Genomic DNA, 288358 nt, shown 5'->3' on the forward strand with positions numbered 1-288358 from the left:
GGAGCGACGTGATCCCTGTCACAACGGTGGCATATTTAACCGTCCACCCCCCATAAATCCATTGCATTCTCAAAAAAAAAAAAAAACCAAAAGAATAACAATTTAAACTTACTTATGCATTAGAGAAGTGACACTGCGCCACAAAGTAGAGGAGGCGTGACCGCTCATGAATATTACACAGAGAGGCGTGGCTTGGCTTCACCTGAGTCTGTGCTGAGGAACCGCATGTGCGTGCAACGCAGTATACAATCAGATCTTCAGAGCAGAGGCATCATTAGCAGCACAACGGGGAATCCTATGGAAACACAGAGTGACTGATGCTTACTTTTTTCTGAAACACTGAGGTAATGTAACTACAGAGGTTATGATACATCTCTGACATTTTGCATGTGCTTTATATTACATTTGTGTAGTTATTGGTATGTATCTTTGCGCATAATCTGTTCTAATGTATGCGGTGCCTGCAGGGATCTCTACACGCAGGTGAAGGTGACTGGGAATGAGTGCCAGAACTGTCCTTAAAAATACCGCAGTGGTGTGCAATCTGATGTAGATCTATCTATCTGTCCTTGTTTTGCAGGTGTATGTTTTGCACTAATGAAAAGAAGCTTTATTATCTTTTTGCATCATTGATCTTATATAAATCTGATTCTATGATACCTGATTTATATGAGGCGCTATGTTTCTGAGAGATGTATCAGAGATGTCAGTTACTGTGGTGGAGCTCCCTTTTATTCCTAAAGTTGACTAGGGGTTGAAAAATGCATATGTATAATCAAAATTGGCTTTATTTTAGCATTTCAAGTCTATTCATAAATGTAAAACTTAATACTACCCTGCTCAACTAATATTAATTATTAATAAAATGTAGACCTTAGCATACATTCGTTTTGTGCAGTATATATTCGGGCCAGAGTTTAGAGTGTTTATGTGCCCTGTGCTGGAATAAATGAATATTTTTTATATTTTTTTCTAATAATAATCTCTGTGCCAGAGGATGACAGAAAGAGCAGATCAGGTTACTTCTGTGACTAAAATATGTTTAGAATGAATTATTTTTATCTTAGCGCTTTTCACAATACATATCGTTTCAAAGCAGCTTTACAGAAAATGCATGTCTACATTACAGTTTCTTATGGGGAATGTCTTAACTCTTAACTCGTATGTACTTTCACAGACCTCCCCCAATCCAGTTAATGGATGTTGGCACAAAACCTTCCTAAACTGGTGCATGAAATTTGTCAACCAAGCCATGAAAACATCTTCAGAAACAGTTCCCTTGTCATTTGATTTAATTAATCCATTAAGCAGACAGATAATGCACTCATTAATGGCATCAAAGTAACTTTGTCTTTTAATCTTGTCTAGTCTAGTGCTTTCTTGAATAGTTAGTTCTTTCCATTACATCAAATCAAACATGTCATTTTACATACAGTGTCTCAGCCTGAATGAGAAACCTATTGCTTTTGTAGGGGAATTAGTGATAATGGAATGGAAGCTTTAACTATTTTGACATACATAATTATGAGTAACAATAAATTATAAATGAAAACCAATGTAAGGCATTTCGGCATGCCGTAGTCAATATTTATGAGAGATATTGAAATTAGGCTGGTAAATACTTCAAAATCTCACGACTCTTTGAGTGCAGCTAAACTAGATTAAGCGCAGATGGCGAATTAGTGAGATACGCCATAAAATCCCACATTTGGGTGATTGGAGGTATTTCTTCACCATCTGTGGAAATGTCAGACTCGAATATATTTATATTGTTCGCCTGACAGATGGCTATATCAGAAAAGATTCCTTATTTTATGACCTTATATGCTTATGTAGGCCTGGTTTCACAAACAGGGCTTAGACCAGGATTAGACCTTAGAGTTCAGTTTAGACTAAGCCTTGTCTGTGAAACCAGGGGATAGGGTACTAGATGCAGGCAGAAGTCTGGGCCACTTTTAAACTGTTGCCACGGGTTGAAGGGTTGACATATTGCATAAATTATATTTTACTAAAGTGTTTCATTCTTCCATGATAAAACTGTGCTAGATATTACGTTTTTGTGAAGGAGGGCCACCGGTTAGGAGGTTTTGAGCTGTGTTTATGATCACTACGATATAGTGCTTTTCAATTTGCATAACAGTGACTGTAAAAAACTAGGCATTAGAATGGCATATTTTGAGTTCTTATATTTGTGATCTGGTCATTGGGCTACTTTTGGGTTATTTTTGATTGGCCATTGGGCAAGTTAGCTACGCAGACCGGGCAACCCTGAGGCAAATGTCCTTTTCCTGCATGTGATGTGGTTTTGTTAATGTCTCGCTTGTCTGTTCTATTTTGACCGGGGTGATTATTGTAACAGGAGAGGTGTTAACTCTTATTTTGAGTTTTTATATTCGTGATCTGGTCATTGGGCTACTTTTGGGTTATTTTTGATTGGCCGTTGGGCAAGTTAGTTACGCAGACCTGGCAACCCTGAGGCAAATGTCCTTTTCCTGCATGTGATGTGGTTTTGTTGATGTCTCGCTTGTCCGTTCTATTCTGAGCAGGGTGCTTATTGTAACAGGAGAGGTGTTAACTCGTATGTGTTTACGGTATATTTCGGAAAAGATGGAACCGTGAGATATTATGCACCGACCCAGCAGCTTTCAAGCGAGGTACAAGAAACTGGAGCAAAGCCATTTATATGCATTTCAATGTGCTTTATACTGGCTGCATTGTATCTACTGGATCCATATCCATTTCACTATCACATAATGGTGCTTCTAGACAATAAGCGATACCTCATAAAATACAAAACAGTTTTCTGACTCTAAGTGTTTTAAAATGAAGTTTACTCACTTTGAATTGAATCAAAAGCTACAAAATTAGCTTTTGAGGCAGTTCTCCAGAACCAAAAAATTGTGCAGCCTCCACATCCAGAATCCATGCCAGAAAAAGATTTTAAAATGACTGCCTGTACACGGTGTGACCAAGAAAAAGCTGCTTTGTATTGTCAATATTAACCATTTTATTGCCATCTTATATGCATAATTTAGCCTATTTGGAAGAAATTGGGTTTGCTGCTCTGTCTGAAGTGCATCATAGCATCAGTTGCACTATGTTGCTTCAATCCACATCTGTAAGTGTGCATTTTATCAGGATCTGTATACCCTGAGAAACAAATCCATGAGCTTGTTCTTGCTAGCACCATGCTGTACCAGCTACAGGAACGTTAATTGTTTTGCACATTTTTATGTGATCGCCTGAGACTTTTTCATATCTCTGTAGAGTTTGATAATAACATTTGATACAGTAGATGTGCATTACACTGTGAAATGTTTAGTGGATGCATTTGTGTATGATGTGCTTTCTCATCAACCCATCTGTTCTTGATATGTATCTCGGGAAGGAAAAACTCACTCGTTTTTTCTTGCCAATGCAGCGGGAAACCTTTGACAGAGCAAGGATGAGTTAGCAGCCCATGACTGCACTGCTGGAAGCGGGAGCCTGTTCTAGTGAATCAGCATCAATTACACAACATCATCTTCAGCAGAGTACTGCTGGAAGGACCTGACTGGATCTTAGCAGAACCTCAGTACATCCTGTTGATCATGGGGCAGACCAAACCGCCGAACTTCATGCTGGTGGTGCTCGGATACCTAATACCTGTCATTTGGGGTTTTCCATTTGGACCGGTACTTGATATGGATGTCACCCCCAGGACAACTGTACATGTCAATGGTAAGACTCTTTACATGTAATTCTCCATTCAGAAAACAATTGAGAATGCCTTTCAAAATGCAATTCAATTCCTGAGTTTGGATTGAGGTGTTTGGAGTCAGTCCAAATTCCAACTCATGAATTGAAAGGAGCCCATTCTTCAGGTCTGAATTTTGCCTGATGCTGATATCAGATTGTAGTGTTACACTATGCACTTGGTATGGTTTATTAGCTTATTTTCATATTAAATAAGATTTGTTTGAAAGTTAAACCTTGAATTACACATTATGAGACCATTTACTTGCAGGTGTAGCAGGTGTGTTTCGCTTCATTAATGGGCTGTGCTGAAAGTGTTTGACATTGTTTTGCCTGTAGTGCTGGAGGCTATGTCAGGTTTCTGGATATTATTAAATGGCCCTTCTCACTTGTCCTGGCCCAGTTCATGAGATTCACACAGCAGACGCTGTGAGAATATAAAGGGAGGTTAGGTCACAGTCACACACACACACCTGTGAGGTTAGTTGCCTACAGTGAATGTATCCCATTTATATACACTGGGGTTAGATTTGTTTTGTTTTTTGAAAAAAAATTAATACTTTTATTCAGCAAGGATGCATTCAATTGATTAAAAGGGACGTACAGTAAAGACAAAAAAATTATATTTCAAACAAATGCTGCTGATATTTTAACTTTCTGTTCAAAGAATCTTGAAAAATCACAGTTTCCACAAAAATATTAGGCAGCATAACTGATTTCAACATTGATTAATAATTATCATATTAGAATGATTTCTGAAGGACCATGTGACTGAAGACTGGAGTAATGATGCTGAAAATTCAGCTTTGCCATCATAGGAATACTAAATATTAAAATAGAAAGCAGTTATTTTAAATTGTAATACTATATGAAAATATTACTGTTTTTACTGTATTTATGACTGCAAGTCTGCAAATTAATGCAGTCTTGGTGAGCATAGAGACATTGTCACCTTCAGCTTTTGGCTTGCTTAGTTGGGGACACTAAATATTCAACAATATTATTTGTCTGCATTTACACCGTTGCATGAGAATTGAACTGAGCTGGATGATGACATCACTGTTTTCGCCAGAGCGGCTGTACAGCCGAAACAAACATTGTTGTATTATTTTCCTGTTACCACTGTAAAGCTGCTTTGAAACAATCTGTATTGTAAAAAGCGCTATATAAATAAAGGTGACTTGACTTATTTCATAAACATTACAAAACTATACTAGAACTAAACTAGAACTATAGTGTGTCCTGGATATATATAGTGGCCATTACGTACCAAAGGTGTTTGGTTTTCCAAAGAGGTCAGTAACTAGTAAAATGGTTTGTGTGGAAGAACTTAAGAGGCCTAAACAAAGTCATTGGTCAGCGATTGTGAGCCAGGCCTCCCTGATGCTCTTCAATCTGCCACCGCTTGCTTTCTTTATGCTTTTGCACCAAATGGGTTCCCAATAACTGTATAGGTGATCATCGTTAATAGCTGTTATAAATGAATAATGCCTACAATTTGGAATAAAGGCCAAGCTGAATGATCTCTTAGAGTAGATTTGCCCTCTGATTGCACTGATGAAGATAAATGTGTATTTATCACCACAAACGCACACCATCGTTTAAGCCAACTTTGCTATTTCTGGCCGGTTGGGGTGCGTGAACAAATAGATGTTTTGACAGAGCCAGTGTTCACATTTTTAGATGGAATCAGCCTATGAATGACTTCTAGTTGTCTCTGAAAAGAAAATTAAATTTTACTTTTTTACTTCGTTGCATGTAAGATTATTGACATACTTGTAAAATGATTGTGCATGTTATGCCATCTTTCATACATCCTTACCCACTCTGCTACTTAAACTGAAGTGTTGCTAAAGATTGCTGCTGCATAATAGCTTATACAATCCATTTCTGGTGATAATTTGCGCTCAGACACTGCAGATCTTGTTCATGTAATTTTGTCTCCATTATTGTATTTTTCTCCTTGCCCTGGTTGACTCAAGTCCTTGACCTATATTTGAGCTCTCTTGGGATGAGAGGGAGAGCTAGAGCATACAGAGAGAGAAGGGAGAATGTACACACATACATGTAGGAGCGTTATTTCTCTGCTAAATCAAACTTGACTGGGAGAATGTTAACTTTGATTTTTATTTTTATTATTATTAAAAAAGAGCACATTTTGAGGGTGTGACAAAAGGTGCTAACTTGCTTTAATGGTTTGCTGTAGTGGTTTTGAGTACATTGAGTGTTTTTATCTTCAGGTCAGTGGGTTCATGGTTGTCTGATTTTTGTAGTGCTTAGCAGACCTGAAGTAATGCTGAAATGAAATATGTATACATGTGTAATTCGTCTGGGGTGGTAGCAGGCCAAGGGGAAAAGTGCATCTGGGGTTTTTTAGAGATAAGGTCTATCTCTGACTTTGTGTGTCTGTCTATTGAATGCCTAAAGACCTTGAGATGTTATACAGTAATTATGTAAAAATTATTTTAGGCATGGAAATGCTGTGTGTGTGTGTGTGTGTGTGTGTGTGTGTGTGTGTGTGTGTGTGTGTGTGTGTGTGTGTATCCTTATCTAGTAGGGGTGTAACGGTACACGTATTCGTATTGAACCGTTTCGGTACAGGGCTCTCGGTTCGGTGCGCGTGTACCGAACGGTTATGAATGCAATCTTTAACAGTTAACAGTCGGCTTGTTTAAAGCGCGGAACACACTTCAATCCGAGTCCCCACACGAACATATTGAGTATTCAGTCCATTTAATCACGAAATTCAAACGATAAAGGCCGTTTTAACGCTATAATGTGATGTGACTGATAGACGCGTATCAGTTCAACTTCAAGCGGCAGCGCGCGAGTGAACTCGATCATCTCTTCTAAAGAATAAACATAAATTAATATCTTAAGGTATGTTGAGGATACATTACAACTTACGTATCATATTTTGTGTAATCGCTCCATCTGTGTTTCAACTGCGGAATGACAATAAAACAGCTTGTAAACAATGTCATGTAGAATCACGTTTACCTCAGAATTCATTCGGTGTCCACAGCTGTTAGTTCACTAGAGAGATTAACTCTTTCACTGAATACATGCACTATATACCTATATATTCGTTATATTAGCTTATATATATTCATTATATACTACTTAGCTTGTTAGTGATGTCTTGTTTATTTAATTTAGACTATGTTTAAATAAACCTGTCATGAAAATTTCAGCCACTAAATGATTATATTTCAACAACGAATTGGAGAAAAAATTATAATAATTAGATTTAGTTGTTAATGCAAAAACTGCCTTCTGTGAAGCTTATGAGTGTTGATTATTATATCTAAAAATAAATAGCAAATGAATTTAGGCTAATAGTTTGGGCTCTGTTGTTAATCTTTAATAGCAATATGTAAGTAAGGGCTCCCTATATAATTTACAGCATTATCTTTAAGAAACTTTTAGTTATAACTGAATTCATTTAAGGACAGACAATTTTTTTCATAAAACCACTGTTGAATAAAAATTAATAAAAAGCAATTTTGTAAAACTGCTCTACCGAATCCGTACCGAACCGTGACTTCAAAACCGAGGTACGTACCGAACCGTCAGTTTTGTGTACCGTTACACCCCTATTATCTAGCCATCACAGAAGACATGGAAAAAGTCATGGAAAACATTTGTTGGTCAAAAGGTGTGGGTAGTTTCTGCTGAACGTCTGATAAAAAGAATCACAGTATGAGAGTTATCGTAAAGGTCAGAAGGCTTGTAGAAAAGAGCTATATCTGTGTTTACTGTTCAGCAAGTAAGGTAATATTTCTTTAAACCACTGAGGATCACAGAAAAGGCATTTAAAATACACATCTAACATTCACTTTTAGTTTTAAATGTGCCTTAAGAATAATAGCTCTCCTCTGAGACTAATAAAAAGGTAGGCTTGATAATCCAAACCCACAGAATCCAGCCCTCTGATGGAGGGGGTTTTATCTGCGTGGGGGTTGCTGTTGTCTTGGTGACAGGATTTGAGCGGTGGCATCTACTTCCTTCTTTAAGTACAGAAATAATATCAATAATAAACACAGATTTGTTTACATTGCATTATGCTACAAATTATATCTTACATTATGCAAAAAAAGGTTTGGTCCGTCTGAGATTTATTTGATTTTTCTAGTAGAGAATTGCTTGTGTTTGTTTTTCATCACTGGACTTTGATGCCATTTTTAAAACCAGTTTTGATTTCCTCTCCAACCAAAAACAAGATTTCCCTGCCTAGAAATAATATTTAGGGCCCGGGCACCGACGGTGTGAGGACCCTATTGGAATTGCTCAGTCTGTTATGATTCTTCTCTGAAATGAATCACATTTTTGAGGACCTAAACATGCTCGAAAACTCATGAAACTTTGCACACATGTCAGAAGTGGTGAAAATGTATGCCTGATATGGGTTTCAGCATTAGGTGTGGCAAAGTGGATCAATAGCGCCACCTACAATTTCAATTAAGCGCCATTTGCGCTTGTGTTTCACGTACAAGTATGACATTCGGTAGACGCATGTAACAGCCCAATACCTACAAAAACGTCCCTGGGGGGCAAAATTTGAAAACCCAACTGGAAGTGAGATATTTGAAGCTGCAGTCCGTAACTTTTTGCGCTCTAGCGGTTAATAAACAGAACTGCATGCGTCTTGCAGCCGGAGTTACTTCTCTCTGTTATGTCAATGGAGAGTCACGCAGGGGCTCTGCTCCTCCGCAGCGGTTCCTACCAGACCGGTCTGAAATAGTCCAAATATAAACACTTATTATAAGTGTACCATAATGATTCAGGGTAAGACAAAAAATCTTGTAAAATTGTAAATCTTGAACACAAAAAAAGTTACGGAAAGCAGCTTTAACCAACTCCTAGAGATTTTATCAGATCAACATCATACTTGCACAGTTTAATCTAAAAGCCTTTGCAGTGTTAAATTGCGGATCATGAGTTTTCCTTGAAGGGTGTGTCCGTGGCGGCCCGACAAAGTTCAATGTTTCGCCATGAAACAGGAAGCTGTTGTAACACCGGCATACAATGTCCGATCTGCCCCAAACTTCACGTTTTATTAGAGTCCTGACCTGAAGACATCCACATGCCAATATTCAGTTAGTCATAGCGTAACCTGCTGGCCGCAGGAAGTTTGGCACATCAAAATGACTTTGCTATTTTTCTCCAATATTTACCCGCTTAAATGCATGTCGCCCACTGTTCACTGTTTTCCTGAGGCCACCCTTTCATCGCGGCTTGCAACTTTAAAGGGGCACTTCAGCGCTGGGAAGATGAATGTGTATTTAAACTGTCATTTATGTAGTAGAAATGTGAAATTATTTTTGAATTTGGTGCCTTCTAGACTGAGAAAAGACAGAAAATGTATTTTTGTCTCATGTGGATGAAAGACAACAACTCCCAGAATGCACTTGCTTTGCTGCCCTACGAGGCCACTCCCTACACTGCCCCCAGCGTCGTTTTGATCTTCATAATAATACAATAATTTTGTTCAGTAAGAGAATAAACACTACAATTAAAAACTAAACGTGTCTTTTCAATAAAGTGTGAGTGAGCCGAACGAAAGTTACAGGACAAACGCAGCAGGAGCATGAGAGGGAAGTAACAGCTGAGCAGAGCTGAGGTAACGTTAAGCGCGGCTGTCATTCTCGGCGTGTGTCCAGTCTGGCGCATTTTCGGATCGCATATGGAAGCGAAACTTTCATAGGAATTCATTGAAAAGTTGAAACTCACTTTGCTCCGCACTGCTCCGTTATACATTCTGTGCGTGAGATCTCTCCCCTGTGGGCGGGTTGAAAACATGCGCAACAGCACCTTCTACTGGCTGTAGTTTTTAGCCTCTGGCCAAAAAATCCTCAGATGACGCAAAATGACGATATTTGCGTCATCAGAGAATTTTTTCCAGAAATAAATTCATAATTCTCTCGTCTCAGGGGGATATGAGGGGGGAAAGTACCATAATTCAAATATACTACCGGTTTTCTACTGATACAAAGCTTAATGCTAAATCACTGAAGTAACCCTTTAATTAAATCGTATAACTCTTTTCAAATTCTTTTAGCATTTTACATCTTGTCATAACTTCAAAGTCACAATGGTCAGCTATGCTTTTCTTATTTAAAAAAAAAAAGTTTTTAAGTTCTGTTTATTTGCATGCCAACACCAAATGTTACACTTTTAAGACACTCAAGTTATTTTTAAAACCCATCTCGAGATCCCTGCATTCTCTCATTATCTTATTTTTTGTTATACTGCATCTCACTTGTTAGCTCCGCCCACTGTAAAAGCTCATTGGTCCAGAATTCCAGATTGCCTGTGATTGACAGCAGTTTCACTTTCAGTGCAGAAAGACAAATGACTAATCATTGAGAACTTTGTTAATGCTTGGTTTGGACTCTAAACTCTCAGTGGTTGCCACATGGTTGATCAGTTCAATGCCAAGAACTGGAACCAATCAATGACCATTATTGCTTTTTGGCCAAGATGTTTATCTAAAGGTTGCTGAAGCAGAACTGCAGTTAGTTCACTTTAAATTCTTTGTAATGAAAAACATCTAGTAAATGCCATGTTACAGTCATTTAATTAAGTTTGTATAGTTAACATAAAAAATATAGAAATATATAATATTAAAATATATAAAATATTCAAATATAAAACTCATAAGGCTCATATTACATGGTTTTGGAACATAATACAATGCAGATCTCTATTAGTGTTAGTGTGGGCATTATTAAAGCAGTATTTTGTGGCACTGTGAGATGTGCTGCTAATGGGATTGAATATATTTTGTAAACCTGGCGAAGCTTGACCGTGGTTGTGTAATGTTGATCACGTCTGCAGCTGACTGTTCTCACCCGGCAGTGTCAGTATTTATTTAGTCAGCACGTGCCCCCTAGCAAACACGATTCCGATTGGACACATGACCACCGCGGCTGCCCGCCCAAGTTTGTTTGGTCCAGGGTTGGCGTGGGTCAACAGTCAAGTCAGATGCTACGAAAATGCATCGGTTTATAGATGCATGAGAGTACTACAATACCCTATAGTGTGTCCTTGGGCCATATACACAGCCACCCATATGCTGTCATATTTTCCTAAATAATATTAAAGCAAGCTAAAGGGTGAGTAAATGATTTTTGGGTGAACTATCCCTTTAAAGCCTGTCAATCAACATTAGAACACCACCCTCAGGCTGAAAAACACAACCTCTGCCAAAAATGTGTCTGCATGTGTTCAGTGATTAGAAATGTTTATCATAAACTACTGCCCTACCTAAATTTATGGTCAGGAGCTGCTACTGCCCAAATATTCTATTCATCTAATACAAGAAGAATATGCTCTCTCTTAGTGCTCTTAGTTCATACAGACTGTGTGCACAATTTGCATTTTACCGGCTTGGCACAAAGGTTGTGTGGTTGAAACTTGGTTCCAGTCTTCATTCTAGGGAACAGTAAACAAAGTAACAAACTGCACACACACACACACACACACACTGCTAGAACACAACAGGAGGCCTTGGGCGCTGTGTTGACTCTGCTCATGGATTTGTTCCCCCAGTGATGCACAGAGTCAGTCTGTTTTTTTAGACTAGTGCGGTAGGGCAGTAAGTGCACTTTTCATGAGACCCATGGTTGCCATAATATTATGTTATGCCAGAACGGTTGGTTCCAAAAGAAAGTAGTTATTATTAAGTAGTTCTAATTATTTGTAATAGTGTTGTAATAGTGCATTTTTCATCGGCGCACAATGTGCGTCATATTATTGTCATTTCTTTTGCTTAAGCCTATGTGTGAACCTTCTTCCTGGTCTCCTAATTTTAAAAGAGCTTAAAAATAAATAACGTAAATGTATTGTTTATTTAAAGGGTTAGTTCACCCCCCCAAAAAAATTCTGACATTAATTTCTCACCCTCATGTCGTTCCAAACCCGTAAGACCTTCGTTCCTCTTTCGAACACAAATTAAGATATTTTTAATGAAATCCGAGAGCTCTCTGACCCCCGCCATAGACAGCTATTTAATAACACTTTCAAGGCCCAGAAATGTAGGAAAGACATCGATAAAATAGTCCATGTGACTACAGTGGTTCAGCTTTAACTTTATGAAGCATCGAGAATACTATTTGTACGCAAAAACAAACAAAAATAACGACTTTATTCAATTTCTTGACGTTTGTGTCAGTCTCCTACACTGTTGACGAAGTAAATACAGCATAGCTGTCAACATTGAAGATTGAAAATAAGGGAGATTTCCCGGAATCCATCCACAAAATAAGGGATTTTTTTTACACTATTCTTACCCACAAACTTAAAAAAAAGAGTCTAAAGAGTTTATAACTACACAAAATATTTTGATTTTGGCCGTCAGCGTCCTGATCCATCATTGCACATCACACTCATCTACTCTACTCTCCTTGAAGTTTACTTCCCACTACTTTTTCCCTCTTCCTCCCGCCCGCGGCTGCAACTGTCTTCTTCTTCTTCGATAGTAGCCTAAGCCAGTGTTTCCCAACCTTTTTTCAGTCATTTTATCATACGTTACGCTAGGGGTGTAACGGTACAGATTGCTCACGGTTCGGTTTGTATCACGGTTTTAGGTTCACTGTTTCGGTATGGTTCAGTATTTGCTATGTTCAGGGAAAAAAGGACTACTGTCAAAAAAAAAAAAGAAAATAATAAGAACAAATCATTTAAATACAAGCAGCAGCACAAATAAATACTATCGAGCAAAGATACTAATAAAATAAACTATGCTTTTCAGGTTTTTCAGGTACGTCTAACATTAGTTTTCAGGTACAGAAATTGATCAAATGTAAAATAACATTGCATATTTGACTGTATAAATTAAAGATTAATCCTATTAAACTTACAAAAGCTATTCAATCAAGAGCAGTGAGTGATGCCCTTGTCTTTTGTTTGACATTAAACAGACAGCTGTAAAGGCTACTGCCCCTTTAAGACCTCGGATATGCGTCGTCTTTTCTGGACTGTATAAAGCTTACTTAAGCCATATACAGACTATGTCTGCTAGAATACTCATCAATATGGACATGTTGACATACTTTTTGCGTGAGTTTGTCCGTTCAAGAGCAAGACTTGAAAGAGAACTCAATATTTGCGCGCTGAGAGACGTGTGCGCGCTCTCGGATGAGTGCACAGACAAATTTTCTCACAGTGCGCGCGACTTCTCATTCGCGTCTTCTGGCACTAAACCAGATAGTTGCGTGTTCTGAGTTAACACAATCAGAACGTAAAAATACGGGATATTTTACGGGAAAATACTAAAACGGGAAGAGAGCGGGAAAAGAGCTAAAATACGTGAGAAACCCGGAAAAAACGGGAGGGTTGACAGCTATACAGTCCAGGTCTTCCGAGTTACGTCAGAGCTACCCGCCGGCTTACATTTACATTTTACATTTACATTTAGTCATTTAGCAGACGCTTTTATCCAAAGCGACTTACAAATGAGAGCAATAGAAGCAACTACAACAGTCAGAGGCTACAGTATGCAAGTGCTGTAACAAGTCTCAGTTAATCTAACACAGAACACACAGGATTTTTTTTTATTTTTTTTTTTTATAAATAAATTAGACAGACAGAAAAATGAATAGAATGTTAAGTGCTATTCTTGATTGGTCAGGTGCTGCTGGAAGAGATGCGTCTTTAGATGATTTTGAAAATGGCTACAGACTCGGCTTACCATTGGCCGAAGCTGTTCACGTGAGCACCACGACGCATGCGTGTGATGCTGACACAGGAGCTGGCCAACTTATACTGCGTAGAAGACTGACACAGACAAGAAGAAATTATTGAATTATGTCGTTATTTTTGTTTGTTTTTGCGCACAAAAAGTATTTTAGTCACTTTATAAAATTGAGGTTGAACCACTGTAGTCACATGGACTATTTTATCGATGTCTTTCCTACCTTTCTGGGCCTTGAAAGTGTTAATTAAATTCAATCAAAAATATCTTAAAGGGGTCAGGAACTGTTTTTAAAAAAAAATGTATACTGTTCTCTGAGGTCAACTTATTGCATTTGCGTGGTTTTTACATTCAAAAACATCATAATGAATAAGTAATAGGCAATTTTCTGACCTGGTTTTGAGGCTCTCTCAAGACATGCTCAGTTTTGATGGGCGTGCCGCACTGAAAACTTGGAAGTAAACACCCACGACTAGGATTGGATAAGATTTGCATATTTAATGAGCTTCTGCTCCCCCTGTCAGTGAAAGCGTGTGGCAAACGGCAACCGGAATGAATCACCCAGCCCACAGCCAGGGCTCGCAACATGTCTTTATCAAACAAACACAATGATTCATCTCTCATCCACCTGCGATTGACTGGAATGATATTTTTTTATTAACGTTACTTGGCCCGCCCGATCGATGAATATATCCGCGAACCGCACACACACACACACACCACGCGCCCTTCAAATATCGAGTCAAGAGATTGAACAACGCACATCAAGACCGTTATGAACCAAGAACAACACAAATAGAGTATTGTCCAGCCTGTGACAGCGTGCTAAGGTATGTTCTGTTAGACACGTACACATAATCCATAAATATCAAACGATCTGTAACAATGCAATACTATCACATATGCAAATCCAGTCTCTTGTTTACAAACGACTCCGTGGTTAAATGAACATACGTGCAATGTCTTCCCCACATGAGCTGGATATTCATTAAAATTAAACTTCATCCATGCATTCATAATATTGCTTATAAATACGAATCCGAAAAGTTTATGTGGTATGTTAATTTCTTAACACAGTAATGACAGCAATAAACCCACATCATATTATACATATGAAAATTGAAAGTAAAAGCATGCAAAGTAGTAGCAAGCTACTATTGTCATGGAAACAATATACTGTACATTGCAAGCTGATTAGCTGAAATGTCATTCCAATATATTCATTTTTAGCTTTAAACAGGGATTTTAGAACTTATTTTTTATTAAAATAAACATGTCAGTAAAATTTGCTTTCTTTTGGAAATATTTAACGAGCTGGCTTCAATACTATTAGTAATGCACTCCATAACTTGACCATAAATGACAAAGAGGGCTTTTTTTTTCTTTTTTTAACAGTTATACCCATATCACCATATGATAGAATTAATACGAGGCCATTTTTACTACTATTCTAACTTGCATTATTATGAAAAAAGATTATGGAGTTAAACGAGAGACATGAAAGTAAAAGGTTTAGCAGTCATTATTATACAAAACTATTTGACTACTCAGTGCCAAGATGGACTAATTAGAATCAAGTATTCAAGAGACAAACGTGATGTACATAGCACCATGTGCTTGTGCGTCCAAATTAATACTGTTGGCCTTCCCTTTTCCCGCAAATCCTGATATGTTGTTATTAAAGAGCAATGCGGATGTGTATGTATGAGTGTCTGTGTGCGTACATGGTCCAAGGACACACAATGTGCTTTGAGCTCAAAGGCTTTTGTGTGATCTCTCAGTTTATCATCAGCTCTGCACTCATCACTGTGTGTTACAGTCCCTATCTTTCTCTATCTACACAATGAGACACAAGGATTAACTACACGCACAGAATGTCGTCACTTTGCCCGAGGTTTTAAATCGTGTTTGCATAACTTAATATTTTCTTTCCTGTTATGAGTAAAATTAGCCTCTGGCACTCCCACGCGCACAGAAACCTGTAGGTCTGTTCCGACCTTTCTTTGATTGACAGTTTAGATCCTCACGGCCTTGACTTTTAGGTTTATACTGCCAATCATTCTCACACTTCCTCCAAACACAAGACTAGTACTGCTTGTTTTGGTCTGTTAACAGCTAATATTTTTAAAATTCTACTGGCAAAACTCAGTCAGTAACTGAACTGATGCAAGTCTCAGTTAGTTCAGTTACGTGTTTGATTCGCTAAAAAGAACCGGATCACGAGTCATTCGTTAGGAAAGCGGACTACGCTCACAAGAATTGGCTCACAAGAGGTTCTGGATTCTTTGTTCTGGAATCGTATTGCGCTGGTTATGCTGTATTTGATTCACTAAACAGAAGCAGATAATAAGAGTCACTCATTCAGGAATCAGACTACACTGGATGCACTGTATTCTTTTGATTCACTAAAAAGATCTGGCTAAAAAGATCTATTTATTCAGGAATCAGACTACACAGGTTGCTCTGTATGCTTTTGCTACACCAAAAAGTAATTTGTTGTTGAATCGGACTACACCATTTGCTCTGTTTGCTTTTAGTTCTCTAAAAATAACTGCTTCATAAGAGTCATTCACTCAGGAATTGGGATTAACTGTTTGCTCTGTATGCTTTTGGTTCACTAAAAAGGACTGGCTCACAAGAGTAATTCATTCGGGAATGAGACTTCACAGGTTGGACTGTGTATGCTTTTGATTCACTAAAAAAAATCTGATCAAAAGAGTCGTTCATTTGGTAATCAGACTACACTGGTTGTGCTGTATGCTTTTGATTCACCAAAAAGAACCGAATCACAAGAGTCATTTGTTCTGGAATCGGATTACTCCGTTTGCTCTGTTTGCTTTTAGTTCTGTAAAAATAACTGCTTCATAAGAATAATTTGCTCAGGAATTGGGATTAACTGTTTGCTCTGTATGCTTTTGATTCACCTACAAGAATTTGCTCATAAGAGTCACTCATTCGGAAATTAGACCACACTGGTTGCTCTGTATGCTTTTGGTTCACTAAAAAGAACCGGTTCACAAGAGTCATTCATTCGGGAATCAGACTACACATGTTGCACTGTATGCTTTTGATTTACAAAAAAATAAAAATCAGATTAAAAGAGTAGCTCGTTTGGTAATCAGACTACACTGGTTGTGCTGTTTGCTTTTAGTTCACTAAAAATAACTGCTTCATAAGAGTCATTCACACAGGAATTGGGATAAATGTGTTGCCCTGTATGCATTTGTTTCACCTAAAAGAACTGACTCATTAGAGTCATTTGTTCTGTAATCGGAATGCAGTGGTCAAACTATCTGTTTTGCGTTGAAGATTCACTAATGGTGTCTGTCCGAGTACTTTAGTCGGCGTTCCATCCGCATCAACAGATATTAGCAGATTGCTATGCATTTGTAAGCATGTTCTGTGTGATTGCTTACTGATTGGATGGATCAATTCATGATTTCTGCCACTGTGCCACAGCCACAACTTAATACACAACTTAATCTTCAAAAAGACACTTTTTACTTGTCTCAAAAACAAGTAAAGGGATAGTTCAACCGAAATTGAAAATTACCCCATGATTTACTCACCCTCGAGCCATCCTAGGTGTATATGACATTCTTCCTTCAGACAAATACAATCGGAGTTATATTAAAAAATGTCCTGGCTCTTCCAAGCATTGTATTGACAGTAAATGGCAGCGCAAAATTTGAAGGCCAAAAAAGTGTATCTTGGCCTTTATTAACCCCTGGAGCCGTGTGGATTATTTTTAAAATGGATGGATTCACTTTTTTAGGCTTCAAATTTTGGGCTGCCATTGATAATGCTTGGATTAGCCAGGACATAATTTAATATAACACCGATTGTATTCGTCTAAAGAAAGAATGTCATATACACCTAGGATGGCTTGATGGTGAGTAAATTATGGGATAACTTTCATTTTTGGGTGAACTATCCTAAGGTCTGATTCCAAATCCTTTATATGCCATGCTTGGGTACTGTATCCTGGATGTAGTGTGTATTGTTGCTCATGTAGACTTTAGCACTGTGTATGGGGGGTGGGTGTTTTGAGAGGTAGGGGAAGGGCATTTGAGGGGTACCATGGTTGATATGTGGCCTAATACTGCCAAGTCTCATCAGTATAGTCCAGCCGTCTCTCAGCACGGGGCAGGAAATCTCGGCATTCAGTGTTGTAGATGGGCAAAACAAACCCTTTTCTCTTCAAGATGTGCCTGGGTTTACTTTATGCCCTTAATTTGAGGAAGCAGACCACCCAAATAAGTCAGTGGTGTTTTAATATTTTAGAGAGACACTTAATCATTCTACATAAAAACAGAAAGTGCTAAATCCACTACTCTTTTACGACTCCCATTTGCTTTCTCTTTCTCTCGTTTTTATTGTCTATATTTCTTTTTTACAGGGAAGTTAGATCTTAGATTAATGTGGCATACTTTTGCCACATTGATGCAAATCATTCTGTATATTCTCATGCTCCGCTTCTTCTTTCACCCACAAAGCTTTGTTTCATTATTACATTTTCTTTGTTGCCTTTCAGTTTATTCATAGATTTATGTGGATAATTCATCCATTCGTTTCAGTTAAAAGATTTCCAATAATAGAAAGAAGAGTGTAGAGCTATGAGTGGGTCTCTATGATGTTGACACAATTTGGTCATGTTTGTCCCTGTTTTTCTAACTGGGTCTCTCTCGGTGTTCGCAGGGCTGCTGGGTTGTAATCATTTCCATGGAGCTGCAGTGAACTACAGCTCTCTGTTACTGGAGGATGGGCCCGGGATGCTGTATGTTGGGGCCAGAGAGGCCATTTACAAACTGGACACCGCCAACATCTCTGACACCAATATCTCTCTTTCTGTGAGTTCTGCCTTTGTCACAAAACGTTTCTATACGTTTAATTTTACCTAATGCAGCTGGGCTCCTAATAGTTGTTGTCCATTTATAACAGCTGGAATGGGCAGCATCTGCTGAACAGAAGAGGCAGTGCCTGAGCAAAGGAAAGAACAATCAGGTATTGCCATTCTTGATGTGTAGAATATCCTCCGCTAAATCCTGTAGCTCACCTCAAGTCATGTGTTCGATTCCCAGGGAACAAACACGGGTAAAATCCAATGTTTGAGTTGCGTTGGATGAAAGTTTCTTCCAAATGTATACAGCATATAAATGGAAAACCACATCTGAAGTGCTGTATATCATGAAAATATGTACTTTTTTGTGATATACAGATACAAACGTGTTGGAAACCAAGTATCACATGCTCAAAAAAATGCTTTTTAAGAATGTAAGCTGGAATGTTAGTGTTTTGCCCAGAAGAATAATGTTGTTTTATTAATATTTAATTGATATTTTTATTTTTATAAGTCTGCTTATGGTACTGCATAATGTACCTGTATTTTGGGAAAATGTTATGTGTTTTACAATAATTTCTTACTTGTTCTGTCAAAGACTGAATGCTACAATCACGTGCGATTCCTGGACAGATACAACGACACTCACCTGTACACCTGCGGGACGCATGCCTTCAGACCACGCTGTGTTTACATAGTGAGATGTTTACTGCTCTCATTCTGTCTGTCATTTTGTAAAGGAATTATTATTGTAAATGCTTTATGTTCTGATATAAGATGCGCCTAAATATCTCCCTGTTTTTGTCAGGATGTGGCACGCTTCACCTTTGTGCGTTTTGAGGAGGGAAAGGAGAAATGTCCTTATGACCCTACAAAGAGCTACACTGGATTTATAATAGGTACATGATTTGGATTCATAGCCTTATTTCAAATTTCTTCTGTTTATTCTTTCAGTTGACTTTAATTTGCCTTTACAGATGGTGAGATGTACTCTGCATCTCAGTATGAGTTTCGTAACATTCCTGATATACGACGCAACTTTCCTTTCCCAAATTTGCGGACAGACGATTCCCCAACAAGATGGCTGCTGGGTTAGTTGATTTTTTTTTTTTACTAAAATAAAATGTGGCTGCGTCTGAAATCGCGTACTATGTGAGTAGGTACTACATTTGAATTTGAACAAACTTACAAACTTGAACAAACTTTACGACCGTTAAAAAAGTGCTATAGTATGAATGAATGTAATATGAATGTAATCCGGATGTACTACATCCGCCATTTTGTCGTTATCATGTGACCTACCAGTGTCAGCTGCACCCCATCACCTAAATTCTTAAATCCTCTCCCGTGGCCTCATGGGATATTAACGTGCCCATCGTATGCGCACTTCAGAATCTCGCCGGAAGTAGTAGGTCATCCGTGTACTTTTTGCCTACTGTTTTTCAAATACTATGAATTCGGACATACTACTCTGTTGGCGTACTGTTTTTCGCATACTATATAGTGGAGAAGTATTCGATTTCGGACGCAGCTAATGAGTTTGCCTGTACAAACATGTTGCTAGGGCATCATAATGGGGTTGCTAAGGTGTTCTGAGTGGTTGCACATTGCTATTTGGTTGCTAGGGTATTCTGGATGGTTGTTTACTGGCCTAAGTCAAATCCGTTAAAGGGATGGTTCACCCTAAAATTAAGTCAATATTTACTCACCCTGGTGTTGTTCTAATGCCGTATACCCTTGTTTATTTATCAAGAAATGTAAAAAAAAATGTCCTGCTTGCGCTCGTCCATATAATTTTGGTGAATAGTGATCAGCATCAGGCTTTAAAAAAGATCACAGAATGATATACGATAGGGTTTGGTGAAAACAAAGCGGAATTTATTGTATCATTTAACGAAAATCCTGACCTTTACCGTTGGTCTTCTGTGCACTGCTACACGTTCCTGTTCGTGAGACTTTATTAGCGCCGCAGTTCACTCTGACTCACCCAGAAAAAGCACACAAGTTATGAGAAATAAAGACTAATAAAAACGTGACATTGAAATACAATGGCTCGGAATCCCAAAAAAGCCTCACTTTCTTTACTGAGTCAGTTATCTCCAGACTGGAACTCCGGTTGTCAGATGGCAGAATGATATTTGACAGATGTGAACGCGATAACTTCTTTTTGTCACAACAAATATATTCACCTCATAGAAGAAGGTACATGGATTGTATTTCACGTCAAGTTTTGATTTCTCACAACTTTGTGAGCTTTTTCTTGGTGAATCTCATGAACGGTGTGCAGCGTGCACAGAAGACCAACAGCCAAGGGCAAAAATTTTGTTAAATAATACATTACATTTCTTTTCTTTTTTTCACCAAACCTTATTATATACCCCCAGAATACTTTGAATATACCACGTGTCACATGGGACCATTCTGTGATACCTTTGTCTCTTTTTTGAAGTTGCTGGTCGCTATTAACTGCCATTAAATGGACGAGTGCGAGCAGGACATTGTTTCTCCTTTTGTGGTCAGAAAAAGAAAAGGGCATATAGCATTAGAACAACTCCAGGGGGAGTACATTTTAGGGTGAACTGACCCTTTAATGGAAAAATTAAATCAAAATGTCTGATTACTTTCTATTCAATAAAGTAAGAAATATGATTAAAAGAAACAGTAGTTCCCAAAAGATTCACTATTTTTTTTTAACCAATAAACACTGTGCTTTGAAACTTCCCACAGACACAATAAGATCTGTAAGGCTCATAATTGGTCCATTGTGGTGTGGGCAGCAGCTAATGCTGATGTTTTTTCTCGTAGAGTCAGATTTTGTCGGCTCAGCTTTACTCCGAGAGAGCATCAACAGCTCCATCGGGGATGATGACAAACTCTACTTCTTCTTCACGGAGAGGAACACAGAACCCACGGCTTACTCCAGCCAGACCAAAGTGGCCAGGGTGGCCCGTGTGTGTAAAGTAAGAGCCGGGTTCGGGATATATCTTGAGTTGAGCTTAACTGTTGATCTGTATTTTTCAAATCTGGTTTTCAAACTTACATTAACAAAACATTTTCACTCCTGTATACAGACCATGACAGCACCAGCCTGACCTCATGTCTCCACACGTTTCTGGAGGTTCTATGGTTTTGTCGCTGTTGCCGGGCAGAAAAAGCCCCACTACCCGAACTAGCTCTCCCGCTCGCTTTCTTTCTCCCACACATGCTCTCCCACCTGCATTATTCTCATCTCATTTAGCTTCTTCATTGTGCTCGGATATAAACCACCCTACAGTTTCCCCTCACCGTTATATATCTTCATGTATTTCACGCCTGCATTCACTCTGCAGCTAACACTTCACAGCTCTGGGAAGCAGGTCAGGTCCCTTACTGTTTGACTTACTGAGTTAGGAGGGAAAGAAGCTCCAGTCTAAAGTAGGCCACACTACACACACACACACACACACACACACATTCATACACACGATTACACATTGTACTTGTACACATACGTGCATATACACTACTGTTAAAAAGTTTGAGGTCGGTAAGATTTTAAATGTTTTTGAAAGTCTCTTTGATTAAAAATACAGTAAAAACAGTAACATTGTGAAATATTATTACAATTTAAAATAACCATTTTCTATTTTTATTTATTTTTAAAGTGTGATTTATTCCTGTGATGGAAAAGCTGAATTTTCAGCATCATTACTCCAGTCTTTAGTGTCACATCATCCTTTAGAAATCATTCTAATATGCTGATTTCCTGCTCAAGAAACTTTTGAAACTGATGAAAACTGTGCAAATTTTTTTCAGGATCCTTTCAAGTTCAAAAGACCAGCATTTATTTAAAATATACATATTTTGTAACATTATAGATGTCTTTACTGTCACTAAATAAAATTAATTTAAATTGTTTTGACCCCAAACTTAGTAACATACAAGAATATTCAAGATAACATACTCAAAATCTTTTAGTTACTAGTTTCACAGTCTTTTAAAGTTTTTAAGCAACTCTTTAAAATTAATGTTCTTACTCTAAGCTCTGAATAGATGGCTTACTTTAGACTTTAGACTTTAAACAGATTGGGTGAAAAAATCCAACCTCGATAAACAAGTTTTGGTGTAATGTTGTTTAATACTAGCCCAATTTGTCTTCTAAGTGTAGACAACTCTTACTTATACTACAAAAAAAAAAAAAACGTATTGACTTCAGTGGGTGAGAAATTATTTTAATTAAGCAGGGTCTAAGTTTACCAAGGGGAACACTAATCACCCTAACAGTGATTTTGCACAAAACAACAATAAAAGTTAATCAAAAGCACTAATTACTTCTGCAACCTCTATTAATACAATGTAGTGTCAACACAAATCAACATGCTTTGAAAAAAAAAAAAAAAACATTATGGATGTTTCATCAGCCACAAACAACAGTAGCAGATGCATGAAGTTTATAGTGCTTAACCAGAAAAAATTCACAAAATTATTATTTGCAGGAGTACATGTTGTCCACAATAGCACTTATGTATAAGATACCCTAAAGTAAACATTGCGTTACAGTGTTTATACATCATAAATACATTCCATATTAATTAAGAAATTATTTCCCGCCAAATTAACAAGCCATGCCTTTCTGTGATAATGGCAATAATGAGCAGGGGGGAAATTATTCTGCCCCAGAAGTCTTCCTCAGGACTGAGTGTTTGTGGTCAAAAAAGTGAGCAAGCTCAAGAGACTTCATGAGCAAACTTAACATATGTGCATTCTCTCTGTCTCTGTTTTCTACATTTCAATTATGACATTTTTTTCTAAAGCCAGTGTACACAAGTCCATTAGAAGTAAAAAGAGTAAAAGTTGAAATGTTCATAATACCATGACTGTGTATTACTGTTTATTTGGATCTTATGGGAAAAAACATTTTCAGTGACACAAAAAGCTGATATTTGTATCATGTTGACAGCCTTGCTGATAACTTTTGTTATTGAGAAACCGTACAAAAGGATCCATTTCCTTTCTTCTATGCCATTTATTTGAGCCATCTCAGTTCTGGTCTTTCTTCTTCTCGAATGAATGTGAACTGACACCTCAATTAGCCTGAAGGTCCTCGTGTTACTACGAGAGCCTGATGGAGCCCATTTCTGAGCAGAATGCTGTTAGCACATTTAGGACAGCTTTCTGTGCCCACAACTGTGTCGTTTCAAGCTGAATGTTTAATTCAGGAGTTCAACATACCAGGTTTTGGTGCATTTGGCTGTGAACTACTCTCAAGGGTCTTTGTGAATTATGCAAAAAGCCATGGGCTGGGTTGGTAGAAATCCCAGAGATTAAGAAAATATGATTTTCCCATTTCAATGTACCTCTGATTTGACATTTGGAGTGTGATGGAGAACTACATAATCATAATTTGTCATTTAAACTCAATTATGTCACATCCCATTAGATTGTAAAATGGGGCGATATTACATTCGTTATTTGTTAATATTTTTACAGCTACTTTAGTGTGACTCATGCCCCTGAGGAGACTGCTTTCAAATAACTACAGACTACGCATAATACATATGTATATTGTGTCATTCCTACTGCTCTATTGAGTTAAAAAAATGAGCAATACTTGTATATGCAATTTGTTATGATTTTCATATCGGTTGTTTTTTGTTTCTTTGTTCACAGGGGGATATTGGAGGGCAGAGGACTCTTCAGAGGAAGTGGACGTCCTTTCTCAAGGCCAGGCTGGTGTGTGCCATCCCTGATTATGAGCTTCAATTCAACGTCCTGCGCAGCGTTTTTGTCGTCGAGGGAAGCAACGTACACGACAGTGTCTTTTATGGCATTTTTGGACTTGAGTGGTGAGATTTCACTTTGGCAGAATGCAAAATTTGATTGTGAACCTGTAACAGGTTGTGGGCCATTCAGAACGGAATTGAGAATGCCTTTGAATTTCCAATTCAGTTACTAAATTTAAATTAAGGTTGCAAACAGGATGCAGATTTGTACATTTACATTTAAAAACAATGAAGAAGAATTTCAAATAAATTGAAATTCAAATGTAATTTTATCTAGGGATGGATGGATGGATGGATAGGTGGGTAGATAGATAGATGGATGGATGGATGGATGGATGGATGGATGGATAGATGGATGGATGGATGGATGGGTGGGTGGGTTGGTTGGTAGATAGATGGATGGATGGATGAATGGGTGGGTGGATGGATGGATGGATGGATGGATGGATGGATGGATGGGTGGATGGATGGATGGATGGATGGATGGATGGATGGGTGGGTTGGTTGGTAGATAGATGGATGAATGGGTGGGTGGATGGATGGATGGATAGGTGGGTAGATGGAGATAGATGGATGGATGGATGGATGGATAGGTGGGTGGATGGATAGGTGGGTAGATAGATGGATAGGTGGGTGGATGGATAGGTGGGTAGATAGATGGGTAGGGGGGTGGATGGATAGGTGGGTAGATGGATATAGATAGATAGATGGATGGATGGATGGTGGGTAGATGGATGGATGGATGGATGGATGATGGATGGATGGAAGATAGATAGATGGATGGATGGATGGATGGATGGATGGATGGATGGATGGATGGATGGATGGATGGATGGATGGATGGATGGATGGATGGGTGAATGGAAGATAGATAGATGGATGGATGGATGGATGGATGGATGGGTGAATGGAAGATAGATAGATGGATGGATGGATGGATGGATGGATGGATGGATGGAAGATAGATAGATAGATAGATAGATAGATAGATAGATAGATAGATAGATAGATAGATAGATATAGATAGATAGATAGATAGATAGATAGATAGATAGATAGATAGATAGATAGATAGATAGATAGATAGATAGATAGATAGATGGATGGATGGATGGATGGATGGATGGATGGATGGATGGATAGATGGATAGATAGGTGGGTAGGTGGATATAGATAGATAGATAGATAGATAGATAGATAGATAGATAGATAGATAGATAGATAGATAGATAGATAGATAGATAGATAGATAGATAGATAGATAGATAGATAGATAGATAGATAGATAGATATAGATAGATAGATAGATAGATAGATAGATAGATAGATAGATAGATAGATAGATAGATAGATAGATAGATAGATAGATAGATAGATAGATAGATAGATAGATAGATGTGTGGTAGGGTTGGTGGATGGATAGATTAGATTTTATGTAATTTCTACTTTTATGCATTTCATAGGTTCAACTTATTTTTCTTCATCAGTAACTTTTCCACCACATTGATTTTATTTAAAATGTAAGGCTGCAGTCTTCAGTTTTAAAGGGTTGAAATGTTTTCGAGTCTGTGAGAGGGGTGCTGCAGTCTCATTAAATGAGATTTAAACAGAAGCAGCATTAATCTTCTAGCATGTGACCCTGTTATCTTCATTCTCAGAGCTTTTTTGACTGAAGGAATTTAGCATGAGAGCCCATCTCTAAATATTCCCATGTGCTTTCCTGGCTATAGCAGGGGCGCTCACAATAGGACAGAGGGCACTGGGCCAGTATTTGAATTGGCAGAATCGAAAGAGAGAGAGAGTTTGGGGAGTCATGCTATATTAATCTGTCCTTTATGTCTACAATCTAGTTGGGGACCAAATTCTCCCATCAAACCTGTTTCCAGGTAGTAAACAGGACAGAACATTGAGTGGCAACCCTTTATTGTCCTGAAAGGAGTAATAACATCAGTATTTCATTTTGAGGCTTTCTAGTGTTTCGTCCCACATGTGAAAAAAACAATATTTCTGGTGTTTTGGGTTTGTTTCTGTGTTTTTGTGCTTTAGAGGCTCTTCCTTTCTCCATAAAGATACATGTTTAGGGACTGCCATTTGTAAGTTTAGACAACACTGCTAGAAATATGACTGGTCGATTTCTTCTTCATCATTTACACACAAACAACTTAGTAAATAATTCTCTAAATTTGCCTAACAGCATGTAGAATTGGTCTTTGATTTGGTCTTTCAGCAATGTTTGCAATGATGGTGTCACTGGAACTCAGGATAACAACCTTAGTGTTTATTTACTGCAGAATTGTTAAAGAAATATTTGTGAAATGCTTTACCACGAAGAACAATTTTGACAAAAATATCTGTGCACACAGTAATGTTTGTACAATGGAAGTGAATGGGAAAAGGCATCCGACTAGGAAAAAACATTAAAATACACATTGTTTTGAAATTCTACACTTTTTCTAAACATTAAATATGTGACTAATGTGATAAAATTGAACAGTGATATAAAATTATGTATTTATTTATAGCCTGGTTTCCTGTTTTTGATTACCACAAACTGTTAAACTGTTCTTACTAACAAAAATAAAGTAATACAGAAATCATTGGAAATCCTTTAAAGATTATAAATGCTGTGAAAAAATAAATTTATATTAAAAATACATGCTGTGATCAACAAAATACTACAAAAAATGATGTATAAATTGTTAGAAAGAATAAAAAAAAAACAGATTTTTCCTACTATAATTTCCCTATAATAAAATATGACAAGCACTTAAATAAATATGTGAGCTTCACATTTCTTCGGAATGCCTTGCCCCATAGACTTGCATTGTAAGTGACTGTAAACATGATTTTTATAAATTGAGGCACAATTAAAAAAGATTTTCTCTGGTAATTTACATTTACTTTACATTTATACATTCAGCAGAGGCTTTTATCCAAAGTGACTTACAAATGAGGAATACAATAAGTGATTATTAAGCAGTAACAAGAAGTGCTAGCAATAATGCCACTGATGCTGTTGACAGAGTCGCATTAAACCAAAATGCCTTCAATCTCTCCCTCTTTCTTACTCTTTCTCATTGCTAGGAGAAATGTTAAGATGTCTGCAGTATGTAAGTATTCTCTCAGAGATGTCCAGACAGCTTTTGATGGGCCTTTTATGGAACTACAGGACTCCAAATGGAGGGAGTACACTGGGAAAGTTCCGGATCCGAGGCCTGGCTCGGTGAGATGCATCGCCCCATAAACTGTCCCCTACTAGTATCTGTTATACTAAATCAGTAGGACAGCTCTTTGGGACTTGTATTGGAGTCTTGCATCGTTTCTATTTTCACTCTTATGTGGAACGTTATATAACAGTGCCTTTCTTTCTCTTTAGTGTATAACTGATCAGCATCGTGCCCTGCTCATAAATTCCTCTCGGGATCTCCCTGACAACATACTCAATTTTGCTCGGAGACACCCTTTAATGTCCAAACAAATCCAGCCAGTGGGAGGACGTCCTCTGTTGCTCCAGAAGAGCGCAGACTACACCAAGATCGCTGTACAACAGGTTGTGGGTTTGGATGGACGCATCTATGACATGCTCTTCATTGGAACAGGTGCCTAAAGGTTGATTTTTCTTTATTTGATATTATGATTAAAAAGATATTTGGATTTTGATATTAAGATGATAAAAGTTTGAGGTTGGTAAGATTTTTTATGTTTTTGAAAGGAGTCTCTTATGCTCACTAATGCTGCATTTATTTGATAAGAAATTTAGTAAAAATAATTATTTACTATTTTAATATGTTTTAAAATGTAATTCATTCTTGTGACGGCTAAGCTGAATTTTTCAGCATCACTACTCCAGTCTTCAGTGTCACATGATCCTTCAGAAATCTTTCTAATATGCTGATTTGCTGCTCAAGAAACATTTATTATTAATTATCAATGTTGAAAATATTTGTGCTGCTTAATATTTTTGGGGAAACTGACACTTTTGGATTGTGTGCTTCTCTCCAGATGAGGGCTGGTTACACAGGGCTGTGAAAATCAGAGACCGTGTGCATATCATTGAGGAGCTTCAGCTGTTCGAGGAGAAACAGCCAATCAATAACATGGTGATATCACAAAAACAGGTAGCCCGTTATACACCTGGCAACCGTTAAAAACCACCATTAAATCCAAGCGTACAATACAAACACTTGTGCTTCCCCAAAAAATCTCAGGATGTGCACTTTTGTTCAACAGAACAGTATCTATGTGAGCGCCCCCTCTGGAGTGGTGCAAGTACCCCTGTCATCCTGTGAGCGCTACGCCTCCTGCTATGACTGTGTGTTTGCACGAGATCCACTCTGCGGTTGGGATGGAAGAACATGTGCTGAGATAACATCTTACGCTAACAGGTAAAAGCAGACATAACAGGTGTGCACACAATGTACTATGTATGTTACCCGAGTCCAAAAGGTCCAATTTTTTTTAGCTATACCTGTCAATTTAAGGTGATTTAAGAAACGTTACTAGGGATATAACACCACCTTATCAGATACCAGCCTTTTTTATATCGCCAGATATAGATATGTAATATCTATTAAGATTATAAATCAATCAGTGTACAATTTTCCATAGCAGATTTGAAAATGAATATTTGTCTTTATTGGTATTATTGGATTATATGCTGTATAATGTTGTTATGCCTAAATTAACTAGTTTACAAACTATTTATGCATGATTATTTTTTATATTTTTCATATTTATTTATTTCAAAAAAGTATTGATATAATCATTTAGAAATATTTCTTATTTAATAAAAATATTATATATCATAAATATTTCTTAACGGCCATGACACTTTATTTTACTGTATTAAAAAGATTTGTGTATTATGACAAATGGATTTAGCTGTTATTGTGTTGCATATGATTTCAGGTCATTGTGTTACATCAACTGTGAGGCAGTGTCCATCTCTCAATGAAAATAGACAATCACATATGACTGGAATATTGAGAAATAAATACTTTGGTTGTCTCAGATAAAATGGTGCTAAATTTTCTTCAAATGTAAAAGTTTTTAGAAGACGTGCATCAGCGAGGGTCAGATTATTGCTCTTACAATGTGGTTTCATCCTTCCCTCAGGTCATTTTGACCCAAAACTCATTTAAAATATATAAAATAATAATTGAGAGTTAATCTGAGTGGTCCAAGACCCTAGGACCTTTGTCACACTTGACCACAAATGCACAAAAAAAATGGACTGGATTCGAGGAGTTTAGTGGTTGAAATAAAAAAAAGTAACAAATCCTTCCCTTGCGGGTCAATTTGACCCCCATAGGAATGAATGGAATGCGAGGATTGCTTCAACAGTTCCTTACCGTGCGCTGCTATGTTATCTAGGCTTGTTGCGATAGTCGGTGTTACACCGGTTACATCACTTTCCCATCGTCCTTTTGATTTTTTATACTAGCCTAATAAAAATCAGAACAGACGTTACAGTTAAAAAATGAACTGAGGACAGACCGGCAGCAGGAATCAGGTTTAATTTATCACAAGAGTGAGGAGCCGACAATATGACGACGGAAGATTTGGTTTCAAAGCTAAAAGCGCCTATTTAAGCGAGCTTGTCATTGTACTGTTCTGTTTTTGTGTTTTTCATTAAAGGTGTCATGAACTGGCTTTTTTATACTGTTGTCTGAGGTCAACTTATGACGTTTGCGTGGTTTATACATTCAGAAACATCATAATGAATAAGTAATAGGCTATTTTCTGCCTTGGTTTTGAGGCTCTCTGAAGAAACGGTCGGTTTTGATGGGCGTGCCGCACTGAAGACTTGGAAGTAAACGCCCACGGCTAGGAATGGATAGGATTTGCATATTTAATGAACTTCAGCTCCTCTCAGTACATGTGGGAATTGTTTTGAAAGTGTCTGGGGAATCGCTCACAGGACTCGGAAAATATATTTATCAAACAAACACAAAGATTCATCTCTCATCCACCCACGATTGATTGGAATGTTGTCGCCCGATCAGTGAATATAACCATGAACCATACACACACACACACAAGAAAATAATGTTATTTCACTATTTAAGATAGCCGCAGGCTGAAAAACACATAGCCCCGGGGTTGTTGGGCTTTTTAAAAAGTCAAGTCCGAGCCCTGGCCCATAACGTTACAAGTCCGAGTATGATCACGAATGAAGTAATAACACTTCAAATAGAGGATTCTGCAGCCTGTGACCGCGTGCTAAGGTATGTAATCAATAGATTTAAAACGATCTGTAACAATGCAATACTAAAACATGTAAAAAACACGTTTTACTCACATAAGTGTGTTGCACCGTTCCTGTCGGATCGTAATGTTATCGTAATCACCTGTCGTGCTTCTGCATCCTATTACGTTAGTGGTCGACATATTCTGAGTGTCAATAAAAGCTTTTCTTTGACTAACAAGGAAGTTTTCAGCTCTGAAACTTACAGGATATTCTTATATTACGATGAACTTTAATATATCAGAGGCTCAAGGGAAAGTTGATTTTTTAATTCATCACCCCTTTAAGAATAATATTGAACACACCTTTCAAGCAATTCGCTCCCAAATTGTCTCTGATTCTAAAGTATAATGTGCACAAACGCACAGCCATTTATAACAGTGCGCGTTATCAATGCAGCCTCTATATATATTCGCGAAATATGGATAAACATGCGCACAGGAAACAAAAACCTTGCAAAAACGATATACGCCCCTCCAAATCCTGGCCAAATCACAGAGATGCCGATTCGCACAGGACTAATATTATCACAGGACCTCTGTGTTCGGCGAAATATGGCAGGTCATTTGCGGGGGAATTTTTACTTTACAAATTACAGACATGGCCGATTCGCACGGGAATAAGATCACAGACAATTATTACAAATTACTAGAGGTCACCAGGTAATACTAATCCAGAGCGAATAGGGCTATAGACAAACTAAACAATCAAATTACACTTTAAATAAATTTTTTCCAAAGATGGTTTCTGTCATTTTAGGTTGTTTTTATCACACTGATGTTAGTTCAAGCGTTCGTTCTTTAAATAAGTTTGGTTTTAGTTAGTTATTTGAGGCTATAAAAACAGGGGTGTGGCGTTATGATTGACAGCTTCTCTGAGCGAAGTAGTCACTGAGGCACTAACGGACATTTTTCAGGAACTTCGGGAGGAGATTGAAGCTTTAACTTTAATCTCTACATTTCCATAACTGTTTATTTCACAAAATTTGTTGATTAGGCGGGTGTGGGCGGGACCTCAACTGCGCAGACTCGAGACCCAAGGTGTCAGCGCCATATTTGAACAATGGCGGCTTCACTTACGTCAACGGAAGAAAGTGAAGGCGCGTCGTCCATCTTCTTTTACAGTCTATGATTTCCACCATATAGAGCTATAAGGCCATCTAGTGACAGGATTCATGAAATGTCATGTTATATAATATCTATAAAGAGGTCGATAATGACACCCAATGTAAGATATTTTGAGCTGAATTAAAAGGGTTATGCATGAAATAGTGAGTTATTTTGAATTGAAGTTGAAATGTGAAGAATGTGCTTAATTACTATTTATTCATTATTTATTTATAAAATAGTAATTTAAAGGTAAATACAAAAAATTAAAACTCCAAAAAATTGCATTAAAAAAAGAACAAATATCAAAATGAAATAAATTAAGCTTTCTGGACAAAGAAAAAAGTAAGTATCATTTTAGGGCTTTGGGTAATTTTGACCCACGAGCAGAGGTGGACAGTAACAAAGTACATTTACTTGAGTACTGTACTTAAGTACACTTTTTTGAGTATCTGTACTTTACTTGAGTATTATATTTTCTGGAAACTTATGACTTTAACTTCACTACATTTGAAAGACAAATATCGTACTTTTCACTCCGCTATATTTTTATCAATGTCCTCGAAGTCGAAAGTCATTTCTGTAGCAGCTTTGAAATCAGTGGATGATTCTTTAAAACTATTTTTATTTATTTTATATATTTTATTTATTTATACTTGAACAGACAAATACACACAAAATGATGTCAAAATGTCTGTTTTGGCGAGTATTCAAGTCGATTATGTCTTAAGTGAGCATAAACAGTTGGGAGAATGTCGGATGTGAATCAGTGTATTGGATCCATGCATTCACCCTTAAAGGTCCCATGGCATTGAAATTTTCACTTTATGAGGTTTTTTAACATTAATATGAGTTCCCCTAGCCTGTCTATGGTCCCCAAGTGTCTAGAAATTTTGATAGGTGTAAACCGAGTTCTGGGTGTCTTTCTCTGCCTTTGAGAAAATGAGAGCTCAGACGAGCCGATCTGGAATCTTCCCTATATGTCGACATGCAGGGAACGGTTACCTCCCCTTCCTCTGCTTTGCCCGCCCAGTGAATTTGGAGGAAATGGATTCAGTTTATTTTACTCGCAATGTCAGCACAGGCTTTTACGATATGGATTCGAAAGCACCGCCACAAACAGTGAGTAACAGTGTTCATTAATGCCTGATCAGTGATTTCTGATGTGTAGCTAATTATTCAAGTTCACACAGACTTTCTCTCTAAATCGTTTGTTTATGCATCTGTGAATCAAGCCAGTGACTAAATGATCAACTTCACATCGTTTCTCTTATTAGCCTAGCATGAAACAAATCTGTTATTTATATTGTGATTAGATGCTAGATTAGCGATCAAAGAACACTCTCTTTATAATGTTCGGATCTGTCAATCTCACGTCGCGAGTGTATCTGCACACTTGCCCAAACTGCTGTTATAATGACAGACGCTGTTATTCTGCACAACGAAGCTCTTACTGTATTCATGTCGATGTCGTGTTTGCTGTTAGTTGAGGTGAAAGCATTTTGTGAGAGAAAACGCGTTGCAATGACAAGATCACTGCATTCACGTGATCAACAGACTGCCTATGTACTCAGTGCTCATCACTGCAGCCTTTCATGTGATAGGAATAGATCATAAAATAATGCTATAATCCACACTTTCATGATTCATTCATCTCGACAGCTGTAATGGTACATTACATGTGTTACAAAGTTCGTAGAATAAGGAGGAAGACGACAGGGTCGGCGTGACTGGGACTCGTGTTTATTCAGAATTCTCAGATACAAACAAAACTTGCGCTCTCAACAACTCTGTACAATATAACTTTCTTAGCAATCTTTGTTCTCCTGCTCTTGTCTTTCTGGTCCACAAGTGCACAGTCCGTCTCTCTCTGGCAGGCTCGCAGACCTCTCTAAACCACGCCCCCTCCGCCACAAGATCTAATACTCATTTCAAATGCAAAGATGTCAGCCAATCACAACAGTGGGCGTTTTCACTGAAGTCTCACAGCAGACACGCCCCTTGAAACAGGGCATTCAGCTAGAGACTAAAATCAGTATAGAAAAAAATGCCTTTTATTTCCAAATTATGACATTTTATGATGTAAAAATCATACTAACAATATAAGTACACCTCAGGACACATTATAAAATAAAGAAAAAAATCCATGCCATGGGACCTTTAAAGAACTTTTAAGCAAGTATTGAAATGAGTTCAAGGTAGTCGTGTGCTAGCATGTCGGATGGAGCAGCATCACTAACTGGCTTAAACCACCATGATGGCACAGTGTGCATTTATACAACAATGCAATAATGCATTGACATAAAAAAGGAAATTTACTTTTGATACTTAAGTACTTTTAAAACCAAGTACTTCTGTACTTTTACTTGTAACGAAGTAATATTTGACCAGTAGTACTTTTACTCAAGTAATGGAGTTGTGTACTTTGTCCACCTCTGCCCACGAGGGAAGGATTTGTTACAAAGTGCGAGGGAAGGATGAGGGTTAAACCATGTAATGTTACTGTTCCTAATAAGTTAGCAGCCAACTAGGGATTAAAGTGTTTTCTTTTCTGGCTAAAACCAATTTTAACTCCCATTTGGCTTTTGGTGAGTGTAAATATTTGGACCCAGTGTCCAAAACACATTTACAGTATGTTCTGCATCCTTCGATTAATGGCTTTAATAAGTGCAACTGTGAATATGTGTTTCTCGTAGGTCCAGTCTCGTCCAGGACGTCCAGATGGGAAGCAGAGGCTGTACTAATATTACAAATGATGGTGTGTTAGCATGGGAATTATTTCTGAGCAGCCTTGTCAGGTGACATTTAAGAATAGAGTACTAATGTATCTTGTGTTTTGCCAGGTTTCGTCATGCACCGGACACGTGCAGTGATGGCAGGAGATGATGTGCTGTTACAGTGTGAGATTCGTTCTAACCTGGCCACCCCTCACTGGACGCTGAACGGTCAGCAGCTGCAGGGTTACGGCGTAGACTTTGGCTACCGCACGGGCAACGACGGCCTCCTCATCATCGGTGCTCAGAACCAGCAAAGTGGACACTACCGCTGTTACGCGGTGGAGAACGGCGTCTGGGTTCCCGTTCGCAGTTACGTGGTTAGAGTACAACCCGTTCCGCCTCCTGCATCACATCTCTCAGGAAGCCCGACAGCTCTACCTGAAAGTTTCTTCACCACCACAACTGTGCCAACTCCAAGTCCTTCCAGTGGTCCTGTTGAGCAGATGCTGTCACCCCCACCGGCCCCATTGCCTTCTGGGCCGGAGTTCCAGACCTACAGGCACATGGAGGCCATGTATATCTCTCTGGTGGCTGTACTCGGCGGGCTTTGTCTGGTGCTAACGGTGGTCCTGCTGTACGTTAGCTTCTGTGCACGCAACTCTCCCAATGCCAGGAAGTACTCCCAGCAAGCACTGTCCATGACCACGGCAACCGAAAGAAAGAGGAGCTCGCACTTTGAGCTCAAAACCATCTCCAGCCACTGCAATGGCCGAACGGAGGGGCGCAGCAGAGCAACGTCAAGAGATGGAGAGTTTCTACAGATCTTTCCAGCGGACATACAGACCACGCAGAGTGAAGAGCCTCCACCTGCGCCGCCACTTCCTATGGCACCACCCCTACCCGCCTCGGAATACGCCAACGGACTGTCGGCCACGTTGCCCAGTGTGCTGAGAAAGATGAACGGGAACAGCTATGTGCTCCTGAGGCAGACGGACTCAGAAATGACGTCTCCACTTTACCACTCCTTCACAGAGGAGCTCAACAAGATTCTTGAAAAGAGGAAACACACACAGCTGGACATCGAACCAGATGAGAGCTCAGTGTAGCATGATCTCACAGCATTACCATATCGCCCCCTTGTGGTGTGGAGGCTTACATTTTGTATAAGACCCAAGAGAACTGTGTGTTGTGAAGTTCTTCATAGTATCTCCGATATACAACTTCAACTTATTTGGCTTGGCGCCTTTGTGAATCCTCTCATGATTTATTTGAAAATATGTTAGTGAAACTATTTCTGAGTTTGGTCAAATTTACTTCTGACCTACTGATTGAATTAGTAGACGTCAACTGTAGCTAAAGACTCCTAGACTGTGCACCTTGGAGTGTAAAAAAAAACACAAAATGAACTTCAGTCAAGAACACGCAAGACTGAGTTTGGTTAAGTTTCATTTGAAAGGAGAATTAAGAGACTTGAAAACACTGTCCAAAGACTTTCTCAGCAAAGCAATGCATATTTGTACATAATCAACGTGGTATTATTGCTCAAATGCAGACGTTTACAGAATTTTTTTTGGTTTTGCCTAATTGCACCTAATGTAAATAACAATCATTTTAATATCAAAGTACTAGTCACAGCATTTTCAAAACTTTCTTTGCTCATTCATTGAAAATTCAGAAGGGGTTTGGGTTTTGAGACATGTTCTTGAGCTCTGGACTTTTTAACGACACAATTTCACACTAGATTGCAGTCAGATTGCAGGAGCAGCGAGTGTTAGCACATGCATCATTGACATCTGCAGATACAGAGGTGGTCATTTTCAGATCCACTCAGCTGTGGAACTCAACGCCTCTTTCAGGGATGAGTTGTGTTTCTTTTTGGCAGTGTGTCAGATGGAGTGAATGGATTTCAGAATGGAAGAGTCACTCTGTTCAATACATGATTTCCCTGTCAAATTCTGTCCAGCTTTGACAGCATATGATTAAACAAAGCAAGAGATGCCCGCACAAGAAATGCCAGGACCTTTGAAGTTTAGTTGGAAGATAATGAGTTTGCATTCAATTCATTTACTGCATTAAGCATGATAAAATGTGCCTGGTTTATTCAGCGCTCCAAACTCCAAACGTAAATGTATTTCTAATTAGGCTGTCAATTTAATGTTGTAATTTAAAAAAATTAATTTTAAAAAATCTGACACACTATCATTCAAAAGTTTGGATTCTGTCATTTTTGGATTCAGAAGTCTCTTATGCTCACCAAGGCTACAATTATTTGATCAAAATAAAATAATTGATTCAATTTAAAATAACTTTTTTTATTTCAACATATTTTAAAATGTAATTTATTCCTGTGATGGCAAACCAACATTTTCATCAGCATCATTACTCCAGTCTTCAGTGTCACATGATCCTTCAGAAATCGTATTTGGTACTCAAGAGACAAATTTTGAAAATAATTGTGCTGCCTAATATTTTTGTGGAAACCGTGATATATATATATTTTTTAGGATTCTTTGATTAATAGAAAATTCAAAACTGTCATTTTACTGTCACTTTTGATCAATCAAATGCGTCCGTGCTGAATAAAAGTATTACTTTCTTTGGAAAATAAATCTTACTGACCCCAAACTTTTGAACAGTAAGGAGAATTAACACAATCAATTATGACCCCTGAACTATTTAAATACCATATAAACTTTTTGTGATGTCTATTTATTGATTTACTACTATAATAATGACATAGCCTACCTATTTTTATTTGGGCGCAATTGTGATTAATTGAGATAATCTGTTTAATAATTGAGATCATTTAATAATTTGATTCAGGATCATTGATATCATTTAAATTGACAGGCCTAAAATCTATATAGCTGTATATTTTATTTCTGTCATGTGTATTGTGACCCTGGTTTATAAACAGTGTTACACAGAGATGTTGAGTCAGCTCTTGTCATCTCTCCCCAGTGGCTTTCCCAGTTCGTGCTGCTCAGTTTGCCAGTGTTGCTGACAGGAACAGCACTGCGTTGCAAGGACTCCATTAAGATGCAGAGTGTCTTTTGTTAAGACAGCAGAAAGAGGAGGGAGAGACGCGTGATGTGCTCGTTTTGGCCGCGATGCTAACATGACCGCCATCAAACTGACTCAATGTGCTTCAGCTAGTCTCTTCTTCAGCTTCTCTCACTTTTCCCTTCTCATTTATATGTTATGTTGCATCCACAAACATCAACCACTTGTCTTCGTTTAAACTCATTTCTGTTGCATATATGAGTATGTTGTTACATCAATGATATAAATACATTATACAAGTCAACATAAAACTAATTTATTGGGTTTCTGGGTAAAACAGGGTATTGTTCAGAAGTTTAGGGTCAGTAAATAATTTTTTTAAAGGTAGTAATACTTTTATTCAGCATAGAGTCCAAGGACGAATCCTTGCTGCACAAGTGTTTTTAATATTGATGAGAAATGTTTCTTTAGCATCAAATCAGCATATCAGAATGATTTCTGAAGGATCATGTGACACTGAAGACTGGAGTAATAATGCTGAAAATTCAGCTTTGAATCACAGCAATAAATTACAATTGAAAATGTAATAAAAAATGTAATAAGATTTCACAATATAACTGTATTTTTGATCAAATAAATGCAACTGGTGAGCGCAGGTGTGTGTATAAGAGCATTAGGGACATCAGATGAAAAGGTGAAGTTATATTTCAGTGAGAGATTATGAAGATACACCTTTTTCTTTGGAATAGTGTGCACTGATAAATTGTTCACAGTATTAACATGTATTTAAGTGCTGTATGCCTATGGTGTAGGCTACTTCTAGTCATAAACTGTGATTCATCATAATTTAAATATTAGCGGTTTGCTGTCATCGTGTTTGTGAATATCCACTGCCTATAATCGCACAGAACGTTTTGCACTTAATATTTTCCCAAAGTTTTTGCTATGCTTACATGTCAGTCACAGTGTGTATTCGGGTACATATTGTTTAAATATTTTAGTGCTTATTCTTACGAAATGATATCTGATGTTTACATCCTATTAAAGCATTTATTATCATTGCTACTGCTTCTGTATCTTGTGCACCCCAAAGGTTAAAGATCATTCTGCATGCAAGAAAGAAACCTCTGAGTAACTGTCACAGTAGGAGATTTTAACCAGATCCCCATCTGTATCAGGCCTGTTGGTATGTCCCCCATGTATCCGTTACTTAGCAACACGGCTCTTAATTTAGAACTTTCTTTAATCCACATAATAGGTCAAGATAGTTTTCACTTGGGAGAAGAGATGTGATCAGACTCAGAGCGCTAGTCTCATCTGGTTGGAGTAAATGGGACATAATAAATATACTTCTCTCTTGTGAACTGAATCATTAAACATGGTTTACATTGATTAGATGTCCAGCCTAGGGTTATCTTGCTAGGTTACTACCCAGCAACCAATTCATCTCAGTGGAAACTCAGTTGCTGTTCAAGCGGCAGCTGCAAGAATTCATATTGTGCACTGAATGTCATCCGTATTGGTCAGTAACATTTTGTTAACAGAGTTTAATGTGCCAAAACTGTTGATACTGATAACAGCCAACATATTCTAATGTTCCCGCCCCCAACATGATCAAGGTCTGTGGCAAACTGTGTTTATTGCTTCTTTGCCAGTATACGTGGGAGTGAGAAAAGCTTTTCTCCCGTGTCCTCAAGCTTTGTGTCGCTGTCACAGTAGATTAAACACACACAATGCATGTCGGTTTCTCAGCTGCTGCAATCAACACGACTGTAAGCAACATAGATATTGAGGAGGAAACACTTCTGCCCTAATATTCCGATTAACAATCAACCAATAAGGCTTTTTTAATGGTTTATTCAAAAAATAATTACTTTTGGTCCTCCACAAAATCAGAAATATGTGCATACAGATTTGCAAAAGTACCCAACATTTCTGTGTAACAGCTGCCAGTTGACATCATTGTAATGGGCCTGCAAAATCATTCAATATTTTTTTTTTTTTAAACAAAGATGACATACTTTAACTTATCACAGACAAAGTTCATACTTATTCGTAAGTTTCTGAGGTATTAGGACTACATTAGAGCAGGGATATTTGGGTACACTCTTAAAAATAAAGGTTCTTTATTGCCATTAATGGTTCCATGAAGATCCTGTATCATCCAAGGAAACTTCTTATTGCACTTAATAGTGTAAAACCTTTAAGAACTGTTCACTGAAAGGTTCTTTGGGGAAACGGCTAAATATCAGGTTCTACCAGGGAAACAAATCTCTCATATTATGCTGTAAAGAACATACAGGACACAGGAAACATATTGGTATTATTATTAAAGGTTAAAATTAACAATTCATTCCTATACAATTAATATAATGCAGTTTTATAATTATAATTGTATAAAAAGCTCCTCGAGAGAGATGTCCTAGCTAACTAGCATGCTATATGGTCATTGATTGGCTTTTGTAACACAAGCCCGCTTTGTTGACGTCTTTCCGAGTTTGAAACACATTGAACGATTGAGACATGATACATTTCATTAAGCTGTACTGTATCTTTCAAAATACTTTATGATGTTCATTCATGTTTATTTGGTGCTATAATTAGTAATAAACGGGAAGACAGATCTGTCCAGTCTGTTTTGTCGCGCTAAACATAGCAATGAAACACGTTGAAAACTATACTATAAACACAATATTTTAAAAGTAGGCTAAGGACTGAAAAATTACTCACCCTATGCTCTTTTTTGTTGTTGTTGTTGTTATCGGATTTTGTTGTTGGCGGATTTTTTTGTTATCCGCCAAAATATATTGAATTCTTATTTGTGGACTTCAGTTCGGCCTTCAATACCATCATGCCTGATCTTCTCTCAGCTAAACTGACCCAGCTCTCCATGCCATCCTCAATCTGTCAGTGGATCTCCAGCTTCCTGACAGACAGCAGTGAGTGAGACTGGGGGAACTCACATCCAGCACTGGCGCCCCCCAGGGGTGTGTTGTGTTCTCTCCCCACTGCTCTTCTCCCTGTACACCAATGACTGCACTTCTAAAGACCCCTCTGTGAAGATCCTGAAATTTGCAGACGACGCCACTGTCATCGGCCTCATCCAAAACGGTGATGAGTCTGCTTACAGACTGGAGGTTGAACAGCTGGCTGTCTGGTGCAGTTATAACAACCTTGAGCTCAACACGCTCAAAACGGTGGAGATGATAGTGGACTTCAGGAGGAACAGTCCAGCTCTCCCCCCACTCACCATCATGAACAGCACTGTGGAAGCAGTGGAGTCATTCAGGTTCCTGGGCACTACCATCTCTCAGGACCTGAAGTGGGACAATCCCATTGACTCCATTGTGAAAAAGGCCCAGCAGAGACTGTACTTCCTTCGTCAGCTGAGGAAGTTCAACCTCCCACTGGAGCTGCTGATTCAGTTCTACTCAGCTGTCATTGAATCTGTTTTATGCACTTCCATCACTGTCTGGTTTGGTTCAGCTACCAAATCTGACATCAGGAGACTACAACGCACAATCTGGACTGCAGAAAGGATTATTGGTGCCTCCCTGCCAGCCCTCCAGGACCTATACTCTTCCAGAGTGAGGAAGAGAGCAGGTAAAATCATCACAGACTCCACCCATCCTGGACACCTCCTGTTTGAACTGTTACCATCAGGACGGCGACTCCGATCACTGGCCACTAGAACATCTAGGCACAGGAACAGTTTCTTCCCACAGGCCATTACCCTCTTGAACAGTTAAAATACACAATATAATAAAAATATAAAATATAATTTATTTGTAAAACTATATAGTGGCATCAAGTGGTACTCATCAAGTGCTGGGTAGTAACTTATTACATGTAATCTTCGTAATTACATAATCAGATTCCAAAAATTAAGTACTTGTAATTAGATTACGTTTTAAAATATTCACACTACAGTTACTTTTTTATTGATTATATGATTACATTATTCTCACATTATTACATTATTCTCACAATGGCAGTCAAATATTCACATTTCATTGATTCTCCTAGCTACTACTTTTTTTGTCTTTTAAAGGTGTCATGAACTGGCTTTTTTTATTTTATACTGTTGTCTGAGGTCAACTTATGACGTTCACGTTGTTTTTACATTCAAAAACATCATAATGAATAAGTAATAGGCTATTTTCTACCCTGGTTTTGAGGCTCTCTCTTGTACTGAAGACTTGGAAGTAAACGCCCACGGCTAGGATTGGATAAGATTTGAATATTTAATGAGCTTCGGCTCCCCGCGAGAACACCGTGAAGGATTGTTTTGAAGCATGTGGGAAAACGGCAACTGGAAAAATTCGTCCCACAGGGCTCACAAAACGTCTTTATCAAACAGACACAATGATTTCTCTCTCATCCACCCGCGATTGATTGGAATGTTATTTTTTTATTACTTGGCTCGCCCGATCGGTGGATATAAGCGCGAACTGTACACACGCGGGCGTGCGCCAAGTACGTTGCAGACTGTATGATCAAAACTTCCGCGATTGTATTTTTCCTTCAAATATCAAGTCAAGAGAGTGAACAACGCACATCAAGAACCACAAATAAAGGATTCTTCAGCCTTTGACAGCGTGCTAAGGTACGTTAGACACGTAGACAATCAATATATCTGTATCAAACGATCTGTAATGCAATACTATCACATATAAAAACATGTTTTACTCACATTAGTGTGTTGCTTCATTCATTCATGTAATCTCATCCTGTCTGCAAATCCAGTCTCTTGTTTACAAACGAATCCGTGATCAGAAATGAAGGAACTAACGCAAAGTCTTCCCCACGTGAGCTGGATATTCATTAAAAATAAAGTTCATCCATGCATTCATAATATTGGAATCCGAATGAAGCTTATGTGGTATGTTTAGAAATTTTATCCTGTTTAGCTCCATGTAGGCCTGTGTTATGTTAGTGGCACGAGTCGGTGGGCGTGGCTACAGAATCATTGTTCTTCTTCTGTTGAGGCGGTGCTTCACTACACTCTCACGTCATAGCCGGGCACATTCTGAGATTGATCGTTTGCTGGGCCTGGTGTCAATGAAAGCTTTTCTTTGACTAACAAAGAAGGTTTTCAGCTCTGAAACTTACAGGATATTCTTATATTACCATTACCTTTTATATATCAAAAGCTCAAGGGAAAGTTGATTTCTCAATTCATCACCCCTTTAAATTTTCCTTTCTAAAAACAACTACTGCTTGTATACGTTCAGAAGGTCTTCCAGGTTTGTTGAATTGCACACACAGACCAGAAACTACTCATGTGACTATCACTGAAAACTGAAACCCACAGCAATTGATCACTGCATTGACAGAAATAATTTCTCAACACTTCAACATTGCATATCTAATCAACTCGACTAACACATTCATTATTATTTGAATTATAACTCAGATTCAGTAAGTTTTTTAACCATGTATTCATGTCTTTGGAGGGCTTTCTTTGGCTTTCAAACATTCAAATATACAAATTCTTCACGTCATTTCATATTTACATGCAATGCAGGGATTCGCCAAAATTTTTGTCCACTTAAATTTCTTTGACCTAATATATTTACTTGAAGCATCCCCTGAGATTTTAATATGCAAGTTAGGTCAATAGAAAATGAAGCCAATATGTAAAATTAATAATAAATATAAAATTAAGTTCAAGGTTCTCTGATGTCGGTTAATGGTCACATCATGATATGCATGTAAATTATAAATTACAATTTGTAAGTAATCTACTCAGCTCTGGTAGCATCTTTCAGTCCCTTGGGGGGACCTGCAACCACCTCCAAACACCTACCCCTTCCCCTCACCATCCTCCCCGTTAGTAGAGTTAGCATAGCTACACCCATGCTTCTATGGCATCGTGTAATAATATCACAATAAATCAGGAAAAAAGCATATTGACTGATTTTAGGTTCAAAACTTTATTTCCCAATGAAAACAGATGGATGGGCATATTATAAGGAAATTAATTGTTATATAAACTTTAATCAAGCCACAAATAATCTGTCGTGATTCATTAAACAGAAAAGTATCATTTTAACAGTCTAGTAACAGGTCACTGCTTAAAACATCCAAATTATCATAGTACTGTTGAATTTGTGCTGATTTTCACACTGTGGCAGAGGAATTTCACAGCTCATCCAAAAGGTCAGCACATCAATCATGGAATAAATACAAAGCAAAGTCCTTATTTTGTCTGTTGGCCCACTGGCTCGATGCTGGGGGCTCGATTTGTAAAGGGGTGCCACTGGCCCTGGATACTGGGACTGTCTGTGTGGAAGGGTTTTCGAATGCGGATTATGTCCAGTCCTGACTGGCTGGACATCTTGGTTATAAATTCGGCAATTTGCTGCGATGTTTTGTTGGTGACCGTCTCCTCCTTCACATTACCGTTTACTGAATAGATTAAATAAAAACAGTGAGTACACTGGTATTTAATATATAAGTTTTGAATCATTAAGTTTTTTAATGTTTTTAGTCTCTTCTGCTCACCAAGGCTGCATTTATGTAAAAAATTTATAAAAAAAAAAAAAAGCTGTAATATTGTGAAATATTAAAATGTTAAAAAAATAATTCCAATTAAATATATTTAAAAAATGTCATTTATTCATGTGATGCAAAGCTGAATTTTGAGCATCACTACTCCAGTCCTGAAGTCACATGATCCTTCAGAAATCATTCTAATATGATTTGCTGCTCAAGAAACATTTATGATTATTATCAATGTTGAAAGCAGTTGAGTAAACATTTTTTGTAGGATTCTTAGATGCATAGGAAGTTCAAAAGAACAGTATTTATCTGAAATAGAAAGATTTGTAACATTGTACTACCGTTGGTAAGAATGTGTTTTTTTTTGGGGGGGGGGGGGGGGGGGGGGCTTAAATAAATGAATAAATGTATTCAGCAAGGTTACTTTAAATTGTAAAAATATTACACAATAAAACTGTTTTTGCTGTATTTTTTATCAAATAAATGCAGCCGTGGTGAGCAGAAGAGACTTCTTTCAAAACCATTAAAAAAATGTTAATGAATCCAAACTTTATAAACATTAAGCTAGTCAATACTGCAGGAAACAACAATTTGATGTACATGTAAGTCAGCAGATAAAAACATTATAATAAAATATCACTAAGGTTCAGACTTACAATATTCAGCTACTATTTTAGGAATTCTGCAGGATTGAGGGGAAATGTAAATCACAGTTCCTGGGTTATTTTTGGCAAAGTCCACCACACCTTCCTCAATGAAATCCCTGGAGGAATATTTATCATTAGAATTAAATGATTTACAATAAGTGACACAAATAATAAACAATGTCAAATAATCTCACTGAAATGTGGAACTCAAATTACCCCAAAATATTTGTAACATGAACTGTATTACATATACTAACTAAACCCAAATAATAAGATAGATACAAAGGGAATGCTCTATTGGTAGTTTATGTACAATTGTATTACACACGATCAACACAGCTGATGTAAACCCACCTGACTCCCAAAGAGCCCTGTCCTTTCTTTGAGAAGATCAGAGACATTCGCTTTAGCTGACAAACATAGCGACCCACTCCATTGTGAAGAACGCTCTGTAAAAAACGACTCGGTGTCCCTCGAGCAGTCATGTCCACCTCTTCAGAGATTCCACATTCAGTTCAACTTACTCTTTGATTGCTGTCAGAATTGGTAAGAGTAATATCACGCACTTTGAATGATTAGATTTAGAGGACAGCCGTCAGAAGACATGTGTAATGTCAGGTACGTTACAAATTGTCGTCCGGGTGGAAATAGAAGCTGCCCATCAGAAGTGATTGAAATATAGTTTTGTAACAAACAGAACGTTTCCAACAACTTTATTACAGGGAATTTGACCATTAACAGCTTAATTATTTATAAAGATATGTTTATTACGATTTGAAGCAACATAGTCTAATTCGCGTTGTCTTGACACACCACGACAAGAGTTTCATGTTTCACACGGAAGTATTTTGGAGTTCGGACCTCATGTTCAGTGGAACATGCAGACACATGATAACAGTTTGGCGCGCTTCCTACAGTTTAGTAAGTTTATGTCAAATGTTTACGGTATATGCGTTGCTTATACATATTTCCCGCCAAATTTTCTCTTCACTAGCTTCATTAATTTTATAGAGACACGTACATAATTGTTTAGTAATAACGTTAGGGGTCATGCATTATACGGTACAGTTATTTTTGGTGACGCTTTATAATAACTTTCATTAATAAATCCGTCGTAAGCATTAGAATAGTTCATGTGCATTCATATATGAAACACGTACATTATCGTTGAGTAATAACGTTAGGTGTCATGCTTATACGGTATACAGTTCTTTTTTGGTGACGCTCTATAATACATTTACTTAATAAATCCGTTGCAAGCATTAGATTAGTTCACGGGCATTCAATATGAAAACGTATGATTTAGAGTTTCATGACATTTGCAACTATTTGAATACACATCTACTAATGATTTGTTTTCCTCATGAATGCATTCATGATTGTTAATGTTAATAATGATTGATATGTTATTGCTTTTATGCAGTACATTGTCATGGTCCCATCTAAATATCTCAATATATTGGAATTCATAGTTTTAAATATTGAGATAATTTTATCGCAATATCACAGGAACGTTTTTTTCCCCTTGTTCTGTTTCAGCCACATTTTTAAACTGCATATTGTAATTGTGCAAATTTTCTATAATCAATGCAGGTCTGATGTCCTGAAATAACAGCAAATGTGGAGGAGCAGGTTTCTCAGGGGGGCAGGCTGTCTCTTGCAGGGGACGGGCTGTAGTCCTTGTAAACCCTCTCATCTTCCTCCCTGGAGATATCTATCTTTCTACCAGCCCTGCCTCAATCCAGTCCTGCAGCCCTCTTTTAGGGCTCCAACTTTGTATTGTTTGGAAAACCGATTACGACCTGCTGTTGTCTTATATTTCTGCAGAACGTTGAGAAAAGATGCAAAGTCAATCATCGATTTCCCTGTCCAGCCACTCACAGTGACTGATATCAAACAGTACCTTCGTTCTAAAGATATCCCTTTCCATGATGGCTACAGCTGCTTACATGCTCCTAGTATTTTTCTGGAACCAGCACCTGAGGGATCTGGAAAAGAGAACTACTCGCTCTTTATCGATAAAACCACCGGACAGTTTCTGTGTAAAGAGACTTTGGTGGAGGGGAGCTGGGAGGACCTCCAGGATTGTATTGAGGTGATGTTGAATGATGGTCAGACATCCATCAGCCCTAATGTGCTGCTGGGGTTTCCCGAGAGCTTGGAGGAGCAAGAAGAAAGAGAGATGGAGATGAAAGAGGTGCAAAGAATATGGAGCAGCTCCGTGCCATTTTCCGACCTCCTGGACGAGGAGGTGCAGCTTGTTAAAACCATGTTCCAGATCGGTAAAATCACCAATGCCACACTGAAGAAATTTGGGGTCAGGTTCTTCAAACCAACCAAGAGTTTGGTGTTCCCCTGGTTTAGTGGACGTGACTCGGGCCTCCGGGGTGTTAAATTGTTTTCTGCTGCCATGCGAGATGGACGGGTGGTCTACACTGAAGCCACGGTTCCAAAAGTCTCCAGCTACCACAACCTCTTCGGCCTGCCTTTGATAGGACGGAAAGACGGTGAGGTTGTGCTCACGGGACGTGAGGTGGACAGCATGGCAGTGAGTCAGGCTACAGGTCTTCCGTCTTTGGCCTTGCCTCGGGGTGTAAGCTGTCTGCCTCCGATCCTCCTGCCTTATCTGGAGCAATTTAAGAAAGTCACACTGTGGCTGGGGGGAGATATGCGCTCCTGGGAAGCCTCAAAAATATTCTCCAGGAAACTTGGACTGAAACGCTGCTCTCTGATCCGGCCTGGGGAGTTTCAGCCGTGCCCCAGTGAGGCTTTGGCCCAGGGCAGGAACTTGGTGCGAATTGTCAAGGCTTCCATCCCTGCTGCCCACAAGTCCATTGTGTCCTTCAAACAGCTACGGGAGGATGTGTACGGGGAATTGGCTAATGTGGAGCAGGTGGCTGGGATACAGTGGTCTCGATTCCTTGAGCTTAATCGAATCCTTAAAGGTCATCGCAAAGGGGAGCTGACGGTTTTTACAGGTACAGTCAACACAGGATTTCCCTCTAACCATTTTTCTAACAGATTTTTATTATTTAAACAAATTTAAATAAGATTTATTATTTTTATTAAATGTGTGAAATAATATAATATAATAAAAAAATAAATATGTGTATAAATATTAGATAAACAATAAATGTTACATATATTTTCATTTATTCTTATATGTATATGCAGGTCCCACAGGCAGTGGAAAGACCACCTTCATCAGCGAGTGTGCCCTAGATCTGTGCATGCAGGGTGTCAACACATTGTGGGGCAGCTTTGAAATCAACAATGTGCGCCTGGCCAAAATTATGCTGACCCAGTTTGCCAAGCAAAGGCTGGAGGAGAACCTGGACCAATATGACATGTGGGCTGATAAGTTTGAGGACCTGCCTCTCTACTTTATGACCTTTCACGGGCAGCAGAACATCAAGTAAATCATTGCCATTCTTTTGTTAAAATTGAATACATTGGTTGATTGTAAATATGTATTGTATTGCAAGTCTTATGGATTTGTAATATTGGCTTTTACTTTTATATTTTCCTTTTGCAGAGGACCAGCTTCTTCTCATGATCTTTAAATATGAACTGCAATTTTTGTCCCTGTACAGGACTGTTTTGGAAACCATGCAGCATGCTGTTTACCTGTATGACATCAGTCATGTGATCATTGACAACCTGCAGTTTATGATGGGCCAAGAGAACCTGTCTGTGGACAAGTGAGGCAACAATTTTAATATGCTATGTATTCATAGTTTCCATGGTCCTGAAAAATTGGAAATGTTGAGGAATTTCAAAAGTGTGATTACCATGCTTGGAAAAGTCATGGAAATTAGTGAAATAGTCATGGAAATTCTATATTCAATAATACATTTTCTAGTTATGCTCAGTTATCAAGTATTTCTTCAGCTTGAATGTTTTCTTTCTGAGTCAGATTTCTATAAAAAAAAATGTCATTACCAATTAATCAAATAATTACAATTGGCCCAAACGTTAATTTTTATATACAGGTGCTGGTCATAAAATTAGAATATCATCAAAAGTTGATTTATTTAACTAATTCCATTCAAAAAGTGAAACTTGTATATTATATTCATTCATTACACACAGACTGATATATTTCAAATGTTTATTTCTTTTAATTTTGATGATTATAACTGACAACTAAGGAAAATCCCAAATTCAGTATCTCAGAAAATTTGAATATTACTTAAGACCAATACAAAGAAAGGATTTTTAGAAATCTTGGCCAACTGAAAAGTATGAACATGTACAGCACTCAATACTTAGTTGGGGCTCATTTTGCCTGAATTACTGCAGCAATGCGGCGTGGCATGGAATAATCCAGTCCTTTTTGTCTTTAGCCCAGGCGAGAGGCTTGTGACGCTGTCTGTTGTTCAAGAGTGGCTTGACACAAGGAATGCGACAGCTGAAACCCATGTCTTGCATACGTCTGTGCGTAGTGGTTCTTGAAGCACTGACTCCAGCTGCAGTCCACTCTTTGTGAATCTCCCCCACATTTTTGAATGGGTTTTGTTTCACAATCCTCTCCAGGGTGCGGTTATCCCCATTGCTTGTACACTTTTTTCTACAACATCTTTTCCTTCCCTTTCGCCTCTCTATTAATGTGCTTGGACACAGACCTCTGTGAACAGCCAACCTCTTTTGCAATGACCTTTTGTCTTGCCCTCCTTGTGCAAGGTGTCAATGGTAGGGATGACAGACGCGACACTGACGTTTCGGGGCTTTGCCGAGATCCCGAAGCGCAGATGTTTCGAAACACTGCTCCGAACTGTGATTCGAAACACCCATGTCACGTGACTATGGCTAAATGAAGCTTCAAGTGTTTCATCTGGTGGCGCCTGCCGAAACTGCGTTTGATTGAAAGGGGCGGGAACAAACCACACAGTCACACATCTGTATGAACCTAATTCCCCACAGTTTAAAAGTGAAGTTAATCCGTCTTCACCTTGTGGGTTTTTGTGAGAGGAGAGAGATTTTGGGAGAGCAGTATTTTCCCTCGTTTGTATGCAAGTAACTTGCTAAAAAAATATTTGTGCATGCCAGCAACAAGTGTCCCGTGTGAGAGGATTTTTTCAAAGGCTGGAGAAATTATATGTATATATAAAAAAACAAAAAAACAAAGTCGGCTAAGTCCTTCAACAGCAGAGCAAATAATATTTTTGGATAAAACATTTTATGTAACAAATGTGACACATTGTGGCTTTATTTATTTGTATTAATAATTTTTATCAATCATTTTCATGACCAAAAAAAACTATAGTTATTCACAATGAGCAGGCTACAGGTTAAAAAACCAAGATGTTTTTTTTTACATGGATCTTCAAGGTTATTTCAGATCAACACATGCAAGTGACCACTAGGTGTCGCCGTAGAGACGGGTGTCAAATTGATTCGAAGCTTCGAAACAATATGGCACATTTGCTTCAACTGTTTCAGTGCTTCACGAAGTCTCGGTCTGCTCATCACTAGTCAATAGTCAGCAGTCTTCCCCATGATTGTGTAGCCTACAGAACTAGACCGAGAGACCATTTAAAGACCTTTGCAGGTGTTTTGAGTTAATTAGCTGATTAGAGTGTGGCACCAGGTGTCTTCAATATTGAACCTTTTCACAATATTCAAAAATTTGGGATTTTCCTTAGTTGTCAGTTATAATCATCAAAATTAAAAGAAATAAACATTTGAAATATATCAGTCTGTGTGTAATGAATGAATATAATATACAAGCAGGGTTTTTCCTGCATTGAAAATTTTTTGGTGGCCGCCAAGACAAATTTTTGTCCCGCCAAAGCCTTATTTGATGAGTTATTGTGATTTATGAGTGATGTAGAATAGATGACTGCTGCACTTGCGATTCGGCCGTGTTAACTGAGTGACAGAGAGAATGAGCAGAGAGCTCCTCCCCCCCGCACGCTCTCTGTCTGTCTGTCGATGTCTTCTCATATTTCACATATTGGCTCATATTTCACATGTTAATCAAAATCAAAAGGTCTGAAGACCGAATCCATGTTGCACGTGCCGCATTCGGACATTTTTTTCCTTGAATTACCGCTGGGTGTGAACTGCGCTCAAAAAATGTTGACTCTTCTCTGACCAGCTGACATAAACCATAGTTTCAATAAACGGGAAAACATTATATTCAGTTATGAAGTGTTTTCTGTATTGACAAATCTTTCGCGATGTTATAACAGACGGGATTCGCACACAACGCGTCTGCTAATGTCCGATTCGCGAACCAATGATTCCTTTTGAATCAAATCATTTTAGCGACTGGTTAGAACAACTGATCCGTCCAACACTGAACTCAAGAATCAGTTGAATCATTTACTCAGAACACCTCTGAGATGAGAACACAAGTGTGCTTACACACTTTAGCAAGAGTGGATAGTAAGAATTAGTTTAATCATCCACAGTCATTAAGCTTATTTATGTTGACAATGTGTAGTAAAATATAATTTAGTGTAGACTGGAGTGAGGTGAGACCAGAACAAAGTTGTTAACTAGCTGATCATTTTACTAAATTGTATATGGTAGAAAATTAGGCTATTTGTTCATTTTTTTAATGCTACTTTTTAATATTGATATGATTATGCCAAAACAATTATCAGTAAATAGTGTAAAAATTGAGGATCAAAAGAAACAAACATCAAGGTAGAGATCATACATAATATCAGATGTCAAAATAAGATAAGCAAAAATTACAAACGGTTTCTTTGCATTTATTTTAAATGTATTGTCAGTATTGCGTTCACAGATCACGTAGGTAGAGTAATTTACTGTGTGTGTGGATGACCATGTCTGTCAGCCACCACCGAAGACCATTTTTGACCCAGGAAAAACCCTGTAATATACAAGTTTCACTTTTTGAATGGAATTAGTGAAATAAAGCAACTTTTTGATGATATTCTAATTATATGACCAGCACCTGTATACATGCATTCTTACAAATGTTTTTTTCTCTCAGATTTGCAGTACAAGACCACATAATTGGAGCCTTCAGGAAGTTTGCCACAAACAGCTGCTGTCACGTGACTTTAATTATCCACCCTCGGAAAGAAGAGGATGATAAAGAACTGCAGACAGCATCCATCTTTGGCACAGCCAAGGTTGGTAGATAAAGACTGTGTCCACATGTTTATTCCTCTGCAACTTCAGTTGAGCTGTAAACTTAGTATACCGATTTTAACATGCACATGCTTCGTTTCCAATTACAATACATTTTTATGTAGTAAGCTCACTTAAGAACTTAAGTAAGATTTTACCAGAAAAGGTTTTTATCATATGTAAATCTTATATAATCTTAACTGTGGTATTTTTTTATTTGTTTTTTATTTTTATTGTATTTATGCAACCCTTATATTTTTTGCCATGAAGATATCCTCTGATGCTGATATGACATTAACCTATACTATTACTATAAGAAAATCTACAAGGTCTAATGTATCGTTTTCCTCATATCAGGCCAGTCAGGAGGCAGATAACGTGCTCATCCTTCAGGAGAAGAAGTTGGTGACGTGTCCCGGCCGAAGGTCCCTTCAGGTGGCTAAAAACCGCTTTGATGGGGACGTGGGGATCTTTCCCTTAGAATTTAATAAAGCCTCGCTTACCTTCTCTGCTCCTGTGAAAGCAAAGCAGAAACTTCGTAAAGTGAAAGCGGAAAAGGATAACGGCACAGAGGAAATAGAGGAGACTGAACTCAAAGAGACAAGTGAGAAACCTGTCAAGTCTGCCAAAGCCAAGACCTCAAAGAAAGTTAAGGGCTCAGCAGCAGGAAAGGGTTCCATAGATGGAGAAGGAAATAATCAGTAGCTCAGAGAATTCATTATTTACATGAATTCAAATAAAATGTGTCATACATGAAAAGGTAATGTTTTAACAAACTGCATTGTTTGTTTATAGAGGTGGTTTTGGATGGATTTGTGTAAGTACCAAAGTTAAGTTGGTTATCATTACCTCCTTTTGTCTCACTGCATAAAGGAGTAAATTACACTAATGAATATTTTTAGACCCTGTTAAAGATTATGCAATGTTTTATACATACACTGTTTTATATGCACCAAAATGAAACAAATTACTTTTGTTTTCAGAAGTATTTGATGGTTTGAAGAAGGGTTAAAGCACTTATATGATTCAAGACCCTAAAGCTTAATTTGTAGGGATCTCGTCCGTCATACATTTCATCAATGTAAATCTATTTTATGGATTATGTCCAAAAATGTAATGTTATCTATTTCCGTTTCATTGTCATTTACTGTAGGAGAAAAGTGTCATAAATAAGCTATTTAAAGGAGGCTGCGAAAACTGTAAATAAAGTGTTTTGTAGACAGATCTGACAGTTGAATATTTATACAATGTATGTATACACACACACACACATATATATATATATAATTTATTTCAGAAATATTACAATACATTAGTTAAAATATTGTATTCATTAGTGCATTTTTTAATTCATCACCCTCTGGTGTCTGATAAAATATCTTTAAAAAAATGTAGGCTATGCCATACAATTTATGAAAAATTAAGTGATCAAGGCAATAACTTTCAATATGGTTTGATAAAATATAACCTAAAACCTTTTATTTATTTATTTTTGTCTAAGCAAGTATTATTATAAATCGATCTTGTTCTGTTATGAAATTGTATGGCCTTTTTGCCTTTTTCTTACATTGTTACCAGGTTAGAACAGGACTTTGACACAATGCAGCGTGTTGTGAAACGTGTCATATGACTTTTTGCACCAATCAGGACCTGTGCAGGAAGTATCTGAACTTGACTTGCTGGTTTCGGTTCCTTTGCATGAACTTCATGGATTAATTCAATTGTATTCACCTTCTTGTGTTAATGAGTTGCTCCGTGTTTTAAACTGCGCAGGGCTTCAGCTAACGAGAATCTGTCTAAAACTTCGAGTTACTGCAATATTGCGTCACAATGGCAAACATTTGTCCCATTAAAAATGTTGCAGATTTAGTTTCTGATGCTCGTCGTGTGTTTCGGGAGACATTTGACGGGGATGATGCAAATGTTGCCGTTTGCGCCCCAGGACGTGTGAATTTAATCGGAGAACACACAGATTATAATGAAGGATTTGTCCTCCCAATGGTAAGACACTTTCATGACTAAATCCTATTTTACAGCAAGTGTTGGTAACAGTGGCGGATCTAGAAAATTTGACATGGGGGGGCAAAGGGGTGGCAAGAGGTCTTGGCAGGGTGGCAGTATAGACGGTACATGGAAATCCCTATATGTGAATTGCTTTAACAAAACAAACACAAAACCACTTTTAAACTACAGTACTTATTGTTTAATCATGCCCTTACACACTACAAAGGTTTTTAATTCACAACAGGAATAAGCCCAGTGTTCAAACAAAACAAAACAGTATAAAAAGCCAAATGAAAATATAAAAAAGTACCGTAATTGTGTCCAAGATGCAGTGGACTACAAATATACAACAGTGGACAATACTCAAGTTCTTATTATAATTAATAACTTATAATTACAGTCCACAAATGAAATGACCCATGATCACCCATTTTTTTAGGAAAGCTTAAGCTTAAGGCGACTGTTGTTGTGCTTTGCAGCAAAATGTTTCACAAACAGCGTTATGTGTTTCTCAACATGTTACAGTGTTTACATGGTACAATTTCTGGTAAGCTAAGCTTTTTTGTTATTTCAATTAAATTATTGTGATTTGATTTAATATTGACTCATTTGGATAAATATTAGGCACACAAGATGTACCTAATCTCAAGAAAAAACTACTCACCTAATGCTGTGAACATACAGAGAGCCCTATCAGCTGTCAGTGTTATTTAAGGTTCAAAATAACTCAAATTACATATAATGCGTTTTTTTATTATAATAACAACTTTATTTAATTATATAAATAAAAATATAATAAATATGTAATATGGTACTACACATATTTAGCAAAATACTCTCGACTATAGCACATTTCTTGCCAACTAATGTGCTATAGCCTAAATGGCTAAATCATTCAATCATAATAATTAAAAGGCTTTCCTGAGGTAAATGTTATGTGACATAATTGTTCTCCAGTTGTTTTATTGACCCCTTTGTTAGATTGATTGGTCGATATTATGTATGAGGAATATACATTTAGGTAAGTTGTAGGCTACTGTTTCTTTCAACATTGTCCATTCGTGTTTATTTACTATTAGCTAGAGATGATCGGTCCACGTGCAGCTAGGGATCTGTCACGTAACATTTACAAGCGCCAAAACGGCATTTATTGTTTGAATTTCGTAATAAAAGTGACAGAATCTGAGAGCTGAGATTTTTTTTATATCATAAGTACGTTAACCTGCTCTGTCTAGTCTGTCGGTCTCTGTGTCATCTTTGCTTCGCGATTTTTCTGTGCGTGAGAGCGTGAAAAGTGTCAATTGCGTGTGTCTCACGGTGAATGCGTGAGATTTGGCAGTTATGGATACAATATTTTTATATTTTTTATTAAGCTGTTCTTGTCTTTACTAAAATCAAAATAGGCTAATCAAAGGGAAGAGTGCTCTTACGAATCACAACCGCTGATTTTGGCTAACGTAATAGACTCGCTGTTTTTGTTGATGCTGAATCGTCTTTAGCATACAATACATTCATTACAAATGTAATTTTAAGTTAAACGTGTGTTTAAACTACACCTGGGGAAACTCACTTCACCTTCAGGGGCTCTGGGGCAGCTCAGTCTCTCCAGTGGGTTTGTAGGGCCACCGCACCGCAGCAGAATCGCTGTGTGTGAGCCAGACTGAGCGACCGCCGCTCTGCACGTTTGAATCAGGGATGTAGCTAAGTATTTGAGGGGCGGGGGGAGGGGTATTTTATGTATTTTAATTGTAATACATTTAAAATAAAAAATTAAATGGTTTACTTTTGGTAAATATATTGGACATACTGGCGGGTTGTTTTTACAAGTACAGTTTTTGGATCATCAAAGTTAGGGGGGCAGCTGGGGGGGCAAGGCTCTAGAGTGGGGGGGCACCTGACCCCCCTTGCCCCCCTGTAGATCCGCCCATGGTTGGTAAAGTATAAAAGGAAAGTGCAATATTTTGTAAAGTGTTTTTTTTTTGTGTGCAATATTTACGACATTCTTTTGACGCAAATTAGTGGTTTATTTTGAAACTACTAAGGAATGAATCAGTTGAAACGATTCACAAAACCGCTGCGTTTCCCAAAAGCATCGTAAACTTATATTGATTTTTCACAAATCGGACTAAATTGGTCCGTGTAGTTCCCGAGCCACTCACTGTCACGGAACCAAAGGCCAATGATTTAACCGATGAGCCGACAATAATGTAACTTACAGAAAATAGATTGACGACTTGTGTAGTATTTGTATCAACACATTCGAAAAAGCTGGTTTTAAAACAAGCAAAAATAATTTTCAGTCAAGATATTACATTAATGTATTTAATATTAGGCTAAATATATTTTAGCGTATGTGTAGATGGAAATTATAATTATGTTATAAATTAATCATGGAAGCCCAAACCCAGCAATTACGATTGACAATCTGAGTTTTAAAGTTTGTTTGAATGGTTGCAGGCCTTGCCAATGGTGACCGTTATGGTGGGCAGCAAAACTTCTGGCAAGAAGTGCTGTGTTGTAACTCTGACTGAAGCTGCTGATGAGCCCCGGATGGTGGACTTTGATCTCCCAAATGAACTGACCCCACTTTTAAGAGGGCAGCCAAACTGGGCCAATTATGTAAAGGGAGTTGTCCAGCACTACAGAGGTAATCTTTTGCCATCGTTTTTTGTCTATCTGGCAAAAAAAGGGAAGTAATGAGTATGTGTACATTTAGTCTGTCTCTAGCACGAAATGTGACCCTAGGGGCCTATGCTGAGAACTCATCTTTGGACTAACTTTTTAATGCAATGTTTCCAACACTTGCGGAATAGTTGCTGAGCACACTGTTGTCTTACTCTGAAAATAACATGGACTATATATATATATACTTCTACTAAACTGAACCTGATCGAGCCTAATAGTACTGCTTTCATGTCTTCTCTTAAAGGGGTCATAGAATGACATTTTTGTACAAGTTAATATGATTCTTTAGTGTCTAAATGAAAAGTTTGTAATATACTTTAATTAAAAATTCTCATTAGTATTGTAAGAAAACACTCATTTTACCTGGTCAAAACCAACTCAGTTTTCAGCAAGTCATTTCAGTGTATGTGACTTTAAATGATAATGAGCTTTGCTCACCCCGCCCCCTCTGCTCTGTGGGGCATTCGGTTCGACCCGACACAACACCACAACACACGTGGAGTGTTGCCTTGACAACATTTGAGGGTATATTTTCGAGAAATAATGGCAACGGGAGTCTCTGAGGACACATCTAAGCAACCTTATCATTTTGAACCGGAGTCGGACCAGGAACAAGATGACAAACCCAACAAAGTTCGAACAGGACGTTTCTGAATGGTTGGTTAACGTCATGTCACTTTGATCTATCTTTGTACTGGCAGAGTAGCGTAGTTGCTTTGTGTTTACTGATGTGTTAGTTCATTGACAGATTGATGTTATGTTATAAGATTTTTTTTTTTACATTACTTCTTAATCAGTAACAGACACCGTTATAAACCATGTACAAAAGTAAGCTTAGTGTAGTGTTACCACGTTAACTTTATCACCCGAGTACACAGTTTATAATAACAAACATAACGCGTTGTTCATTATAAATGTGGGATTATGAATTATATTGAGAGCGTCATACACAGAAAGCATGCCGTAATGTAACTTATCCTGTAAACTTTAGCCTCATTCATCGTGAAGCGTGCAAGCGATTTGCAAAGATTAATATAAAGGTTAATAAAACACAACACCACGATCGCTTAGACGCCATTCTGCTCCAGAGTATCAACAATGGCGGACTGATGACAGCTCGCTCAGGGCGGGTCTGTGTTGAAACGCTGCTGTCAATCAACAATCGTAGGAGGGGCGTACACCGTGTAACGTCACACGATCAGACGGCTCGATTTGAGACAGGGGAAAATATATAAGGATATTAAAAAAAAACACTGGATGTATTTTTATCATTATAGGATGGTTGTGTACAGGCACTGCCAACACACATTTCCGTATAATCAACTTGTAAAAGTGCATGTACCATTCTATGACCCCTTTAACACAGCACAACCCATCCCTGGCTTTAGAGCTGTAATAGCCAGTAGTGTGCCACTAGGAGGCGGACTCTCCAGCTCAGCCTCACTTGAAGTGGCTGTGTACACCTTCCTGCAGCAGTTGTGTCCAGGTGATCACTTTTGTCTGACACACACTTTTTAAACGGCCTTTGTAAAATACCCATTCATTCATTTCCATAGAGAAATTAACTTACTGATAACATATAAAGTGTTTAAGACAGACCTGTTCTGAGGTTGTATTTGTTAGTTTATGGTTCTGTTGCCACAAGCTTTGCACCTTGATGGAAATTATGGGAAAAGTCCTTTCATAACCATAAGTTTTTATCATTGTTTTTTACTGTAATTTTGATCAAATAAATGCATCCTTGGTGAACATCTTTTCTGCGCCTCCACAGATGATGGGGATCAGGTAGCAAAGGCAGTGGCCTGTCAGCAGGCTGAACACACTCATGCTGCTGTGCCCTGTGGCATCATGGACCAGTTTGTGTCTGTTTTGGGTAAAGAGGGCCATGCATTACTCATTGACTGCAGGTAAATAGATTTGCCAATCAATAGATTAGAATGAATCAGTTATATTTTGTTGCTCATTTACAAAAATTATGGTAGCACTTTCCTGTTCCGCATGTACATACTATGTATTATAGCAATGACAATAACTGGGTTATAACTAGGTACTAACCCTGAACCTACCCCTAAACCTAACCTTAAAGGGTTAGTTCACCCAAAAATGAAAATTCTGTCATTAATTACTTACCCTCATGTTGTTCGACACCCGTAAGACCTCCGTTCATCTTCGGAACAGAAATGAAGATATTTTAGTTGAAATCTGATGGCTCTGAAAGGCCTCCATTGGCACAATGTTTACACTCTCAAGACCCTTAAAAGGTACTAAAGACGTTGTTACAAAGTCCATCACACTACAGTGGTTCTAAAATAACTTTATGAATCTGCGAGAATAGTTTTTGTGCGCAAAAAAACCCTAAATAAAGACTTGTATAGTGATGACGATTTCAAAACAAGGATTTCAAATCGTCATCACTATAGAAGTCGTTATTTAGGGTTTTTTTGCGCACAAAAACTATTCTCGCTGATTCATAAAGTTATTTTAGAACCACTGTAGTGTGATGGACATTGTAACGACGTCTTTAGTACCTTTTAAGGGTCTTGAGAGTGTAAACATTGTGCCAATGGAGGCCTTTCAGAGCCATTAGATTTCAACTAAAATATCTTCATTTCTGTTCCGAAGATGAACGGAGGTCTTACGGGTGTCGAACGACATGAGGGTAAGTAATTAATGACAGAATTTTCATTTTTGGGTGAACTAACCCTTTAACCCATTTACACTATATTGCCAAAAGTATTGGGACACCCCTCCAAATAATTGAATTCAGGTGTTCCAATCACTTCCATGGCCACAGGTGTATAAAATCAAGCACTTAGGCATGCAGACGCTTCTACAAACATTTGTGAAAGAATGGGTTTGCCCTCAGGAGCTCAGTGAATTCAAGCGTGGTACCGTGATAGGTTGCCATCTGTGCAATAAGTCCATTCATGAAATTTCCTCACTACTAAATATTCCACAGTCAACTGTTAGTGCTATTATAACAAAGTGGAAGCAATTGGGAACAACAGCAACTCAGCCACAAAGTGGTATGTCACGTAAAATCACAGAGCGGGGTCAGCGCATGCTGAGGTGCGCAGAAGTCGCCAACTTTCTGCAGAGTCAATAGCTACAGAGCTCCAAACTTCATCTGGCCTTCAGATTAGTTCAAGAACAGTGCGAAGAGAGCTTCATGGAATGGGTTTCCATGACCGAGCAGCTGCATCCAAGCCTTACATCACCAAACTTTACACTTGGCACAATGCAGTAAGGCAAGTACAGACGCAAAGCGTCAAATGCAGTGGTGTAAAGCATGCCGCCACTGGACTCTAGAGCAGTGGAGACGTGTTCTCTGGAGTGACACAATCGCGCTTCTCTGTCTGGCAATCCGATGGACGAGTATGGGTTTGTCGGTTGCCAGGAAAACGGTACTTGCCTGACTGCATTGTGCCAAGTGTAAAGTTTGGTGTTGGGGGGTTATAGTAAGGGGTGGTTTTTCAGGGGTTGGGCTTGGCCCTGTTGTGGGAACGTTTTGGGGATGGCCCCTTCCTGTTCCAACATGACTGCGCACCAGTGCACAAAGCAAGGTCCATAAAGACATGGATGAGCAAGTTTGGTGATGTAGGAACTTGACTGGCCTGCACAGAGTCCTGACCTCAACCCGATAGAACACCTTTGGGATGAATTAGAGCGGAGACTGCGAGCCAGGCCTTCTCGTCCAACATCAGTGCCTGACCTCACAAATGCTCTTCTAGAAGAATGATCAAAAATTCCCATAAACACACTCCTAAACCTCGTGGAAAGCCTTCCCAAAAGAGTTGAAGCTGTTATAGCTGCAAAGGGTGGGCCAACTCCATATTAAACCCTGCGGATTAAGAATGGGAGGGATATCATTAAAGTTCATGTGCATGTAAAGGCAGGCGTCCCAAAACTTTTGGCAATAAAGTGTAGTTACCTTATATTACCCAGTACTTTCTTGGGTAAGTACACCCAAGTTAATAAAGTGTAAACAAAATAAGGTCAAAACATGTATTACCAAAATTAAATGCAATCTTTTCAGATCTTTGGAAGCCACTGCTGTCCCTTTAGCTGACCCTGGACTTGTAATCCTGATCACTAATTCCAACGTTAGACATTCGCTCACAGGCAGCGAGTATCCCACCAGACGAAAACAATGTGAGAGCGCAGCAGTCGTTTTGGGCAAGAGAAGTCTAAGAGAGGCTACTTTGCAAGACTTGGAGGGTAAGATAAAGAAAGGTTTTGACCAGGCACCATAAAGTATGTCTTTAATCGAGGTCATTTCATAATAAAACATATTTCTAATCTGAATTGATTAGCTGCCAAGGATCGACTGGACAGTGTGACATACCAACGGGCACGTCATGTGATTGAGGAGATTGAACGCACCGCGCAAGCTGCCAAGGCACTCAAGAGAGGCGATTACAAAGAGTTTGGGAGGCTGATGGTGGAGAGCCACAATTCTCTTAGGTAAACATCTACAATCGAGGAAGACTAACAAAAGTCAAATCCTTGAAAACATCCCAAGATTAGAAGTGCTTTTCAGTGACTGAAATGTTGTTTGCTTAACCCAGTTGTTCGATAGGTGGGGGTAACTGCCAGTTAAACGGCTTTTAATGATGCATTCTTTGACTGGGGTTGATATTGTTTGTTTTAGGGATAATTACGAGGTCAGTTGTCCAGAATTGGACGAGCTGGTGTCGGCAGCACTGGAGGTGGATGGGGTGTTCGGTAGTCGGATGACAGGGGGAGGGTTCGGTGGATGCACAGTTACATTGCTTCAGGCTCATGCCACGGAGAGAGCAGTGAAACACATTCAGGTTTTTACTAAATTAATATCCTCTGTGAATCTTTCTATGACAATTTCATTCAATGAAATGGTTGAACTTGATATTTTGGGAAATATGATTATTGCTAACTTAGTAATATACTTTTTCTGTGTATTTACAGGAGAAATTTCATGGATCTCCAACTTTCTTCATAACTACCCCATCAGAAGGAGCTCATGCTCTCAGTCTGTGATTTTTAACCAGTGCTAAGCCAGTGATTGAATTTCCCTGTAATTTACAATTTTATCACTACTTAGCTTATACTAACAGGGCTAACATTTGAGAGCTGGAGGAAAATATATCATAAAGTTAATTTAATCAAATTACTTTTGTTTTGCTAATAAGTGCAGTTACTAATAATATTACATATTTGTTTATTGGAAATTTAACAGTGAAACACTGAGCTGGAATTGATGCAGATACAATTAACTTACCATTCTTCTGACTGACAGCTTTAGTGGTAATAAAAGGAGTGCTCTTTATTTGTTTTCTGTGTAATTCAGTCACAATTTCATATAATAGGTAAGGGAAGTGGAAATGTCTAATAGATGGTATGCACGTGACTCCACACGGCTCCAGGGGTTAATAAAGGCCTTCTGAAGCGAACTGATGCATTTGTGTAAGAAAAATATCAATATTTAAAACTTAAACTAAAATAACTAACTTCCGCTGTACACATAGATTTACGACGAACGCGGAGGCGCAGAGGATAGAGCAAAACAAAACACTGGTAATGAATTTGAAGTCTAAAACGTGAATTTTTAAAGAGAAATGGCGGAGGATTTCTACATAAGAGAAGAGGGGCTTGAGTTTGTTGCCCAGCCCTATCCGCAAGAGGCGTCAAAGCTTGTGATGCTCCTATACATCGCGCCATACGTATGGCTGTCTGCCAGAAGTTAGTTATTTTAGTTTATATTTTTCTTACACAAACACATCACTTCGCTTCAGAAGGCCTTTATTAACCACCTGAAGCCGTGTGGAGCACTTTTATGATCATCAAAACAGAAACAACCATTCATTGCCATTATAAAGCTTGGAAGAGCCATGACATTTTTTAATATAACCCCGATTGTATTCATCTGAAAGAAGAATGTCATATACACTTGGGTGAGTAAATCATGGGCTAATTTTCATTTTTGGGTGACTTTAAACTGATAGCGTTTTCATAGTTTGCACAGTTTATGGTTTTCCCTATTCACATTCATCCATTCGGTGTATGAATGGATGAATGTGAGGCAATGTGTAAAGCGCTTTGGATGGCCATTGGTCTGTTAAAAGCGCTATATAAATGCAGTCCATTTACCATTTACCATTAAATCCAGTCTCGCAGCAGCTTTTCTGCCACTCAGTCCGACTGAGGGGGCGTGTTCTGGCGGGAAAGTGACGTCAATGCATGCCCTCTATGGCTGCGTCTGAAACCTGGAAAATGTTGCCTTCGGAGGACACATTTCAAGGCAGGAAGGCACCAAGGCACGTCCGAATCTAATGTTAGCTTCACTTCCTGTCTCCTCAGATACCTTCATCTGATCGATTTTTGAAGGCAGCATATACGTATCCTTCGCTGCCTTTGATATCCCACAATCCTGTGCTTTCCATTCTGTGACAGTTGAGCTAGAAAAAAAGATGGCGTCCGAAAGTTGCGTTTGCTGGTCAGTTAGTAAATTTATGTTTTTACCAACATTTTCCACTTCTGATGTCATTTCTAGCAAGAAATTACTAATGAAGTAATTAAATATTTGTTTTGTTCTCACCAAAGCTCTCTCTATTTTGCTGTAGATCATTAAACGGTTACACTGCCTAACTGTGCGTTCACACCACCGCCGGCGAGAGCGTCAAAGTGGCCGGAAGTCATTCATTCTCAATGGGAGCCCGGCGGCGAGCTCCGGCGAGAGCGGCGCGGCGCGGCGCGGCGCGTCTTGGACGATTTGGGCGTCAAGGAGAGTTGAAGTCAGGTCAACTTTATGGTAATGAGCTATGACGCGGTTCGGCGGCAGCCGGCGGCAACCAATGGGAATGTAGTAGTGCTCCGCTTGAGATGATTCTAGAGAACGCAGCGCTGTAAACTTCGGTTCCTACCACATTAGTTCCCAAGCAAAATAGAGGAGAGGTTGATCACTGCTGGTGCGGCGGGTTTGATAAGAAGACGTGCAACATTATTTATCCACCACACAAATGGCTTTTAATTGGTTTATTTCGTTAGCAAACATGTAACTATAATTGTTAAGTTCTTTCCATCGATCTGCTTTTTTTTAACTTTCACATTTAAATGATTTCATGAGGTTATATTATACGGTTATACCCTACTTGTGGTCAGTCAGCACAAATGCCGGTCAACATGATTGTTTGCTTTGCAGCCCCTTTAAATGCCGTTTCAAAAAAGACCAAGCATTCGATCTACGTCAGAGCGGCAGCGCGTCCACGAATCTTTCTACAGCGTCGATGGCAGGGCGGCCAGAGCGAAGTTTGGCGCTCTCGCCGGCGGCGGTGTGAACGCACAGTAAAGGCCCTGTTATACTCGCGCCTGGCTCCGCAGCGCGAGCTCCGCAAACTGAGCGCGCTCCTCCCCCAAACGGACGAGGCGTTTATAGTCGACGCGCGCGCCGTTGTAGTATTCTGTGAAACGACAGAGGGCGACTTGGAGTAATTGTTCTTAAATCCGTCGAAAGCACGAGCGAAGAAGTAGTTTACCGGTCCGGAACAGGTGAACATGGCGTCCCGCAAGCCGTTCGTGGAACATAAACGAACCCACATGAGCCCGTAACTTTACAAGAGAGACTGGCCGTCACCCTACGTGTTCTTGCGTCTGGCAGTAACCAAAAATGTGTTGCCTACAGTTACAAGTTGGGCTCGACCACAGTTTCGTTGATCGTAGTACAAGTACATTCCCCCAAATTTTGCAGATGGTTTTTATACTAATATATATATATATATATATATATATATATATATATATATATATATATATATATATATATATATATATATATATATATATATATATATATATTAGTTCACAGTGCATTAACTGAAGATGACAACTAATTTCTGATTTTGTTTGTACATTCTGAAATTAACACTAAACAAGCACAATAAATGCTGCAGAAAGTGTCTTGTAAACTAATGTACTAAATTAAGCCTCTTTGTACAGTTACTTTTTATAAAACATGCCTTATTTTATCAAAGGTTCTATTTCAGTTAGTGTAGGCTCATTTTGAAAATGTAAGCAGTTACTTAAGACAAGTGCAAACTGGGTGCTTAATGCAAATGTATTCTAAAGTCCTATTCACAAAAGGAATGGATGGTTGGACGGATGGATCAATGCAAACTTTCCATGAATTCTGTGCCATCTGGCTGTCGCGATGATCCCTCATGGAATGGTCATAAATGTGCCGGTACTGACGCACCAGCTCGGACAAAGTCGCCTCAAAATCGTACATCTTCGGATGCGGAGGTGCGCGCGGAGTTACAAAAAATGCGCTGCGCACCGCCAGGCGAAATGGGGTCTTGCGGAGCCAACGCGCGAGACCGCCCCCTCCGCGTCGACGTCATTTTTGCCGCGCGCACCCTCGCGCTCTTGCGGCCGCGGCGAGTATAAACAAGGCTTGAGAAGTCTGTCAGAAATTAGTTTTGTGAGGTGCCTTCATGCACAAACGCTGCCTTAAGTCATTGTCTGATAAGGCAGCGAGGCAACGAGTCAGCTGCCTAGGTTTTCGGACGCAGCCTATAAGTCAAATAAGAGCTCATTTGCTGCCAACTACTGGTTATAGTTGTGATTTCATGTCGGTTTTTTTTTATTATTTGAATTTTTTGTTTAGAAAGAGTTAGTTTTCCTACACATTTAAACTTATATATTTTACAAATCATCACATTAAAACTGGATAATATTTAGACTGGATAATATTTTTTCAAACATCTGTGCATTCTTTACAATCTTGCATTCAGAAGCCCAATTCCCACAATGATTTATGTTTAAAATAAAGAGGATTTATGTAATAAAGCAACTATGTAATAAAAGGAATTGTGTTTGCCTTGATTTAACCAGACCTTTATTTATTTATTTGTTTATATGAGATTCAATTAAACAAGATTTTAAATAATTTGTTGAAATTAATATGATTATACTTCAAAAGTATAGCATAAGTATAGCAAGAACATACAATATGTACATGTGCTATATGTATAATGTGAACTACTTTTCTAGTCAGGGGCACCGCTAGCTATTTTGGGCCCTATGAAAGAATATGGTGTTGGGCCCCCTACCGTGACAACCTAGCTATCCAAAATCTTTGTCTGCTATTTAGTAATACTGACCAATTAAGCTCCGCTCGCTCAACCCAGAATGCCCCAATTGGCTGATGAAACATTGATTAAAATTAAGATAAAATTTATACACAATGATATTAACTTTAAAGAAAGGCTTTCTACTAAACAAAAATTAATGAAGTGGTCAAAATCATGTCTGACCCACTCCTGGCATTGCGCATCTTACGATGTGTCCTTTCTCACTCATGCTGTTCACTTTTCATAACCAACATAGATTGACAGATTGACAACATCAGATAGACATAAAAAATAACATTATTATATTTAAACATAAATATAAAACTAAATACCTTTTCTAAATGGCTACAACTATATAGCAGCCTAAAGTACAGAGAAATTTCATGTTGGAGTGGGATTTGAGCAAATGTCATTTTACCCATGAGCGTAAGCTGTTCATGAGTGGAGCAGTTTTCCGGATTTTGCCGGAAATGCAGAAATAAGCCATAATTTTGTTATATTTGTAACTGTTTGGTAGATTATACATTTATAATTTCTATTACATTACTACTAGTGCTGTTACTACTAATAAAAACAATATCTGGGGGCTCCAAAAGTGTGTGGGCCCTTAGAATCGTCCCAACTTTCCCCCCCTTAGCAGCGCCCCTGTTTCTAGTAATGAAAATGAGGTGGGGATGTGCTATATTATATTATTTATTTACGTATATATTTATTATATACGTGGAGCCAAGTGTTTAAAATACATAGCATTTTATGATGTATTGTTCTTGTTATAAACAGTGGTAGTGGGTCATAGTGCTCTAATGAGGCCTAGGGTGGGTGCGCCCCCTGCTGGCCGTAGACTGAACTTCCGGAAAGCGTTTGTTCAGGGAGGAGCCAGAGCGCAAATCAGCAGTAAGCGCAGCAGGAAACACTTCACTGATAATCCTCCACGACTGTGTCCATACACAGACCTCGAAGCCGAGGTAAACATTATTCGAGCCTGCTCTCCTTCACCGCCCGGCGTGGTTTTCCTCTTCACCTCAGGATAATTGAGGAAACCAGCTTGAATCGTGGACAGTGCCGGGACATCAGGCCGCGGTGAATCAGGTGAGTCCTGCCCGGGCCCGTCGACTGCTGTCCGGCCACAGGTGTTTCCACTAACCGACTGTATGGATGTGTCTCAACGTACTGGGCTTCCTATATTGCGAACGTACAAATGTACATATGATACCTAGAAATGCTGTCTGGATACGAATCTCTTGGTTTTAAGACACAACCAGTGAATTCTAACTTACAGCTCTGCATGAACTTAACATATGTTGCTATAATGGGATACTTACACACTTGTCTGTTTACAAACCTCACCTTTAATCAGTAGTTTACTCTCTTCTTTTGCATTTCGGGTGTTATTCAGCTAACTAATGAATAACCTTCAGTCTAAAACGAAACCAACACCTAGTCCTGACCGTGTTCTCTACCGTTGCCCTTGTTATCATGAAACTGCATCCTTCTGAAAGAGAGAACAGAGAATGTATTGTTAAGTCTCTGGTTACTATCTGTCCCTTACTGTTATTATATTTACAAGTGTTTCAATGGCATTGACCATTTATTTCGTTAGGGAGAACTGTTTTAGTTATATATTAACACACACATACATTTCTCACGTTTAATTTAAAAAGTAAAGTAATTGTTGTTAGACAATGCTTTAAGTCATTTGACCTGCAAACACCATTGAGAGACCCACAAAATGGTGCTGGTATTGGGTAGGCTGGACAACAAAGAACCAATTAAATTAAAAGGTGTGGATTGTAGAAATGCATTGGCCACTGGCAGCATGATTATTTGTTTATTTCAGATCAGAGGCAATGGTGTTGCACCTGGGTTTGAGTGTAAAGTTGAAGTGCTTTGGAAAGGACTGGGGAATTGGTTGTCCTTGGCATAGATTACTGGATGGCTGTCCCACCGGTCTGACAGGTTGAGAATCGAGAGTGATTAAGCCTCCGCCTCTCATGTTTCTTCACACACAGCCATGTTTCTCTCATTTGCACAGCGACTGATGTTAAGTCATTTACCTTCATGGTTGATTTATGGATTGAACATATTGATGCAGACTACAACTAACAACTGTGCCATATACAATAGCGTGATTAGGACTTTTGGCATCGCATGTGATTTTTAATCTTTGGTCATTTCTTTCAAAAGCCACTTGTAATGTATGGCTGGATTGAGCTTTGCCCCTTTAGGAGAGCCAATGCAAAGTACTTGTACAGTGTGACCTCAGATAACACACAAAATTTGTGTCAATGTACCTGACAAACTAGACTTCGTTTCAAACCCGTCATGCTTGTGTTGACACAAGGATTGACCTGAAATGCGTGTGTCAGAGAGGGATACTGTGTGAATGAAGCACAAAGCACATTCAAGTGTAAATCACACTACTTTCCTAAAGTAAGATATTTTGTTTTCCTTTTGTAAAATTAACTTTCATAAAGCAAGGTTGCATTAAATTGGTCAAAAGTGACAGTAAAACGAGATTTCTATTTCAAATAAATGCTGTTCTTCTCAACGTTCTGTTCATCAAAGAATCCTAAACAAAAATGTATCACAATTTCCACGAAGATATTAAGCGACGCAACTGTTTTCAGTGTTGATAAGAAATGTTTCTTGAGCAAATAGGCATATTAGAATGATTTCTGAAGGATCATGTGACACTATGATGCTGAAAATTCAACTTCATTTATTCCATTACAGGAATAAATTACATTTTGACATATATTAGAAGAAACCAAAATTGAAATGATGTTTTGCAATACTACTGTTTTATTTACTGTATTTTTAATCAATCAAATAAATATACCATACCAATCCCAAACTTTTTAACGGAAGTGTGGAAATGAGCTTTTTTGGTTTGAAGCTAATGCTGCCCTAATGAGGCCTCAATTTTACAAGAGCGCTCATGTTCTTGCTCAATCGCATATCCATAGTTTCATATTTTAATTATTGTGCTCCAGAGAACTTGAACTTGTTCCAGTCATTTAATGAAGAGCTACAAATAGTTGCTGACTCTTAGGCCTGTCACGATAATTACTTTTTGTTTCGCGATGTATCGTCCCAGAAATAATTGTGATAAACTATATTATTGTCATTTTAAGACTTTATGCCACTGAATATATATATATATATATATATATATATATATATATATATATATATATATATATATATATATATATATATATATATATATATATATATAATCCTAAAATAACAGCATAATAATGCAAAAAAATATATAATATATAATAAAATATATATTATCCTAAATAAAATAAAACAAATTGAATAAATAGTAAATAAACATTTTCCCTTGTGAAACAGCTTTAACACTCGTCATTCTGCGTTGACATTTATTTGTGCACCGGAACAGGATTGCGGCTTTGAAATCGAGTCCATTTGGGCTTATTCTTCCAAACTGTCAGTAGTTGTCAGGAAAACACTATAACGCCTCAAATGGCGCCTTTTTTTCACCTGTCGATAACCGCTCTGTGTATGAAGGAACTGCCCGAGAACCACTTTCGCCTCCGTCACGGAAAACATACAAGATGACAGCACAATCGAGTAAAATGTTGATGACATTCATTATCATGTAAGCATAATGGGCGATATATTGCATCACAAAAAATGATTGAGGTCATGTACATTGTGCGATATATTGATTATTACGACAGGCCTATTGACTCTACATAAGAGGTTTGAAGAAGTGGTGGCACTACATCTATGCATTTACCTTTTACCTGACTTGATACTTAAGCAGCTGATGCAGCTAGTTTGGTTTTCCAGTCTATGTCAGTTTGAGACGTTTGGGTGTAAATGCGGTTTTTGCGCTTCTTCATTGCCCTTCTCAGAGAAGACAGGAAAGGCTTGAGTCTGGGGACTGACATCCTGTGGTGGGCCACACCCTGTAGCCATAGATGAGATCTTATTTTTGCATTTCTACCAAGAGGAAGAGAAGGTAAACAAAGGCTTCTCACTTCCACAGCAACAAACGGTTGGCGTGGGTGATAGCTTGCAGGGAGAGATCAGCTTTACAATGACCAGTAAGAATGAGAGGAAGTTCATCCAACACTTCCTCATCCTCTTCAGCTGTTCTTTTTTTTTAGCACTATGAACTTTTAGTCTTCTGGATGTCTGACTGGGATGGACATTTTTGACCTGATAATAAATACATCGTCTCGTCTGTGATCTAACCGCTGGTCATGAGTTACTTATTATGGACTTTGTTATATTGAGTAGCTGTGATATCTTTTATGACATTACGGACTGCTTTAGAATACACAGGCCTGGGGCCAGTACTCTGCTGTCATTTGTAGATGGGGTTGTCATGGTACCAGTATTTCAGTTTTCTGTACTAATACCAGTAAAATTGTGGAAAACTGTTGAATTAAGTTCTTTAAAAAGTTTTTTACGGCTTGCGTTGAACAAAACAAAACAAAAACGTGTGCGTTTTCAGCGGTGTTAAAGGGATAGTTCACCCAAAAATGAAAATTGCCCCATGATTCACTCACCCTCAAGCCATCCTAGGTGTACATGACATTCTTCTTTCAGACGAATACAAACGGAGTAATAATAAAATTATGTCCTGGCTCTTCCAAGCTTTATAATGGCAGTGAATGGCAGCCCAAAATTTGAAGACCAAAAAAGTGCATCCATCCATTATCAAAGTAATCCACACAGCTTTGGGGGGTTAATAAAGGCCTTCTGAAGTGAATCGATGGGTTTATGTAAGAAAATATCCATATTTAACATGTATTAAAGTAAAATATCTAGCTTTTTCGTACCGGTATGTTTGACAACTCGATGTTGTAGATCATGTAAATTTGTAATATGACTCATGTATTGGGTTTTATTGTTGTGATTTTTAGTACGGGGGGTATACCGCTGCATAATTTCCTATAATTCCAAAATAAAATATTTTTTAAAAATATGTTCAATGTTCTTAATAAAATATTTGTAACGTGTTTTGTAAAGGACTGTTAACATTTAATTAAAACATAAATGTTTTTTTTTTAACATTAAGATTTTTTTTTTAGTAAAGACGACTTTCAAAGGTTTTATTAACCAAAGAATGCTGAAAAAAAAATTAGTTTCCAAAAATATTGATAAATGTTTCTTGGGTAGCAAATCAGCATATCAGAATGATTTCTGAAGGACACTGAAGACTGGAGTAAATTAGGCCAGTGAAAATATTGGCTTGGCAAGTGCATATCTAAACTACTTCAGAATAACAATTCTAATGGTTGAGCCCTGAATCATGAGAGTCAGTGTTTATTTAAAAACAAAGAACCTGCAGACTCCTAGTGTCCTAAAACAAAGATTTTTCCAATAGTATATTCTGTCCTCCATCCGTATCATCTTTTGGCAGTTGAACTGGTTTTCATTGTGTTTGCATACAGTTTTCTCCCTCACTCAGGGTGTAGCTGATGTTTGTTGCAGAGCTTGACCTATATTTGTACTTGACTGACTTTCTCTTGACCTCAAATATCATTTAGCTAAATCTTTTTTACCATTTTACTCATATCGAGTCTATAAATGGAATATGCAATTCCTCGATTTCCCAGAATGACCGGCATGATTTATTTAACGTGCCGTATGAAACCAGGTTATGCAGCAGAGGGAGAACGTTGGTCAGAGTTCACTGACAGTTTCACGCTCATGTCAGGACAGGTTCTCCGATCTTGCCTTCTCCTCTGATCTTTGTTTCCTTTGGGATGCTATGCTGAGAATGTAGTGTCACTAGTAATAGTTTAGCAGAAACTCCTTATCTGATGCAATGAGAAGTATTTCAGGTACAAAAGACAAAGTATGTTGAAATCTAACGTTCATTAGTCGTTCTTGCTGAGGCTGCAATATTACTATTGCTCATAAATTTTTTTTTTTAAAAGCAAGACTTCATTTTTAACTAGCAGATTATAATATGGGTGATTTAAAAATACCATAGATTTAATTATATTAAATGATATTACATTAATTATATTATAATTAATTATATTATATATACCATTCAAAAGTTTATAGGGTCTGTAAGATTTTATTTTTTATTGACAAATTGCATCAATATGCTCACCAAGCCTGAATTTATTTGGTCAAAAATACAGTAACAGTAATTTTGTGAAATATTATTATCAATATGCTCAACAAGGCTGCATTTGTTTGGTCAAAAATACAGTAATAGTAATATTGTGAAATATTATTATCAAGATGTTCAACAAGGCTGTATTTCTTTGGTCAAAAATACAGTAATAGTAATATTGTGGAATATTATTATCAAGATGTTCAACAAGGCTGTATTTCTTTGGTCAAAAATACAGTAATAGTAATATTGTGGAATATTATCAATATGCTCAACAAGGCTGCATTTATTTGGTCAAAAATACAGTAATATTGTGAATTATCAATATGCTCAACAAGGCTGCATTTATTTGGTCAAAAATACAGTAATAGTAATATTGTGAAATATTATTATCAAGATGTTCAACAAGGCTGTATTTCTTTGGTCAAAAATACAGTAATAGTAATATTGTGGAATATTATCAATATGCTCAACAAAGCTGCATTTATTTGGTCAAAAATACAGTAATATTGTGAATTATCAATATGCTCAACAAGGCTGCATTTATTTGGTCAAAAATACAGTAATAGTAATGTTGTGAAAATGTATTATTATCAATATGTTCAACAAGGCTGCATTTATTTGGTCAAAAATACAGTAATATTGTGAAATATTATCAATATGCTCAACAAGGCTGCATTTATTTGGTCAAAAATAAAGTAATAGTAATATTGTGAAATATTATTATTATTATTATAAAATATAATTCTTTCATGTGATGGCAAAGCTAAATTTTCAGCATCAATATTCCAGTCTTCAGTGTCAAATAATCCTTCAGAAATTGTTCTAATAACAAGAAACATTTCGTATTATTAATATCACAGTTGAAAACAGTTGGGTTGCTTAATATTTTGTGAAAACCATGATGGATCTTTGTCCGGATTCTTTGAATAGAATTAAAAAAGAACAGCATTTATTAGAAAAATGTAAAAGTCTTTACTGTCAATTTTGATCAAATCAATGCATCCGTGCTAAATAAAAGTATTAATTATTAAAAAGTATTAAAGAAACGCAACCTTACTGACCCCAAACTTTTAAACAGTAGTATAAATAATAATGAATGAATGAAAATAGTACTTTTTTGTCCTTTCATGCATGAATATTTTTTTAATAACATTTTAATTTGAATATATTAGTTTTGCTGAAGCCTGTTTTGGTTTTAGGTGCAGGTCTGTTGTTGTGAGCTCTTGTCTTCTGAGAATATTGTTCTTTAACAGAGGTACCTCTGTCAAGGAGTGAAGTAATGGAGAAGTGGAACCTGCTCTACTGAAACTGGCCATCAGAAACTGAAGATTTAACACCTGAAATTACACATGAATTGTTGCTTCTCATTTTAACGATTGCTTGTGCAACTGGTAATAGAAGTAAGCTATATGAGTAGTATATGTAGCCTACTGTAATAACAACCGTCAAGCTGGGTGGGACGTTTTGGATCTTTCAGCCTGGCTCAGTTTGTGTTGTGCTGTGTCATGAAATGAGAGTGTGTTGTCGGTCTCGAATTTACTGTGGGCGTGCGCAGGCTGTTTTTAAACTAAAAAGCAGTTGACCTCTCCTGACCATGGGGTGCTATTTTCTGGCTGCTATCCTGAGGCTGTAAGTCCTAGGCTAGTAACACTTCAATGAGTTAGTCGTCAAACATGTTGACGTGCTTACGTAATATCATGTCAACCCTCACCATGACCTTTAACAGCGGAATCTCTAAGTGTATCGATTCTTCAGCTGTATCACCGTTTACCGCAGGGCTTTCAAAATTGGCTCTCTAAAAACAGCATTGAGGATTTATTTGTACTTTAGTAATTCAGCCTTAAAACCATAAAATGCTTTTTTGTTTTCTCTCAGTGGATTTCTAAAAACACCTATAACCCTACGTATAGGACTGGGCTTGTCTCACACTTTTTGTGATACCGACATGAATGATGCCTCAAATCATGTGACTTGTTAAGTAGCTTTCACTTTTCTAAGCAATTTTATTATATTCACCTATTCACCTGACTGATGATAAAACGGGTCCTTAAAAACTCCATTACACTTTCATTGACTGGGGAGCAGGGTAGGGTTGCACCAGCCATTGGTGAGATCTAATTGGGACGCATGTTTCATACTTAGTATAGCTTACTAAGTGGGCTTGGTATACTGGTTTGTTTGTAACTAACTTTCTGTGAAGAAATGTTATGTTTCAATTTTTATTTATTTTTTAATATAAAAACATAACAAAACTACTATTATTTAGGGCTGGCAATCTCTCTGCACCTCGCGATTCGATTCGAGTATGATTCAGAGGGCTGCGATGCGATAAAACGATTATCGATGCATCTTTTTTTCTATAAATTTTTTTTCTCACTTGGTACTTCTAAAGCAAAGTATTTGTAATGACCCATAATGAATTTACTTCCAATATCTTTTATTAATAAAACAAATGGAAGTGATTTTACAAGTCAACAGGTCAGGGAGGTTACATTTGCCAGAATATGTCCCAACTTTGCTAAGAACCAACAGGAAAAGTGTCTGTAGCAGCATAATTTAAAAATAAATGATTACAGACTTCAGCATATTCTGAATCACTAACATAAAGTAATAACCAACACCCTCCTGTTATGTGCAATGAGCAATATAATCCTTCAGACAAAAAAAAAACAAAAAAACATTTGTACCAAAATCACAGCTTTTATACCAAAATATGCAATTCTGTACCAGCAGCTCTCATACAAAAGTAAATATTGTGGACTTCAGCATATTCTGAATATAGAGTAACATACAGCTGCTCTAATAAACATAATGGAGTCTAAGCACATTTTTTTGCTGTATCCCTCAATCTAAACACTAAATAACATCTGCAGAGAATACGGACGCAAATCCTTGACCATAAAATTTGCGATAGAGTTTGTGGTCCTCTGGCAGCAACTACTGGTACAACCGAGCGTTGGAAACGTGTAATATGGTTTCTCATGTTTGTTGTGTTTCGGAAATATTTTCGTTTAGTTTGACACAACTTGCATATAGTGTGGCTCTTGTCCAGGTCATTTTCCCCTTTATCTTCATAGAAGCCAAGTGCTTCCATACGCTAGCTTTTAATGCTTGTCGGATTTCTCGCTCAGCCATCATGCGTCTCTGTTATGTGAACGCCACAGACGGTCCGGGCGCTGCACTTCTCGCGCTTCAGAGTTGCGCCTTTTGCGGTCCGTCAACATTACGTTATCAACATTTAGAAATAATTTTTTTTGACATTTGTAAATCGATTCAGAATCATCCGCATCGCGATGCATCTAAGATTCAAAATGTCCCCCCACCCCTACTATTATTATTATTAAGCAATATAATATTTTAAATAATTTAATTATTTTAATTAGTAGTAATAATATAGTATACATAAACCACAAAGGGAAAATTAAATAAATGATAAACAAACTGATATTTCTTTTGATGTCTGAAGTTTTGAGTTGGACTTCTTGTGCTGCCCATAAGACTATGGCTTAGACCAAACTGTAATGGAAATTTATGCTGCTCATTATTGAAAATGTAAAAATCTTGTTTTTACAATGGACTATAATTCTGCCTTAAAGGGGTCATGACATGAGAAATATAATGGGTCTTTGTACCATTAAAACATCCTTTCATAGCTTGATACGTCCTCCTCATTATAAACAAAGCATTTATTTAATCAAGCTCCAAAAATGGCTCGTTCTGATATTGGGTGACCTGTGACGCATGTCATAGTTGTGCCAGTTACACTTTTTTCGTAAGTTGAATTAGTGTTAGACCGATATATCGGCCGGCCGATATATATGGCCGATATTTGCGGTTTTTACGTGTATCGGCATCGGCCGATACAAGGCTGCTGCGTTGGCCAATATTTTTTTCCCTGCATTATTTACAGACAGGCGTCCACAGGCAGCTCTCACCATCTTCAAACGTTCTTGCTCTCCCTCCCTCGCGCATATTAATCAAAATCAATGGAGAATTGACACAATGGTAAAAGGTCGAAAGACTGAAGTTTCACGTGGAGCATTGGGAGATTTTTTTCCTGAATTACCGCTGGTGTTGCTCTACAAGAGATTAAGTTAAGTGCACCTACACTCTACACCAAAATGCTGGGTTAAAAATAACCCAAGTTGGGTGAAAATGGACTAACCCATCAATTGGGTTGTTTTAACCCAGCAATTGGGTTGTTTTAAGCAAAAATTTAACCCAACCGCTGGGTCAAAACAACCCAATTGCTGGGTTAGTCCGTATTCAACCCAACTTGGGTTATTTTTAACCCAGCATTTTTTAGAGTGTAACCATTAAATGACTAGGTTGTAAATAGTTTTAAAATTAAGTATAGTAAAGTCAGTGTGTACTTTATTATGATGCTTGCTTGTTGATACTGTGTGCAATAGTGCAATTATTTTATTTATGCTTAAATATTTATTTTCAGAATTTATTTTCACCACTGAACTGAGTTTTTTTTAGTTCAATAAATGTTCCTTTTTTTAAATTGTAAATTTTAAATTATCATCCTGATCATTGTGTCATTTTTATGTTGTAAATTGAGGGAGCAAAAGCAGTATCGGCTTCAAATATCGGCTCAAGAAAATCGGCAGCCCGTATCGGTCATCGGCTAAGGCTGATGATCGGCATCGGCACTAAAAAATCCATATCGGTCGACCCCTAAGTTGAATACAGAAGGTGGTCTGGAGGTCTAGATATTAAATTGAATACAGAAGGTAGTCTGGAGGTCTAGATATTTTACTTTATAATATTTTAAATATAGATTATTTTTCTTACACAAACCCATCGATTGGCTTCAGAAGGCCTTTATTAACCCCCCGGAGCCGTGTGGATTACTTTTATAATGGATGGATGCACTTTTTTTGGAGATTAAAATTTTGGGCTGCCATTCACTGTCATTATAACGCTTGGAAGAGCCAGGATATTTTTTAATATAACTCCGATTGTATTCACCTGAAAGAAGAATGTCACCAAGGATGGCTTGAGGGTGAGTCAAGGGATAATTTTCATTTTTGGGTGAACTTGTCCCTTTAAGTTGATTCTTTTTATGCATCAAATGAATGCCTTTGTTTGTTTTAGAGCTGCAGTTTAATCAATACTTACTTCCCCTGCTAATGTACCACGCCATTTTATATTCCACTGCTATGAATCTGTCGTCTGTATGTTTGAGGAGATTACAGTGAGTGTTTCTTTGTTGGCTGCTTAGTTCCACATACCAATTCTCCTTAACGTCTATGAACTCTCCACACAGGCCTCCTACTTCTAATTTAGACGCGCTAGAGCCACTACTCCCACTTCAATACCCTCACATGCACCTCCACCATAATTCCTCCCAGCAGGATTCAAAACAAACCGCCGTTTATTTATTTTTTTTCTACCTCTAATTAACTCGGGATTAGACGGATGGAGGTGTAATATTGATCTCAGATAGCGAAATTCACTGAAGCTGCTTCATGAAGGAGTCCCAATGATCAATATGGTGCTCAGAGATTGTTTTAGACTCACTGGCCTCTTTAATTCTGAATGAACGCTGCTTTTCTCACTCCTTCATTCCAGCTCTCCTGCTGAGAGTTTTCCCTCATAAAGCCTAGCTTACTCTTAAGTAGAAGACCTCCCACTTTACCATTGTCCCTTAAGCTAAGCTTTACAGACTCTCTCTTTTTTTTGTTTAGTTTCTTGTCTGGTTCCCTCATGGTCCTGTAACCCTTGGATTTCTGGATCTAAAAATAAGGAAATTTAAGCTCTTTCCCTTCTCTGGACGCATTTGTAGCCACATGCTTGATGACTAAACGTTCTTGGCTAATAATGGCGATAATCACAGAAATATGTGTCTAAGTCGAGCGGGGCAACTGACTCACTGAGAAGGTTATGTTTGGAAAGGATTGATAAGGGGGAAAGGGTCCCTCTTCCTGTTGATATGCTGATGTGATCACACTCCAGAAAGTGTGATAAATTATGAGGGCATTCTTGTCTAGACACGCTCTCAGGGGAGTTCTAGTGCAATGTGACGTAAACATTACCTGAATATGTCACTCAGAATATGCAGTTCTCTTAGTTACTGTCAATAATCAATGTCATAGACTCTGACTCAGTGTTTGTTATCGTCTTGTTTTCCTTGGCTGTGTCCTGGTAGCCTCGTTTTTTTCATTCAGAATTGCTGCTATGTATGTGTGTGTTTTGTGTGTACACACATTTGTTAGCACTGCTTCCCCTTATTAAAATGTACCACGGTAACCTTCATTTCTGTAGTTACTTTGGGTATTGTAGAGGAACACTACAGTTGAAAAGTAAACCATTTTGAATATTAAAATGTAAAATAACAATTTTCTATTGGAATATATTTCAAAATGTAATTTATTCTTGTGATGTCAAAGCGGAATTTTCAGCATCTCTAGTCTTAAGTGTCACACGATCCTTTAGAAATCATTCTAATATGCTCATCAATGCTGGAAAAAGTTGTTGCATTTTTTTTGTGGAAACACTGATACTTTTTTTTTTTTAAGGATTTTTTGTTAAATAGAAAGTTCAGAAGAACTGCATTTATTCGTAACATTATAAATGCCTTTGCAATTATGTATTAAATTTGATCAATTTAATGAATCATTGCTGAATACAAGTATTAATTTATTTAAAAAAATCTTACTGACCCCAAACTTGTCTAAAAAAAGTGTATTATGCCCTGACATTGTGGTCACTTAATATTAGCCCCTAATTTCGTAAAAAAAAAAAAAAAAACTTGAACGAAATGTGTGATGTGCTTGCCTGTACAACATTTGCTGACATAATGCTAAGGCATTGTGGATAGTAATAATGATGCTTGTAGATGTTCATAAAGGTCTGTTAAAGGAGCAAAATAGCCAATGGCATCTTTCTGTTTTCACCCACAACAAATGCAAACCGTTTCAAGCTCTGGGTGAGAGAAACTGCCGTTCATTGTGTATTGTTATAGTCTGAGTGGTCTCTAATGGAAAGCAGGTAGCACCCCTCCTCTTTCTGTCCATTTGAATAAGGCTCATTCTGATTCGGCTTTCCCAGAGCAACAGGTGTTTTCATCAGGTGCTGTTTGCTCAGATGAGGGGAGGGATTGTTATAGCGTTCAGTTCAGAACAAAAGCTGCTTCAGTCAGGACTGCAGAGATCCAGGATCTCCCTGCGGGGGCTGGGCAAAGGGGGCGAAAGACAGAAATCAGGGGGGGTGAAGTTTCAGTTAAACAGCCCACAAGCCTTTCCTTGAAATTCCTTCCTGATCCTATCAGATCTATTGTTTTTCAGTGGAATACACATAACCTGGAAATACGACCTGCACCAAACAGGCTATGTTCAGACTGCAGGTAAATGTGGCCCAAATCCAAATTATTATTAAAAAAATTGACTCAGATCTGCTTTTGTCATGACAGCGTGAACAGCACAAACAACACGGAATCTGATCTTTTCGATTACTATTTGTGTCAATTCCATATGTAGTACTAAATCCCGATACATGTTTTCCAATGCGACTGCAGCCTTTACCGTCATATCCCAACATTCGTCACAATTCTGCACTCATGGGAGTCACTTCAAAGATTTTGCACACCCGACATTGTCAAGACAGTTGCAAAAGGTAGTCAGTGGAAGGATAGTGATGTGTCAGAGCTGAGTTCACAAGTATTACAGTGATAGCTGTAAGCAAAACCTGAGGGCTCGTATCATAAATGTTTAATAACTTTGCTCTCTTTTTTCCGTATCCTAGTCTTTGTTTTGATATTGCCTTAATACATAAATTCGCTGGCTTCTGCAGCAGATCACACTATAACTAAACACGCAATCGCTTACTTTAATGTACTTTAATTCAGGACCATGATCTGCTCACACTGGAATCTGATATTGGCCACTTTTAAAACAACAATGTGGACAGCGATACCAAAAAAAATCAGAATTGAGCTCTAAGGCTCGCAGTGTGTCATTCAACTTTTCCCCATGGTCTTTCTTGAGTTAAAAAAGCAAACAAAGATCTCAATACATAGCAATATTGAATCGTAATACTTAAAAATCACTATATATATTGTATCGCCGCTCAAGTATTGTCCCAGCCCTACCAAACACAAAAGATGATGTTCAGCAAAATGCTCTTTTGCATACAATGAAAGTGAATGGGGACCACGGCTGTAAAGAGCAGTAAATGCAGACAATTTACATTTTTGGGGAGAACTATGGCTTCAAGTCTTGATTATTCCTTTTTGTTGTCATCGCTATTCATTAGCATGATGCTTATTTTAGTTTTTTGTTGTTGTTGTTGTTGCTATTGGATTAACCCTGTGTCCTTCCTTTCTTGTCAGGTGGCTGAGGAGAAACCGTGAGAGAGGGCAGCGTGAGGTCCCTGCTCGTCCAGGGACGATGAAGAGGTTCAGGCGTCATGGGCATGAGTCTCAGAGGGACAAGCACAAACAGGATCTCTATCAGTTTAACAAGGTGATCAAGCCCACATCTTCTGTAGAAAGTTTGTTTTGTTGTTACACATACACAAGTTATATTTTCTTCAGCAGTTTTGTGCTATTTTATTTGTTCCTTGCTGTCTGTTGTTTCGTAAGTGACGAAAGGTCTATCTAGGCGTGTAACTGTATGCCATACAAATAGCATCCCTCACACAAAGCATGTGGGAGATTCAACTACACACACACATATTGGGCTGTATCCATCCTTTTTATTATAATTAGCAAACAAATTCTTTTATCATTGTTTTTTGGTGTTTTAAAGTATATTATAAACAATATTGTCTTGGAGGATTAAATTTTTTTCTGTGTAAAATGTTTTATATATAGCTCCAGGTTTGCTGTGCTTGTTTGAAGAGCTGTGCAATTTGTCCCAAATTTGTGATTTTTGTATATCAATATGACTAAGAAATAATAATAATAATTTTTATAATTGTACTGTAAATTAAAATTATTATTATTATTATTACGATAAAATTAAAATATAATAAAACAAAATAAGACATAGCAATTTTACTGTAAAATAAAACAATAGTGTTATAAGAATAAGAATAATATTGTGTTTTAAAGTACTATAAAATCTATTGTAACACTAAAATTACAATACAAACATTTATGACATAATTTTGTAATTTCTTCAAATGTTAAACCATAAATCTTCTGTTTTGACAGAGAACCACAAGGAGACCTTAAAGATTCTCTTATCTTGACAACAGCTGGTTTTTAAGTGCTTCTAATTGCAAGTTTAGGAAGATGCTGGGGGAAGTTTCATTCCTAAATGCATGTTATAAGTGACCCATCGCACTGAGGCCTATTGTGATTTTGTCGTTATTCCAATCGTTCATGCAGCCCTACATTTTTGGATGGATTTTTTTCCCCCTAAGCTTGTGACAATTTGTAAAACCGTGCCTTCTCTGCAATGGATAAATGCGATGCTGCTATATAATTTGCCCAAAATTAGACCTCTTAAAAGGCAGTGCGATTGTGCTCGCTAAAAATGTTCCATTTTTGGAGCAGACTATGTACGTCTATGATGTCAATGTTAGTTGCTCATGTAGTCTGCTTATACCAGAGGCATTGTGTACACTAGAGTCTCTGTGTGTTCAGTTCTATATATGTGACAATTTCACTCTCATTTCTATCCTGTTTTTAGACTGTAGAACATGGTTTCCCCCATCAGCCCAGCGCTCAGGGATTCAGCCCTAGCCTGGAGCTCCTGGCCATCGGTACCAGATCAGGAGCAATCAAACTGTATCCTTCAACTACCTGAAGACATTTCCACACTTTGGGTTATTAGATCTGTGCACAGCGTTACTCTTGACTTGAATTATCCCACTCAGTCACATTCCATTCCCCTGTCTCTGAATCCTGAGGGCAGTGACTACAATGTGATATGATGGTGATGTACCAAGATTTCCTGTAGCCCGTACCGTGGTTGTTATAGTGGCTAAATTGTACACACCCTTCTTGCAGGTACTTTGAAAGGCGGAACAGTTTATTATAGTGCGTAGAGCTGAGAACGCATGTTCATGCCACATTTTTTCCCATGCTATTGCGTAATTTTCTCCGTTAGTCATTTACTGAAAAGGAAATGGAAATGAGTAACTGGTATTTGGCCAACTTTACATGCCTGGTATTTTTTTATATATATATATATATATATATTAAAATTATTTTGGTTTTAATAAAAAAAGGAAAATAGCTACAAGCATCAATTAACGGGGTTCATGCACTTTAAGGCCTTTAAGCACATTTTTATTTAGCAAGCCTGTAACCATCTAGATCAGAGATGGAAAAGACCATTTACAGTCAATACAGGTAATTTGTCAGCAAATGTTTTTTTTTTTTTTTAAGCTTTTAAACTATTATTGTGCCACATATGGCCCAATCGCCATGAAAGTTTGCATGCTTCTTTAGAATCATATGTCACATGTACTCACCTAATTTTGCAACGTTCTGAGTTTTTGTTTAAGACTGACAGGCTTTTGGGTAGACTTGGCCACGCCTGTTTTCTAAATGACCCTGTTTTAGCTATCCATATGCTAAATTTCTACCTAGAGAGTCTAGAGAATTGTACTGCGGTGGTTTTATCAAGGTTGAGGGAAAAACCTAGGACTAGTTTGCAAAAGTTTTTCAAATAATCTTGAAAAATCTATTTAACAAACAATTTGATTGACAGCTGTGGTGCTAGAGGCATAGTTGTTTAGAACGGGGAGATCTATCTTACCGTATAAATATCACGTACATGCATGAAAAATAGCGTAATATACCATCAATTACCTACTTAAAGGCGTCTGGAGCCAAGGATTTTTGACCACTGTAGTGCCACCGTCAGGCTGATTGGGGCAAGCCTTGGTGATGTTGTAGACTGGGTGAGTACTACCATCCTTCAACGTTTCTATGACATACGGTTTGGTCTGCCCGATCACTGTTAGGGAAACATTTTGCTCTTTGAAAATCCTAACAATGCAATAGTGTTTCAGTGCTATGTGCTTGAACCCCACAATTTTAAACTCCAAATATAAGTTGTTTCAGTGTGCTGTTTGTTTGCAATGTGTTTCCTTAACCCGTTCTCAGTTACGGAGCTCCAGGTGTGGAGTTCATGGGACTTCACGACGAGAATGCGGCAGTTACACAGGTGCACTTCCTGCCAAACCAGGTACGGCTTTGAACTTTAATCCTGACCCCTTTTGATCTCACATAGATTTGTTTTTGCTTGTTCATTTGGGTTTCATTCCAGTTTTTGGGATTTGGTTTCCAGTGAATCATTAGTGGTTTTGGGTGAGGTTGCCATTTCAAGAATTTACACAGAAAGCAACATCTTAATGATATGCATAAATTAAAATTAGGGAGGCCATATCATCAAAATATTACCATGGTGTGAGAAATGTTATATCCCATATTAACTGTATTATTTTAACACAAAATGATTGACAGAGAGACAGACTATATTTGGATTTGGATATGTCAGTTTTTTATTATTATATATATATATATTTTTTGCAGGTGGAGTTTGTCACATTACTGGATGACAACAGTCTGCACATGTGGACGCTTCGGGCCCATAACGGCATGTCTGAGCTGCTTGAGATAGGACGTTTCACTCTCTCTGGTCCACCTGGGTGAGTCAAGAACCCACACCTACATACTTATCTTGATCTAATATGATCATGCTTGAAGATCTGTTTTTAATCTGCCCGGATGCTCACGCTCACACACCCGATGAATGAGACATGAGCACTGAGTCACACTGATCCAGACGCTTCTGAAGCTCACTTGTGCTCCGAATCCATACATAGTGTACACATGCTGTCAGGTGACTTCCATGATTCAAAGTAGCTGTTTTTTTTGCAATCTGTGATGTCATATTATATCCATCCATGATTACTTTAATGTCTTACTTGAAACCTGTTTTTATAATATGTAATTAATCTAACCAACAACAAGTGACATTTTCATCGTTTTGAATGGATTTTATTTTTGTTGTGCCATAGTGAAAAAAACCTATACCTAATGTATTTAAAATACATTTATTTCATACTAAGTTTCATGCAAATCCATTAACATAGTAACTGACATATTGCTTGACACTTACTGATATAAATATTATAATTAAACTCTATTTGGAGTACTTCTTTATTGCACAATGCTCATTTCTTAATATAAAGCCTAAAATGTGTTTTAACATCACTATTAGTTAGGATAGTATAATCACTGTATATTATCAGTCTTTAAATGCAAGATATTTAAAGTGTACCTAAAGTATACTTGCAATAGTTCCACTTTAGCACATAAAATATACTTAAGTCTATGTTTAGTTGAACCTCAGCACTATTTCGGTATTGCAACTGGTTGCAATTATTGATGTGAATACGTAGAAAAGACGCATTTTGATGTTTGTTATAAAACCTTTATAATCCATTGTAAGAAAAAAGTGAAAAGTCTATTTGACCTAAGCCAGCAGTCTAATCTAACTCCCTATCCAGTGTCTAATCTAAGTGTATCTGTGGTAGAAAACAAATCACTAGCACTTTCATTTTGACCCCCTTGTGATGTGACAGCGCCCCTCCCAGCGTGACACGGGTCACGGCCGTCCTGACACACTCATCGGGTGAGCTGCTGCTGCTGGGCACAGAGGGAGGACACGTGTTTGTTGTGGAAGTGCCAGGCTTCAGAGAGCTGGAGGAGAACAACATCAGTGTGGAGGATGTACAGAACAGGTCAGACATCACATTGGCCAGACTTATGAATTCATGTAAAGCCAAAAACACAATAATAAAAAAAAATGTATGCTGGCTTTAAATGTTGGATTTGTGCAAGTGTTTATCTTAAAAGTGTCTGATGAAATAATAATAATCATAATAATTTTTTAATGTTTCAGTATTTTATCTTTTGCAAAATAGTGTTAAAAATGTTTGGTCACCTTGCATATGAACACTGTATAGGCAAGAACTAAAATTAGCATATTTAATATACTTTTCTTTGTTTTGTGACCTGCTGTTCTATAATCTCTCAATTTCATTTTGCCTATATACACACACCGCATACATTCTTCAAATAGTTTCTCTGGAATGGTATTATGTAACATTTTCGCATGCCTGAGAGACGACTGTTACAGTTACTCTTTGTGATCGCTGATCTGTTCACTGCTACTTTCCCAGAGTTCCAGAGGATTATGCTGGCCGCAGGAATCTGGAATGTGTGGAAGCTCTGCATGAGAACCCGCTCAACCCACGGCAGGTGCTGATCGGCTATAGCCGAGGCCTGATGGTTCTGTGGGATCTGGATCGGCAGCGTCCCATCCAACACTTTCTCAGCACACAGGTAGCGTATATTACTGGAATGTTGTCGCCTAAGCTCTGAAACTCAAAACTCTTATCAAGCATTCTAAAAAGAGGCCTATAATTTCTCTGTGTCTTCTGCAGCAACTAGAGAGTGTTTGGTGGATGGAGGATGGTGGGAGCATTCTCAGTTCCCATAGTGACGGGAGCTACTGCCAGTGGACAGTCACTGGTGAGGATCTGCAAATGGAGCCCGAGAAACAGGAGATACCGTATGGTAAGACGGGCATTACCGTGTACTTCTGTTCCAAAACCTATGCTGTCTGAAAGTGTGTCCTTTTTTGCATATGTACTACATTTAATAAAAAACCTCTTGACTGTTAATAAAGGATTTTCTATGAATATGCATGTTTGAATACAATCCACATGTAGTTTTACTATTTTTCTCACTGCATTTATTTGATCAAAATGCAGGAAAACAGTAATATTGTGAAATAATATTACAATTTAGAACTGGATATATTTTAATGTTTTATTTATTCCTGTGATGGCAAAGCTTCATTTTTAAAGCCAGTCTTCAGTATCACAATACATCGGAAATCATTTCTAATGTGCTGATTTGGTGCTCAAAAAACATTTCTTATTATCAATGCTTAATATTTTTGTGGAAAATGTGAGACTTTTTCAGGACTCTTTGGAGAATGTATAAATAATAAAAGAATGAAATATTAAATTAAGTTGACTTTTGTAATCAAAATCTTTTTTTTTTCTCCAAAGATCTTGTCGCAATGCTACCTTTAGTATTTGGTCAAATCAAGGCATCTTTAAAGGTGTCATAATGTTGTTGCCTTTCTTTTGGTGCCTAATATGATGCCTGAAATGCTGTCTTAGTAGGCAGATCACCAGGTTTTGGAACAAAGCCTGTGTCTTTGACTGGTAAAATGTATTCATAATGAACTATCTGTCCTTATGCCATTAAATGAAGTACATCTCCACACAGGTGCCTTCCCCTGCAAGGCCATATCCAAAATTGTACAGCTGCCATCAAAACAAGGGTGAGTCTTGTATATTCTTTATTAGACAGCATCAGTTAGTGAACACTCACAGTACTCAGACAGGTGTGTTTGCTTGTGGTGTCATTAACCCAGAGTACTTCACCATGACTCACACCGTCTGTTTAATATTTAAACCTTTCATAGACGTTAATATGTTCCACTCCACATTGAAATCCTCCATCTGATTTTTCTTGTACCACTAATCTCTAGCCCGATTTATCATACTGTCCTTTCATTTCATGTTGCTTTTATTGTTCTCCTTTTTCATCGAAATATTTGGAAAGTTCTGGGAGAGCCAAGGGAAATTAGTCATTTAGTAAATACTTTATCCACAATAATAAGACTTCTATCCTCTCTTCCCAGTCCTCCATTCCTCATCTTCAGCGGAGGGATGCCAAGGGCCAGTTACGGGGACAGACACTGCATCTCCGTCATCCACAGCAAAACCCACGAAGCACTGGACTTCACCTCACGTATTATCGACTTCTTCGTTATTCGCGAGGGTGAAAACCACCAAGGTAGAGAGAGACACTGAGAGACTAATTGGTCTTTTTTTTTCTCTCTCAAATATGTCAAACACACTGTTTTGGTTCCTTTACATGCTTTCTTCTACGTCTACTTAAACATTAGCTGAGCTGCAGTCAGCGCACTTACTACAAGTGGACTAAATGTGTACATATTGCAGGTGAGCCGAGCGCTCTTGTGGTTTTGGTGGAGGAGGAACTTGTTGTGGTGGATCTACAGACTGAGGGATGGCCCGTCATCCAGACGCCTTACCTGGTGCCATTACACTGTTCAGCCATTACCTGCTCACACCACGTCTCCTCCATCCCACTTAAACTGTGGGAAAGAGTGCACGCTGCGGGAGCCCAGCAGTACACACACTACTCCAAGAAGGTATGAAGAAGTATATGCATGCACAAATACAGAAATATTAAGCTCAGATCGCATGTTACTCAATTACACCACTCACCAGGAAGAGAATAATCGCATGAAAGGCTTTGAACTGCCATTTCTGGTTTAAATGTTAGCTGTGGGCTTCAAAACATGCCTACAAGTATGCCAAGTGTTGTATTGATGGTTTCTGTTTAGCAGCACCGTGGACAATTATTCAGTTCTTATTTTCAAATCTGTCTTTTTGTAGCCTTGGCCTATAAATGGAGGTCAGAATCTTGCCCCAGACCCTCCCCAGAGAGACCTGCTCCTCACAGGGTGAGTAGATTTGTGTGATCTAATGCTGTCTGTCTTTGTGTATGGTCTTGAATTCCCTGTTAAAGGAACACACTGACTTTTTGGGACTTTAGCTTATTCACCGTATCCCCCAGAGTTAGATAAGTCCATACATACCATTCTCATCTCCGTGCGTGCCATAACTCTGTCTGACACACCCTCCGCTAGCCTAGCTTAGCACAAAGACTGGAGGTAAACGGCTCCATCTAGCCTACTGCTCAATAAGTGACAAAATAACGCCAACATTTTCCTATTTACATGTTGTGTTGCTCTCATTCCTGCTGACCCAGACTTTTGAATAATCTTTGAATAATCAAGGAACTTTGTGCCGTACAATGGGTGCAGCAGGCGCAATGATATTACACAGAGCCTGAAAATAGGCAAACTTCCGTCAACATAACCAACGTGACAACCTGTTTGCACAGAGAGCGTGCTGTAATATCATTGTGCCTGCTGCACCCATTCTATGGCACAAAGTTCTTTGATCATCACGCAGGAATGAGAGTATAGTTCCTAGCCATATTGGTCTAGAAAATCGCAACTTTTCATTTTCCACTTAGTACACGATGTAACTATACACATCACAACATGTAAATAAGAAAATGTTGCCGTTATTTTGTCACTTATTGAGCAGTAGGCTAGATGGAGCCATTTACCTCCAGCCTTTGTGCTAAGCTAGGCTAGCGGTGGGTGCGTCAGACAGAGTTATGGCACGCATGGAAGATGAGAATGGTATGAATGGACTTATCTAACTCTGGAGGATACGGTGAATGAGCTAAAGTCCCAAAAAGTTGGCGTGTTCCTTTAAGTTTCAACATAGAACATTTCACGTTTATAATTATAAATGTGTGAAAATGAGAAAATATTTATAATATACAGTGAGGAAAATAAGTATTTGAACACCCTGCTATTTTGCAAGTTCTGTATGATTTTTTAACTATTTATTTGTATGATACAGCTGCAAATAAGTATTTGAACACCTGTCTATCAGCTAGAACTCTGACCCTCAAAGACCTGTGAGTCTGCCTTTTAAAGGGTAACTAAACCCTAAACCAACTTTTTTTAGTTAAGTATCTGTAATACTGGGGCTTTATCAATGCTGTTCATTGATTCGAGAAAATGTTTTGACATTTGAGTATAAAGTGTTTTAATTCTATAAAATATGGTGTAAAACCGCCAAAGTGCTGCCCTCTTAAAGGCCCGGGTATACTTCTCTTACTGCGCCCGGACGCGTCACGCGCGCAGACCTGTCCGCGCGTCTTTCAAAGTATACTACACAACGGATGCGCGCGGAGGATCGCGTTTGACACATGCGCAGTAAAAAAGTGTCTATGCTCTACCAGACATCGGAGGGCAGCACTGAATCCTGTCATCAACGGGATATTCGCTGTGCATGATCGGAGAAGAACTGTAGTACATTCACCATTGCAACATAGTTTGGAAGAAACACTGAAGAATCAAAAATTCTCAAACAAGCGTGTTGTTTTTAAACCGGTCTTTGCACACTCTTCTTCGACGGCTGAACACTCTGCTCAATACTGTGCGTATTGCCACCTAGTGGACTCTTCTGTACTGCTGGCGCATGCGCTGTTGCATGCGGACCGTCCGCGCGGTCTCAAAATTTGGGCTGCGCGCGGACGGGGTGTGTGGCCGGCCGCGAGCCCTGCGAATGACGAAAATTACGTCATGCGGGCGGTGCACGAACGCAGATGGCCGAAGTATACCCGGGCCTTAAGGTTGAACGGTGGCTACTGCAGTTGAATTTTCTTATTGGACATTGTGGTACATCGTGACGTAGGATGATACTTCCAACGGCTCACTGTCCGCGCCCCTGGCACGAGCTCACCACGCCCTCAGAAATGTTTTCCCCAATCACATGATGAGAACGGCTTCACTCCAGTATGAACTGTCATGTTACAAGAAGTAGAAACATTATGAATGAAACTGGCTTGACACTTGCTTTAACATTGTAATTAATAAAATACGGTTACATAATGCAGTTGTCAGTACACATCAGGCTTTTCTTCCGAAATTATTGCCGCCCGTCATGTGTACAGATAATTTTCATACATGAGACGCGTTTTCAAACCCTGACACGCAAGTGGTTGCTGCGGTAATGGACAACAATACCGTAACGTACTGGCATATATAGTCTAACTTATTTGAGGAAATCTGTTTATAATAGGCTTTTAGGTCTGAACTTATTGGTCCTGCGCTGCTTATTGATTAAGTTAATTTAAATGAAAATACATCGTATGTATAACAGATATCTGATCTATTTTTAGTGGCATTCAGTGTAAGGATTTGACTGTTCTCCGCTGTAAAAACGCTTTAAAATGTCCTCCTCAACTCCATTTATTATCCTAAATTAGATGCACCTGTTTGAGGTTGTTAGCTGCATAAAGACACCAGTCCACCCCATACAATCAGTAGTGAATCCAACTACTAACATGGCCAAGACCAAAGAGCTGTCCAAAGACACTAGAGACAAAATTGTACACCTCCACAAGGCTGGAAAGGGCTACGGGGAAATTGCCAAGCAGCTTGGTGAAAAAAGGTCCACTGTTGGAGCAATCATTAGAAAATAGAAGAAGCTAAACATGACTGTCAATCTCCCTCGGACTGGGGCGCCATGCAAGATCTCACCTCGTGGGGTCTCAATGATCCTAAGAAAGGTGAGAAATCAGCCCAGAACTACACGGGAGGAGCTGGTCAATGACCTGAAAAGAGCTGGGACCACCGTTTCCAAGGTTACTGTTGGTAATACACTAAGACGCCATGGTTTGAAATCATGCATGGCACGGAAGGTTCCCCTGCTTAAACCAGCACATGTCCAGGCCCGTCTTAAGTTTGCCAATGACCATTTGGATGATCCAGAGGAGTCATGGGAGAAAGTCATGTGGTCAGATGAGACCAAAATAGAACTTTTTGGTCATAATTCCACTAAACGTGTTTGGAGGAAGAAGATTGATGAGTACCATCCCAAGAACACCATCCCTACTGTGAAGCATGGGGGTGGTAGCATCATGCTTTGGGGGTGTTTTTCTGCACATGGGACAGGGCGACTGCACTGTATTAAGGAGAGGATGACCGGGGCCTTGTATTGCAACATTTTGGGGAACAACCTCCTTCCCTTAGTTAGAGCATTGAAGATGGGTCGAGGCTGGGTCTTCCAACATGACAATGACCCGAAGCACACAGCCAGGATAACCAAGGAGTGGCTCTGTAAGAAGCATATCAAGGTTCTGGCGTGGCCTACCCAGTCTCCAGACCTAAACCCAATAGAGAATCTTTGGAGGGAGCTCAAACTCCGTGTTTCTCAGCGACAGGCCAGAAACCTGACTGATCTAGAGAAGATCTATGTGGAGGAGTGGGCCAAAATCCCTCCTGCAGTGTGTGCAAACCTGGTGAAAAACTACAGGAAACGTTTGACCTCTGTAATTGCAAACAAAGGCTACTGTACCAAATATTAACATTGATTTTCTCAGGTGTTCAAATAATTATTTGCAGCTGTATCATACAAATAAATAGTTAAAAAAATCATACATTGTGATTTCTGGATTTTTTTTGTGCAAAATAGCAGGGTGTTCAAATACTTATTCCTCACTGTACTTAGTTGTGGATTATATATTATTGTTATCAATGTTGAAAACGGTTGTGCTGCCTAATATTTTTATGGAAACTGATTCCCCCCAGGATTCTTTGATGAACGGAACATTCAAAAGAAATTGAAATAATTGTCTTTATCAATTTAAGGCATCCTTGCTGAATAAAAGTATTAATTTCTAAAAAAAAAAATCTTACTGACCCAGACCTTTGAACAGTAGTTACTCATAGAATAGATACTTCAGCGAAACCAAAAATGCCACACAAAAAAACCCCTAAAGTAACTAAAATAAAATGAAATTTTGTTAGTAGGTGCACAACAGTAATAAAAATGTTCTTTTTGACTGTTGAATTTTGTTTTGCTCTCATAACTTTCATCAGATAATAAAAACAGGAAAGGTCAGATTCTTATTTTTGTATCATGGTTAAAATTGCTAAAATTGCTAAAATTGAATATTATTTAGTTAGTACAGTAACTCTGTTTTGTTTAATCAAAGCTGTTACTCTCATTTGGTACTTGGCAACCCTGTTGGTACTTGGACCCTGTTTAAAATGTTTGCTCAATACAGTTGGGTTTTTCCCTTCTCATGGAAACCATGTGAATAACAAGGAAAAAGTTAATATGCTGTAATGGTTTCACCTGTATGGAACAAGGAACTGTTTATTAAAAATGGATATTTTGTATCCCTCTTCCTCTTGAAAGGCATGAAGATGGCACGGTGCGTTTCTGGGATGCCTCAGGGGTCTGTCTTTACCCCATGTACAAGCTCAGCACGGCGGGAGTCTTCCACACAGATGCCGACCCAAATGAAAACATGAACCAGGGCAGTGAGGGAGAGTGGCCTCCGTTCCGCAAGGTCTGTCTCACCTAAAACGAGCATCATCACTCACACTCAACATCTTATTATTAGCACAGCTGTTTACTGTTTTCATCAACCATTTGATTCAGTGTATTTATTATTTTTCAATATATCAGGTGGGCTGCTTTGACCCATATAGCGACGACCCTCGGCTTGGCATTCAGAAGATCCATCTGTGTAAATACAGCGGATATCTGACAGTGGCCGGAACTGCAGGACAAGTGAGTTCACATGTGGGAGTTTAAGAGATGACTCGGTTCACACATATCATTAAAACAAGCAATACCAAAAATGGATACTTTTGTTCAGTTATTACTTACACTGCTATTCAAAAGTTTGGGGTTAAGATATTTTGGTGATTTTTAGTTATTCTCACTTTTCAAGGAATAGTTCACCCAAAAATGCAAAAGCATTATGCCTGTTTCTGTTTTGAAGTCCATAAAAGTGCATCTATCCATCATACAAGTTATCCACATGGCTCCGGGGGGTTAATAAATGCCTTCTGAAGCAAAGCGATGTGTTTGTGTAAGAAAAACATTCATATTTAACTTAATGTAATCTCTAACTTCCGCTAACTGTCGTACATGTGTTCATGAAAGACTGGCGTTGCAGCATATGATGTAGGACACTCCTGTGAGAATATGCTAGTTCTCATGAGAACCAAATTTTGTTTTGCTCTATCCTCTGCGCTTCCACTTTCGTCACAGGAACTTGCGATACGCCTGCGTCCTACGTTATACGCTGGAACGCGCCTACGACAGTTAGCGGAAATTAGAGTTTACAGTTTGTAAAGATTTAAATATGGATATTTTTCTTACACAAATGCATGGCTTCGCTTCAGAAGGCCTTTATTAACCCTCCGGAGCCATATGGAGCAGTTATATGATTGATGGATGCATTTTTATGAACTTATGAACAGAAACAGCCATTATAAAGCTTGGAAGAGCCAGGGTAATTTTAAATGTAACTCTGATTGTATTCATCTGAAAGAAAAATATCATATACACCTAGGATGACTTGAGGGTGAGAAAATCATGGGCTCGTTTTTGGGTGAACTATCCCTTTAACTAGTTGCTTATTAGCATGCATATTACTTGGATATTGGCTATTTATTAATTGCCAATATTAATGACCATGTTCTACATCCCTTAATCCTACCCAATACCTAAACTTAACAACTACCTTACTAACTATTAATAAGCAGTAATTAGGAGTGCATTGAGGCAAAAGTCGTAGTTAATAGTTCGTTAATAGTGAGAACTGTACCCTAAACTAGTGGCTTGTCTCTTATTCTCACCAGAGCTGCATTTATTTGATGAAAATATCAGTAAAAATTAATATTGTGAAATATTATTACAATTTTAAAAAATTGTTTAAATACATTTTAAAATATAATTCCAGTGGGGGGAAAGCTGCATTTTCAGTATCATTTCTCCAGTCACATGATATTTCAGAAATCATTCTAATATGCTGATTTTTTTCAAGAAACATTTTTTTTTTTTTATTATCACTTGAAAACGTTGTGCTTGATAATATTTTTGTTGAAACCATGATTCCATAAAGATGATTTGATTTAAGTTCAAAAGAACAGCATTGATTTTAAAATGGAAATCTTTTGTAACATAATGTTTTTACTGTCACTTTTGATCAATTTAATGCATCCTTGCTGAATAAAAGTTTTAATTTCTTTCAACAACAACAAAAAAGACTTTGACCTCCAGTGCATTTAGTTGTCAAGGAAACTATCTGATTTCTTATACTTTTTAGTCACTGCTGATAATTAATCATGAGCGAGAACTTGACTAAAGCGCTCTGTTTTAGCAGCTTATTAACAGTCCACTACACAACATGTCTGCCATTAGGAAATGAGATGAGCTCAGTGAAAAAACACTCTTCAGGATCAATAGCTCTGCCCTTCACTGAACTACTGAGAGGATTCAGTACAGTTATGTTGATGTGCTGGCAGAATGCTACCCAAAGCTCTTAGCACGCTATATGAATTGAGCTGTAAGAACAAAAAACGTATGTACGTATGTTTTACAGGTTTAGTCTGAGGAAATTTGTTTGCACATTTGAGAGATTGCCGTTTTATTTTTTCATTTGCTTCTATCAAAAGGTCTTAAATGTAATTTCTCTCTTTGTCTTCCTCGTCCCACTCAGATTCTGGTTTTGGAGCTGAACGATGAAGCTGCCGAGCAGATGGTTGAGGCTACAGTGGTGGACCTGCTGCAGGGTCAGGAAGGCTTCCGCTGGAAGGGCCAGGCACGTCTAGACGTGAAGGAGGAGCCGGTGCTGTTCCCTCCAGGATTCCAGCCCTTCGCCCTGGTGCAGTGCCAGCCGCCCGCTGTGGTCACAGCAATCGCTCTTCACTCAGAATGGAAACTGGTGGCCTTCGGTACCAGCCATGGCTTTGGTCTATATGACTACCATCAGAGGAATAACGTCTTTGTCAAGTGAGAAGAGTACCATTTTAAATAGTATTCCAGTTTTATAAGTGCAAAAGGTTAATCTGTCCGTTACAAATATACAAATGAACATTAAGGAATATCCTTAAAAAATAACCTGAAATATAAAGCATATTAGACTGATGTGATCACCACAATTGTCAAAAGAAATGTTCCCTTCAAAAAGGGAAGTCTTTATTTTAGCTATAGTGTTTGTCACCATGGTGTATTTTTATCATGCTAAATGCGTCAGTGGGAAAGCAGCTTCTAGTCTGATTCACTAATCATATGACAGACTGGCTTTTCATTCAAATCTTTTATGTTAAACATGTTGAAATATAATATAAAATTAAATATAAAAAAAACATTTGTATAATTTTTTTGTGCAATACTAGTCAAATGTTCATACTTTTATTAGACAGTAAATTACACTATTGTTCAAAAGTTTGGGTTCAATAAGTTTATTTTAAGTCTCTTGTACTTCCCCAAGGCTGCATTTATTTTTATTAAAATACCCTAAAAACAGTAATATTGCGAAATATTACAATTTAAAACAACTGGGATTTTTAAAAAAAAAATTTTTATCTTAGTCATATTTATTTTTAGGGTTTTCAAAATTGCCACTCTTTTGACTTGATATGTGGCACAAAGTTTAATTTAGTTTGTTTTAGCTTTTTTTTTTTTAAATATATGCATGTAGCTACAATGTATAATTATCAGTTTAAGTAATTTCAAGCCTTTTATTTATGAACACAAGTCTTAAGATTAAACTGTTAAGACCATTGGACCTGTTTAAGGTCATTTAAAATCATAAATTCCATCAGTTGTTTTTTTTTTTTTTTGTCCTCTTGCAAATAATGCTAATAGTTGTTTGTTGTCTGTTTGCAGGTGTACCCTAAACCCCAGTGATCAGATGGCTTTGGAGGGGCCACTGTCACGCGTCAAGTCCATCAAAAAGTCCCTGCGACAGTCCTTCCGCAGGATTCGCCGCAGCCGGGTCTCCATGCGAAAACACCACACTAACAACGCAGCCAAGGTGCGTATTGGCTCTCTTTAGATAGTGCTTCAGTTATTCAGCAGTCAAACGAACATGTGACTAGGCATTATGCATGCAGTTGTTTAGTAGCGTAGCATAGTTGTTGAAACGGTGGCTCTGGCTTGATAGTAAATATGAATGTTTCTACAGCTGCAGGAGATCAATGCCAGGCTGGAGGCCGAAGCTCTGCAGGAGATGGAGTTGGCTCCTGTACAGAGAAAGATTGAAGCCCGTTCTTCTGACGACTCCTTCACGGGCCTTGTCAGAACACTCTACTTCGCAGATACGTTTGTCAGTGATAGTGAGTACCACAGTGTTTTTTTTAATCGTTGATTATTACATTTAGGGTTAGTATCAGTCTTATTCCCAATGTATCCTCTCAGATGGCATGTGTATGACTAGCAGAAGACCTTCATCATCTGCCCCTCTCTTCCTCAGGTTCTCACAGTATGCCCTCACTGTGGGCAGGAACCAATGGCGGAGCTGTCTTTGCATACGTTCTCCGCGTGCCGTCACTGGAACGAAGGGCGGAGGATCCAGTAGTGGCTCATGCAGGTAAAAAGGAAATGGTATATAAATGACAAGAGCTCTTCAACTCTGAAGCAGATGAACAGACATATTATTAATTTAATAAATGCTATTATATTGTTGCTGATGTTTTCTAAAAGTAATAAACTTTTAAAGTTTTGTGTTAGTGATTTCACCACAGTTTTTTCAGCCGCACTCTACTTCTATACATTTAAACATGATAAAATCACTGTAAAGAGATTAATTTTTTTTTTTGAATTAATAGTTTTATTCAGCAAGAACTGGTGATGTCCCGAGCCGATCTCTAAGATCCATATTTGGGCAGATTAAGCATTTTTTATCTGATCGGTATCGACTATCCTAAGCCCGATCCTTTATTTTACGCCAGCTGTCGCACGGTATGCACCTTCAAGTGGGTTGGTCAACCGTAACGAATCACTCGTTTATTTACTGTTCATTTTTTATCTGCCGTCAGACTGTCTGAGACGTCGTTGCCATAAAGCATTGCTATGGGTTGCGTCTTGCTTTGGACTTGACTGACAGACTGGCATTCTGACGCCGTGAGCTTCATGCTTTCTAACCTTAAATGCACTTCTTCTTTTTGTTGCAATTATTCTGCTTATTGTAAATATAAGAATCTTATATCAGGAGTCCCATATTCATAATTGTGACCACACAGTCTGTTTGCAAATTTCCACTATTATAACAGATGTTTACATCTACCAATGTCTTTATAATGTGTGTTACTCTATAGTAATAAATAACCCCTTTTTTACATTTGAGCCTCTGAGAAACACTCTGTACATCCCTCTATACATTGGAATTATTTCAATAACTTTTAATGTACTTGAAGTGCGCAACAAGCACTAGGAAAATACAAGTTTTGGATCGGGTCTAGGTATCAGCAGATACTCAATATTAAGTGACTCGGATCGTATCGGGGGCACAAAAAACCTGATCGGGACATCCCTAGCAAGAACTCATTAAACTGACCAAAAGTGACAGTAAAAGACATTTACAATGTTACAAAGATTCGTTTTTTTTTTTTTTAAATGCTGTTCTTTCTATCTTTCTCTTCCATCAAAGAATCCTGAAAAAATGTACACCGTTTCCACAAAATTATGCCACACAACTATTTTCAAGAAAGATAATAACTTAAAATCAGCACACTAGAATGATTTCTGAAGGATCATGTGACGATGAAGGCTCTTGGCTTCTGAAAGTCCAGTTTTGTATTCCAGGAAAAGATTACATTTTAAAATGGATTATTGTATATAATTATATTGTAATAATTGTAAAAATATTTCTTAATATTATTTTTTTACTGGGGGGGGGGGGGGGGGGTATCAAATAAATGCAGCCTTTATGAGCATAAATGTGTAAACCCTTAGTTACTGACCCCAAACTTTTGAACAGTAGTGTGCAGAAACCCTGCTTAAATAAACAGATCTTCTATAAAAAGTGCTTCTCCATCCCCAGCTAAAGAGATTCAATTGATGCATCGCGCTCCAGTGGTTGGTTTGGTGGTCTTGGATGGCAAGGGCTCCCCTCTGCCCGAGCCCCTGGAGGTGGCCCATGATCTGGCACGCAGTCCTGAAATGCACGGTTCGCACCATTTATTGGTTGTGTCAGAGGAGCAATTTAAGGTGAGAATTTGCACCAGCCTTATTTTTCCCCCATTGCCAACATAGATTGTGTGTCTTATCGTATTTATGTCTGCACAGCTGTTTACCCTACCTAAAGTGAGCAGTAAGTCTAAGCTGAAGCTGACAGCAGTTGACGGCTCTCGTGTGCGCCGTGTGGGCGTGGCTTGGTTTGGCTCTCGGAGCGATGAACAGTTGGAGAGCAGCCTGGTGGTGCTGACCAATCAGGGTGAGCTACATGTCATCTCTCTGCCCTCCATCAAAATGCTCGTCCACTATCCTTGCATACGAAGAGAAGACGTCAGTGGAATCGCATCTTGTGTTTTCACCAAATATGGCCAAGGTAGGAAATGCTCACTTTTACACACACAGTGCATTTACTCACTTATGTAACAGCATGAATCTACTTTTAAACTGTCAATCTCGTCCTCTTTTAGGTTTCTACCTGATCTCCCCGTCTGAGTTCGAGCGGTTTTCTCTCTCCACCCGCTGGGTGGTGGAACCACACTGTCTGGTTAAGGCTCCCCTACAGATGAGGTCCAAGACCCCATCAAGTCCCGTCCACAGGGACCAGCCAGATGGAGTACCTACGGAACACAGGTGTGTGTAGTTGTGTGAGAGTTCAGAATTCATTATTTCTTTCCTGTTGTCAAGGATTAACGAGTGTTTTTATATTGATGTTTGTTTGTTCGGTCTTTCCAGAAATTTCAAAAGGGAGAGTGACGGATATGGTGAGATTCAGAGCGTGTTTTTTATTTTATTTATTTATTTTATCTGTGTGAATTGTGCAAACTAAGCATCCAATCCTAAAACATGCATGCTCTTAGTGCTTTGTTGAATGCTTCCCCATTTTATTCCCATAAGTCACTCATGCAAAAGACTTCTGTCCATGCTTACAGACAATCCGTAACTGATGAAACGGTGCCACATTAATACTTAGAATTTTGCTAAAAGCTCATAAACTCATATAAGCACCAAGTATATATACTGTTACATACATACATGCATACATACATGCATGCATGCATGCATACATACATGCATACATACATACTGGTATAATACAGTCTTCACATGTACTCACAAATATCATAATTCTGAGTTTGTGCATGTTATTAGACAAGTAGGAGTTGTATCAGATGCACTGGCATTGGGTCTCATTCACTAATAACTGTGTATAATTCATATTTAGTTGTATTTCAGTTTTTCCTTAATTTTTTTGTAAGTTTAGAATGCAAATTCTATACACGGTTAGTGAATGAGACCCATTGTTTAATTATACTTTATTAGATAATTTGTCATCATGAGTTATTGGTAACTAAAACTATTAAAAATAGTTTTTGTTTATTGAAATAAAATGTAAACTTTAAACGAAAACATAAATGAAAATTAGAAATATTGCATTGGCAAGTAACTAAACAAAATTTTTGTTGGATAAAAGTTAATATAAAACTAGTTGAAGTACTAAAATTACTAAAAATGAAAAAAATTATAATATTGTCATAAATATTGACATAAATTACAAAAGAACAAAACTAAATTACTGACATTAAAGTTAAAACTAAACATATTAAAATAAAAGCTACCGTAATATTACATTTGATATATATATATAAACTGTACTAAAACAACACTGTTGTGGCCTGCCAGTTTCAACAATTATGGATTGTATTTATAACTCCTCTTTAATGCATTTGCAAGCTTTAGCCCGACTGATCAGTGTGCTTGTGTGTTCCAGAGAATTCTGCTAGACAAGTAATGGAGCATGCTTTGCTCAACGATGAGAGTGAGTACATGAGGAATCAGCAGTTAGACAGGATATTCTGAAGTAGTTTAGATGTAAAACACCTCAGATTGGTTGTATCTTGCTTGCTGTGTATGTTTTGTGACATGCAATTGGCCTAAAACAATAATCGAAACATGCTGTATGATTAATCGTGGCCTGGTCTGTGCAGACGTGTGTGCATGATCTGTAACACTTCCACCTGCCTGCACAATAATACTGTCATATTAATATCTGTGCAAAAGATATTATAATGAGTAGTAGCTGTTTATAAACAGAAGAGCTCATTTCTAAGTACTTTACAAGCAGTTCCAGTGAGGATGGTGTTTGCTCTACTCGTAGTATTTAGTCAGTGTCTTAGTGATTTGCAAGAAAGACTTGGAGTATTTGTTGGAATCACATCTTGCTCTAACACAGGTGTGCTTCAGGAGATCCAGAAGTCCTTAGAAGGAGATCAAACGTAAGGAAGTTTAATTGAATGTAAATTGTATTACTTTATTAATATTCATTCATGTTCGTAAGGTTTGAATAATCTGTAAATTGCTTGTTTAAAGGACGTTCCTTGAGAACAATCTGAAGACTAAGCCAAAAGCAGGCAATATGCTGAGCAATGGAGGTAATTATTTTCTATTCCTAATTAGCATAGATTGTTATTCCAATAGTCATATTGTAACAAGCCCTATTGTAAGAATTTGAGAGAACAGTGATCATTGCCTTCCAAACTAGGGAATTTTGTTAATTTAAAAGTGGGTCAAGTTTGCATATTGTGCATAATAAACGCCATGTGCTTGGGATTCACTTTGAGTAAGTTCAAATTTCTTTGGTTTGTACAGGTCATTATCATACAAGATAAAGACAACTTTAATACTAATACTACTACTAATAATAACATCATTATTTTTTGGTTGTTGATTTAATAATAATAATAATAATATATTCAGGAGGGCCGGGTTATACAAACTACAGTGTGAAATAAAAAATATATTTTCGGTCTTAGACCATTTTCAAATTCAGAGGAGATGAGAATATTTATCTAGATTTTTCTAGAATATTTCTTAGCAACTGCTCTAATAATAATAATTGTGATGATGATGATAATAATAACAATATTAATTAATTTATTATTATTAGCATTAAATGTGAACACAACTCTGATTTCCTCACACATTTATTTAAATTCAAGGTAACTAAATCACTAATGAACTGTCACATGACCTGTCACAATTATTTCTAATATTCAGTTTGTCAGCCAAAATGTCATTATCACAACAGTTCTAATTGAACCTTGATCTTTGTTTAGAGAAAACTATTATTGTATAACTTTTGAGCTTTATGTTCATTGCATTTCTTTGCTCTCTGCTGCGTCCACAGACTGAGCCTTTTATTCCCAGTGCCTGAACGATTCTGGATTCGCTCTTCATTCCAAACTTGCTTACAATATGAACACTACTGCTAGTACCACTACTGAACCATGAGAGAGCCTTGCCCTGGAGAGAGGAACCTCCCACTCAAGAGCTTCTACACCCAGGGAGACAACAGAGAGAGGAGAGCGAGGGACCACCACCTGTGCCTGCAAAGACCAATCACTGTATCTCCACTGAATCCATTACATGCTGACCAACCACCTTCACTTCACCAGCGTCCACCTTTGCAGCAACCTGAGCAGTGGCATTTGAAAGACTGACAATTTTGTTTTTTTAACTTAATTTGAAATGCATGATTTTTCTTTTATACCAAATTATGGACCTCAGAATTTGCATAGATGGTGTATAATACCTGGGTGAAGATGCCATAAGCTGTTGCTGACCAATTGGGATAGGACGACAATGCAATGCTAGCACTAGATGCTAATACATGGTTGCATTAAACCACATACACATTTAAAACCCTACTGAGTATTCCACAAGTAGTGTTGCCTTTCCCCCGTCCACGCCAATGAGAACAGTGGGTAGATAAAAGTTCTTATAGGTACTCGTACACTACTGTGTAGTACATATGCTGTAGTTTCTAGGGTGTACAGCTTTCTGAGGGGCTAGGTTTTTAATTTCTTTTATTTTTTTTTAATGTAAAACATTTTTGTTATGCCAATAATGAATGATGTAATTTAGGAATGTAATTTTAAAATATTGTAGTCAAATGTTTTAATATATGTGTATATGAAAATCCGTACCTGTTTTGACGGTGGGTTCCTTTTACGGAGGGCTGTATTTTCTGATCTGAGGAAATATTTTGGTACTGTCTCCTGAAATGCGATTAGCGTTTTCTTTGGGGGGTTCTAGAATATATTTTTGTAGAAACATGATTATGTATGAGAACACTAATTATTATTCTTTGTAACTTCACTACAGTCTTCTCAGTAAAGATTTTTTCACACAAACTACTGTCTTTTTTTTAATCATTTGATTCATTTTCTCATTCTGGTTGAGTTTCAGTCTTGGTAATAGAGGTGCAAGCAAAAACATATATATTTTTTTAAATATAAAGACTCTAAAACTTTTTTTTTCAAGTCTACATTGTAAAGTCCAACAGTTGTTCTTACGAAGACTTTTTTTTTTTAGTAAACTTTAATTAATGTCCAATAATTTGTTGAATTTACTTAAAACAATTTAGCAATCTGAACTATTTGCATGCTATGCCTTCATTAGAAAACCCAAGAAAACATTACTTGACTGGTTTGAGTACCATTTTGGCAACAAAAAAACAGGCGGGCAAAAGATTTTTGAGGGCAAAAATATAATCTGTGAATTAATGATATATAACATAACTATTTTTCATGTCAAATAATGATCTTTTGACATTTGTACTTTTAATTGTTGATATAATCCCTCTATATTTGTGACATTATCTTGCATTCGACCATGCTTGAGTCACACACATACTTCAACATTCAGCATGCAAAACACAACAATGGAAACTTCTTATTGTTTATTTTTAATGTTTATTATTAATAAGTCCTTTACTATTTTATTTGCTGTCGTTATTGGGGTTACTGACAAAAGACAAATGGTAAATAAAATAAAGCCAAAAACGTATTTATTCATGCTGCAATGCACTTTGGGAGTACACTTGTTAAGATCACAGATAGAATTAAGTTGACAAAACTTAAACGGTTTAAGTAAGAACAATTTGAGACAACGAGTTTGCACAATTGAATGAAGTAAACAAATTTATTTTTACGGTGTATATGTTTTGGAATTGAATTGAACTAAAGCTGAAAATTGTATGAATATACCTTTTGCTTTTCCCCTTTAATTTTCTAGTTTAACAAATAAAAAAATAAAACAATTGATATAAACTTAACTTATAGTACATTGAACCTAAATATTTTATACCGCAAAAAATTATTTTCTTACTTAGTATTTTTGTCTTGTTTACAGTCCAAATATCTAAAAAATCTTACATTAAGAAGCATTTACTATTTACTTTTGCTTGTCTAGTAAATGCTTCTTAATGTAAGATTTTTTAGATATTTGGACTGAAAACAAGAAAAAAATGCTAAGTAAGAAAAGCATTTTTTGCAGTGCATGTGTAATAACTACAAAGTAATTGATATTACAAGTTATTTTACTGTACATGAACTCAAATTTTTAAGTTCACATTACTTAATTTTTTAGGGGAACCAGTTTCCTCAATTTTTTAAAGTCAAAATTCAACTTATCTGGATTAACAGTGCATTTTTTAATTAAAAGTGGCCCGCAATTACACTTAGAAAGCTAGAGTGAAATTGGTTAATAAACTCCATATCCCTTTTTTCTAAGTGCTATAACTATAACTGCATCTGTCTATTCATTTATGGCTGCTTGTAATGTGGTTGTAGCTTTTGAAAACATTTGATAAGAAATGTCCTTGGTCAGTTATTATACACACTCAGCCAAGAGTTTTGATCATCTATTATTGAGAGATGCTTTGTTCCCTAATCGCAGTAGCTCAAATGTTTACCTGATATTGGACACCATTTCTTAAAGATTCCTGGAGAATAGCTGTTTACTGTGTTGTACACATCACAAGCAAGATAATTAAAAAATGGAGTTCTTATATAAGTATGGTCAAGTATTAGCTTCTGAATATGAATGAGATTCAAATAATTAAAAACAACTAATAACATAATACTCGTATATATTTCCCTATTATGGCAATGATATTAGTAACAAAGACCAAATTGATTTAAGGACAGGTGAAAAAAAAAAAGATTTGGATTTATTTGAAGAAATAAATCACTTTATACTCTGATTAAATATTTATTTTCATCCTGATACATAAACTTTTTGTTTGGTGTGTGTACTATGTTATTCCCATATGTATGTTACTAAATGTCCCCACAAGGATTGTAATATCAGAACATTTTGACCTTATGGGGACATTTCTTTGGTCCCCATGAGGAAAACAGCTTAAATCATACTAATTTAAGTGTTTAAAGTTAAAGTTTTCTATGATTAGTAGTTTTAGTGTAGGGGGATAAAATATACAGTTTGTACAATATACAAATCATTACGTAATGATTATGTAGGTTTTATCCTACATTCTAATCTAGACCTTGATGGAGACAGAAAACTAAATAGACTTCTGAAAAGTTTGTGAAGGAATGTCTTCTGGAATTTCTTTGTAAATGTGTAAGCATCTGTCAGAGTCTTTATCTTGCTCTCTCATGTATCAACACCTTTTGTCACCCTTGCAGTGAAGCTTCTCACCTTTCCACCGTCTGTTCAGCAGCTGCCGATATGAATAGGTGCATATCTATATAGTGTGCCGTCAAATATAAATTATTCACTAGAGCCCTTGAAAGTTCATGTGCATGCTTGTGTGTGTGTTTGTCAGAGAGACTGTGTATGTGTTTGAGTCCAGTCACAGGATCAATCCATGGAGTGTTTGGGACTAGCAGAAATACTCACCAGACCGCCTTATTGCCTCATACGTACCTGAGAAGACTGGTAAGTCGTTCTGTACTCCACAGATGTAAGCCTGCAGTAAGTGTTTTGTTTGTACTGTTTGTCAATGGGCATTTGATTTAAGAATCAATGTCCGTTTCTAATTGTATGTTTGAATACCTTCTAAACTAGACACAAATGGAATTGAGATGGTAATTGAGTGCTTGGAAGTATCATGTTATACTGTCCTATATCTTAAGTCACATCTCTAATCCAATTGGCATTATTGAAAGTGAAGAGCTAAATGCCTGAAACCCAGTCCTAATGGTAACCATTAGGTCAGGTACACCTTGCACTTTAGTTGAAAGACATGACACATGATCTCTACCAATGGTAGTTTAGGTTTCACTAGACCTGCACAAAAATTAAAAAAAATTTTTTTGAAAGTTTTGCAGATGGAAGGATTAGCATAATGATGTTAAGGTTGGAGTATCTTCCCGATACAGATGTTTTAATCTTTGAAAATATTTTAGTATTCTTAGGTCATTGAAGAAATGTCTTGACATTGAGGGAAAAGTCAGAAAAAGGACCTGTGAGGTTACTTTGACCCAGAATCATGCCTCCAGCCAAATCCCCTACCAGGGCTAGAGGAGGGAAGCAAAAAGCAGTGGCACGAAAGACAGACAAAAAAGAATCAATTCCCCTGAAAAAAGGAGGAAAGACTGAATCTCAAATCCTCTCAAATAATAATGAAAGCATGAAAGGAAAAGGTGATAAATCTGTAAAGAGTGAAGAGATTGCTGGGAAAGGGAAGAACAAAAAAGATAAGGAGAAGAAAACTGGGATGAGTGACCAAACTGAGGAACCAGAAATGGAAGACATGGAGAACTCTAGACAAATAGCCAAAGCGAGAAAGCAAAATGGCACAATCTTACCTGCTAAGGTGACTAATGGCTTTACAGGAAGAGGGAGAGCTGGAAAAGCTGTCAAATCAAAACCTGACCAGAAAAAAAATCCAGCCAAAAAAGGTGCAAAAAGGAGAGGTGCTAAAGTAGTAGATACAGAAGAGGACGAATCAGAGAGCGAGAAAGCAGAGAGCTCAGAGCAAGAGAGTGATAAACAAGGTAAGGATGACCAGAAGGAGGGGTCAGATTGCGTCGAGGACACTGATCAGACGGACGCGAGTGTATTAAGTGTTGAAGAAGAGCTGTCAGATGTAGACAAACAAACAGAAAAGGAGGAAGAAGAAGAGGAGAAAAAAAGTGTGAGAGAGGACAACTCTGATGTGCCTACTGAAAGTGAGATCAACGAACCAGAGAAGGAGCTAGAAGAAATAGACTCTGAGGAGGCACTGAGTGATACAGGGCAAGAGAGCACGCAGGGAGAGACGGCACATTCACCAACAAAACCAGCACCACTAAACCTGACGGTCCACCTCCAGGGGCAGAAAAAGATGTTAAAATCCAAGATACTAAAAAAGAAGGGGTCTTCTAAGGGAGACGACCCTAAAGAAGGTCCTGTGTCTTCAAAAGGAGTCCAAATTAAAGGAATGGCTCTCTCCAAAGGTGGCGCCACTAAAGGAAAGTCTCAAATTCTACAGTTGGCAAGTAAAACAAAGGCAATTGCCAAAACAGAGGAAGCAGATCGACAGGAAGAAACCCCAACAAAAGGCCCAAAAGGATTGTTGAACAGACCATCTCGTAGGCTATTTTCAATGAAAGGCAAAGGGAAAGATGATAAAAGCAAGAACGCCAAAGAGGAAGACACTGAAGATGCTGTTGAAGAACCAAAACAAGATGCATGTCAGAAAATAGTGTCAGATGCAGCTGAGCCTGAAGAAGAGATGGCCTCAAAGTCAACAGAGCGTTTATTGGCCCGGAAAAGAGGCATGACGACATTGCGGCGTGTCTCAGGATGGATTCAAAAGAAGATGCCAAAGAGCATCCACGTTCGAAGAAAATTATCGGCGGTCACCCAAGCGGTTGGGATCTCAAAATGGTTCTCTGCTTTGGTTTTGAAGAAGAGGAGTAGCAGCACCAAGTCAAAGAAGAGTCTTATCCGACACAAGATGGTTATGAAAATGGCAAGTGGTGGAAACTCAAAGAAGGAAGTATCTTCCTCAAAGGATTCCAAGACAGATGAGGGTACTACATCTGATCCCCAGGGTGTTTCTTCTGATGACCCTTGTTCATCTCCACAAGACGTAGAGGAAAAGGCTAACTCAGGAGATGCCAAATATGCAATTGTGTTCCCAAGGATGAACAAAATTGACAAGGCAAAGGAAGCCACCGGTCCATCTACTAGCACCAGCACAGGCGATGGAGGCACCACAGAGCGTAAGCCACCAAAGCCTGGTGCTCGTCTAGTTCTTCCAGTCAAGCCAGACCTTAGCCTACTAAGGTCCATTAAGAAAAACACACAGGAGAGTGAAAGTGGTAAGACTAGCAGTCCAAACTCTCGAGTGACTGAGGGGCAAACAGAGGTCAAAGCAGACAACAAAGAGTCAATCTTAGGCATCAAAGGTGGTACAAGTATATTACAAGCCGCCAAGGGAAAACTTGGGGGATCGCAAGTAAACATAGCCAAGTTGTCTATGTCAAAACCTTTGATTAATGGTGTAAGTGCAGAACAAAGCAAACAAAGCAAAGAAGTGGAGAGGAATATAAGGAAGGCAGATATATCAGCTGAATCCGAGACATGGAGGAAGGGAGTGACACAACCTTCTTATGAGGAAGATGCAGACCGAGAGGTGGCAGAGCTGATGGGTGAGGGTCTTTTGCCCTCTACTATGGAGCTACACTGGGCTCAGACTCAACAGATGTGTGGGGATCCTCAAGACTGGCTGCGTTCAGAGAACCTCCTGCCCCATCAAACGGTGGAGAAGCTCACTAAATGGACGGTGTATCAAGATGAAGAACATGCTCACATCATTCCAGCCCATAATGGCAGAGGCCCATGGGAATCCGAAGATCCGACCCAAAACATGCTAGAGGAGAGACTTAACAGCACACAGGTATTATATATGCAGAATCATTTACATAATTCTTGGTTTTGGACTCTTTTGTAATTGTGCAAATAACCTCTTTGTACATTTGAGATGTTATAAGGGATGCAGTGGCATCCACAAAGTTTTTTGTTTGAATTAGAGCAGGAAGTCCTAGCTGGGAAAGAGTGTGGGTGTTAGCCACATGTCTGCCCACTGGGGGCTCTCAGTGACAGCTCTGCTCTGCTTCCTTTACTTTGTGCCTCAGGTAATGATGCCAGGAAGCAGCCAAGCTGTGGAGGTGGATGAGGTGGAAGATTTGGCACAGCTGGAGTGAGTCAATCATCTGATGCACATTTCCTCATACAAACTGTCTATGCAACAAAAGGCACACTAGTAAAGAGTGAATTATATGAGGGGAAAAAAGCAGTAATTTGCATGTCAGATGACATGTTGAGTCTGTTTGAATTGTTTTAAAACTTTTTTTTTCCAGAGAGGTGTGTGAGAGTTCTGTTCTGCTGAATCTGAAGAAGCGATTTCATCGGGATTCCATTTATGTATGCATTACTTTTTCTATACAATCGAATATGTTCTTCTTTCTCAAATTCGACGTTATTAAAACATTTTATTAAACCAACAGACATATATTGGCAATATGCTTCTGTCCATTAACCCCTTCAAGCCTCTCAGCATCTATACTGAGGATCTGAGACAGCAGTACCAGGGTAAAGAGAAGCACAATAATCCACCGTGAGTGCTTTCAATATGAGGAATCATTGTTTGGCTATAGATATCTTTTTAGCCATATTAGCAGTAGGCAAATCATGTTTTTTTTATTATTTTATTTTATAAGAGATTAGCAATGATATTGAAAGATCGATTTTCACTGTCCCTGCAGTCATATATATGCCATAGCAGATGCCGCCTTTTGCCAATCTCAGAATACCACCCAGGAGCACAGCATCATCATAAAGTGAGGAGGATTATGGGTTTCATATGCATATACTTTTACGTTCATATACACAAACACAGCAATATACACCACTCAGACATAACATTATGATTCCTAATATTGTGTAGGTCCCACTTTTGTTCCCACCAAAACAGCCCTGACCCATCAAGACATGGACTCCACCAGACCCCTGAAGGTATGCTGTGGAATCTGGCACCAAGATCCTTTAAGTCCTGTGAGTTGCGAGGTGGGGCCTCCATGGATCCGACTTGTTTGTTCAGCACATCCCACAGATGCTTGATTGGATTGAGATCTGGGGAATTCTGAGGCCAAGTCAACACCTCAAACTCGTTGTTGTGCTCCTCAAACAATTCCTGAACAATTTTTGCTTTGCGGCATGGCACATTAGCCTGCTGAAAGAGGCCACAGTCACTAGGGAAAACAGTTTCCATGAAAGGGTGTACATGGTCTGCAACAATGCTTAGGTAGGTGGTACGTGTCAAAGTATCAGACCAGGCCACCTTCTTCCATTTCTCCGTGGTCCAGTTCTGAAGCTCACTGTTGGCGCTTTCGGCGGTGGACAGGGGTCAGCATGGGCACCCTGACTAGTCTGCAGCTATGCAGCCCCATACGCAACAAACTGCGATGCACTGTGTCTTCTGACACCTTTCTATCAGAACCAGCATTAACTTCCTGAGCAATTTGAGCTACAGTAGCTCGTCTGTTTGGGACACGGGCCAGCCTTCGCTCCTCACGTGCATCAATGAGCCTTGGCTGCCCATGACCCTGTCACCGGTTCACCACTGTTCTTTCCTTGGACCACTTTTGATAGATACTGACCACTGCAGAGAACACCCCATAAGAGCTGCAGTTTTGGAGATGTTCTGACCCAGTGGTCTAGCCATCACAATTTGGCCCTTGTCAAACTCGTTCCAATCCTTAAGCTTGCCCATTTTTCCTGCTTCTAACACCCCAACTTTGAGGACAAAGGCTGTATCCGAAACCTTGGAAATTCTGCCTTCGGAGGACACATTTCAAGGTCGGAAGTCATCAAGGCATGTCCGAAACTAATTTTAGCTTCACTTCCTGTCTCCTGAGATACCTTCATCTGATCGAGTTTTGAAACTTTGCTGCCTTTGATATCCCACAATCCTGTGCATTCCATTCTGTGACAGTTGATCTGGAAAAAAAAGATGGCGTCCGAAAGTCGCGTTTGCTGGTCAGTTTGTGTGTAAATATTTTTTTTTACCAAAATTTTCCACTTCTGATGTCATTTCTAGTGAGAAATTACTAATGTAGTAATTAAATATTTGTTTAACTCTCACCTAAGCTCTCTCTATTTTGCTGTACGCTGTTACGCCGCCTTAGAAGTCTGTCTGAAATTAATTTTGTGAGGTGCCTTCATGCACAAACACTGCCTTACAAGTCATTGTCTGACAAGGCAGCGAGGCAACGAATCAGCAGCCTAAGTTTCCGGACGCAGCCAAAATGTTCACTTGCTGCCTAATATATCCCTCCCACTAATAGGTGCCACGATAAAGAGATAATCAGTGTTATTCACTTCCCCTGTCATAATGTTATGCCTGATCGGTATATATATAATAACCAGCTGACTGTACATTATCCATTACATATGTGCATATGAATGCATATTCCTATATTACACATTTGAATGAATGTGAATTTTTCAACAGTGGGCAAAGTGGATCAGGTAAGACAGAGGCTGCCAAGCTCATTGTTCACTACCTGAGTTCCATGTATCAAGGCAGAAATGATAAATTACGCCAGGTAAAGCAATTTATTAATCCATATGAATAATGCGTTTTGCAATAATAAGAAAGAAAACTCAAAGAAATATCTTCCTCTCATCAGCCAATGGATGTTTTGCCCATTCTTGAGAGCTTTGGTAATGCCAAGACTATACTGAATAACAACTCTAGCCGATTTGGAAAGTACATACACATCCACATATGCCAGTAAGTATATTGCACATTGCTGGCCTGATTTAAGTGACAATGAACATTAAATGAGCATGATGTGATCTTCATTTCTTTTTTCAGTGGTGTTGTTGTCGGGACATCTTTGTCAAAATATCTCCTTGAAAAATCACGAATTGTCTTCCAGGTTAGATGTTTATTCATTAGCTTGCACTTTATGGACAATACTGAAATACTTTGAATTGACTGGAACTGTTTTCCTTTAGGCTAAGGAGGAGAGAAACTACCATGTGTTTTATGAGCTGTTGGCTGGGATGAATGAATGGGACAAGCAGGGTCTTTACCTGCAAGGAGCTGAAACGTACTTCTACCTCAACCAGGTGAAAGAAAAGCCCATGAATAGCGCATTTCTTTGTGATTTTTTCCCCCCTTCAATTTCTAAATATTCCTGTTTTAAATGCTTTTTTTAAGGGCAGGGCTTGTGAGCTGCAAGGGAAGCATGACAAGCAAGACTTCCTGCTCTTGGTCCACTGCTTAGAGACAATTGGTTTACATGCAGATCAACTAGCAACCATTTGGGCCATTCTGTCATCAATCCTGCAGCTGGGCAACATTTGCTTCAGCTCCTATGAGGTGTGTTTTAGCAAGGACAGTTTTAGCATGTTGGACCCTTTATAATAATGTAAACGATAAGCTGTGTGTTTGTGTGTGTTTGTCTCTTCACAAAATTAGAGTGAATCGTTTGAGGTTGCCCGTATTTTTAGTGAAGCTGAGGCTCGGAGAGTGGGAAACCTCTTGCAGGTGTCCGCAGAGGGTTTACAGACAGTCATTACACACCGGGTGACTGTAAGCGACTCACACACTCTCATCCAAATACACATTTGCTTCTTCTCATGTCCTCAGACTCAAAGGAATATTCTGGGTTTAGTACAAGTTAAGCTCAGTTGACAGCGTTTGTGGCATAATGTAGAATACCAAAATTAAATATTTTTTAAATAACCTTTTCTTTAAAAAAAGCAAAAAATGGCTTACAGTGAGGCACTTAAAACGGAGGGCCAATCCGTAAACATGAACTCCATAATAAAATATTACTTGTGTCAATAATATAGCCACACAACATAAACAATACGCATTTAAAATATGTTTAGTGTGAAAAATTGTATTAACCTTTAACTAACCTTTTCTGTGTAATCTTTGTTGTCGGCTAAAACCCTAAAAGAACTTTACAGCTCAAAACTGCACAGGTTTTCACAGAAGATTAATGTAAGCAACTGAAAAAAGTTTGGGGTCAGTAAGATTTTTTTTAAAGATATTAAAAAATGATAAAATAATATTTCTATTCAGTAAGAATGCATTAAAATGATCAAAAATTACAGCAAAGAAGACTGTTAAATTGTTACACAAAATCTTATATTTAAAATAATTGCTGTTCTTTTGAACTTTCTATTCATCAAATAAAAAAAGCTTTCCACACAAATATTAAGCAGCACAACTGTTTTCAACATTGAAATGTTTCCTGACCACCAAATCAGCATATTAGAATTATGAAAATCAGCTTTTCCATCACCGGAATAAATTACGTCAAAATATATATTAAAATAGTCAACAGTTATAATACTATTACAGTTTTAATGTGTTCTGGTCAAATAAATGCAGCCCTTTTGAGCATAATCTTTCAAAAACGTTCATCTGGCCAACTTCAAACCTTTGAACGGTAGAGTAAGTGCTTTTATAAAAGGATAAGTCTCAGATTTCTGCCACAGTATATTTTCAACCTAGAATATTCCTTCAACACAATAAAAAAATCTCCTAAGAAAAGTCATTTGTTTCCATAGGAAACAGTTTATGATAGGATCTACTGCCCTCTATCTGTGGAAAGTGCCATTGAATCCAGGTTAGACGATTATTGAAATGATAAAATTACTTCAGACACGTGCTGTAGCCAAGTAATATTGACAGATTGCTATTGATTCAGAGATGCCATTGCCAAGACGCTGTATTCTGTGCTGTTTGACTGGATTCTTGAACGCATGAATGACTGGTTGATCCCCACAGAGATGGACAGCACCGTTGGCATTGTGGATATTTACGGCTTTGAGGTATCTTGTCCCTCGTTATGACCTTAAATTGACAATTTTACTGTTACTTTTCTGGTTTATTGTCTTTTGCACATTTATAGCTGAAGCATATGTGCATGGCACTGAATTCCCACCTGTTAAGCCTCTTAAATAAATAGGCTATAGTAAGCCTCTTATGAAGTCTGTGGGAGAGAACTGAACAAATGTGTGTTACAGGACTTGAGTGTGAACAGTTTTGAGCAGCTGTGCATAAACTTTGCCAACGAGCAGCTGCAACAGTTTGTGAACAAAGCCCTGGTGGCCCAAGAGCAGGTCAGTTTTTCCTTAGTAATCATATTGACAATTTATTCTCACTTTTCCCCCCTCAACTTTAGAGGCCAAGTATGAAAATATTAGTAGGCTACCCAGAGGAGATTCTGAACCTATTGGACTTGGAAGGGAACAAGTTTTAATATGTATTTACCAATTTAGATACTTAAATATGGCTTGCCAGATAAGAATGGAAATAATGAATACTTCAGGGGACTGAAAAAACAAACAAAACAAAACAAAAGGCTTGCTGGGTGTGTTTGTGTTAGGAGGAATACAGTGCAGAACAGATCCAATGGTATCCAATAGTTCTGGAAGACTCTAATGGCTGTCTGGATCTCATCTCAGCACGGCCGTATGGTATCCTTCGCATCCTGGATGATCAGACTTGCCTTCCTCAAGTAACTTGACATTTCAGCTTCAAACCACAGACATTTCAGTCAATATACTTTTGAATACTCTTATCCTACAGCTCAGTGATGTATTTAGAATGTTTTCGGTCACACTTTAGATTAGGGTCCAATTCTCACTATTAACTATGACTTTTTCCTCAGTAAACTTCTAATTACTGCTTATTAATAATAGCTATTAAGGCAGTTTTAAGGATGTAGAATAATGGTCATGCAGAATAAGGCATTAATATGTGCTTTATATGTACTAATAAACAGTCATTATCCTAGTTAATAGTGAGAATTGCACCCTAAACCAAAGTGTTACCATTTTCTTCTACTTATATGTGTCTAATGTTATTATTAAATATCATAAAACTTGAATTTTCACCAGAATGACCCACTGTTGATTCACATGCAAATTAGTTTCATACTACAATGGATTTACGAGCTGTCTTTGTCCACCATTCTCTTTTCTTTGGCTCTCTCGCCCTCTTTTTTGTCCCAGGCTACAGACCACACGTTCTTGCAGAAATGTCACTATCACCATGGCAACAGTCCCTACTACACCAAGCCCAAAATTCCTCTGCCAGTGTTCACAATATATCACTATGCCGGAGCTGTCACGTACCAGGCAAGCCTGATCTGAGCATTCACAACATTTTGTATTCATGCCACGTGATTGTCCTGACATTTTACCCAGGAATCGCTAATTTTGTTTTTCCTCACCAGGTGCACAACTTTCTAAATAAAAATCACGACCAGTTTCGGCCTGAAGTATTAGAGCTTTTTGCCCGCAGTCGTTTACAGGTAAAATCATCTCATATGTGTTCATGGAAGCTCACTTCACACCTCAGTGATTTGTGATGCGTCAAGATGGCAAGAAACATAGTAATGTGTCCACTATTTTATATTCATGAGACTGTCAACACACCCAGACAAAACAAAAGAGTTAGCAACAACTGATATGATTTATGCAAGCTTTAGGTCTCATTACGTTTTAAACGACCAATGTTTGGTAACAAAAACCTGTAACGGGTAATAGGAGTGTGTTTTCTTGTCTGTGTAGATGGTGTCAGGTCTCTTCCGGAAGGTTCAGGAGCGTCACATTCAACAGAAAGAGCTGGGTAGAGCAAGAGGTTACAGGAACCAGATGTCAACCGTAGCTTCTCACTTCCAGCAGTCACTTCTAGAGCTCACCACTCGTTTAGAGAGGTTGACAAATGTCACAATTATTTATTCTGCAATATTTGGTATGAATGGACTGCTGTGTTTGTTGTGCCCAGGACATTTGGTATTTTTATTCAGTTATGGAGTGGTTCAATGTGAGAATATATACAGATGATTTGATTCTGTCTATTTATTCTTTCTGGGGTTTTTTTAGGTGTAAAACTACATTTATACGATGCTTTAAGCCCAACTATGTTAAGGTAATTTAAGTTGACAAAATAGTGATTCACATATTTTTCAGTGTATGAGTTTATCAAGCACAACTGTATTGTTGGACCTCGGTTTGGTGTTTTTGTGTGGTTTCAGCTTCCAGGGATATTTGATGTAGACTACATAACCACACAGCTGAGGCATGGAGGGATACTGGAGACCATTCACATACGAAAAGAAGGATTTCCGATTCGCATCCCCTTTGCTCTGTTCATGGAGAGGTAGCGCACTATGACAAAATCTATGACATTAAAATACATTATTAGTGGTATATCAGTCATACGACACCATCTTTGTTTATATGGGCCTTTTTTGTTACAGATATAATGATAACTTATATTGTGCAGGTTATTGAGTAGAAGACTGCTATTACTTTTATAAATGATTCAACTCGGTACCCATAACAGCCTAGTGATCATCTAGCAGCCACACAGCAACATAATAAAATCACCCAGAACACCTTAGCAATAGCATATTAATGGCCTAGCAACTACCTACAATGCCCATGCAGCGAGTATAAACTATTTTTTTTACTAATAAAGTTTTCCTAAAAATATTAGCTTACTGTATATGGCAGTCATGAAAAAACCTACAAATATTTTTAAATAATAATATTTAATTGTAATGATATATTTAATTTTTATTACATGTATATATTTGTACACCGATCATGCATAACATTATGACCACTGACCGGTGAAGTGAATAACACTGATTATCTCTTCATCACGGCACCTGTTAGTTATATTATTAGGATATATTAGGCAGGAAGTGAAATTTTTTTCCTCAAAATGGATGTGTTAGAAGCAGGAAAAATGGGCAAGCGTAAGGATTTGAGCGAGTTTGACAGGGGCCAAATTGTGATGGCTAGAGAACTTGGTCAGAGCATCTCCAAGTCTGCAGCTCTTGTGGGGTGTTCCCTGCAGTGGTCAGTATCTATAAAAAGTGGTCCAAGGAAGGAACAGTGGTGAACCGGCGACAGGGCGGCCAAGGCTCATTGATGCACTTGAGGAGCGAAGGCTGGCCCGTGTGGTCCGATCAAACAGGCGAGCTACTGTAGTTTAAATTGCTCCAGAAGTTAATGCTGGTTCTGATAGAAAGGTGTCAGAATACACAGTGCATCGCAGTTTGTTGTGTATGGGGCTGCATAGCTGCAGACCAGTAGTGCCCATGCTGACCCCTGTCCACTGCCAAAAGCGCCAACAGTGGGCACGTGAGCATCAAAACTGGACCACAGAGCAATGGAAAAAGGTGACCTGCTCTGATGAATCACATTTTCTTTTACATCACGTGGATGTCCGGGTGCGTGTGCGTGGCTTATCTGGGGAACACATGGCATCAGGATGCACTATGGGAAGAGGGCAAGCCAGCAGAGGAGGCAGTGTGATGCTTTGGGAAATGTTCTGCTGGGAAACCTTGGGTCCTGCCATCCATGTGGATGTTACTTTGACACGTACCACCTACCTAAGCATTGTTGCAGACCATGTACACCCTTTCATGGAAACGGTATTCCCTGGTGGCTGTAGCCTCTTTCAGCAGGATAATGTATACAGTATACAGGTGCTGGTCATATAATTAGAATATCATCAAAAAGTTGATTTATTTCACTAATTCCATTCAAAAAGTGAAACTTGTATATTATATTCATTCATTACATACAGATTGATCAATTTCAAATGTTTATTTCTTTTAATTTTGATGATTATAACAGACAACTAAGGAAAATCCCAAATTCAGTATCTCATAAAATTAGAATATTACTTAAGACCAATACAAAGAAAGGATTTTTAGAAATCTTGGCCAACTGAAAAGTATGAACATGAAAAGTATGAGCATGTACAGCACTCAATACTTAGTTGGGGCTCCTTTTGCCTGAATTACTGCAGCAATGCGGCGTGGCATGGAGTCGATCAGTCTGTGGCACTGCTCAGGTGTTATAAAAGCCCAGGTTGCTCTGATAGTGGACTTCAGTTTTTGTGCATTGTTGGGTCTGGCATATTGCATCTTCCTCTTTTTTCTATGGGGTTAAGGTCAGGCGAGTTTGCTGGCCAATTAAGAACAGGGATACCATGGTCCTTAAACCAGGTACTGGTTGCTTTGGCACTGTGTGCAGGTGCCAAGTCCTGTTGGAAAATGAAATCTGCAACTCCATAAAGTTGGTCAGCAGTAGGAAGCATGAAGTGCTCTAAAATGTATACGGCTGCGTTGACCTTGGACCTCAGAAAACACAGTGGACCAACACCAGCAGATGACATGGCAACCCAAACCATCACTGACTGTGGAAACTTTACACTGGACCTCAAGCAACATGGATTGTGTGCCTCTCCTCTCTTCCTCCAGACTCTGGGACCCTGATTTCCAAAGGAAATGCAAAATTTACTTTCATCAGAGAACATAACTTTGGACCACTTTTTTTCCTTTTTGTCTTTAGCACAGGCGAGGCGCTTCTGACGCTGTCTGTTGTTCAAGAGTGGCTTGACACAAGGAATGCGACAGCTGAAACCCATGTCTTGCATACGTCTGTGCGTAGTGGTTCTTGAAGCACTGACTCCAGCTGCAGTCCACTCTTTGTGAATCTCCCCCACATTTTTGAATGGGTTTTGTTTCACAATCCGCTCCAGGGTGCGGTTATCCCTATTTCTTGTACACTTTTTTCTACCACATCTTTTCCTTCCCTTCGCCTCACTATTAATGTGCTTGGACACAGAGCTCTGTGAACAGCCAACCTCTTTTGCAATGACCTTTTGTGTCTTGCCCTCCTTGTGCAAGGTGTCAATTGTCGTCTTTTGGACAACTGTCAAGTCAGCAGTCTTCCCCATGATTGTGTAGCGTTTTGGGAGTTCATTTTTAGTCCATCTCTGCAAAACGGACTTCAGGATGGACTAAAATGAACTCCCAAAACGTACTGCCAGATTCTGGAAGATGAATTCTTCAAACAGTGGTACTAGAGGATGTGGTGCTGGTCCTTCAAGAGTCACTCTCAACCTATCTGTCCATAAAGCCTATAAAAAAACCTTCTTCATGTATTTTACAACACTTCAGCTTGTGATTCTTATCTAGTGGGGGTCATTTTTTAGGATTCTTTACCTAACTGAAGTCTCAGATCCTGACACCTTGCGCTTCTGGAGACTCCAGGTAGGTTGCAGCTTTGGAAAATGGTGGCGCTGGAGACTAAAGGGTTCCTGTGTTATCATCCTGGGTTTTCCTTTCTCTGTCTCCCTCTTGTGGTCATTCACGTACGCACTCGCTCATCACGCTCATCCCTACTCATTATCTCTCACAGCTGTTTTCCCTTCCCGATCTATTTCCTCACCTGTTATCTCTTTTGTCTTGATTGTCTCAGCCTCTTAAGTCCCTCTCCGTCTTGGTCTAGTTGTCGGATTATTACTTCTGCAAATGAGAGACGTTGGTTTGTTACCCGATCTTGTCATGTCCCGTCCAGTGTTTGTGCTCATATTGTAACTGTGTGCAGAGTACCTGTGTGGCGCCTGGCTGTTTCTCCCGTGGCCTCCTACAAGGAATCATCACTCTGTCCTCGTGGGATCCTGAGTTGTTTCAGCCTTGTGGCAGTTTCTGTTTAGGCTCTGTTGCCTGACGTTTTGTTCAGTTTTGCTATTTGAGGACTTTTTCCTTTTGTTCCATTAAAGACTGTGAACTGCATCCTCCCTGGTTTCTTCATCCTCCTTTCACATAACAGAATAATCCGACCATAGGGATGGACCAGACGAGTAGCAGTCCTTTTCATACGGCCGTCGAGTTCCAGGGTGCTCTGCTGGGTAAGCACGAGGAGGACCTAGCCGCCACGAGACGTGTTGTGGACTCTCTGACCGCCCAGCTTTCTGACCTGACCCAGCAGCTCCACTATTATCGCCAGGAGGCCACGAGTTCCGCTGGAGGGCGTGATCCGCCTGAACCGCGCATCAACAATCCGCCGTGCTATTTGGGTGAGCCAACACAGTGCCGATCTTTCCTCACACAATGCGAGGTTGTGTTCTCTCTCCAGCCCTTGACTTATGCCAAGGAACGGTCGAGAGTGGCTTACGTGATTTCTCTCCTTGACGGACGGGCTCGAGAGTGGGCTGCGGCTAACTGGGATGCTGAGGCAGACTGTGTCCAGAGGTTTTCTCTTTTCAAGGAAGAGATGATCCGAGTTTTTGATCGCTCTGCTCATGGGGATGAGGCATCTCGTCTTCTGTCCACTCTGCGTCAGGGGAAGAGGTCAGTCACTGATTACTCGATTGAGTTTCGTACTCTGGCTACCACCAGCGGATGGAACGGTCCTGCTCTGCAAGCCCGTTTTCTCGAGGGTCTGTGTTCAGAGGTCAAGGACGAGGTCCTTGCCCGGGAGGTCCCGGAGAACCTTGATTCTCTGATCGAGCTGGCTCTGCGTGTGGAGAGACGGTTCGAGGTGCGACGGAGGGCCCGCAGACTGGAGTCTTCTTTGTTCTCCTCTTCCATACCGAGAGAGTCGTCACATCCTTCGCCCGCGGATCCCGAGCCGATGCAGCTTGGGGGTCTTCGTATTTCCACACGGGAACGTCAGCGCAGGATAATGAATCGCCTGTGCATGTACTGTGCTGCCGCTGATCACTTTGTCTCCAGGTGTCCGGTAAAAGCCAACGCTCGTCAGTAGGCGGAGGGTTACTGACGAGCGCCACTTCATGGGTCTCTCCTTCTAAGTCCTGCACTTCTCTTCCCATTCATCTTCGCTGGCCGGGGTCGTCAGTTTCATGTTCTGCGTTGATTGACTCTGGAGCGGAGGGGAACTTCGTTGATGAGTCATGGGCTCTAGAGCAAGGTATTCCTCTTTCTGACTTACAAGACTCCACCCCCCTGTACGCTCTTGACGGTAGCGCCCTTCCTAGGGTACAGAGGAGAACTGTTCCATTGACGCTTACTGTTTCTGGTAATCATAGAGAGACTATTTCTTTTTTTGTTTTTAGTTCTCCCTATTGCCCAGTTGTTTTAGGCCATCCTTGGCTTGTACTCCACAATCCCCAGTTTAACTGGGCGGAGGGATCTATTTTGTCTTGGAAATTGTCATGTCATGTTGATTGTTTGTCTTCTGCTGTTCCTCCTGTCTCGTCTATTACTGTTTTTCAGGAGGAGCCAGGAGATTTGTCTGGAGTCCCGGAGGAGTATCACGATTTGCGGGAGGTATTCAGTCGTTCTCGGGCCACTTCTCTTCCTCCTCATCGCCCGTATGATTGCGGTATAGATCTTCTCCCGGGGACCACGCCTCCTCGGGGAAGACTATATTCGTTGTCTACTCCCGAACGTAAGGCTCTTGAGAGTTACCTGTCCGATTCGCTTAACGCCGGTACCATCGTTCCCTCTTCTTCTCCTGCGGGAGCTGGTTTCTTCTTCGTTAAGAAGAAAGACGGCTCTCTGCGTCCCTGTATAGACTATCGAGGTCTGAATGACATCACTGTCAAGAACCGTTACCCCTTGCCACTGATGTCATCGGCCTTCGAACTCTTGCAGGGAGCTAAGGTTTTTACTAAGCTCGATTTACGCAACGCCTATCACTTGGTGCGAATCAGGGAGGGGGACGAATGGAAGACCGCGTTTAACACGCCCCTCGGGCACTTTGAATATCGAGTCCTTCCGTTCGGGTTAGTAAACGCTCCCGCTGTCTTTCAAGCCTTAGTCAATGACGTCCTACGGGACATGCTTAACGTATTCGTTTTTGTTTACTTGGACGACATTTTAATTTTTTCACCGTCACTCCAAGTACACATCCAACATGTTCGTCGTGTTCTTCAGCGGCTATTGGAGAATCGTCTTTACGTTAAGGCTGAGAAGTGTTCTTTCCACGCTCCCTCTGTTACGTTTCTGGGCTCGGTCATCTCGGCAGAAGGAGTTAGTATGGACCCGGCTAAGGTTCAGGCAGTTACTGACTGGCCCGTACCCGAGTCTCGCCTAGCGCTACAGCGTTTTCTTGGTTTTGCTAATTTTTACCGTCGTTTTATTTCTGGGTTTAGTCAGGTGGCCGCTCCTCTTACCGCTCTTACCTCTACCAAGTCACAATTTAGGTGGTCAGAGTCGGCACAGGCTGCGTTTGACGCACTAAAATCCCGATTCACCACCGCGCCGATCCTTTTGACCCCCGACTTTTCTAAACAGTTTATCGTTGAGGTCGACGCTTCCGAGGTGGGGGTCGGGGCTGTTCTGTCCCAGCGTTCCGCCGCCGACGGAAAGATACATCCCTGCGCTTTCTTTTCCCATCGGCTCTCTCCCGCTGAGCGTAATTATGACGTTGGAAACCGGGAGCTGCTCGCCATTCGTCTAGCGCTAGGCGAGTGGCGACAGTGGTTGGAGGGATCTCCCGTTCCGTTTTTGGTCTGGACCGATCACCGTAACCTCGAATATATTCGTAAGGCTAAGAGACTCAGCGCCCGTCAAGCCCGTTGGGCTCTGTTCCTTACTCGTTTCGATTTTACCATCTCGTTTCGCCCGGGTACCAAGAACGTCAAGCCGGATGCGTTATCTCGTCTCTTTGATTTATCCTCTTCCTCTGAACCAGAGGAAATTATCCCTTCAGGTCGGGTAGTTGGTACGTCCATTTGGGGAATAGAGAGGCTGGTTAAGCGCTCTCTCGCTCGTGTCACTGTTCCGCGTAATGTTCCTAGGGGACTTCTTTTTGTTCCCGTATCCACGCGACGTGCTGTCCTTCAATGGGGACACACATCTAAATTGACTGCCCATCCAGGCGTTCGGGGCACCCTCTCGTTTATCCGCCAGCGCTTCTGGTGGTCCTCATTGGAGCGTGATGTACGTAGTTTTGTGTCCTCGTGCGTTACGTGCGCGCAGACTAAGGCTGGTAATTCTCCTCCAGCCGGTCTGCTTCGGCCGCTACCGGTGCCTTCACGTCCTTGGTCTCACTTGGCCCTTGACTTTATCACCGGGCTTCCCCCGTCGGCAGGTAATACCGTTATTCTCACGGTGGTAGACCGCTTCTCGAAATCAGCCCATTTTATTCCACTCGCTAAGCTTCCTTCTGCCAAAGAGACCGCCCAGATCCTGGTTGATCAGGTTTTCAGGCTACATGGTCTTCCCTCTGACATAGTGTCGGATAGGGGGCCTCAATTTTCGTCTCAGTTTTGGAAAGAGTTTTGTCGTCTGATTGGGGCATCCGTTAGTCTCTCGTCCGGTTATCATCCCCAGACTAACGGTCAAGCTGAACGAACCAATCAGATCATCGCCCGCATGCTGCGCAGTTTCTCTCACCAGAGTCCCGCGTCCTGGTCCCAGCATCTTTCCTGGGCCGAGTACGCCCATAATTCGCTTCCATCCTCCGTCACCGGACTGTCCCCTTTCCATTGTTGCCTCGGTTACCAGCCGCCGCTGTTTGCTTCCCAGGACTCTGAATCGAACGTTCCTTCCGTACAGTCCTTTATTAGTCGTTGTAAGCGTACCTGGAGAAGAGTGCGGTCCGCCCTTTGTCGAGCTAGAAAGCGCATGACCATTGCCGCTAATAAACGCAGGATTAAAAGCCCTCGCTACGTTTGCGGTCAGAGAGTGTGGTTATCCACTACTAATTTACCTCTCCAGTCCGATTCACGCAAGTTGTCGCCCCGTTTTATCGGACCTTTTCGCATTGCTAAGGTGATTAATCCTGTCGTTGTTAAGCTTCACCTCCCGCCTAAATTACGTCGGATTCATCCTGTGTTTCACGTTTCTTGCGTTAAGCCTGCCATTCGCCCTCCCTCCCGCCCTGTTCAGGGTCCTAGTATTAAGGATATCCCCGTTTTTAGGGTTCGCCGTATTCTGGACATGCGCCGTCGGGGACGTGGTCATCAGTATCTGGTTGACTGGGAGGGATACGGTCCAGAGGAGAGAAGCTGGGTTCCCTCCCGGGACGTCCTGGATCCTTCCCTCATCTCTGATTTCCTCCGGTCTCGGCAGGTGCCCCTAGGAGCGCCGGGTGGCGCTCGTTGAGAGAGGGGTACTGTTATCATCCTGGGTTTTCCTTTCTCTGTCTCCCTCTTGTGGTCATTCACGTACGCACTCGCTCATCACGCTCATCCCTACTCATTATCTCTCACAGCTGTTTTCCCTTCCCGATCTATTTCCTCACCTGTTATCTCTTTTGTCTTGATTGTCTCAGCCTCTTAAGTCCCTCTCCGTCTTGGTCTAGTTGTCGGATTATTACTTCTGCAAATGAGAGACGTTGGTTTGTTACCCGATCTTGTCATGTCCCGTCCAGTGTTTGTGCTCATATTGTAACTGTGTGCAGAGTACCTGTGTGGCGCCTGGCTGTTTCTCCCGTGGCCTCCTACAAGGAATCATCACTCTGTCCTCGTGGGATCCTGAGTTGTTTCAGCCTTGTGGCAGTTTCTGTTTAGGCTCTGTTGCCTGACGTTTTGTTCAGTTTTGCTATTTGAGGACTTTTTCCTTTTGTTCCATTAAAGACTGTGAACTGCATCCTCCCTGGTTTCTTCATCCTCCTTTCACATAACATCCTGATGGTTTCACCCTTAATTCTTCACCTTAATTCTTAATTCTTTTGCAGTTAACAGGTGTCTTTTCTCCGCCACATGTTTTTGTCAGATCCTGCTGACCCAACGAGGATTTCACTGTCCAATGGTCACGCCTTAACTGCAATGTCTAGTATTGCATTAGTATTGCATCCTTCTCATGGGCATTTAATACTTTTTGACTTTTCAGTCTGAGTTAAATCTCTTTTTTGGCTCAATTTATCTGTAAAAGAAAACATGCCTAATAATTCTGCACACCTGAATATAAGGTGATTTTCATTTCCAGCCTTCATGAACAATTATATATCACTTATACATTATTAAATACTAAATCAATAGTAGTTATTAGGATTACTGTGGTTTGGAATTGGTCAAATGTGCCTGGAAAAAAAATATGATCAGAAAATCAACGTGCCTAATAATTCTGCACTCCCTGTATATATATATATATATATATATATATATATATATATATATATATATATATATATATATATATATATATATATATATATATATATATATATATATATATATATATATATATATATATATATATATATATTCATATTTATAATATATTATGCTGTATTATATAATTATTTTCAGTATTTATATTCTGCTTTATAATATTATATACTAATATATAAAGATACAGCTGGAAAAGTCATAGAAACCATTTCATATTTCATTGGTCAAAATGTGTGAGAACCCTGAGTATCAGAATTGATTAAGAAATTGTCCAAAACTACACCTTCGATTCCTCATAATAATTTTATGGGTCCATTTTCTAGCACTGTCTCTTTGTCTAATTTCAGGTATGGTGTGTTATTAGCCCAGAAACCAGAAAACCAGTCTTGTGAAGAGCAAGTAGTGTCTTTACTGGAGAATATAGGAGCAGAGGAAGGCCAGTACCAGCTAGGACTCACTAAGGTACAGTAACATAACTCTTTCCCTCAGTCTGAGTTATTCTGACCATCATGACACAAAAGATCCCACCCTCAAACGATTCCCCTTAATGTGATCGCACACAGGTGTTTATGAAGGAGAGACTGTACCAGCGGGTGGAGGAAAAATGGAGTAGCACCCAAACATGGGCAGCAGTCACCATCCAGAGGAACATCCGTGGCTTCATCTGTCGAAGAAACTTCCGTTTCTTTAAACAAAAGGCTATCGTCATCCAGTCCCACATCAGGGGCCACCAAGCCCGGTATGTGCAGAGATTTCATATTTGATGAACTTTAAAGAGCATGATAAAATAGAAGTTAATATGGTGCTGAATTTGAAACAATGCCACCCTCTTTCTGTTACAGGAAGTACTACAAGAAACTGAAACAGTCCTTCACTCAGTTCTGGGCGGCTATAATGATCACCAGAGACACTATTAAGAGACGTCATTGGAGAGTGAGAGCTTTTATCTTTCCCTTTATCTATTGCTAGCTCTTTCTATTCTTCTCCCTATATGCCCGAGGCTTCTTCTTTGCTTAGTTTGCTCACATATAAAATACATACGCTTCACTATTTCAACTGTTTACCTATATGGCCATTGCTAGGCAACCAAAACAGCTTTATTAAAATGTGACAGCTAATACGATGCAATAAACTCAAGCCTTACTCATCCCATTCATAGTAATGAATTGTTATATCAATAATTTAATTTACTAATGCCAACTGGTTTTATATTTTGATATCTAATGCAATGACAGTCAAATACATTTCAAGTTAGTCATAAGTGTCTCATTGATTACTGCTTCTGGGCTTATTCCTGCCATACATTACGTGTAGGTCAGAGTGTGAACTCATGAGTAACAATGAGTATAATATATTTTCTATCTTTGGAAGGACTTTGAACCCATTTGTATGCTGAGTGATTTTACGAGAAAATTTATGAGATGGTGAAATCAAATGTATTGCTTTTGAAATGGCACCCATAGTTTTCTATTGCATAACCTCTATATGAGAATGATTAAAATGTAATTTTTAATTGAATATTAAAAAATGTGGTGCTTTCCACAGTCTTGTAAAAAAAAAAAGTTCTTTATACTCAGATTCATGTAGCATGTTTGGTCTTTCTAGTGCATCATGGGTCATTTAAGAGTGTTTACACATATTATGACAAATGTCATGGTTAGGTGAGGTAAACTCCACCCACCTACATGCCCTTTCATCTTTGATCTCTCTTTGTCTCTCTCTTTTTCAACTCACTTTCTTTTTCTCATTCCTGCCAAGACCCTCCTAAGCACCACATCTTTTCTGTTTGGATTTCAACTAATTTCATGAGTCAAAGAGCACATTACATGGGGACTGCTACGTTCGTTTTATTATCACCCTAGGTAGGTAGTGTTTAATATTTATCCATATTGCTCATGCTAATAGCAAACAGAACGATTAATGATACAGAGAGAATTCAGGGGGCGGAAAATAAGCAAGAGATTACATCAGTAATATACATGTAAGACTTTAGGATTTGTTTAATGGGATCTTTTAAATGTGCGTCTGAAAGGTTCAGGTTTTTTGCTTTACACTCTCATTTAAAAATGTTATATTTACTTGAGAAGCACAATGACTTAAGATCTTGTTTTCTGAAAAAAAAATTTTTTTTTTAAATAAGAAGAAATATCTGCCTGTGGGGTCAGAAAAGTCCACTTAATTCAAAGAGAAAACAATGTTGTTTTCCTGACCCTGTATTATATTTTAAGATATGTTTTATGCATAAACTCAATTAATTTTAATACATTTTTCAATATTCATTCTTAATATCTTAAAAGGATAGTTCACCCCAAAATAATTTTTTTTGTCATCATTTACTCACCCTCATGTTGTCCCAACCCTGCATGAGTTTCTTTCTTTGTTGAACACAAAAGAAGATATATTTTATAGAATGTTGGTAATCAAAAAGTTGATGATACCCATTGACTTCCATAGTACTGTTTTTTCCTGCTATGGAAGTCAATGGGTGACGTCAACTGTGGTTACAAACATTCTATAGAATATATATTCTTTCACGAGTTCACACTTACATATAATTTATGGAGAGTAAATTTAAATGCGTATTTGGCGTGCTGTCCGGGGTGGAGGGCTTCGAGCTCGGAATTTGGCCCGAACCCAGAGTATGTAAGTGGTTTAGATTTAAAGTGTGGAGAAGGGGTGGTGGAGGGATGCTGATAAACTGTCAATAAACGGAGGCAAGGCAGCTGCATGTATACCTCTTATTGTTGATTAGCTGAGTGCTCTCCACTTGTGTCAATTATCTGAACGTGTTTCTCCCGAACCTTGTTAATAAAACATAATTTTATGTTCAAACAAAAGAAAGAAACTCTTACAGGTTTGGAACAACTTGAGGGTGAGTAAATGATGACAGAATTTTAATTTTAACTATTCCTTTAAGTCAATTTGCTTATTAAGTACAGTGTAAATGTATCTTGACTAAGAATGTTTAGATATTTGTGCAGGGAAACAAAAATCTTGAGGAAAAACAAAAATCTTGAGGATGCCATGTACTATTTTCAATATGTATTTAAATATGTACTTATTATAGTAATTACAATAATGGGTAATAACTAGGTACTAAACCTGGATTTACCCTTAAACCTAACCTTAACCCATGTAGCTACCTTATATTACCCAGTACTTAAGTAAGTACACTGTAAATAGTGCACGTGCTGTAAAATAAATTGCAACCAAGTTATTAAAACTATTAAAGGGTTAGTTCACCCAAAAATCAAAATTAGACCGTGATTTACTCACCCTCAAGTCATCCTAGGTGCATATGACATTCTTCTTTCAGACGAATAAAATCAGAGTTATATTAAAAATGTCCTGGCTCTTCCAAGTTTTATAATGGCAGTGACTTGTTGTGTCATTTTTGAAGTCCATAAAAGTGCATCTATCCATCATATAACTGTTCCACACGGTTCCGGGGGTTAATAAAGGCCTTCTGAAGCGAAGTGGTGCATTTGTGTAAGAAAAATATCCATATTTAAAACTTATTAGTCTAAAATAACTAGCTTCCGGCGGAAAGTTGACTTACACTAAAAGAGTAACCCTCGACCCTATTGAGAAACGAGGTCAAACAAGGTCATATACACCTAGGATGACTTGAAGGTGAGTAAAACATGGTCTAATTTTACTTTTTGGGTGAACTAACCCTTTAAATAACACAAATGGAAGTAATTATGTCAAAATGTTAATTGAGCTTACATTAAAAATTAGATTTCTCAAAATGTAGGTTGACAGCTCCCCATACTCTCTCTCAGCCTTCAAGAAGCGCATCATGGGATGCTTTTAAAGAAATTAATTTGATATTTATCTACAAAAAATTAAAGCATTTCATTAAAATATTTTTTTAAATCAGAAACACAAATTCAGTCCAAACCTTTGACTGCTAGTGAGTTATATTGAAATGATCCACTAAGTTATATAACCTGCTACTTTCAGTTCTGTTTCCTTGTTGCTATCATTGTTTTATACAGTTTGGACTATGTCCTTCTGAGCTGTCATGTACTCTGCTGTCAAATTACTTTGTAGTAATTGTTAAGCATTTTGTGAGTGGCGAGACTGGTTTGAGATGTGTTTGAGATTCTCATTCAGTGAGTTAAGCAGCATTGTGTGGTTATGTTTTCGCTTGTCCAATAGAAGTTCATTTAAGATAAAAAGGTTCAGCGGAAAAAGCAAAGCATATCTAGTGTCAACACCCCACAATACTCACAGATTTATCTACAATATGTGGAAATCAGGCCTTTTTTAAAGGTGTTTGTTTTATCATGGCAACAATGATACAAAACAGAAAAGGCCAATCAAACACAATGATAATACTGATGATAAGATAAAAAATGGATTTGGTGGCTCATATTTCATGTAATTCTTTTGTTTGGGGAGGAGCGAGTCGAGGGAGGGTCTTACTGGTATATAAAAGGAGCCCAGCTGCTAAGAATAGTTCTGTTTACCTTTTCATACGATGCCGTGGACAGGTAGAATCAATGAGTGGAATAACTTTACAGAATAAATGTCTCATTTTTCAGTCAATAAGGAAACACTACAATGGGTAAATGGACAGAGGGTAACTTAATGTTAAACCTTTAAAAATAAAAACACATTTTTGTTTGTATTTTATTAGGAACATAGTGATAGAACCAGAGTGAAGGAAGCAACAAAACCTAGATCTACCTCTTCGGTGATGGTGAGAATACTCTTTTCAATTTTGTTTTGTTTCAACTTCTGTGCTCAATATCTCTGAGCACCTGGTATTTATGATTGTACATACCATATCAATCCGATTTATGGGATTGTACATACTTTTACCAGTCGCAGAGATAAAAGATAATTTTGAAATAATAAAATAATATATTTTTCCTAAAGGATGTGGGAATCTTGGAGATCCCGGCAGAACTGTCGGCCAGATTACGCAGTGCAGCAGGTGAGATCCTTGCTACTTGACCAATAAAACTGCTGAGATTAAGATGAAGTAAAGGTGCTGTATAATTTTGCTCAGTTAAAAGTCTAAGTAATTAGTTCTTAAACTGTTAAAAGGTTTCCATATCAATTTGTATAAATGTGACTAAAATTGACTGATGAAAAGCAACTCTTTTCTTAATGGTTAGACCATGTAAAACTCAAGATCCTGAATGGTGTTTCCTGATTTTGTTAATTGTTAAATTATTCAGCATCTGATTTTGCTGAAATTTGAATTTAAATTTAAATGTTTTTGATAGAAGTCTCTTATGCTCACCAAAGCTGCATTTATTTGATCAAAAACACAGTAAAACTGTAATATTATTGCAATTCATAAGAACTCGGGATTCTTTGATAAATAGAAAGAACTGCATTGCTTTTGGTCAAAAACTGTTTTAGCGACTGCTGATCAAAATAAGTAAAACCATCACGCAATATTTATATTCCATGTTTTTTTAAATACATTTTACAATGATGCCTTTCAGGACGTCCTCAAGGATCAGGGGTGTCTGAAGTATCTCTGCCAAAGGTCAAAGCAGAACACAACCTCTCATTGCCCCTAGACATTGACAGACACCCTTTTTCCCAATATGCCAACACAGTCCTGAAGGTAAGATGTTAATGTGTCATATAGAACTTCCTTCCTACTTTTGTGGTCTTCCACTTCATATTCGATTGTCAGGCATTGAATTTGTTCCATCAATTATCTGTTTTTCTCTCCATTAGGACGGATGGTGCCAACCGCAGGGTTACCCGCTTCATAAGCCTTTGACATCTCTGGACCCTGATGATGCCCGTACAGCTCTAGAAATGTACAAACTGGTCAGTACAATGCCTGAAAACATGTTGACACATACATATAAGAATATGTGTATTGCATTAGTGTTTTAAATGGATCTTTTACCACAGAAGTTCAACATAAACCGTTAACCAGCTATGAAATGTTTTTTTCCTCATCTATGCTCTTCTTTAGATCCTGCGTTTCACGGGTGACTCGGATCTGACTGGCTGGCAAGAGCAGATGTTGGGGAACTACATTGTGGAGAAGAGCCAAACTCGGCCCAGCATGCGAGATGAGATTCTAGCCCAATTGGTCTACCTCACTTGGGATGGAGATAAAGAGGCGAACGCCCTGCGGGGCTGGTTGCTCCTGGCCTGCTGTCTGAGTGCCTTCACACCATCTCCTGCCCTGGAGAAACCCTTGCTCAAGTATGCCTTCAGTTATAGTGTCACAAACCCAAAAGAGTGGTCTTTAGAACAGGAAGATATTTTTTTTTATAAAATCGCATCAGGGATTAGTTCACAGTCATCCTTATTTAACATTCCACATTATCTACCATTTGAGAAATTGTAGTAGGGGGGTACATATTTAAATGCATCTACTTTTCCTTTTATTATAAATGTCAGTTTTTACAAGATATTTCTTTGATCCACTGAGAGAAAGAAGATCTCAGTACTTTTCCATGCTAAAGCACTAACACGTTTAGCCTGTATTAAACTGAAATCTGCACACTGCATTTACTACTACTGTACATATATTCTAAAGTGGAAGGTTATTGGCTTAAATCACTATAGACTGATACAACATTGCCATTGATTTATTATACAAATGAGCATTTCTTAAATTAACTAGACGGATTGTCCCAGATTGAAATCTGATGGAATTAGAAAGTCAAATTCCTAATTGATCAATAGATAAATAGTGTCAGACAGAAATAAAAAATAGTGTGTTTTATGATCGTTAGGTATGTGTCCGACCAGGGTCCAGGGGAGTACCGCTCTCTGTGCCAGCACAAGCTCCTCACATCCCTCCAGCTCCCCTCTCCTGCCTGCAGGCAGCACCCTCCGAGTCAACTTGAGTGGACAGCCAATCAGAGAAAGGGAAAGATGGTTGTGGAGGTCAACACTTTCATTGGTGAGGATTGCAGTTTTCTGTACCTGATAACTGGAGTAACTTAAGCAAAAATACTGGATTCCCAGTTGCACTGTTCATTCCCAAAGAGAAAATTATATTAAATATGTTGTTGTCTGTTTTTATTTTTTTAGAGGAAAGGTTAACTGTGGAGTTGGAGTCTTGGACCACAGGGGAACAACTGGCTTCTTGGCTTCTTAGCTACAGGTAGCCAATATATAAATATCTGTTTTTAATGTCTGTTTTTGTGGGTGAACCCCCCCCCATAAAACAACCAGGTCAAATTTCACTTCCTAATTTTTTTAACAAAGACTTATTTTGTACGATCTTTAAGATATTTTGTCTTGTGACAAAATTGGGCACATTAAGTTAATTAATATATTATAACATTGTAATCAATTCTCAAACAGTTAACCATGTAAAACTCTGTATGTTAAACTAAATTCAAGATTCTGTGTTTCCTGACTTTGTTGAAATTTGAATATATACTAGTGTTCAAAAGTTTGGGGTTGGTAAGAATTTGTAACGTTTTATGAATTAGTAAAATTATTACAAATTAATAAAATTATACATTTAACAATTATAAAATTTAATGTAATATTATTATAATTTTATAATTTTGATATATTGCATGTTCATATATTCATACAACAAAATATTAATGTCATATTTCTTTCTGTCAGAGGTCTGACTGAAGCTCCACGGGGTTGGTCTGTGTCTCTGTTGGCTGGGGAGGGCTGGACCGACCTGGCTGGCTGTGACTTTGTCATGGATCTCCTGGCTGGAGTGGAGGCTGATGTGCCCTTGGGTAACCCTCCTGTTCAAACCGATTACCTCTTTAGTGACACAGGCAACAGGTACGCCTCTGTGGGATTTGTAGCTGACAGTTCAATCAAAGGAGACTGTGAAATTATAATAAAATTCCTTCTTTTAATCCATTTTCTATTGTTGTCAGGATGGCAACCACAGACCTGGATGACTTTATTCCACCTGCTCCCTCTATGCAGGCCCCTGGTCTCCCCTCCTTTGAAGCATCTCCATGGGACACATATGAACCCTCTTCCACATCCCAGAGTGAGTGTCCAACCATTACTAGGAAACAGAGAGTAAATTCTGTGTCATTGCTCTGTTACATAGCTTTGCAGAGGGACGATCAAAGAAATCCAAATGAATGAAAGCTGCAGTATGAGGGTTGGGAGCTGGCTCACCCCGTAGAGTAAATAAAATGACTCTGACTTTATAAAGGACACTCCTGCAACAATCTTTCTTTTAGGATCTGGAGGTCGGCAGATGGATTCTTATGTTGATGACCTCTTTGATCCTGTGTTTGATCAAGGTCCTCCGGTCAGTATTTTCCAGTTCAAATACATAAATATTATTGTGCAGTTCTTTGTCATACTGACAGCTAATTTGACTGCTACATTTTTTTTATTATTTAATAGTAACTGAACAGTATTTCTATTTATTTATAATTTAAAACATATTAAACTTCTTGTAGTAAATTATAAATGAAAAGTGTGCTTGTGCACACTTTAAAATAAAATATTTTTTTATGTTTTTGATTTATTTTATTTATAGAGATTTTTTTTATAGCTTTAAATAGGATAAGTACATAAGCACCGTAGCTTAACCTGTCAGAGCACATGTGATTACCTCTTGCTACATAGATATATTGTTAACATTCATTAAGCCAGCGAAGATTTCATAGCTTTGGCACTTATTAACTCGGAGATCTACTTGTATTGCTTTTTATCTTTGATTACTTATTATCTGCTTTTTTATTGTTTTTTTATTGATAGGACTTTGAACGGATGGCCATGCTGAATCGAAGAATGAGAGGAGGAGGGGGTATGATGCCTAGCATGTACACCGGAGCAGGTACAGTTTGTTTATGTGTTTGATTTGTTTTTAGTGGTCGACCGATGGTCATGCTGATGTTTAGAGTGCTGTGTTATTAATGCTGATAAATGTAGTCCCCGTAAAGTCAAAACTAAACATGTGTTCTGAGTTTCTCACACCACAGATAAATGTGTTATTAACCACCCAGCCAAATTTGAATCATAAAAAAATCCGCCAAGTACATAAAATAGCTTATCAAAATAAGCAGCATTCTCTGCTCTCAAACGCTGGGGGTGTGTCCGCTGTCTGCACCGAAACCACGCTCACTCTAGGGAAAACTGCCGTAGCACACAAGACAACACTCACGTACTGATCACGAGCGTCTATGATCACGACGCACCAGATGTCGGCGGGACGGGAGGATGAAGGTCGGGGCGGGGGGTAGTCGGTTCGGCCCCATTCTGCAGTGGATTATCAGTGAATCCCTGTTGTCTCCGGTGAAAGTTTGTAAAATTATCCGGTGTAAAGTCACTGCAGAGTCAGGTGTCGGTGGTGATCCTCAGCTCTCCATCAAGGTAGCTGTTCACAAAATTAATCCACCTCTTCTTGATCATCGTATTTGTTTTGTAAGCTGTTTTGTAAGTTGTAGACTATAGTCACTTACAGTACTGACAGTAACTCGCGATCGAGCGGGCAAACTGATGCGAATGTGCTCTCTAGTTATGATCGTGTTAGGGGAGGAGCCAGGTTCGGTGGCTCCTGTGCGTCATCGAGCCACTGTTTTAGCCCCGCCCAGAAAATCCTGAACACAGCAACGGTGAAAAACTGTTTAACGGTCTAACTTCTGAATTCAGTACTACATAGTTCACAGTCTTTGTAATGTGTTTTAGCAATACATTTCTAACATTTATAATGTGTTTAGAAACAAATCTCAGAATTGCCTTTACAGGGACTTTAAGAAGATTGCTGAATTGACAGTATTACGCAATATGTATGTATATATTAATACAGTATAAATATAATATAATTATTATTTATATATGTATATATGTCAGAGTTATGCTTAGTTTTGGTTTAGTTTTCTATCATCGCCTGATTGTCGTCATTTGTACCTTCTTCATTGGTGTACTCAAACCGTTACAGAATAACAGATTATTTGTATGTTATACCAGGATTATGGCTCAAGCTGAGCAGTTTATTGCCCTTGCTTCCATTGCTTGAATTTTCACTTCGCTAGATCACTTTGCCAGATTTCTGAACAACAGACCTTGATGATGAGACTTTAAATTATTTTTTCTGGATGGGGCAAATTTTCAATACCCTCGTGACTTACCTGATCTGAAGGAGGAAACATGTAGAGCAGTTCTCCGGTGTCTGCAGTGTGCCTACCCCGAACTAGCCAGAGCCCACCGCAGACGGGGAAGCTTATGCCCACCACGGACCCTGAGCCAGAGCCAATGCCCACTAAGGAGCCTGAGCCTGCAGCCATGTCCGGCCCAGAGCCCGAGCCCCAAAGTAAATTTGACCAGGTGTGTGACGAGTGCTTGATAGACTGGGAAATTGAGGTAATGCTTCCCACCCTGCTCTGCCCTGTACCTTCTGAACCTTCAGCATAATGGCTGTTTCATCATCTTGTATTGAGATGAAGTTATCGTCGCTGATCCCGCCCAGCCTCCCTCTCCCACCTCCACTGCATTATTCAGCAAGTCCATCAGCTCATCGACTTCTCCCCTAACACCATGCTGTGGTGTGGTTAAGCCTCAGGTCTTTCGGTCATCAGCTTCATCCAAGCAAGTAGATCCCTGGCTCCACCTCCAGCCACTGATCCTTTCACTCAACCTTGGTCCGTCTACTTGTCGGCTCCGCCTTGTCTCCTCCCTCCCTCTGCTCCACCAGAGACCGTCGTCCGTCGACACCACCTTTATCAGCCATCACCCTGTCCGAGCCATGGACTTTCAAACCATCCTCTACACCCCTTTATCTCCAGCGGGCTCCTCCTTCCCTCCGGCTATGCGTTGGTCCTCAGTCACTCCCGCTCTGTCTCAGTCCTCAAGTCCCCCAGGTGTCGTCAGCAAAAGCTCCACCATGGCTCTTTCCCCATCGATTCCCTGATCGTTTTCTATCAGTCTTTTTAATCAACTGTTTGCCTGTGTTCCTTTGTTCTCATTTTCCCACCATAATCAGTTACCATGGATATTCATAATCATCACAGCTGTTCATTATGTAGTTCATCACCATGTGTATTTAAGTTCCTCACCTTCACTCATTCTTGGTCCGGTACTGTTAGTGCATTGCACACTGTTTCGAGTTGTTGGCTTATGTTTATTAAAGACTGTTGTTATTTGTACCTTCATCATTGGATTTAAACCGTGACAGTATTAATATATACACTATATTTATACTATTTACTATTCATATTTTATTTAGTTTTCAATTTAATTTTACAAAAATGAACTAAATACAATTCAGAAAATGTGCACTATGCACTATCCACTATCCAATGACAAAATTATTTATCTTGGCACTAGGATTATTTTGTAACTGTACAGTTTACTCTGCCTGTTACCCATCATTTAGGAATGTCAATGCCAATGAATCCTGCCATGGCTGGCTATGCTGCTCCAATGATGCCAAACATGATGCCTGCTACCATGCCTATGATGCAGCCCATGCAACGTAAGCATCCCTGCTGCTCATGTTGTGCTTTCCTAATAGCATCTGTTAAATGCTTACCCTCTTCCTACTGCTTGTTTTGGACGTAGCTATGATGATGCCAACTGCCATGCCACAAGCCATGCCTGCCGCCGCACCGGCTGTCAACACACAGCAAATGGCAGCTCAACAGCAGGCCTTTATCAATCAACAGGCTCAGCTTCTGGTGAGTCCACCGCAAACCACATTTAGAGCAGGTGAAATTAAGGAAATGTTTATTAAAAAAAAAATAATAATAATATATATATATATATATATATATATATATATATATATATATATAAAATATTATATAAATTCTATTTATTTTATATTATATATACTTAATAAACAATATATACTTTTAAATATTAAATAAACCTAGTCATTATATATAGTGTATATACAATATGTATATATATTTAAAACATATTTTTATATAACATAATAATGTTCTCACGTCACATCAATGCTTTCAACATTAAAGGGGTCATAGAATGACATTTTTGTACAAGTTAATATGATTCTTTAGTGTCTAAATGAAAAGTTTGTAATATACTTTAATTAAAAATTCTCATTAGTATTGTAAGAAAACACTCATTTTACCTGGTCAAAACCAGCTTAGTTTTCAGCAAGTCATTTCAGTGTATGTGACTTTAAATGATAATGAGCTTTGCTCACCCCGCCCCCTCTGCTCTGTGGGGCGTTCGGTTCGACCCGACACAACACCACAACACACGTGGAGTGTTGCCTTGACAACATTTGAGGGTATATTTTCGAGAAATAATGGCAACGGGAGTCTCTGAGGACACATCTGAGCAACCTTATCATTTTGAACCGGAGTCGGACCAGGAACAGATGACGAACGTTTCTGAATGGTTGGTTAACGTCATGTCACTTTGATCTATCTTTGTACTGGCAGAGTAGCGTAGTTGCTATGTGTTTACTGATGTGTTAGTTCATTGACAGATTGATGTTATGTTATAAGATTTTTTTTTTTACATTACTTCTTAATCAGTAACAGACACCGTTATAAACCATGTACAAAAGTAAGCTTAGTGTAGTGTTCCCACGTTAACTTTATCACCCGAGTAACTTACACAGTTTGTAATAACAAACATAACGCGTTGTTCATTATAAACATGGGATTATGAATTATATTGAGAACGTCATACACAGAAAGCATGCCGTAATGTAACTTACCCTGTAAACTTTAGCCTCATTCATCGTGAAGCGTGCAAGCGATTTGCAAAGATTAATATAAAGGTTAATAAAACGTTACACTCACATCTTCCTGAGGTGCAGCAGGAACACGATCCTTTTTTCAAGAGCAGCTTATTAGCAAAACCTGCTTTATACTGACGCTCGTTTATAAAGCAGTCTGCTGAGAAATGATTTGCGCAAACATTGACGTTGATCGGGGGGAATATTCCCTTCTAAAACAAAACTCAGCAGCCACTGGGTCTTCAGCGGTTCGGATTTAGGAACATCAAAATGACTGCTGTGTTCGTTATTACACCCAACAACACAACACCACAATCGCTTAGACGCCATTCTGCTGCAGAGTATCAACAATGGCGGACTGATGACAGCTCGCTCAGGGCGGGTCTGTGTTGAAACGCTGCTGTCAATCAACAATCGTAGGGGGGGCGTACACCGTGTAACGTCACACGGTCAGACGGCTCGATTTGAGACAGGGGAAAATATATAAGGAGATTAAAAAAAAACACTGGATGTATTTTTATCATTATAGGATGGTTGTGTACAGGCACTGCCAACACACATTTCCGTATAATCAACTTGTAAAAGTGCATGTACCATTCTATGACCCCTTTAAAAATATTTTTTCCCCTCCTCTACAGGCTCAGCAGATGACCATGCAGGCAATGACACTGTCCCAGAAGCAACAGAAGGAAGAGATGCGAAAACGTGAGAAGGAGTCACAAAGAAAGTCACCACGCCAGCGACGGCGCTCTCCTCCACGTGCACGTTCACCTTCACGCTCACGCTCACCCTCACCCAGACCCCGAAGCCGCCCCCACACTGAAAGAACCATCCCTCAGACCCCGAAAGAAGCCCCAGAGCCCCCTCCAAAGCCCCGTAGCACTGAGGTAGAGAAACGGTTTGCTATTACTGTATAGTATAGTAATTAAATGCTTCAGCTTCTTGCTTCTTAATGTTTTCTTTAAGACACAGCCTAAAACAGAGGCCCCGGAAGATCAAGGGTCCTTTCAAGAGAAGAGGAATTTTTTTCAAAAGATTGGTGAGTGGACACTGTCAAATCAAAATTGTTAAAATGGCTAAAATAATTAGCAAAATTGCAGACGAGATAAGATTTCCACTATCTTTATGCATTTCAGGTACGTCAGAAGCACGCCCAACATCTGCGCCAAAGGTTGCAAAGCCACTGATATACGCCACTCCACCTGCAGTGCCCCACCCCAAATCACCTCCTCCAGTAAAGACTGAAGGTTGACGTTTGTTTTGTGCTTTTTTCTCTCTCTTTTCACTCCCACAATACCTAAGACAAGTGCTTCATTCTTTATTAAAATTCACTTTTATTTCATTATAATGTCTTCTTTACTATATATTAGGGCTGGGTGATAAAATGATAACGATAATTATCACGATATAAATTTCCTCAATAAAATTAGATCAAAAGTTCAATACATGTTTCGAATGTTTATGTAATGGAATTTAATTACAGTATTTTTTGTTAAGCTATAGCAGTTTTGTGCATTTGTATTATACTAAATGTCTTTAGGCTACTGTTTACATAACAAATTCAATTCAATTCAATTCAATTTTATTTGTATAGCGCTTTTCACAATACACATTGTTTCAAAGCAGCTTCACAGAAAGTGCATTTCATAAATGTACATTGAAAAATGTTAGAAAGAGAATGTTAAAGAAAAATGTTAGGATAAGTTAATCAATCATGTATTATTGTAGGCCATAACAACGCTGGCGTTGAGTCGTCTCTTCACAGGCGTCGAGTCGTCTCATCACAGGGGCATCTGAAGTCTCCATGAGCGGCTGGATACAAACTAGAGCTGACGAACTAGTTACCTCGGGACGAGTGTCCCGAGATAACAACAGAAAAGCAGATGGGAAATAATTAGCATAGCTGCTGTTCAGAATATTAATGCTGTTGGTGCGATTTAACTGTAATATAAAACGTATTTATAATGTGAATGCTTGGCTAAAGAGATGCGTCTTTAATCTAGTTTTAAACTGGGACAGCGAGTCTGAACCTCGAACAATATCAGGAAGACTATTCCAGAGTTTAGGAGCTAAATGTGAAAATGCCCTCCCTCCTTTGGTGGACTTAGATATCCTAGGAATGACCAGAAGCCTCGAGTTTAGTGATCTTAAAGAGCGCGATGGATTGTAAGGCGATAGAAGATCTGTTAAATATACTGGAGCTAAACCATTTAGGGCTTTATAGGTCAGTAGCAATACTTTGTAATTGATACGGAACTTAATAGGTAACCAGTGTGGAGATGATAAAATTGGTGTTATATGATCATATTTTCTTGACCTAGTAAGAACTCTAGCAGCTGCGTTTTGGACTAACTGTAGCTTGTTTATTGTTGATGCAGGACAACCAGCTAATAAAGCATTACAGTAATCTAGTCTCGAGGTCATGAATGCATGAACTAACTTTTCTGCATCAGAGATAGATAGCATGTTACGTAGCTTAGCAATGTTTCTAAGGTGGAAAAATGCCGTTCTTGTAACATATGAAATATGATTTTCGAAAGACAAGTTGCGGTCTAATATAACACCCAGGTCTTTTACTGTAGTGGATAAAGCGACAGGACATCCTTCCAAGTTAAAGTTGTATTGTGAGAGGTTTTGTGGGCAGTTTTTTGGACCAATAAGTAATACCTTCGTTTTATCTGAATTCAATAGCAGAAATTACACGTCATCCTGTGTTTAATATCATCAACACACGCTGTCAGTTTAGATAATTTAGCGTTTTCATCTGGTCGTGATGAAATATATAATTGAGTGTCATCAGCATAACAGTGGAAATTAATTCCATGTTTTCTTATAATATTACCAAGTGGCAGCATATATATAGAGAATAGCAGAGGGCCTAACACGGATCCTTGCGGCACCCCATAGTCTACTGATGTTATCTTTGATTTTTCCCCTTTTAGACAGACAAAATGGTAGCGGTCTGATAAATACGATCTAAACCAGTTTAATGCCTGTCCCTGAACACCAGTGTAATTTTGAAGTCGATCTAAGAGTATTTTATGATCTATAGTATCAAACGCAGCACTAAGATCGAGTAGAACTAGTATTGAGATACAGCCTTGGTCAGAAGCTAGCAGTAAATCATTTGTGATTTTAACGAGCGCGGTTTCTGTGCTGTGATGCGGCCTGAATCCTGATTGAAATTTTTCATAGATATCATTTTCTTGCAAGAAAGAGCACAATTGAGCGGACACAACTTTTTCTAGTATTTTAGACATGAATGGAAGATTTGAAATTGGTCTGTAATTTGCTAGGTTATTATGATCTAATTGTGGCTTCTTAATGAGAGGTTTTATGACTGCCAACTTGAATATTCTTGGAACATGACCTAAAGATAAAGACGAGTTAATAATATTGAGAAGAGGCTCTTCCACTACAGGTAACAACTCTTTCAGTAGTTTAGTGGGTATTGGATCTAATAAACATGTTGTTGGTTTAGATGCAATGATAAGTTTATTTAGCTCTTCCTAACAAAAACCATAGAATCAATATTACTTTTTACCATAGTTGTGAGGTGATGATCCAAATACCAAATACTATGGAAAAACTACTTTTACTCTATACAAATGAGGTTGTTAAAATGTTTACAGATGTTATGGTTTTTGTTAATGAAAAAAAATTATACTGCATCCCAACTAGCTACTGTCAAATGTGCATTTCTAAGAGACAAAACATGAAAATGCGAAATGTTGACCAGCTTGACAAGTGTTGGTCATTTTCTAATGATAAACCACAATTAACTCTATGGTTTCTACAACAAAAATCTCTATTTAAACTTGAAAGAAATAAAGAATTTACATTTATCGTGATAATTATCTAAATCGCCGGATATGACACATTTTTTGTGATAATGTTTTATAGCCATCATCCAAAATAATGTATCTGGAAGCTCATAAACTCTTCTTCACACAGTGAAACCATTCCCAGAACCTAATATTCAAGAACCTGAACCTGAACCCGAAACTCCAGAACCCACATCTCCTAAACCAGAACCTACCAGCAAAATTAGAGAGATCATCAAGCTGTACCAGAGCCGGCCCACTCCAGAACCGAAAGCCTTTGAGCCTGTCAGGTGGGAATTGACCATAGTTACTTTTCTTATTCATGTTCCTTGTCACATTATTGTGAAGCAATACCTTGCGCCACCTAGAGACCACTTTTTATGATCTAATCAATTCCCAATGGATAAAATCAAGCCCCCCACTCAATTTCTCGCGTTTTTTCTCGCTTGCATAATGTTGCTGTGATATTATGTGCACTTGAAGTGATTCACAGACTGTAAGAGGTGGGATAATGTGAACTTTGATCTTCATAGGGTACCAGCCAAGCACTTTGTAAAGAAAAATGACCCCAAAGAAGAGGCACTGGCCATTCTCAAAGCTCAAGGACCTGTCTCTCAACAGAAGGTAGATGATACTGACAAGCGACAAGCCATAATGCAGTGTTTTTTACTTTAATTTCTGACCCTTTTGAGCTTGAATTCAGTGTCAAGGATGCAGAAGTTCACCATGAATCATTTATGTATTCATGCTGTAGAAACAGTGGGAAGACGTGCCTACTACGCCCCCTCCGGCCCCTGAGTCCCATGGCCCTCGCTCCATCTCCAATGATATGAAACAGAAGCAGCGTTCACTAGCTGATCTCTTCGGCTCGCAGCGCTCACAGGCTCTGCCTCGTGTTCGTGACCCCATCCCTCCTCCACCTCCAAGCATCCCTGATCCGCCACTGTCGCCTGCACCTGGACTTAGTAAGTGATGTCACATATGAAATATGGGTTATTCCTAATATATGAATCAATGTCTTGATATATTGGATAAAATATTAAATTTACAATTGAGCATTTTTTTTAAATCATATTATTTAGTTTTATTTAATTTAAGAAAATGTATTAAAGATACAAGGTCATTCCAGGTGTTTCTTAATTTTTGAAATATTTAAAATATTCCAGGTGAAATTTTAAACATAGATTAAGAAATATTCCAGGTGTTTCTTTTCCTTTATCTAATTGAAATATTACAGCTGCTGGAAAAACTGGATATTTAAAAAGTGTTATCAAGATATAATCTAGTTTTTTTTCTGCAATCAAAATATTCCATGTGTTGATAAATTAATAATGTATTAAGTATTTAAGAAAATGTATTAAAATGTACATATTCCAGGTCTTTCTTCAATCGAAACGTTTCAAACTAAATGTGTTTTCTTCCAATATGTTCAATTCATCTTTGCATCCTGTTAGTCTTTTGTAAAATACACTGGTGTACATACTTTGATTTGCAACAAGCATGTTCATATTTTAAAAGTTTGAGCGTTGAAGTGTGAAGCCACTGCACATCAGGAATGACTTATATGCAAATTTGAGGCAAGCTGTGCAAATGTTAAGGTAAACTGGACATATTTGCCAATATAATCTTATGTACTAATTTCTCACCCTCTATGTATTTCTAAAGATCAGTTCAGCCGGATGTCAGAGGAGGAGAGCGTTCGCTCCCAATTGCACAGATTCTCTGCCAGCGTCTACTTCTCCTACCCCAGTATGCCTGGCAAACTCTTCCTGCGCAAGGAGGTATTTAATTCAAGACTGTTTTATGTGACTTTGCATGACTGATGGCTTCGACACAGCTGTTGTGTATGTGTATTCATTGTATTTGTGCTCTTTTGCACACAGCTATTTTATCCCAGAGAAAAATTCAACCAGCCATACATCCTAAATTTACTCTGTGAGCAGGTCAGTAGCAAACATTCTTGCGTGTTTTGATTTGCAGTACCAGCAGCAGGTTTGTTTTTTGTTGTGTATAGAAATCAAAGTTTCATAGTGTAAGATATTTTATACTATTTATTTTAAATCAATTTCTGTGCCCCTGTTTTTGTGAACTGCAGATTATGCGAGACACTTACTCGGATTCCTGTTTGAGGATTTCACGTGAGGAGCGGCGTAAAATGAAAGACCTGATGGGTATGTCAGATGCATAATATTAAGGCCATACCAGTCTAATAATAATTCAAATAAGCTTTTATGAATAATTCAACATGTCTTTCTGTCTTTATCACCAGCGAGCTTCCGTATCGGGACCAGTATCAGTTCTGTAGATGATGATGCCATGAAAAAAAGAATCGTCATGGCAGCAAGAGACAACTGGTCCAATTACTTTTCACGTCTCTTTAATGTGAAGGTGGAATACTTGGCTTTTCTTACACGATGCACATAAATATGCAAACATAAATTTGTCAAGCAGTCTGCAACGGTTTTGCATGTGTGCTTTAACAGCTGGGGAATGGAGATGCTCAGATTCTGGGAGTGTCTCATAGAGGAATCAGACTGCTGAAGGTGGCCAAAGCTTCAGGCATAAATCCCAAACACCTCAAACTGCTCCAAAGCTACAGGTACAGAACATATGAGGAGATGGAAATGACTTGTTAAATGTGCCGAAGCATTCCTCAATGATTTATTTACGCTATTGTTCAAAAGTTTGAGGTCGGTAAACATTTTTTAATGTAAAAGAAGTCACTTGTGCTCACCAAGGCTGCATTTATTTGATAAAAAATACTGTACAGTAAAAACTGTAATATTGTGAAAATATTTCAATATTTTTTTTTGTATTTTACTATATGTTATATCCTGTGTTAGAAAAACTGAATTTTTTTAGCATCATTACTCTAGTCTTCAGTGTCCCACGATCCTTCAAAAATTATTATAATGTGCTGATTGAAACATTTTGTATTATCATAGATTTTTTTTGTTGTGGAAACCATGATACATTGTTTTTTTTTATAAATAAAAAGTTATTAAGTTCATTAACAGAATAAGCATGCATCGGTATAAATGTCACTTTGTGTTCTTGTTGAATAAAAGTTTAAATTTCTTGATAAAAAAAAACTTTCTGACCCCAAAGTCGTGTGTTGCAGTTTATATAATCATATTTTGTTACTGTTCAGTTATTCACAGATATTTTCGGTACAGCAGCAAGAGGCTGGAAAAGTTGTGATCACCTTGAGTAATGAAGAATTGGAACTTCACTCCCAACAGGCGCCACAGATCGCTGCTGTGATTCGTCTCTTCCTCATGGAGCTGATTAAGGTGCTCAGTTAGTCAAACTAGCCTCAACACCGATATAGCTTCAGTTTTTCACTTCGCTGAAAATTCGCTGAAATGTGACCGCACCTTAATTTTCTATGCTATCTTGAATAAAGTTCTCTGATTCTCCATTTGCAGTACTCAGACTATGTGATCGGTGTGAAGAGCTATGTAACAGATGACAGGAGCTTGCTGACTTTCCACAGAGGCGATGTCATCAAACTGTTGAACATGGACGGACTCAAGGATGGTGAGAAGAGAACCTGAGAAAACCATTTGAGATTCTGGATATACTTAAGCCTTTCCTTAAAGGGATAGTTCACCCAAAAATGAAAATTCTGTCATCGTTTACTCACCCTCAAGTTGTTCCAAACCTGTATGAGTTTCTTTGTTCTGCTGAACACAAAAGAATATATTTTGAAGAACGTTTGTAAGAAAGCAGATAGAGCAACCATTGACTGCCATAGTATTTATTTCCCTACTATGGTAGTCAATGGTTGCTCTATCTGCTTGGTTACAAACGTTCTTCAAAATATCTTCTTTTGTGTTCAGCTGAACAAAGAAACTCATACAGGTTTGGAACAACTTGAGGGTGAGTAAACAATGACAGAATTTTCATTTTTGGGTGAACTATCCCTTTAAAACTACTATGTGTCGTTTCCACTCCTTTAGCGACACCAAAAATATTTTCCAAAATATGTTCCAGATTTCCCAAACACCCACTGTCTTACATTGTTTGGTCAAACAAATATTCCCTGACCAAACTCAACATTGGTTGAGCCAAAAGTTGTCATGTCTGACTGTTAAAAACAAGTTTTCCACATTAAGGAGACAATCAAATTTATCTACTCGTCTAATTCTCCAGGACACATTTTCCAGTGATATCTGTTTGGAAGTAGGAATATTTGATGTGCGCTATTCCAAAAAAAAAAGGAGAAAAAAGTGTGAAATGTATATATCCCAGCTGTCAGGGAAAGCTGGCAGGGTTCTCTATTAATAAATGTTCTTCCAGTAATGTTAATAGAACATTCGTTCAAAGTTATCTGGTCTTTAATAACACTATCAAAACATTAGCACAAAAATGTTATTTATTCATCATTCATGGAACGTTTTCATTAAACATTTTAGTTGGACGTTAGTCTAAAGTTTTATAAACATTATTACTTACCATTTTTTTTTTCAAATGGTTCTGAGAACATTCAGAATTAATGTTCCCATGATACTTGAAAAATGATAAAATAGAGAAAACATTACCTTTATGTTTTCTCTAATGTTCACATAACCAAGAAAAAATGTAAAACATTTAAGAATATATAAGAATGTTAGCAAAATATTCTTAGAACACATTTTTGTTAGCTGGTATATTGAATTTCACTTACGTATATGATTGATTAAGTAGTATATAGCATAAAACATTAAAGGTGTTTTTTGTTTTTGCAGGATGGATGTTCGGTTCCATTGGGGGCCGTTCTGGACTCTTCCCGGTGGACGTCACTCAGCCTTGTGCCCCACCAGACTACCACAGCAACAATATGGAGCGGCAACTTGAACGAAAGAAGAGTATGAGACTCACTGGCTCTTCCTCCAAAGTACCAGGCAATGGCTCCATCACCAACGTGCCTGTCAATGGCACTGTGACCAATATAACTACCAATAGCTACGTCTCCAACAGCCCAGTTGCCCGCTCCATAGCTGCCAGCAGTGAATACAGTGTGGAGGTATCGTCCATCCACAGATCTGAATCAGTACGTCAGCTGCATATCATGACTGAGTTTGCCGGGAAGTTCTTCACAGATGCTATTGGCAGGTAAAGACCTCTGAAAATCAAACTTCAACCAAATGAAATGATCCATAAAACAGCCTTGTTTTGCATCAAACTCTGCTGAACACTGATCTGTTTCTCTCTTTTCTCAGACCAAACATGAAAGACAAAAGTCTTAATGAGATTGTGGAATACACTCCTGTATGTATGCATATTTTAGTCTCTCACTCTGTATATGCTGGGATTATAGGAGTTTGTTTGATTCTTTTAGCTTTCTGTGTTTTCTTTTATTAGAATCCCATTCAAGAACCACTGATCCTTTTCTCAGACAATGATCTCAATCGCCTGGGTGCTCAAAACTTCATATGTAAGTGCACATAATATTATCACGGACATAGTGTAAAATCATTATAAAAGAATACATTTTGTCAAAGTCAGTGAGTCTCCTAAAATAAAATCAGGACCCCAATGAAGAGCAAAGGAGTCTTATATCACCCTGTAGGATTCCATCAGATTTAGTTTTGCAGCGTTGAGCATTATAACCAATCACACACGTTTCTGTTGAGCTTATGAATGTGACGGCCAATCAGAGGCGTTCAGATTACCCATCGCTGAAACGAAGAACGCATGCTCTCTCTGACTGAATTCTGACTGAAACTTGCTAATTCTACCATCATAAAATGTTAGAATATAACGTTAGGGGAACGTTAGAGAATAATGTTAGGGGAACATTAGAGAAAAAGTTAATGGAACATTAGAATATAACATTAGAGGATAATGTTAGGAGAACGTTTGGGGATCTAATGTTTTATTTTCGTTAAGAAAACTTGCCTGGCTAACCAAAAACAAACCTTTAAAAAATAGCATTCGGGAAGCCAAAAATTGTTATCTGTTAATTATGAGTTCTACGAGTACATGAGCGCTTTTTACAAGTTGAAATCACGTAATTGCGGTAATTATGACATGGCGTAAACACACCTACAGTCAAACATGATCTAAAACAGGCACATAAACTAAAAAAAAAAAGAAGATAAAACATCATCTTGCACCAACATTGACTTACTGGTGTGTCAGTGTTATTTAAATAAATGTGTATTTTGTATTAAACCACATAGCTTGTCAATAATTAGTTAATATATGCTGTGATTGTTATTCTTATTTTACATGTATACACAGATATTTCATGGAACGCCATGAATATTTGCCTCAAAATCATGGGAAAGTCATGGAAATGCAATGGTAGAAATATGTATGAACCCTGATGGCTACTTAAATTAGTAAAAAATTCAATAGAAAAAAATATATATGCTATTAAATAAAAAATGTTTGCCTGCAAAAGTGGTCATTATATTTTGTTGACGTTATACCAAAATATTTAATCGCAGATTGACCAATCAGAATAAAGTATCCCAGGTGGCATTTGACACAATGCTCTCTTTGTAGATGTAATGCAGTTTATGTTGGATCAGCCTATGAAGAAAAATCAGAAAGAGAGCGACTGTGTTAACTTCATTTTGCAGGTGAGCTTTCCCTCCACATTTAAAGCATATTCATTTGAGAGGTATTGTGAATTTGTACATCTGTAACATGACAACTTGTTTTATTTTAGCTGGGAAAAGAGAAGGAGTTTCTCAGGGATGAGATCTACTGTCAGATCATCAAGCAGACCACCAAACACCCAGTCAAGTGAGTGATAATGTGTGTACACACACCATTGTTCATTTGTGGGAAGTAAGTTGTATTTTTCTTTTTATACTTGCAAGGACATAATTTAATCAAAAGTGGCAGCAAATACATTCATAGTGTTAATCAAATAAATGCTTTCTATTCATCAAAGAATCCTTTATCATAGTTTCCACAAAAACTATTCCAACATTTATAATAAAATTTAGAAATGTTTCTTATACACCAAATCATCATATTAGAATGATTTCTGAAGGATCATGTGACACTGGAGACTGGAGAAGTGATACTGAAAATTCAGTTTTGCCATCGCAGGAATAAATTAAAAATTTAAATATATTAAAATAGAAAACACAATTGTAATAATATATCACAATGTTGGTAAGCATAAGAGACTTACGACCCCAAACTTTTGAATGGTAGTGTATATTGTTTTCTGATTTTGTAGGGAAAACTGCACCCGTGGCTGGCGTTTGATGAGTCTGGTGACTGGATTCTTCCCCTGTTCCAACACTCTCCTTCCATATTGCACCCGCCACCTGGAGGCTATCATTCAGGATGCCAACCACCCTTTTCAAGGTACAGTATTCACTTCTAACATCTCATTCTGTATTTATAGTGCAAACTTGATTCAGTAACCCCACCAATATGAGCCAAGTTTACATCACATGCGGATTTTGCTATACAATCTCATTAGAAAGTAAATTGAACCGGTTTGTATGTACAAGATTAGCAGTGTTTGTGATTGTGTGAATATACTATTTGTATATAGAACTGGCAAATGTGTGCACAATGAATCTCAGACGATCACTCAGTTTTGGAGGACGCAGGCACATCCCTTCCAATTCAGAGATGGAGGCCATTTTGGTAAGTGAAAGCACATGAGATACAAGGCCGTAACCATGTCTTGAACATTGGGAAATTCACCGGAAAGAATAGATATCCCCGTAATGACATTAAGCGATAGATTGACGCGCTTGTCTGTGTGCACGAGCCAAAAGAGAACATAAACCCCGCCTACTTCGATTTGATTGGCCATCTCAATCATTTTGACATTGACGAGCGCCGTTAGACCTGAGGCAGACCAGACTAATAATGTAACTTTTAAAACTTTTTGTCATCCTAACATTCAGAGCGCTGTAAAATCGTGAATGGAGTGCGGGAGAGCAGTGCAATAATTGTGCAATAATTTCAAATATTGGGGGGGGACAATTTGGCCATTTCTAATTATTGGGGGGGACTTCAATGTCTATGCTGGTTACGGCCCCGGATGAGATGTTGAGCAGAGAATGTCAAAGCATGCGAAATAGTTTTCTTTACCATAATATCTGAATCACATGCAGGCTGGGAGGAACTCTCGTCGGCTGCCCATCATGCTGCCTGGTGGAACCGAATTTACCTGCAAGATTCACAGATTTAGTGTAAGTGAGGGCCCCTCTTTCATATATATTTATCTTAAGATGATGTGTTGTCTACATGTAGCACTATTGTGCTTTTCTATAGGTTGCATCTGAGGTGGTACAGGACTTTTGCGCTGATATAGGCGTTATAAATCCAGCAGAAATAAAAGAATTTTCCATCTATGCTACTAAAAAAGGGGGTAAGATGTCCTCTGTCACTCTTATGCACACATGAACACACATTCACATATTAATCAGTTTATGCTTTTTCATACTGTTCTCACAATGAATCACTCTCTTTAGAGGATATGACACGCCCAGTTCACTCCGATGAGTATCTATTTGACTTCCTGCTGGATGATGGCTCGATCTCACTCTCCCTTTATCGAATAATGTGGAAACAGCCACTCCAGTTCAGCAATGATCTTTACCTGGAGTTCCACTACCAGCTGGTACAAAAACTATATGCAATATGCCTGTTTTCCTGTTTTACATGAATTAATATTCAATATATTCAAGAAAATAAAAACATTACAAGTCTCTTTATGCTCACCAAGGCTGCATTTATTTAATCCAAAATACAGTAAAATATTATTACAATTTAAAAAACTTATTTTCTATTTTAATACATTTAAAAATGTAATTTATTCCTGTGATGACAAAGCTGGATGTTCAGCACCATTACTCCAGTCTTCAGTGTCACATGATCCTTTAGAAATCATTCTAATACGCTGATTTGCTGCTCAAGAAACTTTCATTATTATTATTATTTTGGACAATGTTGAAAATGTTTTTGTGGAAACAATGATACCATTCAAACATTTGTGGCAAGATTAAAAAAGAGAGAAATTATTACTTTTATTCATTAAGGATGCAAAAGTGAAATCAAAAATTATTCAAAAGTGACAGTGAAGACATTTATAATGTTCCAAAAGATTTATATTTGTTCAATGCTTTAATAAGTTAAAAAATATAAATACATTTCATAAATGCAAATAAATGCTGTACATTGAACTTTCTATTCATCAGAGAATCCTGAAAAAGTATCACCATTTCCACAAAAATATTAAGCAGCACACTTGTTTTAAACATTGATGATGATAATAATAATAATAATAATAATAATAATAATAATGAATGTTTCGTGAGCAGAAAATCATCATATTAGAATGATTTCTGAAGGATCATGTGACGCTGAAGACTGGAGTAATGGTGCTGAACATTCAGCTTTGCCATCACAAGAATAAATTACATTTGAATCTATAGTAAAATATAGAAAACAATTTGTAATAATTTTAGAAAAATTACTGTTTTTACGATTAAATATTTTTTAATTAAATGCAGCCTTGGTGAGCATAAGACTTCACAATAGACTGCCATCACATATATTAAAATAGAGAACAAGTATTTAAAATTGTAATAATATTTCACAATATTACTGTTTTTACTGTATTTTGATGAAATAAACAAACCCTAAGTTCAAATATCTCTGATTATCATATTTGATGGATGCTGGTCTTGTGTGTTTTTCAGCTTGTGGCTAATTATCTGCAAGGGAGGGTGTTGCTGCCCATGAACAGCTCTACAATCTACCAGCAGGTGGCAGAGTTGACCGTTTTCCAACACCTTGCGCTTGGACTGACTGATCTACCATCCAAGTAATTTTATATATCTCAAGCGATGTGATGTCTTACACCTAAAATAATGAATAAATCGGACACTCTTGACACATATTGATTGGTAATCAATGTTCAATCATCAGCTCTGAGGTCAAGCAGTACCTTCCCCGGAAGGATGGGCTCAACGCCAGTGATGAAAGGTTTCTAGCTACTATACGGTCACAATTTTCCACCTTAGGCCCCCTCAGCCATCTTGATGCCAAAGCTCGCTTTATCAGTAAGTGAGCAAACCCGTCTAAATGTTCATTTACTGATTTTACATCTGTGTTCCATTTTTTCCAAACAAACAAACTCTTTTAACTTTCCAGAAAGTGTCACTTCACTGCCTCTCTTTGGATTTGATATATTCACTGTTCAGAAAGTAAGTCATCCCAGCTGCCCCTCTCCCTCGGTGGTCGGCGTCAACCATGAAGTTATCACGATCGTTGATCCCAAATCACAGGTATCTGACACTCCAATAGGATTCAGTATTCCTATTATGCTTTGATCGTCATAGTGTGTTTTAACCATGCTCGACCATGACTAAACTTTCACAAACTTCACAGAACGAATGTTTGACAGTGTCTCTAGAGGATGTGCAGTCCTTGCGCTCAATCCGTCCCAAAAAAGACAAGCTGCAATCAGTTGAGATCATTTTTGGTGGGCAAACTCAACCCCGGACTCTCAGCTTCTCTCTAAAGCAGGTACGCATGTAGATAAAAGGTTGTGGATATGTACATATTGTCATTTTCAAAGAGCTGGTAGTTTTTAATGAATGAGATTGCTCTTGTTTTGATCTCTCGTTCTCCCAGGCAAAAGAACTATGCCACACCATTGCTGTGATTATGGAAGAGGTGGTGAAACCCTCCTACAGCAGCATGTCCAGTCGGGCCGGAACTCCTCATTAAACAACCAACTTATGCAAACATCACCTAATATCCTATGACTTACCCTGAGTTCAAATATGTCTCCTGCCATAAATCATTACAGACATTATATTTCATAAACATGTATAAAAGTTTACATACGATCAAGGCTAATACTTACCAAGTGTTTAATTCATTATATCCAGGGTTCTGTAAAAATACTGGGGGTTTGCAGAGAACATGTATACAGCATATATACATTTCTTTATAAATGTCATGATATTTTGAACTCTTTGGAATGAACATGAATGATTTGATAACCACTATTCATTTTTTGTGTGTAAATGTATACCATTAAATGGGACTGATTTGTGATTATATTTATTATACGGCTCACCTATTTTGTATACGTGTTAAAATCATGTTTAATTATTTGCGTCCAAATAAAAGAAAATGTATTAGTGAGTATAGAAATTAATTTATTTAAAGTGTAAAATGTCTTTTGAAGTGTATTTTTCATTCTTTTTTCAATAAAAATCACTGATATCTGTCCTCTTCAGAAAACAGAGAAAACATTTAATTTTGTGTGCGGATATACATTCAAAGAGCACTATTCATTAATATGCATTTATTATAAACCGCACAAGACATCGCCAAACAGAGGCTCCGCCCTTTGAGCCAGACAGCGGCAAGCCGCTTGGGAGGCTGCTCACTGCAGAGTGGAGGAGGTGGACGTCCAGTTCCCCCTCGCTGGACGTAATGGTTGGCGTTAGACGGTCTAACCCTACCCATAATAACCGTATCGCTAAACATAACTCCATCCATTTGGTCCACTGAGGTGGAGCTGGACTAGGTCAAGATCCACCCTTTACGTGCAGAGAGGGGGGGCCGGACGTCATTTGGCTCTGTAGTGAGCGCCACTTGACTGCCGAAGAGACAAAACAAAACAAATCCCGCCCCTCAGATAACACTGACCAATCAGATTCCACTACATCGTTCCTGCACAGACATACCACGCCCTTCGAGTTACTAACATGGCCGTCACCAGGGAGTGAGTCCAAGGATTTGGAGACGAATATTATTTGATTCTGCTAAAACACTCTTGATGATTGACGATACCACTTGCGGGTCGTTGATGTTACAGCTCTATAACGTAAGTTTGCATTGATTTAGTGTGACTTGAGCATGTAGCTAGTATCATTTAACCCCTAGGCCACCTCTAATAAACTGATTAACCAGCTGTTTGGATTATTTATTAAATTGTTTAATCGTGTTTATACATGCATTATTGTAAATTTGACTGCTCATTTCAACATAAATATAAACCAGGGTTTTTTCACAAGCTTTGTCGCAAGCCTTGTCCAAACGATCAACATGGTAACGTTAGCTGTCTTTCACTTTAACATAGGTTTACTAATAATATCGTAAACACTCTGAAATATGTTGCTTTATTGTGATATGTCAGAAGCAAATGCAAGCTGTAACTCGTGTATTTAATTATATTCTGCAATAACACTGTTTATTTAGTGTATCTCTATAGTATACATATTAATAAATGTCTCTACAGAACTGTCATGTGCTTAGAGACTGTAACTTAGTTGTTCAGATGAATCCTGCATCATCATTACACTCCCTGTGTAGTCTCTAGTGGCATCAACACTAAGTAGTTGTCTAATACTATCACCTTATAAATCAGGTCAACACTACTTTCTCTGAATATGTTGATTTATGAGATTATGTAAGTGATTTATTTGGGGTTGGTTCTCGGCAATGATTTGACAGCTTTGTGAGCCATTTTAGATATTTAAAGTCAGTCAGAGTAAGTTACCTTGCCTAGTTTCCTTGTCTTTCTAATGAATAAGCCAAACTCTTAGCGATTTGTTTTTGAAATACACTGTACAATCTTACCTAGAAAGACAAAGATTAAACGATTAAATGTCACATTGTTTGAGGTTTGTAGCCAAAGCTGTTTTTTTAGATTACTGGCACTCTTATATAATTTATCTTGTTTAATTTTAGATTGTATTAAAGTGGCATAAGCGTACTAATCTGAAATATGGTGTAATGGAATATTTTTTTGTATAATTTTCTTTTGTCCAAATTAAAGTAATCTGGGTGCAGTTGTAAGCAGTAGAAGACTGCTTACAACTGCATATATATATATATATATATATATATATATATATATATATATATATATATATATAATTCTGTGTGTGTATATATATATATATACACACACAGAATTTTTTCAGTAACTGCAGAATGTAAACTTGACTTGGATACTGATATTAATCTGGTTGTTGACTCTTAATAATTTCCTTCGCTCTCTACCCTGATCAGATCCCTTTGAATGTAAGAAGAGAGAAGGCACACCCTCTCATTGATTACAGCTCCCTGGGCATCGAGTACAGCTCTGACAGCCGTCCCTCAGACTGGCAGTGTCCGCAGGTGCAACGTCTTGGAGCTGGGGGCCCACAGTTGGCTTCCTCTGCCAGCAGGGCTGGGATCGGGACAAGTGTGGACCGTAACTACCAGCTCTGGGCAGCTCGACAGAGCATGGTGAGAGACAGCAGTTGCCATGGAGCTACAGGATAAGAAACAGGTAAGTTCTTGAGGCGTTTTCCTACTATAGATGAGAGTAGGTTTGCTAGTCTTAAAGTGCTCAGACTGTTGATTACCACTGAAAATAATTTTTCACCCAGCCCTCAGTCTGTAAATACAAACAAAAATCACATTTAAAGTAATGCAGCAGGAGTTGAAGATTGGGATGTTTGGGATTTTTTACTTTATACACAGATAAGGCAATTGTATCACACTAGTCTTATGTCATATAATATAATGTTAATTAAATAAATACATTAGAAAATAGAGCATTATATTGAAACTATATATAATATATACAAGCATACACACACACACACACACACGCATACATACATACATACATACATTGGAAACATTTTATAATGTTTTTGAAAGTAGTCTCTTAATCTCACCAAGGCTGCATCTATTTAATCAAAAATACAGTAAAAACAGTAATAATGTGAAATATTATTTCAATTTAAATTAATTTGTTTCTGTTGTAATATATTTTAAAATGTAATTTATTCCTGTGATGACAGCTGAATTTTCAGCTTCATTACTTCTGTCTTTAGTGTCACATGATTCTTCAGAAATATATATATAGTTTCTTTAAGCGTCTTGCGGAGCGTATTGACTGCTGTTAGACTCCTTGTGCATTCAAAAATCTCACTAGATTATTACAATTCTGCCAAATAATTGTAAAATATTACAAAATATGTCAAAAGGATTTTTAAAAAAATGTATACTGTTATTTCCTACTGACACACTACAGCAAAATATATTAATAACTGGCTTAAAACCATTTTTTTGGGGTGAAAATACTAATGTGCCTAAAACTTTTGCACAGTACTGTTTATTAATAATATGTTTTTTTTCCTTTTTTTTTCTTTATATTTTAAGTCTTGTGGCTGTCTTTGGAACTGTGTGTATTTTAAAGATGCACTATAATATTTATGAGGATATATTGACAGAAATGCAATATAATATACATAACTATGTTTTCAGTGGTGTATTAAGACCTTACATAATGACCCGTTATGTTTTTATTACCTTAGAATGAGCCGTTTCTGTCTACATACACTGCGGGTCCCCTTACAGTGAATTCACCATTTTGCGCCATCATGTTTCTACAACGTCCCTAAACCAGGGGTGTCCAATCTGCTCCTGGAGGACCACTGTCCTGCAGAGTTTAGCTCCAACCCCAATTAAACACACCTGAAGCAGCTAATCAAAGTCTTATTAGGCATACTAGAAACTTCCAGACAGGTGTGTTGAGGCAAGCTGGAGCTAACTTCGGCAGGACAGTGGCCCTCCAGGACCGACTTAGGACACCCCTGCCCTAAACGGACAAACTTCTCTACAGAGCGCTAGCTAATCCCTGCTGTCTCAGACGACAGCATCTTTGTCCTGTGTCGGTCACCGTAGCTTCTCTTTGTGCTTCGAAAGGGAGGGGTGAGCGGGTGCAATACACAAGATGCCACTAAAATTTACACAGTGCACCATTAATGTTATTTGCGGTGTAATGCATTGCCCCATAGTCATTCATTCCATTCAAAACATTTTTACATTTTATATTATTTATTTAATTAATATGGTAGAACCCAGAACATTCATGTTTTATCACTAGCCACCAATGACAATGCATTAATTACTCTCATGTAATATTAGCCTCTAGCCTGGCCAAAAACAACTTGAACTCAAATTCATTGACCCTGGGCTGACCCTGGGAAATTGTGATCACACTAGTAAATCTTCACTGATTTTTTTTTCTATTCTTCTCTGGCATATTTTAGACCTCTGTTATACTCCATACAGGAAGTGCTGAAAAGCTGGTGGGAATGAAGAAGTTTTTTTCTCGATCAGGCTCGGGGACACAAAATTCTAAAATAGAAAAATGGATATTTGTTGCAACCTGTTTATTTACAGGGGGAGTTTTGTTCTTATTTTCCAGTCATGGGTAATTTTGCTCTGAAGTGTCCTGTAATAATTAACAGTTCATCTTTAAACACACCAGACACTTTTGAATGGAGATGGAAGTTGTAGGTTGTGTAAGCCATATCGTCTTGTTGACTTTGGACATAAGAAAAGCTTGATATGTTGTGGATTTCTGTTGTTGTAGTTGTAGTTTAAAATGTGCCTGAAAAGAAGTGAAGTTGGGCCAGAAATGCAGAGACTTCTAGCTATCTCATGAAAGGAGGAGATTTGTTTCGTGTATTAGGATGTTAAAATACTTTACATTTGTCTGCAGTAACATTTATTTCACCAGCTCATATACGTATAATTCTGTGTAGCTTAACATTAACCTATACATTTACCTGTATTTATTTGTTAACGTTGCTTGTGTTGGACAGCATCATTAAAGTCAGTGGCAGTATGACTTTGTAAGACTGTATGACTGTAATTTGGTAGGAATGATGTTGCTGAGATTTCCTCTTTGGTGCTTGTCTTACCTGTATTGATTTTGCTGAGGTAATGAGAGTGTGCTGGGGTGGTTGTTGCCATGGGTCTATCTATCTATCTATCTATCTATCTATCTATCTATCTATCTATCTATCTATCTATCTATCTATCTATCTATCTATCTATCTATCTATCTATCTGTCTATCTGTCTATCTGTCTATCTGTCTATCTGTCTGTCTGTCTGTCTGTCTGTCTAATCGATGAATCACATTCTGTCTGTGTGTGCTGTCAAATTGATTAATCGCATTGAACACTAAACTGAAAGTTTACATAATGTGTGTCTGTATATTTATATGTGTGTGTGTGTGTGTGTATGCAGGGGGCTATTAAATGTTTATTTAACTTTTATTGCACCCCCCCCCCCCCCCCCAAAAAAAAAAAAAACATTGCCAGATATGATTGCTGTCAATTTACAATGAAGATACAATTTTGCCTTCTGAAGAAAATACATATTTTGCGATTTATATAAAGACACTTATACTGTTATAGTATGTAAACTTACAGACAGCACGTTCTCATATAACTTGAAACCACCTTAGAAGCTCACGCAGCACAATAATTATTCCATATATGTATTTTATTTCTAACATGTCTTAAGTAATTTCAGAGTTCCAGTATTATAATAAAAAAAAAATACTACATGATTTATTTATTTCAGTTTACTTGGTCATGTACTGTATACAGTGAGGAAAATAAGTATTTGAACACCCTGCTGTTTTGCAAGTTCTCCCACTTTTTCATCGTGGGAATCGATTTTTCATCCCCGAAATTGTCATCGTAGGTGCATGTCCACTGTGAGAGACATAATCTAAAAAAAATCCAGAAATTACAATGTATGATTTTTAAACTATTTATTTGTATGATACAGCTGCAAATAAGTATTTGAACTCCTGAGAAAATCAATGTTAATATTTGGTACAGTAGCCTTTGTTTGCAATTACAGAGGTCAAACGTTTCCTGTAGTTTTTCCACCAGGTTTGCACACACTGCAGGAGAGATTTTGGCCCACTCCTCCACACAGATCTTCTCTAGATCAGTCAGGTTTCTGGCCTGTCGCTGAGAAACACAGAGTTTGAGCTCCCTCCAAAGATTCTCTATTGGGTTTAGGTCTGGAGACTGGCTAGGCCACGCCAGAACCTTGATATGCTTCTTACACTCCTTGGTTATCCTGGCTGTGTGCTTCGGGTCATTGTCATGTTGGAAGACCCAGCCTCGACCCATCTTCAATGCTCTAACTGAGGGAAGGAGGTTGTTCCCCAAAATCTCGCAATACATGGCCCCAGTCATTCTCTCCTTAATACAGTGCAGTCGCCCTGTCCCATGTGCAGAAAAACACCCCGAAAAAATGATGCTACCACCCCCATGCTTCACAGTAGGGATGGTGTTCTTGGGATGGTACTCATCATTCTTCTTCCTCCAAACACGTTTAGTGGAATTATGACCAAAAAGTTCAATTTTGGTCTCATCTGACCACATGACTTTCTCCCATGACTCCTTTGGATCATCCAAATGGTCATTGGCAAACTTAAGACGGGCCTGGACATGTGCTGGTTTAAGCAGGGGAACCTTCCGTGCCTTGCATGATTTCAAACCATGACGTCTTAGTGTATTACCAACAGTAACCTTGGAAACGGTGGTCCCAGCTCTTTTCAGGTCATTGACCAGCTCCTCCCGTGTAGTTCTGGGCTGATTTATCACCTTTCTTAGGATCATTGAGACCCCACGAGGTGAGATCTTGCATGGAGCCCCAGTCCGAGGGAGATTGACAGTCATGTTTAGCTTCTTCCATTTTCTAATGATTGCTCCAACAGTGGACCTTTTTTCACCAAGCTGCTTGGCAATTTCCCCGTAGCCCTTTCCAGCCTTGTGGAGGTGTACAATTTTGTCTCTAGTGTCTTTGGACAGCTCTTTGGTCTTGGCCATGTTAGTAGTTGGATTCTTACTGATTGTATGGGGTGGACTGGTGTCTTTATGCAGCTAACGACCTCAAACAGGTACATCTAATTTAGGATAATAAATGGAGTGGAGGTGGACATTTTAAAGGCAGACTAACAGGTGTTTGAGGGTCAGAATTCTAGCTGATAGACAGGTGTTCAAATACTTATTTGCAGCTGTATCATACAAATAAATAGTTAAAAAATCATACATTGTGATTTCTGGATTTTTTTTTTTTAGATTATGTCTCTCACAGTGGACATGCACCTACGATGACAATTTCAGACCCCTCCATGATTTCTAAGTGGGAGAACTTGCAAAATAGCAGGGTGTTCAAATACTTATTTTCCTCACTGTATATTTATACCTATATGTGTGTGTGTGTGTGTGTGTGTGTGTGTGTGTGTGTGTGTGTGTGTGTGTGTGTGTGTGTAATATACACTCACACATATGTAAATTTTAAAAAACTTTTGTTAGATGCGATTTCATCACGATTAATCCATTTGAAAGCACTAATATACACAGTAAGTGTATATATATATATGTGTATATATATGTATGTTTGTGTATACAGTATATATAATTTTGTTTTGTTTTTGAAAAATATTAAATGTATATCAATCTGTCACTTATTTAAAATGCACATCCCTACTTTAGTAAGGTTGTGAGGTTCAATGAGGATGCTCTTTGTCCTGCCGCGCCCCATCACTGCTAGGACCGTAAATTGCTGTGTTAGCTGGAATGGATGAATGCCTGGACAGGGCAACGAGGGCACACCATGCTTTTGCTTGTCTGTCAAGCCCCTTTCCCTCACTTTATTCTCTAATTCCTTCTCTCAAAAGCTCCCCAACCCTGATACCTACTCATCCTCTACAGCTTTTCATTGTCATTTTACACCCTCTTTGCCTGTTTCTCTTCAGGCGGAGTGTCGCAGCTGCCTCTGCAGAGCTCTCAGACTAATTAATGCTAGAACTCACAAAATCTCCTTTCTTTTCTGTTCATTCTCCTTCAGCTTAACTGTTTTTAGCAGACCTTTACACTGTTACTGGCTGAAAAGAACAGTTGTGTTCATCCTCTCTGGTCAATTGCACTGATTTGAATGTGCAATGCATTTTTAGCTGGCAGACTACACCAGGGTGGCTGGGACGTGCTCAAAACAGAGCCTCTGAATGCGCAGAGACTGTCTGTCCAGACCGTGCGACTGGTGCTGAAACAGCAGCATACATTATATGCCGTAGCACCCTGACACACTCCTGTCCAACCCACACGCGCACCAGTCACACATTAGTCTGTCGGCAGCAGAGGGACTAGTCGCAGCCATGATCCTGAAAAATGGGACCTGGTTCTGGAAGAATAAAGTGAGTGGATCTGTGCACACTTCCTCTAACAAACTCACTTGTTTGTGATCTGTCTGAATCCGACTGTTCGGGATCCAACATTTAGGTCTCGTGTGCGAAAGCTTAAGTCTGTTGTTTGTTTGTGATTAATCTCGAGTACCGTGAAAAGGTGAAAGTGCCGTGCCAAGTATGTGCACTTTTCTCAGCTCTGGGTGTGATTGTGTGGTGCATTTTTCAAGGTCTTGAGTGGTTTACCCATAATGGGCCACCGTGTGTGACCGCATGTGTCTGTTTGCAAGCTGGTGGTAAATCCCTGCTCGTTGATGTGTGAGAGATGCTCATGAAAGGATTTAGTGCAGGCACTCTGGCTGTGGGAAAGTGATGTGTTTATTTATAGTGGTGGGGCCCTCGTTTGCTACTACAGGACCCTAGCCATCCCAGAAATTCACTCCTTAAATACTGGTAGGATAGCCAAAATGCGTCAGAGAGGAGAGAGCCTTTTCTTTTGTGACCATACTAGGCATGCTGAGCAATAAAAGTTTCTGCCTAAATAAGTAGGTTTGAGTGGGTCTGCATTCCCTTAATAGTTGTCCTTCAGAGCTTTTGAACTGGTGGTTTAAGCTAATAAAAAAACAACTGATGGTGATTTCCTAATGTCATAATTGGCTGTGTTTTATGGAATGTTAGAGGTTAACTTTTTTGAAAATAACAATTTCTACAAAAATTATTTTAGCCTGTATCCCAGAGTGGGACAATCTTTTTAGTGCAACTAAATGTAGCACTAGTGATTTGATTATTTATAAAGTATAGCCACCACTTAAAGCTGTAGTAACTTTTTTGGTTAAAAATGATCCAAAATTTATTTTTCAGCAAGTACATAACCATCCAGTGTTTAAAACTATCTCCTTACCTTAGCCCGATTCATAACGGTATGTGTTATAATTTCAGTGGTACTTGTGGCTTTCCGCTGGAAATTCAAGCATTACATTCATCTTTGCGTCATTACGTCACGTCTGGATACATAAAGAAGGAGTCCCGGGTAGGCTATATTGCATGTGAGGATGCTGCAGGTGGCGAATCATTTATAGCATTTTCTCACAGCAGCTGGAATAATTAAACATATGATTTTGATAGCGGATTGTAATCCAGAAAGGTCCAAACGACACTCATCAGTGAAAACTGGAGATTCACCTGTAGTCAAAAGATTAGACTGTACAGAAAATAAAATCTACAGGTAATGCTAATACACACTAAATACACATAGTCACGCAATGCTGATGTTGGTAACATACATTTTTTTTAATTTCATAGGCGCTGAGGAGCTGTGCCGATGCACAATCCACGTAAAATGATAATTACGCAACTAACTGCAATTGCAGGTTTCAAACAGAGATGGCGACAAAGAGGCAAAACTTACAGACAGCTGCTTTAAACACCATAGGTGCGTCCCGGTTCACATACTATCCGTCCTAAATAGTATTTGAAAATCGAATTAGTATGTCCCAAATCATAGTAAACAGGGCGTTTAAACTGCCCTGTCAATCATCTTGTCACAGTTAAAATCCTCCACATTCAGTTTAATTTAATTTCCTACCTTATCGGAGAGAAATATAGTAGCCTAGCCCGTTGACCTGCCATCTGTGCTTCATACAGGACATCACTACACCATTGACAATAGACAATGGACCTTTTTTTGCCTGTGACATTTCGCTGATATTTTGGTAATGTGACCGCATCTTTAGTCGGCAAGAATGATGTTGAAAGTTGAAACTCAATTTGCGGGGTTTTTTTTTTGTTCATTTGTTAATTTTTTTTTTTTACAGATTATCTTAAGAGGACCTATTATGCAAAATTCACAAGGTGTTTGAGCACAGATCCACAGTCCACTGTGTGTTTAAACAACCAGCCTATAATGTTAAAAATCCACCCACTCCTTTTTTACAATCCTCATAAATCATAAACAGTCTCTCCAAAACAAGCGGTTCCAGATTTCCCCCTACTCTTAAGAGACTCAAGGTAGACTTGGGACTGACTCATCGTAAGAGTTGGGACAGGCCCTGCCCATGAATGGTGACGATCTGCCCTATTATCATAGATCCTGCCCTGAGTGAGCTGCAGCAGTCCGCCATTTCGGTTTCCTCACTGTAGCAGCTGGAGATATACAATTTCTGTATTATATATTTGCGCAATTTTACACAGTATTACTTTGCAAACAAGAGTCAATTCAATGCTGGATTTGCACAAGTTGTTTCTGAAAGATTTTTTTTGTTTTGTTGTTGAATTAAATCCACAACAACTACATCAATTTATCCACTAATCATTCAAAAACGTCCAGTTGCATGGGGATCGAACATGTAAGGCTGAATGCCGCTACTGAAAATTTCAGTCATTTTGGCTGCGTGAGATTCTCCAGTTTTGTTTTTGAGTATCCGTGCTGTAAAGGCTCTGCCCTATTCTGGAAAGCTCATTTGCATTTAAAGGGACAAACAAAAACTGTTTTTTTGCTCACACCCAAATAGGGGCAAATTTGACAAGCTATAATAAATTATCTGTGGGGTATTTAGACACATTCTGGGGAAACCAGAGACTTGTATTACATCTTGTGAAAAGAGGCATAATAGGTCCCTTTTTAAATATTTATAGAACCAAATTAATATTCATGAGCCAAGCCATTTCATGACACCGGTCCCCAGCACTTTTTAAAACAAAGTGACTTGCATGGATTGATTGGTTTGGTTGTGCTGTAGGAGGAGGAGGCAACTCCACTGGGACTGTCCACGGCTCAGGCTCTGTGCACCCTACGGGACCAGCTGTCCAACTTACTGGGGCAACACCAGAAATTCAGCCGGCGAAGATCCACCATACAGGTCTGTTCTGAATTATGGGTGCTTTGATTATCGTCAGTTAAATTAGTTTTGTCATGAAAATCCTGATTTAGGCTTTACTTTTTGTTTTGCAGGAGCTGTGGGCTAAGAGCTTCCTTCACCATGACAACCGGCATTCGTGCTTCCATTGGCCAGGAGCTGTTCTCACTCTGGTTGTGGTGGTTGGGCTGTTGTGTTGTCATGGCAGCCAGCCAGAGGGCAGGTGGGCAGGGCTTCACGCAAAAAAACTTTTGATTGGCATTTTGAATGGGCATTATCAATTAGTTGGGTTTAGCACTTTGTATGTAAGCTGCTTTCCTTTTTATCTCAGTCAAGGCATAGAGCTGGTGAACGCGGGTGCGCTCTTCCTCCTGCTGCTGCTGAACCTCTTCCTCATCAGACGGCAGCAGAAGTTACGGACCAGCGAGATGGTGCGAAGGCTCAAGTCCATCATCTCACAGCTGAACGGTGAGGAGAGAGCAGGGAGTGTATAAACTTCTAAAGGAATCGGTCATGCTTCAGGAAGTAATAATGATGCTAGGGCTCATCCATTCATTTACATTACATGTCAACGCAATGATAAATATGCTTTTATATGACTGGCATTATAGTATAGTGGATTCATGTCTCTAGGCTTGCCGTTCCACGTTTTTAGTAGAGTAAACGTTCACTTAAATATTACATTTTTTCCTTATGGGTTGCCAGATTATTTGGAGAGAAGTGCCGGACATCCAATCAGATGGGCCCCCTCATTGTACCCTGACCTCTTCACTCCCACCTCCTCTTCCTGGTCACTGCATTGGACATTCAGAGACGAGCAACTGGTCAATCTACCTGTCAGTCTACTGGTGGAAGGTGATGTCATTGCTCTTAGACCAGGCCAGGAAGCCTTTGCATCTCTCAGAGGCATCAAGGTAATGTCAGATCTGAATGACATTATTTTTTGTTTGTGTATTTTGTAGGTTTATGGATGAAAATATGCATAACAATTTTAGGTTTATTTGATAATAAACTTAACAAATACCACATTAAAACCATTATTGTAGTATAATTTACATGCTATTATAGCATTTTTTTAAATATATTTTAGCATATTTTTATGTTTTTATTTTAATTTTGTTATGTTCTTTTGTCATTTTCATCAGTTTTTTTTTTTTTTTTTTAAATATTAGCTTTATTTTATTCCAGTTTTAGTCATTTTACTACTATTTTATTTTATATTGCCTGGCAATATTTCAAATTATCAAAGTTTTCTTCTAATATTTATATTATATTTTATTTAAACTTTATTTCAATTAATATATATATAACTAATAATGAACTGCACTTTTAAAGCATCTATTTATCTTTGTTAATGTTAATTTCAACATTTACTAATGCATTATTAAAATCTTGTTAGCATTTAGTTAATGCACTGTGAACTAACATGAACAAACCATGAACAGCTGTATTTTTACTAACATTAACAAAGATTAACTATTGCTGAACAGAGGTGTGGTTCATGGTTAGTTCATGTTAACTAATGCATTAACTAATGTTAACTAATACAACGTTATTGTAAAGTGTTACTTTTTTTATAGTTGTCATTTTAGTTAACAATAACAGCACTACACGGTAACCAAAGTTTCTGCCAAAGAACCATAGTTATTACAGGTATTTTTACTACTGTGACACAATCACATCAGGAAGTATTTGATATTTAATGTACAACATAATTTGTGGAGTAGGATGTTGGACCAATTCGATTAAAGTAGGCTTCTGACTTCTAAATAGTGATGCAGCCTGAATCATAATCACACCGTGTTCGTTTGTTGGCCAACGGAGAACTGGCCCCCGGACCGTGCCTGGTTTCTCCCATGTTTTTTTTTTTCTCCATTTCTGTCACCTAATGGAGTTTGGGTTCCTTGTCACTGTCACCTCTGGCTTGCTTAGTTGGAGACACCTAATATTTAGCAATGTTGCTGATTTGACTGCACTGACTCTATTGGATGAGAACTAAACTGAGCTGAATGATGGCATCACTGTTTTCTCCTAACACTGATTTCATCTGAAGAATGACTGCTTACTATTGTCTTTATAGAGCTGCTTTATAGCAGAATGGAATTCTGTTTGCATCATTGAATTGTTATTTTCCTGTTTATCACTGTAAAGCTGCTTTGAAACAATTTGTATAAAACGCTATATAAATAAAGTTGACTTTACGTGGCAGGGCTACATAGTGTGATGCCCTAGAAATAGAAACAAAGCATTGCAATAAAAAGGTTATCTCGCTCATCGTGGCTGGTTAGGAGATCCAGTATTAAGCTATTATGATTTAACTGAAGTAACAGTATGAACTATATACTGTTATTTTGTTCTGAAATCTGAAACGGTACAAAAGAAAACCTTGGAGAATACTCGCTTTATTCTCACTGGTTCTGTGGCTCTCTCACTCTGTTCTTCTAAATCATTAAATGCTCTGTTACCAGGACGACGAACACATTGTGCTGGAGCCAGGAGACCTTTTTCCGCCGTTCTCCCCTCCTCCCTCCCCACGCGTGACTGAGCGGAGGGGCCCCCACAGTCCTCAGCAGCACCGCCTCTTCAGGGTGGTGCACACACCTATACTCGACAGTGTCAGGTTAATACCTCAGTGGTCAAACAACTAGACTTTTTTTCTGCCTCCTTTTTCTTTTGTGATTATGTGAAAATTTTTGGTTTCTCACACTAGTAACTAATCACCTTTTTCTGGCCAATAGGAACAGTCTTGACCTGGCTCTCTCCCGTCCAATCACAGCCCTCGATAACGAACGGTTCACAGTGCAGTCCAGTATTGCCAAATTTGCCTGTCCTGCTGTATTGGTATGATAAAACTGAACACATGGACACTTTTTCAAAATGTGTCACAAAGTTTCACACATATTGTGTCTGCATCCTGTAAGCAACATCAATTTTGACACCCATATTAACAGTTTTTTGTATTCACATGTAGTATGTGTTGTGGGGAGAACAAGTATTTGATACACTGCCAATTTTACAGGTTTGCCCACTTACAAAGCACATTCAACTGTGAGTGACGGAATCTAAAACAAAAATGAATCATTATCACATTGTATGATTTTTAAGTAATTAATTTGCATTTTATTGCATGACTTAAGTATTTGATACATCAGAAAAGCAGAACTTAATATTTGGTACAGAAACCTTTGTTTGCAATTACAGATATCATACATTTCCTGTAGTTCTGGACCAGGTTTGCACACACTGCAGCAGGGATTTTGGCCCACTCCTCCATACAGACCCTCTCCAGATCCTTCAGGTTTCGGGGCTTTCGCTGGGGAATACGGAATTCAGTTCACTCCAAAGATTTTCTATTGGGTTCAGGTCTGGAGTCTGGCTAGGCCACTCCAGGACCTTGAGATGCTTCTTACGGACACACTCCTTAGTTGCCCTGGTTGTGTGTTTTGGGCTGTTGTCATGCTGGAAGACCCAGCCACGACCCATCTTCAATGCTCTTACTGAGGGAAGGGCCCTCGCGATACAAGGCCCCATCCATCCTCCCCACAATATGGGGCAGTCGTCCTGTCCCCTTTGCAGAAAAGCCTCCCCAAAGAATGATGTTTCCACCTCCATGCTTCACAGTTGGGATGGGGTTCTTGGGGTACTCATCCTTCTTCCTCCAAACACGGCATGTGGAGTTTAGACCAAAAAGCTCTATTTTTGTCTCATCAGACCACATGACCGTCTCCTATTCCTCCTCTGGATCATCCAGATGGTCATTGGCAAACTTCAGACGGGCCTGGACATGCGCTGGCTTGAGCAGGGGGAACTTGCGTGCACTGCAGGATTTTAATCCATGATGGCGTAGTGTGTTACTAATGGTTTTCTTTGAGACCGTGGTCCCAGCTCTCTTCAGGTCATTGACCAGGTCCTGCCGTGTAGTTCTGGGCTGATCCCTCACCTTCCTCATGATTGATGTGAGATCTTACATGGTGCCCCAGACCGAGGGAGATTGACCGTCATCTTGAACTTCGTCCATTTTCTAATAATTGCGGCAACAGTTGTTGACTTCTCACCCAAGCTGCTTGCCTATTGTCCTGTAGCCCATCCCAGCCTTGTGCAGGTCTACAATTTTATCCCTGATGTCCTTACACCGCTATCTGGTCTTGGCCATTGTGGAGAGGTTGGAGTCTGTTTGATTGAGTGTGTGGACAGGTGTCTATTATACAGGTAACGAGTTCAAACAGGTGCAGTTAATACAGGTAATGAGTGGAGAACAGGAGGGCTTCTTAAAGAAAAACTAACAGGTCTGTGCGAGCCGGAATTCTTACTGGTTGGTAGGTGATCAAATACTTATGTCATGCAATAAAATGCAAATTAATTATTAAAAAAGTCATACAATGTGATTTTCTAGATTTTTGTTTTAGATTCCGTCTCTCACAGTTGAAGTGTACCTATGATACAAATTACAGACCTCTACATGCTTTGTAAGTAGGAAAAAGGAAAACGTGCAAAATCGGCAGTGTATCAATACTTGTTCTCCCCACTGTATGTATGAACATTTTATCCTAAACCTATTTATGAACACAATCTTTTGCAATATTATCTTGTATGAAGGAATGTACAATTATGGAGTTTCACAGTGTGAAAGCTACACCCATGCTCCAGATGCAAGAAGTGTGAAATGGGCCAAATGTTCATAACATTTACAAATTGTGTGAAAATGTGTGTTCACTTGCTGATGATGATCTTTGGTCAATTTTTTCCTTTATAGGTGGCCTTTTTCTCTATTAACACGATCCGGTACTTCTGTGACACTCCCGGGCTCACACCTGGACCCTTCAACTTCCTTCAGTTGCAGGTTGATAAGAGTTCACAATGCAAATTTTTTTTTTCATTTTCATTTTATTTGAATTCAGAACTGTTTTCCCTCTCTGAAAATAGTAAATAGTAAGGTCATCATAGCTGTTCTCTTCATTTAATATATATATATATATATATATAATATTAGACCATTATAGCGATTGGACAAATGACATTTTTGCACCCATGAATGGCATTGTGGGAAAGGGACAATATTCGTATGATCAAAATTGCTTTCCACAAGGCTGTTTGTGAAATCTGCATACAATGGTCAATTTAAGAAAGCAGTTTTGTTATGACTACGAGATCCTGGTTAGCACATCCTTGTGTTATGTTAAGAAACCTGAGGTTTTTATTTATGATTGTTTTTTTTTTGTTGTTTTTTAAGCCATTACTCAAACTTTGGTTATCAACCACAGGGCCGGGGCCCGCTAGGGGCCTCAGCAAACTTTCAAGAGCTTCAAGATCAAAACAAGTCAAAGCAACTAAAAATCTGGATATTTCTAATGCTAATTCACCCCTTTTTTAATGAAGAATCAGGGTTCCCATTGTCTTCACATCTCCCTTATGAGGTAGTCTTGTTTTAAAAGGTGTGATTTCTAGACCTGGAAAAGTCGTGTATAGACATTATAATATTTCATTATAAAATGAAATATATTTCATGCATTTCACTATAAAAATGCCCATGGAATTATAAGATTTTATTCATTTACATTTTATACCAAGCTCTAAAAAAATTGTATCAGGTTCAAATTGTGAGTAAAAACTAGTGTTAAAGTGTTAGTTCACCCCAAAAAATGTTTTTTTCATGAAATCTGGGAGCTTTCTGTCCCTCCATTTACAGCTACGCAACTACCACTTTCAAGCACCAGTAGTAAAGATATCATTAAAGTAATCCATGTGACTCCAGTGGTTTAAACTTAATTTTAAGTGACGTGAGTGCTTTGTTTGCACAAAAAAAACCTATTTATACTCGCATTGCTTCATAAAATTGAGTTTGAACCACTGGAATCACATGGATTACTTTAATGATGTCTTTACTACCTTTCTGGGGCTTAAAAGTGATAGTTGCAGTAGTGGTAGTTCAACTCTCAGACTTCATTTAAAAACTTTTCATTTGTGTTCCAAAAATGAACGAATGTCTTATGGGTTTGGAATGACACGAGGGTGAGTAATTAATGACAGAATTAACATTTTTGGGTGAACTAACCCTTCGAAAATCCTTATTCTTAATCCTTATCCAGTGCCATGAGGCCCTGGAATAATTTTGTGCCTTGGCGTCAAAAAGGTTGAGAATCGCTGTTCTCATGTATCTAAGGACTGTAATTGGTAAATATTCCGAATCCGTACATATTTCAATATTTTGCATGTTTCTTTCTTTCTTTTTTTAGACTGCACAGAGAGACATAATAAGAGACGACATTTGATGCAAAACTTTTATTTGGCACAACTATGTTGGTATTAATAATGCATTTCCATCTCTCTTTTTCTCTCTCTCTCTTGCTCTCTCTGATGAATAGATGATGGGTGTATTGCCCATTTTACCTCTTCTGTTTCCTGTCATGTGGGTTCTGGTCAATGCGTATGGAGAGGCCCGTGTGTTAGCCGAATCCAGCCGTAACTCTCCCACTGGCCTGGTAAGACAGACAGAACAACACACATTCATTCATTCACTCACTTTTTGCTGTTCATTAACAGTTCCTCCACACACACATACACACACACACACACACACACACACACACACACACACACACACACACACACTCCAAAGCAGATACAAAACCTACACAGCACTCATAACCTCTCAATTCCCACAGTAATGGATATTGCTGCTAAATCGTAACTCACTCTGTCTATGATTACTGTGTGTATTAACTTTGATTTGCAGCCATAACACTGCATAAGGAAGTAAAGCTCATTGGCCAAGCTCACACTAGTAGTAGGGAGGATTAGGGAGGGATTGCAGCCGAGGCGATCAGGCCAGAGTTGAAACGGAGGGCTGATCGTCTGCTCAGGTGTTTAATCAGACTTTTTTCTTGTCCCAGCTTGCTAAGTTCTCTGAGGACACTCTAAGCAGCTACACGGAAGTGGTGTCCTCCCAGGTATATCCTCTGTATTCCTCCTCCCCCTCTCCCACCCGTTCACCACACGCTTCTTGTGATCCTTCTCCTTTGCTCTGGACCCTCCCACAACCGTCATCTTTTTCTTCACCTTTTTGTTTTCTGATTTTTACTCATGTCAACTTGTCTATATCAAAGGATCACTATGAAAAGAGCCTGTTATTTTATTCATTTATTTGCTTCACCACCGTTTCTTTACGTTTGTTCTCATTTTTTTCTTTTAAAAGACACCGCCACTTCATCTCACTTTGTTCAATCAAGTTCAGCCAATAATCCTGCGGTTTTTATTATTTATTTGCATCTTTTTCGCTTCTTGTGCTGCCGGTTAGTTTGGTACCCCCCACGCTGACCTGTGACCCCTTGGCCTTTGCCTGCCCACCTTCTGCCTGCCTGAGGTTTGCATGATAGGTTATATGCTCTCTCTATAGTGGTGGTGCTTGTTTGGACTACATTTTTCAAAATTTTAATCTGAGTTAATGTGCATTTGGAGAACTTCTGCATGAACAAAACTCTCTTTACTCTTTAACATTTCCAAAGTATGGTAAGTATTTGTCTGCATGGACAGATCAGACATACAGTATGAGCAGGCTGAAAGCATTTAAATCGGCTTTGTGTTTTGCTGTTTAATTTCTTATTTCTGTCGCACTTTACAATAAGTTTTCATTAGTTAACGTTAGTTAATGTATTAACTAACAATGAACAAAACATTTGTTACACTATTTATTAATCTTTGTTAATGTTAGTTCATAAAAATACAGTCGTTCATTGTTTGTTCATGTTAGTGCACAGTGCATTAACTAATGTTACCATACACAACTTTTGATTTTAATAATGTATTAGTAAATGTTGAATTTAGATTAATAAATGCTGTATAATTACTGTGAGCGAGGGAGAGTGAGCGAGGGAGAGTGAGGGAGAGTGAGTGCGCGAGGGGGAGTGCGCGAGGGGGAGAGTGAGCAAGTGTGCGAGGGAGAGACTGTGCGGGAGAGAGTGAGAGAGCACGCGAGGGAGAGAGCGCACGAGGGGGAGAGTGAGTGAGTGTGCGAGGGAGAGAGTGTGCGAGGGAGAGAGTGTGCGAGGGAGAGAGTGTGCGAGGGAGAGAGTGTGCGAGGGAGAGAGTGTGCGAGGGAGAGAGTGTGCGAGGGAGAGAGTGAGCGAGGGAGAGAGTGTGCGAGGGGGAGAGGGAGAGAGTGAATGAGTGTGCGAGGGGTAGGAGAGAGCGCGCACGAGGGAGAGAGCGTGAGTGAGTGAGCGTGCGAGGGAGAGCGAGCGAGGGAGAGAGAGAGCGAGAAAGCGTGCGAGAGAGAGAGCGAGAAAGCGTGCGAGGGAGAGAGTGAGTGAGCGAGCGAGCGTGCGAGAGAGAGAGCGAGAAAGCGTGCGAGGGAGAGAGTGAGTGAGCGAGCGTGCGAGGGAGAAAGCGAGCGAGAGAGCGTGAGTGAGTGAATGTCTGATGATGTGAATCTTTAAAGACTCTGTGAAATCAAAATTTTGTGGCTTTTTGTGAAGATGTCTATAGTGTCATCTGTATACTATGACATACTACCATACTCCTTACAGTTGACATAATTAATGAACTTTTTAGCAGATATATTTAGGTAGATGCAACAGCTGTATTGTCCAGTGTAGACAGTGCGAGTCATTAGGTTTTGATGAAAGACAACCAGTTTTTTTTTTAATTGTGTGCACTGATGATTCTTTCACAATGAGACCAAGAACATGTATTAAGAAAGTAATTGGGTCAGTTTTGATTTCATGTTGACTTTAAAGGTGGATTCATGAACATCTGATAAATTCACCTGCAACTAACCGTTTTCAGTTCTTGCTTCAAAGTGCTGCTCTCCTGTAGCTGCTGTTGCCTCAAGTTTCCATGTGTGTGCTTCAGTTTCAAATCTTCTGTGATTCAGTCAGTTCAATTTCTCTTTTCCTTTTCCTGCTACAAGGTGCATTTATCTTTATGAAGCGCCTCTAAATCACTTAATGCACCAGGACAAACCTAAGACTGGACATGCTACTGCTGCTTTTTTCCTACCTAACTCTCCCAGGCCTTGTGTTATAGATCTTTGTGTGTGTGTGTGTGTGTGTGTGTGTGTGTGTGTGTGTGTGTGTGTCTGGCTGTGTGTGTGTGTCTGGGTGTCTGTGTGTGTTTTGTCAGTGGGTAACATCCAGGTTTCTTGTTTCATAAATTCTGTCACTTTTGCAGAGCCAATCGAAACCCAGAGGTGCTGATGCATGGATTTGAGTTTCTGTCAGGGCAGGGGATGCAACTCACCATGTTTGTGTGTGTGTGTGTGTGTGGTTGTGTGCAGGAGATTCTACGCTGTGTGTGGAGACACCTGGTCAGTGTGCTGAAAGGAGAGTCCCAGACCCTCTGTTATACCTCCAGTCTGCTGCACTCGCTGGGTTCCGTCACTGTGAGTGCTCCCCCTTGTGTCACATTACACATATTACACTTCCTACTTGCAATTTTATGAAAAAAGGATCAATATTCACTTTAAAAATAAATACTAATAAAAGACCATTCTGTGCTATTTTCAGTCAATTATCAAATTATAGCATGGCCGAAACTGCTATAGACACTGAGGAGTGCAGTTTTTAAAATATTTAAATTAGTGGTCAATCAATGTCTTTTTAATAGCAGGAAAATTCTATGAATTTGGTCCCATCCCCATTATTTAACGTTTCTTTACATCCTTGAGATACTGCATCTGTTAATCACTACAAATAACAATTACATCACAATCTTCTGTATCTATAAACAAATATCAAGAGGTATTTACAGTAAATAAATATGCTTATAATGCAAGAGGGCATCCATGCAATACTGCAAATAGGCTAAATGTTCGAAAATATGAACCTATATGAAATATGCATTTAAAATCACTTAAATGCATTTAAACACACTCACCCGGCCACTTTATTAGGTACACCTTGCGTCTTTAATTCTTCGTGGCATAGATTCAACAGGGTTCTGGAAACATTCCTCAGAGGTTTTATCCATATTGTCATGATAGCATCACACAGATTTGTCATCTGCACATCCATGATGCGAATCTTCCATTCCACCACATCTCAAAGGTGCTCTATTGGTCTATCTGGTGACTGTGGAGGCCATTTGAGTTTAGTGAACTCACTCTCATGTTCAAGAAACCAGTTTGATATGATTTGAGGTTTGTGACATTGCACATTATCCTACTTGAAGTAGCCATTAGAAGATGGGTTGTTAACTGTGGTCATAAAGGGATGGACCTGGTCAGCAACAATACTCAGGTGCAATGTTCCCTCTAAGCTGCAGGCGTGCGCAGCCGCGCACTTGTGATGCAGCGCAGATAGAATAAAATGCCACCCAGATGATAGACACAGAGGTGAAATGTGGGGAGAAATTTGTTTGATTGTTGTTTAAATGACAAATAATTGCAGTGCTCTGTTAGTATCGCTATCGTGTTAGAACCGGTGGATGCGGTTTACAGGTTCTCTTTCATCATCTCGTGTTCAAGATCCACCTATGGAAAAGGCATCCGTACCTGACCTCTGCAGAAGCATCCAATTGCACCAAGTCTGACAAGACAGGTAGGAGCGCGCAGCCAATGCCCGGTGAGGCCCCACCCCTTACCTACGGGCATGTATAGCCTGTATGCGCTACTGTACATCAGTTGACATTTGCTTCTCGCGATCTCTGCACTGACACAGCTCAGTCGAATTTGTGCTGCTCACTTATTGTCTGCAGGAGGAAATATCTTCGGATCAGCCTCCGCCGGGCGTGACAGTTTCTATTCTGCCAGTTTCTCTGTGTCTGCTCTCGGAGCCGCCCGCGCTCTGCCTCGTCATTCCTGTTCCACGGCTGCCGCCACAGATTTTTTCTGAGTTCTTCGCCGGTATGTCACTCTCTATTCCTGCTTCTTCCGGCGCTAGTTTATCACGGGCCTGCCCAGCCGCGTGTGGTGCTCTTATTGCCGCTATGATTTTCACCCTTTCTGCGCGGTCTGCTTGGGCCTCAAGCACGCGGAAGAGGCCATAGAGAATCTGGAGAACTGCAGTCACTGCCTGGTGCTGCCTAGTTACTCCTGCGACGCCACCATAAAGTTGCTGCTACCCAGTGGGACATAGTGACGACAGCCCGCCACCGGGGACCTCCCGGGTGTGACTGCTCTTGTCTGGGCTGACCAGCCCAATCCTAAGTTCCCCGAAGAGGACATCTTCACGGGAAACCCCCCGCTCACCGACGATCTGGCAGGGTCCGGTGATGATGACGACGCGGGACTTCTCATTTGCGCGAATTGTGCTGCAGAATGCCTATTCACGTCTTTGCATTGACTTAACATGAAATGTAACTTAACATGTAAATCACTCGCACGAAACGCTTCATTCGCGTCTGGTGTGAACGCACCATCAGAGGACGAGGAGGCCATCCCGCCCTCTGTCATTCCCCAGGCTAGCGCCCCCGCAGCCTTGCCTCAATCCATCTTCCTGGATGTGTGCGAGCGAGCGGCCGCTTGTCTCAACATCGGCTCCACAGAGCGCCACCGACCAGGAGAGGGATATTTACGACGGGAAAATGCTGGGAGCTCCCAGCGCTCCCGAGGTAACAACTTTCCCGTTCTCCTAGCATGCGCTAAGCACACAAGGCATTACTGGAGCGACCCGCTTGACTTTAAACACGGTCTCGCGGGTCTGGAGGTTAAAATATGGCGGCTCTCGGCATGGGTTAACCGCCCGCTATTGAGCGATCGCCAGGCACCTCAACCCAGTCCAGGGAGGGCTGCTCGCCCTGATGAACCGTTTTTCTGCTTCGGTGCACCAGGCCGCTTATAAATCCTCTGCCTTGGCTGTTAGGGCCCTAAATGTCTCCTCCATCCTCTCTGCTTACCAGGCAGAAATTTTGGACGACCTGGGCCAACAGCTAGGGATCTTCCTCTCCTACATTATGGAAGGAGATCATCACGGTTTACAACCTTGTTTCTCCGTAACGCTCGTCAGGCCTTCCAAACCTTTGGGCGCTCCATGGCGCTTTTCTTTGTAGGATGTGACCAGGAGGAGGAGGATGAGGCCTTCAAGTTGTGCCTTCTTAGGAAGACGGCCCCAAGCCAGGCGCCCCCTGTGCGTTTGCCTAATTCCCTGGCCCCGGGGCGTAACTTTCATCAAAACCGTTCTCGAGCGACAAGCTCTTTGAACTCTCTTTCTGCAGTAACCCTGTCCAAAACCCGTGGCTGCCCAGCCTATGTGTTTAGTGGATGGGGTGTGTTACCTCCCATTCAGGGGGTCTGTTGTGAGGGAAAGTGCAAAAGCAGTGTCACCACACCGCACATACAGTGTCCCCTCACTCAGCTAATAAAGGCTTCGCCCCCAGTCCCCCCCCCCCCCCCCCCCCCAAAAAAAAACATTAAATCAAACGAATCAAATGAATTTGTTACAGAGAGATACCCTCTCTCTGCAGGGAAAGCCTGTTCCTCTGCAAAGAGTGGTCACCTCTCTGAACTCACGCTTGCCGTCCCTAGTTTCCCCACTAGAGGGTGTCGTTGCATCACAAATAAGCCAGCTGGGCATGCGTTAAGCCAGCATGGCTGAGGTTGGCACACTTGCGAGCCGTGTGTCAGCTTGGCGAACTGCCGCACCATAATGCTCAATATCGCAGGGCTATCGTCTGCAGTTTGCTATGAAACCCCAACGTTTTCAGCAGCATTCGCTTTTCTCACACAGAGGAGAGCACGGCGCACATTCTGAAGGAAGAAATCCCCTCTCTTCTGAGTAAAGGTGCGAGTCAGGTGGTACCCCCCAATCTGATAAACCAGGTTTTTTATTCTCGTTATTTCCTGGTTCCAAAGAAGGACGGTTCCCTCCGTCCTATTCTGGACCTCAGGGTGTTGAACAAACATTTGAGGAAATACAATTTCAGAATGTTAACTCATGGTTCGCTTGCCCGCGCCATAAAACGGAACGACTGGTTCACATCGGTCGATCTGTAGATGCTTTTTTTCCACATAAGCATTTACCCACCACACAAGAAGTTTCTTCGTTTCGCCTATCAAGGCATTTGTTACGAATTCACGGTCCTGCCCTTTGGGTTAAGTCTAAGCCCCGCACATTTTGTCTGTGCACGGAAGCGCGCTTGACTCCCCTGAGAATGTCTGGTCTACGGATCCTGACATACATAAACGATTGGCTCATCATAGCCGATTCGAGAGAAAAGGTGTTGCAAGACACCCGCCATGTTTTTGCACACATCACATATCTGGGCTTCAAGGTGAATGTGAACTAAAGCAATTTTACACTCAGCCAGAATGTGATCTTCCTGGGCATGGAGCTGGACTCAGTTTCCATGCGAGCGCGTCTCTCTCAAGAGTGCGTTCTCTCTCTGATGAACTGTCTGTCGCAGTACAGAGAGGGGGCGAGGGTGCAATATCGCATGTCTCAGGCTACAGGGTCTTATGGCTTCATCTATCCAGGTTTTGCCACTAGGACTCTGAGAATGAGGGCGTTCATTAAATGGGTTTTGTCACTACATTTCAGCCCTGCACCACTGGAAGAGCGTGGACTTTTACGCACAGGGCACCCCTCAGGGGACGGTTATGTTGCGGAAAGTTGTGACGATGGATGCGTCCTTAGCAGGCTGGGGTGCCACCCAAGAGGGCAGAACTGTGAACGGTTTGTGGTCGAGCAAACTACGTTCAGAGCACATAAATTATTTAGAGCTTCTGACTCTTTGGAAGGCTCTGGATAATTTTCTGCCTCGTCTGCAAGGACATCATGTGCTCGTACACTGCGACAATGCCACGGCAGTGGCTTAAATCAATTGTCGAGGCGGCGTGCGCTCGTCGAAACGTCATGCTCTAGCTTACAAGCTTTTGGTATGGTGCAGACGGTTTTCCTGTCGTTACGCGCCACTCATGTTCCAGGGATTCTGAACAGAGCCGCAAATCTTCTATCGAGGGGGAACACGCTCTTAGGAGATTGGCGCCTCCACCCTCAGATAGTGGGCATGATATGGATGAGATTCAGACAGGCGTCCGTAGCGAAAACAGCCATTGTCCCGTGTTCTTTACGTTAAAGGACTTGGATGCACCCCTCTGGGTAGATGCACTGGCCCACCCGTGGCCCAGAGTGCTGCTGTATGCCTTTCCTCCCCTGTGCCTGATAATTCCCACTCTGGCCAGGGTGAGAGAGGGGAGCCTGTCTCTCATTCTGATAGCGCCCAGGTGGCCCAAAGCACCATGGCTGGCGGAGATAATTCCTCTGTTACATGCCCAGCCGTGGCGCCTCCCCCTCCGCACAGACCTATTGTCTCAAGCGAATGGGGAGACTTATCACCCACACCCGGACAGGGTAGCTCTCTGGGCCTGGCCCGTGAGAATATAGAACATAAGCGCGTTAGGGCTTTCCCCACGCGTGGTTGCTACTATACAGAATGCCAGGGCCGTTTCTACACGGCCCTTATGGCTGTAAGTGGCAAGTGTTCAATGAGTGGTGTGATGGGCGGGGTCTCACTTCATATCAGTGCTCAGTTTCTGATATTTTGTTTCCTCCAATACCTTATGGATAAGGGCAGGCCCTTTTCCACTATTAATGTCTATCTGGCAGCTATTTCTGCTTGTCATGTGGACTTTGAGGGATCAACGGTTGGACAGCATCCTCTAATCCACGGATTTTTGAGGGATGCCCGTCGCTCGTTGCCAGTCATTAGGGGAATGATCCCTGAATGGGACCTCTCCATGTTGCTGGAATCCTGTCTCAAATCCCTTTTGAGCCTCTGGGGAATATTTCCCTAAAATTGCTGTCCTTCAAGACAGCCTTGCTCTTTGCCTTGGCGTCAGCCAAACGTGTCAGTGGGTTACATGCACTCTCGGTCCACCCCTAGTGCATTATATTCTCTCTGGGTGGAGATAAGGTTTTCCTTAAGCCTAATCCAGCCTTCATGCCGAAATGTTTCACTGCGTTCACATCGGAGGTGCTGGAGCTGTCTGCTTTTCACCCTCCGCCCCCTTTTCCTCCACGGAGGATCCGTGTTTCCGGTCCGTGCGTCACAGACATATTGGGCTAGGACCAGTGCGTTGCGGAAGAGTGACCAACTCTTTGTTTCATGGGCTCCTCCCCACAAAGGGGATTCCCTAAGCAACACCTTTCACATTGGCTTGTGGACGCTATAATGTTTGGCTTACGAACCAAAGGGAGTGCAACTCTCAGGGGACATCAGAGCTCATTCCACGTGGGGTTTAGCCGCCTCTTGGGCTCTGTTCAGGGGAGTATCGCTGCAGGCTATCTGCTCTGCTGCTAGTTGGGCTTCTCCCCTTACGTTTGTGCATTACTACAGGTTGGATGTCACCAGAACCTCGGTAGCACATTTGGTCTTGGGGGTGGGGTCTTCGTAACCCTGCCTTCTTTTGTGTGTGCCGCACATATGTTTCATGTCCTGCTTTCACACCGCAGACGCGTGTGCGTCGGTGTGGCGGGTTCATGGTTATGAGACGTGTCAAGCACCGCCCCTCAGGGTGACCGTCTTTTTCTGGCTAACAGGACCTCACTGTGAGTGTATTGGGCAATCGGGGAGCTGTCCATGTCTCTCCCATAGGTGGATCTCGAACACGAGATGATGAAAGAGAACAATAGGTTACTGTCGTAACCCCGGTTCTCTGAAACATTGAGTGGAGAGGTCCACCAGCTTTGCCCCGCTTGCTGCATGAGAAGCGAATATACTTACTGATGTACAGAAGCGCATACATGCCCGTTGGTAAGGGGTGAGGCCTTACCGGGCATTGGCTGCGCGCTCCTGCTTGTCTTGTCAGACTTGGTGCAATTGGATGCTTCTGCAGAGGTCAGGTACGGATGCCCTTCCCATAGGTGGATCTCTTCACTCTATGTTTCAGAGGACCGGGGTTACGACAGTAACCTATTGTTTCATAGAAAGACAATGATGTCACGTGTGAGCACGCAGCAGTGAGTCATGTTTCCGGTCCAAATAGCTCAAAATGAGAGGTAACGAGAAACGTGGTGGAAATAACAGATGATGGACACAGCACGGTAACAAAACAGACATTTATAGTTACACCCACCACAAGTGTAGCGTGCAAACGCTAAACACCAAAGTAACACACATCAGTTTAAATAGATGTGTGTGTGGTTTGGGATTCAGTGATGTTCAGATAACTATAAAAGAGTTCACATGTTCCCTTGAACATATTTAGATATTAGATCTATTTCATTACTTCAGTTAGTTTTTTTTAGTTTTTTATTAATTGAAGCATTTAAACTGATATACTATCAGTTTAAATACTTCCATTAGTTTTTATATTATATTAAATGCTATTATAATTGTATTGTAGTGTAAGCCTAATAAAGAATTGATCTCACAAGGGGATTGTTTAGGGATCCTTGCCATTCAAACGTTTGAAAACCCCTGATATAGAAAATCTTGGAAATTCATAAGCAATAAACAAACATTTATTATAGATGGTTTAATGCCGCCTGTCGCCAATAAATGACTGTACAAAAACACATTAAGAACCATTTCAGTGTAATTTTTTTCATATTATTTTATATTATAAAGAATTGAACAGTCCTGGGGGAGATTTTAATAATGTGTCTTGGTAAAGAAGACTACAGTTAACAGCACTGTAAAATGTGCTTAATTTAGTGACTTCTGAATTAACTGTTTTTTATTTATTTTTTTTATTTAATATATCACAAAGTTACATCAATGGTTAAATAAAATAGAAATGGCCTATTAAAGTTAAAAAAACAACAGTGTCACATTTCTTCCCCATTCTAATGCTCAGTTTGAACGTCAGCAGATTGTCTTGACCGTGTTTACATTCCTAAATGCATTGAGGGATTGTCATGTGATTGGCTGATTAGATATTTGAGTTAACAAGCAGTTGAATAGGTGTACCTAATACACCTATTCCTGCCTAAAGTGGCCGCTTAGTGTATATGGAATGCATTATCTGTTTGAAATGCATTTAGAAATCATTTTAAAAGTATGACACATCATAAACATTGCATAAATTGTTGCGTGACATAACTAGCTATGGACATGCATTAGTTATTAAAATATTCTTTTAAGTATTTTATCATTCTCATGCTTGATAAGATTTTTTAAATTCCCCTAATATTAATTTAAATTCAAAGAATCATACACTTTATTAACTGATAATGAAGTATCTTGTTTTATCATATTTCCTGGCCCGCTCATAGGTGCTGTGCTGTGTGGATAAGCAGGGCATTCTGTCCTGGCCCAATCCTAGTCCTGAGACTGTGCTGTTCTTTAGCGGACGAGTAGAGCCACCTCATGACAGCCAGGATGACCTCAGAGACGACCTGTCAGTCAACTCCCTCTGCAGGACAGAGGGCGAGGAAGAACGAGATGAGGTACTACTGATGGCTAGACTGAAGCATCATAATTACAATTTTAATTATGATCATTTGAAATAAGTTTCTTCAGAACTTTTGAAAATATATAATTATACTGGATAGGGATGGTCTTGAATAAGTTGTTATTTTAGCGTCTGTTTTGTCTCCCTTCAGACTGTTTGTGTGTGTGTGTTTTTTCTGTATAGCCTCAGGAAGGTGAAGCTCTGCTGTGTTTACAAGCATTTGAACCCTCCCTTCACATGGCCGAGCAGGAACCCAGTGAGACGTCACATGACACCGCCCGTTCCTCGGACACTCAACGCCAGCGACGAGGACCCCAAACCACCCGTTCCAAACACCCATCGGGCTCCAACGTCAGTTTCAGCCATGACACTGAGGGTGGAGATGACATTGCTCAGGTAGGACTACACCTGCACAGCTAGTTTAGGTTATGACTATACATTTGCGTTCATGTGTTTTGTGTATGCCTCTATTTCCAGACATGCGGTGTGGGTGATGATCTGTGTGAAGCAGACGATTTTGTGTGTGACTATCATCTGGAGATGTTGAGCCTGTCCCAGGATCAGCAGAATCCCGTCAGCATCCTGTTTGATGACTCCGGTTGGCAGAATCACCTGCCCTCTTTGAAGCCCCTTGGCCTGAACATCCTGTTGAACCTGTGTAATGTCACCGTCACCCAGCAGCTCTGCCGATTCTCAGATCACCTGTCCAACCTTGCACTGCAGGAATGCCATGGGGCAGTTCTACCCGTTCACGTTCCTTGGGGCCTCTGTGAACTATCTCGCCTTATAGGTAAATGTGAGAGGTTAATAAGCATGCATGTCAGGGTTTATATTTGAGAAATACTTGGTACAAATTGTTGTTTTTGGAACTATTGCTTATTGGCAAAAAAAAATAAAAAATATATATATATATATATATATGGGGACACTATACTGTAACAAGCACCGTCCTTTGGATGAGACGTTAAACCGAGGTCCTGACTCTCTGTGGTCATTAAATATCCCAGGATGTCCATCGATAAAGAGTAGGGGTGTAACCCCGGCATCCTGGCCAAATTTGCCCATTGGCCTCTGTCCATCATGGCCTCCTAATCATCCCCATATATATACGATTGGCTTCATCACTTTCTCCTCTCCACCAATCAGCTGGTGTGTGGTGGGCGTTCTGGCACAATATGGCTGCCGTCGCATCATCCAGGCGGATGCTGCTCATTGGTGGTGGTTGAGGGATTCACCCCTTCCATGTAAAGCGCTTTGAGCGCTATATAAATGTAACAAATTAGATATATATATAATATAATATAATATAATATAATATAATATAATATAATATAATATAATATAATAATATAATATAATATAATATAATATAATATAATATAATATAATATAATATAATATAATATAATATAATATAATATAATAAATATAATTAATATAGAACAACAATCTGCACTTGGGACTTTCTTCATTGTGTACTCCTTTAGCCTCTCTGGGCCACCCCGTCCCAAGATATAACATCACAAACAACATTTTTGAACCCATTCAATATAGAAATTTTAATTTCTACAAGTGAATATAGGCCATAACATTATAATGTACTGTATAAAAAAATGCATTATTACATTAAATTATTAGTGTTGTGATAGATAGACTAAGTGAGTGATAGCTGGTGGTAATGGCAATTTAAATGTAAAAGTATTTTTAAATACTTTTACAATTAAATATCCAGTATCAACCAATATTGATCGATAGAAAAAAAAATCTAATATTGGCCAATATGGACATGGATGCACAATATATGGAATGTTGTGCATACCTAATTATTGATCAACATCTAGTCTAGCAGTGCTTTTAGTCAATAGTAATGTTAGATTTACTGTTGTATCTTCACATACTTTAATTAGACCCTTCTTAAGAATGCGTGGTTGTTCTTTCCTGTTCTGTTCTATGTCAGGTTTCACTCCGGGGGCGAGGGAACTGTTTAAGCATGAGAATCATCTGGCTCTGTACCAGCTCCCTTCAGGAGAGAAGGCCAAAGAATCTGCCCCTCGACGCCTCCAGCACTTCACTAAACGCCAGCCCCCCATCAGTCACCTCATCAGTCTGTTTGTTAGGGACAGCACTACCAGTACGGTCCTTTTTTCTGTCCCACTTCCTGTTTGTGCTTGGTGGTTTGTTTAGTCACTGACCTTTGCCCTTTGAACTCTCTTCAGATAATGTACAGATGCTCTCCCACGGCTCGGCCGACCTCATCCTGGAAGCCTGCACAGATTTCTGGGACGGCGCGGACATCTATCCGTTGTCTGGCTCTGATAGGTCAGAGACACCAATTAAAAGACTGACACTAGTCGTTCAGTTTTCTTAAAATGCAGAGTGGAGAATTTTGTTTCTGTACTGAAGTACTGGTGTTATGTCCCATAGGAAAAAGGTTCTAGATTTCTACCAACGTGCCTGTCTGTCCGGATATTGTTCTGCATTTGCCTATAAGCCTATGCAGGTGGCATTGTCTGAGCAGCTCAATGGAAAGTGTGTGGAGCTGGCTCCAGGCCCCTCACTCTTTTCTGGGGTAGAGCTTCCCAGTACCACCCCCATCAAACACGGCAGCCGCAGGAACAGCTGGAGCTCTGATGGTGAGAGACATGTTCTGTTCAGCTCTCAATCTGAACAGTAGAGTAAAAATATATATATATATATATATATATATCTTGAAATGATTGTTTGTCAATCTATTGATTCATTTATCGATAGATGGATGGATGGATAGATGGATAGATAGACAGAATCATAGATTCATAGAATCATAGATTCATAGATGGATAGAATCATAGATAGATAGAATCATAGATAGATAGAATAATAGATTCATAGATAGATAGAATCATAGATACATAGATAGATAGAACCATAGATAGATAGAATCATAGATAGATAGAATTATAGATACATAGATCGATACGAAAGGGATTGATGGATGGATAAATGAATGGCTAGGTATGTAGGTAGGATGCATACATACATATAAACAACTTGCATGGATCAAACTTACCAACTCTAACATACATATGTACTGTATGTGTTTCAGAGGGTATTGGAGAAAGTTTGGAGAAGGAGGACTGTGTTCAAGCTCTGAGTGGCCAAATCTTCATGGGAATGGTGTCATCCCAGTTCCAGGCCCGACTGGACACTGTACGGCTCATTGAGAACCTGGTGGGAGCCTGTATCCGCTTTGTGTACTTCTCCATGGAGGATGAGCTGCGCAGCAAAGTATGATACTAATGGGAAAACCAACTCCGTGAAAACATGATGCATTTGGAGTGTTGTATTTTATCACCTTTTAATGTTGTCTGCCTGTAGGTGTTCGCAGAGAAGATGGGATTGGAGACGGGCTGGAACTGTCACATCTCTCTGACCCCAAATGGAGATGGTCACTGCGATGGTGCTCCGTCCAGCCCTAGCCAAGCAGGATCTCTACATGATGACCTTTTGCAGGGTAAGTGTGTTTTCCGGCACAGAAAGTTTACCCAATGCGGAATTTATTCAAATGAACCATCATCACTCTGTTCTTAGATTCTCGTGATGATGCAGAGGGCCCACTACTGCCTGAGGATCAGTCAGATCTTGCCAGCTTCCAGCCTACTGACAGTGATGTGCCCAGTTTCTTAGAAGACTGCAACAGAGTAAGCGGTCTACTCCAATAGCATGTTGTCACATCGGACTCTAGTGGCAAATTTACAGTGCAAAGGTGGCACTGAAGCGCTTCAGAAGTGGCATTTAGGTGTCTTTACACAGACTGTTTAATGTTGCTCAGAGGTGACACAACTATATACTTTGATTGGAGGGGCTGAGGTGGGTCAGAACAGGCATCATTTAGTCTGGCTTTAATTTGAACAGGCACAGTGTAGCCTTTATGATCTGTTTTTTGCAGCTGCAAATAATTGGTGCTTTTTCCTCTCTGTTGTTCCGTAGGCCAAACTGCCTCGTGGAATCCATCAGGTTCGTCCTCATTTGAAGAACATAGACAATGTGCCTCTACTGGTGCCCCTGTTCACAGACTGCACCCCTGAAAGTGAGTCAGCCTCAAGACCAGCTTTAAAGTCAACATGAAACAGAAGTTGCAATCATTTTTTATTCCATATTGTGACATATATCCGCTAATTTAGTTTGATAATTGCCGACGTCTCATTTGAGTGAGAGGATGCTGGATTATTGATTATTGGTATTATTGCCCCATCAGAAAAGAGATGTTGTTTCAAAGGGGATGGGGACATTATTTTGATTAAAGATTAGGTACATGAATTTAAGAAAAAATATGATAAACACTGCAATATTCCATATATTGTTGATTTCATGGTGACACCTTGAATTGAAATTTAAAGTTTTGTGTTTTTTAGTCCATGTGTGTTATATGCTAGTGTACTTGCGTTGACCCCTCCAATGTTTGTGTCTCCCAGCAATGTGTGAAATGATGAAGATCATGCAGGAGAACAGAGAGGTGACGTGCTGTTTGGGGAGCTCCGCAAACTTCCGTAACAGCTGCCTTTTCCTGCAGAGCGACATCAGGTGGGTAGCGCACACATCACTGTACACCATAGTTAAATATGACCTATAATCTTATGCTAAGCTACTGTCTAATGAATGGCAATTTTCAAAAAGCTAAAAAGATAGCTTTGAGTTTGTGGTCACTGCATAATTCCCATTATTTCATACTTTTTGATGACTTGAATATTATTAAAAGTGTTTGAGAGTAGGCATGTTCAAATGGATTAGAATCACTCTGTGAATCACTCTGTGTGTTATAGTATCTCCCTGGATCCCCTGTACCCGTCCCGGTGCTCATGGGAGACATTTGGATACGCTGCAGGCTGCGGGCTGAATAAAGACTGTGATGAGCTGTCTCCACTGGGGCTCAGTGCTCAACTCCACAGCCTTGCCTGCTCCGTGTCCTTCCATCAGGGCGAGAGTGTCAGCATGGTCAAACTCATAGAGCAGGTTTGTGGAGCTCTCATATAAACACTCTCTCTGGAACGCTGTTGATCACATGGGAGGAAAAATATACAAGATCACTCAGTGCATTTATCTACACCAGAGGAGCCCAGTCCTGTTCCTGGAGAACTACCTTCCTGCAATGTTCAGCTCCAACCCCTAATTAAGATCTTCAGGATCGCTTGATAATTACAGACAGGTGTGTTGGTTCAGGGTTGGATCTGAACTCTGCAGGTATGTAGCTCTCCAGGAACGGGATTGGGTCTGCACCTCAGGTCTGTACTACCGTTTAAAGGATTGGGGTCAGTATGATTTTTTTTTTTTTATGTTTAAAAAAGGGTCTCTTTATCTCTCTTTGATCAAAATACGGAAATACAATTTAAAATTGTTTTCCCTATTTTAATATATTTTCAAATGTAATTTATTCCTGTGATGCCATTACTTCAGTCTTCAGTGTCACGTGATCCTTCAGAAATCATTCTAATATGCTTATTTGTTGCTCAAGAAACATTTCTTCTTATCAATGTTGAAAACAGTTGTCTGCTGCTTAATATTTTTGTAACATAAATGTCTTTACTGTCACTTTTGATCAATTACATTTCTTTAAAAAAAAAAAACAAATCCTTGTGACCCCAAACTTTATGGCAGTGTATTTTTACAATCAAAAAGTTTCTTTGACACGCCCGGGGGGGTTCCCTACAAAAATTTGCATTCCCGGGGCTAAATATCACATAATTGGGGTCGTGTCAACCCGCGGAAACAGTGTTAAAGTAGCCCAATTCTGCCAGAAAATTTAGCTAATCATTGAGCAACACTGCTTCTAGCCACAACTCTTCTTCTCCGTTTTTTGTGTATTTCTGTGGCAGATTACAGCGCCACATACTGGCCTGGTGTGTATACTACATCGTTTTGAGTCGGTTTCAGTGCTCTCGTGTGTACGCAGATATTTCTTGAAACGAGGGGAAAAAAAGATCTGATAGGGAAAGCTCTGGCTTCGTGTGGACAGGGCCTTAATACTGCATCATGCTAACCACTGCATCACAGCTCATGCTGAAAAAATTTCAATATACTGAAAATAATTATGATTAGTACTAGTCCCATTTCCCCATCATAATTAGACAATGCCTAATAAAATAAAAAAAAGAGTATAATTGAATCTGAGTGCTGTTTCTGATGTATCTTCAGGCGAGACACACTACCTACGGCATTCGCAAGTGCTTCCTGTTCCTACTGCAGTGTCAGCTGACACTAGTCCTCATTCAGGTGAGAAAACACACAGGTCTGTTTTGGACACAGTAGTGTGTCTTATGTACAGGATACATTCCTTATATTTGTACATATTTGATGTTTTGGTTGTGTAGTTCCTGGCCTGCCTTATTCAGCTGCCTCCTCCCATGAACATCACAGATATACTGTGGCTTTCCTGCTTCTGTTACCCTCTGCTAAGGTAATGGAGAAGCTACATGTTGCATATTAAAACTGTGTCAGATCTGTGATTTATAAATATATATTTTGGCATTCACAGCGTTTCATTCCTGGGAAAACCTCCTGACAGTTCAGTGATGACAGTCGCTACTGGAAAGAATCTGGACTCCATACCACGCAAGGTCAGTCATGAGACCACACAGTGCACCCGATTTAAACTGCAAACTATTGAAACAATCTTGACACACATGTGCATTCATGTTATGTTTTTCTCCCTCCCACAGACCCAGCACTACTTCCTGGGCTGGTTCCTGTTGAAGTTCGGTCTGACGATGTTGGCCTATTTAGTCGGCTTTGGGTTTTCTCTTCAGATACTGTGTGATACTAGAGCAGCTAACCTCACCAAAACAGATAACAACACCATCACCTGCACGCACATACTCACATCCAGGTACACACACACTTATATGTCATTTTTTCTGTGTTTAGATTATATGAATTAGTTATAATTAGAGTTCTAATCAATAATTCATTTATTAAGCTCCCAGGATGCCCCGCAGTGGTTTGGTGAATTGTCCAATGGGCTGCTTCTGATTCAGAAGATCATGGCAGGGTTTCTAGCTTTACACACAGGTGACTTTAATAAAAGACACTGCCTCATTTGCATAATTACTAGATGGTCACATGATCCATTTATAGTCATGTTATTTATTATTTCTCTCGCTCTCTTCCAGTGGTCATCTCTCTGAGTTATGTGCACCGTTCAAAACCCGTCTGGAGGAAGAACCCATTCAGTAACACATGGTGGTGTCTCACAGTGCCTGTGGTGTGAGTGTTTCGTGTAGAGAATATTTTTTTATTAGCCGAGCAATTTGTGAAAGTAAAATGTTTTTTTAAATTTGATATTTTCACTTCCCTGGGATCATTTAAATGCACTAATGGATTTTCTTCTCTCCCCCTCGCAGGTTGTTGGGACAGGTGGTGCAGGCTGTGATAGATTATCATTTGTGGCAGAACAGGAGTACAGAAGTGGTCTTCACTCTACATCATATTCCCCTGTATGTCTGGCTGATAGTCTCTCTGTCCATCGTACTTGTGGTGCTAATCAATGAAGCAGTAAAACTGCATGAAATCAGGTAAGATGATAAATTGCTTTAATGTAGAGGGTATCAATGATAATTCAGTCATCATTTATTCACCCTTTATGTCTCTCATCTGCGCTATTTCATACAATGAATGCATATTATGACCAAAGGTCATAATGTAAAGAAAAAAAAACCCATTTAAGTACCATAAAATTGGTCCAAACAACTTAATTGTGACCCTGGACCACAAAACCAGTCATAAGTCACACGGGTATATTTGTGGCTATAGCCAACAATGCATTGTATGGGTCAAAATGATAGATTTTTCTTTTATGTCAAAAATCATTAGGATATTAAGTAAAGATCATGTTCCATGAAGATATTTTGTACATTTCCTACCATAAATATATAAAAATGTATTATTAGTAGTAAAATGCAATGCTAAGGACTTCATTTGGACAACTTTAAAGGCGATTTTCTCATCATTTAGATTTTTTTGCACCCTCAGATTCCAGATTTTCAAATAGTTGTATCTAGGCCAAATATTGTCCTATCCTAACAAACCATACATCAATGAAAATTGTTATTTATTCAACATTTATAAATCTCAATTTCAAAAAATGTACCCTTATTACTGGTTTTATGGTCCAGGGTCACATTTAATAAATTCCTAGTTATCTTAAGCTATATGACAGCTTTACGTTAGCAAGATAAGATTTATTTTTTAATTCCTTTTAAATAAAAAACATTTCAGTAAAGACACATTAAATTGATCAAAAGTGACAGTAAATATATTTAGAATGTTATCAAAGATTTCTATTTCAAATGAATGCTGTTCTATTGAGATTTCTATTAATCACAGAATCCTGAAAAATAAAATGTATCATGGTTTCCACAAATATATTTAAGCAACACAACTTTAACGCTGATAATAAGAATGATTTCTGAAGGATCATGTGACACTGAAAGTGTTATTCTCCTTCAACATAGCTCTGAAATCTTGCCGTGTCATGTTCAGTTCACAAATTGCACATTTCATTAGTCAAAAATCAGCATTTGGCAAACACAATATGTGAATAAAATCGCGTTTCCCATCCCATGAAAATAAATTCAGCACTTCTGGTGAAACTAGTGCAAAATGGAAATGAACTTTGTAACCACTGAGGAAGCCACTGTGGCTCTTTTATTAAATGTAATCAGTTACTAAACTTAATGTTTACTGGCAGTCGCTGACATATAGCTTATGACTGGAGTCTTCATTCAGTATTTGATTCCATATTCATTTATGAACGTGTCTTTGTCGATTTCAGTCAAACTTTAAATGAGGCTAAATTTAGCCTACATAAAGCAGTAATCATTTAACCCACAGCTAGATTTTGATAACCAGTAGACTATGGCTCTGATTTCAGGGTACGAGTGCGTTACCAGAAGAGACAGAAGCTTCAGTTTGAGACTAAGCTGGGAATGAACTCTCCGTTCTGACCTGCGTCTGTACAGGACGGAATGATCGTAGTCTTCAGCATCATGTTCATTTCTGTGGTAGAGAAGATCAAGTCTCCTTTGGATTTCCTTCAGCTGATCTCTTCCTGCAACACCTCCAATGGGCGGAAGGCTATTTCTTCCGTCAACGCCACTGAGGGCTGCGTTTTTAAGCAGTGTGATCTTAGATTCAATCTTTACGGAGGAAAGCCTAAATCAATGTTTGAGGGATGTTCACCTGCATGCTGCTTTGGTTTGGACAGGGTCATTTATTAGAGGGATTATTTTCCAATGAGGCCATTCCTTTATCCCCCTCGAAACCTCGAACTAATGCACGATATAGCAAATGTATACCAAACTATACAATGGAGGGCTAAATTAGCATGATTTTCTTTTCTTCTCTATTTTTAGCATTTTTATTAGCTGTTGTGAAACGGGGATTTAATTGATTTTTCGTTTCTGTTTCAAACACGAGACAATTGACCGCTCATGTGATGAGCTTTAGCTGTAGATTCTCTGTGTTCTGTATTTCTGCCGTCACTCTGCTGAGAGGTTTCGTGCAGTTCATTTCATAAGAGCTTGTTGAAGCCTGTTTTAACAGGTTATAATGTGAATGTCATCGCCTCAACTTACCTCATTTTCAGAGGGGAAATATTTCATTCTGTTTTATTTTTGTGATTTATGATGCACACGTGAATTAATTTACAAAAATATATATGCCAGAGCAACTTCACCGAGAAGCTTTGCTTCCAAAATCAAACGCAGCCAGTCAGTGTGAGACTGTGCGCAAACTCATTTACTTGCTTACCTGGAATCAGTCAGGCTTGACATTTCTTTTACAAATCGATGAAATGGCTGGAATCTTTTTTTTTTTGTCGTCTTTTAAACTCTATTTTTAGTTCAAAACACATCATTTTAATCAGGCAAAGCACAAGCTTTCCAGCTAATGAAAGAATGTTCCAACTCGCATTGTTCTCATTCTGTCTACAGAGACATTTGAAATGTTTTTACATATGTGATTGTCAGCCAGAATGCACTGAAATTTTTGGGATACATTTGCATGCCAGACGACAAAATCACCTTTTCATTTATTTCTGATGTTCTGTAAAGAATATATCTAACTCTGGATGGGGTCGGGTCTCATTTTAATTTAATATTTTTGTAATTATTTTGTCCAGAGAATTCAGTGTTTACTGGTAAAGAGGGATGTTCAATTTTGATTGTGTTCTACCTCTTGCTGATTGCCTCACGATGAATAATTCTAGGCAATTTCATTATTCTAATTTATCAAGTTGGCCTGCAGCTATGGAGTATAAGGGGCTCACTTAGCGTCACGAGAAAAAAAAAAAGAAGAAAAAAATGTATTGAAATGTATTTTCTGACAGTGACCAGCTAATCTTCAAATTACCAGCATTTTCTTTTTTTCCCCAACACTAGTGCAATCCTCCAACTTATAACCTGAAACCTCTGGCTTACCATAGGCTCATTAGAATTTAAACGGATAGTTCACCCAAAAATGAAAATTGTCATCATTTATGCACCCTCATGTCTTGTTTGACTTGAATTGTTCTCCGTAATGTAAAAGGAAATGTTTTGTAGAACGTGTCAACCGTTTTATCCATATTTTGAAGGTCAGTGGTATTCAAAACTGCTTTTGGCCGCATTGACTTTTGTTGTAAGGATGAGAAAAAAATCTATTTTTATGTTCCACAGAAGAAAGAAAATCATTCATGTTCGCGATGACATGAGGGTGAAAACTTTCCTTGGTTTTTTAATTGACGTGCATTTGAATTGTTAGGTGAACTGTCCCTTTAAGTTGCTGCTAAGTCCTGTATAAGTGGCAGATCTTAAAATGACTGATGTGCACAGGTATCTTGGGACCTTTAGAACCTTTTGTCAAAACTCCGTATTTTCTGAAGAAGCTGCCTTTCCTATGAGCCACAGTCTCTCCCCTTTTCTACGTAATGAACCGAAAGATGTCTTAACTTGCTGATTTCCTTTCAGTCCCTGTTTTGCTGTTTTGAGTTTAGATCACAAATGCATACTGTTAACCTCTAATCTAATGTGGTATTTATTTTGAAAGGATCACACATGTCTGTACATCTTAACAGCAAATGATTGCAACCTAACCGCCTTTTTCATAACGCAGAGATTGTCATAGGCACTGAATATTCATAAGAGTACGTAGTGCATTTTTGCAATGCATGTTACATGTTTTCTTGCTCATTTAACAGGAAGGCAGGTCTTATGATGTGTTTAGAGGTTACATAACTGTTGCTGTGGTTCGATGTTTACGCCACAAGGCTGCTCAGCACCGTGGCTGTGTAACTTAAATCAAAAACAAGTCCAGAGGCTCTGAATTGGTGCTGAATTAGTGATATAACAATATGTACAATTAAGAATTTTTTAAAAACAAATCACCTTAGAGAAATTAGTTTCAGTAAGCACTGATCTGTTATGTACAAACTGTTGTAGTAACAGGAAAAATGTTTTGGGATGTTTGTACAGTTAACTTTTTTGTAATTGTTTTTGAACTTTTCTCTTTTCACTTATTTCCTGATGTATGCATGATAGAGACCATTAAAATGCAAGGGTTTCTTGATATATTTACTCATCTGCTGAATATTGAATTATGTTGACTCAGTCATGCATGTATTAAAAATGTTGCTGATGCTTTTTCCATCAGTCAGAAAGGCTGTAATCTTTAAGCTAGGAGTGTGGATCAGAACCTCTCTGCAAAATACACGCCTTGGCTAGAACTTACACTGATCGACTCAATATACAGATATATTTGCTATTTATGAATGTTCATAAGATTTATAAATGTTGTACAGTTTGTATTTTTTTAAGATGTCTTTAACATTGATTTTTTCCCCTTCCCTGCAGATTATTTGTGAACCAATGTTATGTTAATAAATATGTTCATTTTAAAACATATGTATGCTTTCATTTTTTTATGTCTTTTGTGATATAATATCACTGATATTGTAATATTTGACTGTCCAGATCCACTCCCCAATTCTCCCAAAATCTGCGTTTTTACATAATGCTCAATGTGAAGATATAGTGGTTCAATTAATGTGCTTTATTACATTTTAGAATGTTTCATATAAACTGAAATTGGGAACATAGATATGTTTATCCTTAGCTCTTAATTATTTTAGCAAGACATTACTCCTTGTGAGAGCAGTATATACATTTTTTAAAAGTCCTTACTCGGCTACTACAACCCCAAATCGGAAAAAGTTGGGACCGTATGGAAAACGCAAAAAAAAAGAAAAAAAAAAGTGATTTCTAAATTTACTTGGACTTGTATTTCATTGCAGACAATATGACCACAAAATATTTCATGTTTTGTCTGGTCAACTTCATGTCATTTGTAAATATGCATCCTTTCCTGTCATTCAGATCTGCAACACATTTAAAAAAAAAAGTTGGGACAGGAGCAATTTAGGGCTAGTAATGAGGTAAAATGGTTAAATAATGATGTGATTTGAAACGTGATGTCAACAGGTGATTGTAATTATGATTTGGTACAAAAGCAGCATCCAAGAAAGGTCTAATCCTTGAAATTCGATGATGTCTCTATGCGGGTAAATAAGGGGAATTTATGTTGGGTATAGAAATGTAGGAAGTGTCAATGGTCCATTTCTGATATAGGTGGCGGTAATGCACGTATTTGTTTGCAATCCGCCGTAAAATAAGAAGAAGAAGAAGAAGGTCTAATCCTTTAGGAGCAAAGATGGGCCGAGGATCGCCAGTTTGCCAACAAATACGTGAGAAAATTATTGAAATGTTTAAAAACAATGTTCCTCAAAGAAAGATAGGAAGAGATTTGGATATTTCACATTCAACAGTGCATAACATAATTACAAGATTCAAGGAATCTGGAGGTATTTCAGTGCGTAAAGGACAAGGGCGCAAGCCTAAGCTGAACAACCGTGATCTCCAATCCCTCAGGCGGCACTGCATCAAGAATCGTCATTCATCTATAAGCGATATCACCACATGGGCTCAGGACTACTTTGGCAAACCTTTTTCAAGTACCACAATACGTAGTTACATCCACAAATGCCAGTTAAAACTGTACTGTGCCAAAAGGAAGCCCTATGTTAACAGTGTCCAGAAGCGCCGTCGACTTCTCTGGGCTCGGAGGCATCTGGGATGGACCATCACACAGTGGAAACGTGTACTGTGGTCAGATGAATCAGTATTTGAGGTATTTTTTGGGAGGAATGGACGCCGTGTGCTCCGGACCAAAGAAGAAAAGGATCATCCAGACTGTTACCAGCAACAAGTCCAAAAGCCAGGGTCTGTCATGGTATGGGGTTGTGTCAGTGCCCTTGGCAAAGGTAACTTGCACTTCTGTGAAGGCACCATTAATGCTGAAAAGTACATAAAGATTTTGGAGCATAATATGCTGCCTTCAAGAAGAAATCTTTTCCAGGGACGTCCATGCATATTTCAACAAGACAATGCAAAACCACATTCTGCACACATGACAAAGTCCTGGCTGCGGAGGAAGAGGGTACGGGTACTAGACTGGCCTGCCTACAGTCCCGACCTGTCTCCAATAGAGAATGTGTGGCACATTTTGAAGCGCAAAATGCGACAACCAAGACCCCGTACTGTTGCCCACCTTAAGTCTTGTTTGCAAAATTACACCTGAAACACTTCATCACTTGGTGTCTTCAGTCCCTAAACGTCTTTTAAGTGTTGTGAAAAGGAAAGGCAACATTACAAAGTGGTAAATGCTTTACTGTCCCAACTTTTTTTGAAATGTGTTGCAGGTCTGAATGAGAGGAAAGGATGCATATTTACAAATGACATGAAGTTGACCAGACAAAACATGAAATATTTTGTGTTCATATTGTCTGCAATGAAATACAAGTCAAAGTAAATTTAGAAATCACTTCTTTCTTTTTTTTATTTGCGTTTTCCATACTGTCCCAACTTTTTCTGATTTGGGGTTGTAGAACAGCTGGAAAAGATCAATGAAATAAAATATTGACTGAAAAAGTTGGAAATTGTTTGAAGATTGGTCTATAAACCGTGCAGAAACACTTTTTTGTCTATTATTCCATTTAATAAACAAGAAAACTGACATTAATTTACTAGACCGAATAAACTACGATTGAATTATGCCCCATTCAACCTTCAAGGTTGTTTTGGAAATTATTGCGCCCACTGTGTGATATTATAATCGTCCAATAGAGGGCGTTGCCTCCACTAAAGAGGTGCCGCAACATCAGAGGTGGTGATTGGATATAGTGGTTGACATGCGGGATGGTGGCCAATCACTGCTGAAAGGTTAACTGCGCGTACTGCGTACTACAGAATGAAGCACGGCAGAGCCGGTGGATCAGCAGCACGCTGACGGGTGTCATAAGATCATTTGAAGGACTCGCTACGAGGACTCCCTCACATTTTAGACCGTTTTAGAGGTAAATATGTCGGTATGTTTTTGGTGCTTTATCTGGTTCTGGTGTTTAGTGCATTAGCCGTCCGCTGAAGATGTCCTGTTGAAAATCCAAACGCCCTGCTGTATATGTTCCAAATGCATTATCCAGCCAAACAAACCTTTGTCAGACATATGATTTTTAAAAATACTTTTAATTCTATGTAACGGATAGATTGTTGTAAAAGGCGAGAAATACACCGCACCCCGTGTGACATGACATCCATCACGTGCTAACTAGCAGGCGCTGCATTAACTATTCCTCACGCATATTCACGTGCATGATGCACAACAGGTCCTGTTTTAATGCTTTTATGTGCAAATATCGGAGAACAATGCAGTGATACAAGTTACAGCTCAACTGAGCAAAAGAAAACACTTAAAAAAAAAAAGGTAGATGTAACTGATCACACAGTCTATGTAACTGATGCACGAGAATGCCTTGTTTATTTTTGCACATGCTAAACCCACAGGGAAGTTTGCGCAGAGAGAAAGTGAAGTCAATCAGTTCGACCTACATCTGTGAGTTGTGACCACCCCCCCCACCCCCCCCAAATCTGAGTTTTACATATTTTCTTATAGATAATCTGATTATACATATACATACATATATGCATGCATGTCTTTCTTTAATATGGCTGTCAGCACTTTTTTATTAATTATTATATTGTGAGCATCATTCAGATGTGCATCTTTTCAAATGCACAATATTGCTGTTAAATGCCAATAAAATAAAACCCATCACATTAGTTTGCATAATGTTATTTTAGTATTATTTATATACCAATATAGTATTTATTAATATTTTTAATAATACTACTGTTTTATATTTTCAAGTTGTAGAAATCCTGTGTATTTGGCGTTTTTATTAGCTTTTTAAATGTATTTCTATATATAAAGCCTTTAATTTATTTTTACCTCAGTTTTAATTTGTCATTTAAGTACTTCTAATAGCTTTTATATTATTTATTTGATTTCAGCTTCATTTCAATTTTTAACAGTTTAGTTTTAGTTAATGATAACCACACTGGATGTGTACAAATTGAATTGTAAAAATCGCTGGATTTTGGAAAATTGCTTATCTCAAACAGCAAGATTGGAAATAAATATTAATTTCATTAGATCAAACATTCACTAAACATTCAATAAATTGCAAATTAATGATTAGCAATGAGCATTTGCTGTCATTCTGAACAAGTATAAAATGAAAAGTATTATATATTGACCTCACATTTCCCATCTTCTCAGAAGCGGAAGTCGTCATAGTTTATAATTTATAGTAGTAAACAGAAACCACAACGAATATAACTTTTCAAATTTCAAAATTCTACTGCAAAATAAAATAAAAATCCATAAGAGTGTTTCTGTGACTTTCCAACAGAGGGAACAAATTTAGAGGTTGATTTACGTTGGTCAGAAGAGAGAAGGACGTCAAATTTACAGTCGCTCCCTTAGCAGTTTTCAAAGTGCTTTTCTGTCATTTAATGCCAACATGTCATCACAGTCTGTGAAAAGGGTCCAATAGGGTAATTTACCCCGACTGAGGAGCTCCTGTCATGCTGTAAGGAGTCAGGACGAATCATTCAGCTGGTGTTTAATCATATTTCACTCTTTTGCCTGTTCCTCCTGCTGAAGAGAGGCAGAACAGGAGGTTTGAGGGAACAAGATGGACGTGGACGTCCCTAAACCCCGTGTGTTTCTGAACTACAGCCCCACTGCCCTGTTTTCACAGTGAGAATCATTCTGCATGGTGTTGCTCTTGTGTGTGTCTGCGACATCCGTGTGTCACCCGCCGCTTTATGCTTCAGTACTGCGCTGAAGCTCGGCTATATCCTTCAGCTGGTGCAGTCGTTGCAGAAATACCTCATGAAAATGCAAATTTGATTAGAGGTTTCGCTTGGTTTGGGGATTTGAATTTTTGCCATTACTACAAGATGGCAAAGTGTGTTGTTGCAGCCTTGTCCAATGCACTGCTTCTGCTGTGTGCTTGAACTTTAAAATCGAATTGAATAAAACAAAGACTGGGTTGTTAAATATGCTGTTTGAAAGATCTGATATGTTCCGGAAAAGGTTTCCACAGGCTTTAATGTCCAAAAACCCAATTATAGCGGCATTAAAGTCTCAGTGTTTGTGAAATGTGATCTTTGTTCTTCTTATTGAGCAAATTAGGTTAGAAAAATTAGGCTAACTAATCTCATAAAGGAGTGCTCAAATAGTAACCTTTGATTAGAGTTCTGCTCATTTTCTTGTTAGATTCAAAGTTTTGTTCTAAGTTTGAAAGGCAACCAGGAGACCCATCTTTGCCGTTGTCATCAACAATTCATTAGTGTTGCATGGCGCTACTGAGAAGGCCCATGTAAAGCCGTACATGGTGCGGACTAAAGTTCAGATCTGTTCATGGACCTTACAGCTTGTTCTGTATCTCTAGGTGGAGTTTACCGGTTGGTCCGACCCAAGTGATGGCCGCGGTGCAAGATGGACCGTGGAAGAGCCTGAGCTCGGGGAAGAAAGTAGCTTTGGCTGCCGGCCTCTCTGTGGGGGCCACGGTGGGCTACCTTGTTTACCGTCACATTCGAAGTAGCGCTGGTAAGTCGTGAACTCTAGCAAGCTCTTTTCATGCTCTTAACAGTTGCCATGTGCTGACATCAGTTTTCACTCATTGATGGTCAAAATGATACTGTTTGGAATTAACAATGATAGTATAATACTCATTCCATCGTTTGATTCTGTAGTGCAATGCCAAAGCAAAGAGGAGTCCAGAATATCTGTTCCCCTTAACGTGTACCGATCTATTGCAAGATATCAGAGCGCCTTTCTAGACATAGTGAGTGTTTGTTCTTTCTTTTTTATGTCACTTGTATTTGATCTAATCTGGAACTAAGTTTGGGGCATGTAAGACTTTTTAATGGTTTTGAAAATCTCTTATGCCTACCAAGGCTGCATTTATTTCAAAAATACAGTAGTATTGTGATCTATTATTATAGAGTCATATAATATGCGGTGTATCAACCATTCACCGCATATTAAATAATTCCTCTGATGACAAAGCTGAATTTTCAGCATCATTACCCCAGTCTTCAGTGTCACATGATCCTTCAGAAATCTGCTGATTTGGTAATTATTGTTTTCATGTGCTGCTTAATTTTTTGTGAAAACTTTTTTTTGTTTTTTTAGGATTCTTTGATTAATATAAAGTAAAAAAACAGCATTTGTTTGAAATAGAACATTATAAATATGATGTAACATTATAAATATTATTGTTAATTTTTGTCAATTTAATGTGTCCTTGCTAAATAATTAATTTCTAAAAAAAAAAAAAAAAAATCTTACTGACCCCAAACTTTTTTACTTAAAAAAAAATCATTCATAAATCACAATTCATAATTACTGAATATTTTTAATCAGATTTTATTTAACTGAGAAAAACATCTAATCAAGTACTTTCCATGTTTTTTACCAATATTATATTATAAAACTTAATATTACATTCATTAAAGTATGCACTTTTATCCAAGGCAAGTTAATTCATCACAGAGCAAATTGTGAAATCTGATTAAAACAATATTCAAATGTCTAGAAAAATTCTGAATGTCTAAAAAAGAAATCAATAAATTAATTGGTTAAAGGGATAGTTCACCCAAAAAGGAAAATTAGCCCATAATTTACCCTCAAGTCATCCTAGGTGTATATGACATTCTTCTTTCAGACGAATACAATCAGAGTTGTATTATTAAAATGTTGTGGCTCTTCCAAGCTTTATAATAGTAGTAAATGGCTGTTCCTGATTTGAAGTCCATAATAAGTGCTCCGGCGGGTTAATAAAGGCCTTCTGAAGCGAACGATGCATTTGTGTAAGAAAAATATCCATATTTAAAACTTTACAAACCGTAATCTCTAACTTCTGCTAACTGTCCGTACACATGTTCACGAGAGACTGGCGTTCCAGCGTATGATGTTGGACACTCCGGTGAGAATATGCTAGTTCTAACGAGAACTAAGTTTTGCTTTGCTCTACCCTCTGCGCTTCTGCCTTCGTCACCGGAACTTGCGATACGCCTGTGTCCTACGTCATAGGCTGGAATGCCGGTGAACGTGAACGCACGTACGACAGTTAGCAGAAGTTAGAGATTACAGTTTTAAATATATATATTTTTCTCACACAAACGCATCGATTTGCTCCAGAAGGCCTTTATTAACCCCCCGGAGCTGTGTGATGCACTTTTATGATGGATGGATGCTCTTTTTTTTTTTTTTTTTTTTTTGTGCTTCAAAATTTTGGGCTGCCATTTACTGCCATTATAAAGCTTGGAAGAGCCAGGACTCTGATTGTATTCGTCTCAAAGAAGAACGTCATATACACCTAGGATGACTTGAGGGTGAGTAAATCATGGGCTAATTCTCATTTTTGGGTGAACTATCCCTTTAAAATGTATATGATTTGTTTTATGTGATTCTCTAACTCTCACATTTGTGTAGGTGAATCAGAAGTCCGGTGCCCAGATAAATGTGCTGCCGAACACTGAAGAGCAGAGCATGGTAAATTTTCTGATCCAGGGCTCGCCCGAGCAGATTCTAGTGGCACAGTGTGCGCTGGAGAAACTGGCCACTGACTGTGAGGTCATCACTGATGTTATAGACGTGCCTCAGACGGCATTTGGACGAATTATAGGTTGGTGTTCGATTCAATTTAAGTAAAAGTATCTCTGTTGTCAGAGCATTTGTGCTTTGCATCATTCTGTCAACATTTAATTTCTTATGAAATGTTTGCTCCAGGTCGTGGTGGTGAGACCTTAAAGTTCATAAACAGAGTTTCAGGGGCCAGGGTGAACTGCTCCAAAGATCGGAGACACAGCTTAGAGGAGAAGGGCAAGATCACAATTAATGGCACCCGCAAGGAAGTTCAAAGTGCAAAGGTGAGATTTTAGCATTTGCGTGGTTTAGAAAAATAGCTTCTGCGTTCACGCACAGCTTTTATGCCCACATTTTGTGAGTGAGACCTAGTTTTTGGTTATGTTTTTTCCTCTCAGGAGATGATCATGGAGAAGGTCATAGAGAATGAAACTGTACGGAAGCGGATAAGTCAAGCTTCTGCACTGCGTCAGAAGAGGAAACCGCCGGAAACGGAGCAATTTAACAAGGCCCAAGGACCAGGGAATGAATTATTAAAGCTTGATGGAAAAGATCTGCCTTCCCCAGTGATTGAGCTTAAACGAGAGGGGCCTGTTACAGTCAACGGCTTTGCAGACAGCAGTGATACTGCTGAAAACTCCCTTAAATCAGAGGAGGAGGAGATTATCTCTCCAGTATCGCCTTTGGAGATCTCCAAATTTGAAAGTAAGATTAACCAAACCCACTTTCACAAGGCCAGTGAATTATAGGAATCACAATGACAATTCTGTCATCAATTACTTGCATTAATGCTGTTCCAAACCTAAACGAGAATCTATGCAACATCCCCATTTGTGTTCCACAGAAGAAAGTCATTATTCACTTGAAGGTGAATAATGAATCAGAACATTATGTATAATAATTTTACAATTATACTGTAAATAGTATATGTGCGTGTGTTAATTAAATGCGTAATATTTTATATTATTATTGCAAAAGTAATATATTTCTTGCTATGATATTATTTATACATTTTTTTTTTTTTAAAGATTTTTATTTATAAATATTTTAAGATATTTTTGTCATTGATATAAGGGGCATGTTGTCTGGGCCTACAAACCTGGAGCTCTTGATTAAAAAATATATATATTTTTATCCGAAAAATTGCCATTAGACTTTATTTTTCTCCCCAAAAAAAATTGTTCCGCACTACCAATCAATCATGTTAAGGGTTTATTTACACAAACAACAATGTACTAAAAACGGAAAAGTTTTTCGTGTACATACGTCAATGTTGTCAAAATGTTCCCCGTTCACAAGGATCCATGAAAACAATTAAAAACGCTGTATTGTGCATGCCAGTAGTTGGTGATGTCACTGTAAAGAAACGCTACACGCCTATAGACCAGTGTTTCCCAACCACAATTTCTCCTTTATTCGACATGCCCATTTCAGGTCTCGGAGTCTCTGATAATAAGATGATAATTTGAATCAGGTGTGTTTGATTAAGGAGACATGCAAAATCTGCAGTGTTTATGTGCCTCCAGGATCGTGGTTGGGAAACACTTCTATAGACTGAACCGGTCATACACATGCACATGACGTCACCGTTTTCAAAAAGTTGCGTTTCTGTTGTTTCAAAAACATGCACTTTGAAACCGATTTCAAAAGCTTGCGTTTTCAGGCCCCCAAAACGCTGTTGTCGTGTAAATGAACGGCCAAAATGCATAAAGTTTTACGGTTTTAGTTTAAACCGGTATCTTGTAAACGGACCCTTAAGCTGGGCTTAGACTATAGGAGTTTTGAAATCCAAATCGATTATGAAATCTGATGGTATCACTCACGTAAGGTGTTCTATAATCTTTACCGAACATCGGAACCGATCAAGGACCTCGACAAGATTTTTTTGCTCTGATTCTTGGGAGGGGAAAAAAAAAATCGGCCTTGAACTCCTGTAGTGTGAGCCCGACTTTAGACTCCCGTAGAAGATCAAATCACTCATTAGTTGTTTCTTATCAGTTCCTAGTCCAGACCTGAGCTTCCAGCCCGATGAGCATCTGGAGGTGTACGTGTCCGCCTCTGAGAATCCTCAACACTTTTGGATCCAGATCCTGGGGGTCCGATCTCTACAACTGGATAAACTGACTGCCGAAATGAGCCATTTCTTCAACAGTGATACCTCACAAGTGAGTTTGCTTGACCTCACTTGACTTGGGCTCCATGACCATGATAAATTAGTAAATTACTTCACCTTTATTATTATTTATTTTATATTATTAATGAATAATTACTTTTCTTACCTCAGGAGCACAGAGTGGAGACCATTATTGTTGGTGACATTGTAGCTGCTCCTTACAGGGACGATGGCACGTGGAATCGTGCTAGAGTGTTAGGAATTCTGGGCTCTGGCCTGGTGGATTTGTATTATGTGGACTTCGGGGACAATGGGGAGCTTCCACGGGAACAGTTACGAAGCATGAGGTAAACGAGAGAATCATCTGTTATGCTTGTATGCTTCTTGGGCTCTTGATTTTTATTATTTTTCCATTTCTGAATAAACACAGAGTGATATGTTTACTCATACTGATGGTATATTATTTTGTGGTGTTTAGAAGTGACTTCCTGAGCCTACCCTTCCAAGCCATTGAGTGCAGCCTAGCAGGAGTTCGTCCTGCAGGTAAAAAGAGATATTTAGCTGTTTATCAGTGAAATATAAGTTTAATCAACAGAATAAAGTCAAAATGTTATCTTTCTTTCTTTTGTTTCAGGAGAGGTTTGGACTGAGGAAGCCCTGGATGACTTTGAACGCCTGACATACTGTGCCGAATGGAAACCTTTATTGGCCAAACTGTACAGCTATTCTCATTCTGAGGTCTCGTCTTGGCCTAGTGTGAAACTCTATGACAACAGCCAGGGAAAGGTTAGAGGTCAACATCACAACTCACTTAACTGAATCTGTTTGATGCTAAACTTTTGACAGAATTTTTTCATCATAGTATACAGGTGCTGGTCATATAATTAGAATATCATCAAAAAGTTGATTTATTTCACTAATTCCATTCAAAAAGTGAAACTTGTATATTATATTCATTCATTACACACAGACTGATATATTTCAAATGTTTTTCTTTTCATTTTGATGATTATAACTGACAACTTAGGAAAATCCCAAATTCAGTATCTCAGAAAATTAGAATATTGTGAAAAGGTTCAATATTGAAGACACCTGGTGCCACACTCTAATCAGCTAATTTACTCAAAAACACCTGCAAAGGCCTATAAATGGTGTCTCAGTCTAGTTCTGTGTGCTACAAAATCATGGGGAAGACTGCTGACTTGACAGTTGTCCAAAAGACGACCATTGACACCTTGTACAAGGAGGGCAAGACACAAAAGGTCATTGCAAAAGAGGCTGGCTGTTCACAGAGCTCTGTGTCCAAGCACATTAATAGAGAGACGTTCTGGTTCTGATTGAAAGATGTCAGAACACACAGGTCATCGCAGTTTGTTGTGTATGGGGCTGCATAGCCGCAGACCAGTCAGGGTGCCCATGCTGCCCCATGTCCACTGCCAGAAGTGCCAACTGTGGGCACGTGAGCATCAGAACTGGACCACGGAGCAATGGAAGAAGGTGGCCTGGTCTGAAGAATCATGTTTTCTTTTACATCACGTGGATGGCCGGGTGCGTGGGCGTCACTTACCTGGGGAACACATGGCACCAGGATGCACTATGTGAAGAAGGCAATCCGGCGGAGGCAGTGTGATGCTTTGGTCAATGTTCTGCTTGGAAACCTTGGGTCCTGCCATCCATGTGGATGTTACTTTGACATGTGCCACCTACCTAATAATATTGTTTCAGACAATGTACACCCTTTCATGGAAACGGTATTCCTTAGTGGCTGTGGCCTCTTTCAGCAGGATAATGCGCCCTGCACATTGTGCTCTTTAGTAGAATTGCTACCATCTAGCAATGCCATATCATCCCCTCATCCACCTACAGTCTACCACCCATCCAAATCACCCTAACAAATACTGATGTTGTGGTGGCGAGATTTTCATGAACAGGCACCACTCGCCACTCTTCTGAAATTGTAATAGTTTTCGTTTTTTAAATCCTCTGGTGTGGTTTATCTCCTCTGTCTCAGGCTGTGGATCTCGGTAAGGAGTTGATTAGTCTCGGTCATGCTGTAAGCTGCGAGGAAGAAGGGATTGGGCTGAGGGGAGACTGGGAGTCCAGATCGCTGCAGAAGATGCTGGTAAGATATATGGATTGTGTTATACAATGTATTGGAGGTAGAAGCCGCAATTAAATGAATCTCTGTTAATATTTTCACAGGACGACATGACTGGTGCGACCTCTGAATTCAGTATGTCCTGCATCAGTTTGTCAGGTACGTTTTTTTTTTTTCAGCTTTGTTGAAGAAATGTAATGATGCTTCCTTTTTAATGTAATTTATAACCTTTTAAACTTTTCTTTAAATTCTGGATGCATTAGTACATGCTTGTATTCCTCCACATACACAAAAGTTTGAGGTCAGTAATATATTAATAAATATATATATATATATATATATATATATATATATATATCTCTATCGATCCCTGTGCACTCCCTGTATATATATATACAGGGAGTGCAGAATTATTAGGCACGTTGATTTTCTGATCATATTTTTTTTCCAGGCACATTTGACCAATTCCAAACCACAGTAATCCTAATAACTACTATTGATTTAGTATTTAATAATGTATAAGTGATATATAATTGTTCATGAAGGCTGGAAATGAAAATCACCTTATATTCAGGTGTGCAGAATTATTAGGCATGTTTTCTTTTACAGATAAATTGAGCCAAAAAAGAGATTTAACTCAGACTGAAAAGTCAAAAAGTATTAAATGCCCATGAGAAGGATGCAATACTAATGCAATACTAGACATTGCAGTTAAGGCGTGACCATTGGACAGTGAAATGCTCGTTGGGTCAGCAGGGTCAGACAAAAACATGTGGCGGAGAAAAGACACCTATTAACCGCAAAAGAATTAAGAATTAAGGTGAAGAATTAAGGGTGAAACCATCAGGAACCCTTTAGTGTCAGGATCTCAGAGACTTCAGTTAGGTAAAGAATCCTAAAAAATGACCCCCACTAGATAAGAATCACAAGCTGAAGTGTTGTAAAATACATGAAGCCTGCTTTTTTATAGGCTTTATAGATTTTATAGGTTGAGAGTGACTCTTGAAGGACCAGCACCACATCCTCTAGTACCACTGTTTGAAGAATTCATCTTCCAGAATCTGGCAGGACGTTTTGGGAGTTCATTTTAGTCCATCCTGAAGTCCGTTTTGCAGAGATGGACTAAAAATGAACTCCCAAAACGTACTGCCAGATTCTGGAAGATGAATTCTTCAAACAGTGGTACTAGAGGATGTGGTGCTGGTCCTTCAAGAGTCACTCTCAACCTATCTGTCCATAAAGCCTATAAAAAAACCTTCTTCATGTATTTTACAACACTTCAGCTTGTGATTCTTATCTAGTGGGGGTCATTTTTTAGGATTCTTTACCTAACTGAAGTAGGGATGTGACGGTGAGGAAATTTTCCCACCAGTTAATTGATGTGTGACAACACCGGTAATACCGGTATCACCGGCGGAGGCTTTTAAATCACTAATTCTATCTAACCGAAAGTAACATACACACGACCGGTCTGAACTGAAAATGCGCCAGTGTTGCGTATTCACACACCGTGAATGACAGCTCGTCTGTAAATGCGCGCTATGTGAGGCCATGGGTGCGTCTCAATCAGTTCCTAGTTCAGTAGTCAGGGCACTGATCAAGCATTGATCAAGCATTGATCAGTCTATGATTGAGATGCACGCCATGAATGAATAACCGTTCGTCTGTAAAGCCTCGTTTATACTCGACGCGCCCGCACGAGCGCCCGCAGTCAGCGTAGCGCGGAGGCTCACACTGCGGAGCCAGGCGAAAGTAAACAATGCGCGCTCTGTGCGGCCGTGCACATTTTACTTACTTTACTTTCGTTTTGAATAAGCGCCAATTCGGCTGCGGGTTGCTTGAATTATGGGTTCATTAGCCTATAATTTTTAATGAAAAACACAACAACAAAACAAATGACAAACTCCCTTAAATAGGCGCTTTTGCGTTTCGCTTTGAAATCAAATCTTCCGCGATCATCTCCGTCAGCTCCTCACTCTTAAATCTGATGAATGACTCCTGCCGCTGCCGAGACTCACGGTCGGATCCTGCTTTATTAAGCAGATACATTCAGTTTTTATTTGTATTGTCTGTTCTCTAACTGAACTAAATTATTTTATTACTATAAAAACATAAAAAAGACGGTGGGCTGTGCCACGGTGGGCAAGTGATATAACCGGTGTTGAGTCTGGACACCGGTAACACCGGCAACACCGACTATCGTAGCAAGCCTAAACTGAAGTCTCTGAGATCCTGATACCTTGCACTTCTGGAGACTCCAGGTAGGTTGCAGCTCTGGAAAATGGTGGCGCTGGAGACTAAAGGGTTCCTGATGGTTTCACCCTTAATTCTTCACCTTAATTCTTAATTCTTTTGCAGTTGACATGTGTCTTTTCTTCACCACCTGTTTTTGTCTGACTCTGCTGACCCAACGAGCATTTCACTGTCCAATGGTCACGCCTTAACTGCAATGTCTAGTATTGCATTAGTATTGCATCCTTCTCATGGGCATTTAATACTTTTTTGACTTTTCAGTCTGAGTTAAATCTCTTTTTTTGGCTCAATTTATCTGTAAAAGAAAACATGCCTAATAATTCTGCACACCTGAATATAAGGTGATTTTCATTTCCAGCCTTCATGAACAATTGTATATCACTTATACATTATTAAATACTAAATCAATAGTAGTTATTAGGATTACTGTGGTTTGGAATTGGTCAAATGTGCCTGGAAAAAAAATATGATCAGAAAATCAATGTGCCTAATAATTCTGCACTCCCTGTATATATATATATAATTTTTTTTTTTAAGTATTGATCAAGTGTCCATTAATACTTTTATAATTGGCCATAAACTTGCATCATGGTTTCCACAAAAATATTGATTAAAAAATGTTTTTGATAATAAATGTTTCATGAGCACCAAATCAGCATATTAGTATGCTTTCTGAATGATCATGTGACATTGAAGACTGGAAAAATTCAGCTTTGCCATCACCGGAATAAATTGCAATTCTAAATATTTTAAATTAGAAGGCTATTCATTTAAATTGTAGTAATATTTCACAATAATGTTTTTACTGTATTTTTGATCAGATAAATACAGCCTTGGTGAGCATAAGAGACTTCTTTCAAAGGCCCTGTCCACACGAACACGGATATTTTCAAAACCGCAGCTTATTCTATGCGGTTTGGCTGTTCATCCACACGCAAACGCAGTATCCGGTTACTGAAACCGGACTTTTTTGAAAACTCCGGCCAGGGTAGAGCTGCAACTAACGATTATTTTTTCTGTCGACTAATCTAACGATTATTTTTTCGATTAGTCGACTAATCTAACGATTATTTTTCCGGATTAATCTTATGATTCTTTTTTACTGATTATTGTACTTCAAAGAGGGTAGTGAATTTGTATATTATTTTAACATGAAATCAATGAATGATGACAATATTAATTGTATTTCAGGAAGGGTAGTGTACATAGTAGGCTATGCCATTTTATAAAGAAATATATGAACACAAGAAGCTTTTTAAACATAATATATAATGATACTATTCATCATAAAATGTATACAGAGTAGGCCTAATTAGGAAAAGTTGTTTACTATAGTAGTTGAGTATGATTTACTTATTGATTTGTGTCAATAGTAAACGAAAATGCACTTGTATTTATCTGCAAAAGGTTCACATACAGGAGCTTTCAGCATAGTTTTAATATAGTATAACTAGTCGTCTATTTTGAAGATGCATGTGCATAAACAACGACTAAAGCTGCCAGAAGTTTTAGCCCAAACTTCAAAGACACATTTAAATGATTAAAGCTAGAGGCATATCTTAACTTTAATGTTACTTTAATCATGCAAACTACCTATATACAGCATGTTATTATGCATATGTGTTTGGGACAGAGCGGAACCAGGTCGCATTAACAGGAGATATATGCAGCCCATAATAAATAAAAGCACGAGACGTACTGGGGTCGGAGAAGAACCCCGGAAAATGTGACCGTCTGTTGCAATACACGCGCCACGGTTCAGCTGCGCGAGAGAACACTGGCAGCAGGGTTGCCAGGTTTACACAACAAAACCCACCCATTCGTTACTCAAAACTAGTCCAAAACAAGCCCAATCGCGTTTCGGGGAGGTTCTCTGGTAAACATCGCGTTCGGGGGGTTAAATATGTGTGTTTTTTTGCAGGGCTGCCGGCTAAAATTCTCATTCCCGGGGCTAAATATCACATAATTGGGATCGCTTCAACCCGCGGACATGAGACACAGCCCGCGGCAACAGTGTAGAAGTAGCCCAATTCCGCGGAAAAAAACGGGACTTGGCAACACTGACTGGCAGTGTGAAAGCTCCCGCTCTCCACGCGCACAGCACCTGCTCTGCCACCGCGCGCAATGTGAAACCGGCATTACAGAGCGAACAAAGCACAGTTTTATTCGGCTTCTGTTTAAAGTACTCCCACACTTTTGAATGTCGCGGTCTGGCTGTATATGATAAATGATCATTTTCACTATGCCCGGGAGCAGAAGCTGCCATTATTCTAGATCTTCTGTTCCATTCTAGAACGTAAATAATGTGCCGCCGACGCGTCGACGCATTTCACGCACGTCGACGTATTTTCGTAGTCGATGTCATCGACGCGTCGTTGCAGCCCTAGGCCAGGGTGAAGTTTTTTAGAAACTCCGGTTACAGCGTTGTTGTGTAGATGGTGAAACCGGAGATTTAGGCTTGTTAAGTCAAAATGTGCGCCGTTCTCTCCTTTGTTTGACGTCAGTTTGTGCGCCGTTATCGCTTTTGTTTAACGTTACATGAGTCGAGTCTATGCAATGGCGGACGTAGCTTTTAATAACTCTGCTAATAGCGCTTATCACATGTAGCCTATACAGATACATGCGCAGTTATCTCATTGTATTGCAGAACAGAGGCGCCAGAATGCAATAATACAACATAAGGCAAGTGTGTGAAGCTTCAGTCCACTTGAGCCTACCCATGTGTACAGTTACCTGTCACTGAGTCCAAAGTAAACTTGTAGAAGGGTTTCACTGAGCCCATAGCATCCCTCCGTGGACGGGACCCATGTGGAAATCAGGCAGCCAATCATTGCGTAGTTTTGCGTTTTCATGTGGACGGAGATTTTTTTTAAACCGTGCTTGTGTGGACGCGATTGTTTTTTTTAAACGGAGGAGGGAAAAACTCTGGTTATAAAAATACCTGTGTATGTGTGGACTAGGCCAAAAACCTTAAATTCTTACTGGCCTCAAACTTTTGAACAGTAGCGTATTTCAGTTCAGCAGTGTTTAACAACTTCTTGGGCTGGCGTGTGTGAAGGTTCAGCATGTCCATGGGCAAGCAAGCAGATGGAATGGTCTTCATGTCTCTCAAGCTCTTTGGAGGTGGAGCGAGCTGACGTGGACCAGAGCCCATATTTTGCACTCATGACTTCCTCTTCACTGATCCACTCCACGCCATCTCAGAACCTGAGTGATCTAGTCAGCCAAATCCTTGAGTCGTCTTCCTCCGCGCTAGACCCTCCAATCCAGCCCAACAACTTAACCCCAGTGTCACCATTACATGTGCTGTCAGTTCAGGAAATCTCTTCCACATCTCCTTCCTGTGTGGAGGCTGTGACATCAGCGCTGGATTCCTTCACTCTCAGTGATGACGTTTTCCTTGGCACAAATTATTATGGCAAGAAGATGACCACATCTACTGCATCAGAAGATACGGACTCCTTATGTACAGTGGACAGTTACAGTGAAAACACTGAGAGCAGTGACGGCATCAGAGGAGTGTGGTATTACCTTACTTCCTCGAGGGACTCGTCCGAGGCGTCTCTCAGCACCACTATGCCTCAGTCGTCCACAGAATCCTCTTTGTATTTGACAGAATCTTGTGATGAGACCACTGCTTCCTCTGTCTCTGTGATTGAACTGAGTTCAGATTCATCCAAGAGTGTTGAAAGCGCTGATGTGGGACTCAGTCCAGCTAATCCGTCTCATCCACACCCGACTCCAAAGGTTATCACTCTGAGTGACAGTAGCAGCTGTGAAAGTGATTTAATTAGCACTTCTGAAGAGCCTAAACGCGAGTCATTTACGGAAGGACATTTAGATGAACCAAACCTGCTGAAAAGTAATGTGAAATGCCAGACGCCAAGCTTGAACGATGAAACCCTACATAATAAAGCTGAAAGTGTAGCTGGAGCAAGAGGAAGTAAACACGACCTTCAGGAACCAAAGAACATGGATTTCAAAAGTGAACAGGGCAACAGTGGTGAAGACGATTCGACAAAAGGTGTAACTTTTATACTTCACTTAACGACAAACTGGAGCACACTGGATCTCTATGGGATGTGTCTGGTTTTCAATTAAGCGCTTTAATACACCTTTCTACACTGAATATGCCCCACATGTGACCTACAGCACAACTGAGGCTTTATTTACACTGCACATGGGTTTGGGCTTCAATGGGAGTGGTGCACACTCTTTAATTAGTGGTTCTTGAAGTTTTCAGAACCTGTACACCTCAAAAGTATTAAAGGTGCTGGAAGCCAAGGACCTCTGTAATAATTATGCCTCAGGATTCTGGAAACTTTTAACAATTATTTTTATTTTTTTATATATAAATCTGTCGTCATTTCTATACTATAGTTTACTTCCCAACCCATACAAAAAAAAAATCCACTTTATTAAATTAAATTATTCTTCCTACTATTTTGTCTTGCTTTTCAGTGTTTCTTAATTTATGAAAGATGATATACAAATAAAATTCCTTATTGTTCTTTAGTTTTTTTCATTTTAGTATTATTTTTATAGTATTTTTTTAATTGCTTTTATTTTTATAATTTCATGTAACATGAAACTTTTCGTTTGCTTGCAAAATGTTTGCGTTCCCTCTCAAAGGTTTTGCGTTACCTTAAAGAAACTTGGCGTTCACTCACCCCTCAAAGGTTTGCCCATTACAGGTCAAACTGTCTTTAAAAATGCTTCCAGCACCTTTTCAATTTCGTAGTTGTGTATTTCTGTTTTGTCCTTTCTCTGGTTTATATTATAGTTTTGTCCTGTTAAATATTTGTTTTTGTTTTTTTCCCCGTTCATCTTTCAGAAGTTGCCTCAATTTCTGGAAGTGTGGATGACACTATTGATGAAGAATTCAACTGACAAAAGACCAAAGAAATGTATGCCTTGATATTGGTAAGAAAAAATCTCATCTATTTAGTTTGGATGCTCCTGTGTATAATATTCCATTTAAGACCAGCTGATTGTGTTAATGCTGTCACTCTGCCTGTATCCTCCTCTCCTCCCCAGAGACCAGTCGTTATCCTCATTTAGCATTCAGCACATGCTTCCCATCTCTGAGAAAGAGCCTTACTTGACTACGCCACCTGCTCAGACTGCCTGTATTTACTGCATAAGTTCTCATATAAGGAACAGTTTTCACAGTTTGTATCTTGTCAACTTTTCAGGACATCTTGAAGACATTATTTTTTTTTAACTGTTTACACTTGTGTTTTCGTTGTTCATCTAATTTGCGTATACAAATTTTACATACTTTGTTTTGGTCTGAAGAGCAGAGCTCAGGGAACTCGTGATCGAGTCAGTTAGAAACCTCAGTATTGTTGGAGTGTAGCACCAAGGTTCCTTTTGGTTTGTTTCTCAGTGATAAGATGGTTCAGGGTTTGTTGATGAATCTTTTTTCTTTTCTTTTTTGTACTGTTTCTCATTTTCTGTGTCAATTTATTTATGTTGTGAATTGAGTTTTATTACATTAAATGCTATGGTATATATATATATATATAATGTGTGTGTATACAATTAAATAAAGTCTATTATTATACCCCATATTCATTTGAATAGATCTTTTGTGCAAGTTGAGTGAACATGGTCCTTCTATTGTTTTTGGATTATTGTACTGCCATAAAATGCTTGAGGGGAATTGGATCTGATGCAATGGATGCACAGTTTATTGGGTAGTTGTAGAATAATACAAAAGATGTTATAAAATATGTAAGATGTTATGTGGTGAAAAAAATGATTAAAAAACAGGAGCTAATGACTGGCTGAAAACATGGTCATGGAAATGGATTATATCTCTTCCATTATATTTAAAGACAGCATAGACTAAGCAATACAAGTGTGAGAAACGGCATAATTCAATAAAATATTTAACAGAAGCCATAAATATTAAGGCAGTCAACTTCATATAAGATTACTGATTGTAATACTTTCGGGGAGCTGTAAATACTGACTTTTCAGCATGTATGTCAAGTTCAAAATGTTTTGAATGACATCAGGTGCAGTTTGGTTTCATCAAAAATACCAGTAAAATGTGTTGCAAATGTGAGGCTGTGCATCTATAGAGGATTCCTATTGAGTATTACTATTACATCTATTGTATGTGTGTGTGTGTGTATATATATATATATATATATATATATATATATATATATATATATATATATATATATATATATATATATATCACACACACAGAGTTCTTTTTTCAACAAAAAGTCGTGAAAGGGTTTTCCTAACCTCAGAAAAGGTTGATTTCTGTTGAAAGGACCTCAAAAGGGTCAAACTAAATGTTATATTACTATAATTTATTGCATTTTTGACTTCAGGGGTCCAGACTCCGATACCTGTAATAAGACTACAGTGTACAGCTCATTGAACTACTTGCATAAGACATACTATCCCCATCTACTGAGCTAGCCACACATCTACACATTTATCACCCCATCCATCATTTCATCCTGTCATATTCTATTACCATGAAGTTATGACCGTAGACATATTATATGAAATAGTTATAGTCAATAAATCTCCTATGGCACCAAAAAGTCCGTATTTATTTGATCTGTAATTATTCACCCTCACTAAAACATTTCCTATTACCTTATATGGTGTAAAAGTGCCGAACAGGTTAACCGTTATTGGCTAATATCCATGTCAATCATTGTAGATCTACGCGCATGCGCACTCGAGTCATGACAATTGTTGATAATCAACTGGAGTTATTTTTTGCTTTAGAGAAAAATAATTTCAAGCCCGGCCCTTTCCCTCCGGGGGGCTCTCGGACCATACCACAACGAACATAAGATACCGATTTGCATGAAGGGCTAATGGAAAACCCAAGGGATATGGTAAGAAAGAGTTTATTTGAGCCCGCTTCCTTGATTTAGCGCAGTTAGCGGCTAGCAGTGTTAGCCGTCCTCTTTGTTTTGGTTGTCAGAAACAGATCCTGCTAGTCACACAAACTACAGCATTTACCTCATTCAAATCACTCGTAATAGTTTCTATGCTATGTAACCTTTCATTCAAACCAACTGTCCCACTAAATGGTGCAAAAACAGCTGATTATGTTTGTGTTTTGTGCAGCTGAAATATATCCGCAGGCCCATGAATGTGTGTATGTTTGTTTATGGTCGTGTATCAAAACATAGTTAGACGGGGATCATTAACGCGGTAAAGACATTTTCACGAAACGTTGTGTTTATGTAGCCAGCTCAGTTGGTTTTGAGGCACAGCATATGTGTATGTTTGTGTTGTGTTTGCTTGTGAAATTACCTGAATTTTGCTTAAAGGTGGGTTGTGGGGATATTAAATGTATAGATTTAGGTGAAATGGTATTTTAACAGGTGGAAATGGCAATGGTTTGCTTCTAGATGAAGAAGTGGTCTGAAATTATTCTTTTTGAATTCAGGTCACAGTTGTTTTGGATAAATCCTTTTTTGATTCACCAGTCTAGTGCTTCAGTATCGAAAGATATAAATATGTAGGTCCTGAAAATACTGTAAATATCATTGAAAATATGAAATGCTATCTCCTTTCTTGAAATGCCCTGTGGGGATATTGGGTGCTGATGAAATTGGCCCTTTGTACATTTTTGTGACCCCTGAAAACCTTCAATTTTATTCATGTGATTTGCTCTGCTTCCTAATTCCCGGCTCATTAAAGCGTTGATGAACTAGTATAAAGATCATGGTTATCACTGACTGTAATATTAATCATGCTATATTATGTCAAAGGTAATTAATTATTATTTAAGCAGTATGGTTGTATAAGTGAGCTTTAATTATTTTCTATTTTTGCCCTTACTTCAATTTGACCATCGCTCTTCTCTATTTTCTTCACATTTTCTCCCTCTTCTCACCTCGTCATGTGTAGGCTGAGCACACTCCCCGCTCAGAGCGGAAGAGGAGAGATTCATTCGGGATGTTTGACGGGTACGACAGTTGCAGTGAAGACAGCAGTAGCAGCTCCAGCTCAGAGGACAGTGAGGATGAAGTCCCCAGCATCCCCGCCAGCCTGCCTATCATCAAAAACAACGGCCAGGTCTACACCTATCCTGATGGAAAAGCTGGAATGGGTTAGTTATGTACATATATAGTGGGGTCCTTGTGAGAACACAAATAATTGGTTTTATTTTTCATTTAAACCAGTAAATAAAAAGTATGTTTTGCTCATTTGTTATAATTTGACCATGGTTACAGTATCGTTTCTAATGAAAATGTTTGTTTAGTTATTACCCCATTCACCCCTACCTAAACATTTTTTTTTATGGTTTGCTTTTCATCCAGGATAAATATGTTAAATAGTGTGATAATGATTTTTTTTCATGCAGCAACCTGTGAGATGTGTGGTATGGTTGGTGTACGAGATGCTTTCTACTCTAAAACAAAGAGATTCTGCAGTGTATCTTGCTCCAGAAGCTATTCCTCCAATTCTAAAAAGGCCAGTATATTGGCAAGACTTCAGGTAACTACACATGGACTTAAGAAGCGCTCAATCAAAAGAGTACCTCTGTTGTATCTTTCCATAGCTTTGACATATTGTATTTCTATTCTTCTTGTATCTTATCAAGGGTAAACCACCAACAAAAAAAGCTAAAGTCTTACAGAAACAGCCATTAATGGCAAAGTTGGCAGCTTACGCACAGTATCAAGCAAATCAACAGAACCAAGCTAAATCAAAATCAGGTAAATGGCTACTCGACGGAGTTTAAAGTTTTATTAACTGATAAAAAAAAAAAATCACAATATTTAACCACAACCTTTTGTTCTTTTTCTCATGAAGTGGTTCCTGTTGAAGGCTTTGACTGGGGCCGGTACATTTGTAGCAATAATCTAGTTGGGGCACCAGTCAGCTGTTTCAAACATGTGAGTACAGGCAGATTATTATCCTAATTGTTTTTTTTAAATAATCTTTTGGCTTGTGTGTGTATATATATATTTGTATAAATCCTCTACTTGTGATTTGATAACTCTCCAGGTGCCCATGGGTATGTGCTGGGGTGACATAGCAGAGGGGGTGAGGGTGGAGGTCCTCAATTCAGACACAAACCTCTCCACAAAAGTTTACTGGGTAGCAGGGATTGTCAAACTGGCAGGTAATGTTGTAGTTTAATGGTGAAGCCAAATCTTCTGCCAACTGCTTTCAAGAATGTTTTTTGTATTGTAATTAAATGATTTATTTTAACAACTTCCCAGGTTATAAAGCTCTTCTTCGCTATGAGGGTTTTGATAATGACTCAAGCAGAGACTTCTGGTGTAATCTCTGTATCCCAGAAGTCCACCCTGTTGGATGGTGTGCCTCTAGTGGAAAGCCACTGGTGCCTCCTAAATGTATGTAAAACATTAAGCTATTCAAATCTATGTAACTAACTGTTTTTTTTACTGTTAAAATAGTGTGAACTTGCCATTGATGAATAGGAGTAATTATACATTTTTAAATATATTTTCAACTTCATAGCCATCCAGCATAAGTATTCTAACTGGAAAGCGTTTCTTGTGAAACGACTCACGGGAGCCAAAACTCTTCCGCCGGATTTTGCCACCAAGGTAAGACGCTGTATCCCAGCAGTGACCATAAAGCAGTACTTCAGTAGAGAGACTCTGGAAAAACCTGTAGATCAAGATCTTCCTGCTATGATGAGCAAATACATCAGGAAATAGTTCCTCACAAACCGGATTAGCATGTGGTAAAGTTTTCAGACTGACTAAAGCCGGGTGCACACTGTGAGATTTTGGCCGTCTGAGACACATTTTGCAAATCCTAAAAGATTCCTTTGATCCTAGGCTTTGATCGTTAGTTTGACATGTTCACCGGCAGCTGATTAATGACCGTTGCGATCAAATTTGACCTCAGTGTCAGAAGATTTGGTGCACAGTCCTGCAGTGTGACTTCTCCTACGACGACCGTCAAATTATTTTCGTTTTTCAAGAGAAACTATGACCAAAATGAGCGCTTGAGATTTCTTTGTAGCCACCGTTTCAATCCCGCATGTATGCAGCTCACTGTCACCGAACGTGTCATTGATTTGATGATATCCGGACAAGTTTACTTGCGTGCGTCCGTTTTTAGCACGCCTTGACTATCGTACAGTCTCACATTAATGACAACTTAGATCTTACAGTGTGACATGGCTTACAGCGGAGATCATGTTCGTACAGTCTGACGAGGAACAATCGTGAAGGACAATTATAAATCGCACACTGTGCACCCGGCTTTACTGTAATAAAAGAAGCAGACCTCACTGACCACGTTTACATACACATCTTTTGTCATTGAGATAAGAGTGCAATAAATAGAGCATATCTATTTTGTCATCTTTGTGAAAAAAAGTCTTTTGTTTCTTCTATTTCTTCTATTGTTTGACTTTTTGCAAGTAGCACCCATAATTAATTTTATTTGGACACATGCAGGTATATAATGAATATTCCACTACAATTCCTTTATTTGAAAGAAATTAATACTTTTATTCAGCAAGGATGCATTCAATTTATTTTAAAAAACGCAACATTTATAATGTTACAAAAGATTTCTGTTTTGAATAAATGCTGTTCTTTTGAATTTTCTATTGAAAGCAAAATTGTGTCACGGTTTCTACAAAAATATTAGGCAGCGCAACTGTTTTCAACATTGATAAAAAGAAGTTTCTTGAGCAGCAAATTAGAATGATTTCTGAAGGATCATGTGACACTGAAGACTGGAGTAGTGATGCTGAAAATTTAGCTTTGCCATCACAGGAATAAATTACATTTTAAAATATATTAAAAAAGCTGTTATTTTAAATAGAAAATCGTAACCACAATTACTGGTTTACTGTATTTAAAACAAAAATCAAAATAATGCAGCCTTGGTGAGCATAAGAGACTTCTTTCAAAAACAATAAAAAATATCTTACGAACCCCAGCTTTTGAACAGTAGCGCACAAGTCTCATTTCAACTGTTTGTTTAAATGCTTAACTTGAAGGTTCACGAGAACATGCAGTACCCGTTTAAGAAACTGATGCGTGTGGAAGTTGTGGATAAGACCCACCTGTGTCGGACTCGGGTGGCCTTGGTGGAACAGGTGATCGGCGGGCGTCTGCGTCTGGTGTATGAGGAGAGCCAGGACGGCACTGACGACTTCTGGTGTCACATGTTCAGCCCACTCATCCACTCCATTGGCTGGTCACGAAGCATTGGACATCGTTTCAAAAGATCCGGTCAGTGTGGGAGTCTGAATGGTTTTAATGGGATTCGAAAAACATAACATTTGATGACCTGTTGTGGCTTATGGATCTAAACGTCTCTAATTTTACCCTCTGCAGAGGTGATGAAGAAAATGGAGGGTCAGATGGATGCTCGCGCTCAGTTGTTTCTTAAGGTACATTTATAATTGCTTTTTTTTAATTATTCCGCTGTGCAGGCAGTCACCTGCTTCCACCTGCTCATGCGTGTCATCTTTTAAACCCACAGGTTAAGGATGTGGATCAGAATGGGGAATGGTTTAAAGACGGAATGAAGCTGGAGGCAATAGACCCACTAAATCTCTCTGCTATATGTGTTGCTACTGTAAGAAAGGTAAAGTTGTGTCCTTTTTGTCTGATTGAATTTAAGGTTGAGTTGTACAACTGCAGTGTTTTTTTTTTTGTTCAACTACATTAAAATGTATGAAGTAGTGATTTGTAATTCAGAGTTGGTGGCATTCCATGGGTAGATAGAATGAAATGATGAAATCCAGGTATTTTTAACTTAGAATTGATCATGTAACCTTCTCTCAGGTGTTGGCAGACGGGTACTTAATGATCGGGATTGATGGTTCTGAGGCTGCTGATGGGTCAGACTGGTTCTGCTACCACTCAACCTCTCCCTCCATCTTCCCAGTCGGCTTCTGTGAAATCAACAGCATTGAGCTCACACCCCCAAGAGGTGCGTTTCCTCTCTCTTTCTGCAGTGTGATCTGTTCTGATCTGACATCATCACTGAATGAATCTGAAACTTCTCCACAGGGTACACCAAACTCCCTTTTAAATGGTTTGACTACCTCAGAGAAACGAGTTCAATTGCAGCCCCTGTGAAGCTCTTTAACAAAGTAAGTTTTCATGCATAGACTGTGGGTGTTGGGGAAATGTTTTTTAATTTAAGTTTAGTTTGTTTCAAATTATGCATTGTGTTTTGTCTTGAATTATGCATTGTGGTGCATGCCACTGAATCATGCCCTTGCTTGCCCTCAGGATGTACCAAATCATGGCTTCCGCCCTGGGATGAAGGTGGAGGCAGTGGACCTGATGGAGCCACGTCTGGTGTGTGTCGCCACAGTGACCAGGATCGTGCACCGACTCCTGCGCATTCATTTTGACGGCTGGGAGGATGAGTACGATCAGTGGGTGGACTGTGAGTCTCCAGATCTCTACCCCGTAGGCTGGTGCCAACTGACTGGCTATCAGCTGCAGCCGCCCGCCGCACAGAGTGAGTGAACATTCCAGAAGATTCAGATTGTAGAAAGTTCAAATGGTTTCTTAGCAACTGTTTTCACATCAATATTGTTTTTTTTTTTATTATAGATCAGTTCCTTCTACACTTTTTAGTTTCGAATTTAGTATTACACAACCATTTTCTACTCTCCTCTTACCCTTAGATTTAAACTTTATTGTTAATGTAAGTGGCCTCTGTATGAATGGCTGACCTCTGTATAACAGGAGTAGACATGGACATGAAAACGTTGGCCATTATATATTTTTCAGTTGTATGTAATTACTATTATGCTATTATTAATAATCACTAATAATTTCCTTTAACAGATAACATAAAGAGACACATGAGTTGTGTATTATGCAAGGGATACATAAATAATCACAATATAATAATCTGGTAAAATCTTAAAATTGCTAAATATTAAATCATGACACTTTCTGAATGAGCATTTTTTTTGTAGCTTAAGTCTGTATATGTATTTTTTTTTTTTAAATTCAGAGCAAATAAAATCTGCTTGATCTGTTTTTTTTTTCTCTGTACTTGTAAGATGTTTTAATGATTGGCTGCATATGATAACAGCCTGTCCCCTTTCGTCCTCAGCCACAAGAGAAGCACCGCCAAATGTCTCAAAACAGAAAAAGAAGACGGCACAGTATAAAGGACAAAAGAAAAGTGAGTACAATCTCCTTCAATCTCTCCATCTTCTCTCTCTCCTCTCACCGAACACTGATTTTGGGTGCAAAATTGGTCCACTGGTTTTTCTCTGGCTTGGGTCTGGTCTGGTTCTGCTTGATAGTCAGTGGCAGTTGTCATGATTCAGCGGGGTCATGGATAATTACAGACAACTGTTGCCATCATCCTCATACCCGGGTGAGACCGAGTGGCACACTCCCTCAGGGCGAGAGAATCTGAGCAAACGTTTGGGAGAGGTCAGGTTTGCAGTCATGATGTTGGGTTCCACATTGCCTTTTCTTAGGGCTTCAGTTTCTCAATCACAATCACCCTTCTGTCATGTAGAAATCAAATTAAGGTTCAGATCTGAGTTGAAATTTAGGCTCAGCTGGAGGATGGCCTGCAGTGTTGTGGATTTGAGCTCGGTAGCCTGGGTAAGACTAACCCAGTAACTTCGGTAACCACAGTCTGGCTTGGTGTTTAGAGAGGAAGATTCCAGTTGGGAGGAGGCCGATCGGTTTGGGTGGGCCTCTGAGGAGGAGGAGCTTCTCGGGTGATGAAGAGCAGACTCCGCCCCATTACCTGTCCCACTTCTCTGGGTCCGGGCGACCTCCCACCTCAGGTGTAGAGCGTGAACGCTCTCTCAACTCAGGTAACTCAATTCTCCATCACTCAGGGAGAGGGCGCCACTGAGCTCATTCCTGTAGAACTTTTCAGGTTGGCCGTCGTGAAGAGTTGCACGTCATCAGGTGTCTGCGTAATTTGTGCCGCATACACCATTAACAACAGATGCATGATAAAGAAGGGTAGTTTTACGTTTGACTCAGAAGAAGTGTGTGTGTGTTTGGTCAGTTTCATCCCACACCTGACTCATTGTTTTTTTTTACTAAAGGATGGTGTGAATTACTAGCTTTTGGATGTTTTTAAAGAAATAGCTCACCAAAAATTTTAATTCTGTCATTGACTCGCCCTTGAATTTATTTCAAATGCAAAAGGAGAGAATATCTTGGCTACTTTTTTCCGTTTAACACAATAAAATGGGACCTGTTCTGTCATGCTTCAGAATGACCTTTTAAACAAAGCTCCATCAAATGTAAATGATCATAAGAGGAGTTAATGCGTCTCATTATGGGTTTTTCTAATTATTCTTTATACTAGAAAAGCATATGCAATGACGAAGAGCCATTATTTTTTACAATAAAACTAGAACATTAATGTTAATATGGTTACAGAATAGTTACCAGATATTTATGACATCATTCATGGAAACACATTTTGAAATTTTTTTTGAACCACAGTCAATAACATGGGGAGCCAATATAACTCTTAAAGAGCACCTATCATGGCATTTAAAATGTTCCAAATATTGTTTTAGAAGTCCCCAACAACAGTTTTGCATGCATGCAATGACAAAAAAGACTTTAGTTTTCTTATAATATGCATTTATTTTTACCTGTTTTGACAGCGATTCTCAATGTACAGACAGACGAAGAAGATACCATGTGCCATAATAGAAGTCCATAATAAAAGCTTCCTGAGATCGCAAAACATACATTTGACGACTAATAAACACTCAATCGCGACGATGTATGGTTTGTATTTAAAGCCACTTAGTCTTCAAATGCTCATTCTTGGGCAGATGAGAAAAGTTTGCTTTTGAGTCGCACTTCAGAACACAGCGTCTCGTCGCCATGATGTTTTCTAGTTTTCACTGGCGTCTTGGAGCGCAATAAGTGGGCGTATCGTATTCAAATAACTTGACAAGTTGACGTCATCTAGTCAGAGAAAAAGTTTCGGTCTTCTAACGATTCTTAAAAATGACTCAGAGTCGACTCTTACTTTTTAAAGAAAATAACTATATATACGGTGCACTGTCATATTTCAAACTATGCAGGATGTTTTTGTTCACTTAGATCTATGTTACACACTACATGAAAGGTAAATTTCAAAATTCCATGATGGGTGCTCTTTAAAGGAACTATATTGCAGACCATTTACTTTTCAATAAAAATCTGATCAAATTGTATTCAAATTAAAAATAAAAATGATTTTATCCATGTTTTTAAAGAAAAAGAAAGTCTTTCCATCACATTAATTTATTATATAATTTCTATCCATTCTTTAATTATAGGTGGCTCCGGCTTTAAAAAGACTTAAATATAGAAAATGGGTAAAGCAAAATTAATTATGCCAAATGTCATCTAAAGCCGCGTTTCCACTGCAGGAACTTTCCCCTGCAGGAACTTTCCCCAGGAACTAGGAACTTTGGGGTGGTACTCGGGGTGTTTCGACCGCAGGAACCAGGGTCTAAATGAAGTTCCGGGTAAATATTTCCCCCTCCAAACGGCCCTGCTCGCAAGGTAGTACTTTTTCAAAGTTCAGGAACTTTCGGGGGTGGGACTTGGGCGCTGAACATGCTGATTGGTTGGGCTCACGCAGCATTTTTAAAAGTCTTTTGTGAGGTTCGTTCTGCGTACAGTAAATATCAGTCTTGCTCTTTTCTGTCCGATGGCGTGCGTCGTCTCAGCAATCTCACGGTCAATGTCCGTAATAGCTGATAATGACATGCGTTGTCTTATTTTTGATCTAGCTTTACTAGCTTTCAGAATATGCTTTGGTATCAGTTCTCGTCTTTTTTCCGCCGTTTTGTTAATTACATCTTTAGTAAACCAATACATAACTAGCAAAAGCAGCGCTGCTTGCGTCGCCTCCATACTTGTTATTGTGGCAGACAGTATCGCACAAAAATGATTACTGTCCGTCGGTGACTGGGAGGAACAGTTGCGCACAGTCCCACGTCTCCGTACTAATTTGCCTAATCTTCACGGTACTTTAGACCGCAGTGGAAACGCAGAGAGTAGGAGGTCTGGGGGGGGGGGGGAGTTCCTGGTACAAATTGTTCCGTTTCCACCGAAATTACCCTGGGCTTAATGGTGCTATAATAAATTTAAGAGCTACAGGGGAGGATTTTAAATGAATAGTAGCATGTAGTCTTCTTGACAACACCCGTTTCCTTTCACCTTCATTATAAGGAAATTATTTAAAAAACATTAAAACATTTGTGTTCCACGGAAAAAAGAAAGTCATATGGGATGACATGAGAGTAAGTTTAATTTTTGAGTGAACTGTCACTTTAAATATTGCAGGTAAGTTTTTATTAGCTTACTAAAATACCTAAACCTTGCTTCTCGGTGCCTGGTTGATTTCATCATGTGAATGCTGCAACATGCCTCTGGGAACTACATTTGAACATGTTTATTTATTTAGTTTTATTGCAAAAGAGTAGTTTTATTTAAGTGTAGTGTTACTTCCCTCTCTTCTTTATATCGGAGTGTACTCTGAGTCCTCAGGTGTCCTTCACAGCCCATTTACCCATCTTTGGTGTTTCATTGAGTGGTCTTCTCCCACCAGTGTGTTTAATTTTTTTGAACTGTTATTCTTGTCTCGTTTTTGTTTCCCAGAGGCCTCGCTGCAGTTGAAAGAAGAGACTCCAGAGATCGACGAGTTCACCTTCTCGCAGGGCATCTCAGACCAGGAGAGCAACGGCTCGGGCAGTTACTACATCAGACAGGAGCCATGAGCAGCGTCAGCCATCACAGAGGCTCACCTCACTGCCAACAGCACTGGAAAAATCCCACTCTGAGCGATGCACACGAGGCCTGGAAGAAGACACAGTGACTTTCCCTCACACCAGGTCTCTCTCTCTTTTCGTTTTTTGGTTCCTTTTCAGGTTTGAAAGGCTTGAAGAAAGGACTTCTCAGTCATTGATCCTAGAGAGAAGGGTGTGTATAAATGGTGGATTTTGTTTAAAATGGGGGGTGGGGGATACTGTTGTTTGTCCTGATGTTTTGCCCGATGGACTTTTTCTCCTCAGTGTTCATTGTACTTGAAGTTTTCTTCCCTTATTTTCTGTCTTTAGCTCCCCTTTTTGGTGAAAAGAGAAAAAAAAAAGTTTTTTTTTCTGGGAGGGTAAGATTTCAGTACCTTGTGTGTTTCTTGCGCTGTTTCAGTTGTTTTGGGTGGGTGTGCATTCGGTAAGAGTAGTAAAAATCTATATTGAGACAGTATATTCATATATGTATGACATTCATATTAAACACACATATATAAATATTTAAACGTATACATATAGTAGTGGATTGAGGGATGATGGTATTGAAATCAAACCTTACTGGTATGAAGAGTAGACTAATGGAAAACACTCACAATTTGCACTACAGGGATAAAAAAAAAAAAAAAAAGATGTATTGGCCTGTAAAACGATAGTAAAAACCTGCAGCTTTATTGTATTATGGGATTTAGCAAACATAATTCTAGAAGCGGGATGTGCTCAAGTCAAAGTGAAGATTATAATATGCAAAAAAAAAAAGGTTATTCGACATTTGACGCCAATATTTATGTTTTTGATTTCGTTCTCAAGAGCCATTTTTTTTATACGGGCGGTCGAAGTATTTTGTGAGCCGTAGAATAAAACGTAAGCAATCACTGCTACCTGAACACTACCTTAATGTCATCTTTGATGTTGACGGCACAACAGAGGATTCTTCTGGAAAACGGAACAACACAGCGCCAGCTTGTTTGTTTACCAGCCATCAGCATCGCACATCATGCATTTTCCTTAACTCACAGCATTCATTCCAGAATATAAAAAAGCATTTGTACTACCTCTAAAAGAATACACAGGATGAGGATTTCATGTGGTCGCAATAGGGTAGTTTTCATGCTCCATTTGAAAGGGTATATTCATTACATTTTATGCAAAAGGCAAATATCCACACTTGGACACATGGCTTACTTCACTTTAAAAGTCTACACATCCTTTATATTTGTATCATAGCATGTTATTGACAGAGTTCTTGAAATGGGAAAAGAATGTTATGCAATAATAATGTCTGTGTTGTTTTATGATGTCTTACTCTGAAAACAAAAATGACAGCTCATAAATATATAGGCTAGATACGTTCTATAGACTTAAAACGAAATGTTCTTACAATATATTGCAAAACTGTGACAATTTTCTAAGAGCTAGACTTGAGCTTTCCCTGTCACGCCGATTGTGTAAATAACCTTTATAACATCCTATAGAATACATTTACATAGTGGTTTATCTTAGTATAACTATAAGCTCTATTCAATACCAGTAAGGTTGTTGGTGAACTCTCAGGAAATGTATCTCATTGACTTCTGCTTTATTTGAAGGTTTGTGGCTAAGCGCTTCTAAGATCATCCAATTCGGCTTATGAAACCGTCGTTTTGTGTTCAATATTCAAAGCTCCTGAAAAATGTGACCATGTCATTGCTTGGTTCATCTTTGATTTTTGTAAATGGTCACCCACATGTTGTAGTTAGATCCATGTTAAATTATGGTTCGCTGTATAAAGATCCAAGGTATTTTTTTTAACCGCTGTTTTCTCTTTTGTAATTTACTTTTCTTCATTCGTGGGTTTTAGCAGATGTTTGTACTGAATCATTATTTTAATTTTCTTTTGGGGGGGGGGGGTTCTTCAGTAGCTGTTGTGTTGTATGCAGTTTTACGAGGCACTGTCATGTATTTAATTTGTAAACGACAAACTGGGACTTTGTGGCCACGTTTTCTATCAGCTGCAGCAAATCGCATCAATGTTGTCATGTTCACACATCTTTCAATGCTCCTTTTTTTTTCTCCCTCATAAACCCCCATCCATAGCATCACAGTTTAGGTACACACTGGTTATGATCACACGTCAGCTAAATTTAATTTCCTTTTTTCAACAAATATTACAACAAGACCAAAATTTCAATCATTTCAGCAAGTAGAATATGACTGTTGAGGCAAATTTAGCTGCTACCCTCGAACGAATTTCAATCCAAACGCACAACTTCACCTTTAAGTAAACACTTTCTCTCTCTTGTCAGCAGAATTGATGCCTTATCCTCTGTGTTGTGTTTTTCCACATAAGTAAAGCTATCGAGTCTAAAATAGAGAAGCGGAATACAAAATATAAAGAATATGTTGTCCAGTAGAGTGATTATCAGTGCATGCAGCAATGTGAGAATCTTATGAGGGCCAGTGTTGTTCTGGTCTCGATACTAACACGGGTTTTTGTGACGTTCCCTCTGTCCTCAGTAATCACATCATGGTGCTATATATATATATTTGATAACTCATTCATTAGGTCTATTAAAGGAGAATTAAGTCTGTAATTATTAAGTTGGAACGCTGGCGATTATAACTTCAGATCTGTATTTTGGATACAAGTAGCTGAAATCCTTTGTTATAACGATGAAAAAAGAAAAAAAGAACTAACATTGACCCTCATAGTACATAGGAGGTGAGGGTGGTGGGTTTGTAACTTTTTTGATAGAGTCTGTATTTGGTCTTTGCTTTATTTCTAATGATGATGATGATGATGATGATGTGTGCTGTGATATAGGGTTTGATAGCTTATATGTATATAGTTCAACTGTGGGGGGGAAAGCTTTTGTTGGTCAAATTTTATGTTAATTTGTTTACAAGCATTTCGAACTGTTTCCGCATGGCTGTGAAAATGTATCTGTTGAATTTGAAAAAAAAAAAAAAAGACATTTTTACACTGAATTAAAAAGGATACTAAACATTTATGTGTTGAATTCTTTTGGTGCTCAGTTTTTAAAGGGATCATTCACCTAGAAATATTATATTCTTATCATTTTCTCACCGTTGTTCCAAACCCAAAGACTTCTCTTCATATTCAGAACATAAATTGAGATTTTTAATATTCTCTTATTTGGCATCACTTTTTACCTCTGTATAAGGTTGTATTAGTTAATGCATTAGTTAATATGAACAACACCGCTGTTCATCATTAGTTAATCTTTGTTAACGTTAGTTAATAAAAATACAGCTGTTCATGGTTTGTTCATGTTAGTTCACAGTGCATTAATGTTAACAAGATTTTAATAATGCATTAGTAAATGTTGAAATTAACATTTAAAGGGTAACTGCAGCGATTTAGCATTAAGCGTTGTATCAAACCCTATCCTGACGTCGTCATACTCAATTCTAGTCAGAATATGAGTCTGATTGTGCCGTGGCCCGTGAGGTGCCGTCATTATGTTAAGCCCGCCCACCGACTCTACACACGCTGTGATTGGCCTGACCAGAGTTTGGTTTTTCCAGCTCTCAGGTCTACCGAGAGTTGCTAGACTACACTCGCGGCAAAATACATTTTATGCCGCTAGGGTGCGTCTAGATTTCTAGACAATATGAAAGTTACTTCCATATGCGATCTGAGAATGCGCCAGACTGGACACTCGTCGTGAATGACAGCCGTGCTTACCTCAGCTCTTGTGATGAATGAAATCTGACTCCTGCTCACTGATCTACACACTGTGTGCAGAATTATTAGGCACGTTGATTTTCTGATCATATTTTTTTTTCCAGGCACATTTGACCAATTCCAAACCACAGTAATCCTAATAACCACTATTAATTTAGTATTTAATAGTGATATATAAGTGTTCATGAAGGCTGGAAAAGAAAAACATCTTATATTTAGGTGTGCAGAATTATTAGGGAATGTTTTCTTTTACAGATAAATTGAGCCAAAAAAAAAATAGATTGAGTTTTTAACTCAGACTGAAAAGTCAAAAATGATTAAATGCCCATGAGAAGGATGCAATACTGATGCAATGCTAGACATTGCAGTTAAGGCGTGACCATTGGACAGTGAAATGCTCATTGGGTCAGCAGGATCTGACAAAAACATGTGGCGGAGAAAAGACACCTGTTAACTGCAAAAGAATTAAGAATTAAGGTGAAGAATTAAGGGTGAAACCATCAGGATTCAAGATTCAAGATTCAAGAGTTTTATTTGTCACATACACAGTTATATACACAATATACAACTGGCAGTGAAATGTAAACAGGTCCGCTCCATGGACAGTGCAAATAACAGTTACAAGAAATTAAATAGAAATAGAATAAAATTAGAATAAAAAGTATTAACATAAGTAGAATTATAAATAAATCAAGTTAAGATAAAAATAGGAAATAAGATAAAAATAAAAATATAAAAAAATATGTGGATATGATAAGTGAGATAAACTGTAGACTTAAAAATAAGTGGTTAACATAAAATATATAATATGTATATATAAAGAAGTATAATGTGCAAGGTTTATTACAGGTTGTTACGCAGTAACAATAGGGACGTAAAGTGCAGTGCAATTGCAGTATGTGGATGTTAATGTTAAAAGGAACCCTTTAGTCTCCAGCGCCACCATTTTCCAAAGCTGCAACCTACCTGGAGTCTCCAGAAGTGCAAGGTGTCAGGATCTCAGAGACTTAAAGACCTAAACTCTTGAAGGACCAGCACCACATCCTCTTGCACCACTGTTTGAAGAATTCATCTTCCAGAATCTGGCAGTACGTTTTGGGAGTTCATTTTTAGTCCATCTCTACAAAACGGACTTCAGGATGGACTAAAATGAACTCCCAAAACGTACTGCCAGATTCTGGAAGATGAATTTTGGTACTAGAGGATGTGGTGCTGGTCCTTCAAGAGTCACTCTCAACCTATCTGTCTATAAAGCCTATAAAAAAAAAAAACCTTATTTGTGTATTTTAGAACATTTTAGCTTGTGATTCTTATCTAGTGGGGGTCATTTTTTAGGATTCTTTACCTAACTGAAGTCTCTGAGATCCTGACACCTTGCACTTCTGGAGACTCCAGGTAGGTTGCAGCTTTGGAAAATGGTGGCGCTGGAGACTAAAGGGTTCCTGATGGTTTCACCCTTAATTCTTCACCTTCATTCTTAATTCTTTTGCAGTTAACAGGTGTCTTTTCTCCGCCACATGTTTTTGTCTGACCCTGCTGACCCAACGAGCATTTCACTGTCCAATGGTCATGCATTAACTGCAATGTCTAGCATTGCATTAGTATTGCATCCTTCTCATGGGCATTTAATCATTTTTGACTTTTCAGTCTGAGTTAAATCTCTTTTACATCTCTCCTAATAATTCTGCACACCTGGATATAAGGTGTTTTTCATTTCCAGCCGTCATAAACAATTATATATCACTTATACATTATTAAATACTAAATTAGTAGTTATTTGGATTACTGTGGTTTGCAATTGGTCAAATGTGCCTGAAAAAAAAATATGATCAGAAAATGAAGGTGCCTAATAATTCTGCACACAGTGTAACTGACATTTATATAGATCAGTGCTCCTGCTGCGTCTGTGCTGTGACTTTCGTTCAGCTCACTCACACGTTATTGAAAAGACACGTTCAGTTTTTAATTGTAGTGTTTAATTCTCAAACTGAACGAAATGATTGTATTATTATGAAGATCAAAAAGGCAGTGTAGGGAGTGGTCTCTTAGGGCAGTGAAGCAAGTGCATTCTGGGAGTTGTTGTCTTTCATCCACACGAGACAAAAATACATTTTCTGTCTTTTCTCAGTCTAGAAGGCACCAAATTCAAAAATGATTTCACATTTCTACTGCAATAAATGACCCAGTTTAAATACAAATTCATCTTCCCAGCGCTGAAGTGCCCCTTTAACAAAGATAAATAAATGCTTTATAAGTGCATGTTCACTAATGTAGTGAAAATTATCTAATGGTAGATAATGAACCTTATTGTAAAGTGTTACCTCTTATTTTTATCCATCCGTTGAAAATTTGCTAGTAAAAAAAAAAGACATTGTAAAAGATACTGATATGCATTGAGCAGTTAAATCTCTTTTTGAAGCTTAAAAGGTTAGGGTGAGAGACATAAATCGCTCATGTTTCCTTAAAAATGAAGATGAACTGAGATGAAGATTATGTCTCACAGATGTGCAATGACATGAGGGGGATGTAGTCATAACAGAATACCCATTTTCAGCAGTTTCAGACCAGAAGTTGGAAAAAACAACTTTTGACCAACAATTGTAGACCGGAAGTTGGTTCTGAAGAAGTTTGGTAAAACACAATACAATATAAGAGGGATACAAATGAAATAAACAGTGCTTTAATTTCTTTTTTCAGGTACAGACTATTTAAGAGTAGAATTCAAGGAAGAACCACTACAGAAATTGAATAATCAAATGTAAAAATAAAACACTGAATACTCTTCACTGTATGAATTAAATATACATTTAAAGTTAATCAGTCGAGTAATGAGTGATTTTTATTTTTTTTTCATATTTTTTTTTATAAATACATAACAGACCGGCCATTTTTAATAATGATCATTATAAAATCTTGTTTTTTTGGTGTAGAACAAATAGACTTGCATGGTTCTTTAACAGTTATTTAAAACAGGTACATTTCAACATTTCAATCAGAATTGGAAAGTCATACGGAGTGAAGCGAGCATTTGCGGAGGAAATGAAATACTGTGGAAGATTTACAAGTAAACTTTCGCCACATATTTTGTGCTTAAACATCCAGTACTCATTACCATGTGCTGTTTAAAAAACATAGTACATTCACTAAACAAGCACTTTAAATAAAACCTTTAATGAGAAGGTTTATCAGCCAACAGCATCAACTAACATGTCGATAGTTCAGTCAAACAGTGTCATTTCAGTGGTTAATGGGTCCCAAGCCAAAAACAGCTCACATTTACAAAATTAAAAGGCTGTAGTTTCTATGCACTTTATCATGAGCAGATCATAACCACAATATGATAACTCAATGGATTGCTGCTGCTCTAAAAGTTACTTCCAATCTCTTTTAAGACTAAACTCATCAGATCCTATAAAGCGCTCTTGAAGGGCCATCAATACTGCATCCAAGCAAGAAAATATACCGATATGTTTCAGATATCATTTAAGCTTTCCTCTTTTAAAAAAAATTATATTCTAAGCTGTACATTATACAGTAATGTTAAATCGTATATTTCATCTTATATCAGTAATATAGAGGTAAATCAAGTCGACAAAAGTTTATCAAACATTAAAAATCAACAGATTCGGAAATCACACAGGCGAAATAACACTGGTTTAAAAACATAGATGTGAAAGGGATTCTAATTGTGTGCAAGTGAATTGAAAGACCGAAAAAGAAATGGAGCAGAGAGGCATGACGGGACGGACAATTACAGAGGGGGAGAAGAAGTAAGAAAAACAGATCAAAGGAAATGGGTGAGAGGAAGAGCGGAGGCACTAAGGAGGCTCAGAGGTTGCTAAAGAGTTCGTTTCTTTTGCTCCAGTCCATCTGCGGGGCTCTCTTGGAGCGTTTCTTGTGAGCAAGTTCCTTGGCCTGTTGCAGCGACATGTTCAGAGACAGTGCAGCGTCATCACTTGAAGCCTTCTCTTTTGGTTTCTCCTGCAAACGTATCGTTATGAAAAATCAACATTCGGTCTCCATATACACTATATTGCCAAAAGTTTTGGGACAGCTTCAACTCTTCTGGGAAGGCTTTCCACAAGGTTTAGGGAATTTTTGACCGTTCTACTAGAAGCGCATTTGTGAGGCCTGGCTCGCAGTCTCCGCTCTAATTCATCCCAAAGGTGTTCTATCGGGTTGAGGTCAGGACTCTGTGCAGGCCAGTCAAGTTCCTCCACACCAAACTTGCTCACCCATGTCTTTATGGACCTTGCTTTGTGCACTGGTGCGCAGTCATGTTGGAACAGGAAGGGGCCATCCCCAAACTGTTCCCACAAAATTGGGAGCATGAAATTCAAATCCAAAATGTCTTGGTACGCTGAATCATTAAGAGTTCCTTTGACTGGAACTAAGGGGCCAAGTCCAACCCCTGAAAAACAACCCCCACACCATAATCCCCCCCTCCACCAAACTTTACACATGGCACAATGTAGTCAGGCAAGTACAGTTCTCCTGGCAACCGCCAAACCCAGACTTGTCCATCGAATTGCCAGACAGAGAAGTGTGATTCGTCACTCCAGAGAACACGTCTCCGCTGCTCTAGAGTCCAGTGGCGGTGTGATTTACACCACTGCATCCGATGCTTTGTTTTGCACTTGGTGATGTAAGGCTTGGATGCAGCTGCTCAGCAATGGAAAACCATTCCATGAAGCTCTGTACACACTGTTCTTGAACTAATCTGAAGGCCAGATGAAGTTTGGAGGTCTGTAGTTAGTGACTGCAGAAAGTTGGCGACTTCTGCGCACTGTGCACCTCAGCATGTGCTGACCCTGCTCTATGATTTTACATGGCCAACCACTTTGTGGCTGAGTTGCTGTTATTCCCAATTGCTTCCACTTTATTATAATACAACTAAAAGTTGACCGTGGAATATTTAATAGTGAGGAAATTTCACGACTGGACTTATTGCACAGGTGGCAACCTATCACCGGTACCACGCTGAGCTCCTGAGAGAGACCCATTCTTTCACAAATGTTTGTAGAAGCGTCTGCATGCCTAGGTGCTTGATTTTATACACCTGTGGCCATGGAAGTGATTGGAACACCTGAATTCAATTATGTGGAGGGGTGTCCCAATACTTTTGGCAATATAGTGTACTCAAGTGTGTGTGTGTGTGTGTGTTTGTGTGGACACAAACCTCTGGTGCTGAGCTGCTGGCTGGAGCTGCAGAAGTGGAGGTGTTGGAGGAGGTGCTAGAGGTCGACAATCTCATAGCTACTTTAGGCTTTTCCTCCTGGGGTGGTTTTCCATTCACCTGCAACAAAGGAAATATAAGACATTAATATTAACATTAACATAATAAAAAGCCCAATTAAAGGAATAAATCACTGTATGCATTTCTTGTTTTCTGCTGAACACAAAAGATGATATTTTAAAGAATGTTTACCAACATTTGGTTCCCATTGGTTCCCATCCCCAATGAAACTGTTAAGCTACCAATATTCTTACTAATATCTAATACATACATTTTTAATTTTGCAGTACCAAAAACAAACCCTAGATGGACCCTGAGCTTTGTTCAGTTCACAATCTGACTATGGGCCTGTCCATACCCACACTTGTGGTCATGGCCACTTGAGAGTGTGTGCATGCCACAGGAAGTGCAAGTGCAAGGCTATCCCAGGTCTGATAAATGTCAAAGCTTAAATCCACACTCCATCTCTAATACCACCACCGTATCCCATCATGCATCATGTTCAGGAGATGCCAAAGAAACTTTACAGCATAAGTTAAAATTAATGAGATACTACATATAAATGTGAAAAAAGCGCCTCAATTGAATGGTTTTATATGTTACATATGGACTACTAAACAGATATCTTAAAAGTGCAACATACTGAAAATCAAAATACAATGTCTGCAATTTTACAACACTATATGATGTGATCCATCAGGTAATCAGTTCTACACACACTTGTGGTCTTCACACCTACTTGAACACTTGGGCCAAATACAGAAAATAAGTCATGTAAGTAGACAAGTGGAAGTCATTCTTAAGAAAGAAAGAAAGATGTGTTCAGAGTTTGAAAATTTGAAAAGACAACCGTTTATCCCGCCCCTCGGATTGAGCCCTGCCAATGTTGAGTTCCCAGACCCAACATCTTGATGTGGGTCTGGCTTGTCAGGCTAACAGCCAGCATCAGTCAGTAAAGAATAAAACATGATTGAAAACAGCAAGAGTTTGTTGCATTAAATTTGCTTTGTTTGTATGTTGCCAATATTACATGGCATACAAAACAAATCTGGTCCTTGCAATGAGCTTTTCTAGGAGCGAGTATTATGACCCGAGTCGGACAGTAGAGAAGTATTTTTACTTTCCAAGTAATTTTATTTTTCAAGTATATGTACTTTATCAGTGTTCTTCTTTGTAAAACTTTTACTTCACAACATTCCAAAACATAATATTGAACATTTTACTGCACTACGTCTACGTTTCATATTGAATATCATTTAATACTTATTATATCATTTAATACTTATTACTACTTATAATACTAATAATATTAATACATAAAAAATGTAGTACTGTATACTTTTACTCAAGTAAAAGTAATTCAAAGTAAGAAAGTACTGCATTGTTATTGCAATTAAAATGTATTAAAGGTAAAAAAAAAACCTTTAATTTATGAAATGTAGTGCAGTAAAAAGTACGACATTATGCTTTGGAATGTAGTGAAGTAAAAGTTTTCCAAAGAAAAACTGATAAAGCAAATGAAATATGTACTTGAGTAGAATGTAAAAATACTTCACTACTGTCCGCCTCTGATTATGACATACATTACCAGTTTACGTAGTTTAAGGTATATATGATTTTTTTAATGTTTTTAAAAGAAGTCTCTTATGCTCACCAAGGCTGCATTTATTTGATCAAAAATACAGTAAAAACAGTAATAATGTGAAATATTATTTACATTTAAAAAAACGGTTTTCTATGTTAATATATTTAAATTTATTCTGTGATGGCAAAGCGTTTTTTGTGTGTGAAAATGATCATAAAATGCAGGTGGAGGCTAGCAACTTTTTTTTTTAAACGCTGGCGGGGAAAGAGTTAATATTTTTGTGGAAACCTTGATGCATTTTTTCAGATTTCTTTGATGAAGAGGTTTATTTATTTGAAATAAAAATCTGCTGTAACATATAAATGCCTATACTGTCACTTTTGCTCAATTTAAAACGCAAATTTCTTTAAAAAGTATATATGTATATCAAGTACAGGGTTCGATATTAACGCTTGTCCGCTTGTACGAGACAAGTGGATTTTTTGAAGGGGCAAGTGAAAGAGAATTTTACTTACCCGACCGGACAAGCTGATTAAAACGTCAATAACAAAAATAACAAGGGAATCACCAAAATACAAGAATGATTCTGCATTCATTTAGTGTAAGTGGCGATCTATAGTGGATAATAATAATAATGTATAATAAACTGATGGGAACAATGTTGTGCTGTTGACGCTCGCACAGCCTCTCGAGGAGAAATCACAACAAACGAACGCAGCTCATACAAATAAACTCAGTTAACATACACCATTAAAATGACAAATTGTTTTTATATTTATTACATATGATACAGTTAAGCTACATCACACGAGCAAGAGTGCTGTTTTCCTAAAAACCATCACAACTGAAAATGTGACACTGATTTCATATGACAGTTCCATAAACAATTAACTAACATTAAGTCACTTACATTTTAGATGCAATATTGACTGTTTTTGTTCGGTTTTTGCAGCAATAATAGTTCCAAACAAAGATCACAGCAGAACCATAACGCATCTCACAGCAACTGTGTGTTACTGAATGATTCAGCGTTTTGAATGAATCGGTTGAATCAAAGATTCAATGACCTATTCGTAAACGACTGCGGCCCTGTCCCAAATGGCACACTTCATGTGCACTTTCGGTCTTGTGGACTTACAATGGCCATATTTACATATAAACATATTTAAAACAATCTCATAACATTATTTAATGCAGTTGTAATTTTTTTATTTTAAATTATTTAATTTGATTGGTAACAGCCCTAAAATGTCTTGTTCTAATTTAATTTCTAGATCAAATAAAAAAATTTAAATGAAAGCTGAAGCATAGCCTATTTTTAATAAAATTATGGAAAAATGGCCTTTATAAAAGGTAAAAATATCCCAAATATGCAGATTTAAATATGTCAACGCTGATTGAACACTGGTGAGAATATTGCTTCAGAATAAATTATATTTACAACACGAAGAAAAATTATTCTTTGGAAAGAAGAATTTCGTTTCTAGCCCTTACGGTTCAAAAGTTATTAGCATAAACATGAGTACACATTTGGACAGGTGGTGGCGCTAGAGGGATTGAGATAGAGACACCAAAATTGCTATGGTGACAGATCAGACCGTCCTCTATTGGTGTGCCCAATTTCACAACTTTTTACCATACGGTTCTATGGGCTGCCATAGACAAAAAAAAAAAAAATTAAAAGTAAATTTTTTACTTAGACAAGTGAAGGACAAGCATGTGAACCGGCTTAATGTCGAGTCCTGAAGTAGGTTTCAGAAATAAAAATTTGTTTAGCATTGTTGTTGCTTATCTGACAGCAAAGAATCCAACAAGCATAAAAGCAAGGTTTTTGTTGCACTACATATATTTACGTTGCCAAGACTATACTGTGTAGTAAAAAAAAGGGTCCTTGCAATGAGCTTTTCTGGTATGTAACATTTCAAATGTTTCATAGGAACAAGTACTATGATGTAATTAAGGAATTTAAAAAAAACAATTTCACTTAGTCATCTTACAGTCTCCCTATGAATTTACTGACATCCTCTTGGTTCACGGCTCAGAACAACTGATGTAAACCACATGATCTGCAAATCTCAAAAGTAATGATGGATTTACAAGACTCAAACTCACTGGTGTCTACAGCTGCGCAAGAGCCAGGAATCAGGGCCAGAGAAACTTCAGAGGGTGAAAGATTATCTGAGAAACGGCAGCGGTACCAGGTTTAGCGCTTGATAAAGTTACATGTTTCTGTGTTGTGTGAAGAAAAAGAGCAAAAACTCCCAGAGAACTTCCATTAACCCGGAGGAAGCGGCGATTATCTGCTCCAGGTTATCATTCTCTCACAGCTAGTCTAATCTAGCAGTGGGAAAAGTGATAGAGAGCTGGTAGAGAGAAACCAGGACAGGACACTGCATTAAATGTGGCCTGAAATCTGGTTATCAGACACCACAGATTTACCCTCGTCCTAATGCTGCCTGTCTAATCCCATCACTGGTGCTCGGACACTACTATACTTTATCAGCCAATAAATGTCATCAAGCTAATTTAGTAAGTGCAAATAACAGAAACGCATCACACGACCACTTTACGAGAAATGTAAAGGGTCACACGCATGTTTCCTTGACACAAATGAAGATAGGTGGTCTGAATACATGTACTCTTTGATACTCGTGTGCCAGACGTTGCTCACCTGATCTTCTGCATCACGACTGGGAACAGGCTCTGGGAGTGGACCTGAGAGGGACAGAGAACCATACATTCATTAGGCCTCCTATAAAAACAAATCTCTGCAGATACAGTTAGTTCAAATGCAACTTGGGGAAAAAGGTTTTGAGATTCATGATTGCTTGAAGTCGACATGAAACGAATGTTGCGATTGTCTTTCTTGCCTATTGAGATTATATCCGAATAAAAAGGCTTCTGGAATGAGAAACAAAATTGAGTGGGACTGGATTTCATCCTCGGGAACTGATTGGGTTGTAGGAAGTTGGGCGTTGCTATCTAAATGTAGGCAGATCTGAATGCCAGTTTGCAGTCAGTTGTGGAGGACATCTAGTCCCACCGACCGTCAAGACATATGTCATGAAGAGAGTAGACGTCCTTTTGAGAGGGAGGTGAGGTTAACATTTCTGATTAAAGAATTAAAAAAATAATGATGGGCATGGATAAATCATTTATAATAAACACTTCAAAATTCAGTAAAAAAAGATTTGTCCGTTTTGATTTCATGGTGATTTTAGGAATAATTTTCCTAAAATGCATTATAATAGGTGTAGGGAATTATAACAGGAGTGTTCATTAATTATAATAGGAGAGATTTCATTCATGTTATGAATAATCTTATATTTTGATTTGTTTCTGTCAAGCTACATATACAATTGACTTCCACTGCAGTATTATATTACTACTGTTCAAGACTTTGGGGTAAATTGTCTGGCTATCCAAGCTAGACCAAGCTCAATTTGAGATTGAACATTGGTCTGGGGAGTCTGTTCTGTATTTTCTACTGCACAAGAGGCGTGATAAACGAGAATAATTCAAATGACTCTGTACGCAATTGGATAGTCCTTCAACCAATCAGACCACAAGAGGCGTGATCAACGGGCAACGGCCCATCGCTTCTCTATCCGTCATCGTGTTAAACCCGCCAATAGCATGCCAGGTGGATAAGCCAGTCTGTGATTGTTTCCCGCAAAAGTGTAACAGAAGCAGTAGAAATGAATGTACAGGTTTCCAGACTTAGCTGCAGGGCGAAATCAGATTGCAGGCAGATCAGGCTGGGTTTACCCAGTCTAGTAAGCAAGAGGATTAAAAAAAAGAAAAATTCATAATTTTTACACAATGAAACGTTCGTAAATATATGAGCAAATTCGGAGTAATTTGCGCATAAAATGGACCTTTACTAGCCTGGATGCCAGCCGAACTTAGCCCCGCCCACAACATTTTTACTCGGGCAGTTCGGTCTGGAATTGATCGGTAGAGAAGTAATTATGCCCGAACAGAAACTGTTCGGACCAATGAAATTGTCAGGGCGGGCTTTAGACGATGATGGACAGATGATAAACAGTAACGTAATCATCCACGTCATCAAAAGCCGCTTGGGTTGAGTTTGTTCTAATCCTAAACGGAGAACTTGTTCGTATATGCATTCACCTTTACTATTTCTCTGAGAAATGATGATCGTGTTGGTAAGTACTCTGTGTATCCTTAAAGGGGTGGTAAACAACGATTTCACTATTCTAACTTTAGCTAGCGTGTAATGTTGCTGCTTGAGCATAAACAACATCTGCAAAGTTACAACGTTCAAAGTTTAAAGCAAAGGGAGATATTTGCTTTTAAAGAAATCAGTTTCTAAGAACTACAGCAAACGGCCAGTAGGCGACTACACACATTCCTCCAGGGTTGGTGACATCAACAGGCTCAATATTTACATAAACCCCTCCTCCGAGAATATTAAATAAGGGGGGGGTGAGGCCATTTTGTATCGCGGCGCTGTTGTGGTTAGTAGGCTGGAGTGTTGTTGCCGCGATGCAGAGGAAACGCTGTTATTTTCATCCGGATTGCAGGTCTGGGGTACTTGCTCTGTTCAGCCTTCCTTGGGACGGGGGTGCGTTGCAGAGCGTTTAACATACAGCATGTTATATGCACGTGTGTTTGAGTCAGCGGGGAATCAGGCGCGCAGGGCTCCCTGCAGCACATCTAACAGAGGAAAACATCCACCGCCTTCGCGATTTCAATGCCAGATTTGCACAACGTCAGCTGCGTGAAAAAAACACTGCCGGTGCGTGGATGCACGACGCGCGCGCTGCACATTTCACGGAGGACAACACAAACTTCCACAAACTTCGCGAGTTCAATACAGGATATGCACAACGGCTTGTCCTGAAAGCTGGATTTACAAACAGAAGCTGTTTACGGGCCACAACCTGTAAGTCTGATTTATTTTTCATCGATGTGTTTTCCTGTAATAGGTTGTAGCAAGGAAGTAAACAGATGACAACGCTGTTCTGCAAACCAGTCTGTTAAATGCTCATTCATACTTAACGTTATCCGACGAACACCTAACGTTACAAACACTAACGTTAAAATCTCAACAGCGAACCTGGCATTAGTGTAAATGATTCTTTGATTAGAGCTTTTATGTGTTGTTTATCTACAGGCATGCTAAACATGGTTCTGTGTGTGATTTGCCTAACTTACTAGTTAAAGCCAGTGCTTAGTGTTCGTTTTGGGTTAACGTTAGTTCTTGCGACAGATATTTGGCTATAATCGTTCTAAAAATACAAAAGTTAAAGTGCCATTCAGTAGCGATCACTATAGATCCGCAGTCTTTACTCTCGAGGACTGAACAGGTTCTGCTCGATCATCTTCACTCAAATGTTCTGGGTCTGATTCGAGATCATATGGTTTTATTGACGCCGTTGTTTCTAATACTGAACAGCCTCCGGTAAGGGGCGTGACGTTTCCGACGTGCACTGCGGTTAGCGAATCACAACACACTGGGCCAGCTAACCAATCTGAGCGTATTTTTGAGGGACTGGCTTCATACAACCCGGAAAGCATCAGACCGTTTTACAAGGAGGGACAGAGCAGTGTAGAATAAAGGTCAAATATATGAAAAATAAGGCAATTTTTTTTTAAACGAAGCATGAACACATGTTACAGTGCACCCCACAAACACAGCCAAGCCTTCAAAAGAATGTGTTTTACCACCCCTTTAAATAATTTTTTTTACAACACCGGCAAAGATCGTACACTAATCTTGTTCTTCTAACGTTAGGCTACTTATTCCAGCGTGCGTGCAGACAGGGTTGCCAAGTTTTTACAACAAAACCCGCCCAATTGCTAACGTTCCTCAAAACTAGCCAAAAACAAGCCCAATAGCTTTCCAGGGGGGGTTCTCCGGGGAAAAAAAGGCATTTGGGGGGGGAAATATGTGTTATTTTGGCAGGGCTGGAAGCTAAAAATCGCATTCCTGGGTTTGTATATCACATAATTGGGGTCGCTTCAACCCGCGGACATGGCAACACAGTGCAGTTGAGTCTGTTGACATTTGACAACTAACGTTGTGCGTCGCTCCATTGCTCTGATTGGTTGTAGGTCTATCCAATTGAGATCTTTCCTGGTTCGGTTGAAACAAGCCCCATAATCACAGCCCAACGGAGCGGTCTCAGACTCATATTCTGACTAGAATTGAGTATGACGACGTCAGGCTAGACCTTTACGAAAACTTTCCTCCAGATACACAAACGCTTCGTATACCACGGATTCGGTAGTTAAACGTGTGTATATTAAGGAATTCCAAACATTCGTAAATAGGACGCGCGGGCACGCTCATTCATAATTAGCATAATCCCTGCCCATGAGTTACAACTGCAAATAACGTATGCAGGAACACTGTGGAATCTCGTGGGCTTCTTTCTCAGGTTTGGCTCCAGTATATTGCATAAATGCTAATTGTCCACATGCCTTGCAATACATATTAAATTATCATGTGTCCATCAAAGCATTTTTAGCCAGCTAACAAACGCCTGGTGCTCTTCTGAAAACGGCCAGCTGGTGGCGCTTGAGAGCGCTTTGCAATGGCAGCGTTTTTCCATCTGAGATACTTTGATTGCTATAAATATGATACAGAATATCCATGGCAGTAATGTGTTACTAGTATCTAATTTTGAAGAATATTACTGAATATAAAAAATGCAGTAAAAATCAGTATTAACTTCATTATTGTTCAGTCGGTGTACAAGTGGGGTGATTGGTCGGTGTAGTTTTTGTCACGCCCCTCCTCCACTGTGATTGGACGGCCGGGTAAAAAGTGACAGTGAGGAGCGCTGCCTATTACCCAACCTTGAACAGCAAAACAAAACAAAACAAAAAAAACAATGGCAAATCAACTCTTTAAATATTATTATGAGTGCATCAAAATGCAATGTCATCAGTTTGACTAAATTGGAACACAGAACGTTTAAATGTTTTACGCACCATTTACACATGGTAGAGAGCAGGTGTACATTTCTTTCGTACCAACTAACATTTTGAAAATACGAACATTTTCGTGAATCCGAAAATTTACGTCAGAGCGGCTTTACGAACGATTTACACACAAATTCGTTCTACTCGTGTTTCATGAATGAGGCCCAATCAGTTTTACTGTATTTTTGTATCAAATAAATGCAACATTGTTGAGAATAAAAGACTTTATAAAATCTTACAGACCCCATACTTTTGAACGGTAGTGTATTCAGAAATAAATGACATGAAATACTTTTCATTCATAAAATATTTCATTCACCAACTAACTTATTTGCATGGTTATGTAACACAAAACATGTTGATTTTTTTTTGGTGATATATAATATGATTCACGCTAATGTAAGATTTTGGTCATACTGTCCATACTTGAACTAAAATGCCATTGGTCAAAGGGTTTAGATCCACAGCACAATAGCTGGACAGTGAGTTTCCTTCTGAGAAAAAGAAACAGGAAACAGGCCTTTTAAGAACTGAATGAGAATTGTGAAACATGGCTATTGTGGTTGAAATAATAACAGATGAATAAAGATGTGGGGGTGCAGCTGTCAACATCCTTTCAGTGAAAATGGAGAAAGTCCAACAGCCCACTGGCGAGCTCATAATAACATTGTAGTTTGGGCAATAATTTTCTCATAAATCATCAATTTTTTTACATACTATTTCACCTGTTGCTCATTCACCTTCATGTTAAGCTACCTCATATCTTAGTAGGGTGTCTGGGCTGCCAACAGGAGTCGTTTGCCTGACTGGAATATTTAGGGTGGGGGTGACTGACTTCCCCCATTTCTCATACTGCTGCCATGGCCCTGGTCACCATGACGATATGCTGGCTATGTGTTATTGACTTTGGCTAATTCTCTACAGACATCAGACAGTGTCACTGCAGGCCTCGAGTTGATGTTTAACCAGCAGTCTGTTACTGTGTGAATGCGTGTGCGTACAATCATGTGAAACGTTTGACAAAAGTGAACAAAGTTATTCTTGATCAGCAAAACCACACTAAAGGCCAAGGGTGAGAGGGACAGAAACCCACTGTGCACATGGAAAAACATGCTAGAGCGGGTTAATTTGTTACGCTGGTACCTGTGAGATGTTTCTCGGTCGGAAGGACCTCGCAGCTCATGAAGAAGGCGTCTGTCTCTGGATCCACCACCAGCATTCTGGTCTCATCTCCTCCGGCCTTAATGGCTGCCACCACTTCTGAATGCTGCATCGTGTGCACTGGAACGCCATTCACCTGCAGAAACAACCGAACACTAATTTATACATTTTGAAACAGGGAGAGACACTTAAATGGTGATACGGAAGAGAACATGGCAGGAATGTAGGAAGTCTCCATTCATGCCGACATGTCTGGATTTTAAATGAACAATAGTGTCCCTGAAACATTCAATGCATGTGGCTGAAGTGGTAATCATCTTCAGGGGACATTTCACTGAAAGCCAATTATATATATCATTTTAATTATTACAGATGATAATCTGTGTAAGATAATCTATAGGAGTATATAATTATTTACTTGTATATAATGTTTTACCAGAATTGGATTTATTGGATTTTTATTTAGTCTTGATTATTAGTGATGTTTTATTAACACATTTCGGGAGGAGCACGTTCAGACAATTAAACCTAATTAAACACAAGTGGAGCACATTAAGCTAATAAATTTAATCAATGATAGGAGCCGAGGTGTATATATACAGCAGATTTACCTTCTTTCGTTGACAGTTTCTTAGCATCCCTCCACCACCCCATCTCCTCCCTAATTCTAGACTATCTCTATCACCGGGGGGATACTCTGGGTTCGGGCCAAAAAATTCAGAGCCCGGAGCCCTCCTCGGACAGCATGCCAAATACGCATAATCTTTACTCTATTTAATTTGATGTCAAGTCAAGTCAACTTTACTTATATAGCGCTTTTAACAATGCAGATTGTTATAATATGTCATAGCAGCTTCACAGTGTTGAAAATAATGCAACAGAATTTGATTCGGCTGTGCAGCCGCTCTGGAGAAAACGGTAATGTCATCTAGCTCATTTCAGTTATCATACAGTGACAATGTGGGCAGATCAGTTATTTAGTTGATGTATTTAATTTAGTTTAGTAATTACATTTATTTGGATATTTAGTTGAAAATGTAGTGTCCCCAACTGAGCAAGCCAAGCCAAAGGCGACAGTGGCAAGGAACCAAAACTGCATCAGGTGGCATAATGGAGAAAAATAAACCTTGGGAGAAACCAGGCTCAGTCGGGGTGCCAGTTCTCCTCTGGCCAATTAACAAACAGTGTATGATTATTATTCTGGCAACTTTACAGGTCAGAGGTCATATGTAATGTAAGTGTGAACTCGTGAATTGCATGTTATTCACTTTTCAAATCTGTTGATTAGTAATTCATTAGTCAATTTAACTTATTGCTTTTAATGACATTTCATTTGAATATAATTTACAAAATACTGAATAAAAAAGGAAAAAATAAATTACCAATTACAAAAAAATATTGTGTTAATTACACTAAATTAATTTATTGCTTTAAGGTAATTTAAATTTAATGTAATTTAAATGTGTAAAGAATATAATTAAATTACATTAAAACTTAAAGGGTTAGTTCACCCAAAAATGAAAATTCTGTCATTAATTACTCACCCTCATGTCGTTGGACACCCGTAAGACCTCCGTTCATATTCGGAACACAAATTAAGATATTTTAGTTGAAAGCTGATTGCTGAGAAAGGCTTCACACAGGCCTCCATTGGCATTCAGTACATTGACACTTCCAAGATCCATGAAAGGCACTTAAAACGTCGTTACAAAGTCCATCTCACCACAGTGGCTCTACAATAATTTTACGATGCGACGACAATAGTTTTTGTGCGCAAAAAAAAATCAAAATAACACCTTTAACCAACTTGTTCTCGACTTCCGTGTGTGCCTCCACGACGCATGCGCGAGAATATGACGTAGCGCCGGCGTTCGGGAATCCATGAAATACACACTTTAACCCCATTTTGAGAACTACGCCGAGACCTAAAGCACGATCAATGTAGAATCCAACAGCTTAGACACACGCGTCTTCCTCTGCTCGTAAACAAATCTCTTCTGGGTCATATGTCCGAACGCCGGATCTGCGTCATATTCTCGCGCATGCGTCGTGGAGGCATACACGGAAGTCGAGAACAAGTTGGTTAAAGGTGTTATTTTGATTTTTTTTTGCGCACAAAAACTATTGTCGTCGCATCGTAAAATTATTGTAGAGCCACTGTGGTGAGATAGACTTTGTAACAACGTTTTAAGTGCCTTTCATGGATCTTGGAAGTGTCAATGTACTGAATGCCAATGGAGGCCTGTCTGAAGCCTTTCTCAGCCATCAGCTTTCAACTAAAATATCTTCATTTGTGTTCCGAATATGAACGGAGGTCTTACGGGTGTGGAACGACATGAGGGTGAGTAATTAATGACAGAATTTTCATTTTTGGGTGAACTAACCCTTTAATAAAAAAATTTAACAATAAAATTATCATCTAAATTGTAAAAATATAACTACTTTAATCTATTTGCACTATAGTTTATTTTACTTTATTTGCACACGTCACAAGCAGCTGGGCTAACTTTGGCAATGCAAATGTGATACAAAGTGAGTTTGTCACATACTATAATATAGTATATACCAGGAAAACAAAGCAAATCTCGTTTCTCTGACACTGTGTTCAATTGAAGTACTTATGGGTCAAAAGAAAGACTAATCCCATGACCATGATTTGTTCTCAGAGAGGAGGCACCTGGGAACAGACTGAAGTTCTGTTGGCCTATATTATAATGCCAGAGGCTAAGGAATCTGTGTGGGAGATTCAGGGCAGGAGTGGGCTCTTAGGAATGCCGATCCCACTCTCTCGTTCTGCAGGCAATTAAAACACAGCAGACAAACAACAGCCCCCTTATGTGTCCCTTAAACACAACCCTATTACACACACACACACAGAATAGAACAGAATAGAGGAAGCAAAAAGGAGAAATTCATCTCAGTGAGCATGAGAGGCAAACATGTTTTTATTGTCATGTTCAGATGAAGCCATGTGACTCCACATGTTTTCTGACATTTAAATGTCTCAGCTCTCCGGAACCTGAGATGAGATGCGGGAAATGGGAGTGAAACTAAGAACAGGAATCCTTAGAGTGTGAAAACACTCAGAGCTTTCAAGCACGGCCGCTGAATGAAGCCAGCGTTCAAAGAAAAGGGTTCTGTCTGTGGCATTCTGAAGGAAATGAGACAAGTCTTTAAAACAAAAAATATTCTCAGTCAGGCCAAAGAGGACCAGATTTGCAGTCAGGGGGGCATGATTTCTTCAAATGTGTGAAATGTCTAAAACTATGAAAAACCACATGGCCACAGGCTGTTACAAGTTAGCCAAGACCAATTCACCATGACCCTGAGAACATTTATATATTGTGACATACTTTTAATAAGGCAACTTAGCATTTCGTTGGAAAAGAGTGACGCACATGCAGGGGCGCTGCCAGCAATTTTGGGCCCTATGAAAGAATATGATGTTGGGCCCCCTACCGCATCAACCTAGCTATCCAAAATCTTTGTACGCAATTGAATAATACTGACCAATTAAGCTCTGCTTGCTCAACCCAGAATGCTCCATATGGCTGATGAAACATTGATTAAAATTAAGATACAATTTATACAAGACAAAACTTAATGAAGTGGTCACAATCATGTCTAACCCACTCCATGTCTCCTGGCATTGCGCATCTTATGTGTCCTTTCTCACTCATGCTGTTCACTTTTCGTAATCAACATAGATTTGACAGATTGACATAGACATAAAAAAATAACATTAGAATATTTAAACATAAATATAAAACGAAATACCTTTTCTTAATGGCTACAACAATTATAGTAGCCTACAGTACAGAGAAATGTCATGTCGGAGTGGGATTTTTTACAGATGAGCGTGAGCAGTTCATGAGTGGAGCGTTTTGCTGGATTTTGCCGGAAATGCAGAAATAAGCCATCATTTTGTTATATTTGTGTGTGGGCCCTTAGAATCGTCCTAACTTTTCCCCCCTTAGCGGCGCCCCTGCGCATATGACATCATTAATAACTAGCTGCTAATCTGTTATCGGTTCTGTACACCATACACTGTTGTCATTACCTGAATTAGCTGAAAAAGAATTGGGTATTATATTTATATTCATTTATCTGACTTTACTTTCTTTATATCTCAGGCCACATTTACACTAGGTATTGACATTCATTTTGTGCAATGTGTTTGAAATGGGTCAATGATAAATACTACATAAATAGGGCCTTTTTCTCCCTTTCGTGAAGTTTCTTTGGGGCCTCTATCACAGCTGTAATAGGTGGACTGACGCAGGCCTGATATCAGCAGTGAGGGGGCTGGTGGCTTGATAACCATACGTGGCTGGCTCTGACCTCTCCTCAGGTGTTCAGTAATCCCAGCACTCCCAGAGAGACAATAATTACACTGGCCACTCCTTCACTGATAGCTAATGAGATTAACGCTCTGCAAACAGAGTCCAAACCGCTCAGGCATTTAACTTTAACACTCTATGTAAGTGTGAAATTATATGTGTAAAATAACGCTGGAGCTCTAACATATGATCTTTGATTGTTCCAATGGCAGCTGTAAACAGCCTATGGTTATAGGCTAGTAAAAATGTTAACTGAGATTATGACTAATAGTGGTCGAACCACATGTTTTTTAATGAAACATCTAGAAATCAGATTGATATAAAATGTTGATACACACATAATACAATTTAATGACAAAAATGTACAGACGAGATTGCAGAAATTAATTGAACACTTATTTTACACAATATTTATGTGGACATTAAAAAAAAGGATAAAAACTGAAAGCAGAAAATGTATACAGTCCATTGACCAGGAAGTCAAAGAAAGTCAAAGTGGCCAAAAATAATTTAAAATACACATGTACCCAACGTTGGGGGTCGGTAATATTTTAAAGGTCCCATGGCATGGCATTTTTCTATTATTTTATAATGTTTCCTGAGGTGTACTTATATTGTTAGTATGATTTTTACATCATAAAATGTCATAATTTAGAAATAAAAGGCATTTTTTCAATACTGATGTTTGCCCTGTGGCTGAATGCCCTGCTTCAAGAGACTTCAGTAAAAACGCCCACTGTTGTGATTGGCTGACATCTCTGCATTTGAAATGAGCAGAGGGGGCGTGGTTTAACGAGGTCTACGACGCATGAGCTGCTGCCAGAGAGACGGATGGACCTGAGTTCACTTCACATCAGTTCTCAGCATGTCTCAGTTCAGTGAACTGTTGTAGTTACAGCATATACTTCAGGTGATTAGTCTATTTCTAGTCGGAGGGACTGTCACTCATGTCAGAAAGTTAGTAACTTTAGTAAATTATGGATCAGCGTTGACTGGAGACGTGAACCGTTTAGAACGATTCAGTCTGATTTGGTGAACTGATTCGGTTCACTAAAAAGAACCGGTTCAAAAGAAAGATCGTTCGCGAACCGGACATCACTAATGTACCAGAGACGGAGCTCAGCGATTGCTAACAAAGTTATTTATAGTAACTACTGAGTTATGAGAGCGCTGTCAGTCAGTGCGAGTTTATTGTGTTTGTATCTGAGAGTTCTGAATAAACACGAGTCCCAGTCACACCGAGTCCGTCTTCATCATTATTACCAACTTTGTAACACATGCAATGTACCATTACAGCTGTCGAGATGAACGAGTTACGAGTAAGTGTTGATAATAGCATTATTTTTAGATATGTTCCTATCATATGAAAAGCGTCAGTGACGCGCATTGAGTACACAGCGCAAACAAAGACACAACAGCATTAATCGAATGTAATACAGTTTATTGTGGGGAAAGCTGCCTAGCCCGGATATGCTCACGCTTACCCCCCTTCTGCTTAATCTCACGCCACGTAAGGCGCCTCCGCTGTGGGCCAGATGCAGTACTGGGGGTCGGTGATGTTGAAGGCCGACCTGTCAGTGCAGCCCGAGCTTCGGCGTGCATGAGGTTTATCTCTAAAGATGTGACTCTGCTGATGTTGAGCAGAAACGACTGTATGCACATTTTAGAACAGATAGACGCGACGAGGACGTACAAAAACACTGACTCACAAGATAGAAAACACGAAAACGCCGTTCTGTCGGGAGAGAGAGAAGCCGCAGTGTGTGCACGAATAATAAATAATTAGCTACACATAAGAAATCACTGATCACAGATCAGAAGGAACTGAAAAAAGACTTCTGTTTTCATTTGTACATCCAAACACTGAGAAACTGCCAGCGTTCACTCGTTCACAAGCAATGATCTCTCGAGCGCTTGCATGGGCGTGCCAGATTCTCTGGGTGGAGGAAAGGGAGGTAACCGTTCCTGCTTGGACGTCAAACCAGGAGACTTCAGGATTGGCTAGTCTGGCCTGTCATTTTCTCAAAGGCAGAGAAAGACAGCCAGAACTCGGGTTTACACAGATCAACATTTCTATCCACTTGGGGACAATATTCAGGCTAGGGGAACTCATATTAATGTTGAAAAACCTCAAAATGAAAATTTCATGCCATGGGACCTTTAAAATGTTTTTGAAATATGCCTCTTTTGCTCACACCGGTAGTAATATTGTAAAATATTTGTACAATTTAAAATAATTGTTTTCTATTTTAATATATTTAAAAATGTAATTTATTCCGGTGATGGCACAGCTGAACTTTTAGCATCCATTACTCCAGTCTTCAGTATTCTAATCTTATTATTATCAATGTTGAAACCAGTTGTGCTGGTTAATATTTTTGTTGAAACCATGATACATTTTTTTCAGGATTCTGATTTATTTGATTATTGGATTATTTTACATATCATTTATTTTAAATTAATTTTGTAACATTAGAAATGTCTTTATTGTCACTTCAATTTAATACAAGTATCAGCGCACGAGAGAGATGCACTATCTGAACACAAAAGTTGTATTACTTGATTACTACACATTCTTGAAGGACACACACACAGTTGTTTAAATTGCTGATTAAATTATACCTGCACTATTTTATCTTGAGGCCGAAGTCCAGATTTCTCTGCAGGGGAGTCCTCATCCACCGCCCTGATGAACTGGCCAGGTTTCGTCTTCTCTGTGTGCAGGTTAAAGCCATATCCGGTGGCACCCTTCTTCATGTGACAGAGACGTGGACGCAGCTCATTCTTTGAATCCTACAAAGAGAAAACAAGACAAGAAACCATGAAAAAGCTGTTATTCTGATACAGTATAATGTCACACAAACACACAAAGCAAAACGTATAAAGAAAATATTTAATGATATTAGTTACATATCACATATCAAGATTCTTGTCAATCATGATAAGATCATTTTTCACATCTTTCAAATGTAAACGATAGCTACGAATGTTGTACATAGCCAAAGTCAGCAACAATCCCGATTCACTCCACTGCAACCACATTTCCAAAAAACCCTTTCTGAAATATGTTTCAAATCAATCACACTTTCACCACACGCCAGGATATTCTTTCACTTCACAAATGGAAAAAATAAAATCATAACGTTCCGAAGAACATTCAAAGCAAAGCCACCCACCCTAATCAATACACAATAACTGAACAAACAAGTCACCTACTTCCTGAAACATTCACGCTTCCTCAATACTCTGAGCAACACTTTCGAAATAAAACCACAGAAAATGAAATAATATACAAATAGTTTAAAAGAGAGAATAAATCGTATACCATTTCAAAGAGCACTCAGTACGTCAACATCCCAAGATGAAGCACTGAAAGTAGAAGTAATGAAACTGACCAGTCAATCTACGCACTTCCCTCTTTAGCAAACCAGTCTGTGATATATGGCTGAAATTATACAAACAAATGAGGCAATCAAACATCTACATGCTGTTCACATGCACATATTGATCTACAGACGGGTCAAAGGAAAGACACCGGAGCCAGCAAAGTATGAAAACAAATTTGGAATGAAGTTTGTTCTGAAATGTTATTACCATTTTTTTTTTTTAAATATAAAATGAAAATTATTATATAATATAGTTGTTGAGAAGTTGATACAGTTTAATGTTCTGTCTAATGTACCCCCCCCCCCCCCCCCCCCAGAGTCCCATCAATAATGCTAAAGTACCCCTTCATCAACACTTATAATAATAACAAACACTGATGCTACAGTTGCTGTAATTGTTATTATTATTAATTATATAGTTATAGATATAGGTACATGTTTTGTCGTATCCATCCCCAAAGCACCATAAATAATGCTGAATTAAAATAATAATAATGATATATTAATTATTTACTTATTGAAAATATAATTCTATATAATTAAATAAAAATACTAAATTATACACAAAAACAAACACTAATAATAGTAATTCATATTTTATTATTACTTTATAATACAATATGTAATTAAAAAAACTAAATGTGTAAATGCACTGATACAAATCATGAGATTAAACATGATTATTAGTTATTTTAATCTTTATATTAATCTGTTTTATAGGTTTAAAAAAGACAACTCCAAATCCTTACAAGTATACATAGGGTATATGTTCTTCAGGTTGAGAATCACTGACAAAGACCACCTGCAAACCAATTCAGCTCTTAGGGAAAGTGTGTCCTGGGTGCTCATGATACACTAACACTGATAATACCAAAGGCAGCAGTACAAAGCTGCAGTGTAAATGCTACATACTTCCCGGGAGGGCTGCTTTTCTGGGAAACTGGATAGCAGTGCGGAGTGAAGGGGTTAGCAGCACTAGGGTCACTGAATGTGCTTGATACAATTATCAATACCTGTTCAAGCTGGGGGCTAACCACAGGTCACAGACAGTTCTGACAATAGCAAAGGTATCTTCGTTACTATCCCCAAAGAAAACGTGCCTGAATGTAGCTACTAATGAAAGAAAGAACTCTTCTAACAGGTGACTATGCAAATGGAAGACCTATCTGAGCTCTGATTAGATAGGCTTAACCAGCAGAGGCCATATGTTACACTAAGAGTTTAATCCTGCCTGATGAACACAAGGCTGTGACTGAAGACTTCTGTTTATGGATGGTTTGTGGACGACGGTTTGTGTGGTGTAGTGGTTAAAGCACAGGGCTGGTAATCAGAGCCATGAGCTATTGCCAATTGTGCCCTTGATCAAAGCACTTAACCCCAGGATGTCCCGGAGGGATTGTCCCTGTAATAAATGTACTGCACTGTAAGTCACTTTGGATAAAAGCACCAGCTAAAAGACTTACTACGCACTATAGAGTATCCCTAAAATGCTATGCAGTGTTACTAGGTGGTTTCTATGCTGTTTTGGTTGGTTGTTGTTTACAAGCCCAATGATATTCTGGTCCCTAGACATGACTCAAATCTATAGGATATGTTCACTTGGTTTTATCATCCAAGTCTGATAGCTTAGAAAAGTAGCAGCATGCTTTTACTCAACAACCTATTATTAATTTTGTAGCACAAACATGCATGACGAGTTAACTTGTAAGAGTTGGCTTTAAGCAATGACCAAACTGGCGAGAGACTCAGTTTAGATCTTATTTCACCCTGCAAAACTGTAACTTTTCGGCCAAAGTGCTGTAGCCACATCTGACTGTGTTTGACAGAAGGATCACAATGTCCTGAGAGGACTGGACATGAACATTAAACAGTCAGGAATCATTATACAATGTTATTTGCTCTCTGGGTGGGTCTTTTGTAAAATATGTATGACTGCCATGATGTTTTTTTTAAATGCCTGTGATATTACGCACACAAGTAAACATAGGATCACTTAGCATGATGTTCTAAAAGATACACCAACACCCTGTGATAAGATGTACAAAGCTGTCTGATAAAGCCATAGGTTGCTGCACTCACTCTATTGATTCTTTTTGTCTTCATTACTTAATTACATGTATGCGACCTCTGAAAACTCTTCTGCCCAAGGCAAATATGGAGTGGAAATTATGAACTGAGATGAGATGATATAGCATGATATGAAAATCATGCTTGCTGCTTTATCACTGTATGAAAAGCAAAAGATACGAAAGCACTGGGCTAGCTGATGGCTCTGTCACATCACTGTTTGGTTGTGTCAAAAGTGAGCAAGGGGAGAATTGTGGGAGTGTGGGAAAGGACTTGGGTGTGGACTGCTATCTTTGAGAAGGGTTTGGCAAGGGCCCACACATTCAAAGATGCAAAGATGACATCATCCGCTTTGATAAGATCCCTGGAACACTGCACTCTGATGTTATGAAAGAAATCTTATCAAAACCATGAGAAGGGAAGGACACTCAAATGAGGAATATTATACATGTGATCAATGACGTGATGAGATGAATGTCACAAAACCCACAGAGAACACGCCTGGGTCATATTTTACCTAAAAATAGAAAGAAGAATGAATGAAGCCTATGTTAAGAACTATTACAATTTTCTTTTGCATTGTGGCCTTTTTTGTCCATTTAACTCCCCCAATTATCATTATAGTAATGCAAAAAATATTCTACATACATTTCCTTTTATATTTTACTTTAGGGAAGCTGATTTTTTAGTTTTTTTTTTTTGTTAATAAAAAACTCTTAAAGGAACACTCCACTTTTTTTGACAATAGGCTCATTTTACAAGTCCCCTAGAGTTAAATAATTGAGTTTTACCGTTTTTGAATCCATTCAGCCGATCTTTGTATCTGGCGGTAGCACTTTTAGCATAGCTTAGCATACATCATTGATTCTGATCAGTCCATTAGCATCTCATTCAAAAAATTACCACAGACACTTTCAATATTTTTCCTATTTAAAACTTGACTCTTCTACAGTTACATTGTGTGCTAAGACCAACTGAAAATGAAAAATTGCGATTTTCTACACCTATATGGCTAGGAACTACTTTCTCATTCCTGTGTAGTCGCGGATCTTCGCGGCTGTACCATGGCTGCAGCGGCGCAATGATTCGTTGGTATTCTGTGAAACATGGTGGTAGTATACACCTTCGACTTACTTTCACAGCCCTTTACAACACACAGAACCATGGCAAATCACACAGGTAAATCCACAACACAATTTGTCGGCTGCAAGCCTGAAAATTTCTCTGCAACTACACAAACTTAGTGCCGGTCACATTGAAAGTTACCTAGCTGGGGGCTACTTTCAGGCGCTGCGTAATATCATTGTGCTGCTGCAGCCATGGTACGGCCGCGAAGATCCGCGACTATTACGCAGGAATGAGAAAGTAGTTCCTAGCCATATAGGTGTAGAAAATCACAACTTTTCATTTTCAGTTGGTCTTAGCACACGATGTGACTGTAGAAGTTTTAAATAGGAAAAATATTGAAAGTGTCTTTGGTCATTTTTTAAATGAGATGCTAATGGACTGATCAGAATCAATGATGTACGCTAAGCTATGCTAAAACAAAAATCGGCTGAATGGATTCAAAAACGGTAAAACTCAACTATTTAACTCTAGGGGACTTGTAAAATGAGCCTATTTTCAAAAAAAAAGTGGAGAGTTCCTTTAATGGTGCAATTGCCTTCATAGGCAAAATATAATTTCTCATTGGTGTGTGTGTATGTGGTAAAATGTGTCGAGGGCATGTCTTTTGTGATATTCACCCAATAGCTTGTTCATCACTTGTATGTTTGGTACAGAATGGTTATTCCACAAATGTACAAACTACTGTGTTTATCCCACCCAAGATTAGATAAAAAAAAATAGCATTTGGGAACTTGGAAGGAACTTGATATGGGCTTAATATAGATCTCATAAGAGCAGGAATTTAATTTGAGAGGATCTTCTCTGTAACCAATTTTCTGAGGGGAGCAGGACATCCTCAACAAAACTGAAATGTCATGAGAGGAAATAAGCCTATTCTTTATATTGAAGCATTAGAGCTTATAATGGAACAATAACCATGACATATCATGTTGCAGTTTGTGATGATATCATGTGATCTCAAAAACACATCAACTTGGTGTTTATGCATAAAAGTGTACAGTTCATTTATGTAATTACATATCTGAAAGAAAATCTCATTACAATATAATCTCCCTCTAGGCCTCCATTGGCCTTTGGGTTATTCAATATAGGAAACTGAAGTCAGCAGAGGAAATCATTCCCCGTGTCCACAGTAGATGTGGGGGAGAGTCATTTTAAAACTATAGTGTCTGACAAAGACCTTCATTCACTGCCAATCCTCCCGAGATGAAGACTGTGTGACATAACATGAACTTGTAGCACCTGTGGCCTTCAAAGTGACTATTGGCAAAGAGATCAAGCGCAGATTACAGGGTTGAATTTAAAATATAGCCATAACTTTTAGAAAGATCTCTTCTTGAATGCTCGCATATGGGGAGATTTAAATCAGCAAGAACTATTTAACTAAATTCACAGTGATTTTGAAAAATTGCAATGCTCGCTTTTTTCCAGCCATTTATAAAGAATGAGGCCTGAAATTTCAAGCTTGAAAAAGGATGCAAAGTTGCATAAAAGGATCGTTTAAGTATTATATGCATTATTTTCTAAATAGCCTAATACCTGACAGGTTTGTGTGAGGAACACACTTAAATTTAAGTCACTATCCATCATAACATCAGATTATTATGACTTGCATCACAGTATGCAAACTCATCATGATATTTCCCCAACCTTCTGTCACCACAATGGGGACAAACTCACACCACAACCGAACAGCATACATAATACAGCATTTATTAAAAGTTTGCATATGCTTTCACATTTCTGGCTTTCCCCAAACAAATTAACATTCTGTTGACATTTACTCACCCTCAAAATAACACTAGACCATGTGACTTAAAAGAAAACGGTCTCAACAGAAGAGAGAAAAGTTTGGAACAACATGAGAATAAGTAAAGAATGACATAATTTAATTTTTGGGAGCTGTTGCATTCCAGCAAGTAAACCTGTTTATCACAAGCAGAGCGTGGAAAGGCCCTCACCCAACCTATCTCCAGCTCACGGCAGGCCTCAGTAAATCCTCCACCAACCCTATAAAGATACTCCAGTTCAATAATACAAAGGTTAATGACTTTATAGCTCACTTTAGTAACTCATAATCTTGTCCTTGGTTTTCTCAACTCTTGAAGGACTGGGACAGGGTTGGTGAAACATGAACTGATGATTGAAAACAATAATTATGCCTAACCAAAACTTCCAAGTTAACAAGTTTTATTTAAACCCCTCCAATTACGTCATGTGGTATACTGGCATATTGGTTAAGCAAAAGCAATTTAGAAGCATGTTTTTAATAGTATGACGCAAGATTGATTGCATGAATGTGAAGATGAGCAGAGCTGGCAAAGGTGCCATAAATATATTTACAGGCCGGAGGCTTTGGATCCAAGACATGCACTTGCAAAACCTGACAGCCAATAATTAACCTATAGAGATTTGAAAACTGCCAACCGACAGCAAAATGCAAGGACAGGTACCAAGAGCAGTGAGGTGAGGACTGATACGATTGGTACAACTGCTCGTGTCATCTCAAAATGCAACAGACCACAGCAGGAAAACAGCGACCTTGTAACCAAGGAAGTGGTTTATTTAAATGTGTTAACAACCCTCCCCATCTCACAGAATTACGCATTCAGCCTGAGAGTTGACTTTTGAAAGTGGTGAACATCTCGAGAGTGTGTGGCTGACAAACACACCCCAAGACGCTGTATTGTGTCCGCTGAAATGGATTGTTGTCAAAGCTGGCATTCTTTTTTTTTTTCTCAATAAAATGTGAATTGTGCTTCAATGACACTTGAGTGCTATGAGTGGTTCCCAAGGCATTGTTATGCAGTTGCTAAGGTATTTGGAAGGTTTTTTAGCATGTTCCTATGGAGTTGCGATGGTGGGTTGCTAGGTGGGTTGCTTTCTTACTCAAGTTTTAAAAAACCCTATGAAAGTATGGTCCATATATGGTCCCTTAGGGGTTTATGTAAATTGGAAGTGTAAAAGTTTATGAGATTTTCTGTCCATTCTTTCGACTACCAGCCAAAAATCGCAAGAGATTGTTTAGAAAATTAATAGGACACCTCTCCTCAATAATCTGTAGAATTTCAGACAACATTCATGTCTGTACCACAAATTTACACATTGATTTTGAATAATCATTTTATAATACATTTTGTGTAATAATTACAAGCTAACAATAATTACAACACCAGTCTGTAACATTATAGTTTTGTAAATGAATTAGTAAAACAATGTCAGTTTTAATATATACGTGAAGTTAGGAAGTAGGTCACTTCCAACTTTTCATCGTCCATTTAAAAAGAATAACAAATAAAGCACTGAATGAACAGCATAGTTCCTTTACTGCAAAAACACAGATCTAAAACAACAATGACAAGCACACAATGTACTGATTGATATATCCACATGACATATTACTTATAATGAATAGAATCAAAGAAAACTATTGAAGATTGTCCCAAAGCAACACACCCTTTCTTTTCTCCCAAACGCACCTGCTATCTATCAGAGAATGATTCAGATGTTTGGAATGTCAGGAAATATTCCAGACTCAGACATTGATCTAATTTTAATAAATAGTCTATTCTGCTTCTCCTCCATCATTTATCACCAAACACAATGCAAGCAAGCTGTCTGTGTGTAATCTGCTCTGAACTCATCTCAGTAAGTAAACAGCATCCCGCAGAGCACTGCCATCAAGATAAAAGCTTAGTCCGGGTTAAACTGACAGCCGATCCAGGGATGTTCCCTCCAGCGGCATTTTACTTCTGAATGATCACAGACAGGAAGGATGGGACGCAGGAGGGCGAGGGGGAAAACGACACAACAGAAGGGCCATTCATGGTTGACTGAGGGCTTCAAATACACTTTGATAATTGCTGGAAAGAGATGTGATTACAATCCGTATTGTTCCAGAGACTCTAAATAACTGTTATTGAGTGGAGGACTTCTCAGGGTTATGACGATTAAAGTTATTTCTGGCTCATGCCACATCAGAAAAAGGACTGATAAACATTGGCCTGCCATGATGTAAAAGCCTAGCAAGCATTAAAACTGCACATTTGAAGTTTGCTTTTGCTGTGCCGGCACTTTCAAAAACTTAATTAGCATGCCTTCTACAGGGTTTTTGCTGGCTCAAAATGAAGTGGAGGTGGTAAAATCCTGCTTGCCTCGGCAAACAACCGCAAACAAAATGCGCATCCCTGTAAATATTCTTCTGTCCCTCACATTTAGCTATGAAATGGCTTTAGATGACTTTGTACCAGCAAATCATAATATGAGAATGATTACTGAAGGATCATGTGACACGGATATATAATCTGATCATGTGACTGCCTGTCTGAGTTTTCTCGATAGCCAGAGGCGGCACGAAATTTGACGGAGGCGTCCGCCTCGTAATTCTCTATACAGGAAAAACCCTGTTCTATAGTATCACTAACTTATAACGAAGTGACTAATAACTAGATTTAGATTTTCTAAAGAAAATGTAAGTTGTGCTTGCCTGTGCAAAAACTCACTCACTGCCACGATGATAGGATGTTGTAGTTGGTTGAAGTATTGCTAGTAGGGCTGCCCTCTTAATAGTCGACTGACCGTCCGTTAGTCGACTAGAAGAAGCTTGGTCGACTAAACATTTTTTAGTCAGTTAGTCGCAGAAAAAAAAACAGAAGAAAGTGGCAAAATCACGCAGGCTGTGATGAACAGATCATTAACGGCAAGAAATTAAACATTTGAATATCATTCATCGATATGGCTTATCACTTGAAACATGTAAGTAATATCAATTTACTAATCCGAGCGTGCTTACTTCATGACATACAGCCGCTCTTGCGAACACTTGCATTTTTGGACATACAGATAAAAGTAATGCACTGTAAAGGAAAGGGCAGTAACGATTTGACCAAAAATAAAAACCTTGATTAATTTAACATTTTACCTCGATTACAATTAATGAACGATTATTTAGTTTTTTCATTTTTTGCCCTCATAAGGTTTTTGAGTAAGTTCCTGATAAGGTTTTTAATGTAAATATTTTCTACTATTAAAGGTGGAATTTTTTTTCTAATGAAAAAGTGCATTTCTTTGTGATTTAAAATACTTGAAGGAAACGCTTCACTTTCAGCAGTTATTGTGTATGGGGCAGATTTTTTCTTGTTGTGCATCAGATAGGCTACAGATAAATTAACACAGTAGGCTGTTACATTTATTTGAATGCATTAATGAGAGTGATTGTGTGTGTGAATTACTCATAGTCTCTATTCATTATGAAGCTGTGGTTTGTACTTACTTCAAAAGTATTAAAAACATGCCTATAATGATTGAGTTTCTGAGCTACTTTAGTGACTTTACTTTAGTCACAGGGCACACGCTGACACTGCGTTTCTGCGCTGCACTTCACATGATGTGCGAGCTACTGTCTGAGTGTTCATGTGTCACAATATATCAGGCATTAGTTCAACATAATACACGTCTGATGGTCTAAAATCACTTCACTGTTCAAAATGGCAGGCCTTAAAACACATACAAATGACAAACCTTTGTGAGGACGCAGGTGAAAGAGATCTGCCTTCAGGGCGCGCGCGCGTTGTCAGAGACGCGACACAGCTCGGCTCTCTGTGTCACAGAAAAAAGCTCATGAGCACTGAACGGATACGTTTTCTGTATCGTTTTTGAATAGTGCACAATCGCTTTAAAAACTGGCAAGCCTTTAAACGCGTTTACTTGACAAACTTTATGAGGACGCAAGTGAAAGCGATCTGGCTTCGGGGCTTGCGCGAACAATAGTCTGTGTGTGTGGCAGCGCGTAGGTTATAAGAACGGCGATTAACTGACCTGTATAAAATGTGTAAAACATGCAGTTACTATAGTGATTCTGGGCATCTATAAACACAGATAACTGCTCCTGCATCTCTCTGTGTGCCTGCAAAATGCACTTGATGTGACTGACAGGGCGTAATACTGACAGGGCACGTAATACCGAAATAACCGACATGGGAAAAATACGTTGGTTAGAGGTTCTGAATTTCGGTTCCGATTATTTGTACAGCCCTAGTAAAGGGTCTACTTTTATTTGTGTAAATTCCCAATGACTACAAAACTTTGTGCTTTTGTAAAATAATGAACAAATATCAGGATGCGCTTTCTGCCGTCTCAGTGAACTTAAGCGTCACAAAAATGAACCGAAACTCAGCGTATACTTGCCTCACAGACATGACATATACATATATAGAAAGCTTGAAATGTCTACTTTTAAATATTCTCAGATTATGTAATCCATATGAAACGTGCAGATAGGCATCCACTTCTGCGGAGATGACAAATCAGCATCGTCAACTAAATCTCTGCAGCGAAAACACAGAAAACATTCTCAATAAATTATCAAAATGTTTAGGCGGGATTGAAACTGGCATGCTAACAAGGACGCTAAAGACCACTAAAGAGCCTCTTGTGTCAGTCACAAGAGTGCCTCTTGAAATCAAGGGAGTGAGGTTTACCTGCACAGCTCTTACTAGCTGGCCTCCGTTACACTCGACAGTTGCTAGGATATTCCGGGTGGTTGCTATGCTAGGTGATTGTTGTGCCACTTCCAAATGTCTATGATATTCTCTAAAAAATCCACATTATTTGAGCAATCATTCATGTCCTTATCATAAAGGATGCTGGACAAGTGACGCAACAACTTTTAATATCTAGATTTGAATAAACCTCTAATAGTAATAGAGATCTTCAGTAACTTCTTCGAGCCTGAAGACACATCAGAATCTGTTATATAGGATAAAAGGATCTCAATCCTACTTTGTGGGCTCCTTTCTCTCTAATCTTACGCCTGCACCCAAACAAAGAGTACATTTCCACAATAACCCCCTTCACTGCTCAAGGATCTCCAAGGCAAGGGATTGAAACTTTATTGGGGTCAGCTTACCCTGCTGGCTTTTGTCCTCAACCCGAACAATTACAACTCAAGAAAACCATGAAATATATTTGGCACACGGTTTTATTTACCGACTAACTGATAGAGCTCCATTGAAACTCACTAAAAAAAAGGAGAAATCACTGAAATACCTCTAATGACTTTGACTGACTTTACAGTTTTTGTTGAATGGACACTAACTTAATGTGGATAAGAGGATAATCAGGATATCATCTTAAAGGGATACTCCGCTCAAAAATAGGGTGACCTTTATTGCTGAGTGATAGAGAGAGTAGTAATCTTCTGTCACACGAGAATAGCCTAATCAAAGGTAGCCAGTAATGCTTTAGTATATTTTGTAGAACAAAATAACTATTCAATCACAATTCCCTATCGATCAACTTGCAGTTAGTGAAGGCAGGACCCGAAGTCAATGTCAGTGATAGAGATACATTCGGATATGAAGATACTACTGGTTATATAGCACACACACAAAAAAAAACACATAAATTAACATCAGAAGGTATCTATAAAGAGAAACAGTACAACTTACTGAAATGTATCATGTCTCACGTAATTGTTTAATCAGTGTTTCAATCGCGAAAGTACATCAATAAAACAGCTTGTAAACAATTTTTAGTTCCTAGAAAGTTCTTTTTTAAGGTTTGTTTTGTGGAAACCAGGAAAGTTTTCTTAACGGAAACAGAACGTTAGGATGTTGGTTTGTAGAACGTTATTCAAACGGTACTTTAATATTCCCCTAATGTTATTCTAGCGTTGTTCTAACGTTCCCCTAACCTCTTTACTCCGATATCATTCACCCCTGCTGTACGTCAGTAATCAACCAGCAAGTCACTCAACACTGGCATCTTATCTCTGGATGTGGAGTTTGTTTTATGCCTACTCATCTACATCTATGGAGCCTGTGTTCTTGTTAATGAATCTTGACTCTGCTTTTCGTTTTCATAAGACTATGTCAATTTCTTATATACAGTAGTGGCCAAAAGTGATGTCCAGAGAGGATATTTCTCAGTATTTGCTTTTAAAAAAAAACCTACAAGATCAAAATATATTGGGAAGAAGAAAATACACAGTACTCAACAAGTCTTGCACGTGCCGTGCTTTTTTTGTTTTTGTTGGTACAACATAATTTGTTGTTTCCTTTGTGTGTTATTACAAATGTAACAATTGAGTGTATACATTCATTTTACACTCTAAACACAACTATATGTTCACAAAATTCTAAATTAAAATGTTTTAATAAAGGGGAAAGACGTCCATTTTCCCAGGCCAGACATCACTTTTGGCCAATACTCTAGCTAATGTTATTGTAATGTGTAGATATGTGTGTGCCGTGGGGTGAGGATGCCCGTCCAGACCGGATTCCATTGAGAAATCTGGCCACCCTACCCAAAAATGTTAATTCTGTCATCATTTACTCCCCCTCATGTTGTTCCTAAAACCTAAAAGAAGATATTTGAGAAATGTCTCAGTGTTCTTTTGTCCATACAATGGAAGGTTCCAAAGTTGTTAGATTTCCCAAGATTAAGTTCAAATGATCTTTTTTTTATGTTCCATAAAAGAAAGTCATATAGGTTTGGAACAACACGAGGGAAGTAAAAGAAGGCAGAATTGTATCCCTTTAAACGCAAGATAACATTTACGTCTCATGAAAGAGAATCAAATGTTGCCCATTGGAATGAAGATAAAGCTTTTTATATTCTTATTGCACAATTGGTATAAATCACTTGCAGACCTTGTACTGCGTTACATAAATAGCCTATGTTGTATCACTTTAGAGCTATGCAAATTACCTATACACTCAACATGATCTCAACATTTCAACAGTGGTTAATGATCAGAGAACCCAATTATGACATATGATAAATCCATGAAATTTTTGTCACACTGTCCACTCCTTCCTGCTAGACAAAGCTTTTGTCAGAAACCTCAGTTAATTTAATGGCAATTAACAATCCAGCCTAAAAGGTAACATGTTACTGCTAATTTACTATGCATGATTATAGCTATGAGTGTCAATCATGCCTTTATCAGCTGAAGATGGGTCAGAATTTGGTTGAATCAGCAAATTATATTTATCTCAAAAAGCTGGAAAACATGTCTGAGTGTCATCATGTATGACAGGTCAGACTGGAAGCAATGTGAAAACCAGAAAGACAAGTGACGTAACACAATGAATATCTGATTTAAAACATGTAAATGTCCTCCAACATTTCAGAAGCATCCACAATAGAAAGTTCAATTTCTAAAAGCAAATTAGCCTTTCTCTGGACAGCATGTCCTCTTATGCTCTGCTGGGAATATAATATCAATAGAATATTAGAACTTAATGTCTGCGTACAATACACAATGCAATGTATACAAAAATGACTTAAAAATGCCTATTCTATGAGGAATATGTTTTCAAATTCTGAATTAAAAAATGTAATTGTGATTGTGTTTAAAGTAAAAACCTGTGTTTATGGTGTCTCTCACCAGCTAGAGACAAAATAGTGTAACTAAAATTATGAAACTGTGGATTAAAGCAAAGCTATTGCAATTAAAATATTTTAGAGCATTTTACCACTTGAGCGAATTAATAAATCAAATATATAGGCTACACACTATCAAGTGTACTGGGACATCTGTCAAACTTCACGCACGTGCTTAACTTTTCCAAAATAACATTTTATGTTATGGAAATTTCCTTATGATACATTTAACTCACCTTGGAGCTCACGCTCAGTCTATCCATGCGTATGTCCCCGTTTGTCGCCGGGACGGGGGTGGATTCCCTTGGTGTCCCGTTCTTCAACTCATCTTCATGGTCCGATGCAGCACTTCTCGGTATCGGTATCCCACCAGTCGCATACTCTTTCTGGCACTTCAAATTGTGCTTCTGCAGCAGTTCTGCTGTCTCCGCATCCAAAACGACGAGCTCCAGCTTGTCAGCGATGCCTCGTATACGGGACACCACCTGTTGATGCTTCTCGTCCTCCACGTTCTCCCCGTTCACGAACGCTAGTTTGTCCCCGGCCATCAAACCCGCGGCGGCGGCAGGAGAGTCGGGCTCTACATGCCGGATGTACTGACCGGGTTTATTCTTTTCGCCGTGTAGATGAAAACCGTAGCCGTTGTCCCCTTTTTCTAAGACGCACAACTTTGGCCTGAGGTCGCTGGACATTTTGAAACTATAAGACTTACAGATACACAAAACCAGCAGTAGGCTACGGCTAAACTGTAAGGAGGAGGCAACAACGAAAAATAGTTACGTGAAGAGGAAAAACTGCGCGCCGCCCACTCCGCGTCTTCACTGTGTTGCAACACTGTATTAGTCAAATCGCAGTTTTCTTTGAAGTGTAGCCTGTCAGCGCTTCACGAGCCCGCCTCTGTCTGTAACTCTCGCTGATTGGAACTTTCACCTGTCAATCACAAGAACGTCATTGCGCGAGTTCTGTAGCTTAGTTTTAAATACCATATGCAAGCAAAATATACATATTATGGATAGGCAAGTGAAGTGGCACCTTTTTTATCATTTCAATTTTGTTTGTATCATTTCAAACCAGTTTGTGCTATTTTATTAAAAGACCTGAATTGTTCCAGTGTTGTTACATGAAATATGGACACTTGTTATGATAAACACATTTTTTTGTGATGTGTTCGAAGTCCTAAACAGTTTCTCTATAGCATACATAAAACGTTTCTCCCAATTAGTTCTGTGATGAATTCAGGAATGTAAAAGGACATGGAAAATAGCTGGAATTCCATGGCATGCTTCTGCATTTCGAGACCGAATAAAACGGTAACCTTTTGCCATACACTTCCCTAATACACCTCTGTTGTGTAGACTGTCCTACAAAGTAATTCAAATAATTAAGAAACACTTTTACACATTTTTTCACACTATAATCATATATTGTTACTTTGGCAATCTTTTGCTTTCTTCCATTATAGGCTGTGTAATAAAAAAAGATAAAAACTTGCTGATTCCGTTTCAGGTTATCTGCCTGTCGACATGCTTGAGCGAAGTTATGAGAATCACACCCTAAATATTGTTACTGTTTAATCACAAATGTGATTCATTCTTTTAAATGGCAAGCCTAAACACACAAAAAGTTCAAAGAAAAACTCTGTAGCATGTGCTTATGAGAATAGCAAGACTTAAAAATAAAAGTTAATACTACCATTTCGCTGCTGTGTTTGGCTTTCCATGTCTGAATTTACTATTCTGGTTAGTGGCTCAGAATTGGTCAAGCAAGACATGCATGTTTGGGCAACAAGGCAAGATTTATCCATGTAAGGGATTTGATGAATCCCCAATAATTATCTACTGACAATTACTTTAGCATCATACTAGTCCTCGTGTCAATTATATCAAGAAGAAACCCACCTTATCACTCAAACGACTGAAGTGTGGCACATAAAGTGGTAAATATGGTAAAATATAGAAATATTGTGACAGAACTCACAGCTGTGACTCAAACAGGTTATTGCAGCAGCGGATACATACTGGCCACAGTGAAACCACATCTGCTAGTTCCGGCCATACAGTGATGTATTCTGCCTTCTACTGTCTCTTTACAAAACTGCACCAAAAGGAAAACCAGTAATCTCAACACATTCTTAACCAATTAATACAGAAAGAGTTGTGATCAGGTAAATCTAAGACATCTACAAACACATAAATGAGTTATGACCAGACACAGATAGAATCAGTGGACAACTCAAATAGATGCATGTGTGCTGTAGCTAAAAGCATAAACAAAATGGTCAAAATTTAATGAAGTGAGGATCACCGGACATGTAGGACTTTTGCAGAAATCAACAGGTGTGGATTATGTGCGCCTGAGTCTAACAATTCATTTCTTAATGCATCCAAGCAAAATTACATAATCAATCCTAGGTTTGTCAAAATTAGTCCATGCATTTCTATAGCAATCAAAGTAATGAAGCTTTAATTGATGGTTGTTTTTCTTTAATTAATTCATAGCACCAATATGTATTAGTTTGCGCTTTCTACAGCCGGACCTTAGCGATAGCCATACACAAACCACCTTCGATCTTTTCTGCAGTGAATATGAACAGGGTCCAGTAATCTGTTTTAATAATAGTCTGGGTTTTTTTTGCCTTGTGTTAGTTATTGCTATTGCCCTTTTAATAACACTGTTACACATCTGTGACTGCTGTTTGCGCAGCCATGCATGACATCATTTAGGTGCATTGTGAGTAAATACTCTAGAAAACGAATGCAAATCTAATGGTTAGTAAAGCAGTCCGATTCACTGCATAGAACAAGAAGCCTGTTTGGTCCTCTGTTCAACTTTTCTTTTACTGCAGAAACAGTGCAGTTCGTGTGAGCCCAAGAGAGCATCAAGCAGTCAGTCTTGATTGGTGCTTGTAAAGCAGAGCTTGGTTCCAGGTGTGTGGGAATGCAATGATGACTTCCAATCACCATTGAATGTCAGGATTTAGTATGTGAGAGGGCGGCTGCGTGTGGTTCTTGTACTGAGTGTGGAGGCATTGCTGTGCACATGGGGAGTCGTGGCCATCCAGCCAGTCCTGGTAGAGGCGCTGGACCTCTGTGTTGCTTTCAGGTAGTTGGACAGGTAAGCTGCTGTAATGCTCTTCCATTTGCTGGACCAAAGGTCGGTCAGGTCGACCAGCCTCTCCCTCAGCTTGTCCTCGCCCACTTAAACAGCCTGAAAAAGAAGGAGAGATAAAGGAAAGAAACAGTAGTTTTATGTTCAAAGATGAAACATTTATCAATGTACAAAGAATGAATAATACTAATATGTTTTAATATTTTATTTTTAACTATTATTGTTGGTATAAATGCAATGTACATTTTTATATTTGATATCACAAATGTATTTAATAATATATCTGATATCTCATAATGGCAATTTGTTGCTCACAAAAAGTAATATTCAGCCACTAAAATTGTACAAAACAAGAAAAATTACATTCATTATTTTAAAATGGCATTCACATTCCCTACAAGACTAGTCGTGCAAAGTCGTGACTAGGATGTGCAAGAAATTAAAGGGTATTGCTGCTGCTAATGAACATTGGAAATTTATTTATTTAAATCTTTTTCTACACTTATGTTTTGCTTTATATTTTTACAAATTACTGTCTAACAAACAAAATACGCTTATAGGGTTATTTCACCCAAAAATGAAAATTAGCCCATGATTTACTCACCCTCAAGTCATCCTGTACATGACATTCTTCTTTCAGACGAATAAAATCAGAGTTATTAAAAATGTCCTGGCTCTTTCAAGCTTTATAATGGCAGTGATTGTTGCTCTGTTTTTGAAGTCCACAAAATGCCTCTATCCATCATATAACTGCTCCACACGGCTCCGCATTATTTACTGCTTTTGTGTAAGAAAAATATCCATATTTAAAACTTTATAAAGTAAATTATCTAGCTTCCACCAGATCTGACGACATTGCACACAGCTACGTTTTTTTCCGATCTGGTGGAAGCTAGATAATTTACTTCATAAAGTTTTAAATATGGATATTTTTCTTAAGAAGAATGTCATATGCACCTAGGATGACTTGAGGGTGAGTAAATCATGGGCTAATTTAAAAAAAAAATGTACACACAAGAAGTGTGTTCAAACCCAGTACTTATTGGTCCTGTACTGCCTATTGATTTAGTTTTATTTTAATAAATATATAAATATTAGCTAACACTGATTACGTGAACACTGAACTTTAATGTACAAACATCATAACGCAAGGTAAGCACATTATTTATATATATATATATATATATATTTATTTATTTATTAAGTAGTTTATTAAGTAGGCCATTTCAAATGGATACTCATATACAGACTTTTTGACTATGATCTGGGGATTTGTTAGACTAGTCATTCAAAGAATTTCTTTTTAAATGTTAATGAAATGAGTCATGGCGCACATCCCTAGTAATAGTATGTTCAACCACATTTTATCAATGACAGCGCCTATTAAGTTGGGTAATATACAACCAAAATAAAATTAATGTAATATTTGTTTTTAAAAATATTTCATACCTCCAGGGCAGGAAAGCACCTCTACTAGCTGGTAGGGCACTTTGCCTTTCCTCATTCTGTGCACTAAAGTCTGAATGTTCCGGAAGCCATATACTGCAGCAAACTGCAGGAGAGTCTCTCCATCACGCTCTAGCGCCACCTCCTGGAAGTCTCGATTCCTAACAGGAATAATCAATTAGTTGTGATCACTTGTTATCCATGACAATAAATAATTATAAACTATATATAATAAATTATAAAGGGCTTGACATTAACTTTTTTCCTCCCCAGCCACTGCGGCTAGTGGTTTTCCAACGTTAATAGCCACTCAGCATTTTCACTGGCCACAATTTTGCTTTTTAGAAATTACATTTTATATGATTAAAGTTGACTTTGGCGTGCTTAAAATACTTGATTGAGTCATTTTACTTGATTTAGACGATTTAAAACCCTTTAAAACTTTCAAATGCAGAGTGACCAACCAAATCAAGACTACATATCAGCTGGTATGTGCAGGTGGGCAAGGGGTGGGCAATATGAGCATAGGCTAAAATGAGAAATGTAATATGATACAAGTTATTTTAGTTAGGCTATATAAAAGAACAAACAAGCAAATTACAAAAACAATAGTACATTTAAAAAAAAATTTTTTTCAGATACAGTAAGTTTATTTAATATGTATGCATTTATTAACATCTGTAGTTGTTTGATTAACATTAATGACAGACAGGTATTTAATTGGGCTGCTGAATGCATGGACATAATATTCTGACACATTTCCAGTTATTACCCGCCTGTTTTCGTACACTTAAGCCATAACCGACTGTGTTCATGCGAGATACTCCACACGATAGACATTTTGACATCTGCGTGTATTTTACTATTCAGGCACAAGGAGAACTGATCGCGCGTGCGACACAGAGAGAGCGCACGCGAGAGAGCGCTTCAGTTGTGTCTCATTCAGCGTGATTCCGCCTATCCCACCTTCACTAACTGCAAGTTAATCGATAAAGAATTGCAATTTTGTGAAACGACGGTCTCTGCATTTCATTTTGGTGTAGGCTGAAATTATATTCAACCCGCCAAAGTGGTTAGTGGGAGTGGTTGCCTTACCCGCCACAGCTGAAATCTACCCACATTTGGCGGGCGTTAATGTCAAGGCCTGATTATAAAATATAGATCATGCATCACAGCATCAAAAACAGACTGGTCCATCTCTCACTTGAGTGTCTTGTACACAATCTCTTGGACGTCTAGGCCAAACAGCTCTTTGGCTGCATGTTTGAAAATGTGCTCCAGGAAGCCTTCAGATCCACGACCTTCATGCCTGGTCACACCTGGGTCACTTGTCTCACCAAATCTAAAACAAAACACACATTTTATTATCTTTATATTTTTTAGCAGTTCACCTGCTTTAAAGGGGTGGTAAAACACATTCTTTTGAAGGCTTGACTGTGTTTGTGGGGTGCACTGTAACATGTGTTCATGCTTCGTTTAAAAAAAATTGCCTTATTTTTCATATATTTGACCTTTATTCTACACTGCTCTGTCCCTCCTTGTAAAACGGTCTGATGCTTTCCGGGTTGTATGAAGCCAGTCCCTCAAAACTACGCGATGGGCTCTGATTGGTTAGCTGGCCCAGTGTGTTGTGATTCGCTAACCGCCTAGTGCACGTTTGTCGGAAACGTCACGCCCCTTACCTTTACCGGAGGGCGGAGGCTGTGCTTTGGTCAGTATTAGAAACAACGGCGTCAATAAAACCATATGAGCCCGAATCAGACCCAGAACATTTGAGTGAAGATAATCGAGCAGAACCTGTTCAGTCCTCAAGAGTAAAGACTGCGGATCTATAGTGATCGCTACTGAATGGCACTGTTACTTTTGTATTTTTAGAACGATTATAGCCAAATATCTGTCGCAAGAACTAACCCAAAACGAACACTAAGCACTGGCTTTAACTAGTAAGTTAGCCAAATCACACACAGAACCATGTTTAGCATGCCTGTAGATAAACAACACATAAAAGCTCTAATCAAAGAATCATTTACACTAATGCCAGGTTCGCTGTTGAGATTTTAACGTTAGTGTTTGTAACGTTAGGTGTTCGTCGGATAACGTTAAGTATGAATGAGCATTTAACAGACTGGTTTGCAGAACAGCGCTGTCATCTGTTTACTTCCTTGCTACAACCTATTACAGGAAAACACATCGATGAAATATAAATCAGACTTACAGGTTGTGGCCCGTAAACAGCTTCTGTTTGTAAATCCAGCTTTCAGGACAAGCCGTTGTGCATATCCTGTATTGAACTCGCGAAGTTTGTGGAAGTTGTCCTCCGTGAAATGTGCAGCGCGCGCGTCGTGCATCCACGCACCGGCAGTGTTTTTTTCACGCAGCTGACGTTGTGCAAATCCGGCATTGAAATCGCGAAGACGGTGGATGTTTTCCTCCGTGAGATGTGCTGCAGGGAGCCCCGCACGCGCCTGTTCCCCGCTGTCTCATACACACGTGCAACATGCTGTATGTTAAACGCTCTGCAACGCACCCCCGTCCCAAGGAAGGCTGAACAGAGCAAGTACCCCAGACCTGCAATCCGGATGAAAATAACAGCGTTTCCTTGGCATCGCGGCAACAACACTCCAGCCTAACTATACCAAAACAGCGCCGCGATACAAAATGGCCTCACCCCCCTTATTTAATATTCTCGGAGGAGGGGTTTATGTAAATATTGAGCCTGGTGATGTCACCAACCCGGGAGGAATGTCTGTAGTCGCCTACTGGCCGTTTGCTGTAGTTCTTAGAAACTGATTTCTTTAAAAGCAAATATCTCCCTTTGCTTTAAACTTTGAACGTTGTAACTTTGCAGATGTTGTTTATGCTCAAGCAGCAACATTACACGCTAGCTAAAGTTAGAATAGTGAAATTGTGGTTTACCACCCCTTTAATTGGTTAAATGTGAAGGCTTATGTGATTGTTTAATGCTGCTCAATTAACTTACACATGATCCAAAGGAGCAGAGTCCACTTCCTCTACAGTAACTTTGCTTTGTTCCATCAAATGAATAATCTCTCCTAAACCAAAAGAGTAATTTAGTGTCAGGAGTACAAAGATCACAAAAAAAAACCTCTACTGAAACATGCACAGCCTGCTTCTATACAATAACAAGGCATTAGGCCTTTCTGATCATTTCCAAGAAGGAAAGATGCCCCAGGGATTTTTATACCATTCAAAAGTTTGATCAGTATGAAATACTTTTATTTTTAAGAGAAAAAAAAAGTGAATTATTTGGTCTAAACTGGTTGCCTGGTTAAACATTAATCTGAAAAGGTAACAAAAGAAGCTCAGTCGTACCTGACGTAAGCACACAATCGACATCTCTGGTCTCTAGGATGCTGTTATAGAATTCTTCTCTCACAGCTTCAAGCTTCTTATCATAGCAGGGAGCCACCACCACATGGAAAACCTGATCTGGGGTCAGTTTCTACAAGAAATAAGACAAAACTGATACAGTGCCTCATTCAGTCACTCACAACTAATAAGAAATGGACCATTTTTACATAAATGTGATACAGGTGAAGCTTGGTACATACTCCACAAGAACAAAGAAATCTGTCTGTTTTCTCGAGATGGCAAGAACAAAGTTCCAGGACATTCCATACTTCACGAGAAAAGCAAGTGCAGAACAGGTGCCGAAGTTCTGGGGAGTCCTTTTCCGGTACTCTGCATTATCCTCGCCCACTTGAAATTTCTGACCAGTCACACAATAGTTCTCAGACACCCACAAGAAAAAAGTTCTGCTCAGATGATGGGTCGAGAACAAGCTGTGGCGTACTCACAAACCAGGGCTGCAATAACAAAATTACGTCATTTTGTTCTTGCAGCCTTGGAAGCGAAAACTTTCTCTGTTCTTGAGGAGTATGTAATGGCCTTGATACAGTAAGCACAAAGGTTCACAGGCAGTGAGTTCTGGATAATGCTTAATAATGCTTTAATAATAATAAATCACTTCATAGAGAATTCTGTACAAATCTTTGGAATAGGACTAGTCATTAGGGTAAGTGTACAAGTAAAAAAATGTAGATTAAAACATTATACATGTCTATTTTACCATTATTTAATTTCCTTGACTTCTCCAGGCCTGGCAGTAACAAATAGAAAATTCTGGAAAATGGATATTACCAGGTTTTCCAGGGAGCCCTGGACAAATGCCCACCTCTCACCTGTTGTCTGGCAAAAAAGTCTTTGACCAAGGAGCCCATGATCTGTTGAGGTGATCTGGCGGTGCAGATGTGTGGCGTGACCAGGCTACCAAGAACACGCTCTGCATAGCGAATCCATCCTGAGCACAAACAAACAAAAGCACAAATTTAATCGCATATTTAATACACATAGCGGCTAGTGACAATGTAGCAGTAGTAGGACTACTAGCTCTGAGGAGTGTGTGTATGCGAGTATCTATATTTGACCTGACAATATAGTATTGATATTCTGATACAGATGTTTTTAAATTAACCAATTTAAATAAATCTAATGAAAGTAATAAATACACACGTTTTAGAGAAAATTTGATTTCACTCACACACACACGCACACACGCACGCACGCACACAATTTAATGCGTCCAACTCATTGCTGAATAAAAGTGATAATTTTTTTTTTTTTTTTTTTAATTACAAAAATTCTTATTGACCCCAAACTTTTGAATAGTGTATATCAACAAAATACTGCACTGCCGGGTCTCTGCTGATACCCATCACTGCTAGTTTGAGAAAGACATGTAACCCTGGGTTGCTCCAAAGGAATGGTCATTGAACTAAATTGAGGAGGGAAGTTGTGAAAGTGCAGGAAGGGTGTGTGACGTGGCATGCACTCATCTATCTCACAGCTGCAGGATGCTATGGCTATCTAACAGTCCCACCCATTCACACACAGCCCACATTTACACACCACTGCACCACATTTGGCTCTTATCTTACAAAATGTTAGAAATGCATATAAAAGCTTGAGGTTCAGACAAAGAGTTAAGAGAAGCAGAAAACGTGATCTTTTTCGTGAAAGCTCTCTATAGAAGTGCTTATTTGTGTTGTTGTAACCTTTTTAAAGAGTTTTAAACTTGATTTAAATAGAAAATTATATGCAAACCGAGGTGGATGACTTAAGTTATTCTTTTTGCAAATGCTGTGGGTACGTTCGTTCAAATGTACTTTTAGTATGATTGTTTTGAACACATAAAACTGCGCTTGCATTAACCAAGCATTTAATTCGACAAATAGTGACATGTATGAGTAGTAATTTAGCATTAAACATTACGTCACTTACGGCTAATTCATTAGGATGAAATAAAATCATGTGATCAAGCTTAACGGTTATAAAACTTTATTTCATGACTTAATCCATGAACATGATTTGTGATTCCCATCGGTAGTGGGGGTGAAGATGACAAATCCCATCATTCCACGCTCCTTTACAGCGTCATCAAGCTACGCCTTTGTTATTGTAACTCTAGCGGCGAAAATGACATACTGTGTCTTTAAGGGGTTATCAGGATGGTCTTACCTGGACATGAGGAAGTGAACATCGGCATGGAATTAGCATCGTGATGTTTACGGCGGTAACGCTGAACAAATTCTCTCTGGCTTTCCAAAATGCTAAAACTTGCAGCTACTGTAGTGTCAAAGACATAATGAACCCCTGAGGAGACAGATGAAAGAGGCCTTTAAAACAGCATGAAATAACTCATGTTAAACTCTCAATATTAAATAACAGGGTTATTATTTTGTTAATGGAAATAAAGCTGAAATAAAATAAATAAATAGTACTAAAATGATAATGTTCCAATAATACAAATATTTATGAAGGTTATTAACATTCAGATTTCATGTGGCAAATATTTGCTATGTGAACATCTTGATTCAATGAAAAGCAGAAAAACAAGAGGTAGGCAAAGTGTCTTTCAAGGCAAATGTGGCGTCCAGACGTACGTACCCACACTCTTTAGGAATCCACAGAGTTTCTGCGCAGCTGCTGGAACGTCCAACTGAAATTTAACAGCAAAAAATGGCAACGACTGGGGACAAACAGACACCACAAGAATTTTGTGCTTCGAAGTGTCACATTTCTGCAAAAAACACAAAAATAGCAATGTGAGATACGTTCACAACGATCATCTTCCAAAGTCTGAATTTGTCAGGATTAAAGTACCTTATTAAGGGCAAGCACATGGTTGATCTCATCCAGATTCTGCTGAGAGATTCTCTGGCCTTCGTCTTCCGATACGCAGCCGTCGCAGGACAAACACGCGCTCAGCAACACCTGCTGAACTGAGGTAGACTCTCTCACCTGAGGAAAACGGTGTATCAGATTATCCACGTCCAATACAAATGAGTGTTTGTTCATTCATCCTCCCCCAAATCAAACACAAACAAAACAACAGATGCAAACCGCAGTTTATCAGATTACAGCTCAGTCTGTGTCTGACACATAAAAAGAACAATGAGAAATAATACCTCTCCAGTGGCAACACCTTTCTCTTGCAGCGAGTTTATACTTTCATCACTTTGTTTCTTGTTGCACTAAAAGTTGGAATAGAGGGAAAATGAACACTAATGAGTGCCAAAGCAATACATGGGTGACATTAAAATAAAGCATGAGAACAGAATCTGATTCAGACATAAACCAAAAAAAGAAAACGTATGGTAAGATATACGTCAGTATTAAATCAACATATTACCTGTTTTGTGCAATTTGCACACTTTTCTTTTTTCCGTCCAATTTTGACTTCAGACATTGTATAAGGAGTTTCTGAGATGTTCAGTGCCGTAAATGATTCCTGTGAAATGAAAGATTGAAAATGAAAGCTTTCTGTATTTATAGAGCATTCTGGGTGTTATATGACACCAAAAACACTTATTTAAAATAAAGAATGGGTTAGAAATAAAATACAGTCACAATAAAGCCCTGTTATTAACCTCAAACATTCATACACAGACACCAATTTAAGGGAAATGTGATAATTTTAGGTTCCCATGATGAGTTCTATTCAGTTTCACCTAATTATTGTTTTGAGGATCTTTCATGCTTTTGTACATAATCACAGGTTAAACAGTCGGATCACATTCATTTTCTCAACATGTAATAGGGTAATAAATAAATGACAGAGGACAAAAGCTCGGAGGACTTCACTAGATAACCCGTGACATTTACTCAACCACCTGCCCCCATTACCTAACCTTGCAGAGTACTAAAAAAAACATAAACTGAAATAAAATGCAAAAAGGCCAACTGACTCACATAAAAACAACATGAAGTCCTTATTGCTCCGGGGGGAACCCAGGAGACGTAGCCGTGGAACTAACGTTACAGCAAGAACTTCTCCTAACGACACTTGAAAGAGCTAGTCATCAGAAAACAGCGCACTGCGGTCATATAACACTGATGTTCATCCAGTCAGCCGTTCCACAAGTCTGACTAATCCGAACGGGACACATTTGAGGTAGAAGGATCTCGACTCGTCTTGGCTTTGATGAATCCGACTCCATTGTCCTTTAGCAGTGTCCGATTCGTGAATGAATCGTCCTTTTGAGTCGGATCATTTAAATGAATCAGTTGAATTGATGTGCCGTTCTCGAGTCACCAACTCACTCAAATCTTCTCTTTCGGACATGTCGTGTCCGATTCGTGATTATATAACCGTATAGATACAACATTTGACTCGTGATGTGTCGGGTCATAACCGCGGTCATTCTCGACTCGCTATGATCCCGGTTAACAAATATTCCCAGAACCATGTCTGGATTCGCAATTATTAGGAATATAGTATTGTTTAATGTAAATCCAAATTATATGCGTTATAAATTACTTTTTTTATTTTATGAGCCGAGTCATGGCTGCAACAAATACATAAAAAAATGAAATAATGTATAAAGCATGGCCGCGATGGCGTGTTACGCCCATAGACTGTAAAAAAATTACGCCATTACAATAACCTCTGCTTTTTTAAAACGGTTCAAAGAATCGAACTGAACTGTTTGAACGAACCGATTCGCGAGAATGACTCCTTACGTGGATCGACACGCATGCGTGAATCAGCAACACTGGTGTCAACCGGTGTCAACATGCCTGAACAATGCTCGCCTTCCTGCAAATAATCAATTTAACCGTATATAAGAGAATATCGGGACAGTTATAACATATATGTCATTTTATTGAGGACATTGCATCCATTGCTAAAACGGTTTATATTTACAGACATTTTATGTACTTCTAGTGTAGTATTCAAGTAATAACGAACTTACTCGTTTCATACATATGTTATTCTTTTCAAACATATGTTTCAGTCAGATTATTAACGAACACGACTTCGTACAGGAAGGAAGCGTCATAATGTAGAGGGTGGGTCCCTTTAATACGCTTTATCCAATCAGAGCGGAATCTGCTTAACGGAAATCAACGTCATCCGAAGGCGGGTTTATGTGTATGGGCATGAGCTACACACATTTTATTTCCTTAATTTGTTTTCGTACTGTTTCCTATTGCAAATGTCCACCGTTTAAATTTGATATATTTTGAAAATAATTCGATTTATTTGTCCTAAAGGAAAAAGCGAACTATTAAGGTAAGATGTCAGATTCTTTCAAATCAGCTAATGGCAGAATCTGTGATCATATTAATGAGGGTGTTGTCCCTGTGTTATTTCAAAAATATACGAAACTGATCAGGTTTATTATTCTTATATTTAATATATTGTTCATAATAACAACTTTGTGCAATATTAAGCCTTTCCTTTGTTCAAAGCTGCAGTATTGTTATGATTATAGTGATGCTACACACATAACTGGAAATATCATAGAAGACCTTTAGATAGACTAGACATTACTGTGTTCACAAAACATTTGAAATATATTTTAACATGTTTGTGTTTTTTCTTCTAACAGATGGGGTATATGGTCGTGGAAAAACATACGTCTCATCTTCTCCATTTGAAGAGGTCTCCTGGGATTAGATCATGGTCCCTCCTTGTTGGTATGAGATCAGGGGGAACAGATAGACGCGTATAGTCTAACATGCATTACAATATATATTTAAATGTATTCCTTCTTCCTCTTTTACAGGAATTGCTTCAGTTGGACTAGCAGCTGCCTATTACAGCGCTGGTGAGAAATGGTTCCTGAATGTTTATATAACCCTGGAAGTGAATAAAACAATAAAAGGAAGGCTTTTGTGATCCGTGTTCCTCATTTTGCTCTTTCCTTTTGTTGTAGACAGCATATTATGGAAGATGTTCTATGTGACAGGTTGTTTTTTTGTAGCCCTACAAAATATGGAGGAATGGGAGGTGGGGAGATGTTTTACACACGCTGCATCCATCTTTAAGTCAATGTATTCAGCTGTCCTGACTAACAATCTGTTTCGCTTTGTCCTTAGGAAGCCGTGTTTGATAAATCTAAGAGTGAGATTGAACTAAAGACGTTTAGTCTCTACACCATGATACTGACTCTGTGGAGAAGAGGGCATGAGAGAAGTAAGCTTTGTGTTATCTGTCATTATTTGTTTCAAACTACATGACTGGTCAAATTACCAGATAATAATGATGTTTTCTCCAACTCAGTGGTGTTAGATCTGCGGCACCTGCGAGACCTGAGTGTTCAGGAGGAGAGAGTGAGGTATCTTGGGAAGGGTTACCTGTTGGTGCTGCGTCTAGCGACGGGCTTCTCTCACCCGCTTACACAGAGTGCCACGCTGGGGTCACGCAGGTACTTAAAAGATGTCCTTTTACAGTTATGTTAAACAAAAAGTTAATTAGTATATTCACTAATAATAAAAATACATATTTTATATTAGAAATAAGAATGCAAAGCCCATTTTTACACCATCATTTATATATATATATATGTATATATGTTAGTGGGTGGAATATATTAGGCAGCAAGTGAACATTTGAGCGAGTTTGACAAGGGCCAAATTGTGATTGCTAGACGACTGGGTCACAGCATCTCTAAAACTGCAGCTCTTCTGGCATGTTCCCGGTCTGCAGTGGTCAGTATCTATCAAAAGTGGTCCAAGGAAGGAACAGTGGTGAACCGGCGACAGGGTCATGAGCGGCCAAGGCTCATTAATACACGTGGGGAGCGAAGGCTGGCCCGTGTGGCCCGATCAAACAGACGTGCTACTGTAGCTCAAATTGCTCAGGAGGTTAATGCTGGTTCTGATAGAAAGGTGTCAGAACACACAGGTCATCACAGTTTGTTGTGTATGGGGCTGCATACCCGCAGACCAGTCAGGGTGCCCATGCTGACCCTTGTCCATGGCCGAAAGTGCCAACTGTGGGCACGTGAGCATCAGAACTGGACCACGGAGCAATGGAAGAAGGGGGCCTGGGGCCTGCACCATGATGGTAGTTTAACAAACTCAGGGTTACAGGATTAGTTTCGAGTTGACAAAACCAAACCAATCTATTCAGGCTTTGTTGGTCCCATGATGCTGATCATCAACTTTCTCTGTCAACTCAGGCTTTGATCCTGAGTTTAGGAGTTTAGCTGTGACATCAGCAGTGAACAGCCAATCACATGCTGTGGATCAGTGAAACTGAGATTCACTTCTCGCGAGAGAAGCAGTGTGATTCACTTCACTCTTCTGCAAAATGTTACATGATTGAAAAATATTAAGAATTTAAACATATTTACACAGAAGAAAAGAGCTGTCGAGGACAACTTTAAGAAAAATCTTATACGTCAATGCAAGTAAAAGTTATGAAGTTAGTTTAGTTGATATATAGAGAGAATTGAACATTTATGCTCACATGTAATTTTTTATAGATTTAGTTATTGAATTTAAAGCTTATTTGTATGACCTTTTATATAGGCTTTTTATTTTAATATTAACAAAATGCATATTAATGATTGATTTACTAAAATTATACATGTGTAATTGATTAAGGGTATAATAATTACATAAATTATTTTTAAATAATTCAAAATTATTATTATTCTTATAAATAAGCATTGTTAAAAGCCAGAGGCTTAAGTCTTTAATAGCCATTAGCTATGTAGTGACCTTTAATTGAATGAACACTTTAAAGATGAACACTCCTAAAAGCCAAACCACTTTAATGGTACCTAAAACCCAGGATTAGCACAAATTAAGCTTAAACATATCTGGCTAGCCAGCTAAACCGGCTTCATGGTATAGGCCCCTGGTCTAACGTTTTCTTTTAAATCACGTGGATGGCCATGTGCGTGTGCGTCGCTTACCTGGGGAACACATGGCACCAGAGTGCACTATGGGAAGAAGGCAACCCAGAGGAGGCAGTGTTATGCTTTGGGAAACCTTGGGTCCTTCCATCTATGTGGATGTTACTTTGACACGTACCACCTACCTAAGCATTGTTGCAGACCATGTACACCCTTTCATGGAAACGGTATTCCCTGGTGGCTGTGGCCTCTTTCAGCAGGATAATGCGCTTTGCCACAAAGCAAAAATCGTTCAGTAATGGTTTGAGGAGCACAACGAGTTTGAGGCGTTGACTTGGCCTCCACATTTCCCAGATCTCAATCCAATCGAACATCTGCCGGATGTGCTGAACAAATAAGTCCGATCCACGGAGGCCCCACCTCATAACTTACAGGACTTAAAAGATCTGTTGCTAACATCTTGGTGCCAGATACCACAGCACGCCTTCAGGAGTCTAGTGGAGTCCATGCCTCGACGGGTCAGGGCTGTTTTGGCAGTAAAAGAGGGACCAACACAATATTAGAAATGTGGTCATAATGTTATGTGTTTATGTATGTGTGCGTGTGTAGAAAACCAAAGCCTATTACTAGATAAAATAACAAAAGCACTATAACAAAACCAGCAACACATTAATCATCCATTAAATGTATTTTTACACCATTTAGGTTTTTTCAATGTGACATTATTGGCTTGACAATTAAGCTCATTAATAACGTTTTTTTTTCTGTTGTTGCTTTTATTCAGTGATGTGGAGGCACTTGCTGAACTTCTGAAGCGCTTTTTGGGTCTTGAAGAGTTACAGCAGGCAGAAGACGATTTTCCTGATGACGATGACATTGAGGATTTGGGATTGGGTGATAGCAGTGATTCAGAAGTGGAAGATGAACGTTAAAAACCTCAGGGAGAGTTAGAAAATGGTGGGAAACACTGTATTAAGCCTTAAATGAAAACCAAATGCTCTAGTCTTACCAACATCCTGTTGACAATCTCAAAGCGTTGTCTGTTATTGTCACATTGCATTTTCACTTTCATCTTTAAAGAGGCATTACCACATGATGTATGCTTTGCTACATGCGTAATTAATTTGACAGTTTGTGAAATAACTTGCATGAAGAATTTTTTTCCATTGGTCATGTGCTCAAATATTCCATGCATGCATTCAGAGTACAACTGCAAACTGCAATGAGTGAAAATGGATGTAACACCACTTGTATGTTAAACCCTTAGTGGTTATTTTCATTTACTTTTTGTAAATATGTTAATATTTTCATTCGAAATCCTGAAAAAGAATATAAAGTACATTGCAGCTGCTCAGAAGTCATGTGTCTTCCAAGGGGACGCTTTTTTTATTAGGTTAACTTGAGTATACTTTGTTACAGATTTCACTTTTTTCTAAATAAAATGATTTGATAACATTGGTTTAAACTGGATCATTATGCTTCTTAGTTCAGTTGCATAATCAAATCTCCATAACATTAAAAATTAACAACACAGCTTCATTATATCAAATATGGTTGATGGAAAAACAAACCAGTACACTCTGGAGGTGTATGTTAGTAATAGCTTTTTATTTGGACTAGTACAATAAATACAGGAAAAATTACACCAAAAGAAAAACAAATATTTTTCAATAATAGAAAAATGAACTCTAGCACTTTCAGCTTTGCTCTTAACATTGAAAGAAATCACAGTTCGTCACTGACTTGAACAATTAGTCTCAGAAATGTGTGATTTGCGTTCTAAAAGAAGACTTTCCTCCGCCGTGACAGAAAGAGAAAGTCAGTAAACACGTCACTGCCAAGAAAGTACTCATACATCCCAAAATTCACTCCTACACCAAACGACACTTCATTCGGGCAAGATTTAGGATAAATCATGTGATTTGCGCTATGAACTGAGCTTGTGTTTAATGTGGACCGAGCCACAAGAATTTGCTACAGCTAACATCTGAAGTATTCAAGCAGTCGATTAATTACAGAACATTTTGGGAGAAAGTATACAGACTCCTGGAAAAAGGAATGTTGGTACGATCCTCAAAATGAGGATTAGAAACGTCAATACAAGATTAATACTCCAGTTACAGGTCTACAGTTAAGCAGCGATGCAACATTGCAGTATGAGCCGAGATGATTCATCCTGGATTGCCAAGTATTTCACATCAGTGTCATAAATGCATTTTGCTTTTAGCTAGTGCAATAGTGAGACAAAATATATATTTTTTTAAAGTAACAAATGTTCCATAATTAACCCCTAACTTCAATGTAAACATTAACAAAAAGTCAATTAACCAGCTCCCTTAATTGTTACTTTCATCCAGGAATGTTCTTTTCCTACATCATTTTCCCTTTTAAATACACATCAATTACACAATTATTGCAGCAAAATTTTTAGATGTTCAGCAACAACAAGTGAACCAGCAAATATCATTTAGAAAAGAAAAACAATGCTACAGTAACATAAGCTATCAACTAGTACAGCTGAAGCATCAGTAACCACTCAAACTTGGTAAACAGCAATCTCAGCTATGTGCGTAACTAGATTCCCAACGGCTAGCTAATATGTGGATTTGAATACAGCCTTGACTTGCAGTCCGCATCATTAGGTTGGATATGAAAAGATGTATGAACATGAATACGCAGGTTTGACAGAACCTTTAGCAGACTTATACAGTGTAAGTGATGGCACTTAACTAGGCTCACATGCTAGAAATCAGTGACATTTGATATTTCACAGTAATGTATGATGATTTATAGAAGATTCTTAGCTGATAAAGCAAGCAAACAGTGTGTGTTTTGTGGAATATAAACTTTTAGTGAGAAGTAAATAGTGATAAGCAACCAAGATATCGAGAGAATGAGAAAGATGAGACGGAAAAGGCTGCTGTGTGTGAGAGGTACGAAGAGATCACAGACATGCATGCTTTAATACGCGGGGACAGTGTTTTGGTTTGTCAGGTGAAAGCAACAGAGTAAGGGTGAAACAAAAGAAGGTTCAGCCCTCTCTGGTGCTGACTCTGGGCTCAGCCAGTGAGCTGTGGATGATGCCTGAGATGGACTCCACACCCTCTCCCTCCAGGAAGGACCGGTGGTCTCCCTCGATCACATGAACGGACAACTTCCCGTCACACACCTGCAGACATAACACAATCCAATCGTTAACACTGCAGGAATTTCTTTCCCAGACTTCCTTGCAATTACCTTATCAGCAAAAACTTGTTTGCTGATAGCTAATATACTTTTATCACTGTTTTATTATGGTTGTAAGCTTTCAGAAATGCATAAAATATTAAAAATATTTTCCCCCCATTAAAATTATATAGTTGAAGCCTGTTCTTGAGCTACAAAAAAGATTTAAGCTGTTTAAGATTATTAAAAAATAGGTTCACTTTGCCTAAAACAAATATTCCTGAGGCTTAAAGAATTTAAACCATATAAAAAGGCAAATAATATACATTAATATTACTAATTCTTAACCGATAAAGCAAGCAAACAGCATGTGTTTGTTCCCGGAGTGGAATATAAGCTTGAGAAGTAAATAGTGATAAGCTACTAAGCAACTACTAAACGTTATATATTTAAAATAAAATATATTGCTATTTTACGATGTGTTCTTATTTGAAAATATCCGTTATTTAATTAATTAAACACTACCATTCAAAAAGTTTGGGTCAGTCCTTTTTTAAAACATTTTTACATTAAATTGATCAAAAGACATTTATAAAATATATATATTTAAAAATAAATACTGCAAATAAATAACCTTTTTTACTCTGATAATAAAAAAAATTGAGCAGCAAATCATCATATTGGAATGATTTCTGAAGGATCATGTGACACTGAAGACTGGAGTAATGATGCTGAAAATTTAGCTTTGCCATCGAAGGAATGAATATTCTTAAATATATTAAAACAGAAAAGAGTTATTTAAATTCATATTACTGCTTTACGGTATTTTTGATCAAATAAATGCAGCCTTGGTGAACGGTAGTATTCAATACTGAACGGTGGTATTCAAGTCTTTACATTTTCCCCAACCACTCTAACATCATAAATTCAATATTAAAATCAATTTTTCTCAATGTAAATATTTCATTAGGTAATATTATTTTCTTCATTTATGTTTTATACCAAAAGTTGGCAGGCTGATATGTAGTAGTTTGTGCAGTCCATATATTTACCTCATGCAGCTTGTAGTCAGATCCTAAACCATCCCCGTACTCGCTGCTGGCCTTGGCTCTCAGCAGGGTGACATTGCCGTGATACTTGGAATTTGGAACGTAGCGGTCGGCAGCCTTCAGTTTGTGGTAAAATGTAGAAGCAGCGAAATGGAGCATATCTCGGCTGACATTCTTATGGCTGGATGTGATCAGATCCACAGCCTTGTTCACACGAGCCTCCAGGTCTGACAGAGGTAACAATGTCTCCAACAGCTGCGTGAAGAAGCATTCGATTTAGCAGTGAATTCATGCAAGTTAAGTACCGTCTGATTTGTCAGCTTAGAAATGACCGCTTTATATAAATCAAAAATCTTTTGAAGAATAAACCACAAGTGAACAGTTGTTCATGTACCTTGTTATACTCAATGCCAGTGAACTGTTGGATAAAAGCACATAGAGCCTCAGTCTCTGCCTCAGACTCTTTCCCAGGGGTCAGTTTGGCTCTGTAACTCTGTTCGAGAAAAAACAAAAATGATGACCATGTGACCTGGCACACCTTATTTTTCGGGTTTTTGTGTTTTCGGAGCTCTTTTATTGCACCTGTGTATATGCTGCCACGTAAGAGTGCGAGCCGTCAAACAGGAAGAGGTATTCCACGGGGCATTTGGCTGCCTGCAGCTGGGAACACATCTCAAAAGCCACACATGCACCGAACGAGTAGCCAGCGATGCGATACGGCCCCTCTGGCTGTACCTGCCTCAAGCACTCCACGTAGTAAGCAGCAAGATTCTGGATACTGTCTAGAGGCGCGGCTACAAATGGACAAAACACATATAACAGAGAAAAAATATTACAGGACTGAATCTATAAAATAAAATAACTATTAAGTAATATTACTGATTTGTTTTTTGCCTTGTATCAGAAATTAGTTTGTAGTGAACTAAAATACTACAAAGTAAGTGCTGGGCGCAGTTGTGGCCTAATGGTTAGAGAGTCAGACTGGTAACCCAAAGGTTGTGGGTTGGATTCTCAATTCTGGCAGGGAATGAATGAGGTGCCCGTGAGCAAGGAACCTAACTCCCAATCGCTCCCCGGGCACAACAGCAAAAAATGGCTGCCCACTGCTCCAGGTGTGTGTGTGTGTGTGTTCACTACTCACTAGTCCTAATATGTGCGCACTAACTTGGATTAAATGCAGAGGACAAATTCCGGGTATGGGTTAACATACTTGGCTTTCACATGTCACTTAGAAGTATCGTATTTACATTTGACATGCCACTCTGGCATCATAAATTCAATATTAAAATTCAGCTTTTCTCAATGTACATATTTTAATATTTAATATAATATTACTTTTTTCTTTTATATCAAAAGATGGCAGATAGTTTTGGTGTAGTCTGCAATTTTACAATTGCTTCTCGTCTCCCCTATGTGTGTAGTCCATATATTTAATAAGCAAAAAAACAAAAATAAATAAATAATTAATTAAAATGTCAAGTTAAGTGGCCTTTCCCCCGTGTAACAGTGAAAAGTGAGCACTGAGCTTGTATTTGTACCTTTGGTGCACTGCAGGCCATAGCATGGCACGCTAAGCTTTCCGGTGAGCGTGTGGAAGGCGGAAATGGAGCCCTCGATAGGGTGGACAAGGAACAAAGGCCTCTCTGCACTCTGGACCTCGTTTAACCGGGCCACTGTGGGGCCATCAGGGTTCACCAGCATCCGGCTGAGATCTGACTCCAGCAAAGCTTGAGTACCAGAGCGCTTTGCAGGAGAAGCTCTGGACTCTGGGAGAACAGGAATGAGGAAATGTTATTATACTGATCCAAATAATGCAATATTTCTTCTTATTTTCAATATTTTAACAACTTTCTGACTGCGTATTTAAGATACTGTGGATAACAAAACATGTTATTCAGACATCAATATAAGGGTCTCAATATTGGCCGTGGCTGTACTTCACTTTTCAAGAACACAAATCACACGCTCACCCTCTTTTCCTCCTGATTTGCTGGAAAGCTCCCGCAGCTTGTTAATGGTTAGCTGTCGGATTTCCCTCATTGCCATGACGATGTCGTAGTCCCTCTCTAGTGTCTGCCTAACCTCAACACCCATCAGCGAATCGAGACCCAGATCAGCCAATGAGGCGTCAGCATTCAAGCTGTTCACGTCGCGCACGCCTGAGCAGAATAGGTTACACTGTTACTTTGAAAGCATTAGAAAAAAAATGCAACTTATCAAGCTTTAGAACATTTGAGGTCTGTGCTTTTACCCAGAATATGAGCCACAGCCTCCACCAGGTCCCGCTGTCCGCTTCCTTCCCCTTTAGCGACCACCACTTTCTCTGCCAACACGAAGCTGGACATTACAGGCTTATGCTGGCACAGAAACCTATCCAGCACCTCCAAACAGGAAGACATGCGCTGGGGCAACGTGCCACCAATCACTGCATCATTGCCACCCATTGTCTCCAAGACGACACCCACATCTCCAATGGCGCCCCACTGTATGGCCAGGCCCGGAAGGTTGTCGTGGCGGCGCTGCTCACACACTCGCTCCATGGTGGAGTTGGCAAAGCCGTAGTTGCTCTGGCCAGCGTTACCACGGCCGCAGCTGACCGAGGAGAACACCACAAACTGCTGAAGCTGTGGGCACTTCTGCCTAGTCACGCTGTGGAAAAAGAGTAATTCATTCAAATTCATCACAGCCACAAGTGAACGGATGAAGGAAGAAGATATTCATTCTGCATCACAGTGTCAATTCATTCCCTACTTGTCAAGATTGATGGTTCCACCATATTTGGGTCTATTGACATCAATGAACTGCTGTGGGGTCAGATTCTCCAGCATGCCATCTTGAAGGACCTACATTATGGAGAGAAATTTCAGTTATACAGTCGTCCTTGCATCGACTACAAAGGAAAGTGAACTGAAAGCAAAGATTGAACGCTACCATGGCAAGGTGGAAGATGCCACCAACTGGACCCAAGCGGCAGGCCTCAGTGATGAGACGCTCAGTCCCTTCCATGGTGCTGACATCACTAGTGGACACGAGGACCTGGATGCCCATGGCCTGCCACTCTCGAATACGTTTGGCCTGATAACCTGTCAAGACAAAAAACATGTTTTAGAGTGCTGCCCTGACCAACATCAATGTTATTTTAGTATTACATAATATTTATAGTATTATATAATTACATAATTTATAGTTTATATACCATTATAGTATTTAATATTATAGATAACAAAATATATATACTTTAATTTTTAACTTTAATTTTAAATCGCTTTAGTAATTTGTTTTTAATATTTTTCGTTTTTTTATATATCTATATTTATTTTAGTAATTTTAGTACTTCAACTTATTTTATCTCAGTTAGTTGCAAAGGCAAGTTTTTTTTAATCTAACATTTATATTTTACAAAAAAAAAAATTTGTACTAAATATTTCAAAGCTATATTTCAATTAACAAACATGGCTTTGAATAGTTTTAGTTTCTTTTTATTTAGCTTTAATATATATTTTAGTACTTCAACTTCAACAATTTCAGTTAGTTGCCAGGGCAAGATTAACATTTTTGGAAAAAAAAAAAGTTTGTTTTTAATCAAATATTTATATTTTATTTCAGTTTTATATAAATTAAAAAAGATTTTTAATAGTTTTAGTAATTTTGTTATCTATTTTTGTCGTTTTTTTTTAGTTTTAGATATTTCTATTAGCTTTTATTTATATTTATTTCAGTATTAGTTAGTTAACAATAACAACACTGACCAACAGCGACATGAAAACCATATTTACCGTTGCGGATGCCAGACCGTGATGTCAGCACCAGTTTGCGAGCACCTCTCTCAGTGAGCCAGTGGGCCAGCTCCAACCCAAAACCACCCAGGCCTCCAGTGATGATATATGAGAGAGAGGCAGGGCAGAAGGTACGGCAGATAGCGGGGATAGAGAGAGGAACAGTTGCAGCAACAGTGCTGCTCGTCTCCTCTGAACGTACCTGAGCGGTGAAAGGAGAGTAAAGCAATTAGCAAAGTATAAGTAATCTAACATCCAATATCTCATTTTCTAGGCAGGTTCTTTAACATTAACCACCGTCCTTACCTGCAGAAGGACTTTGCCGATGTGTTTGCCCTGAGCCATGTAGCGGAAAGCATCCTCCACCTGATTTCTCTCGAAGACTGTGGTACGTAATGGCTGAACGACCCCACTGGCGATTCCCTTCTGCAACAGCTCGGATACCTCCTCCCATTCCCTGTTGCCTTCCTCGAACAAAGCGTCCAGCAGAATGCCGTGGAAGGCCACGTTCTTTAGGAACAGAGCCATTCCTGAACCAGGAACATCATTGACAATTACATTTAAAACATGGAATGCATTTCAAATGTAAAAGTAAGAGAATAATAGATCTAGGTAGGATCTGGGACGCACCTAGTGGTGTGTTGTTGGAAAGGTCATATTTGCCAATCTCCAGGAAACGGCCATGTCTGGCCAAACAACGCAAGCTGGCCTGCAGCTTCTCTTCAGCAAGGGAGTTTAGTACCAAATCAACTCCTGAAAACACACGCATATAAACATTGTTTAATACTTCAATCCACATCAATAGTGGAGTCAATGCTGCTGTGTAGCCTATTCACCTTTGCCCTGAGTGTGGAGCATTACATGCTGTTCGAACGAGGCGTCTCTAGAATTAGCAAAGGATTCTGCCGTAAGCTGAGGAAATCTTTCCTGCAGGTACTGCTTCTTCTCTCCAGAACCTGTGAATCAAAATGAGATCATTTTTATGTTTTATTTTATGTTCATTTTCATTGTTTTAGTCATAGTTTTTGGAAAATATCCTTTAAAATTTCAACAGTTTTTCAGTTGCTGAAATTCCAGTGTATCACTAGTTTTAGCGCTTGTTACAGGAAAGAGCATCTTCACAGCAGTTGTACATTTATGAGCAAATATGAGATTAATTTCATATGTACAGGATGCATTTTGAGTTTCCACTAGCAAAGAGCTTCAGTTTACCAGGTGTTCATTAATCACAAATCACATCTATTTGACGTTCGGGGTTAAACTCTAAAAGAAGTAAAAGTGTGTCACTTACCCACAGTTGTAAAGACTCGACAGCGCATACTAAGTGCAATAGCGATAGCGGCCTGTCCCACCCCTCCAGAGCCTGAATGGATCAGCACACTCTCTCCAGGCCTCAGACGCCCTCGCACCACTAGGGAATAATAGGCTGTGGCATACACCACTGGAACGGAGGCAGCCTGCTCCAGCGTCCTGCACATAAACACAGCTTCACTTAGTATTGAGAGCTTTGGGAGAAGATGGCAAGATTCAGAGGTGCTGAAGGTCTCACCAGCTGGATGGAACATCCCAAAGGAAGCGCTTGTCTGCATCCACACAGGTGGCCAGGCCTTTAGCTGGCAGCAAACCCATTACACGTCGCCCACTGGGGTCTCGCCCTGAAAACTCCATTCCCAGCATGCATTGCTGCAGCGCTATGTCTCCTACATAGAAAAAATGAGAAAAGTCTCTTTTAGGGTAAGCTAGCGTGCAAGATCTCACTTATAGTCAAAAACAGGATGGGGTACAAACCAGGGATGGCATCTGGAGGCAGTTTGCCAGTGGCCAGCATGATGTCTCTGAAGTTGAGGGAGGAGTAGTAAACGCGGCAGAGCTGCACGTTGGGGTTGGAAGGGACAAAATGACGCAGCGGGGAAGCGATCCAGCGCAGCGATGAGAGGTCACCACGAGTCAGAACGTTCACATACGCCTGCTCTATCAACTCCTCACTAAGATCTAGACATAAACACACAGAACAAAGGATGATCACTATGTGCTCAAAAGACCATCCAATCAAAGTTACAATCTAAAGAGAGGTTCACAATGACAGCCATTAAATCGCTTGTTACTGTACTGTTGTTAATACGTGACTACTACACAAATGAATCATGTGATCTTCACTGTTTGCAATCCTACTGGTAGTCACTATAGATTTGCATATGACAAAATTATGAAATAAAATGAATTTATTCAATGTTATACACACAAAAAGTATTATGAATAGTAATAAATCCTCTCCATCATTTTACATTGGATGGGTGATGTTCCTATTTCACCTTGTGTTAACAACTGGTGTCTGAAAACGCCCCACAGCCCATCACGGTACACGTTCATGGCCAGATCCTTCTTCAGTAATACCTTCATGCCCTTTTCAGTAGGAACAAGCGAGGGGACTGCAGCACCCTTACTTAAATTAGAAACAAATGCACACCTATTGGGGAGGGGAAAAAGACCATGTAAATTAATACTACATATACATCTATACTAAAAACAGTCAATTACATAATCTTAACAACAAAAATATGATATAACCGTAGCATATGTGGGACACTAAGTGCACAGTAAATGGACGGACCGTATACGGTTGCCTCCGGGCTCCTGTCTGAGGCAGTTCACCATTCCCACCACTCCATTATGACCCTTTGTGGCAATGAGCCAGACTGGGATTTCAGACGACTCAGCTAAAGTGCTCTAATGAGAAAGAGGGAGACAGAAAGGGTTAGAGGCATGCATTTGGCTTTAGCATGTTGCTGTGTGATTGGCAAGTGCTCTTGGTGGCCTTGGCAACACCACTAATGAGTCTACATAAATAAAGTCGTGATGAAACAAAAGTAGCAACAGATCTTTTCTTCCATTTTGTGATATACATCCAAGTTCTAAGCTTGCAGTCAGTTGTGGATGGGTAGGGTTTAACCAGACTAAATGATTAGAGAAGTCTTGCGTCACCAGAGAGAAGTCTGTCGAACTACAGAATTATGACATTGATCAAAAAAGAAAAAAAGAGAAACATACCTGGCTGAATCGTTCACACAAAGTACCATAATAAGCATTCACAAACCAGATGATTTTATATTTCATGCAGACTATAACACTAACCTTTAGAGTCTCCACCCATTTGTAGTCAGTCGGGTCCACAGAAACAAGGATGGGCTGTTTATGAGAGGATTGTTGGTTACGGCGACAAAGGAACAGAGCGGAGCCGTAGTAGGATTTTCTCATCATGACCACATTTAAAGAGGCCTTATGGAAAAGCTCCTCCCATTCAGTCTGAAAACAAAAAACAACGCTGTTTAGAATCTGAGAACACTGCATTAAGCAAGAAATAAACAAATACCTTGCCATTGTTTCGTTTGTTCATTACATGTTATTATTTATGTCATTCATTTATGTTGTGGATATGACAAGGAAAAGTGTTTTTTTAAGCACACACCTGAGTCAATAAACCCTCCTGGTTGCTTTGAGATGTGAGGAAAGCTACCGTCTCCCCTAGAGTGTCTCCTCTGAGTAGAGTGTGGAGCAAAACAAAACCGTCTTCTCTCGCAGCTGAAGTCAGGTTCTCGATAAGAAGTGCAGGATTAATTGTTGGTCCTACTGCACAGTTACACATAACCAGGTCAGCCCCATCCAGACCGCCAGTTGCTGGGCCCTGGAGAGGGTCCCACGGAGCAGATGAGATGCCCTGCTCCTCCAGGGAGCTTTGGTGAGCAGAAAGCTGGTCAGTGGAGACGTCTGAAGCGGTGTAGTCGAGACGTAACATCGGCTGGATATTGAGGAGACCAACAGCCCGAGAAAACACACGGCCATTGGCAGCTAGAGCCTGAAGGAAAGGAATAAATGTTGAGAACTTCAACCATGCCATCCACCTCTGAATAATACGCCCTTATTAATCCTAAATAAATTATTCACCATACCTCCAGGACTTTGAGTTTTCCAGGAGCGCTGTTCTCGAGGGCCGTGTCCAAGCAGTGGCGTAACGCCTGGGAGTCCAGCAGGCCGTTGAGCAGAGGGTCCTGCACCAGACAGTCTCTCTCCTTCTCCACTGTCTGTTCCAGCTCAGAGCGCAGGTTCCCGTTCAGCTCCAGTCCACACAAAACTGAGAGCAGCCGCAAAAGACCTTTTTCCGCCTCTGCTCCAATCAGCAGGCCCTCGGTCGCATCTTCTAACCCAGGGATGGAGATCTTCACTCCATGATTGGCCAGCTTTCTCTGCAGACGCTGTACTAGACCTGTGCATACAAAACAGGAACAGTAAGTACAGTACCACTGAAAAAGAGAAATATAACCTAGAAAATTTGCAGTTGGGACAAATTAAATAACTTTAGGTCCATCTAATTATACAAATATTATGAATATTAAATATGGTTCTAGTGATTTTCATAGATACCATAGTGACTCATATCTGTGAGAGCAGTTTAATATTTTGATCTTTTAAAAGCAAGTGCATTTACAACACCGATCAAAAGATTGGGGTTAGTAAGATGAAGTCAGTTTTTTTTAAAAAAAATTTATACTTTTATTCAGCAAATTGATAATAAAAGACAAAAGACAGACGTTTATGTTCCAAACGAAATACTTCAAATAAACGCTGATCTTTTGAACTTGTATTCATCAAAGAATCCTAAAAAATGTTTTCAACACTGATAATAATAAAAAAGTTTCTTGAACAAATCAGCATATTAGAATAATTTCTAAAGGATCATGTGACACTGAAAACTGGAGAAACGGCGGCTGAAAATTCAGATAATTTTACTGTATTTTTGATCAAATATATGCTTGCTTAGTGAGGATAAGAGACTACTTTCAAAAATACTACAAAAAATCTTTGCCACGCCATGTTGCATATCTCAATGAAGTGAAAATCAGAACATGCCTTTGCAATGTCTCAGTTGGTCTCCAAGTTTCTCATTGGTTCTGAGGCAATCGGAGGCCACATAGGGAACAAAGACAAATTCCTCCAAAGTGGGCGGAGTCTGCTGCTGTTGGCGACGGGGTGCTACGGTAGCGTGAAGTCCACAGATCTGAACTCCTCCAGCAGTTATGTTGTCCAGACAACGATTAACATGAACGTCCATAGCTGAGGAGAAGACATTTTGGTCAGATGAGTTTCAAATTAGGTCAGATT

At 38.8% G+C, this 288358-nt stretch overlaps 14 protein-coding genes across 22 annotated transcripts in view; 10 read left to right on the top strand and 4 right to left on the bottom strand.

Annotated features, from left to right (window-relative positions):
- The first annotated feature begins 204 nt into the window (after nt 1-204).
- Nucleotides 205-38169, top strand: sema4gb (sema domain, immunoglobulin domain (Ig), transmembrane domain (TM) and short cytoplasmic domain, (semaphorin) 4Gb). The gene is made up of 15 exons (XM_079845946.1): nt 205-344; nt 3422-3720; nt 18131-18282; nt 18374-18436; nt 18871-18969; nt 19081-19171; nt 19250-19363; nt 21078-21232; nt 23922-24097; nt 27119-27257; nt 27411-27633; nt 28037-28152; nt 28265-28419; nt 34084-34145; nt 34231-38169. Exons 2-15 carry the CDS (start codon nt 3591-3593, stop codon nt 35208-35210), a joined length of 2655 nt encoding a protein of 884 aa, XP_079702072.1. The 5' UTR covers nt 205-344; nt 3422-3590; the 3' UTR covers nt 35211-38169.
- Nucleotides 38170-43021: 4852 nt separating this feature from the next.
- mrpl43 (mitochondrial ribosomal protein L43) lies at nt 43022-44746 on the bottom strand. Its single transcript, XM_079845991.1, has 3 exons — nt 44613-44746; nt 44268-44374; nt 43022-43518 (listed from the first exon to the last, which is right to left on the bottom strand). Exons 1-3 carry the CDS (start codon nt 44741-44743, stop codon nt 43310-43312), a joined length of 447 nt encoding a protein of 148 aa, XP_079702117.1. The 5' UTR covers nt 44744-44746; the 3' UTR covers nt 43022-43309.
- twnk (twinkle mtDNA helicase) lies at nt 44643-52591 on the top strand. 2 transcript variants are annotated; one of them, XM_079845948.1, is made up of 6 exons: nt 44643-44804; nt 45852-47236; nt 47433-47673; nt 47852-47959; nt 51226-51367; nt 51723-52591. In XM_079845948.1, the coding sequence occupies exons 2-6, from the start codon at nt 45877-45879 to the stop codon at nt 52068-52070; spliced, it is 2199 nt and encodes a 732-aa protein (XP_079702074.1). In that variant the 5' UTR covers nt 44643-44804; nt 45852-45876; the 3' UTR covers nt 52071-52591. The 2 variants fall into 2 exon arrangements, with proteins under 2 accessions (XP_079702074.1, XP_079702073.1); XM_079845947.1 differs by lacking the exon at nt 44643-44804 and adding an exon at nt 45094-45179.
- Nucleotides 52592-53010: 419 nt separating this feature from the next.
- On the top strand, nt 53011-64909 carry galk1 (galactokinase 1). 2 transcript variants are annotated; one of them, XM_079801406.1, is made up of 11 exons: nt 53018-53366; nt 55827-56016; nt 57421-57540; nt 57826-57961; nt 60091-60272; nt 60368-60518; nt 60706-60868; nt 60999-61458; nt 61826-62070; nt 62188-62680; nt 64485-64909. In XM_079801406.1, the coding sequence occupies exons 1-8, from the start codon at nt 53196-53198 to the stop codon at nt 61068-61070; spliced, it is 1185 nt and encodes a 394-aa protein (XP_079657532.1). In that variant the 5' UTR covers nt 53018-53195; the 3' UTR covers nt 61071-61458; nt 61826-62070; nt 62188-62680; nt 64485-64909. The 2 variants fall into 2 exon arrangements, with proteins under 2 accessions (XP_079657531.1, XP_079657532.1); XM_079801405.1 differs by having other exon boundaries at nt 53011-53366; nt 60999-62089; nt 62200-62680; nt 64485-64908.
- Nucleotides 64910-66021: 1112 nt separating this feature from the next.
- On the top strand, nt 66022-101105 carry llgl2 (LLGL scribble cell polarity complex component 2). 2 transcript variants are annotated; one of them, XM_079845944.1, is made up of 26 exons: nt 66022-66247; nt 79612-79744; nt 80918-81015; nt 82342-82423; nt 82771-82886; nt 83826-83984; nt 84426-84588; nt 84690-84822; nt 85546-85600; nt 85964-86118; nt 86286-86497; nt 86745-86812; nt 91140-91293; nt 91413-91517; nt 93457-93749; nt 94629-94776; nt 94927-95077; nt 95215-95331; nt 96784-96950; nt 97029-97290; nt 97385-97547; nt 97650-97678; nt 98686-98733; nt 99148-99190; nt 99285-99346; nt 100102-101105. In XM_079845944.1, the coding sequence occupies exons 2-26, from the start codon at nt 79670-79672 to the stop codon at nt 100104-100106; spliced, it is 3063 nt and encodes a 1020-aa protein (XP_079702070.1). In that variant the 5' UTR covers nt 66022-66247; nt 79612-79669; the 3' UTR covers nt 100107-101105. The 2 variants fall into 2 exon arrangements, with proteins under 2 accessions (XP_079702070.1, XP_079702071.1); XM_079845945.1 differs by lacking the exon at nt 98686-98733.
- A 3247-nt stretch (nt 101106-104352) lies between these two features.
- myo15b (myosin XVB) lies at nt 104353-150340 on the top strand (the record flags this gene model as incomplete). Its single annotated transcript, XM_079845560.1, has 64 exons — nt 104353-106608; nt 106847-106911; nt 107072-107135; nt 107219-107328; nt 107477-107551; nt 109225-109318; nt 109403-109506; nt 109591-109654; nt 109734-109847; nt 109939-110100; nt 110200-110313; nt 111303-111361; nt 111443-111566; nt 111762-111857; nt 112124-112255; nt 112752-112877; nt 112976-113053; nt 113313-113458; nt 113628-113673; nt 113780-113904; nt 122982-123096; nt 123198-123373; nt 123477-123567; nt 127280-127342; nt 127522-127579; nt 128100-128224; nt 128341-128436; nt 128588-128823; nt 129360-129529; nt 129661-129733; nt 130210-130383; nt 130482-130600; nt 130800-130870; nt 131326-131404; nt 133943-134041; nt 134128-134243; nt 135919-136167; nt 136247-136319; nt 136417-136527; nt 139235-139394; nt 139638-139728; nt 139859-140069; nt 140770-140885; nt 140988-141047; nt 141200-141275; nt 141374-141492; nt 141588-141703; nt 142256-142397; nt 142533-142644; nt 143835-144201; nt 144309-144357; nt 144451-144523; nt 145600-145676; nt 145766-145842; nt 146288-146418; nt 146612-146706; nt 147183-147260; nt 147343-147439; nt 147543-147691; nt 148773-148897; nt 149002-149135; nt 149227-149360; nt 149464-149601; nt 149710-150340. The coding sequence occupies 64 exons, from the start codon at nt 104353-104355 to the stop codon at nt 149803-149805; spliced, it is 9471 nt and encodes a 3156-aa protein (XP_079701686.1). The 3' UTR covers nt 149806-150340.
- A 1893-nt stretch (nt 150341-152233) lies between these two features.
- tmem94 (transmembrane protein 94) lies at nt 152234-190176 on the top strand. Of its 2 annotated transcripts, XM_079845938.1 has the most exons (31): nt 152234-152368; nt 160830-160949; nt 161042-161169; nt 161278-161414; nt 161652-161860; nt 163415-163566; nt 163685-163787; nt 165700-165786; nt 167309-167425; nt 167837-167893; nt 170218-170322; nt 178094-178267; nt 178456-178668; nt 178750-179062; nt 180230-180403; nt 180489-180591; nt 180697-180905; nt 181358-181539; nt 181630-181765; nt 181843-181952; nt 182242-182341; nt 182727-182835; nt 183075-183264; nt 184444-184521; nt 184620-184705; nt 184784-184865; nt 184968-185134; nt 185225-185316; nt 185418-185511; nt 185649-185819; nt 187178-190176. In XM_079845938.1, exons 1-31 carry the CDS (start codon nt 152345-152347, stop codon nt 187248-187250), a joined length of 4095 nt encoding a protein of 1364 aa, XP_079702064.1. In that variant the 5' UTR covers nt 152234-152344; the 3' UTR covers nt 187251-190176. The 2 variants fall into 2 exon arrangements, with proteins under 2 accessions (XP_079702064.1, XP_079702065.1); XM_079845939.1 differs by lacking the exon at nt 167837-167893.
- A 2381-nt stretch (nt 190177-192557) lies between these two features.
- On the top strand, nt 192558-209605 carry tdrkh (tudor and KH domain containing). Of its 3 annotated transcripts, XM_079845957.1 has the most exons (16): nt 192565-192691; nt 193179-193227; nt 194341-194436; nt 195134-195291; nt 195438-195529; nt 197182-197374; nt 197479-197618; nt 197733-198039; nt 199333-199499; nt 199619-199794; nt 199926-199990; nt 200082-200233; nt 201459-201569; nt 201650-201704; nt 208633-208721; nt 208836-209370. In XM_079845957.1, exons 3-15 carry the CDS (start codon nt 194372-194374, stop codon nt 208686-208688), a joined length of 1737 nt encoding a protein of 578 aa, XP_079702083.1. In that variant the 5' UTR covers nt 192565-192691; nt 193179-193227; nt 194341-194371; the 3' UTR covers nt 208689-208721; nt 208836-209370. The 3 variants fall into 3 exon arrangements, with proteins under 3 accessions (XP_079702084.1, XP_079702083.1, XP_079702082.1); XM_079845956.1 differs by lacking the exon at nt 193179-193227 and having other exon boundaries at nt 192576-192691; XM_079845958.1 differs by lacking the exons at nt 193179-193227; nt 194341-194436 and having other exon boundaries at nt 192558-192691; nt 208836-209605.
- Nucleotides 204485-208197, top strand: LOC307144037 (uncharacterized protein). Its single transcript, XM_079845984.1, has 2 exons — nt 204485-204786; nt 206191-208197. Exon 2 carries the CDS (start codon nt 206886-206888, stop codon nt 207897-207899), a length of 1014 nt encoding a protein of 337 aa, XP_079702110.1. The 5' UTR covers nt 204485-204786; nt 206191-206885; the 3' UTR covers nt 207900-208197.
- Nucleotides 209606-210485: 880 nt separating the features above from the next.
- mbtd1 (mbt domain containing 1) lies at nt 210486-223535 on the top strand. Of its 3 annotated transcripts, none has more exons than XM_079845950.1 (17): nt 210486-210673; nt 211698-211899; nt 212155-212288; nt 212395-212509; nt 212607-212689; nt 212802-212919; nt 213020-213154; nt 213282-213370; nt 214786-215020; nt 215126-215181; nt 215274-215378; nt 215579-215726; nt 215807-215889; nt 216032-216266; nt 216873-216944; nt 217429-217596; nt 220406-221583. In XM_079845950.1, the coding sequence occupies exons 1-17, from the start codon at nt 210653-210655 to the stop codon at nt 220522-220524; spliced, it is 2118 nt and encodes a 705-aa protein (XP_079702076.1). In that variant the 5' UTR covers nt 210486-210652; the 3' UTR covers nt 220525-221583. The 3 variants fall into 3 exon arrangements, with proteins under 3 accessions (XP_079702076.1, XP_079702075.1, XP_079702077.1); XM_079845949.1 differs by having other exon boundaries at nt 210491-210673; nt 219169-221302; XM_079845951.1 differs by lacking the exon at nt 217429-217596 and having other exon boundaries at nt 210491-210673; nt 220406-223535.
- A 3373-nt stretch (nt 223536-226908) lies between these two features.
- Nucleotides 226909-260731, bottom strand: nherf1a (NHERF family PDZ scaffold protein 1a). The gene is made up of 6 exons (XM_079845981.1): nt 259723-260731; nt 246141-246311; nt 239161-239314; nt 233735-233778; nt 229422-229538; nt 226909-228223 (listed from the first exon to the last, which is right to left on the bottom strand). Exons 1-6 carry the CDS (start codon nt 260176-260178, stop codon nt 228071-228073), a joined length of 1095 nt encoding a protein of 364 aa, XP_079702107.1. The 5' UTR covers nt 260179-260731; the 3' UTR covers nt 226909-228070.
- narf (nuclear prelamin A recognition factor) lies at nt 260528-272380 on the bottom strand. The gene is made up of 12 exons (XM_079845965.1): nt 271313-272380; nt 270753-270851; nt 270529-270594; nt 270224-270361; nt 270008-270140; nt 269579-269713; nt 268243-268361; nt 267374-267503; nt 267021-267093; nt 265245-265382; nt 264044-264201; nt 260528-262693 (listed from the first exon to the last, which is right to left on the bottom strand). Exons 2-12 carry the CDS (start codon nt 270807-270809, stop codon nt 262443-262445), a joined length of 1398 nt encoding a protein of 465 aa, XP_079702091.1. The 5' UTR covers nt 270810-270851; nt 271313-272380; the 3' UTR covers nt 260528-262442.
- A 75-nt stretch (nt 272381-272455) lies between these two features.
- cybc1 (cytochrome b-245 chaperone 1) lies at nt 272456-276666 on the top strand. The gene is made up of 7 exons (XM_079845989.1): nt 272456-272636; nt 272956-273043; nt 273133-273174; nt 273283-273356; nt 273446-273542; nt 273630-273774; nt 275996-276666. The coding sequence occupies exons 2-7, from the start codon at nt 272956-272958 to the stop codon at nt 276141-276143; spliced, it is 594 nt and encodes a 197-aa protein (XP_079702115.1). The 5' UTR covers nt 272456-272636; the 3' UTR covers nt 276144-276666.
- A 134-nt stretch (nt 276667-276800) lies between these two features.
- fasn (fatty acid synthase) overlaps nt 276801-288358 on the bottom strand; it is a 28654-nt gene continuing 17096 nt past the window's right edge. Inside the window, exons 21-42 of the mRNA XM_079845937.1 lie at nt 288107-288310; nt 287149-287462; nt 286668-287054; nt 286334-286504; nt 285813-285928; nt 285514-285668; nt 284990-285193; nt 284751-284901; nt 284493-284671; nt 284038-284157; nt 283832-283954; nt 283508-283731; nt 283202-283403; nt 282357-282508; nt 282177-282268; nt 281677-282074; nt 281396-281584; nt 280964-281191; nt 280008-280219; nt 279820-279918; nt 279429-279680; nt 276801-278380 (exon numbers count right to left, since the gene is read on the bottom strand). Coding sequence (XP_079702063.1) covers nt 278243-278380; nt 279429-279680; nt 279820-279918; nt 280008-280219; nt 280964-281191; nt 281396-281584; nt 281677-282074; nt 282177-282268; nt 282357-282508; nt 283202-283403; nt 283508-283731; nt 283832-283954; nt 284038-284157; nt 284493-284671; nt 284751-284901; nt 284990-285193; nt 285514-285668; nt 285813-285928; nt 286334-286504; nt 286668-287054; nt 287149-287462; nt 288107-288310 — 4310 coding nt within the window. The 3' untranslated portion in view covers nt 276801-278242. The remainder of the gene's footprint in view (nt 278381-279428; nt 279681-279819; nt 279919-280007; nt 280220-280963; nt 281192-281395; nt 281585-281676; nt 282075-282176; nt 282269-282356; nt 282509-283201; nt 283404-283507; nt 283732-283831; nt 283955-284037; nt 284158-284492; nt 284672-284750; nt 284902-284989; nt 285194-285513; nt 285669-285812; nt 285929-286333; nt 286505-286667; nt 287055-287148; nt 287463-288106; nt 288311-288358) is intronic.

The sequence above is a fragment of the Gobio gobio genome, assembly GCF_949357685.1.
Source record: "Gobio gobio genome assembly, chromosome: 20".
NCBI classification, from domain to species: Eukaryota; Metazoa; Chordata; class Actinopteri; order Cypriniformes; family Gobionidae; genus Gobio; species Gobio gobio.

What these genes read in the sequence shown, in the direction of transcription:
- llgl2 (XM_079845944.1), top strand. Translation starts at nt 79,670, where the DNA reads ATGAAGAGGTTCAGGCGTCATGGGCATGAGTCTCAGAGGGACAAGCAC. An exon ending in AGTGGCCTCCGTTCCGCAAG is followed by an intron (nt 91,294 to 91,412) that starts GTCTGTCTCACC and finishes TCAATATATCAG; the next exon opens with GTGGGCTGCTTTGACCCATA. An exon ending in TGCTTTGCTCAACGATGAGA is followed by an intron (nt 98,734 to 99,147) that starts GTGAGTACATGA and finishes GCTCTAACACAG; the next exon opens with GTGTGCTTCAGGAGATCCAG.
- cybc1 (XM_079845989.1), top strand. Translation starts at nt 272,956, where the DNA reads ATGGGGTATATGGTCGTGGAAAAACATACGTCTCATCTTCTCCATTTG. An exon ending in AGCTGCCTATTACAGCGCTG is followed by an intron (nt 273,175 to 273,282) that starts GTGAGAAATGGT and finishes CTTTTGTTGTAG; the next exon opens with ACAGCATATTATGGAAGATG. An exon ending in GAGAAGAGGGCATGAGAGAA is followed by an intron (nt 273,543 to 273,629) that starts GTAAGCTTTGTG and finishes TCTCCAACTCAG; the next exon opens with TGGTGTTAGATCTGCGGCAC.
- twnk (XM_079845948.1), top strand. Translation starts at nt 45,877, where the DNA reads ATGTGGAGGAGCAGGTTTCTCAGGGGGGCAGGCTGTCTCTTGCAGGGG. An exon ending in CACGGGCAGCAGAACATCAA is followed by an intron (nt 47,674 to 47,851) that starts GTAAATCATTGC and finishes GTCCCTGTACAG; the next exon opens with GACTGTTTTGGAAACCATGC. An exon ending in GAGAACCTGTCTGTGGACAA is followed by an intron (nt 47,960 to 51,225) that starts GTGAGGCAACAA and finishes TTTTTCTCTCAG; the next exon opens with ATTTGCAGTACAAGACCACA.
- tmem94 (XM_079845938.1), top strand. Translation starts at nt 152,345, where the DNA reads ATGGAGCTACAGGATAAGAAACAG. An exon ending in GGCGAAGATCCACCATACAG is followed by an intron (nt 160,950 to 161,041) that starts GTCTGTTCTGAA and finishes TTTGTTTTGCAG; the next exon opens with GAGCTGTGGGCTAAGAGCTT. An exon ending in TGGACTCCATACCACGCAAG is followed by an intron (nt 184,866 to 184,967) that starts GTCAGTCATGAG and finishes TCCCTCCCACAG; the next exon opens with ACCCAGCACTACTTCCTGGG.
- nherf1a (XM_079845981.1), bottom strand. Translation starts at nt 260,178, where the DNA reads ATGTCCAGCGACCTCAGGCCAAAGTTGTGCGTCTTAGAAAAAGGGGAC. An exon ending in GACTGAGCGTGAGCTCCAAG is followed by an intron (nt 246,312 to 259,722) that starts GTGAGTTAAATG and finishes TTCTCTTTGTAG; the next exon opens with GATTCAAAGAATGAGCTGCG. An exon ending in CCAGCAGCTCAGCACCAGAG is followed by an intron (nt 228,224 to 229,421) that starts GTTTGTGTCCAC and finishes ATACGTTTGCAG; the next exon opens with GAGAAACCAAAAGAGAAGGC.
- mrpl43 (XM_079845991.1), bottom strand. Translation starts at nt 44,743, where the DNA reads ATGACTGCTCGAGGGACACCGAGTCGTTTTTTACAGAGCGTTCTTCAC. An exon ending in CAGGGCTCTTTGGGAGTCAG is followed by an intron (nt 44,375 to 44,612) that starts GTGGGTTTACAT and finishes ATATTCCTCCAG; the next exon opens with GGATTTCATTGAGGAAGGTG. An exon ending in TAAAATAGTAGCTGAATATT is followed by an intron (nt 43,519 to 44,267) that starts GTAAGTCTGAAC and finishes TAATCTATTCAG; the next exon opens with TAAACGGTAATGTGAAGGAG.
- mbtd1 (XM_079845949.1), top strand. Translation starts at nt 210,653, where the DNA reads ATGGAAAACCCAAGGGATATG. An exon ending in CGCCGGATTTTGCCACCAAG is followed by an intron (nt 213,371 to 214,785) that starts GTAAGACGCTGT and finishes CTTAACTTGAAG; the next exon opens with GTTCACGAGAACATGCAGTA. An exon ending in GTATAAAGGACAAAAGAAAA is followed by an intron (nt 216,945 to 217,428) that starts GTGAGTACAATC and finishes CTTGGTGTTTAG; the next exon opens with AGAGGAAGATTCCAGTTGGG.
- galk1 (XM_079801405.1), top strand. Translation starts at nt 53,196, where the DNA reads ATGGCAAACATTTGTCCCATTAAAAATGTTGCAGATTTAGTTTCTGAT. An exon ending in AGTTGTCCAGCACTACAGAG is followed by an intron (nt 56,017 to 57,420) that starts GTAATCTTTTGC and finishes CCTTTAACACAG; the next exon opens with CACAACCCATCCCTGGCTTT. An exon ending in GCATTACTCATTGACTGCAG is followed by an intron (nt 57,962 to 60,090) that starts GTAAATAGATTT and finishes CAATCTTTTCAG; the next exon opens with ATCTTTGGAAGCCACTGCTG.
- sema4gb (XM_079845946.1), top strand. Translation starts at nt 3,591, where the DNA reads ATGGGGCAGACCAAACCGCCGAACTTCATGCTGGTGGTGCTCGGATAC. An exon ending in GACCACGCTGTGTTTACATA is followed by an intron (nt 18,970 to 19,080) that starts GTGAGATGTTTA and finishes TGTTTTTGTCAG; the next exon opens with GATGTGGCACGCTTCACCTT. An exon ending in CCCAACAAGATGGCTGCTGG is followed by an intron (nt 19,364 to 21,077) that starts GTTAGTTGATTT and finishes TTTTTCTCGTAG; the next exon opens with AGTCAGATTTTGTCGGCTCA.
- LOC307144037 (XM_079845984.1), top strand. Translation starts at nt 206,886, where the DNA reads ATGGAATGGTCTTCATGTCTCTCAAGCTCTTTGGAGGTGGAGCGAGCT.
- tdrkh (XM_079845957.1), top strand. Translation starts at nt 194,372, where the DNA reads ATGGACGTGGACGTCCCTAAACCCCGTGTGTTTCTGAACTACAGCCCC. An exon ending in GAACAGTTACGAAGCATGAG is followed by an intron (nt 199,795 to 199,925) that starts GTAAACGAGAGA and finishes TGTGGTGTTTAG; the next exon opens with AAGTGACTTCCTGAGCCTAC. An exon ending in AGCAGGAGTTCGTCCTGCAG is followed by an intron (nt 199,991 to 200,081) that starts GTAAAAAGAGAT and finishes CTTTTGTTTCAG; the next exon opens with GAGAGGTTTGGACTGAGGAA.
- narf (XM_079845965.1), bottom strand. Translation starts at nt 270,809, where the DNA reads ATGTCTGAAGTCAAAATTGGACGGAAAAAAGAAAAGTGTGCAAATTGC. An exon ending in GTTCACTTCCTCATGTCCAG is followed by an intron (nt 268,362 to 269,578) that starts GTAAGACCATCC and finishes GTTTGTGCTCAG; the next exon opens with GATGGATTCGCTATGCAGAG. An exon ending in GGTGCTTTCCTGCCCTGGAG is followed by an intron (nt 262,694 to 264,043) that starts GTATGAAATATT and finishes CTTCTTTTTCAG; the next exon opens with GCTGTTTAAGTGGGCGAGGA.